This window comes from Eubalaena glacialis, chromosome 1 (assembly GCF_028564815.1).
Source record: "Eubalaena glacialis isolate mEubGla1 chromosome 1, mEubGla1.1.hap2.+ XY, whole genome shotgun sequence".
Taxonomy (NCBI): Eukaryota; Metazoa; Chordata; class Mammalia; order Artiodactyla; family Balaenidae; genus Eubalaena; species Eubalaena glacialis.
Genome location: NC_083716.1, coordinates 224,922,758 through 225,171,451, shown reverse-complemented (window position 1 = coordinate 225,171,451; position 248,694 = coordinate 224,922,758). Strand labels below are relative to the sequence as shown.

Genomic DNA, 248,694 nt, shown 5'->3' with positions numbered 1-248,694 from the left:
AATGCAGAGGACCAACTTTGTCATGGTTTGGGTTGGGGTTAGTTATTCATTCAGTCAACAAATATTGATATTTACCAGTCATATACTATATGCTTGGCTTTGGGTACATATGAGTGAATAAAACATGCATAACTTTTCAATAATTCAACAAAAATGTATAAAGCACCTCTGCCATGGTTAAGTCCTGAAGTGGCCATGGTGATAGGAAATCAGCACTGTCCAGCTTGAAGATCTGAGATTCCGGCAACCGAGTGTGGTTCCTCTTTCCACTTCTCAACTCTAATTAAGGAATGAGAAGGTGATAGTTTAGATTGCCTTATAGATTACAAAAGCCTATCCTTGGAAATGAATAACTAAAAATCACTTCCTTGTTTTATTTTGTTTCCTGTGCATTTTACTATAGCTAACTTCTACTAACAAGAAGATGACGTTTTTCTATTTTACTGTAGTTTAATTTAAAATGTTCCTATCGTTAAGTTTAAAAGGAAACAGCATTCTCTCTAGACTGAGAGTCCTTAAAGGGGACAGTTTAGGACAAAGGTCACTGTTCTGGTTTTCATAAGATGCATTAGTCATAAAGATAAATACTTCTCTCTCATTCACACACGCACCATATACACGGAACCCAACCATCACAGTTACCATAACTCATTGAGAGTGACTGGCTCGGGTTAAAGTCAAATAGAGGACCATCACTATGGTAATTTCGATGGAATGTCCTTCAAGAAATTTTATTCTCAAGGCTCTTCTGAACAAAGTTCAAGAAATTTGCCCAGGCCCCTCTGTTTTCTTATTTTCTTCTCAATGAACTATGTTATCAATCTGACAGGGCTGGAGTATGTTTGTTCTGGGCAAAGTTTCAGGAGTCTTTCCCAAGAGAGTAAGACTTTGTAGCCACCATGATAATGGTCCAAAGTTTACCTTTCCTCTGTGTTTTCTTGTTGCTGTAGGCACATACAAGTTCTCAGACTCTATATACTATGCTTTCTTTTCATATTCTCCTTTGAAAGCTCCATTGATATAGGTTCAATTATTATCTTTCCATTAGTTAATGTTAATATTTGTTATTTGCTCTACAAAACAGGTGCTTCCATAGCTGCTCTTTTAAACTATTATAATACTATGAACAATTACTCTGAGAAATTATTACAGTAATCACTAATATTTATGAAATGTCCTTTCTCTTCCCATGAACCTCTCCCCCCTTTTGTTTGCACCCGGCCTGGGAACCTACCTGGGGCCCCAGCAACCCAAACAAGGGAAAAACTAGGGGAAAGTGACTGAGAATGCCCACTGCAACCAATCTGGGTCCAGGGCAGGCTCTTGAATGAAGCAGTCAGCAACTCAAACAGCAGTGTCCTTGGAGGCGTGGCAAAGCAGGCTCCATCATTTACTTCCAGTTTCCAAGAAGGTCCAATCCAATGGATGGGCTTTCACTCATGTTTGTATCTTTCTGGTTGTTTATGGCTACTTGGTATATGACCTGTTGATTCCTCGGATCTATTATTATTACTTTTTTCCCCAACACATGCCATTTCCCCAGCCTGGCTGCTATCATTTCTCCTCTGGATTATTGCAACCTCCTAAGTGATTTCTGTGCCTTGAGTTTTGCCCCTTGAACTACCACCCCTAATCCCTTCTCCACAATGTACCCAAAGTGACCTTTCCAAAATACCAAGTCAATCATGTCATTTCTCTGCTTAAAATCTTTTTTAAGATAAAGTCCAAACTCTAATGTAGTCCTAAAAATTTCAGGGTAATCTACAAAGGGATTAGAATGCCCCAGGAGACTTACAGGAAATGCATAAAAGATTTCAGCCAGAACAGAACTCGTTTTGGATACATAGCAATTACAACAAAGTCAGTTATTGTAAATTGTATCATCTATCACCTCAGTTTACAGCAGCAACTCCACTTTTACTAAACTTAATACCAGAGCGAATTAATAGTCTCAGATCACTTGGATTGTTACCTGGAATATAAATGTCTAATATTCAAAAGTATTTAGCATGTTTCAAATTGTTTCCACATACTTTATCCCCAAACCATCCGGAGAGGTCCTACCTTCACTTTATGGATGAGGAAGTGGACAATGTTTGTTTTTGGAGAAGAAATTACAGACATAAAGGCTTACCACTTTATTATTTTTTCCCTAATAAGAATTTTTGCATATGTTTCTTCTTTTATCGAGGTATAGTTGATGTACAATATTATATAAGTTTCAAATGTACAACATAGTGATTCACAATTTTTAAAGGTTATACTCCATTTATAGTTATTATAAAATATTGGCTGTATTCCTTGTGCTGTACAATATATCCTTATAGCTTATTTATTTTATACATAGTAGTTTGTACCTCTTAATCCCCTATGCCTATGTTGCCCCCCCTTCCCTCTTCCCCACTGGTAACCGCTAACTTGTTCTCTATATCTGTGAGTTCGTTTCTTTTTTGTTATAGTCACTCATTTTATTTTATTTATTTATTTATTTATTTAACATCTTTATTGGAGTATAATTGTTTTACAATGGTGTGTTAGTTTCTGCTTTATAATGAAGTGAATCAGCTATACATATACATGTATCCCCGTATCTCCCCCCTCTTGCATCTCCCTCCCACCCTCCCTATCTCACCCCTCTAGGTGGTTACAAAGCACCGAGCTGATCTCCCTGTGCTATGTGGCTGCTTCCCACTAGCTATCTATTCTACATTTGGTAGTATATATAAGTCCATGCCACTCTCTCACTTTGTACCAGCTTACCCTTCCCCCTCCCCATGTCCTCAAGCCCATTCTCTATGTCTGCGTCTTTATTCCTGTCCTGCCCCTAGGTTCTTTATAACCTTTTTTTTTTTTTTTTTTTAGATTCCATATATGTGTGTTAGCATATGGTATCTGTTTTTCTCTTTCTGACTTACTTCACTCTGTATGACAGTCTCTAGGTCTATCCACCTCACTACAAATAACTCAATTTCGTTTCTTTTTATGGCTGAGTAATATTCCATTGTATATATGTGCTACATCTTCTTTATCCATTCATCTGTCGATGGACACTTAGGTTGCTTCCATGTCCTGGCTATTGTAAATAGTGTTGCAATGAACATTGTGGTACATGACTCTTTTCGAATTATGGTTTTCTCAGGGTATATGCCCAATAATGGGATTGCTGGGTCGTATGGTAGTTCTATTTTTAGTTTTTTAAGGAACCTCCATACTGTTCTCCATAGTGACTGTATCAGTTTACATTCCCACCAACAGTGCAAGAGAGTTCCCTTTTCTACACACCCTCTAGCCAACACTTATTGTTTGTAGATATTTTGATGATGGCCATTCTGACTGGTGGGAGGTGATACCTCATTGTAGTTTTGATTTGCATTTCTCTAATGATTAGTGATGTTGAGCATTCTTTCATGTGTTTGTTGTCAATCAGTATATCTTCTTTGCAGAAATGTCTGTTTAGGTCTTCTACCCATTTTTGGATTGGTTTGTTTGTTTTTTTGATATTGAGCAGCATGATCTGCTTGTAAACTTTGGAGATTAATCCTTTGTCAGTTGCTTCATTTGCAAATATTTTCTCCCATTGTGAGGGTTGTCTTTTGGTCTTGTTTATGGTTTCCTTTGCTGTGCAAAAGCTTTTAAGTTTCATTAGGTCCCATTTGTTTACTTTTGTTTTTATTTCCATTTCTCTAGGAGGTGGGTCAAAAAGGATCTTGCTGTGATTTATGTCATAGAATGTTCTGCCTATGTTTTCCTCTAAGAGTTTTAAAGTATCTGGCCTTACATTTAGGTCTGTAATCCAGTTTGAATTTATTTTTGCGTACGGTGTTAGGGAGTGTTCTAATTTCATTCTTTTACATGTACCTGCCCAGTTTTCCCAGCACCACTTATTGAAGAGGCTGTCTTTTCTCCATTGTATATTCTTGCTTCCTTTATCGAAAATAAGGTGACCATATGTATGTGGGTTTATCTCTGGGCTTTCTAGCCTGTTCCATTGATCTGTATTTCTGTTTTTGTGCCTGTACCATGCAGTCTTGATTACTGTAGCTTTGTATTATAGTCTGAAGTCCGGGAGCCTGATTCTTCCAGCTCCGTTTTTCTTTCTCAAGATTGCTTCGGCTATTCGGGGTCTTTTGTGTTTCCATACAAATTGTGAAATTTTTTGTTCTAGTTCTGTGAAAAATGCCAGTGGTAGTTTGATAGGGATTGCACTGAATCTGTAGATTGCTTTGGGGAGTATAGTCATTTTCACAATGTTGATTCTTCCAGTCCAAGAACATGGTATATCTCTCCACCTGGTTGTATCATCTTTAATTTCTTTCATCAGTGTCCTATAGTTTTCTGCATACAGGTCTTTTGTCTTCTTAGGTAGGTTTATTCCTAGGTATTTTATTCTTTTTGTTGCAGTGGTAAATGGGAGTGTATCCTTAATTTCTCTTTCAGATATTTCATCATTAGTGTACAGGAATGCAAGAGATTTCTGTGCATTAATTTTGTATCCCGCTACTTTACCAAATTCATTGATTAGCTCTAGTAGTTTTCTGGTAGCATCTTTAGGATTCTCTATATATAGTATCATGTCATCTGCAAACATTGACAGCTTTACTTCTTCTTTTCCGATTTGGATTCCTGTCATTTCTTTTTCTTCTCTGATTGCTGTGGCTAAAACTTCCAAAACTATGTTGAATAATAGTGGTGAGAGTGGGCAACCTTGTCTTGTTCCTGATCTTAGTGGAAATGGTTTCAGTGTTTCACCATTGAGAACGATGTTGGGTGTGGGTTTGTCACACATGGCCTTTATTATGTTGAGGTATGTTCCCTCTATGCCTACTTTCTGGAGGGTTTTTAACATAAATGGGTGCTGAATTTTGTCGAAAGCTTTTTCTGCATCTATTGAGATGATCATATGGTTTTTCTTCTTCAATTTGTTAATATGGTGTATTGATTGATTTGTGTATATTGAAGAATCCTTGCATTCCTGGGATAAACCCCACTTGATCATGGTGTATGATCCTTTTAATGTGCTGGTGGATTCTGTTTGCTACTATTTTGTTGAGGATTTTTGCATCTATGTTCATCAGTGATATTGACCTGTAGTTTTCTTTCTTTGTGACATCTTTGTCTGGTTTTGGTATCAGGGTGATGGTGGTCTCGTCGAATGAGTTTAGGAGTGTTCCTCCCTCTGCTATATTTTGGAAGAGTTTGAGAAGGATAGGTGTTAGCTCTTCTCTAAATGTTTGATAGAATTCGCCTGTGAAGCCATCTGGTCCTGGGCTTTTGTTTGTTGGAAGATTTTTAATCACAGTCTCAATTTCAGTGCTTGTGATTGGTCTGTTTATATTTTCTATTTCTTCCTGGTTCAGTCTCGGAAGTTTGTGCTTTTCTAAGTATTTGTCCATTTCTTCCAGGTTGTCCATTTTATTGGCATATAGTTGCTTGTAGTAATCTCTCATGATCCTTTGTATTTCTGCAGTGTCAGTTGTTACTTCTCCTTTTTCATTTCTAATTCTATTGATTTGAGCCTTCTCCCTTTTTCTCTTGATGAGTCTGGCTAATGGTTTGTCAATTTTGATTACCTTCTCAAAGAACCAGCGTTTAGTTTTATTGATCTTTACTATTGTTTCCTTCATTTCTTTCTCATTTGTTTCTGATCTGATCTTTACGATTTCTTTCCTTCTGCTAACCTTGGGGTTTTTTTGTTCTTCTTTCTCTAATTACTTTAGGTGTAAGGTGAGGTTGTTTATTTGAGATGTTTCTTGTTTCTTGAGGTAGGATTGTATTGCTATAAACTTCCCTCTTAGAACAGCTTTTGCTGCATCCCATAGGTTTTGGTTCATCGTGTGTTCATTGACATTTGTTTCTAGGTATTTTTTGATTTCCACTTTGATTTCTTCAGTGATGTCTTGGTTAAGTATTGTATTGTTTAGCCTCCATGTGTTTGAATTTTTTACACATTTTTCCTGTAATTGATATCTAGTCTCATAGCGTTGTGGTTGGAAAAGATACTTGATATGATTTCGATTTTCTTAAATTTACTAAGGGTTGATTTGTGACACAAGATATGACCTATCCTGGAGAATGTTTCATGAGCACTTGAGAAGAAAGTATATTCTGTTGTTTTTGGATGGAATGTCCTATAAATATAAATTAAGTCCATCTTGCTTAATGTATCATTTAAAGCTTGTGTTTCCTTATTTATTTTCATTTTGGATGATCTGTCCATTGGTGAAAGTGGGGTGTTAAAGTCCCCTACTACGATTGTGTTACTGTCGATTTCCCCTTTTATGGCTGTTAGTATTTGCCTTATGTATTGAGGTGCTTCTGTGTTGGGTGCATAAATATTTACAATTGTTATACCTTCTTCTTGGATCGATCCCTTGATCATTATATAGTGTCCTTCTTTGTCTCTTGTAATAGTCTTTATTTTAAAGTCTATTTTGTCTGATATGAGAATTGCTACTCCAGCTTTCTTTTGATTTCCATTTGCATGGAATATCTTTTCCCATCCCCTCACTTTCAGTCTGTATGTGTTCCTAGGTCTGAAGTGGGTCTCTTGTAGACAGCATATATATGGGTCTTGTTTTTGTATCCATTCAGTCTGTCTATGTCTTTTGGTTGGAGCATTTAATTCATTTACATTTAAGGTAATTATTGATATGTATGTTCCTCTTACCATTTTCTTAATTGTTTTGGGTTTGTTATTGTAGGTCTTTTCCTTCTCTTGTGTTTCCTGCCTAAAGAAGTTCCTTTAGCATTTGTTGTAAAGCTGGTTTGGTGGTGCTGAATTCTCTTAGCTTTTGCTTGTCTGTAAAGCTTTTGATTTCTCCATCGAATCTGAATGAGATCCTTGCTGGGTAGAGTAATCTTGGTTGTAGGTTTTTCCCTTTCATCACTTTAAATATGTCCTGAAACTCCCTTCTGGCTTGCAGAGCTTCTGCTGAATGATCAGCTGTTAACCTTATGGGGATTCCCTTGTATGTTATTTGTTGCTTTTCCCTTGCTGCTTTTAATATTTTTTCTTTGTATTTAATTTTTGATAGTTTGGTTAATATGTGTCTTGGCATGTTTCTCCTTGGATTTATCCTGTATGGGACTCTCTGTGCTTCCTGGACTTGATTGACTCTTTCCTTTCCCATATTAGGGAAGTTTTCAACTATAATCTCTTCAAATATTTTCTCAGTCCCTTTTTTTCTCTTCTTTTTCTGGGACCCCTATAATTCGAATGTTGGTGTGTTTAATGTTGTCCCAGAGGTCTCTGTGACTGTCCTCAATTCTTTTCATTCTTTTTTCTTTATTCTGCTCTGCAGTAGTTATTTCCACTATTTTATCTTCCAGGTCACTTATCCGTTCTTCTGCCTCAGTTATTCTGCTATTGATTCCTTCTAGAGAATTTTTAATTTCATTTATTGTGTTGTTCGTCATTGTTTGTTTGCTCTTTAGTTCTTCTAGGTCCTTGTTAAACATTTCTTGTATTTTCTGCATTCAATTTCCAAGATTTCGGATCATCTTTACTATCATTACTCTGAATTCTTTTTCAGGTAGACTGCCTATTTACTCTTCATTTGTTTAGTCTGGTGGGTTTTTACCTTGCTCCTTCATCTGCTGTGTGTTTCTGTGTCTTCTCATTTTGCTTAACTTACTGTGTTTGGGGTCTCCTTTTCGCAGGCTGCAGGTTCGTAGTTCCCGTTGTTTTTGGTGTCTGTCCCCAGTGGCTAAGGTTGGTTCAGTGGGTTGTGTAGGCTTCCTGGTGGAGGGGACTAGTGCCTGTGTTCTGGTGGATGAGGCTGGATCTTGTGTTTCTGGTGGGTAGGACCGCGTCCGGTGGTGTGTTTTGGGGTGTCTATGACCTTATTATGATTTTAGGCAGGCTCTCTGCTAATGGGTGGGGTTGTGTTCCTGTCTTCCTAGTTGTTTGGCATGGGGTGTCCAGCACTGTAGCTTGCTGGTCATTGGGTGGAGCTGGGTCTTAGTGTTGAGATGGTAATCTCTGGGAGAGGTTTCACTGTTTGATATTACATGGAGTGGGAGGTCTCTGGTGGACCAATGTCCTCAACTGGGTTCTCCCACCTCAGAGGCACAGGCCTGACACCCGACTGGAGCACTAAGACCCTGTCAGCCACATGGCTCAGAAGAAAAGGGAGAAAAAATAAATAAATGAAATAAAATAATATAAAATAAAGTTATTAAAATAAAAAATAAGTAATAAAAATTTTAAAAATTGAAAAGTAAATAAAAAAGAAGAAAGAAAGAAGAGAGCAAACAAACCAAAAAGCAAACAAATCTGCCTATGATAACAAGCGCTAAAAACTATACAAAAAAAAAAACCCACCAAAACCCAAAAAAAAACAAAACAAAAAACGGACAGACAGGACCCTAGGACAAATGGTAAAAGCAAAGCTATACAGACAAAATCACACACAGAAGCATACACATACACACTCACAAAAAGAGAAAAAGGAAAATTATAGATATATCTTTGCTCCCAAAGTCCACCTCCTCAATTCTGGGATGCTTTGTTGTCTATTCAGGTATTCCAGAGATGCTGGGTACATCAGGTTGATTGTGGAGATTTAATCCGCTGCTCCTGAGGCTGCTGGGGGAGATTTCCCTTTCTCTTCTTTGTTCGCACAGCTCCTGGGGTTCAGTATTGGATTTGGACCCGCCTCTGAGTGTAAGTCGCCTGAGGGCATCTGTTCCCACCCAGACAGGACGGGGTTAAAGGAGCAGCTGCTTCGGGGGTCCGGCTCACTCAGGCCGGGGGGGAGGGAGGGGTACGGATGCGGGGTGAGCCTGCGGCGGCAGAGGCCCGCATGACGTTGCAGCAGCCTGAGGCGCGCCGTGCGTTCTCCTGGGGAAGTTGTCCCTGGATCACGGGACCCTGTGGCGGCTGCACAGGCTCCCGGGAGGGGCGGTGTGGAGAGTGATCTGTGCTCGCACACAGGCTTCTTGGTGGCGGCAGCAGCAGCCTTAGCAGCCCATGCCCGCCTCTGGGGTCCGCGCTGATCGCCGCGGCTCGCGCCCGTCTCTGGAGCTCCTTTAAGCGGCGCTCTGAATCCCTTCTCCTCGCGCACCAGGAAACAAAGAGGCAAGAAAAAGTCTCTTGCCTGTTCGGCAGCTCCAGACCTTTTCCCTGGACTCCCTCCCGGCTAGCTGTGGCGCACTAGGCCCCTTCAGGCTGTGTTCACGCCGCCAACCCCAGTCCTCTCCCTGCGATCCGACCGAAACCCAAGCCTCAGCTCCCAGCCCCCGCCCGCCCCGGCGGGTGAGCAGACAAGCCTCTCTGGCTGGTGAGTGCTGGTCGGCACCGCTCCTCTGTGCAGGAATCTCTCCGCTTTGCCCTCCGCACCACTGTGGCTGCGCTCTCCTCCGTGGCTCCGAAGCTTCCCCCCTCCGCCACCCGCAGTCTCCGCCCGCGAAGGGGCTTCTAGTGTGTGGAAACCTTTCCTCCTTCACGGCTCCCTCCCACTGGTGCAGGTCCTATCCCTATTCTTTTGTCTCTGTTTTTTTTTTTTTTTTCTTTTGCCCTACCCAGGTATGTGGGGAGTTTCTTGCCTTTTGGGAGGTCTGAGGTCTTCTGCCAGCATTCAGTACGTGTTCTGTAGGAGTTGTTCCACATGTAGATGTATTCCTGATGTATTTGTGGGGAGGAATGTGATCTACACGTCTTACTCCTGTGCCATCTTGAAGGTCTACACACTTGTTTTAATTTTTAGATTCCACATATAAGTGATATACAGTCTTTGTCTGACTTAGCATAATACCTTCCAAGTTCATCTGTGTTGTTGCAAATGGCAAAATTTCATTGTTTTAATGGCTGAGTAGTATTCCATTGTGTGTGTATGTGTGTGTGTGTGTGTGTGTGTGTGTATCTCACATCTTCTTTATCCATTCATCTGTTGATGGACCAGGCTGCCACTATCTGCTGCTCTAGTGTGAGATGTCATCAAACACAGCATTGTATTTTCAGGATCTATGTAGGAAGAATTTCAGATCTGACAACATCTCTTTCTCAACTGTTGCCTAACCCACAAGCATTACAGGAAAGTGGCCCAATCATTTCAGAAATTTTCTCTGTGTTACATGTTTTACAGACAAAAGCAAACATGATCCCACAGATCTACACAATCTATGTGGTGATGAAAGAGTGAGGTTGTCTACCAACGTTTGATTAGGCAAGGAGAAGAACCAAACACGATTGGTTTTTCCTCACAGTAGAAATAATCCTGTTAATTACAGTTCTGTAAAATACAAAAGGTACAATGACAAAAATTATCTTACCACCCAAAGATAACCACTTAACACTTTGGTGTATACCATACTAGCCGTTTTACTTTTTTTCACACTCACATACATACATGCATTTAAAAAATCATTTTAAGTATATTGTTTAGTAACTCATTTTCATGTAATATGTTGTAGACGTTTTATCATGTTAAAAAATGTAGTATCATTTTTAATGTTTGCATGGTATTCTATTGTATGGAGGTATCAGAATTTATTTAATCAAGTCCCACATTGTTGGACATTTAGGTTGTTTCCAAATTTTCTGTATTACAAACAGAAGAATACTTCCTTGATTACTTCCTTAGAATAATCCCAAGAGTGGAATTTCAGGATGAAAGAGTATACATATCTAAAAGTTTGATTCTTATTGTCAAGCTACTGTTTATATTCTTGACAGGTGTGCCTAAGAGTGGCAGCTTTCTAAATCTTTGCCAGCATGAGGGCGGATCATTTATTTCTTAAATCTTTGCCAGTCTCCTTGGAGAAAATATCCCTGCTTTCACTGTTGTTTTAATTTGCATTTCTCCTCCCCTCCTCACTTTTTGTTTTTTGTTTCTATTGATTGAATTGTTTGTTACTATTCTTTGCCCATTTTTTTCTATTGAAGTATCTATTTTAAAAAAGAAAAGATAATACAATGTATATAATATATAACAATATATTACTAATTATATAAATATATGATATTCCTATCATTAAAAGAAAACTTCAAATATTTATCTAGGGTCTGCTCTGTGCCAGTCACTGTTTAAGGCTCTTGGCGTATATTAGTACACAAAAGTCTCTGCTCTATGAAATTTATGTTTTATCAGGGAGAGACATTTATATCTAATAACCATAATGAATAGTATAGTCAGGGATAGGTCTTTCTGAGAAGACTTGTTGGAGCTGAGCAAGCTGGCCCTGCAGGAGTCTGGGGGCAAAAACATTGTAACAGAGGAAACTGCTGGTTCTAAGGTGGACCACTGCCTGACATGTTCAAAAACTTGCATGGAGGCTGCGGATCTTGGATAGAAAAATTCCTAAATTAACCCATAAATTACATTTGATTCCTAGTAAAACATCAAAAGAATGTTTTTCAGAACTTGACAGAATTCAAAGCTCATGTAGAAAAAGTAACATGAGAGAATAGTCAGGAAATTTTTGAAAAAAAAGCATTGAACACTTTCGAATATTAAAATGTATTATAAAACTATAATAATTAAAATAGTTTTGTACTAGCAATGGAATAGATAGTTCAGCAATATACCCAAATATATATGGAAATTTAATATGTGCTAAAGAAGGTATTTCAAATCTCTGGGGAAAAAGAAGTTTATTTTAAAAATTTTGTTGGGCTCACTGGAGAGCTGTTTGAAAACAAAATAAAGCTGGTTAATTCACTGTCTCTCAAAACCAAAACAAATTTCAGAATGATCTGAGATTTAAATGGAGAGAAAAAAAAAAGAATCCATTCAAGTCCTCTAAGAAGTATATGTGACTTAAAAAAAAAAAAACTTGGCACGGTGAAAGACCTATTAAAACATAACATAAAACCCAGAATCTATAAAGAAAAAGAATCATAAATTAGACTCTAATTTAAATAAAACTCTTAAAAATGCCCATTCTGAAAAAAAAAACTTAAAACAAAATCAAATGTGAAGTATTCCGATTGTTTCTGCTCAGCTATAGGCCACCAAGCGTTTGTCTCCCTCACCCCGCAAAAAGAGGGCCACATTCATCTCTTGTTTCTCAACTTCATCTTAACTTCCTTAAAGGTATACTAGATAAAGCAGAACACTACCAATATTTTTGAAACCCTCTGGGTATCTCAACTCCCTAGGCTTCATCCCTTCCACCCCACTCAGAACTGACTAGTCTCAGATTTTGTGTTTCTCATTCCTTTTCCTTTAGTTTCACCATCTATTTATGTATGCCTAAATAATATACTCTTTAGGTTATCCTGTTTTTCATTTTTATATAAATCGCACCATACTGTATATATGCTTTTGTGGTTTATTTATTTTTTTTGTCCAAGTTTATACATGCAGCTGTAGTTCATTCATTCTCATAGCTGTATGGTGCTTCACTGTATGAATTTATAATTGTTTACCTGTTTTAGTATTGATAGACATTGGGATGTTTCCACTTTTTTGTTATAATGAACAATGTAACGGAACATTCTTATTTGGTCTTCCAGTGCACATGGGTAAGAGTTTCTCTGGGGAATATTCCTGGGTTCCTAATTGCTGGGTAGTAGGGTACACATATGCTCTGCCTTTCTAGGTAGGTAAGGCCATAATTTTCCAAATTGGTTGTATCAATTTATACTCCCACGTTCTTGCCAACATCTGGTTTTGTCAGACTTTCACATTTTTACCAATCTGGTGGGTATAAAAATGTATTTCATTATAATTTTAATTTGCATCTTCCTAATTTCTAATGTATGGAGAGCTTTTTTCATGTTTATTGGCCAGCCCGTCTTTCAGTTCTAGGAAATGCTGCCATCTCATTCCTGCTCTCAGGCTGGCTCTAAAATTAGACAAGAGAAGCACATATCTACATTTTGTGATATACTATTTCAACATTTTCCAAATATCTTCCTTATCTGTCAGCCAATGCCATTTGTGATGAGTACTTGTGGCCTAGTTTTACCTTTTCCATTAGATTATCCTAACAGTTTAGCTAGTCATAGAGAAGGCACAGGGTACCTGTGCGTGTGCAAGGATAAAAAGCAGGATGGGTGAGTTGTGGCATGTGGGAGATGGGAACAGAATGCCTCTGGGTAGTCTGAGAATAGCAAGAAACTGACTAGGAAGATAACAATAATGACAATGCCCAATTTCCAGGACTTAAGACACAAGAACTATGATTGTCATTTATGAGTATTATTTCTAATCCTTACAATAATTCTCTAAGATGTACATTATTATCATCTCTACTTTACAGGTAAGGAAACTGAGGTTAAAGGCCACAGAACATCTTGGGGTGCCCAAAGGAGAGAAGGTCAGCATGCAATAATTCAGGAAGTCCATTATTCATTGATTCATTTTTCACTGAGTACCAGTTTGAGAGCAGAGAATTTTATTTGGCATTGGAGATATTTGTCATTGATGTGGCCTCTGCCAATCTATTATGTTGCACACTGGGGAGGGATTGCCTGCAGCCATAGAGGGAAGCTAATATAGTAAAAAACTGCTTGAATGGCAGTCAGAGAGACCTAAATCCCTCCCAGCTTATGTCCCCTTACCTGAATGGCCTTGGGGCCCTTACTGTACAGTATAGAGAGGATAAGGGCAACGCTCCCTCGTGGAACTGTGTCAGCTCTGCCCTCTGAGTTGGGTGACTCAGAGTGGGCCTCAGTTTTACCATTTGTAAAATGAGAATAATGGTAGCACCTACCCTGGTGTATTAGTTCCCCATGGCTGCTGTAACATTTCCACAAACTTGGTGGTTTAAAACAAAGAAATTTATTCTCTCACAGCTCCGGGGGTCAGAAGTCCAAAATCAGTTTCACTGAGCTCAAGTCAATGTGTCCAGAGACACTACAGGGCTGCTCCAGAAGGCTAGGAGAGAATCCTTCCTTGCCTCTGCAGTTTCTGGTGGTTGCCGGCATTCCTTGGTTTGTGGCTGCATCACTTCAATCTCTGCTCCAGTGGTTACACTGCCTCCCCTCTTCTGTTTTTCTCAAATCTCCCTCTAACTTCCTCTTATAAAGATACATGTGATTGCATTTAGGGCCCCCCCCCTTTTTTTCTTTGAATTGGTAGTTTTATTTTATTTTTAATTTTTTAAATTTTTATTTATTTTTTTTTTGAATTTTTGAATTTTATTTTTTTTATACAGCAGGTTCTTATTAGTTATCCATTTTATACATATTAGTGGCCCATTTTGATAATCCAGAAGAGTCGCTCCATCTGGAAATCTTTAACTTAATCTGAAAATACTGTTTCCATTTAAGGTAACATTTACAGGTTCTGGGGATTAGGGCTTGATATATTTGTGGGTTGTAATTCTGCCTATTACACTGAGGGCTGTTAGAAGGAGATCTGCTAAGGCTGGCAGAGGATTGAGCCCAGCATCTGCCAGTACAGAACGAGTAAATGTCAGTCTGTTTCCTCTTTTAAAAAGACGTTTCTAAGGAAGCCTCCCTAATAGGACTGCTGTAAGGTTTAAAAAAGCACAGTTGTAACACGTAGCGGGTGTAGGAGATCAAGGAATGAGATAAAAGCAGAACTACTAACAGTTTCTCTCGCTCCCACTACTTAGTTTTGCACTTCCTTCTATCCCGGCTGCCTAAGTCCCCGCCTACTCACAGTCTCACCCCCTCCCAGGAGGATTCTCCACCACGAGGTCCCGCCCCCTTACGCACGCGCCCCTCGCCCCGCCCCCTAGCTTGGCGTCCTCCGTCCGTAGTGTGTTGGAGGCGTGAGGGCTTTCGCGGGCTGTTCATTTTATTGCCCATCAAATCCTAGCCCATTTTATCCAATTATGTCTCCTTTTTCAGCCTATAGTTTATTCACCCAACGAAGCTAGATTTACTGAGGTTAGTGATGGCAATTTACCTGCTTTCAGCTGAGAAAAGAGAGGCGGAGCTTTTGGAAGAAAACTGGCGATATTCAAGACAGCCCGCACGGAAGGGGCCGGGTCCTACACACCTCGGTCGCCAAGCCCGGGCCAGCTCGCCGCGCCCAGGCCAGCTCGCCGCGCAGGCGCAGTGGGCCGGACTCGCCATGCCGACTGTCAGCCTGAAGCGGGATTTGCTCTTCCGAGCCCTGGGCCGGACCTACAGTGAGTGCACGTCCCATAGCCTGGGCTCTGCGCCTCTCCTCAGAGTCTGGGACCCCCTGCAAAAAGGCATCGTGGCAACGTTCATGCTGCCCCGCAGGTTTTGGCCTTGGGCGTTCGAGTTCTAGATAGGGTATAAAGTCCCCGGCGGCCCTGCTGGGCCCATGTAGCCTCTGGGAACCGGTGTCTCCGTGGGTGCCATTGCATCACCGCACGTGTTGGGCTCACTGTGTCATTCATTCAGCGATATCGAGCGCCTGCTGCGTGTCTGATGCCAGGGGATAGAATAGGAATGAAGCTCCGGGTTGCCTCCCGAGTGTAGTTCATAAGTGCAATAAGAAGAGCGCTGTGGGAACTCCATTTGTGAGCAACAGGATGTGTGTGTGTGGGAGGGCGGCCTTCTTTCTTAGTTTTACTTTTATTCACGTTTACTGAGCGCCTGTTATGTGCCAGGCACTGTTCTAAGTGCTTTGGGAACACAGCGGTGCACAGGGCACATCAGGTCCACGTTCACATTCTGATGAAGCAGGCAGATAATAAAACCAGCATATTAATAAGATGATTTCGGATAATGTTAAGTGCTAGCAGGGAAACAAAAAAGATATTGTGCTAAGAACAGCATTAGATAGCGTGGTAACGTGGGCTGAGCCCAGAGTGACAAGGAGTCTTTACTCGGTGGGCTTCGTCTTCAGGCTACGCTTCATCTCTTCAGTTTTAAAAACACTACCAGTAAAAAAAAGGGAGAAATATTAAGTACGATTATCAGTTACCCTATACGTGTAGCAGTTGAAGTGACATCTGCCATGTTCCATATCATCAGCTTGTGTGACCGCAGTGATAATTGGTTTGTGAGAGCTGTTTTTGGTTTTAGGGCTCAATATAACAAAGGTCTAGTCGGTTTAACAGATACTGCTTCCTCCAGTAAGATATTACTGTGAAAATAAAATTAGCTTTTTAAAACGTTTCTTAAGGTGCATTTTTGGATATTATGTGCAGTTGACCCTTGAACAATCCAGGTTTGAACTGGGTGGGTCCATTTATAGAAGGAATTATTTTCAACAGTAAATACTAAGGTACTACATAATCCATGGTTGTTGAATCCTCCCATGCGGAACCCAGGAGGGCCAACTGTACAAGTTACAGTTACAGCGATTCTGGACTTGGTGGAAGGCTGGGAACCCCTGATCCCTGCCTTGTTCAAGGGTCAGTTGTGTTCTTAAAGTGTTATTCTCCCTAGGGTTCTGCCCTAAGTCCCTGAAAATAGAGGTAATACTCTTGTCCTCTAAACAGAGCTCTAATTCCCTATACTTTTTATTTCATACTATGCTTTTTTATATTTCTTATCCATCCTTCTAAACCATATTCTCACTAATTGTGTATGATATACCTGAATTACACAAGATGGTGTGTAGCAAAAATTTGTTCAGTACATCTATGATCAGTTCCCACCTGTGTATCCATATCTGGGAAAGTAAGAAATAAGTCAGGTTTTAAGAAATGATGATTTATTACCTGTTTACTGTCATCTGATGTTTTAATATATTCTCTAGATGCCTCCTCCCCTTTTCCATATTGAGAGAGATCAGGTAAGCTTGATTATCCATAAATATCTGTGGACTACTGACTCATTAAAATTTCAGTCAGGAAGATTGATGTTGAGGTGTACTTCACATGGGTCAGAAATAATACTTATCATTAGTTTATATTTCACATGTTCTTTCTTGAAATCTTTTAAATGTAAATTAGGTTGAGGTCAAAGTTGGAAAAACATGTTTGGCAAAGCATCTCGTTTGCAAGCAGCGTGGATCCGGCTTGTTTCTTGCCCCCTCCCCCCTTTTCTGTCTTTCTGTCTTCCTCTTTTTTTCTTGTTTACAGGTAATGTCTCATTCACTCTTTTCTATCCCCATTCTTTTTTTTTCAGTCCCTCTAGGGCTTTCTTTTTGTCTGTCCTAAATTCCATTGTTTCATCAGTCATTGCCTTTCACCACTTATTTGCTTATCAAGGATAAGCAAAGGATATTTTTCAGGCTGCTTTTATTCTGTTCATTTTGCTCCTCTGGGGCAGTTTTGTCTCCTTAGTCTACCTTTTTTATCGCCTTTCTGCTCACATGTTTTCCTCTTGCCACTCGTTTTTTTGTTAACTGGTTTGTTTTCACTGTTCTTCAATTCTGGCCCTGTTCTGCCTTGGTGTAATTGCTGGCAATGTGGCCAGAGCCACCTGTGTATATCATGAACCTTGAAGATGTAGTTACTTAGGTGTGTCATTTTGTTAGAGGGGATCATTAATCGTGATTTCATTGTTGATTCGTCCGTCTAAGTGCATGAAATACAGCTGAAAGGAATAAAACAAATTGTATGATAATTAGGACTCAGTAGAGGATTCAGTATATTTTAATGATTCTGTACAATTTGGTAAGTAACCATTTAGTTATCTATTACTGCATAATTAATTACCCCCAAATTTAGCAGCTTAAAACAACAGTCATTTGTTATATGTTTCTGAGGCCCAAGGATTGGGAAGTGGCTTAGCTGGGTGGTTCTGACTCTCACCTGGTTGTAGTGAAAGTGTCAGGACTCTAGTCATTTCAAGGCCTAACTGGGGCTGGAGAGTCCAATTCCAAGTTCACTCAAGTGCTTGTTGGCAGACTTCAGTTCCTTGCTGATTTTTGGTCAGAGATTTCAGTGCCTCCCACCTGGACCTCTCCATAGGACTGCTTGCAACATGGCGGCTTGTTTGTCCCAGAGTGAGAGGTCCAGGAGAGCAGGTAGTCGAGAGAGTGCTCCAGATAGAAGCCACAGTTTTTACTAACATCTCGTAAGGGATACACCATCCCTTGTCATATTCTCTAGGTCACACAGACCAGTTCTGGCACCGTGTGGGTGAAGACTACAAAGGGTGTGAATACCAGGAGGCAGGTGTTCTTGGAGGCCATCTTGGGGCCTGGCTACTACAGTCTGCCCTCTGGCCCCCAGTGATTCATGTTCTTCCCACATGCCACATACACGCCCTCCCAAGGCCCCAGGAAGTGTCATCCCATTACAGAAGCAGCTCAGAATCCAGAGTCTCATCAGCTAAATCAGGTCCAGTTGTGGATGAGGCTCTTCGGGTATAGTTCCTTAAGTACAGCTGCTTGAGTAGAATTACTCTTGGCCTGAGAGACTAAAGAGACAGGTTATCTGCCCCACCTGCACCTAACATACAGTGGTAGGACAGGCATAGGACATTCTTCTTCAAATGGGGAAAATGGGAGACACAAAGGAGTTATTAGTCCATGGCAGTTCTGAAACTGAGCTGGCAAATGTTGCGTATTCTTGATCAGATCTCAAGGCCTGGGATCAGTGTCCATGGTTCTGCCCTACCTTCTAGGCTCTTGGTTCCACCCTCTGGGTGATCCTCATTATTTTATTTTTTGGTGAAAGAAAGCACGTGCTTTACAGCTGATTAGTTTTCTTGGTCTACTTCCCACTAATAGAATTTTGGGGGCTCAAAGACTTCATTTTGTCCCGTCTCTATCCCTTTCAGCTCCAGCTTGCCATGTTTCTGCATTTTTTTTTTTTTTTAAACTTTGTGGGTCTTTGGTCAATTTTGCTGGTTTCCACTTCATTAGTCAAAAGCCACACCACCCACAGATCTCTGAAATAAGCTGTTTTGTACCTTTTGCTGATACAGCTCTTATTTTTTTATTTTTATTTTTTTAAATTTATTTATTTATTTATTGGCTGTGTTGGGTCTTCGTTTCTGTGCGAGGGCTTTCTGTAGTTGCGGCAAGCGGGGGCCCCTCTTCATCGCGGTGCGCGGGCCTCTCACTATCGCGGCCTCCCTTGTTGCGGAGCACAGGCTCCAGATGCGCAGGCTCAGTAGTTGTGGCTCACGGGCCCAGTTGCTCCGCGGCATGTGGGATCTTCCCAGACCAGGGCTCGAACCCGTGTCCCCTGCATTGGCAGGCAGACTCTCAACCACTGCGCCACCAGGGAAGCCCCAGTGCTCTTATTTAAGCTCAGTTGTGTGACTGAATAAATTTGTGAGGCACACCCTTATTTTCTTTATATGTAGTGCCTTTTTTCTGAATGAATAGTGCCTTTGATTTTACTGCGTCTTAAGATTTTACAATCATGCCCTTGATTCATCTTTTGACCACGTTTCCTGGAAATGCTCTGGGTTTGCTCTTTGATCAGAAGTCATTTCTTTTTTTTTTTTAACATCTTTATTGGTGTATAATTGCTTTACAATGGTGTGTTAGTTTCTGCTTTATAACAAAGTGAATCAGCTATACATATATCCCCATATCTCCTCCCTCTTGCGTCTCCATCCCTCCCACACTCCCTATCCCACCCCTCTAGGTGGTCACAAAGCACCGAGCTGATCTCCCTGTGCTATGTGGCTGCTTCCCACTAGCTATCTATTTTACGTTTGGTAGTGTATATATGTCCATGCCACTCTCTCACTTTGTCCCAGCTTACCCTTCCCCCTCCCCGTGTCCTCAAGTCCATTCTCTACGTCTCCGTTTTTATTCCTGTCCTGCCCCTAAGTTCTTCAGAACCATTTCTTAGCTTTTTTTTTTACATCTGGGGAGGCTGAGAATTCTTAAAACCTTTAGGTCCTGGCTCCTTTTTGTTTAATAGTCTTTCCTTTAGTTTATCTCTTCTCTCACAGTATAAACCAGGAGACACTTTCAGCACTGGTTGGAAAGGTTAGTTAAGTCACCCGGTTGAGTAGGTACCTTTTCTCCAGTCCCCATAACTGTAGGCAACAGTGTTGCTAAACTTTGCCTCTACATAAAAAGGATACCCCTTCTGTCAGTTTCCAATAGCACTTCGTCACTTTCCTTCATATCCTCACTGGCATCCTTATCAGAGACTGAGGCTTCTATTAACAGCTTTGTCAAGGCACTTTAGGTTTTCATTTACACTCTCAAAGCCCACCTCCTCCTGATTCCAAAGCCTTCCCCATGTTTTCCCGTGTTTTGTTATGGCAGCACTCTACGTCCAGTGACTGAAGTCTGTGTTAGTTATCTGTTGCTACATAACAAATTACTCCAGTACTTAGGAGGGTAAAACAACAAGCCTTTATCATTTCACACAGCTTCTGAGAGAGGAATTGGGGGAGGAGTGGCATAGCTGGGTGATCTGGCTCTGGGTCTTCCACCAGGTTGCAGTCAACCTGTCAGCGGGGCCTGCAGTCATCTCAGGGCTTGGTTGGGCTGGAGTTTGCTTCCCAGCTCACTCATGTGGTTGCTTGAGACGTGAACGGTGTGAGTACCAGGAGGCAGGGGTCATGGGGGCCTCTCTTATTTCCTGCCCTAGTGATACCCATTCACCCGCACCAGGGGCCTGGGAGCCATTGCCCACGCCTCCTGCTCACTCACTGTTCCCACCTCCTAGTCAGTCCTTGAGCCTTACAGATAAAGCCCCTGACGTTTCGCACATTCTTCCTTCTCCCCCAGACTCACTGCTGGCTGCTTTAACCAAGTCCCAACTGTCTCGCTTGTCTGTGGCAGTAGATTCTCTGCTCCAATTTGTCCACCACCATTCTTTAAAATGCAGGTCTAATCATGCTATTATCCAGCTGGAAATCCTTTAGTGTAACTCCCCATTGCCTCGGGCAGGACAGAGGGCAAATCCCTTGGCATCTTGAGCTGACTTCTTTCTACGTTTTTCATCATATCTCTTCCTGACATGAACCTCACGCTTCATTCATATGGAACGTCCCAAATTTGCCATGCATTTGTCTCATTCCCCACAGTCCCTGCCTAATGAATTCATCCTTTCTGTGAAGCCTTCGCTGACTCTCAGTGGAGTTGATTGCTTCCTTTGTGCCAACTCAGTACCTTGCACTTAACCATAACTGTATTTACACATCTGGTTTACTAGAGTAGGGCATAGTTAAGGCAAGAATTGTATCTTATTTATCTCTGTAGCCCTGGCACCTAGTACAGTGCCGACACATAGTAGGTGCTCAATAAATGTTTGTTAAATGGAAGTTCAATGTCAGGAACAGGAATCTTAAGACCAGCTTCTTACTAGAATATACTAGTAATGATGGTTTGTATTCAGTTTTTGGTAACAAGGAAACCCTGACAATGCTGTATCAGGTAGCAAAGCAAAGTAGGATATAACTTAAAAGTAAGGAAGAGAACTGTTAATTATTGCAGACCTACTATGTTTCAGGGCGCTATGCCAGGCCCATTATCTGCATGAACTCATTTAAATCTTTCCAACAGTTGCGTGCTACGAATAAGTGGCTGAAAATGCTACTTTATGGATGAGGCATAGGAATCAGAAAGTTTACATAAAGTGGCAAGCTCTCAACTGATAAGTGGAACAGTCAGAGTTCGAACTGGGATTGACCTGGCTCCAAAGCCAACTGTCAGGCCACCTCAGAGAATTTTAAATGATAGGATTTATATGACATTATTCCTTTATGTTGGATCTGTGATTTGGAGCCTACTTTACATTGGATCCCTGCTTAGCAAGTTTTTTTCTTCCAAGTAAATGTAAACTCCCTAGTGCAGGTAACCTAATTCTGTAGCTGATATTAGATGAATCAGCCCTTTTTAAAATAGTTTTGGTTTTCTTAAAAAATGTTTTTTGGTCAAACTTTTTTTGTTTTTAAATGGAGATATCTGTTGCCTGATATTTAGTATGCTTGGTATAAGACAATTTAAAAAATGCAGTTTATACGCTATTTTTATATGTACTATCAGATTAAAATTAGCAATCTTTTTTTTTTTTTTCTAGCTGACGAAGAATTTGATGAACTATGTTTTGAATTTGGCCTGGAACTTGATGAAATTGTATGTATTGGATATTTATTTCTCTAATATTCTGTGTATAAGTTCATTATATTTTATCTTTGTTACCTTACGGTTAGACTAAGATGGAACATTTGTGGGCCGTGGTGCTTTCTGTGTTAAGGGGCTAAGCTCTGGTTCTAAGAGTGTTACTTTGTGTAAAATCTCAAAAGGGGTTCATGCCTTATTCTGATACAGTACCCTCAAGTCATCAGGCTAGTGCTGTGGAGGTGGATAGACCCTCTCAGGTAACCCCAGAATGAAAGCAGTCTCCCAGGCAGTGAGGTGCCATTTGCAGATAACCAGATGGAAGGGGTCTGGGAGCAGTGGAAACTTTGCTTCAGCCAGAGTTGCTGTCTCCTTGGCCTCTGGCTTCCCCTCCTTCACTTCCTCTGTGTCCCACCCCACCTTCCTCCGTGCCTATGTAACCAGCGTTAATTCATTCTTCATTTATTACTCTATACATGGATCTTGTAAAATGATCTTCTACGTTTTGAAGAATTGCTTGTAAAAATGATTTTGAAACATTTTCCTGGTCTTTTGATTGTATAATGATTAAAATGTTTAAAAAATAGCTTTATTTACCAAATATATTATTAACAATGATTATGTACTAGAGACACTGTACTTGTAACTAAAAAGATAATTTAATATGTCTCTGGTAATTAGTATTATTTTTTACCCCAAGCCTTCTTGATCTGTTCAGTGTTTTGTTTTTTTTTTTAAAAGAAATCTCCATTTTAATTTTTATTTATTTATTTATTTATTTTTGGCTGTGTTGGGTCTTCGTTTCTGTGCGAGGGCTTTCTCTAGTTGCGGCAAGTGGGGGTGACTCTTCATCGCGGTGTGCAGGCCTCTCACTATCGCGGCCTCTCTTGTTGCGGAGCACAGGCTCCAGATGCGCAGGTTCAGTAGTTGTGGCTCACGGGCCTAGTTGCTCCGCAGCATGTGGGATCCTCCCAGACTAGGGCTCGAACCCGTGTCCCCTGCATTGGCAGGCAGATTCTCAACCACTGCGCCACCAGGGAAGCCCCTGTTAAGTGTTTTATAACACAATAAGGTTAAAAAAAACCTCAGACTGACAAAAACCTATATTGTTCTGCCTTGTTTTTCCTATTGCTTCTTAACTAATGTTGCAGAAAGTTTTTTTTTATATTAATGAGCATCCATATGCTTAAGAAGTCAGCTGAGGTTTCTGTAGTTTATATTAAATTGTTATTAATTTTATTAGAACTCAAAATTATGCTTGAGGCTCTGTGATATCGTAAGAGCATTGGACTGGATATCAGAAAAATGGAGTAATAGTTCGAACTCCCACATTTACTAGCTGTGGAACCATGGACAATTACATTGCCTCTCTGGGCCTCCTTTTCATCTGTGAAATAAGAGGTTTGCATTGTATGATCCCTATAGATCCCTCTGGCTCTGAAATTTCTGTGGTCATTGATTGCCATAACATTTTTGTTAGCATTGACAAACCCAGTCTTCACATACGATCTTTGTATGAACTGAGATACTGAAAATGGAAGAAGGCTTAGGCAGCTGTGTCTTTTTTGCAAAGGAAATAGGCTGTTTTTTTGTTTGGATGCCCTCTTTTCTCAGGTTCCCACATTTTCTTCCCTTCTTTATATGGGTCCCCCCTTAAATCCAGCACCCGCATGAGGTGACTTATCTTTCTTCACTAAAACGTTAGCAATTTTATTGACCCCTTTAATGGAACTCTGTTTACATTCTGATTTCTCTTCCTGCCTCTTCTCATATCCTCCCCCATCCCCCCCCATTTCTTCTCTCCTCTCCTGCTCCCTCCTCTTCCTCCTCCTCTTCCTCCTCTTCTTTTTTTTATTTTTAAATTTTCCCTAATTTAAAAAATTTGCCTCCTGAGTTTGAGATGGCCAGTGGAGGTGTTCCTTGGAGCCCAGAGTCAGTGAGCACTGTGAGCCCTGCGCGGTCCCAGCGTCGTATGGACTCTGTGACTCCTCAGGTGTGGCTCGGGCACATAGTGCTTATGGACGAAAAGTGAATTCTTCTGCGTGCTGTGCAAGTGTAGACTATAATTCTTTGGGCAAGAATTTGAACTGCTCATATTTTGGCAGTGGGAGAGGGAGAGCATCATGTAAAACAAAAATCATCACATATTTTGATAGGAATTCATCAGTTATTTTAGCAGGTTATTGGTGGTAAAAATAGCAGGAGTTCCAGTTAAGTGGGGATTCCAGATAATTAGTGGGTAACATTAACAGTTGGAATATGGCTTTTAAGCATTTTGATTGAAAATTTCTTCAGTATACATACAGTTCCCTGCTGTAGTAAACATAGAGAACAGAATTTAACTTCTTGGCAATGGTTGTTTTTAAGAAAATCTCTGTAGTGTGGTTATTGAGATAGTCTAAGCTTTTTGCCACTGCATTAAAAATTATTCTAGTGGTATTTCTTCTCTCTTTTCCCTCTTGTTTGCTTTCATTCTTGCTGCTCTGTACCTTTTACTGTCATTAGATTGCTTCCCATCATACCTATAATCCCTTCTAATTTACACCACAGCTTCTGATGATCTCGTCAAATGTTTTTTTTTTTTAATATTCATTTATTTATTTGGCTGCGCTGATGGTCTTAGTCGCGGCATGTGGAATCTTTAGTTGTGACATGAGGGATCTAGTTCCCTGCGCAGGGATCGAACCCGGGCCCCCTGCATTGGGAGCGTGGAGTCTTAGCCACTGGACCACCAGGGAAGTCCCCTCTTCAAATGTTTTTGCTTGTTTTTATAGTATTACTCTCATTCTCCTGTTGCTTGTAGGCTTGGGTGCCCATAGGATTTAGCTTTTTAGAGTCATTATCTTATAAAAAGTTGCGTATCTTTTAATTTTTTTTTTTTTTTTTTTGTTTAGCCGCGAGCTGTGGCTTGTGAGATCTTAGTTTTCCGACCAGGGATTGAACCCAGGCCCTCGGCAGTGAAAGCGCAGAGTCCTAACCACTGGACCGCCAGGGAATTCCCAACATAGCTTTTATTTGGTGAATTCTCTTTACTTTGTCTCATTGACACTTTTGTTGTTGTTGCCCTATGTTCTTTTTGGTGTTTTCATTTTCTTTTAGATCGAGGATGGGCAAACTTTATCTGCCAGATAGCAAGCTTTTGAAGGCTGTATAGTCTCTGTCACAATTCAGCTGTTGCAGTTTGTAAATAACAATAGGTAAAATGTAAATGAATAGGCTTGGCTATGTCTCAGTAACACTTTATTTACAAAAATAGGTGGCAGGCATGATTTGGCCCACTCCTTGCTTTAGATGGATTTCTGCTGCTCTGGAAAGAACATGAATAATGTAGTTACTACTTTATAGGGCTACATTTTCAAAAGAATTTGGATTTATTTAGTTTTATTTTAATTTTTGGGTTTGTTTTAGACATCTGAGAAGGAAATTATAAGTAAGGAACAAGGTAATGAAAAGGCACAGGGGGCCTCTGATGTTGTTCTCTACAAAATTGATGTCCCTGCCAATAGATATGATCTCCTATGTCTGGAAGGATTGGTTCGAGGACTTCAGGTCTTCAAAGAAAGGTAAGGGAATATGTTCATTAAATACCTGGCTAAGTTGGGTTTCTTTTTTCTTTGCCTGTCATTATTAGCAACCCTGTTTAAGTTTCTAGAAAAAGCTTGTTGGACAGGTACACAGCTTTAGGTCTGCATAGAGGGATGATTGGAGCCTTTAGATTGTAGCCGTTTGAAAATTTGCCTGAATATTGAGTCATAGCCTTTCATTTTGGGAGCGTATTTTAAAGCTGGAGTGGTTAATGATTTTATGGCGTCTTAAAAAACTTTTTAATGGGTTCACGTGAGTTCTTTAGTAACCCAATTGGAGTAGATAGTTTGTTGGGTTTGTTAAAGGCTGGGAGAAAAGTAGAGGTGGCACAACTATATGCTGTTTTCTTAAGAATTCTGAGGAAGCTTGGGAATGGAGCCTCCTAACTGGAAAACTGAAGATCTTATGATGGCTGTGGGCAAGTTAATTGACTTTTCTAGTTTCAGTCTCCTAATTTATAATGAAGAATATTTTTAAGTCCTCTTCCAACTCTTCAGGTAATACATATAGAAAATGATGAACATATGAAGTGAAAAAGAGGTGAAACAGTAAAGCTATCAAAAATAATTATTTTTGGTTTTGATTACTTATTCATTATCTAGTCAGTTGCAAAAGAGTAAGAGCCTCAGGCTGATGGGCTAGACTCTGGAACTGTGAGGCCTTCGGATGAGTGATGGGTGTTGGTGAAAGGGTGATAATTAGGCATTTGGTTAACGTGGTTAAAATTTGGGGGTTGACCCAGTTGCTTCTGTGCATGACAATCAGATGTTTATATTTTAGGGTCAGGGATAAGCCCTTACAGTGTGTTTCCCAAACCTGTCTGATATGAATTTCTGTTTTTAATAGGCACCTCATATGATTTTTATGATGAGACTGAATTAGGAAAGTAACTTAAAACCTTTGCTACTCAAAGTGTGGTCCATGGACCAGCATCATCTGTAACACCTGGGAGCTTGTTAGAACTGCAGCATTTCAGCCTCTACCCAAGACCTATTGAATCAGAATATGTGGTTTAACAAGTTCCCCAGTTGATTGTGGGCACGTTGAGGTTTGAAAAGCACTGACTTAAAACGGTAGTTCCCACCCTCTTCTGATGATAACAGTTACCTGGACTGTGCCTTCAGAATGTACTGTTTACCAGGCCTTTCCCTTGAATATCCTGATTCATTAGGTCCAGATGGGACCAGGCCATCTGTTTTTGTCATAAGCCCTACTTTTCTTAGAAGCTCAAACTCTCATGGTCGGAGTACAACTTCAAGGTGATTTAATCCAACCCCTCAGCTGATGTTTAAATGCCCCCTATACAGTTGCTTAGTTAAAGGTTTTCTAGCCTCTGCCGAGACTCCAGTGATAGGACACGCATTACCACGAGGCATCCTAGCCCATTTTTATTTTATTTTTTTTCAACAGATTTATGTTATTTATTTATTTTTGGCTGCGTTGGGTCTTCGTTGCTGCGTGCGGGCTTTTTCTAGTTGCGGCGAGCGGGGGCTGCTCTTCGTTGTGGTGCGTGGGCTTCTCACTGCGGTGGCTTCTCTTGTTGCAGAGCACTGGCTCTAGGCACGCGGGCTCAGTAGTTGTGGCTCGCGGGCTTAGGTGCTCCGCGGCACTTGGGATCCTCCCGGACCAGGGCTCGAACCCATGTCCCCTGAATTGGCAGGCGAATTCTTAACCACTGCGCCACCAGGGAAACCCCTAGCCCATTTTTAGACAACTAGAAATGTTAGAAAGTTTGTTAGGTTTTGGGGTTTTTTTAAATAGCCCAAATTTGATTTGCTGTAACTTTAACCCATTGTCCTAGTTCTGTTCATTTTGTATACTTTCTATACACAGAATAAATTAGTTTATTGAATGTTTTGGTTAATAATGAGCAAGTTTGTTTTAATATTTTAGGATAAAGGCTCCAGTGTATAAACGGGTAATGCCTAATGGAGAAATCCAGAAATTGATCATCACAGAAGAGGTAATAAGGATCCATTCTTATTTTTCTTTTAAAAACATCTCTTTCGTGTATATCTCTATAAGGTGGGACAAAGGTGACCCTTCTGCCAAATGTAGTTTTCTTTGATCCCTTGCTAAAATGGATGTATATTTAGCCTCTAGCTCTTAAAAATTGTCATTTCGTTTTTTACCAAGAAGTGAAAGGGAACACAGCATCTGTTTTCCATGCATAATTTTGGAAAGTAACATCCAAATGTTTGCTTAAAATACATTTGAGATATAATTGTTTAAATAGTGGTATATTAATAAAATTTAGAAAAAATCTTTTGGGGAAAGGCTATTTTGGTAGAAATATTAACTACGAGCAAACTACTTAAGGGTTAATTCTTTTCTCAGTAATTCAGTAAATTTTGAGAGATCTTGCTGAAATGTAAATTGCATGAGGACGGTGACTTTGTCTATCACCACTATATCTTACTGTTGATTGAGTGAATGAATATACACTTGTTTGAATGAAAATTTGTGACAGCTAACTTTCTATTACAAGATGATATTACAAAGAAAAGCCTTAATATTTACCATCTCTAATGAAATAACGAATTTCAGACAGCTAAAATACGCCCGTACGCTGTTGCAGCGGTTCTCCGAAACATAAAGTTTACTAAAGATCGATATGACAGCTTCATTGAACTTCAGGAGAAGTTACATCAGAACATTTGCAGGTTTGTGGTTGCATCTTCTCTCTTCCTTGCCTCCCGCTCTCCCTCCTCCTTCCCTCCCCCTTCCCTCCCCTTCCCTTTTCTCTTTCTCTTTCCCTCCCTCTTTTCTTTCTTCCTCCACTGTAGACTTTTTTCACAGCATTTCTAAATTAATCATATATGGGAGTAACAAGAGTTTAAAGTTAACTAAATTTAAATTTAAATAAGTTTAAATTTCACCAAACAGCTCTTTGTTACTGCTTATAGATAGTGTATCCATGGAGAAATAAAGATATGTTTTGAGTACTATATAGAGAAGAAATACCTAGTCCTAGAGATTTTCTTGGTTTTTGTTTTTTGGTTCAAATCATTAACAGTGGATTATACTACTAAATATTGAACCATGGTAATTTGAAGTATGACTTATTTTAAAAATAGACAAAAATTTTTGGCTTGATCTCATTTTTTGAGTGAAGATAATTATAAATTGACAGATGAAACTTGAGACTTTTAAATAACTGAATTTTCTTATTCTGTCTTTGGCATTGCTACACATCATTTCCCATACGGCTCCCTTTAGTGTGGTGATCTTCAAACCTATATAATTGCTGAACTCCTAAAGGTCGAGGAAGGTAACAATGGGAGTCCTTGAACTAATTTCAGTATTTCAAAAATCCTAATAGAAAATATATATTTACTGATGATAAGAAATGTCAGCCTTTAGCTAACATACCAAGTTTTTTTGTGTTGGTGCTAAAATATATAAACGTAAGTTATGCTAGTCAGAGATATGATTAACAGTTATATATGTCTTGAGTAAAAATGGAAAAAATTTTTTATATTTTAATAATTGCAGTAGTTGCAATTTGGTAAACTATGGAAACTAAAAGAGGCTTTTGTGAAGGGATGGTCTAGAGACAGGGTTGGGGGGACCTTGGGCATTTTCTTCTGGTGTGAAAAATATTTAAAAAATAAAATACCTGTGGTTAAGCTCACGAGGTTTCTTTTTCTTGAAACATTTTTGCATACATCGTAGAAGAAACTTTTTCTCAGATTCTGAATAACATTTATTCCAAGTTCTTTTATAAAAATAATCTATTTGTCATCTTGCAGATATGTTATTCTTAAGCAAAACAATAAGAATTTAAATATAGTTTCAAAATATAGGACAAGATAGAGGAGTTCTGACAAGCACTGATATAGCTAGGAAGTGGTTGAGCCCAGTTATCTGTTCTGGTCATTTGAAGAATCTAATTTTTATCTATATTGGAAGGCATTTCCTTACTTAATTCGACTTTAAGCTCTGTTTTATGCAGTATTTCTGGAAATCATGAGCTTTTTCTAAGGGGAGAATGAATCACATCCTAATACTCTGGTGTGCCAGAGTCAGTAAATCCTAATTTGCGTTTTTCAAGAGATATATTTATTTCATTTAAATTATAAAATTTACTGGCATAAAAGTTGTTCATGATCTTCCCTTATTATCCTTTAATAACTGTAGTATCTGTATCAATATTACCTCTTTCATTCCTGTGTCTTCTCTCTTTTTTCCCCTTGATCAGTGTAGCTGGAGATCAGTGTACACATCAATTACTTCAGTGTGTATCATCGTGTATCAGTTTTCAGAGAACCAGCTTTTGGTTTCATTGACTTTTCTCTGCTTTTTTCCTCTATTTTTCTGTTTTCGTTGATCATGCAGTGTTCTCTCGAGGGCTAGTTAGTCCTTACTACTGAGGCAAGACCTTGTTCCTGTTTATCCATTGCCATATGAAGAGGGAGGTTTTCAGTCTGTGTGAGCACTGTTGCCTTGGATGGTTCTTTCCCTGGCCTTGGCTGGTGTCCTCACATGCGCACACTGGTTAATACTCAGCTGAATTCTTGAGGGGGCCCCTCTGCAGATCTCAGAGTTCTCTGTCTGAGTAGCTCTGTCCTCCCCAGTACTCTGTGCAGTGAACTCTGGCCGTCTTGATCTCCCTAGACTCTCAGCTGTGTCTCTTCAACTTAGGGAGTCCACTGGGCTCTAGCCAGACCCCGTTTCCTGCCCTGTGGCTTGAAACCCTTCCAGGCAGTCAGCTGGGCAGTCGTAGGACTCGCCTTATCTGTTTCCTGTCTGTCATCTGCCCTTCATAGCCTGATCTCCAGTGCCAGCCATGGAAACTGTCATCTTATATGTTTTGCCTCTTTTGTGATTGTATCAGGCAAGAGTGTAAATCTAGTCTTTGTTACTCCATCTTGGCTGGAAGGGTCCAGTGAACTTTTTACTTCAGTTATTTTATTGTTCATCTCTATAGAATCTGTTTGGTTCCTTTTTAAAAAGTTTCTCTTTTTTTGGCTGTTATTTCCCCGTCTGTTCATTATGTGTATATTTTCCACATAATTCTTGAATGTTTTTTGTAGTGGCTTTTTTTTTTTTTTTGGTAGTAGTAGTAACGTTTTAAAAATCTGTGTGGTGATTTGAAAATCTGGGTCATCTTAGCATTGGTTTTTATGGGTTGGTTCGTGTGGAGTATGCCATGTTTCTCTGTTTTCATATGCACTGCTTTTTGATTGCATAAAGAATATTTTGTTATGTAAGAGGCTCTTATTTTGCTCTTTTTCTCTGAGAAGTGGTTTCTGTTGCAGGCAAAGGGTCATGAATACTTAGCCTGACTCAGACTCGAAACATTTGGCTAGATGAGACCTCTGCAGTTGGCAGCAGCAGAATTTTCTGCCCAGTTCTTTGAGCTGCTGCTTTTTCACAGCAAGACTTTAATAAAATTTCTGCCAGTAGAATAGGTAAAATCTTGATTTCTGACTATTTTTTGTTTTCATATCTTTTTATATTTGGGATATTAATCCTTTTTCTGTACCTACGTTGTAGACCTTTTCTCTCAGTGTGTCTTTTGACTTTTGGGGTCTTTTGGTTGTATAAAGTTTACAGTTTGGATATAGTCAAGTTTGTCAGTCTTCCTATATGACTTTTATGTTTTGTGTCTTAAGAAGGGATGTTCTACTCCACAGTTTTAAGCATTGTTCTCCTATATTTTCTTTGAATAATTTTTATGGTTCCGTGTGTGTGTATGTATGTTTGCCTTCTGTTTTTCAAAATACATAGCTCTTTGATTAATCTGGAATTGGTTTTTTTGTGATTGGTTTGAAGTTGAAATTTAGTGACATTTTGAGGTGCTGTTTCAGGGTTAAGAAACCAATATTAATGTCCAAGAAAACATGGACTTTCTTACCTATGAATTTGTCAATTATTAATTTATCTAAACTTACTGAACCATGTATATTTCTACCTATGCTAGTATATAAACATGTAACTCATTGAGTAAAGTAACATTTCCTTTAGGCTTGTCAACAACTCTGTTCAATTTACCCATATTTATTAAAGTTCTAGTCACCTGTCTTGGAGTTTGACCAAAAAAAATTTTTCTTTTAATTTATTTTATTCAGTATAGTTGGTTTACAATGTTGTGTTAATTTGAGGTTGACCAAAATTTGTTTCTTACAAATTTTAAAAACTATGTCGTAGTTCATGTAATATGGACTTTAACACATTCCTTGATTACTAATTATTTTATCCATTTGATATTTAATTGTGGTTATGCATACATATTCGAATATATGTACACATAGTCTAAAACACCTTTTAAGAATTCTTTAGAACATCATAAATTCTGACCAGGTTTCTCTTTTTGAATTGTCTTTTGGAAAGCTTAGAGCCAAATTTGTGACCCTCTGTGATAAGACTGTAAGCTTTGAAATTCTAATTTAGTATCAACATTGTTTCTGGCTTCCTTTTATATCCCTACTTCTGTTTCTTTCTCTCCTACTTTGTATCTTGCTTTAAGTTCCTAAAATTACCTTAAATCCTTTACAGGTAAACTGTAGAACAAATGAAATTAATAGCTCTTGAAATTTCCTTACATATTAAATTTTAAATATAATTCACAGTTCTTAAAACTAAATAATTTCCATTAATAAAGCAATATAGCTATGTGACAGGAAATTTAGGAAAATATGGAAAAGCCAAAAAACACAGGAGTTTTTTGGTAGTTTATTCTAATTTAATAAAAGATTTATGTTTACTTGAGGACACTAGAGGAAATAGATTAAAAGAAGGTAAAGGGTATGTTGACTTTGAAAACGTCCTAATAACATAGTACTAGGGAAAACATAGTGGAAGGGATTTACTTCAGCTGCTGAAATAATGTGTTTTAAGTAGCTTTATATTTATATTTCTCATAATTTTTAATGGTTGTAAAGGTGCTATATAGTAGTAACAGGCTATTTTAAGGAAGTGTCTAAAAATAAAAAACCTGTACTCTATGTTATCTTTAGAATTTCTGCTTTGAGATATTCAGATCGTTTTCTGTTTCTCTTTCTCTCTGTCCCTCCACATTTAGGAAAAGAGCCTTGGTTGCTATTGGTACCCATGACTTGGACACTTTGTCAGGCCCATTTACTTATACTGCGAAGAAACCTTCCGATATCAAATTCAAGCCTCTAAATAAGACCAAGGAGTATACAGCCTGTGAACTGATGAACATATACAAGGTAAACGTTCTTTTATGTTAATGTAATAGCTCTGGATAAATCATGAAATTCCACCCAAATCAAGTCTTAATTAGGGCAATAAAATGAGTGCTTGAAAAAATAGCAGTGTCTGGGCTCCAACCCAGAGATACTGATTCCTTTGATCTAGAGTGAGGTCTGGGCATAGTTTTGTTTATTATTACTTTTATTTATGTATGTATGTATGTATGTATGTATGTATGGCTGTGTTGGGTCTTCGTTGCTGTACGCAGGCTTTTCTAGTTGTGGTGAGCGGGGGCTACTCTTCGTTGCAGTGCGTGGGCTTCTCATTGTCGTGGCTTCTCTTGTTGTGGACCACGGGCTCTAGGCACGTGGGCTTCAGTAGTTGTGGCACACAGGCTCAGTAGTTGTGGCTCGTGGGCTCTAGAGCACAGGCTCAGTAGTTGTGGCGCACAGGCTTAGTTGTTCCGCGGCATGTGGGATCTTCCCAGGCCAGGGATCGAACCCATGTCCCTGCATTGACAGGCAGACTCAACCAGTGCGCCACCAGGGAAGCCCTGTTATTACTTTTATCCTCTCAGATGTTTTTAACGTACAGCCAGGATTGAGAACCATTGAAGTAGGTCATACTGCATTGTAATATTCGTATTTAGGTATAACTAAAACTCATTCAAATATAAGGAACAATGAGATTTAGCTAGTTTTTTTGTAGCATGCACTATTAAAAAGCGTCTGCCTCCCATGATTAGCACTTTAGAGTCCAGCAGTGAAAATGAATTCAGTAGTCACTTTAAATTGCATTTAACAAATAGTAAAAGAGGTGGGTATCATTTGGAAAAAGCAGCTATTATCATTGACCTGATTTGCAAGTGATTTCTTCCTATTTATCTAAATAGTTTTGTATGGTTTGTGTTTTGCTTAAGGTGATTCAGGCTTACTCTGCAAGTCTGTTTTCAGTCTTGAAAAACGGTTGCGGTCTTATCTTTCCCCAGTAGGAAATGAGGCTGTATAAGGATTCTGAGATATTAGTTTACATTAGAAAATATTATACATTTAAAACTTTGGGGGCTGTTTTATTGTTTTTCTGATTTTCCCCCCTCTTTTTATGCTAGGTAGGTATGTAAACTAATTACAGTGACAGAAATAAAAAGCTAATTTTGTTTGACTTATTTTTTTTCAGACTGACAACCACCTTAAACATTATTTACATATAATTGAAAATAAACCTCTGTATCCGGTTATCTATGATAGCAATGGTGTCGTCCTTTCAATGCCTCCAGTCATCAATGGTGAGTTATTTCTTAAGCACCATAGGTTTTTTGCTGTTTCCCTCTTATTCTTTATCATTTCTGTGGAATTCTCAATAGACTTGACTGAATCAATCAGATGACTCAATCTGAGAATCTCAGGTCTTTTGTGGATTTTATTGTAATAGTTCTTTTCATTCATTTTTCAATATTTTACTGGTGATTTTTATGTAATTTATAAATGTATACATATTTATAAGTTTATAAATATTTTCTGGTGCTAGTCTCTGGATTCTGTTATATTCCTCCAAAGGGTGTTGATATTTTGGTTTTAGCAGGTAATTCATTTATTTAAAGTCAAATTCTGTCTGGCCTGCTGTTTTATAGTTAAATTAAAATTTTAAAACTGAATTTTACCCTCTTAACTCCTTTCTGAAGCTTTTGTTGAAGACGCAACTTGAACGTATTTACAAAATTTAGTGATGTCAAAGCCATAGATGTTTGCCCTTCTGGAGGTGAGAAGGGGGTTCAGTTGATTCATGATGGGAAGGAGACTCTTTTCCTCCTCAAGATCTTGGACTCTAGTACTCATAGTGGGCTTCGGATTGAGCCAGATCCAAACCCAAATCTTAGCCTTGCTGCTTAATAGCTGTGATCATGTTCAATGAGCTTAATCTCTGAATCTTAGTTGTCCTGCCTGCAGCCCTGTCATAGATCGTGGTAAAAATGAGATGAGACAACTTCTGTTAAGCACCCTACATGTGGAATGCACTCAGTAAAGCCTTGTTTTTATTTTATCTTTATTCTCCAGCTTATAATGGGAGCTTAGAATAAAAGTTGTATATCTCCTTACCTCTGAGGTGTCAGCTTATATTATGTTCTAAATTAAAATGTAGTTTCTGTTTTGTAGAGCTTTTTCGTGCACTTTTATTTCTGAAACTGATTGTTTTGTCATTATTGTTTTGTGTTTGTTGCAGGAAATCATTCCAAAATAACAGTAAATACTAGAAATATATTTATTGAATGCACAGGGACTGACTTTACTAAGGTAAATAAAACTTTTTTTCTATTTTTGTACTGTCAGGGTAGATTTTTACTTCTGGGCCAAAACCATGTGGCTAAACTTTAAAATATGTTTATTTTGTAGGTGGGGACATACTTTAGCCATTTAGAAAATTAGAAAGATGTAGCTATTCTGTACTTTGGTTAAGGTGCTTTCATTCAGTTGACAAATGTTTAGTGAGCACCTACTATCTTTCCAGTGCCATGAATTTAATAATGAGTTACATGTTCTTGACTTCAAGGAACTTGTCATCTTGTGAGAGAATTAGCCAAATACATTACTGTAAAACAGAGAATGGGATATACATTGTAATGCCATCTGTATAAAGTGTTCATCTTAGTTGGCTTAGTTTGAATGCTGACTAATTTCGTACCTTTGTGTACTTGGTAAAAAAAAAAATTAAAACCAACTGGCTATCAAGTTTTATTTAGCAAATTGATAAAGGGTTTATACACACAAAGATGTCTGGAATATGTAGAATACTAATCGTTCAGTCACTTTTCATCACTATATATTAGATTGGATTGTTATGAAAGCTTTTTTTTATGGCATATTTTTTCTTTACAAATGTTAAGTAAGCCATAGAGTGAGGTGGCAATTAAGCAGATTAAGAAAGGTAAACTTGAATGGTAGAAGGCTGGAGTATAGAAGTAGGGCAGATAAATGGCATTCACATACATCTTACAGGATTGGAGATCATTGTAAGATATTTCATTTATAACTTTTATATACCATATGTGCCTTCAGAAATATTGTCAGGGTAATATAGCTTTTCCTGTTAAAAACTTTTTTTAAATTTGCACATTAGCAGACCTTGGATATCTTTTCTGAAGCTTGTATATGAGTGAAGTATGTATAAAAGCAAAGCATATATCCCAATAAGGTTACTGTATTTTTTCTTTTAATTAAAAAAAAAATTAACAAATCTATATGGCCTTCACTATGTACCAGGCATCGCTCTATGTGTTTTATACACGCACACACTCATACTCTTAATCCTTATATTAACCAAATGAGGTAGGAACTTTTATTATCTCTACTTAACAAACAAAGGTACAAAGACAGTAATTAAGTAACATGCACAAAATCAGACTGCTAGTAAGTGCTTGGGCCAGGAGTCTGGCATCTGGCTGCAGAAACTTATGAGACTGATAAGGTTTACTGCCATAGTTAGCCATCTGTCTTTCTTAAAATTTGCTCAACCCAAGGGAAGGGGTGGGGAAATAGATGATTTGTCTCAGTCATGGATTGTAACTGTCAGAGAACTGCATAAATGCAGAACACCTGAACATAAGGTCAGGGCCTCTCAAGCTCAAGAGTTTTTACTCCACTTCTTTCTTTAAAATTTATATATACAGATACAGTTTTAGATGTTTGGAGACTAAATTATATAAAATATTAATTCATTTCCAGCTGATGGAAGAAAGTATATTTATGGGTTACCATAATATTTGTTTTTCTCCTTTGCAGGCAAAAATAGTTCTTGATATCATTGTTACCACGTTCAGTGAATATTGTGAGAATCAATTTACGTAAGTTCGTTCGGCATCTTTATCGATGATGGCCTGTTGTTCTGAAGTCAGAGCACTAAGGCCTTGTGCTAAATATAAAGATGAAATATGTGGTTCCTGTAACTAGAATGTATAATCTCTTTGGGGAGCTAAGACATGAACAAATAATGTATAAAGTAAAAAGTGATAAGTACCTTAAAAAGTTTCAGTGATGGTCTGGCCGTTTGTAAGGGCAAGTTACTGCTAGCTGGGGCAATCTGGGTAGACCTCATGGAGGCAATGAAATTTAAGCTGTATTTAAGGATTTGAGACTGAACATGGAGAAACAGCAGAAGGAACAGCTAAACAAAGATAGAGAATCATATATAAGAGCAAAGCATATATCCTGTATATACTAATAAGACTACTGTATTTGTTCCAAAGCTAATCTTTTATTTAAAAAATTGCTTATCAAACCTATATGGCCCTTACTGTGTACTAGCTTCATAGTTTATTCTAGAGTATTATAATTCAAAATAAATGTATAACTGTAGAAAGCATGACTGAAATTGTATGGGCAGTGTTGGTTATTTTTTTAAATTGATTTGCATTTTAGTGGTTGTATCAGTCAGCTTTCAGTGTGTAACAGCGTGACCCTGGTAAAGCCTGGAATGTGTGTGTCAGTATTGGCAAGGTGTTCATCAAGGATGCATGCTTTGCAGGACTGGGAGATAAACTTATCAAGTGGGTGCTGCCTGAAGAGACATGGGAGCCACAGGAAATGGAATAGTAATGTTGTGTTTGGGAGGATTAATCCAGACAGCAGTGTTGGAATGTGAATAGATTGAATGTGTTGAGGCTGCAGTTGTAGACCAAGGGAAAGTTTTGTTAACCACACACATTTTTAGAATTTATGGCCCTTTTTTCCCCCTTAAGTTTTATTTTTATTTATATTTAATTTTATTTCTGGCTTTATTTTTGTTTTCAGGGTTGAAGCAGCTGAGGTAGTTTTTCCTAATGGAAAATTACATACCTTTCCAGTGAGTATAGAAGAAGTGACTTGATGATGATGATGACTTTGACAACAGCAGTGACGTTAATAATAATAGCTATAGAGTGCTTTTGGTCTTTCTGTCTATCTGTGCATCCACCCACCTACATGCCAGGCACTATACTGTGTGTATTACATGGATTTAATCCTCACGTTAACCCTATGAGGGTGGGTGCTATCATTAGGCCCTTGACCTTGAGATGTTAAATAGCTTGCCTTTTACTATTCAGTGGTGGAGCTAGGATTTAAGCCCAGACAGTCCCAACACGCTATATTATACCACACTTCACTCCTAACCCACTACATTATACCACAGCATTATATGGCCATAAATCCTGTGGTTTATTCCCTTATTAACTAGGTACCTAGGTAATTTATAGTTTCACCCCTTTTAAGGTTAGTCAGCCCTCCAAACCACTGGACTGCTAGGGAAGTCCCAGTAGCGGTTTTTTGAAAAATTGATTTTAATTGCTGTTATCAGTTAGCTTTTGTTATGTAACAAACCACCCCAAGATTTACTAACTTCAAACAACGATCATTTGTTTATATCATGATTCTGGGGGTCAGCCGGGTAGTTCTGGTCAGGACTGGCTGGGCTAATCTCTGCTAGGCTCCAGCTGGTTGGTAGGCTAGCAGCTGGATGACCTGGGATGGCCTCACTGACTTGTCTGCGTCTTGGCAATGAGGTGAACAGGTCCGGCGCCTCTCATCCAGCAGGCTGGCTTGGGCTTCTTTACATGGTGGCGGCTGCACTCAGGTGATAATGATGCTTCTGCTCTGAGAATTGCATTTTGCATAGCAAGCCCATTGTCCTTACCTGAGTCCAAACAGGTTTTTAAATTTACGGCCTTTTGGCTAGTGGCGGTTACAATTTTGAGAGTAATTTTGTGATAAGAAATACTCATAGGTATGTTTCCAACGTTGCTGAAAAGCCTGGATTTTATGTGTGTTTGTTCCTATCTCACGTGGTAGGGTTACGTACTGTTTGAAGGAGAGTGAGTACTAATTCGTGAGACGCTCCCAGCCTGGCTCTCTCCTGGAGCAGATTGATAGCCAGGACTGGGGCATAGTTGCTTTTCCCCACCTGAAAAAAATGATAGGAAAGGAATGACTTCATAACACTCTTAGATTTAGTATGATGGATAGTGCAATATGACACATGAATTATTCTTTCTTGGTCGTAAACACCTACTTGCATGAGATGAAATTGAAAATCTTCAGCAGGATTTGTAAGCATTTTAGAAATGATGTAATGCACTAGTGTTTTGCTGAAGAGAATGGTGATTGACCAAGTAAAAGAGAAAAATGTTTGGCATTTTATAATATTTCCAAGCAGTTCCAGTCGTCTAGCAAGTAGAATGTTCATATATGAATATAATGTAGCAAATAATGTCCTGAAGCGCACTGAGTTTATTTTTGATATCTGGCTCTAATGACAACTTCTTGGGAGGGTAATGAAACCACAACAATAATGAATTGAATTAGAAAGAGGCTAATGCTGTATCTGGCAGGACTGATTTCAGCTTCTCAAACTCTTTTTCTCTCTAAGGAACTGACTTATCGAAAGGAGATGGTGAGAGCTGATCTAATTAACAAAAAAGTTGGGATCAGGTATGCTCTGAAAACTTCATTTATTTATTTACTGTTGAAGAGAATTCAAGAATGAAGTACACATATGACTGCTTAATTTTCCCTGAAAAAATGCTTGGAGAGAATTTTGATATCCCTTCAGAGTAATAAGTGACGATAGAACATCAGTTAGGATGTCTGGTGTCTATTGGAATTCACAAAGACAGGTTTCAGGTAGTAGCATATTTTAAAACAAAATATAAACATGTTTTAAATAATCCAGTGAAGTTTATGGTTTGTACGTTCCTATTTCAGAGAAACTCCAGAAAATCTTGCCAAGCTTCTGACCAGGATGTGTTTAAAGTCAGAAGTCATAGGCGATGGGAATCAGATTGAAATTGAAATCCCTCCAACCAGAGCTGACATTATCCACGCCTGTGATATCATAGAAGATGCAGCTATTGCTTATGGATATAACAACATTCAGATGACTCTCCCGAAAACATACACCATAGCTAATCAAGTAAGATTGCACCCTTAAATAAACACTCCTTATTGTTAGAAACTGATTATTGAATGCCAGGAAGGCTTCGAGAAAAACAGAACATAGGAATTAAGCAGTACTGGCCATGCTCTGCTCTGAGAGGCATTTGCTGTGGAGAGGATGCAAAACAGATGCCCGATTGATTAGAGTACGTTGAAAACCTGTGATGACTAGTTCTTTGAAGAAAGACAGGTTTCGAGTTTGGAGCCCTTCTTGCATCTCTAAGTAGGAGATTCATTTTCTGATCCTGGGCCTGAAGGCAGAAGTGGCGTGTGGGAGAGGTAGAAGCGGGGGGTTTGTACGTCTGGGTAGGAGTGTTGGGGTAGTGAGGTGATGGGGAGGGGTCGGTGTGGTGGGGAAGTGGTGGGACGAGCGGCATATTAGGATGGAAGGGTGGTTTCCTTTAAGTGACAAGTTTTCTATAAATCTCTCTTTTTTTTTTTAATTAAAAAAAGTGGGAAATTTTATTGAGGTGAAATAATTTCTTCCCCCCAGTTTCCCCTAAATAAACTCACAGAACTCCTGAGACACGACATGGCAGCTGCTGGATTCACTGAGGCACTTACCTTTGCTCTGGTATGTTGTACATGCTTTTTGTGCCCTGCTGATTGTTTTCTTTGAATCTCCGAATTACTTGTTCTGTGATTCCTTGTATGAGTTTATAAAAAGTTATAAAGAACACTTTGTTACCTGAGATTGTGTAATTTCTGGTAAAGAAATGAAGATTTCTTTTTTTTAGTCACAGAAAAGCACGAAGGACTAAATTTTAGAGTTTCATGTAATTGTGGAGGGTTCACAATGAAGTTCGTAACCAAATTTATTAAGTTAGAATTTTTAGTCTTAATTTGGTTGTGGCTGTACCCACTAGATGCCGCCCTGGTTAAGGGCTTGTGGACTGCTCCACGTTAAGCCTGTTTCTTTGTCTTTGAACATGTTCACAGACATTTGCTTTGAGTTGAAAAGCTGACATGAAAGGCCTATGTCAGGAAATGAGTTTTATTACAAAATCAGACAGAAATCTCCCTCCCCCAGCAGATCGAGCATTTGAAGATATCGAAATGTGTCTGCAGTTTGTAGTTTCTTTCTCTCTCTTGCTGAGCTGTGCTGTGCTGTGGTGCCCACAGTGTACTTCTTGACTATTCAAGTCCATTTCAGCTTAACGATGTAAGGCAAAAACCAAAACAAGCAGGAAAGCTCCCCCCAACACAATTCCAGCTCTAAACATCTCAGTCTTTTAAGGTGTTTACGGAAGGCAGTGGTGGGAATCACGACCAGTACACAGAGGGCTGGTGGGGAGATGTAGCCTCTCTCACGTCACTTTATTGAGCCTTTGTAATTCATAGGATGTTCCTATTGGAAGGGACCTTCCAGATCTAGTTCAACACCTTCCTTTTTCTTTTTCTGCTTTAATCTTTTTTTAAAAATTATTTTATTTTATTTTATTTATTTTTGGCTGCGCTGGGTCTTCTTTGCTGCACGCAGGCTATCTCTAGTTGTGGCGAGCGGGGCCTACTCTTCATTGTGGTGCACGGGCTTCCCATTGCGGTGGCTTCTCTTGTTGCGGAGCACGGGCTCTAGGCGTGTGGGCTTCAGTAGTTGTGGCACATGGGCTCAGTAGTTGTGGCTCTCGGGCTCTAGAGCGCAGGCTCAGTAGTTGTGGCGCATGGGCTTAGTTGCTCCACGGCATGTGGGATCTTCCTGGACCAGGGCTCGAACCCGTGTCCCCTGCATTGGCAGGCGGATTCTTAACCACTGCACGACCAGGGAAGTCCCAACACCTTCCTTTTTCTGGTTTAGAAATCTTTTATTCAACAACATTTATGGAACATCTGTTATATGCCAGGCACTATACCAGTGAGGAAGCCGGAGGCCGAGAGAGGATAAGTACCCAGCAAAGTTTACACAGACAGCAGGAGAACCGTGACCAGAATCTGGCCTTTTGACTTCTTGAGGAGTGCTTTTCTGTTATGTCAGACTGAATGCTAGGTTTGAGTACCATGTCATTCATATATGTACCACATATGCATATGCAGTCAGGAGCAGCAGTGATTTCCTGTGAACTGATATACAAAAAATAGCATAAGGAAATGTATTCTGTTTTTTTAGAAATGTATTCTATCTTTTATAATTATATTAAGTGGCAAAGGAGTTGATTTTGTAACTATGTAGCCCCACGCATCTAAGGGGGAGCACGTGCTCTGCCTCCTGACAAGTAGCTACTCTGCAGAGAGAGTTTGTCTTCCACAAAGGGCTTTATGTACATGATTCCGTCTCTCAGTGCAGCCCTGTGAAGTAGGTGTTTCTGTCTTACACAACAGTTAATTGAGGTAACTTGTCCCACTTCGCGCAGCCAGTTGGCTATGGACCAGGGATTCCAGCACAGGTCTATCTGTACCCCAGGCCTGTGACTGAACTGTCCCACCAGGAGTGCCAGAAACAGTCTGTTCAGTTGTCCAAGGTCACTTCAACACATTATCACAGTGGGGCGGGGCAGGGCGGGGGTCAGAGTTAGGTGCTAGAGAGTTTCAGATTTGTAGTAACAGTTTTCCTATAGGAATTTCAACATGAAAGGTATTTGTAAAGTTACATACTTTCTAAGCAAACCTAAACATCACTGAGCCTTATATCTAGTTTTGCACAAGAGTAACGGCCCTTCTCTTCCTAAAACCCAGCCCTTGACTTCCCAGGTGTAAGTAATTCACATATCATCATCATGATTTTTGCTATATCTGCATACCAGTTGTAATATTTTCATTTAAATTAGCTCACTTTTAAAACTAAAAACCTACTTCAGCCTTATTTAAGAACAATATTTGTAAAAATTATGGGCTTCGTTTACTTATTCTATTTTTTCTAACAAGTAAATGTGTTTATTTAAAATAAACACATAAATATTAACACTTATAAACATTTCATCCTGTATACCAGCTACTGCCACTTCAGGATACCTGATTTAAATTGCTTCTTACCTCTATCCCTTATGGTCCATCATCATGATAAAGTGCAAGGTCACTCAGATACCTAGCTGTGTAGCCATGTGTCTGTGGGGCCTTTTTCTTTGATACAGACAGTACTAGTTCTGTTTGAGAATAGATTGCATCATGTAAATTGCATTTCCTAATTGGTCACATTATGTCTAAATCTTGTTATTAAAACTCCTCCATGTTATGGAGGAAAAAATGGTTATTCCCAGCATGCCTGCTGCCATTCTCCACTGCTGCAGCTATGGCGGTGCAGGGAGCTCTTTTCTGCTGTGCCTGGATGTATCTTCAGAATCCTTCCTGAAAGAGCAAGGCAGAAGTCATTAGAACTGGCATTGGCATAAAATGGATCTAAACCCATTCTTTTTTTCTAAGTGAAATACAGACCACTAGTCCTTGAGGACAGTTTTCTATTTTCCAACCTAATGTTGGACAATAGAAAAGAGTAACTGATGGTACATCAGTTTTCATGTTAAGTTTTAAACTCTTTCAAATGTTAACATTAATATATGTGATAATTGTTTATTCTTAATAATGACATTAATTATCATCATTAATATTTTTTGATCACTTAGTTTGTGCCAAGTATTGTATTTGCTTTATCTCATAGTCATTGAGATAAAGACTTGCTGTATCTCATAGTCATTGAGTTTTATTTTCAGAATTCTGCCTCCCATCCTGGTTTTTGAGGGTGACAGGCATCTTTCTCTTTTTGGTGGGTCAGTGCTTAGGAGTTTGCTCATTACCCAGAGCTTTATCAAGCACATATGCACAGAAGTTAAGTGACATCGTTGAGGCCATTTGAATTCTGCTCTTAGTCCCACCATTCTGTCACAAGGCAGTACAGATTTTGCAGAGGTTACAATAGTAGTCAAAACAGAAAGTCATATGAACACCAAGGAGGGAGAGAGAATTTCTGACTGGAGTCATTAGGGTTATTTTTATGGAAGTGGTGGAAGAGATGTCTTTTAAGTAGAATCTTGCAAGGGGCAGGGTGGCAGCAAGTCGGGCAGGGAGGGCATTTCAGGTAAAGGTAGGGAAAAGTGTACAGTTCAGGGAATGAATAGGGGATTGAAGGAGACTAGACTGGTAAGGTCAATGGGAGGCTAGCTTAGGGGGGCCCAAGTACAGGTTATACCACCAGCTCCATGTGAAAAATGTACTTTAGCTCTGCATCATGGTTAGAACTCATTGTAAGAGAATTATTAATGTTAAATTGCATCTGCTGTGGACCTGAATTTAATTGATATATGTTTATTCTCAGCTTATTCTTAGCTTACTTTATATAATCTACATTGCCATGAGGCCATCAAAAGTTGTTACAGCATTAAATACTTTTTATATTGGATTTAGTCATTGCTTTTCCATATTGATCTATTTTTATGTATTTCTTAGTGCTCCCAAGAGGATATTGCTGATAAACTGGGTTTGGATATCTCTGCAACAAAGGCAGTCCTCATAAGTAATCCTAAAACAGCTGAATTTCAGGTAAGAGTTTTAAGTAGTTAAGAATTTGGGTAAAAACTGAGAGGCAGTGCATGAGTTATGAAAAGTCTCTTCAGTTATTTTATCTCAAATGGCAAAATCATACAGCTTCTTTAGAATTTCTTCTTGGATAGGTTTATATTTGGTTCTTACATACATTACTGACAAAAATTCTTTAAACATTTTATAATCTTTTCTTGATTAACCTTATAGGTGGTTCTTACTTGCTTTGTGCTACCTATACCTAGCCCAGCCTTTCTTGTCTGAACTTTCCATTTCACAATTGATTTTTTTTTTACTACTATTTTCAGGTTTCATCTCTTTTCCACCCATTTGTAATAGGTGAAACTACACCTGTTCCCAGTACCTCCATTAAGTCTTTTACTTTGAAATAAGTCGTTATGCCAGTTCTGGCCTATGCTGACTGTGCCTTTCATTGTAATTGTCTAGTTTACTGGCAGTTTCATGTGGAGGTTAGGAATATTTAAATGAGAATGATACTCCCTTAATAGTAAACGTTAAGTGATTTACATGATAGATTCGGACCTTACCTATAAAAAGAGAGCATTTCAGAGTTATAGTATCTTTGCTTATTAATGACTTTGAATCGTCTTATCTCTTTCATACTAATAAGCTCATTCTATTTTCCTTGTATATGCATTTCAGTGTTCTTTTAAACAGGCTTTAGAGAAGATCATGTCTTCTAGAATCAAGGGGAATCTTAGAAATTGGAAGGACATGCTTTTCAGAAAGTTAATGATAAAATAATACATGAACTCTGATTTGAGATAGTTTCTTTGGATCTTGGTTTTCACTTTTGTAAAAGTAGTGTCTGGATTAGTTCTAAAAATTCTAAAAGTTCTAAAAATGTTAATATTTAGATTTTTTAAAGTTAGATTTAATGTATAGAGCTACGTACTAATGTGACAGATTAGAGCTAGACTAAAGAACTAATTGCTAATAATATGCATCAAATACATAAATTCTTTCTCCATATTCAGTGTCAGAACTTTGAAGAATCTTTACGCTAGTTTAGAAGGATTGTGATAATTTTTATATTTTGATTTCTGATGCCCACTAGCTTTTCTAAGACGTCTGAGGTGTTCTCTTTAATAAGAGATGTTCAAATTCATTTGGATAGAGAAATTTTTCAGTAAATCTTAATGGATTTTTATTTGAGTTTTTTCCAGTATTTCTTTTTCTCCCAGTTTTATTTTTCAAGCTTGATAGATTTCTTACAATGTGGTAATGTTATGTTCTTTAGGGTTTACATCGTATCTATTTTATATAAGTGGAAGGAAAACAAATCAGAAACACATTAAATGTCACTCTAAATAGCTGTGGCTCAGCACACGTAAGACTCAATATTTCTGCATTAAATACATAAGAGATGAGAGTCTGTCTTTTAGATTTGACAGATTCTCTATTTTACTCCTTCTTTATGAACAGATAACGTCCTACCATTACCAATGTGGCTAACAGGTTTATATTTATTTATGGTTAAAATAAGTGTAAGTTGTTCATGGTCTTGTATCTCAATTTATTGTCTAAGCTTATTCTTTCTTTTGCATAATTCTTAACTTTGGGCTATTTTCTGGTAGTAGTTATACTAGAGAATGGATGAAATAAGAGAAATGTTATTTACTGAAGTATGTAAAATTTTACTATAATTATTGTAAACACAATTACAGAAAATTACCATATCCCCCTAAATTAGCAATAGTATTCCTCAGTATCCTCAAATATCCAATTATTGTTCAAATTTTCTCAGGTGTCTTTTTTTAAATAGTTTATTTGATTTGGGGTTCAAATGAGGTTCATACATTAAAGTTGATTGATGTGCTTCTTAAGTCTCTTTTAATCCACAGGTTGCTCCTCCATCCATTCACCTCTTTCCCTCTCTCCCCCTCCCCCTTTCACTTTGTGGAAGAAACTGGGTCACTTATCCTGTAGCGTTCTCACATTTAGGATTTTGCTGACTATATTCCTGTGGTCCCCTATATTTTCAGTAAATTGGAGTTAGATCTAGGAGCTTGATCTGATTCAGGTTTAATTTTTTGTGTTGCTGTGAGTTTTTAAATAAATAAATCTTATCTATAAAATAAAGTGAAAAAAAACCTAAAAAACGTCATTTACAAAAGTGGCTTGTTTCTATTCTAATAAGTTAAGCTTTCTTTAACATTGTAGTTTTGTTCTGTGAATGGTTTGGGCACTTTCTCTCTGGTTGGGAAAGTGACCTGTATTTCAGAAAGCACTGAGTTGAAGGCTAATAGCAGCTTTCTGGTAGAGTGAATATAGTAGGAAAGGTGTTCTCTTCTTTTTTTTTTTTTTTTTTTAATATTATTTATTTGGTTGTGCTGGGTCTTAGTTGCGGCAGGCAGGCTCCTTAGTTGCAGCACATGGGCTCCTTAGTTGTGGCATGCGAACTCTTAGTTGTGGCATGCATGTGGGATCTAGTTCCCTGACCAGGGATTGAACCTGGGCCCCCTGCATTGGGAGCATGGAGTCTTATCCACTGCGCCACCAGGGAAGTCCCTGTGTTCTCTTCTTTCCTCAACACAATCTAGCAAGTCCTTTTAAGGGCTTACTGTTACATGTGCAGGATCTAAGAGGGGCTGCTGTTTTAGCCAGGGTGGGCAGGGCAGGCCCATGTAGGACCATGTAGACCTTTGAGCAGAGTCCTGAAGGAAGTAAGATAGCTACATACGAATCTAGAGGAAGAATGTATGAGGCAGAGGAAGGAGCACGTGTGGAGGCCTGGGATGGGATCCTGATGGTGGTGTGTGGCTGGAGCACGTGCACTAAGCCGGGGGAACAGCAGACGTCGGGGTTGGAGAGGGGGCTAGGGCCAGATTCACATAAAGCCCCATGTAGCGCATGGGTTTTATTCAAAATCTGATGGAAGTCCATTGGACGTTTTTGAGCAGGAGAGTTCCATGATCTGATTTAGGTCTTAAAGGGTCACGTCTGTGGGGAGAAAATAGATCATAAGGTGGCAAAGTAGAAGCAGAGAAATTATCCTAGGAAGCTCATGCAGAGTCTGGGCAAAAGATAATGGTGTTGGAGTCTGACTGCAGATGTAATACCGTCGCTCATAAAACCCTTCTGGTAACATGATGTGTTGAAAGCTAACATATCTCATACAGCTTAGAATGAGAAATTTATTTCACAGACAAAAGCAGGGGAAGTTTTGCCTTTTTTTTTTTTAAGAATTGGAATGTGTATTTGTATTTCTTATGAATATTAAGAATGAAATAACTAGACGTTTTCCTATTTGTTTTGGCTACTAAGCTGAAAACTGTAGTCACATCCTGCCCATAGCAGCTATGTGGTTTTTTAGTGCCTACATATTTGTGTTCTGTTTTTCTCATTGTCCTGGTATTTTAATTGCATTTACATTTTTTCCCTGGTCCTAGTTTTTAAAAATTTGGTTAATTCATGTTAAAACTGTTTAAATATTTGTATTTCTTGTAATTTACTTCAATTACTTTGTGAAATGAGGCAGGATATGAAGTACTGGAATTAAAGATTAAAAATGACTTGGATATTTAGGCATTGCATTTTCCAAAAGTGTCTTCCTGTGAGGCCATGGATTAACCAAGTATGTCTGGTTCCTATTTGGTCAGTGCAATTTCATGTCTTCTCCTGTAGGTGGCACGCACTACCCTTCTTCCTGGCCTCCTAAAGACCATAGCTGCGAATCGGAAGATGCCCCTTCCTCTGAAACTGTTTGAAATCTCTGACATTGTAATAAAAGATTCTAGCAGAGGTAAGAATGAGTCACCTTTGATTTGTATACTTAAAGCATTTTTTATTGTGAAAACTTCAACTGTATATAAAAATAGAGGAAATAATGTAATTACTCCTGTGATTCCAGCACCCACCTTCAAGAGTTATCAACTCACACATGGCCAGACTTCTTTCATCTATACTCCAACCCACTTCCTCGTATTCGTTTAGTAAAAATCTTAGACATCACATCATTTTATTAACAAACACTTTAGTTTGTATTTATGAAAGGTAAGGGCTACCACTATTTTTTTTAATAATCCAATGCCATTATTATATCTTATCATCAAATATCCAGCTAGTGTTTGAATTTTCCCAATTATTTCATAAGTTTAATTTTCATGACTGATTTATGTGAATCAATCCAAGCAAGGGCCAGATATTTGATTGCAGTATCTCTTACTTTTAATAGAAAGCAAATTGGTTGTTTTTTTTTAATTATTAGCACCTTTAATTATTATTTATTTATTTATTGATTTATTTGGCTGTGTTGGGTCTTCATTTCTGTGCTAGGGCTTCCTCTAGTTGCGGCGAGCGGGGGCCACTCTTCATCGCGGTGCGCGGGCCTCTCACTATCGTGGCCTCTCTTGTTGCGGAGCACAGGCTCCAGACGCGCAGGCTCAGTAGTTGTGGCTCACAGGCCTAGTTGCCCGGCGGCATGTGGGATCTTCCCAGACCAGGGCTCGAACCCGTGTCCCCTGCATTGGCAGGCAGATTCTCAACCACTGCACCACCAGGGAAGCCCTAGAAAGCAAATTTTAACAGAGAATTTAATAATATTTATGAAGAGCCCTATTAAAACCTCAACTTGAAAAGCACTATGGAGTATTTCTTTTTTTCTTATGTCATGTGATTTATATGCATATCGTTTTGACGTACTTGATATCTTACTATTCTAGTTTAACAATGATTGTTCATATTACTGTTGTACCAGTGATTGTAAATGTGTTTTACCAGTTTTTGCTTCTTTTGAGGATGGTCTGGACTTGTTAGTACAGCAAGTTGCTTCGTCTAATATTTGGAATGCAGCTGTTATTTAATAACTATATTATGTATTTAGTAAGTCCTTAAACCTGATTGCCAAGAAAGCCTGTCTCGTTCAAACTTCTCCATGTCTTCAACTTACATATAAGTCCGACTGACTGTTCGAGCTGCATATGTGGTATCTCTTGGTGAGCAGTGCCCTCAAATGACGAAATTACTGGCAGTGTTTCTTTGATTCCCTGGATTTAACAGTTGAAGTCCTAGCAGTATTTATTCAGTCTTACTCCAGACTCTGCAGAATTCAGAATGTGTTCTTTTGAATCAGTTGACAAAAGAGGGGGCCTTTTCCTCATTTTCTCCTGAAGAGGACAACATGGCGTCATTCTAACTACTAGAAAGTAGCCAAGAACTATTGACTGTAAATCGGCCTGTCTTAGGAAATAGATTGTATAAAGGTACCCTGTGGACTGTCCATTGCAAACCTTTCAGCCTAGGCTGGATCCCATCTGCTCCCAGTATGCAGCCTGTCTTCAGTTAACAATGTCACCTTGCATTTGTATGGTGCTTTTTGCTTTCCCCCCCAAAATTTTTTAAGGTACTTTTTCTTTTTTGATTGTTAAAACATCTCTTTGAGGCAAATGGGACAAAATATTGTCTCCATTTAATATACTGGAAAATTAAGACAGAAAAGTGGTAATTTGTTCAAGGCTGCATAAAATAAGGGACTTAGAGCTAGGGCCAGAATTTTGGTCTCAGTGCTTAGATCCTTAGAGAATAAAAGTTCTGTGTAGAATTTTCCTTGGATGATAAATCTGTAATAGAAATCAGAAAACATTTTCAGTGCCAGCTGCAAATAGTTTTGAGGGTTCTTTTGCCTCAAATCATCCATTGGTATAGATAACTGAGAATTTGTTGTAATTCCTATGTCAGTTTTTTCTATTAACTTTGACTTGTTACCTTTCATCCTAGTTCTTTGAGTTTTATGTTGTTTTGATCCTTGGTGATCCTTTCATATTTCTAAATATAGGATTAGGTTAATTACTCGAGATTTCCTCAAAAGTTCTGTAATACTATTTCAGCAACAGGACTCTTCCCTAGTTGCAGAGGCTCCCTGCAGGGCTGGGCACGCTCACAAGCAGGCAGCTCAGAGCCTGGACGGTGAGGGTGAGGAGTGAGCTGCGGTCCCCACAGTTGCCACAGGGAGGGTTTCGCTGTAGGCATGGAACACCACTTTACTGTATTGCAGTCCTGGGTAGAGGTGCCTTTGCTGGTTTTCTTTTTCTCTGTGTTTCTTGGGAAGGCCCATGCTTGGAGGTTGAAAGAGAGCTGTTCTTAAATACAAGTGCTTTAGGCCATCATTTAACAAATCACCCTGGTGATAGTTCCAGAAACCCCATCCATATACTTTTTAATTCAAAGATGTGTCTTTCTGCTACACTTTGTTTCATCAGGAAGAGTAGTTCTTATCTCTGTAGCAAACCTCTTTTATACCTGATTTTAGTTGTGATTATTCTGCTCTGTTTTCCACATCAATCCATTTTTAACTGATATTACTTTTGCCTGTTGTCTTACACCATCATGGTTTATTGTTTTTCTTTACAATTTTCTGTCCTATCAATGGGATTTGAGGAATAAGAGGAGGTAGATGCACTCAGTAAGTCTACCCTCTTGAAAACATAGGTTTGCTTTAGTTTATGTGGAGTGTGTTTCCTGTTTAGGTAGGCCTGGATCTTATTTCATAACAGAAGAAGCTTTTCTGATGGATTATTCTAAATATGGACCTGTGGTCTCCCTGCCTGTCATCTGGTGTACAGAGAGGACTCTGCAGGAGAGGCAGCCCAGCACCGTGGTTCCATGAGCGACTCTGCAGCCAGCGCGCCTGTGTTTGAGTCATGGTTCTGCCACTTACCAGCTGCCTAACTTTGGACAATTTATTTAATTTCTTGGTGCCTCAGTTTCCTCATCTGTACAATGGGAATAATGATAGCACTTATTTCAGTAGACTTGTAAAAATTAAATGTATTTTGAAAAGTTCCAGCCACGTAATAAGCACCGTTTGGTGTTTGCTCTGACTGTCAAGGTATTAGCAATCCCTAAGGCCCAATACGTAGCTTCTTGGTCTCTGGAAATTTTCTTTGAGAATGAATTGAAAACCTTTGCTGGCCATTAAAGGGTTAATATCACCTTGCTAAGGCACTTGGGGCTCATTTTTATCCTAACTTTGAACTTAATTGGTTTTTCTTCTGTTGTGCACTATTTTTTTTTTTTTTTTAGGAAAAGAAAACCAAAACGTACTAATGTAGGAATTTACTTAAGAAAGTAGGAATGTTGGGGTTTTTTTTTTTTTTTTTAATTTATTTATTTATGTTTTATTTTGGCTGCGTTGGGTCTTCGTTGCTGTGCGTGGGCTTTCTCTAGTTGCGGCGAGTGGGGGCTACTCTTCGTTGTGGTGCGCGGGCTTCTCATCGTGGTGGCTTCTCTTGTTGCGGAGCATGGGATCTAGGCGCACAGACTTCAGTAGTTGTGGCACGCAGGCTCAGTAGTTGTGGTGCACGGGCTTAGTTGCTCTGCGGCATGTGGGATCTTCCCGGACCAGGGCTCGAACCCGTGTCCTCTGCATTGGCAGGCGGGTTCTTAACCACTGCGCCACCAGGGAAGTCCAGGAATGTTTTTTGAGCAATTCATCACCCACTTCTTTTCAGTGAATTGAGCGTATATGTTTTTACCGTCTCTCAAACCAGGAACCATTTCTCTGTTGGATTTACAGTAGCCATTTCCTCCTAAATAATGAAACAATTTTGAAGAAAAAAAGAAAATCTAGGCCATCAAAAGTGAAATGACAGAGCAGTTTTCTAGGGACTATGAAAATGTCCCAAATTTTCACTAGTGAGGGCAGTACTCAAACTGCTGGTTTAAAAGGGGTGGAGATGTATGGCAAGACAGTCTCATTTGTTGTACTGGGAGAAAGTATCTTTTAGTTCCTTTTCTTTGCCAGGGGCTGCTTGGAACATGAGAGAAAAGGTTGCCAAGGGAGTGTACAAGGTGCCCTGATAGCACAGAGAGGGGAGTGACAGCTGCCACTAACTTGTTTCGTAACATTAAGGAAAACCCAACACTCTCAGCCTCACGGTTTTGTGTAGGCAAGTGTATCTTCCAGAGTGGAAATGGAAGCGGAATCTCTACTGGATTTCAATATGCCTTCCACAAATTCTGTCTGACCTGCGTTCCTCTAAGAGTAGACGAAAGTCTACTAGCCCGTGATTTTGTGCTTGACCTTATCGGACAGTTTCTTATGCTAATATGGACTTTCTGACTGGCCATCCATGTCGTGAGGCTGTCAGGCTGCCCGGTGAGGGACTCAGGCACCCTTCTCCTCAAGTATTAGGATTTCCACTCTGAGTCAGACACAGTCCTGTTCTTAGAGGCTGAGCCGGTCACTGCATTTATTGAATTGTAAGATCTGAAGTTGCTGCAACATTTTAAAAAATTAGTCATGACTTGAGGGACTAAGCTGATTTATCCCTTTTGTTGGGCAGAGTGGCGGTGTCTTTGGAACGAGAAGTTGAATGCAGACTCTGCTGTGGGGTAAATTTTCAGCTTTATTATAGCAGGGAAGTCCAGTAGAGGCTGTACTGAAGCTATCAGATCGGGCTGCTGTGTGAGTAACTGGTTGGTTTCAGTTGTTATGTTTGTCTTTTCAGTGTCGAGGAGAAACTATCAACAAAATAGTAAAAAATTACTTCAGAGGAGCAGTTGTGAATTTCTAATCTTCATGCCCAGAAATGCAACTATATTTTGCAAAGTCCAGCATTCTGGCTTTTTATTAAATGCAGATTGAATTCTGCCATCACAGTTTATTCCACAGTGGTCACTGAAGCTGCCAGGATGCCTAAAAGCTCACAAAAATGGCAGGAGAAAATGCATCATGGGGTTGAATCTAAGTTTGAAAGGAATGATAGCCTAAGAAGGAAGGCTTACTTTGGTTTCGTAAAGCAGGTATATAGGGTGTTTTAAATTTAGCATGATGCAATCATCCAGTTGTCAGTTTGACATTTATCGGTGGAGAACCCCGATAATCATACTGCCCTTTAGTTTTAACTACTGCATTTTAATAATTTTAAAACTGCTGGGTTTTAATAATTATTATATTGCTCAGGTCGTTCCTGCGTCTCCAGAGCGTTGCTTCAGCCCTGGAACAAGCCACCTTTCCTCTGTCCCCCAAATTGCTGCTTAAATAGTTGCTAAAATTTCTCATTCTCCCTGAAGCTTTTCTAAATCTGAAAGATCTGCTTCTTACCTTGCCTAGTTTGGATATGGAAATCTAGAATTTTTTTTAAACTTTTAAATTTAAAGTTAATTTTTTTTAACTTTAGTATATTTAAGATTCTTGTTCTTTTCTCCTCCTGGGACCACCATGGCCGCATAGAACAGAGCTAATTCACTGTTCTTTTATGATTTGGTTTGTTCCTTCTGTTTGCTGTCGGTTTGTACCTTTCATGTATCTGTCTTATTTTGTAACCTGCTAAACTCTAGGGGCCCAGTCTTTGTAGTTTTTGGTATTCTTTGCTTGATAAAAAGCTCAATGAAAGCATTTTCATTATGAGTTTGTAAAATACTTCAGCTCTGAGAAATTGTCCATTAATTCTGCAGCCATTAAATAATGGAAGATTATCTCACATCCACATGTGGAATGTGGCTTTCTGAAGAGAGCTTATGTCATCAGTCTAGATTAGTTTAATTTTACTACTTCATATTTTTGGCATGTAGAATTTCCAATTAATAATCCAAAAAATATGGGTGTAAGGAACATTAACATTAACAGTATTTGAAGTAGCATCATTTGCATATGTGATGGCATCTTAACTGTGTGTGAATACCATCGTTTTTAATGTAGAAAGTTATTTTAGTACGTTTGGTTCGCATAGTTAAGATCTGCTAACGTGAGTATAACGTGCTCTGTCATGCATTGAATATCGTATTTTTTTAATAGATAAAAATCCATTCCAGGTTTATGTTAACGAAATAAAAACCAACCCACAAGGATGTAACTTTTTCCTTCATGCATTGAGAAGGTCATAGATTTTTCCTCACATTTGTTTCTTGGCTTTCAGCATTATTTAAAAAAAAGAAAAGTCTTTACCTCAGTGCCGTAATATAGAAGTGTTTTAAGGAAAATTGTTCTTAGGTTTTATTATGTTTGTTTTTAAAATTGAAAATGTATTTGTAATATCTTTAAGAACTTTCACAAATATGTATTAAGAGTAATTCTGTTGTTTTCACATTAAAAAAAAAATACACATATCCAACTTCTCCCAAATCCTACTCTTAGAATTAGTTGCCAGACATTCTATGCATATGCATAGAATGTATGTTTTACATTTCTACATATAGCCACAGATACAGGTAAATTCTCTTTAGTGTTTATACAAATAGGATTATGCTTTTTCTGTCCTGTACTTTTTTCCTATGAACACATTCTGTCCACCTCATTCTTTTTAATGGCTGCATAGTATCTCATTATATGGATATACTGTAATTTATTGACTCAAACTATTATGACAACTGTTTAGATTGTTACCAGGTTTTTGCTAAAATATGTCTATTGTAATGAATATCCTTGTACCCTTATACAAATATGTGTTTTTAGAAATTGAATTGGTCAGTCCATTGGTATGCATATTAAATGTTTGCTACCTTGTCAAATTCTCTTCTAAAAAGGATTTTTTACAAATTTGCAGTCCTACCAAGAGTGTGTAAAGGTTCCTGTTCTCCCATATTAGATCTAATTTTTTAAGGTCTGTGTCTTGACAGGATTCTTATAGCTTTTGTGAATCATTAGGCCTACTCTGAATTTCTTCTGAAGATAAATAAAATTCGTAATATTAGCTATACTAGTCTCATGGGTACCAATATTAAAGAAATTTGTTAGATGGAATAGACTAAAAATCAAGGTGATTTGTTTCATTTTCTGAGCTTGGCCAGGCTATTATTCTCAAGCTCAGTATCAGCCACCAATTGCCCTGGGAGCTCTGTTGTTTTCCCAGTAGGCTTTCTCCTAGCATCTTTTTTAAAATTTGTTTATTTTATTTTTGGCTGCGTTGGGTCTTTTTGCTGCATGCAGGCTTTTCTCTAGTTGCGGCGAGCGGGGGCTATTCTTTGTTGCAGTGTGCGGGCTTCTCATTGCAGTGGCTTCTCTTGTTGTGGAGCACAAGCTCTAGGCACGTGGGCTTCAGTAGTTGTGGCATTCAGGCTCAGTAGTTGTGGCTCTTGGGCTCTAGAGCGCAGGCTCAGTAGTTGTGACACATGGGCTTAGTTGCTCTGTGGCATGTGGGATCTTCCTGGACCAGGGCTCGAACCGGTGTCCCCTGCATTGGCAGGCAGATTCTTAACCACTGCGCCACCAGGGAAACCCTCTCCTAGCATCTTCATTTGGGCTTCTCGGTGAATGTGAGAATAGAGATGGAAAGCTTCTCTTGAAGACTCTTATCCTTTTGCATTCTGTGCCACTTACGATAACATTGTCTAACACCCCTAATTTGCTTTTTTTTTTTTTTTTAAACATCTTTATTGAAGTATAATTGCTTTACAATGGTGTGCTAGCTTCTGCTTTACAACAAAGTGAATCAGTTACACATATACATATGTTGCCATATCTCTTCCCTCTTGCATCTCCCTCCCTCCCACCCTCCCTATCCCACCCCTCTAGGTGGTCACAAAGCACCGAGCTGATCTCCCTGTGCTATGCGGCTGCTTCCCACTAGTTATCTATTTTACATTTGGTAGTGTATATATGTCCATGACACTCTCTCACCCTGTCACATCTCACCCCTCCCCCTCCCCATATCCTCAAGTCCATTCTCTAGTAGGTCTGTGTCTTTATTCCCATCTTGCCACTAGGTTCTTCATGACCTCTTTTTTTTTTTTTTTCCCTTAGATTCCATATATATGTGTTAGCATACTGTATTTGTTTTTCTCTTTCTGACTTACTTCACTCTGTATGACAGACTCTAACTCCATCCACCTCATTACAAACACCTCCATTTCATTTCTTTTTATGGCTGAGTAATATTCCATTGTATATATGTGCCACATCTTCTTTATCCATTCATCCGATGATGGACACCTAGGTTGCTTCCATGTCCTGGCTATTGTAAACAGAGCTGCAATGAATATTTTGGTACATGACTCTTTCTGAATTATGGTTTTCTCAGGGTATATGCCCAGTAGTGGGATTGCTGGGTCATATGGTAGTTCTATTTTTAGTTTTTTAAGGAACCTCCATACTGTTCTCCATAGTGGCTGTATCAATTTACATTCCCACCAACAGTGCAAGAGTGTTCCCTTTTCTCCACACCCTCTCCAGCATTTATTGTTTCTAGATTTTTTGATGATGGCCATTCTGACCGGTGTGAGATGATACCTCATTGTAGTTTTGATTTGCATTTCTCTAATGATTAATGATGTTGAGCATTCTTTCATGTGTCTGTTGGCAATCTGTATCTCTTCTTTGGAGAAATGTCTATTTAGGTCTTCTGCCCATTTTTGGATTGGGTTGTTTGTTTTTTTGTTATTGAGCTGCATGAGCTGCTTGTAAATCTTGGAGATTAATCCTTTGTCCGTTGCTTCATTTGCAAATATTTTCTCCCATTCTGAGGGTTGTCTTTTGGTCTTGTTTATGGTTTCCTTTGCTGTGCAAAAGCTTTTAAGTTTCATTAGGTCCCATTTGTTTATTTGTGTTTTTATTTCCATTTCTCTAGGAGCTGGGTCAAAAAGGATCTTGCTGTGACTTATGTCATACAGTGTTCTGCCTATGTTTTCCTCTAAGAGTTTGATAGTGTCTGGCCTTACACTTAGGTCTTTAATCCATTTTGAGTTTATTTTTGTGTATGGTGTTAGGGAGTGTTCTAATTTCATACTTTTACATGTACCTGTCCAATTTTCCCAGCACCACTTATTGAAGAGGCTGTCTTTTCTCCACTGTATATGCTTGCCTCCTTTATCAAAGATAAGGTGACCATATGTGCGTGGGCTTATCTCTGGGCTTTCTATCCTGTTCCATTGATCTATATTTCTGTTTTTGTGCCAGTACCAAACTGTCTTGATTACTGTAGCTTTGTAATATAGTCTGAAGTCAGGGAGCCTGATTCCTCCAGCTCCATTTTTCGTTCTCAAGATTGCTTTGGCTATTCGGGGTCTTTTGTGTTTCCATACAAATTGTGAAATTTTTTGTTCTAGTTCTGTGAAAAATGCCAGTGGTAGTTTGATAGGGATTGCATTGAATCTGTAGATTGCTTTGGGTAGCAGAGTCATTTTCACAATGTTTATTCTTCCAATCCAAGAACATGGTATATCTCTCCATCTGTTTGTATCATCTTTAATTTCTTTCATCAGTGTCCTATAATTTTCTGCATACAGGTCTTTTGTCTCCTTAGGTAGGTTTATTCCTAGGTATTTTATTCTTTTTGTTGCAATGGTAAACGGGAGTGTTTTCTTAATTTCACTTTCAGATTTTTCATCATTAGTATACAGGAATGCAAGAGATCCTAATTTGCTTTTAATCATTGGTACTTTGGTGAGAGAGAATCTACACTAGGCAGAAGGCTGTTCGAAAAATTTGAGTTGTATGTGATAGTCATTTACTAAGGGACATCACATATCACTGTTTTTCCTTTTTTCTTCTTTTATAAAATCATTTGGCATGTTCTTTCAGCTTCCAGAATCGTAGCCAGCCACCCCTTCTCTGGGTGGTTTACATCAGCCTCTCCGGGCAGTACTTTGAAGTCTGTGAAAGACACTGGTAATTTAGGCTGACATACTTGGCAGGCCTATTTAAAAAGCAGAATTGTTTGATGGCATGACACAAGAGGTCTGTTAACTGAGTTATAAAGAACTGAGGCATTTCCAACAAACCCTAGTTTTGGCATGAAATTTAAATAGTTCTTATTTTGCGGCATGCAGTCAGTGAACTTCCTGTGATGTAATATGGTCTCTCAGTGCAAAATACTAGGAAGTGGGAATTTTATTATGCCTAGCAGTTTCTCCAAGGAGAAATTCTGGGTGGAACTGAGTATGTGGTTATTTTCTCTTTTAATTCAATCCAGCTAATTCAGAGGGAATGTCTTAGCAAGATGTGAGGAAGCAAGTCTAGAGGGAATGGTAGCACTTGGGAGAGATGTGAAAAACCAGCCAATCAGTGGTGGGAGCTGGGAGGGGGCACCTAAATAATGTATTTAATCTAATTCTTATGGTGGGTTTAGTATAAAGCCCTAAAAGTCAGTGGCCTTTCCTTAAAATACTGCAAGATTGAGTTTAAAAATATATAGCTCATTATTGTATATGCGTGTGCTGTAAATATCCTGAAACCTTTCTTGAATGGAGTATAATTTTTTTTAAGTCCTGTATTTTTTATTGTAACTTCACTATTCTGATCATCAAAATCACTTAATTTTTTTTTTTTTAATTCTAAGTCTTTAAACCAGATGTTGCTCCTCTTATCAGAAAGGCAAGTTTTACATAATTTGGAGATCAGGACAGAAGTATTCCAAGGCAAAGGTTACCAAAATAGAGCTTCCAGTTTGTGTTGCTAAGCTCTCTGAATGATGGCATTACTGTTGGACCCTTCTCTCACAGCACAAATGGGACTACAAAGTGGTTTCAATACGTGTCTGTGTGTTAAAGTGAAAGCATGTGACACCAACAAATGGGTACCACATGGCAGAGATACCCAGGAGCAAGTCCATAATATGAAAGGGATAAATTAGTTTTGTTTCATTTCATTTTTTTCCCTTCAAGGGAAGGGGGGGTGGGGAGAGGGGTTGAGCAGGGAGGGAGAGCGAGAGGAGGGGGAGAGGAGGAGTGTGAGTGAGTGTGTGTGTGTGTGTGTGTGTGTGTGTGTGCGCGCGCGCGCTCCTACAGAGCAATCAGGCCCCTCATTTTAGTTAATGCATGTGGTTGATTTAGTGACGTTCGATGCCTGCCTGGTTTTAATATTAATCTTTATTCCGACACCTCCGATTATAGCTTTTAGGTACTTTATTCTTGCACATGGAAATGATGGAGAGCGGCAGTGGCACAGTGCTCACTTTCCGACACCAGCTGGCTCTTGTGCTGACTTAGAATGTGGCCACTGTCTCGTCCTGCCCTTGTTTAATGATTTTTTTGTGTATGCTTAGCTTCCTTTCCAGGCTTTGTTCATTTATTCAGAAAATAATTGTTGAGGGTTTAGTCTGTGCAGGCCCTATGCTGGCTTTGACCTCTACCCTCTAGGGATACCTAGAGTGGAGTGCTTTGAGCATAGTGGGTGCTAAGAAATGTTACATGGCAAGAACAGTTATTTCTCTATGTATGTTCAGTCCAAAGTTTAACTCGGAATGTACTTCCCATGAGTTACAATACTGTTGAAGGCTAGAAACTTTAGTTAACTGACTTCTAAAAATAATTTATTTCAGTTGCTTGACTACAATTCTTAAATATGAAAACTTTTGAAAATGAAAACATCTGTGTATCATATCAAAAACATTTCAAGAATGCACATCTTTGACTATATTAAGAATATATTCATACATAAGCTTGCCCTTATATTGTTTATTTTCATCTAAATCCTTTAGAGATTTAGAGATTTCATCTAAATCCTTTAGAGATTTAGAGATTTCTACTGTATAGTAGAGAGGGCATGGATTTTAGAGTTAGACAGTCCTGGTCAAATCCTGGTTTTGTAACTTATTAGCTGTGTAATTAATTACAGTTAGCTCCAGGCAGTTAGCTTGACTTTGGGCAAAACCTTTCTGAACTTTTGTTTCCCCATCTTATTTTCCCTATCCACTTTATAGGTACAATTAAACCTAGCTTACATGATTGTCTTGAGAATTAAGGTGACAGATAGGCTGATAGAAAGATACTAAGTTCTGGATACTAAGTTTCCCTTTCCTTTTACCCCATTTATTGGCCAACTTTTATATTACTAGCAGTAAAGTACAGTGTTTTAAAATACTCATTTGTTTATTTGGATATCTGGAAGGCAAAAGACATTCTATATTTTGTGCAAATTATGGTATGGGAATAAGTCTGTGGAAGAACTTCTGCTCAATACATGCTAATATGAAGCAGCTTTTTATTTTCAGTTTGTTCTCCCAGATAGACATTAGTTTGTTCTTTCTCTTTTCCTGATTCGAAAGGCAAAACGAAGCCAACATTCATTCATTGTTTGTGTAGAGCAGTGGTCTCCTCCAGAATTTATTAAAGGGCCACAAGTGTATCTACCTGTTAAAAAGTTAAATGATCTCCACTGAATTTGAGTCTGTCTTTGTATGCTATGCATTTCTTTCTTTAAAAATGAGTTTTACTAAAAATAGAACTACCATACGACCCAGCAATCCCACTACTGGGCATATACCCTGAGAAAACCATAATTTAAAAAAGAGTCCTGTACCAAAATGTTCATTGCAGCACTATTTACAATAGCCAGGACATGGAAGCAACCTAAGTGTCCATCGACAGATGAATGGTTAAAGAAGATGTGGGACATATATACAATGGAATATTACTCAGCCATAAAAAGGAACGAAATTGAGTTATTTGTAGTGAGGTGGATGGACCTAGAGTCTGTCATACAGAGTGAAGTAAGTCAGAAAGAGAAAAACAAATACCGTATGCTAACACATATATATGGAATCTCAAAAAAAAAAAAATGGTTCTGACTAACCTAGGGGCAGGACAGGAATAAAGATGCAGACGTAGAGAATGGACGTGAGGACCCGGGGAGGGGGAAGGGTAAGCTGGGACGAAGTGAGAGAGTTGCATGGACATATATACACTACCAAATGTAAAATAGATAGCTAGTGGGAAGCAGCCGCATAGCACAGGGAGATCAGCTCGGTGCTTTGTGACCACCTAGAGGGGTGGGATAGGGAGGGTGGGAGGGAGGGAGATGCAAGAGGGAAGAGATATGAGGATATATGTATACGTATAGCTGATTCACTTTGTTATACAGCAGAAACTAACAACATTGTAAAGCAATTATACTCCAATAAAGATGTTTAAAAAAAAATGAGTTTTAAATTTTTGTAATCATCACTACGGATACAGAACCATTCTGTCACCCCCAAAACCCACATGTCCCCACGTTGTCACATTTTTTCCCCCACATCTAACCCCGGGCGACCACTATCTTGTTCTCTGTTGGTATAGTTTTGCTTTTTCCAGAATGTCATATAATTGGACTTATTTTGTCCACTTATATTGCCTTTTAAGACTGGCTTCTTTCATTCAGCTTCATGTCCTTGAGATTCATCTAGGTTATCAAGTCTCCCTTATTGCTGAGTAGTATTCCATTGTATGGGTGAACCAGTTTATCTGGTCACCCATTAGAGTTCACTTGGATTATTGCAATTATTTAAAAAAAAATATTACATTGTGTAAGTTTGTCCTGATTTTCAAAGTAGAAAAAATATACTAATCAAGGAAAAATGGGAAAAAAAAATATTCCTGCCCAAACAGAACCTCTATTAACATTCAGGTATATTTCTTTACATTCTTTTTCCTGTGCATGGAGTTTTTTGGCTCGTGGTTATATTTACATAGCTGTGATTCTTCATAAATTGCTTTTTTTTTCATGTTTTAATTGTGATGTGTATATATGACATACACAGTTTAAAAAGATTATAAAGCAAACACTAGTGTAACCATCCAAGTTAAGACCCTTCCCCATCAAAACTACCTTCCCTTTACCTAGAGCAATCACTATCCTAACTTTTGTGATAGTCATTCCCTTCTTTGCTTCATAGTTGTCCAACCTGTGTATATTCTTTAGATAATATAATTTAGTTGTGACTCTCTTTGAACTTTGTGGCCTCCTTTTTTTGTTTTGTTTACTATTATAAGTATTCTAGCTCTATTATGATAAGTCTTCATAAAGATGCCTTTTAGCTGCGTAGTATTCTGCGGAGTGATTGTGCTGTAGTTTATGTAGCCATTTCCCAATTTGGGTTGTTTCTGATTATTACTATTGGAAATAATGCTTTATGTAGAAGTAATATCTTTCTACATGAATCCATTTTTGTATTTAGAATTATTTCTTTTGGATAGTATTGTGAATAAAAGAGTATGAAATTTTAAGGCTCTGAAAAATGTTGCTAAATTCTTTACCAGTTCATACCACAATGAAGCCTTACTGTTCCTGGGCCAGCATTGAGGGTTTTCCACATCTCCCCCAAGTAAAAACACCTCAGAGAATTTAATGATTGAAAAACCATCTTATCTTGTCTTTCTGAGGTTGATTGGTTCTATGTTTTCCAGTTGGTTTCCTTTTTTGTTGTTTTTGCTTGAGTTTATGTTTTGGGGTAAATCAGCTTCTTAAGTGATGGTCAGTGTAGCCTTGTGACCAATTCTTTTATTTTTTTCAGATGTAGGTGCAAGAAACTACAGGCATCTCTGTGCCGTTTATTACAACAAGAATCCTGGGTTTGAGATAATCCATGGGCTTCTGGACAGAATCATGCAGCTACTTGATGTGCCTCCTGGCGAAAAGAAGGGAGGATATGTGATCAAAGCATCAGAAGGTGAGACAGATCAGCTGAGTCTAGAGTCAATGACCCCATAATGAAGAGGCGAAGCCCTATTTGTGATAAAGTTTTTTTGGTTTTGATTTAGGGGGGAGGTGAGAGATAGAGCTTCATATCAATTAATTGTCAGTATTTTCTAGAAATATCCTTTTTCCCTCCAGCATTTTGAGAAGATGCTTTTCAGAGCTCTTGTAGTGCCACACAGTATACTTTTGTTCCAGCTGAGTGCTGGTAACCCCTAGTTACTGGCAACATTAAGTCATGGCCAACCCACAATCCAAACTGGAAGCTGAGAGAACCAAAACTCATGACTTGTGCTCAGAGCCTCCTGCCTGAAGCCTTTAAGGCAAAAGAAGAAAAAAGAGAGACATTGGAAGTTAGGCTAACTAAATTGTATATATACCCCTAAAATGCTAGTTTCTTGTTGTCTGAGGAATTCTGAAATTTTTGCTTTTCATATCCCTGTAGCTTGAATCAGTATTAGACAAGAGATCCAGAAACAACTTGAAAGAAACATTTTACCACTTTATTTCCACTGTTTACCTGACAATTTTATAACTTTATTTGGCATCTTAAATTTCTATTGGAACGTTCACTTTTTTAAAAGTGTTATTTAGCAGTACTTGTAGTGGTGTGAGGTTTGGGGGGACCTAGTTTTGTTTTCCCCTAGTTTTATTTTTCTTAGTCCTCAGAGATGGTTTTTTATTGTTGTTTGTTTCAATTTTTTTTTTTTTTTAATTTGGAAACTTCTTTGAAAATGCAATAACCCTAAATGTATGGCCTTTTTAGGTTGAAGATTTGTGGAGTTATCTTTTTTTTTAATAAAATTGAAAGATTAAATATTGCAGGGAGTTATCGTTTTCTGCCACATCTCTCATTAGTAATCATTCAGTGAAGATATGTGTGATGCTTATAGAATTTTAGAGTGTTGGAACTGGGTCTTAGAGTTCATCAAGTCCAGTTCCTTGATTTGACAAGTGAAGGAGCCAAGGATAGGCAAGTTAAGTGAGTTGGGCTGGGTCACACATGGGGAACCCAGGGCACCTGCCTCCCAGTGTTCTTTCCACAAGACCAAGTTTTGCCTATATTTATAGTGGCTTTACATTACTCATTCACCAGTTGACTCTTCTAGACTTTCTGCTTTAAGATCTGGTCATCCAAGTTAATGGCAAACTGAAAGCTGATGTGACACATTTTTTTTAACCTTCTATACAGAGTCTTTTCTCAGAAATTTTATTTCATATAGAGATTAGCTGAATAAAAATCTGTTTCCTGAAACAGATTATGCCATATATATGAGATATAATTTTTTTTCTTATTTGAAAGGTTGCAGAGAGCTGAAATGGTAAATTGGAGCATAATTTGTTGTGGATATGATACTTTTATATGTAACTTTTACATTAATGATGTTTCTATAAACCATAAACCAGTGTCTTAATATAATGACTCTCCTGCCTCAATAAGTTCCTTAGACATATTTCTCAGAAGCCTCTAAGTTCCTCTGTCATGAGACAGGCTTCAAGAAGACAGAATAAGTAGGACACAGATCCTGCTGTCAAGGAACCTACAGGGGGAATGACCACTGCATACCAGCTTTCACAATAAGCTGGTAAGGCGAGCGCCTTGAAGTTTCCAAAGAGCTAGATGATGCGGTTTCTTAAAGAGCATATGGGAAAGCGTTAGTGAGTTTCTGGAAAGTGACATAGGCCTTCGAAGGAATAGGTGGGAGACAGGGGAAGCAAGGCAAACCACCAGAGCAAAGGCAAAAATGATGGGAAACAGCCTAGTGCAGTTTGGTTTGACTACAGGGTGAGGAAGAAGATTGGGACTACATTTAGAGTCCTGAGTGCTACAATAAGGAATTGTAGCTAATTAGCTGAAAAATATTGAAGCTGCTGCTGCTTTTTTTTTTTTTTCCTTTAAGTGAGTGATGTGATTAGATCTGTACTTTGAAGGAATTAATCTGGCAGCAGTATGTAGGTTGGGCGGCATGGAGAGTAGAAGGGAAGAGAATGGTTGAAAGGTGTTATAGTGAGAATAAGGACTTGACTTTGAATGTTGGCCAAGGCTATACCAAGGAGAAGACTGATTTAAGAAACTTTATGAAGGTAGAAGCTACAGCATTCAGCATTTGGAAAAGTTCCACTTGGAACCTTTTGTGCCACTCGGAACCTTTTATGATACAGCTCATATGTGTTGATCTTTTTTTAAGTTCTATTTTCATCATTCTAAACCTTATAATTTTAATCCTTTTATATTTTAGCACCAAAACAATATAATACTTAGTACTTAATTTCCCTAATATGTAGATGTCTATCATTTTGGCTTGGAGTGTGTGTGTGTGTGGGTGTGGGTGTTTTCAAATTAGAAAATACATTCATAAACTGTAACCACTTACGATGTGGTTGTAGGTCTTTATGTTCAGTTTTTTAGGCCAGATTGTTACTGGTATTGGATTTTGTATGAGGACAGAGGCCATCTTGTGTTTCCTGTTGAATTTACTTTGGCTCTCATAATAGAATATTGTAATGTTATATTATATTTTGATTATGTAATGACAAATATGATTACCTTTTTTTTAAATGGTTAAAGAAACCAAGACCTAAAGAAGTGGCTTGTCAAAATAAGTCAGCAGTAAAGTTGGTATAAGTTCTTCATCTAAAATTTAATATGTATATATATATATATCTCCTAAGTAAATCTCTACACAGGAATTTGGTTGCTAGGGCGTGTTTAGCTACATCATTTCCTCAGATTTATTGTTATTTTGCATAAAGCTTTTTCTGCTTCAAGAAAAGGTCTTCAGAGTATCAAAGAAGTCAAGAAGAAACAGATTAAGAGCTACCGTTTCCTGCCATTCTTGATTACTGAGTTGTCTTCTATTACTCTGGCATATGGTTTACCTTTTAATAATTAAAAGTCCCTGGTGGCTTTGCCATTATAATTGAGCTAAGTCTGTTCACCAGAGAGTCTTGCTAATGTCAGTCCATTGGCAGATATACCTAATCTCTCTCTGTCCTTTCTAATGAACACCACTGACTTCCTTTTGTGCTGCTTTGTTTGGTGGTAGAGAGTGGAACAGAACTTGATTCCCTTTTGAGAAACTTGGCCCTGTCCACTGTGAGAGAAATCTGGAAACTCATTTCATTGATCATCACATTGATCTCAGGGAGTTGTGTAACCTAGCTTCTCATGCAGACAGCGGCCCTCTGCAGCCCGTGGATCTCTGAGAAGCACTCCCAAGTCCTGTGAGTGCAGCCACAATTAGAAGCCATGGTCACTTAGTCTCACAGAGTTTTTATTTGCTGAGCGCCCTTGCAATTAGGAACACAAGGTGAGCTAGAATGCCGAACTGCTGATAGAATAAGGGCAGTCGTTGAGTAGAAAAAAGAAAGAAGAACGTTTAACTTTTTAACAGACTGTAGAGCATTTTGAGCGCTTGGAACAACTCATGTTTTAGTGGCATTTGATCGGATCATTACAGCATATGTACACGCCTTTTTTCAGACTTCTTCCCCTTTGTTTTTGTGGTTTGTTGCAAACTAAATTATGTTAAAATGCATTTATCCTTTTCAAAACCACTTCTGGGCAAGGAAATTTCGCAACATTTTTGTGTTTAGAACAATTATGTGGTTCCTGGGCAAATCAGTGGCGAAAATAGTTTCTTAGGGAAGGTAGTAGGCTTTGTGTGCGATTGGCTGCATTGACTTGAGTGTGTATTTTTTCCCCTTGAATTTGTTACTATTTCAGTTTTGTTTATTCACAAATCTACGGAAAATGTCAGTGTAACCTGAGACAAGATTCCTGATGGAAAAACAGAAGTTTTAGTACTTTGAGTTTTGACAATTCTAATTTTCATGCTGCTCAGAATTCATTTTGTGAAATGAAAAATAACCTTGTAAGTAATAGGCACATTTAATCCTGCACCATATGTACCCACAGAGGTTATTTAGATACCTTCTGTTACAGCATCACCTAATGATCATTGACTTGACCTGTAGGTCATGACCTTTTTCCTCTTTCAGGACACCTGTGAAAGATTTCAGATGCTAAAAAGTACGGGTGAAATTGTGATGTCTCCCTGGCCTTCACACTGGTTTTTAGTGTAACATGAGCTTGGAAATATATGAGAAGAATATGTATTGAACAGCTTGCTGGAGTAAAGGTGTTCCATTTATGGTCTGATTTACACAAAAGTCTAGGCTGGAAAAAAGGGAGATCTGTATAGTGTCTCCACATTTTTAGTTACCGTCAGCAAAGACATTACTCTGTTAAGGCACCACGTTTAAAAGAAAAAAGGTTTGGAAGTTTTTAAGCTTCTGACCTTATTACTCTGTGTAAAACATGTCCTTAATCCTCTGATTCTCTGGTTTTTTTCAGTGTTTGAGGCAAGCTTTCAAATACTACAGTTTTTGTTACCTTCTTTGAAGGCTTTATTAAGAGCAATATTAAACACATCTGCAGTGATCACCACACGTCAAAACAGCGGGATGACATGGGTCCACAGTGCCCGTTAAAGCCTCAGCAGTTATCATGATTCACATAGCCCTGTATTGTTCTTGAGTGTGTTTTACTTCCTTGCCTCACTCTCTCTTATATGTATGAGGCAAAGTTCTCTCCACTCATGCTCGCCACCTCGTGCTTTTGGTGTGCCTTGGTACCCACTTGACATTTCAGTACTCAGTGCTGGAGTGCGTGTTCCACAGCAGGTCCCACTTGAATGACTTGGTCAGCTCACTTTCCCATCTGATAGGTCTCGTAACACAGTGTTTCTCAACTTCTTTTTATTATCTCTCCCTTAAGGAACCTTTTAGATTTTTTTCCTAATTGTCCCTCCATAAAATGTTAATACCACTGGTATACTGCATATTTATTATGTATTATATGTATAGCTTTGCTTTATACATAAAAAGTATAAACCTTATTTTTAAAATTCAATTCAGGGTTAAGAATAAGTAAACATTTTTAAGTTAAGAGTTAAATTAGGGAGTTCTGGTGGCCTAGTGGTTAGGATTCCAGGCTTTCACTGCTGTGGCCCAAGTTCAGTCCCTGGTCGAGGAACTGAGATCCTACAAGCCTATCGGTGCAGACAGAAAAAAAAAAAAAAAAAAAAGAGAGAGAGAGAGAGTTAAATCAAAAAACTACTAACATTTAACTTTGTATCTGCTGCATAGGTTTTAATGTTACATACTTATATAAATTGTAGTGCATCAAACTATATATGCCAATTGGCAGTTAATTTAAATATATAACTGTAACCAAAAATTTTTAAAAACCATTCAAAACCCACTTTTCCAGCAAAAGTAAAACAATTGAAAAATTAATTTCTTAAAAAGTCATTTTTAGTGAATTTAACTTTTCCTTGATAAGAGAAGATAACTTTTAATTAGCTGGTAGTCAGATATTGCTGATGTTTTTTCTTTCCAGCACTTGATGTAGTTAAGGATGTGTTGAATAACTTTTTAAATTAGAAACTGTTTTTATTTAATTCTCAAAGCCTGAACTACGCAGGGAACCTCTCAAGAGCACACATAAACAGAGTCCACAAGGCAGCCGATGGTGATTCCTGGCACATGCAGGTCACCTCTCAACATGATCTTGCAATTGAGCACTTGATACAAAGTCTTCCAGTCACCGCGTCAGAGCTATCTGTCGCCATAGTCGTGGAGCACTGGTCTTACGTACATTTGCTATGTTTTCCATGTCAGTGCTGCTCCTGTGAAGCCCAAGACAACCCAGTGAGACGAACTGAATACTAAGGAGTACAGTTTTGTTAAGTAGGGTTCATCTTTGGAGGGCTCCAAACCACTGTAATATAAGATTTTTTTCATACCCCCCTCTCCCCAGCGAAGAACCAGTTTTCATTCCCCTTTGAGAATGCGTGCTGTGACTTAATGCATACTTTGGAGTTGTTTCAATTTAACTGTATGTGCTGGCCAAAAGAGAGAGAGAGAGAAAGGTATTTTTATTTAACACCTTGTACTCCTTTTTTTCCTGCTTCCAAACTAGACCTTGGCTTCCACTATTCTACAGAAAAGGCTATGGCCCAAATAAAAAGAGATGCAAAAGAAGTTCATTTCCAGTTTCAAGGACCCAAATCCTGAAAGTTGAGAGGATTTTTAGGGTGATTTGTACTGCTCAGGTTTTTTTTCCCCCGATTCTTTTCCATTATAGTTTATTACAAGATACTGAATATAGTTCCCTGTGCTATACAGTTAATCCTTGTTGTTTATCTATTTTATATATGGTAACGTGCATCTCTTAATCCCATACTCCCAATTTATCCCCACCCCCTTCCCCTTTGGTAACCATAAGTTTGTTTTCTATGTCTGTGAGTCTGTTTCTGTTTTGTAAATAAGTTCATTTGTACTATTTTTTAGATTCCACATGTAAGTGATATATAATATTTGTCTTTTTCTGTCTGACTTACTTTACTTAGTGTGATATTCTCTAGGTCCATCCATGTTGCTGCAAATGGCATTATTTCATTCTTTTTATGGCTATTATTCCACTGAATTTATATGTCACATCTTCTTTATCCATTCATCTGTTGAGGGACATGTAGGTTGCTTCCATGTCTTGGCTATTGTAAATAGTGCTGCTGTGAACATTGGGGTGTGTGTATCTTTTCGAATTAGAGCTTTCGTCTTTTCTGGATATATGCCTAGGAGTGGGATTGCTGAATTATGTGGTAATTCTATTTTTAGTTTTTTAAGAAACTTCCATACTGTTTTCCATAGTGGCTGTACCAATTTATATTCCCACAGTATAACAGTGTAGGAGGGTTCGCTTTTCTCCACACCCTCTCCAACATTTATTATTTGTAGACTTTTTGATGATGGCCATTCTGACCGGTGTGAGGTGATACCTCATTGTAGTTTTGATTTGCATTTCTCTGCTAATTAGCAATGTTGAGCATCTTTTCATGTGCCTGTTGGCCATCTGTATGTCTTCTTTGGAGAAGTGTCTATTTAGGTCTTCTGCCCATTTTTTGTTTGGGTTATTCATTTTTTTGTTTTTGTTGTTATTGAGTTGCATGAGCTTTTTGTACATATTGGAAATTAATCCCTTGTCAGTCACATTGTTTGCAAATATTTTCTCCCAGTCCGTAGGTTGTCTTTTCATTTTGTCTATGGTTTCCTTTGCTGTGCAGAAGCTTCTAAGTTCGATTAGGTCCCATTTGTTTATTTTTGCTTTTGTTTCCATTACTCTAGGAGATGGATCCAAAAAATATTGCTGGGATTTATGTCAAAGAGTGTTCTGCCTATGTTTTCCTCTAGGAATTTTATAGTATCCAGTCTTACATTTAGGTCTTTAATCCATTGTGCGTTTATTTTTGTATATGATGTTAGAGAATGTTCTAATTTAATTCTTTTAACGTAGCTGTCCAGTTTTCTCAGCGTCACTTATTGAAGAGACTGTCTTTTCTCCATTGTATGTTTTTGCCTCCTTTATTAAAGATTAATTGACCGTAGGTGTGTGAGTTTATTTCTGGGGTCTCTGTGCTGTTCCATTGATCCATATGTCTGTTTTTGTGCCAGCACCATGCTGTTTTGTTTACTGTAGCTTTGTGTTATTGTCTGAATGCGCTACTCAGTTCTGATCTTACATATGTAAGTTTGGCTTTCCTCAGGGAGGAGCAGCTTTACACGTTGGCAGCACCCTGGTTTTGGTACACTGGTGTGCTGCAGCGACCACTCTCCTCTGAATTCCTAGAGAATGATGTGTTCTGGTACACTAAGTATTAACCCTCTAAGCAGTCAATTCAGCTTTAATCCAGAAGGATTAAAAGGATGGATGGGTGGAGAGAAAAAGAGGTACACATATTGAATACATCTGTAGGTAGGGTTGATAAATAAGTGCTCCTATCTGCAAAATGTGCTTTTCCCCTTGATGTATTCACATTTAGTATTTCCTTTTCTTTCAAGGTGTAGGACAAGGGCAATAATTTTTAGCGCCACCCCCCCCTTTTTTTTGAGAATTGATGGAAGAAACTCCTATAATGTAAACCCCATTTTATTAACTTTTTAAAATTTTGAAACAGTTACAAGCTTATTAAAACAGGTGCAGGACAAAAAACTTTCCTGAACTGTTTGAGAGTAAATTGCCAACCTGTACCCCTTAATACATTAGTGTGTATTTCTTACAAACAAGGACATTGTCCTACATAACCAAAATATAATCGTCAAAACCAGGAATATATTATTCACGTTAATGTTAATCCCATCTAATCCTTATACCCTGGGCAAGTTTTATCAGTTATCCTTTATATCAAAGAATCACTTGTTGCCTTTAGCTGTCATGTCTCATTAGCCTCCTTCTGGAGAGTTCTAGAATAGTCTCTCCTTGACTTTCATGACCCTGACACTTTTGGAGATTATAGGCCAGTTATTTTGTAGTGTGTCCCTCAATTTGGGGTTGTCTAGATTCAAGTTAGGCAACTTTGGAGCAATGTTGCAGAAGTAACGCTCTCTTCTCAATGCATCCTATCAGTGACACCCAACTTCCACTTATAGCTGATAATGTTCACTTTAATCACCTGATCAAACTAGTGTCTACTAGGCTTCTTTACTGTCAAGTTATTCCTTTCTCCATTATCATCAATAAACATTTTGTGGGGAGGAACTTTGAAATTATGTAAATGTTCCATTCCTAATCAGTCCTCCTATTTGTTTATCTATCTCAGTATGGATTCATTATTTCCTGTTTTATTCAGTGTATTTTAATCCATTATTCTGATTCTCACATTGTCCTCACTTTGGCCAGTGGGAGTCCCTTCAAGCTGGCTTCTGTATCCTTTTAACATGTTCCTACTATTCTTTATTATTATTAGCACTCTCTTGCTTTGGGCACAAGAAGATATTCAAGGCTTATCTTGATCTTCCCATTGTCCCATTTCTCCACCCTGGTTCCTTTTAGTGGGGAATGGTGTCTAAAAGTCAAGATGTAGGGTTCTAGTTGCACACAGACACATACATGTACTAACTTACTCCTATATCTATACATATTTTAAAGACCATAAGCCCACAGCAATACCTCCATTCCAGTCCAACACCTTCGGGTTCATTCCAGTTTTCTCCCCTTCTGTATTTGTACCTCACTTCTCCAACAGTGAGAAACCTGGTTCCCGTGATTCATAATTTATTCCCTTACTTGCTCATTGCTCCTGTTGGTAACTAAACTCCATCTTGTCCCCTGCGTGTCTGCCCTGCCCATCACTCACTCTCAGTCTCTGACTGCCCTCTCGGGGCTGTTCCCCTCTCACCTGTGGATGCCCTCCCTGCCCCCTTTAGCTCTGACACCCAGTGCCCACACTTGAGTGAGAGGATTTCTTCCTTCCTCAGCCTCTTTAGGGCTGGATTATTCTGGAAGGGAAGGAGAAGACTTTTTAAGTCTTGAGAAGCTTTTAAAATTCTGCCTCAGACCTGGAATCAGCTATATTGCCAAGTGGCCCTGGTTCCTTTTAATGGGAAATCAAATTTAGATCACAATCTAGGTGCTAAGGTTGCTCATTGCTACTGAGCGAGTCATTGTTTCTAGGACTTTTTAGTACGCAGAAGAAAACCTTTTTTAAAAAAATGGTTTTTTTTTTTTAAAGAAAAGCCTTGAGTTCATATGGATAGTTCCAATTTATATTCAGGATTAGAGGATTTTTACTTAATATGTTTGTCTTTATAGTAGCTCTTTTTCTTTACATTGAAAATCTTGGTTCCTAATGAATTTACATTATTACCTATTTATCCATCTTTGTTTCAAAATATCAATATTATTGCTAATAACATGATTGTTAGAAACAGTTTAAGCTTTATCTTCAGTTCTTTTTGTACTTAGAAAATATTCTACAAAATAAAGTACATTTTGACCAACATATTCCCAGTATTTCTTTTTATCAGGCAAGACTGTAGAAGCCTTAAATAACTAATGCTTGCACTGAGTTTTTAAAATATTATATTAATTCACAGTCTGCTTTGTTTAAAAATTAGAAATGCATATTTTACTGTGGACTTTGGGGCAGTGGGGAGGCAGAACCTTAATCGAACATCCATTAGGTATCTGTCTTCTCTGGAGTTTCTTTCATCTGCCAGCACATTTCTTCCCTCCCCGTTATGCTGCCTTTAGAGAGACAGTCTTCAGTATATTACAACATTGCAGGAATCCCACAGATTGACATTCATTTAAAGCATTCCTGCTGCTTTTCTATAAATGATAGGCAGACCATCTGACTGCATTGAGGTCCCAGGTGTGGTTTTGATCTTGATGGATTATTTTGCTTTACATTAGTGTTCAGTAGCTGTGGCCTCATCTCCACCTGCTTGAGAAATAAATGCCAGTAGTCACTTGGGTGACGTGGGCAACCCATCCCCCTCCTGGAAATACCTCTGAGCACCTGCTGGCCCTGGTGGGTCGTGGGTCAGGAACGTTGTCTTCCTGCCAAGGGTTCTTCTAGGCCAAATAGGCCACATACGAGGCCGGCAGCGCGCCTTCAGACCCCAGCCCTCCACACTTGCAGCCTTGCGTCTGAGTTGTTCCTTCTTCCACTCTTCCCCCTTCAGGACCCTGTACTCTCATTGTTCCCATTTTGCCCTTTTTAAAAAAATTTTCTTTTCAGGAAAGCATCTGACTTGAAGTTCAGTTGATACATATCAGTGTGAACTTAAGAGATGCTTTAATTTTGGGCATTCTTTCTCATTGTGAAAGGAGAAAAATTTGGTCCCTTTATGAAAATGTCAAGTTATTAGCTTTAAAAAGGATGGGGCAAATTTAGTGGAATAGAAAAACCTCTCCATCTTCTGAAACCACACCCAGTTGACAGCCACACACACACTTCCTTATGTGAAAAGAGCGTGTTTGGAAGAGGTGAAAGAAGAAACGGGAAACAGCAACATGGCCCAGTATATTAGCACATAGGCAGACATTAATTACCTGCCTTTCTTTAAACAATAAACCGTGTGACTGTAGTTACAATAATTTTATTTCTTTTGAATGATGTTGAAGCCAGCCCATAAAGAGTAAACAGTTGAGCAGAAATATCAGATAAAATGCCTTGCTCTAAATGTCTCTAGAACTTCCTATTGTCTCTTCTGTGAGACCTGTTTTGATGTGTCCAATATTCATCAGCTGTTAAATATTTTATCAATGTTGTTTTCGCAGCCACTACACTTTGACACTCTTCTTCCAGAAGGGAAGGGTTTCTGCTTATTCTCTTAATCCCTAAAGGCCCCTAACTTGTTTGTGAATTGCATTCTCTGAACAAAGATCTCCTCTTGGAATTATTTTCCTGGACTGCTTTGAAGCATTTTTTTTTTTTTTTTCCACCAGGGGAACTGAAAAAAAAGGTAGTAAGTAGTTGGTACTATGCAAAGGAAAATTTTTTAAAAATCAGTGTTGTACAAAATAAGATCAGTATAATCTTATATTAAGTTTGTGGTTTGTTGGTACTACCATTGCTAGAAGTCCACTGTTTAACATTTTGATATGTAATTGAACTATACAATAATTGGCATTGTTTTACCTGTGTGGTACTACCTTTGGCAAAAGGAAGAAACCAAAAAAGAGCAACAAGTAACATATATGTTACAGGAGCCCTATTTATAACAGTGGATAATTGGAAACAACTCTAACATAAAATACTTAAAGAACAATTTGGCAAACTACGATGTATAAATATAATGGCATATGATGAACGTGAATTATAAACTAAGTTGAAAAAGCAGATAGATGTTAAGATGGTACAGACTCTAATTAAAATGATAGGGAAGAATACATTTTGTTGAGCCCTAGGAGGCATGATCAACTGTGATGTAGTAACCGTAACTCTTGTGTGTTGGGTCAGGTCCTTCTGTTGTGTTAGCCCATGTGATTTAGGACTTAATCCCTTTATGCCAGTTTCTTCATCTGTAAAATGGGAATGATAATGTCTGTCCTGTCTGTACTGCAGGGTTGTTGGGAGAGGCAGATATAAGAATTTGGGACAGCATTTTGGAATGGGTGATCACTCTCCAGAGTACCCTCCGGGTAGATATTAGGTCTGCCCTTCAGAAAATCAGCATTGGATAAAAGAGTCACAGACTGGGGTTCAAGAAGGAACTGGGTTCTCAGCTCTGCTGTTACCTGGCTGTATGGTTTTCTTAACCTCTTTGGTATCCATTTTCTCATATTAGAAATAAAGGCATGGACAGAATCACTGTCCGGGTCATTTCTAGTTTTAAGATTCTGCAGGACTTTAAATTGTTCAGAAGCAGTCTCTGCTGCAGGGTCTAATGTAGCAGGTCTTTTTCTTCGCCTTTTTAGATGGTGTCGCTGTGGTGCTTATGTATCTGTTTAAATTATTCCAGTCTTGTTTCAGGAATCTGGAACTTATTCTTTAAGGATGCCTGTGTTATATGGGATTTTTAAAAACGTAGTTCTGTCTTCCCTGGCAAGCTCTAGGTTTTGTCTATATCATGTTGTGTTACTAATATTGTAGAGCATACTTGGTTATGTCCTAAGGCTAGAGGTTGTCAGTCTTTTTTTTTTTTTTTTAAAGGTTTTGTTTATTTAATTTTAAACCAGAGGAGGTTTGGAAACATGAAATGGACAGCTTGACCAAAAGTTTGAAAACACTATTCCCTAGGCCTTCCGTGCCTTGGGGCTACACACAGAGGTGCTCGCTCACTCTCTGGCCTATGCTACTGCTTGCCTCGGGCAAGTCCCCTAATCTCCTTGTGCTTCACTTTTTCCATCTGTAACTTGCCTGTCCTTGGGGCTTGGCCAGGGCTGCACTGGGACCAAGTCACTCCCTTTACTGGGGATGGAAGGAGATGAGTAGAAAGCAGCGTACTTTGTTTTCACGATCTCATTATTCTCTTCTTTTTCTTCTACACTCCCTACTTGTCTGCTGAAGTTTAATTCTGAAACTACAGCACATCTATGATAATGACATGTTTGAGGTTATGTTTAGTCCATGCTGGCCAAAGGTCTCAATTGAGTAAGTTAACTAATTGTGAAATTACAGATGCAATCTCAAACACTCAACATTTCCATTCTTTCCTTTAATTAGCCCTAGAATAGTGTCTTTATTATTGTTGTTTTTATTATTTTACTATAACTGTGGAGAAAGTATTGATAATAAATTGCTCATATTTGGTTGGAGAAATTGTCCTTTAAAGGTTTTTATCAGATGAAAGACTAGGAAAGACCCATTTTATTGACCCAGGAAGGCAGGATGATGACCCATACCTTTTATTTTTGAGTTGTTATTCTATATCTGTCCTATGAACATTTGAGAAATGTGAAAATTTGGGAGGAAATGACTCAAGTGCCAGACAAATGTAGCATGATGGCATTATTTTGGAATAGGAATTTTCAAAACAAGCCAATAGACAGGGCACTTTTTAACCTAGAGTTAAAAATCCTTTGGTTTTACACAAATTAATTTGAGATGGATTTAAAATTGCAACTAGATGTATCACGTTTAAGTTCTCCTAACTTTTTTTTTTTTTTTTTAATATAAACTTTCAGGGCATGTATTGCTTTTTTTTAAAATAAATTTATTTATTTATTTGTTTGTTTTTATTTTTAGCCATGTTGGGTCTTTGTTGCTGCACGTGGGATTTCTCTAATGGCGGCGAGCGGGGGCTACTCTTCGTTGTGGTGTGCGGGCTTCTCATTGCAGTAGCTTCTCTTGTTGCGGAGCACCGACTCTAGGTGCGCGGGCTTCAGTAGTTGTGGCACGCGGGCTCAGTAGTTGTGGCTCGCGGGCTCTAGAGCGCAGGCTCAGTAGTTGTGGCGCACGGGCTTAGTTGCTCCGTGTCATGTGGGATCTTCCCGGACCAGGGCTCGAACCCGTGTCCCCTGCATTGGCAGGGGGATTCTTAGCCACTGCGCCACCAGGGAAGCCCCTCTCCAAACATTCTTGATCCTCTTCAGGTTTTGAAATATGAGTATGTGTGTATGAGAGACAGATAGTTAAGATGAGACTTTAAAATAGATCCTAAGGGCTTCCTCCTGTGAGCGCAGGCTCCCTCTCTGAGTCCGTGCTGTGGGTGTAGGTGGGCCCAGTGCTCCTCTCCCGTCCAGTTGCCTCCACGTTAAGGGTTAACGAAGTCTGCAGGTGTGTTGGGATTAGCACTGTAAAGTTGTGTAAGGGGTTTTTCTTTCTTTTGATCTTCAGAAAGGGATGGAAGATAGCCATTAAACTCAAGGGATTAGGTCCCCTCTCTTTAAAGACTTTAGGTACCATAAATATTTCACTTCAGATATAAGGTGAAGACTTGTCTATATCTGGGGGAAAATGGGTGTTTTATATTACCAGTTGGAAATTATCCAGTCTCCATTTACAAATTAAATGGTCTTTGCAGAGAACTTCTCTTCCAACCCGGAGTGTACTAAGATCTGAAAAAATGTGTGTTTATATCATGGTAGTTATGCCAATTTTGCCTCCTCATATTCCTAAACCTTTTCTTTTTATACGTTCATGTCTTATCTGCATTGTGCCTTTTCTGCCCTGGGTGCTCCCTCATCCCACTGAGGCACTCCAAAGCTCCTGGTTCTAAAACTTAGAGAACAACCGCCCTTAAGAATGATACCCCACTCACATGTTATAAGTGTGTGGTCGGGTTTTTTTTGGGTTTTTTTTAAGCCCTATATTTTGTCTTTTTTTTTTTTTTCCTTTAAATTAACATTATTTAGAAAAGGAAGGTGAGGTTGATGTGCTGGTGGCATAGTGAGTTATGGTTACTACATTTTCAGAAAGTGGTAGGAGACCGAAAGAGAGTCCTGCGTGGGAAATTATAATTGCAGCCCCATTCCACTCTTGGCTGGTCACCTACTCTGTCAGTTTCACTCCAGAATGGAACACTGGCTTTTATTTTATCTTTTTTTTCCCTTTGTGTGATTTCCTAGGATGGGTTACTGGACCATGGAATGGATAATTTTATATGTATCTAATTGTATTAGAATTAGGGCCTCGGGGGAGGAAAGGATAGGGTTTGGGTAGATGCCAGCCCTGGAGTCAGCCTATTAAGTGATTATTTCTTCCTCCCACCCCATAATGCATCATCAGTCATTTAGAACAGATTTAAAACACATTCTGTTGGCCCAGTGGCTTACTATATTTATATAATTCTGCATTTTGTGTTTCATCCCTGAATTTGGGGACTTATGTGTGGTTATTTTTATTAAAGCTCATGATGATAGCTTCTATTATTGGCTATGATGTATGGGATACACTGACATTCCTTTTCCAGTGTTCCCCACCCTCCTTTTAATTTTGTTCTTTTTATTATGGAAAATTTGATGAAGTACCAGATTGAAGGCAGTTACAGTATGTGGATTTGAACCCCAAAGTATGTATTAGTAATGTGAAGAAAGGGAAAAGTAAAATTGTATGAGTGGATGATTTTTAGAGATGGATTAAATAAAATACCAAATGAATTAGTTGAAAACAGCCAATGGCAGGGGGTTTAAAGATTAAGGAATTAAGCCTTATGCTTGATAACACCATGGAGCTTTCAGATTAAGGGTCTGCTCAGTTACCGCCTTAAGCTTCTACTTCCGATGCTTCACAAAATTATAGGAATAACTCTATGTGTAAAGCGTATCCAAACTTTGGGCCTATAATATTACTCCAAAAGAAAGACGGGGGCAAAAAGAAACTGTGAAAGGTGTTTGGCAACGAGCAAGAGAGGGAGCTCACAAACTCTTTGAAGGTCAATTAGCCAGAAAATGTGCTAAAGACTGGGTGCTGTGCTGGATTACTGGCCCAAGAATTGCCCCCAAGGTCCTCAAAGTGGTCCTGCCGTTTGAGCACAGAGAGACAATTATAGACCTTGAGGAGATGCTACAAAAGCTTTAATTAAGGGACTTACTTACACCCCACTAAGTTCTGGAAATTAAATTCTTCTTTGTGCTTAACTGATGTTTCTTTTGTCTGGGTTTCCGCATGTACTTCAACAGAGGACACTTATTTTTCCCAAGTCTGTTTTCCATTCGAAGCCATTTTGCTGTGATGGATACCAGCAAAGCTGAGGGTTTAAACGGTATAAGGAACTAGGTAGAAAAGTGGGCTGAGAGGCTCTTTGCTGGAGAGTGTTTTGGGCACAGGTTGAAAATTGTAGTATTTATGTACCTTGGTACAACAGTAAACCAGAACTCTGTTTGGGCCTAAATGCGTGATTAAAAGAAAAAGAAGGTACTTTGTAGAATTTGAATTTTAGAATTCCCATTCACAAGGCAACATGATTTCCCTTGAATTGGCAGCTTTATGACTCTGGACACAGCAGGCTGCTCTTCTCCAGAAATATTTTTGTTTGCTAATGAGATAAAAGTAGCCTCTGGCTACCATCCAGGTCTGATTTTTTGTAAGCCTAGACCCATATTTAGGTTCCATTCAGATGTGACTTCTTTTACTTCTGGAAAGACTCTGATTTAAGTTGCCTTGGTCCTAACTAGAGCATTGTGATCACATTGATGTGCTGAGCTCCCCTCCTGCTGATGGAGGAGATGCTCTCATCTTTGAACTCGGGCCTAATTGCTGCCTTAGTGGGGTGTGTTCCCTTTTTTTTTGTTAGTGAAGCAATTCTCTTTCTCATCTGCCCTTCTTTGAAGCCATTCACTTCTGTCTGCAAAGTTTGGTTTGAACCATAAAGATTTTTAAAAAGCACTGAGAAGTGCTTATGTTCTAGTAACTTAAAATTGTCTTTCAGTATTTCTAGTTCACATACAACATCAGTCAAGTGGTACAGTTTCTCTCTGTACCCCTTACAAACTTGAAGGCACTTCTGTGTGCCTCTCAATTTATGTCTGAAGAAGAGACCTTTAGCCTTGCTCTAACTCAACAGAGGCATCAATCAAAAAATCTTAAGACCTTGTAGAAATGAAAAAATGAAAAATGGCAAGAAAGTTAAAATTGTCATCACAGGTTAAAATGTGCAGTTTTCGGCAAAGTGGAGTTTATACAGAAATCGCATTATTGGGCTTAATTTTCACATGTGGATGGGAAGGGGAGCATTAGCATTGGATGAGAGGGCAGAGGACGGACCCCTTGGGTGCCTGCTTCACTGGAAAGCAGCTCCTCTGTGGGGAGGGCCTCTGACCCGGGGCAGTTTAGGGTGCTGTAGTGACTGGGACGGGTCTGTGCTGGGCTGAGAGCTTTTGATATTTGTGTCATTTAGAATGTTCCCACACCTGGATATGTTTTAAATAATGCATAATATGAATTTCATTTCTTTTTGCTTTTCTTTGGAGAGGGGGAAAATTCTATTTAATGATATGAATATTTTTGTTTGACCAAGTATTTAACCGGTTAGTGAGCTTCAGCAAAGTTTGGTGCAAACTTCTGGAGAGAGGTCCAGCTGGCATTATCATGCTTGCTAGCTGAAGAAGAACATGACTGAATTTTGCTAAAAAAGCTCTGATTCAAAAAGTTGCTTTATGAAGTAAAAATTCTAAGTTCTTATCTCTTAGGCTTTATTTTGATAACACTGTCAGAGCTAGCACATCTGGCTTAGATTCTAAAATAGTTTGGTTTTATGCTTCAGTTAAAATGAATCCAATCAAATTGGAATTTGAAGATAGATAAAAAGGAAGGATTTTGGTACAGTGAGGATTCTTAAACATAGCAAGGTTATCAGGGAAGTTCTTGAAAACTTCCTCTCTGAATGGCCTTTAAAAATAATCTGGTGTCTTTTTCAGATAGTTTAGTTTATTCAGATGTAATTCTGTATAAGGGGTGCCAGGGGTGATGGAATAAATGACTTTTGGGCAGCCCTTTCAGCTCTATGATTCTTGGTTATACCACTTACACCAACACTTTTACAGACTTGTCATGTGAATATTTATTTGGTGGGAGAGGGGGGTGGTCGTTTTTTTTTTTGCCACACCGTACGGCATGCAGGATCTTAGTTCCCCGACCAGGCATTGAACCCATGCCCCCTGCATTGGGAGCACGGAGTCTTAACCACTGGACTGCCAGGGAGTACAACTTATGTGGGTTTTTTGGCCTGGTTTTATCTTTTAAGTTAGGTTTTTTATTTTGACAGAATTAAAACATGCCATCTTTGTCAGATTTAGCAATATTCATCTCTCTCTTAGGCTATACGTTATCGATGCAGTATGGTTTCTGTATTATTTTATTTGATCCCTCTCTCCAAGTGTGGATTAATGCACATAGCCAAACAATTATGAACTTCAAATGCAGTTCATTGAAATTTTTGCTTTAATAGTGAAGCAGAATTATTTAGTTTGGGGGCATGTGAGAAACAGGCCACCTTATAATTCAACCAGGTTGCTTTGGTGTTATTTAAGAATGACAGTTAAAAATATTTTTCAGGAAAACATCCTTCTGTATAGTTGTCCTGTGTCTCTGTGGTGTGACTGGTGCTGACTTAATGGTAGCGCGCACACACACACACACACACACACACACACACACACACACACACACACACACACACCACACCCCCCCCCCCCAATTCTGTGTTTCTTCCTTATGCTGACCTTGGAGCCATTAGTAGAGACTCAGAAGTTTACTCTTTCATAAATAATGCACTCACTCTGAAATGGCGGGCTGGAGGCTTGTGGCTCAGCATTTTATGGTTCATGCCAGTAGATGTTTCAGTTGAATCAGTCAGGAGCTGTGGACCTAATCCCTTTACAAGTTGGTGATGAGAGAAATGAGTCAGCATTGGTTTTAACCTCAGCAGAGTATGGAGCGTTGATGCATCCCTGTGGCACTGGTAACTTAGTGACTATGCAGTGGGCCTGTACGTTTGTCTGCTCGCTTGTTTTTAGCTGTTTAAACCTCAAGAACTGTTACTGGGTTAGTAAGCCATATCACATCCATGCCTTGGCACCCAGATGGCGAGGGAACCTTCTGCCTGTCTTGAGTAAATCAGAGGTCAGCCCAGCCCCGTTCTGGGACTAGCCGTTGCTGTGGGTTTACAGTAGATGTGCCAAAACTGCTTAGGAAGTTCTCTGTCCCACAGGAACGTGGGTCACATTCTGGTACAAGGCCTACGCCTGCCGATGACAGTGCAGCTCGTGTTTCTCTGTGGAATGAGGTAGAAAAGAGTGATGTTTTGAATAGTACATGAATTCAGTGTAGGCTTTTAATCCAGCAAGTATTACTATGGAAAAACCTGTTTCAAAACAGGTTCTTCCCAGGCAAAGTCGTTGGTTTTACATTTCATTTTTCCCTTTGTCCTCTTTAGAGCAGTTCCACGTCTGCACTTCCCAAGTCTTCTCCCACCTCTGCTCCTTCAGCCTCCTTTTCTTCATCCTGCCTGGACTGCTGTGATAAAAAACACAGGGCCCTGATTTTCATACTTGCCCCTAACCTTTTCTTTCCTTATAAGAGTGTCTTGGTGTAATAGCAAATGCTTCTTTTTTTTTTTTTTTTTAAATCTTTATTGGAGTATAATTGCTTTACAATGGTGTGTTAGTTTCTGCTGTATAACAAAGTGAATCAGCTATACATATACATACAGCCCCATATCTCTCCCTCTTGCATCTCCCTCCCTCCCTCCCTCCCTCCCACCCTCCTTATCCCACCCTTCTAGGTGGTCACGAAGCACCGAGCTGATCTCCCTGTGCTATGCGGCTGCTTCCCACTAGCTATCTCAAATGCTTCTTTTTAAGACCAGAAAGTGTGAGGGAGCACTCTTATTTCATGGCCAGTAGTTTAAAGAAGAATAGTTATTTTTTAAAGTAGACTAGTGAGCTTTCAATGTTAAATGTCTATTGACATTTTTGCCAGGAGAAACGTCGATTTTTCTCTCCCTGTTTTTCAGGCCCTGCATTCTTCCCCGGGCGATGTGCTGAAATCTTTGCCCGGGGTCAGAGCATCGGGAAGCTGGGGGTCCTTCATCCTGATGTTATCACCAAATTCGAGCTGACCATGCCCTGCTCCTGCGTGGAAATCAACATTGAGCCGTTTTTGTGAAGATGGGTCTCTGTTGTGTGATTCTCGCCCCGAGGGTCCCTCTCTCCTCCTAGGTGCCCTTTAGTTGTCCCCACAGTAAGTAAGTCCACTTGTGCTTGTGCATTAATGTTGAATAAAGTAGAAAGCAGTGTCTGGCTCCGTGGGTGGTACTGCCATCCCCCCATCAGGCCAGCTTGTACTGCACAAATGTGGCATCTGCTTGAAGCTGCCTTGTCCATGAGAGCCCAGTGGGGGGCCAGGAGCTGTTCTGAGAAACAGAGAAGCTCTCCACACATCAGAGCCTCTCACCATCACCACCACGTCTGCAGGACAGAATCCTGTTCTTTTCCCTGATGAAACGAGATAGCTGATTAGAGCACACGTACGAGATTAACTAAGAATTTTTAGTTCTTATTTTCTACATTTGATGCATGTTCATCACTGGGAAACAATAACCGCATTTTTAGAAAATTTTTAAGAGTTAGTGATGGTCTAATAGTTACAGCCTTTGAAGTCATCTTAAAGTGAAAGAAAAATGCACACGTATTCAAAATATTTGAGGGTGCGTCGGTATTGGCTACTCTGTCTGTGATACTCAGAGATGGGGTTTGTGGACACACGGCACAGATTCATTCAGCTAGAAGAGTTAAAAGGGACACTGGTACCAGTGCACTATGAACATTAGGAAACAATGAAAAACTTACTTTTGCCCTAGGCCATACATTTTATTGTTGTCAGTGTTATAAAATCATGGTTTTAAATAATTAATAGAGCTACTAGTTTCTGTCTTATTTTACAGGGAGGTATTAGGTCTCTCCTCTGAAGCTAAGCTTCTGCCAGTCTGCCTTGTCTTAACCTCCTAATTTACTTTAATACTTTGATCTAGAATCCTCCAGTAGGTGCCATGTATTGAAAAAAGCTGGGTGTAATGCTTGTTTGAGAAAAGTTCTCAGTTACTGTTGAGATGATATGAAACACAATAAATTGTAAAACTTCAAAGTAAGTCCCCGTAGAAACAGCTAATAAGGATAGACAAGAATTATGTTTATGGAGCTTTTGCTGCACCTAATACTAAGACTATATTACTACCTTGAATCAGGGCAGCAATGTCCAGCTTAGCAAGATTTGTGAACGTACAGACTGCCATCTCTTCCTTCCCAATCCCGTTGTAAGCTGATCCTTACATTTCATAATGAAGTGAGATACGCCCATTAAAAATAATGCTTGTCAAAAGGTTTGTGTCCAGCATTCATAAAGAAAGATTTCTTGTAACTTAAGACAACCCAGTTTTTAAAAAATGGACAAAAGATGTGAACAGACATTTCCCAAAAGAAGATAAATGAAATAAGCACATGAAAAAGTGCTCAACATCATTAGTCATCAGGGAAATGCAAATAAAAAAATAAACACAAATTAAAATGGCTAAAATTAAAAAGACTGACTATACCAAGTGTTGGTGAGACTGGAACTTTCATGTGTGGCTGGTGGGAATGTAAAGTGATACAGCCACTTTGGAAAATAGTTTTGCAATATGTTAAATCATGAAACATACATCTGCCATCTAGCCATTCTACTCCTAGGTTTACTCTATTCAATATGGCCATACAAAGATTTTTATGCAAATGTTCACAGCAGCGTTATTCAAACAGATGAATGGGTAAACAAATTATAGTATATCTATACTATGGAATGCTTCTCAGCCAAAAAAAACAAACAAACTACTGACACTCAGCACAACATGAATGAATCTCAAAACACTACACTAAGAAGCCAGACACAAGACTACAAGTGATGCCATTTATATGAAGTTATAGAAAAGTCAAAGGCAGATTGATTGGCTAGAGCCTGTGGAAGGGAAATTGACTGCAGAGAGTTAAGAGGAAACTCTTTGGGGTGATGGAAATATCTATACCTTAATTAAGGAGGTAGTCAAGATGTAGGTTACACCTCAGTAAAGCTGGGAGAGAAAAATTAATGCAACATGTTGTATTTTAATACGAACACCAGCAGATGCACACATAGGGTAAAAGAGCATGAATTTTAGAATCGTCATCTCTGCTCATGATGGCTTACTGGTCCACTACCATTAGTGAGACATTCTCCCCTAGTTTCAAGTTCGCTATGATTGAAATCAGGGTTTGTGAGTCATGTGATAGCCGTTGTTGAAGTGGGTGGAGCCATTAGTTCTGTTAGCAGCCAGCCACCTGGATAATTTTTGGATGGTCAGAAACAACTTGTAATGAAAAACCCAGTGATACCTAACTGTATATCCCAGCCTGAAAGGGGAAAGATCAACTCCATCCATCATGTGGAGGTTTCTGCCCTCTGAAGCAGGAAACAGCAGGAAGAATAACAATATCGGGTACATGAGAAGAAGAAGAAACGAACCTTCGGCTTATGAGTGGAGGCTCCACAGCCAGATCGTCTTACACTCGTCCCCGTGAGGCATTTGAACTGGAGCCAGAGAAGTCTGTGGGCACTGCCTGCCAGAAAGCTTTTACTGGAGAAGACACACCTATGTAGTAAAAACTGGGAGCCCTCGTATTAAAAGAGAAATTAGATATAATTGATTCCTGTTCTAGCTTACAGATAACTTCTACAGCCTGACATTCCTGCATTACTCTTCAGTTTATAAAGTATTTTCACATGTGATTTTGTCTCAACATTTTAATTTCTTGGTTTAACAATTGTAGGAGGGAGTTAGAATAGGGATTCTCCCTGACTTACAGGATGAGAACAATTGACAGAGAGATTAATAATGTGCCCAGAAGTCACATGGCTAACAAGTGGGTTTGTGACACCTAGTAAGAGTGACGTAGAGCCCATGGATCACTCAATGTTTTGCGTCATTTACCTACTTACCCAAATGTTGAGGTTTTCCTTTTTTTACCAGTTTTGTTTCTTATATATAAAATACTAAAAAACACAAAAAATTAAAACTTCACTACTTTAAAAAATTGTACAAAGACCATCCCAACCTAATTTACCCTTCCTCCCGCAATCCTCTAAAGTAACTAACCATTGTTAACGGTTCATGTTGTTTCTGACATTTTCCTTAGTTTGGACAGTCAGACCCATACACATGCTCACAGTTTTTGGGTCATGCTTTACTTACTGGTTTGCAGTAAGTTTGGGTTTCTGTTTTCTATAGTGTATATCATGACATTTCACTTAATATGTCCCATTTTTCCAGGCCAGTACCTTTAGACCTACCTACCTTTTAAATGATACAAAATCCTATTGCATGGATGTCCATAATTTGTTCAGCTGTTCCTCTGTTGATGAACCTTCTGTTGTTTCCAACTCTGCAATTACAAAGAGTGCTCCAGTGGACTTCCATATGCCTCCCCCTAAAATAGCACTGGCTTAGGGACCATGAAAAACCATCCCTAAAGATGCAAGACTATAACTGTCCACATTTGGTATTGTCTTAGATATTTGAATACCACATTGGAATATCTTAGATATTTCTTAGATGTGACTTTTGTTCTTGAGCAGTATATAATCTCAGTACGTTAGATTTCTCAATGCAGGGCATATGACATTCTACTATCACCTTTTACGTAGGAGTAGCCTAACTAGGAACCAGCTCGCCTCACCACGGCTTCTGCCCTCAGCAGTGATGGGCTCATCACACACAATCTTTTGTCTCAGTGTTAGCCTCTGTGCTTGGTGTTTCCTGTAAATGTCACTGACCCCAGTGCTGGGTATTGACTTGGCTCTTTTGTCTGTTTTATCCAAAAGCAAACAGGTGGCCTTAAAGCACTACAACTGCCTTCAGCAAAATATTTCCTCTAAATAAGAAAAGCATTTGACCTCTGATCTTCTAAGTTGTGACTTATTATAAGGAGCTTGAATAATTTTATGTATATAATTTTTTTAAAAAGTAGAGGATGGCATACGTAATCAGATTCAAGGCAGAGCTCACCTCTGGGACAATCTGTGAGCAGCTCCCTAAGGCCCCTGACCAGAGTCCACGTGGGGCAGTCGGCCTCCTTGGACCAAGGCAGAGGAGCCGCGCGGCAAGTACTTGACAACAATCCGGGTGATTTTCATTTCCACTACCGCCTGCTTTGTTTTCAGGTTTCCTGCCCACCTTCAACTTTCTAGTAAACAGAAAGGATGACTGTAAACATGTAGACTGTGGGTTGAACAAACACCTCCAGCAGAGGGCTTAATTGAATTATGTATGGCTAAAGCCCTGTTTCTTCTCCCTCATGTGACCCATGCAGTGCAGTAAAAATATACTTGAGGCCTACACTCAAGTTCTTCACTCATCCATAGGTTTGGGCTTGATAGTCTCTGTTTAAGGAAATCAGGAACATGACATGTTCTGCATTAGAACACATTTTGAAGAAGCCCTCCCCCACCCCTCCCAGGTGTTAGGAGGCGCTGGCATGAGAGAACTGCTCCGGCATTTGAATTATAGGACTTGTCAGACATGCGAAGCAAATCTGCCCTTTCTTTAAGACAGAAAAGTGAGGATGTTGAGGAAATGTGCCTGCTTGGTTCCAAACCTGGCAGAAAAAGAAATTTCCTACATTCCGCCCACCCCTAAAATGAGTACCTACTTAGGGCCAGCAAGAAACCAGTTGTAACAGAGGCAAAGCTGTGTAGACATCCACACTGGTGCTGGATACATGTGGGGTGAAAGGCTACTCAGAGACAGACGGGATTCACTGGAGATCTCTTAGCTGTGAGTGTGGGGCACAACATTTAAACACGGAGCCCTGGCGGTGAGCCTGCGGCAGATGAAGCAAAATAAGCCAGACAGAAAGGTGCCCCAATAGCAAACCGTGCTGTAGGGAGGAGAGAGATCGTGTAGGTGAGACAACCTGTGGGAAACACTGGGCTCCACACCTGCCACGGGGAGGCCCTGGACAGGGCTTGTTCTGGAGCATAATACGAACAAGCATGATCAGCTGGACCTGACCTCCTCTCCAGTCTTCACGTTAGTTCAGCGTCTTGCATCCTAGTTGATTCATACATGTAGTCTTTACTTCCTTCTTCCCAAGGGACATTTTCCTCCTTTGCTTACCCATCTACAAATCCAAATGAAATACGTAAAGCAATGGTTTTCAACACATTAGACATCAGGCAACGAAGGCCAGTGACTCCCCAAGAGATAGAAGAGAAACAAGGTGAGGCCTGTGATTCTCCGGCTTACGGCCTGGAGAGAGTCCAGGCTGTGGTGCAGGGGTGGGGACCCAGGTGGAGGTCGGAGGTCTCCAGAAGTTGAGGAGGTGGAGCTGGGAGTCCACAGAGGCCGAAGCGGCTAGAGTTGGCAGGGAAGTGGAAAGAGCTGAGGAGAGATAGGCAGAGGCCCCTGCCCTTGAGTCTTCCGTTGAGCACTGAGTGCATGCATGTGGGGGAACTGCCCCATTAGAGGAGACCACCTGGAACATCCACAGGACGTGAGGGAACCGCCCCGGGAGCCCACACAAGGTGGGCCGGAGCTAGCAAACCTCGGAAACCATGGGGAGAATACCCAGAAGGGCTTTGCCTCAGTAGTGGGGAGACCAACTCTAGACTAAAGTGTTACTCTGGTTCAACGAATAAAGCTTAAAAATAAGGTCCAGAAGAATCAAACTGTTTCCAAGGAATGAACTGCATCCTAGAACAAAGAATATGTATAGTGATAAAAAAATATCCAGCACCCAACACTGTAAACTTCACAGAATCTGGCATCCAATAAAAAGAATTATCAGACAAGCAAAGAACGTGGCAAATACAACCAATAGGAAGGGGAAAAATGAATAAAAAAACAGACTGAAAAATTACATAGCTGATAAAATTAATAGACCAGCATATTATAACTCTATCCCATATCTTTAAGAAGCCAGAGCGAAGATAGAACAAGTAGAGACATGGAAGATGGATATTTTGAGTTTCTATCAATGAAGAAACTATGATGTTGGAGATAAAGTAGAAAGGGATACCCTGCTAAAAATACTATTACCTATTTAATAGCAGCAGAATTGATTGACTCACTTCATGAAGAATTTACGTTAAGCTGTGGTTTTATTCCCCCACAGCAAAAATAGTTTTCCAGCCAAATATTTTTATCAGTACCTAATTAAGACGGCTAAAATGGTCTGTGTTTAGTGTGCCCTGTGCACAGTTTCCCCTGTCACAGGGTCATCCACCTGGTTCCCACGAGACACTGCAGACTGGAAGCCCAGGAGGTCCTGGCTCCTATTTAGGCTCACGGATGCAGGTAGATGGCATGATGGCAGTACCAACTGTCACCCTGCCCCACCCCCAATGCTTTAAGGCTGGCTTTGTGTGTATTGAAGAGGCATTGCCATCCTTTGAACCTCTCCATTGAGAAAGAATCTGGCTTGTGTTCCAACCAAGGGGACCCTGATGTCACAGCGAGAGAGAGCCAGCTAACAGGTGCCAGCAGGTGTGTTGAGTGTGTGCAGCAAAGAAGCGTCCCAGCCGGAACTCCAGCTACATCCTTGCTTGTCTTGCTGGCTTTTGCATGCTATACAGACAGGCATGGAAGAGGAAAAAGGATTTTGGCTTCGTATAGATTTCCCTTCTCTCATGAGGCTACAGGTTTAAGAATTTAACATTCTATTCATGGTCCACATTCAGCTCTCATTCTTCTTAATATGCATCCTGTAAATAGTCAAGTCTGCACTACAGGTGTGCCCCACTTGAAGAAGAAATGCGTGCGTGGTGTATCCCAAATAATCCATTAAGGAGCCTTATGTTTACATAAATGAAGAATTGCCATATGATTTTTAAACAGCAAATCCCTCGGTGCACTTAAAATTCACATTTAAACAACCAACACACAGGCAGCTTTTAGGAAAACATCTATTCCATAAAATGAGATACGTCTATACTCACATTCCACTTGGTTCTGGTTAACCTGTCTCTTACTAGAGAAACAGGGCTTGGTTCTTGATCATCAAAGAGCAACATGGAGTATTTACGGGTCCTGGAAAGAGCCAGGATCATGGTAAAATGTTTTTAAAATGAAGTTTCATGGGACTACTTCAGGGAGCTGAGCAAAGAGAAGAGGGAAGAGGCATGGGCACCAAGGTCACAGACTGAGTCCCTCGCTGCCGGCACGTCTGCTGAGAGATGAACAAGAGGACGTGGGAATGACAGGTTCAGAGACGGCAGAAGGGGAAGGCACCCACGGGTAAATATTCGAATGAGGAACAATGAAAGGAGACTAATCACCTGTAGATGTCAACGCCTCTGGATGGTCCCATGTGGAGGCAAGGAAATGGACTAAAGAGCTTCTTATGCTTCCTTCCTGTTCTCGTGATTCGGTTCTGCAACATCAAAGCCCCTTGCTCACCGTTTATCCCACCCCTGCCACCACTGTTATTCCCACACACACTCACCAGCACGGGTGTGGTCTGTCTTCTCCTTGTTAGAGCTGGAGGTTTTTGGAGAAGTGTCTCTGGTAAGCTGTGCCCTCACCATGGAGTACCATCTCATACCTACTGTGCGTCACATCCCTGTGCAAACCCCATCTGTTCTTTAAGCCTGGCTCACACACACACTGCTTTTCCCACGAGCCTCCCTTGAGTCACAGACCTCAAAGCTGGAATTCCTCTCTCCCTCTTCTCAATTCACACTACAAAGTTGTCTTTTCCCTATAGCCTTAACACTTTGGGTCTTGGATTGTAATTTTCTGAGCCTGAGTCTCCTCTCTCTGGAGAGAACTCCACAGGGCAGCTGAGGTCTCATCCAGCCTCAAGTAGGCAGCATATTAGGTATTATGAAATACATAGCATTCAAGGTACAAATAGGTCCTAGCCTCAGCCTTGCAAATAAGAGCGTCATCGGCCTTTGGCACCATTTCAAACAGCAACGGACCCTTAAAGGCAGAGCATATCGTTGCAATGATGTGAATGTGAAATGCGGTCAGGTCCATTTTGTTCAGCAGACAACATACTCTCATCTGTTTTACTTACCTTTACCAGCCTCACCTTTAACATTTACGTTTCAACACAGAGTGACATTTATCTCGAAGTGTGGTAAGAGGATGTTCTTTAGTATCAAGGAGTTGAAGGAGGGTAATTAAGCATGCAGTCTTACCACTTACTTCCTGTTCATCACACCTGTGGCTGCTATGATGCTCACCAACATTTGCACGTGACTGAATCATGACAGCAGTAGAGAATTGTACAGCCTCCTGTTTATTTTTGTCGCCTCTTTTCAACTCAGGTCGCATGAACCCTGAGGATCTGGGGGAAAAAGATCTAGGAAAAAAAAATTCCAAGATAGCAGAACACTGGCTTTTAAAGCATTTAATAAATCTTAATCAAACAAAAATGATTTTATTTTAAAAAGAATAAATTTACATACGGTACATAAGCAAGACAGCTGAAAGTTTCCAAAATAGAAACCCGGAGCATACGGCCCCGAAACACCACATGCTTTGGTTACACTCGGGAAGCATGAGTTGCCTATTTGGGCAATAAAATCCTGTGTTACACTGTGATCTGCAGGCACGTTGAGGGGTGATTTCAGCTGTTTAGGGTTTTTAGTTCATGGTCTCGTCTGCGTTTTTTTTCTTTTGCACATTCTGTTGTGGTGCAAGTCTGAGCAAAGCTGGCCTGAAATGATGGCTGTTTAAAATGACAGTCACAGGATGGATGGCCTGGTCCAGAGAGGTGGTGGGCTGGGAGCAGGATGAGGACAGGCAGGAAAAGGGCACGCTGTTCTGCCTGGAGGGGCCGACCCCGAGGGCTTTGGTGTCACCATTTCCAAATTCAAGACTGGCCAGACCGCAGGTCCTAAGCTTAGATTGGATACATCACGGTGAGCTGGATTCTGAAACTCTTCATCTCCAAGACTCTTGCTCAAGAGAGAGGCTCTGGACCAAGCCTGAAGCAAGCCAGCAGGGGGCAGTCTTTCCCCAGAGAGAAAATCCAAAGGTCAGAAACAGAAGGCATAGTCTTTGAAGGGGCAAGTGGGGTGTGTGTTTGTGTGTGTGTGTGTGTGAGAGAGAGACTGAGAGGGTGTGAGGGTCTAACAGAGTGAAGCGCTGTGTGAAGTGAATGAAGAGGGCTGGCCAAGCTGCAGTTTGAATCAGGTAAGGACTTTTCCAACCAGTTTCTAAGCCACAGAGCTGTAGTGCTCAAAAACTAAGCTTGGCCTCACCAATATGCACATTTTATTCTTCAGATGCTCTATCAAGAGACTTTGAAAAGCGACCAACCATGACGAATCCATGGGTCTTTCTTTAATGAGCTGTGGCTAACATATTCATCCTCAATCCAAATTGTGTAAATACAGCCTTAAATATATAATACAGCTGATCGCAATCCTATTGTCGGGACTTAAAACGAAAGGACAGCAGTAAAATTTACACACACACAGATGAATCACCCACACCCACTGCTGTGACAATAATTATGGCCCTTCTTCTCAAAAGATACAAGTGGAAAAGGCTGATCCTTTTGCTAGTTGGCTTCAGAGAAATCAACTAAAATCATTTTGCGTAAATATTAGCTAGCACTGTGACCTCGGGTTTGGCAGCCTGTGGGGACGGAGGTACAGGGAAGTGCCCCATGCACTGCATTGTGGGGCGGCCTAGGGAAGGGGTGCCCGTGAGCTGGGGCATCTCCCCATCACGGTGCCACAAATACTGGTCAGAGTATGATCTAAAAACAGGCAAACGGCAAGTCATTTTGACCCCAGCCTTCTAACTATGAAAAATCTCAGAAGAATTTGAAGGAGAAACAGGATGTCTTACAATTATTCTTCTCAATAAACTGGAGCATTAAGTCAAATACTAAAGATCATCACAACCGAAAGGCCAGGGTGTGTATTCAAAATCAGGAGAAACGGGTGTTCGGTTTTCACACTGGATGCAGAGGTAAGAGCCTTACTCTCCAGGCAGGCTAATTTTCCCCCAAAGTGTGTGCATGGTGAGGATGCACGAGGGTTATAAATCATTGGCTCAGCAGCTCAGGCACTACACGCAAAAGACACTTTGTTAATTACATGTTGCTACTCACTTTTAAGAACATTGTTGATACCTTTTCCTCCTCATTCTTAAGAACTGAAGAGGAACCCCTGCAGGGGGTTGTCTGCATAATGACCACCTTCCTAAGTCTAAGGACTCTCCCCGAGATTTAAAGGTGTTGTATTTTGTTGGCTTGTTTTCCTAAGAGAGGCTGATGTTGTTCTTGCATTAATTACCCTTAAAACTGCCAAGAGGTAAGAGGTGGGAAGATGGAAAGGGAGCCGCTGATGCTATTCAGCAGATGAGAAAATAGATTTAGGAGAAGTAACTAAGAAGTGGAGGACGAGTGTCAGGGAGGGAGGGCTAGTCCCTCTTTGTCAGGCCCCAGGAACGATTGTGTTCATCTGTTCTTCTATTGATCCACTTTCACAGGCAGACGACACCGTCTTCCCAGTTTGTAAGGAAGCAAGAAAGCTGAAGAAGAGCAGAGGGCTTGTCCCAAGTCACTCTGACGCAGGAGAGAGCAGGACACTCAAAGGAACCCAGATGAGATGAGATGGGAGCAGCCAGTTGGGTTCATGGGTCAGAAGAGGACAGAAATGGTGCCTGGAATCCTGCAAAGTGTACAAACGAGGAGTGGATCCCGGTTCAGTATGCACCCGACAGAGACCAGGATGCATAAGGAAAGCAGGCTCTTGCCCGTGACCTCGCCAGCTTTGCCCCCACCTTTCCTGCTTCCCAGCGAGGTTCCCGGTGCTCTTCCCCCCCGGAGCAGGCACTGTCTAATGTGATCATCGTGACAAGAAAGTCGCCCTGTCCAAGGAATGCAGTTTTACGTGGCGCCACGTTTTCTCTTGGGCCAACATTCCAGTTTTGGAAATGAGGCTCAGTGCTGGCCAAGGTCACAACTGAAAAGGAACGCCCGACATCCAGCCTCCTGGATCATGCCCGTCTCCTTAGGCTCTCCAGAACCCAGGGGGGCTTGTGGCCGTTCCTAAGCCAGGCCACAACTCCTGCCAGCCCAGGACTGGTCCAAAGTCCAAGTAATGGACAGGGTGAGGCGCCTTAAAGAACTCAGCTGCGGGTTTGCCTGGCTTCATCTGCAACATGACGCTTACAGGCTAGTGGTCACCATGAGACCATTTTTCCTTCCATAAAGCAGCAACATTTCTCTCAGGTACCAGCAAAACAGACATGTGACTTAGGGCATTTTTTTTTTTTAAAGAAAAATGTGTTGTCAAAACTTCCCCACTCAACAACTTTTTGATGTCTTGCTCTCATGTCCAGTGAGCTAATTTCCAACCACTTGAGGCTCACAGTAATCCCAGAAACCTGTGTAGCATTGGCACGAAGGTGGTAGCACAGATGCCAACTGACGTGTAGGTGACAAACTTGTAAGGCACTTCAATCTCCAGTCTCCGCCTGGCCTCCTTGTTTCTGGTGACCACCTTGAACCAGGAGTACAGCACTTGCAGCGAGAGATTCTGTACAAGTTGACGAACCAGGAGGAGCAGCACAATTCCCACCGTAAATCTGGTCAGACCCAAAACTAACAGGTCCCTGGTGAGGGGCGGGATGTTCTGAATAACAGGGAGAGAGTCCGTGGGCTTGGACACGAGCTGGAAAAAATGGTTGATCCAGAATCCTATGGTCACCCCAGCCCCGGCAGCCATAATGGTGGTGGTGTCCGCTCTGGTCGGGCTGTAGTAATCGGACACGGGGTAATTGTAACACAAGAAGAATGGCACCACCAGGACACACACAGGGAAGAGGGGGCTGGCCGAGTCCAGGCGATCGATAAGGGTCCAGGCGGGGTAGGTGAGGACGATGAGGATGGCGGTGATCAGGATACCACCCAGCACATCCTGCGGGAGAGAAAAGGACGATGTAAGTCAAACGAGTGCTCCCCTGTATACAGGTATAATTTTGATTCAAATATAATTGATTTGACATTTAAAATACAATTTTTATATTGTTTTATTTTATAATACATATTTTTAAAAGGTACAGTTGTAGACATCTGAAAACAGGAAAAATACAAACCACAATCACACTATTCGTGCTATGTCTTTTCTTCCAGTTTTTCTGTCTGTTGGAATATTTTCTTAATGCATAGCTATAATCACACTGTTCCTTCAATCTATTATTTTTTGTTTTGAATTCTGTACTTTAAAAAAACTTTTGTTTTGGCTGCGCCACACAGCTTGCAGGATCTTAGTTCCCCGACGAGGGACCAAACCCAGGCGATGGCAGTGAAAGCGCTGAGTCCTAACCACTGGACTGCCAGGGAATTCCCTTTAATCTATTATTTTTGATTTCATAGTATATCACAAGGGTTGTCATGATCTTCACAGAGGTGGCGTCATCCTTTCTTGGCAGGCAGGGGTCGGGGCTGCAGCTGGCTGGAGGAGGAAGCTGGCTTCTTCAGGAGCCACCTTCATAGCAAGCACACCGTCATTACTTATGGAGCGCGTTTACTTTGGGTGGTTTGAGACGTCGTTGTAGATGTGGTGGTGACGAAGCTCCGCCATGCCCGTCTGGGTACTACCACTCTGTCTTCAGAGACAGAATTTCAAATAGTGTATATATTTCACTGGGTGCATGCACCATGCTTGATTTAATCAATTCTTCTTTACATTTTAGATTCTGGTTTTCTTTCTTGCTTCCTCTGACCCTCCTGCCTTCCCTATTTTTTCCTCTTTCTCTCCCTCCCTCCTTGCTTCTTTCCTTAAACTCCTGTTTAAAATATTTTTAACTCCTTAATGTCATCCACTTTCTTCTTCCTTTAGCATTCTCGCAGCAAAATTCATTAGGTGAATTCTTTTTTTTTTTTTTCACACCCACACACTGTATTTTATTTTTACAAGAGATAAACTGACACCAAGTATTGTAAATGGATGACCACAACAAAAGCAACAATGATTGCAATTACCAAACACGAAACACACTCATACTACGTCGTAATATTGACATTCAGTCCAGTAATCCTCCACTGTAACAGCTCCTTTACTTTGCAGTGAAAATTGATTTGTATATTTTTTGCCTCTGAGTCCTTGTGGGATTTTTTTTTTTATTCAAACAGAAAGTCACAAAAATTATACTCATCCTCATCAGTTCACTCAGTCCCATGTAATTAATTTTTTTTATCTTGATCTTTTGTTAGCACTTTTATGAGTTCATCAGTTTTCCGTTAGAGTTCTGAAAATGCTTATTCATTCAGTTCAGCAGTATAGTCAGTTACCAGAAACCTGTACTTGTCAGAGTCTTTTCCATGAATTCCTTGAAGATGAAACCCTTTTATAGGAACATTTTTGCAAAAGCATTAGAGTACACCCAGAACTGTCTGTAAATGACAAAAGACTTAAAAATGACCGTGGTTAAAGATTTGATGAAAGTTCATAATGCAATTGACAAGGAAATTTAGTTATTTCTGAGATATACATTTTAAAGTCATAACTAGAATTATGATTTATAACATTATACCAGAAAATATAAGATTTTTAGAAATTTCATGTAATGTCTGAAACATTTATATTAACATATTTCCATACAAATAAGGTGAATTCTTAATGTAACCAATAGATGAATACATCTAAGTCAGAGAATGAGGAGCTTTGCTGTGGTTTTGTTACAAAGTTGCACATGGATTATTTTGAAAGTTTACCATTGGAAAATTGAAACACTTTCCTCAGTGTATTGGAAAATCTGGGAAACACCAAAAAGCAAAACACATGCACTGTGGAAAAACTGGAAAGCACTGAAAAGTATAAGAAAAAAAAAAAAAGATCCTTATTTCCACCACCTACAGTTAATGCTGTCTATATTTTGGCATGTTGCCTTCCACTCTTTTTTTTTTTTTCATATAAACATAAAATAGAATTCTAAAGGATTAGGTCTTTTTTTTTTTTTTTCCCTAATAGCTTCATTCATTATTTCTCTTGTTTAGTTTCTAATAAAATGACATCTGATTTGAGTGAACAATGGGTGAGAATCAGACCTTAGAAATAAACACTGAGGCTACAGCAAATTTCACACATTAGAGGGCATCCATTCTTCGTTCCAGTGCCCATGTGTGAGTGCCTGCTATATGCCAGACACAGTGCTAGAGGATCCAGTCTGAGCCAAACAATCAAAACCACACCTAGGCGGAGCTTACAGCTTAGTGGAGAGACAGAGGATTACTGTTGTTTAAGAGGGAAAGGGATAAGCCTGTGGATCTCCATGGTCCCTTGGGGCTGGAGAGTAAAGAGTAAACACAGGTAGGAGACACTTCCCACAGGGCCCTAGAGTCCAGTCCGCTTTCTAAAGCCTGCATCCAGGGAGCAACGTGAAGCCACTGACGTAGCTCTCATTGGGTACCAACATGACAAGAGTTTCTGACTGCAGTGAGGAGAACAGATAGGAGAGGGGCAAGAGTAGGGGGAAGCCTTGTGTCGCTGCATGTCCTTCACGTGGCACCTGGGCTTTACCTGTTCTTACTTCCGCCATCATCCTTCTCTTCAAATATCCCTCAGGCTTCACAGTCTCCATGATCTTTCTCCCCATGACCTTCTCCTGTGCTATGATTATGCACGGATGTTACTTTATTTTGGGGGAAAAAAAGGAGCAATCCTTCATTTAAGTTTCCTGGTTACCAAAACTTAAGCCAAACTCTTGGATTGAATTTTCTACACCTGTCATCTCCACTTCTGCACCTTGAAACACAAGTGCTGTCAACCTAGACTTAGATGATACACCATTCTCAAAGGCCACTTACTAGACATTTGCTGGTTGTTTCTTCAGCATCTGTCTTTGACCCAATAGCCTCATACCTCCCCTTGGGGATCCATGAAGTTCTGGAAAATTATGGAGTTGGAGCACATGACCTAGATAGGCCAATCAGTGCACTGTATCTCCTGGTCACCGTGATTGGTGCAGGGGTGGTCATGTGACCTACACCAGTCCAATCAGACAAAATTGTGCGGGTTTTGCTTAGAATTCTTGGAAAGAGATGTTGTTTCTCCTTCTGAACACTGGACCCTGTGGACTGACACCCTTCACTTAGCAGACCTTTAATATTCAGCTTTTATTAATATTACCCTGCACCATCTTGGCTCTTCTCTGACCCCTAAGAAGTCTCTTTCTTGGTTTCCTCCTTTAGATCCTAATAGATCCTAAACAGGCATTTTCACAGATTCTGTCTTCAGGCTCTGCGTGTTTTTCTCTGTTGAATAGTTTGTGTAGTTTCTATGTTGTGTTAGTTTCTGCTGTATGACATTGGAGACATAGATTTGAGGGTCACGCTGGTAGAGAATGGAGAGATGAGGCCATGGACCTACACAAACTTTTCAACAGAGAAAAACATGCAGAGCCTGAAGACACAGTCTGTGGAAATGCCCATGTTTAGATGCTCCAATAAAAATTAATTTTAAAAAATTGGTCAAATAAGCTATTGTGTAGTCATTGAGTGGAATACTATGCAACAATAAAAAAGTTAAAAAGCGAAGTACAAAAAAAAAAACCAACTATGTCTCCAGGCATCTCTCTCAAACTTTAGTCCTGCCTCTTTAAACCGAAAGCTAGACATTTTCATTCAGATGTCCTGTCAGCACCCCCAAACCAACTTGTCTAAGATAAAAGTCACCAAAATGAAAAATGAGTAAAGGAAATGAGCACTTTATAGGAAAAGAAATATGAATGCTTCTTAAACATATAAAATATACCTGAATTTATTCATAATAAGAAGTGGAAATTAAGCTATGCTGAAGAGAAATTAAAATTTACATTCACACAAAAATCAGTACACAAATGTTTACAGCAGTTCTATTAATAATCACCCAGAACTGGAAAAAAAACCCAATGTCATTAAAGGGGTAAACAAACTGTGCCACTTTCATACAATGGAATACTTCTCAGCAATAAAAAACAACAAACTACTGATGCAGGCAACAGCTTTGATGAAATCTCCAGGAAATTATGCTGAATGGAAAAAGCCAGTCTCCAAGGGTTACATGCTGTGTGGTTCTATTTATATGACATTCTCTAAAAGACAGAACTACAGGGATGGGGAACAGATCAGTGGTTGCCAGGGTCTAGGGGCAGGGGGAGGGTGTGACTACAAAGGGAGAGCATGGGGGACTCTTTTGGGGTGATGGAGCCGTTCTGTGTTGCGGTGGTGGTTACTCGGATCTATCCTGGCGTTAAAATCCAGAGAACTATACACCCAAAGCAAAGTCAATTTCACTGTTTGTTCATTTAAAAAGTAAAATAAAAAATGACATTTTAAAGAAAAATAAAAAAGCTGGTGGCCTCTTTTGTTTTCTCTAAATAACAGTGTCGTGCGTGCTGTGTGTGAACCAGTGCTCTGGACACCCAGAGGTTCCAACGTGACCCCGCCCTCCCTCCCCTGCCCCACAAACCACTGAGAATGTACCCCTCACCTATCAGCATTAACAAAATCCAAAAGTTTGACAGTATTCTGTTGATGAAACAGTAGTTGGGGGCAAAGGGACTCTTGTCTCTTAATCACATGAATGCAAAATGGCACAACCCTTATGGGGAGGAACCTGGCAATATTTTAAAAAATTACACATTCATATAACCTCTGACCCACAATCTCACTCTAGGTCTTGACCATAGAGATACACCCGCCCGTGTCTGTAAGGCCGTGTCTGTAAGGAAGTATTTACAAGCTGTCCATTGTAGTATTGTTTGTAATAGCAGGACCCTGGAAAAATGCCGAGTTCTACCTAGAGGGGCCAGTTAAATCTAACCGTGGTATATTCATACAATGGAATACTCTGCAGCTGTAAAAAGGATGAGGAGACTCTGATGTGGAATTTTAAAACACACGGTACTGAACAGTGTGTCCAGTATGCTACCATTTTCCATTTTTACAACAGTGGTAGAATATATGGATACATTTTTACTTGATACACAAGCAGGTTCACTTGAATGGCAGGGGATGGAGTTGGCAAGGAGCCTTTTCACAGGATACCCGTGTGTACTTTTTGAATCTTTTTTTTTTGGCCACACCACGCGGCTTGCAGGATCTTAGTTCCCTGACCAGGGATCAAACCCGGGCCCCCTACAGTGGAAGCGTGGAGTCCTAACCACTGGACCACCAGGGGATTCGCCTTTTTGAATTTTATATCCTATAAATGTACCGCCTACTCTAAAAAATTAAGTGAAAATAATTCCATCTCTCCTCTTCCAAACAGGATCTGCCTTTCAATTCCCCATAGGAAGTGGGGATCTGAGGTGAGTCTAGTGGTGTCCTCCACAGGAGATTGGGCATATATGGTGATGGGGGCATGCGACTGTCCTGTCGAAGCATCACCTGCTGAGGACTGAGGGCGTCTTTCTGTGAGTTTTAAAGGAACACACAGTTTGCGGGGAGGAGCAGGGCCAGGCACAATGAACTCGATACCCAGCACAAGCCTCTGCTTTCTCAGTGGGGAGGGGAGGTTCTGCCACTCCGAGTGTCTCTGGCAGCCCCACTGAACTCGAGTCTGAGCCCGGAGGAAGTCAGAGAGGATGGAAGAGTCATTTTGCCTCCATCTGCAAAACACAGAGCTAAAGAATGCTGCTTGGAGAACCTTCTGGCAGAGGGCTCTCCAAAGGGGGGAACCCATTCTTCCTCATACCTCCAGGCCACAGTGCCCCATGTGGGCACTTTATGACACCATGACAAAGGCAGAGCATCTGTATCATCCACTGTGGCCCTTGAATTAGAGTCATGGGCACAGATCTGCTTTGCCTGGTGAAGCAGCCGAAGAGTTACTGGTGACACGCAGATCAGCAGGGAAGGATGCCGATGGGTCAGGGACTGAGAGCTCAGAGCACCAACAGCATATCCTAGACCAGCTGGTGGGACAACATCAGAAAGCTGCTGGGCCTGGAGGGCAGTGGGCAAGACCAAGCTGCTCAAGGTCACAGCCTGGGCAGACAGCAAGGGACCCAGCAATGTTATCGTCACATCATGGCGTCCGACAGGCCAACAGTGGTGCTAGGGGCTCGGACTGGTTCCTGAGCAGATGTGAGACTCCTTTTGCAAAGTCAAGACATTGTTCATGTGGGCATTTCTGTTAGGGTTGAACTGTGTTTAACCCCCCCCCCCCATTTCTGTAGGGGTTAAACACAGTTTTGCAGAGGACTAGGGGTTCAGAGTGACCCTGTAGGGCTCAGAGAAATTCATTAATTATACGTATTTCTGTTGATGGACCCCCCCCCCCCGCAGGCTCCCTGGTGGCAGAAGCTCAGAGTCTTAACGACTGCTCCTCCCTCTCACCACCTCTGACCGGCAGTCACAGACGCCCCCTCCTTCATCCACAAGCTCCCGCTCCTGCTGTCACCTCTGAACGCCCACTCTCCCACCCAGACCTTCATTTCCCTGCCTGCCGGCCAGTCTCCTGTCCACAGCATTCACTCACCGCCTTCCTGGTTGCTATTTCAATAACCAATGTTCGCCAACTTTAGTGTGCAGCAGAATTCACTTAGGACAATTATTCAGATGTAGATTCCAGAGGACTGCCCTCTGATTCTGATCTGCAGTGTGGCCCAGGAGCCTGCATTTTAACACCTCAACATAATGCTGATGTAGTGAGTCTAAACAGAAACAACTCTGAGAAATACCAACCTCTCTGGGGCTTCCCTGGTGGCACAGTGGTTAAGAATCCGCCTGCCAATGCAGGGAACACGGGTTCGAGCCCTGGTCCAGGAAGATCCCACATGCCGCGGAGCAACTAAGCCCGTGCGCCACAACTACTGAGCCTGCGCTCTAGAGCCTGCGAGCCACAACTACTGAAGCCCGTGTGCTACAACTACTGAAGCCCGCGCGCCTAGAGCCTGTGCTCTGCAACAAGAGAAGCCACCACAATGAGAAGCCTGTGCCCCGCAACAAAGAGTAGCCCCCGCTCACTGCAACTAGAGAAAGCCCGCGTGCAGCAGCGAAGACCAAATGCAGCCAAAAATTAAATAAATGAATAAATAAATAAATTTATTAAAAAAAAAAAAAAAAAGAAATACCAACCTCTCGACAGACTCAGAGTCCTGCTTCATATGGGTTTAATTAACCTACCATTGCAGGGTTTTCTCTCACTCCTTTCCCATTTGAACATTCCACGCCAGTCAGATGGGTCTACTTGCTTTTCCCAAACGTGCTTTGCACAATTTTATCATAGTTTTACATTCCTTTTATGTACGGCACATTTTAACCATCTCTATCTATCAAGATCTTATCAGCTCATCTAAGGCTCAGCTCAAAAGCTACTTCCTTTCCAGAATATCTTCCTGTACCTCCACAGTTGGAAATAACCTGTGCCTGAACTGAATGTAAAGGCACTTGCTTAACAGCACTCAAAAAGCCCCTCTCTTTTTTTTTCTTTTAATTTTATTTATTTTTTTTATACAGCAGGTTCTTATTAGTTATCCATTTTATACATATTAGTGTATATATGTCAATCCCAGTCTCCCAATTTAATCATACACACACCCCCTCCCACTCCTTTCCCCCCTTGTTGTCCATACGTTTGTCCTCTACATCTGTGTCTCTATTTCTGCCCTGCAAACCGGTTCATCTGTACCATTTTTCTAGGTTCTACATACATGAGTTAATATACGATATTTGTTTTTCTCTTTCTGACTTACTTCACTCTGTATGACAGTCTCTAGATCCATCCAAAAAGCCCCTCTCTTAAATTGCCTTTCCTGTAGTTACGTGTTCACATGCTTTTCTCCTGAGTTGATTATAACAGTCTGATCAGCAAGGAGGAAGTTCTCTGGCAACTTGACATTGTTCCTCAAAGCTCCTAGCACAGTGCCTAACAGGTAGCAGATATTCAGTTACACAGATTAGGAGAATTTAATGCCTTTCTCTTTCTGGAATATCCATAATATTTAAAACCCATTGTTACCATACATAAAAGAAAATGTGCCTTCCTTCCCCCTGTCTTCCTTTGTAACTGCAGTCACCAAATTCCCGGACATCTGGTTGGAATATTAATCATAAACTAATTCTGTTCCTCTTCAGTGCATCAGGAGATGAGACAATTTTGGTCCACAGCCCTAGCATTTGAGGCGAAAGTAATTTTGGCCAACATGGCTGCTGCTGTACAGATTTTTCCTTCTAGCCACACAGTTGGATTTTTAGCCATAAAAGGTGGCATTGTAATAAAGACAATTTAGGTATTTTTGTAATAAAAATACTTGAACCATTTCTAATGAACTTTCTAATTTGGGGCTCTATGTTTCTAATAATAAACTTATTCTAAACAGCTCCTAAAAAATAAGGACCAGGGCTTCCCTGGTGGCGCAGTGGTTAAGAATCTGCCTGCCAATGCAGGGGACACGGGTTCGAGCCCTGGTTCTGGAAGACCCCACATGCCGCGGAGCAACTAAGCCCGCGAGCCACAACTACTGAGCCCGCATGCCACAACTACTGAAGCCCATGTGCCTAGAGCCCGTGCTCCACAACAAGAGAAGCCACCGCAACGAGAAGCCCGCGCACCGCAACGAAGAGTAGCCCCTGCTCACGCGCAGCAATTTAGACCCAACGCAGCCAAAAATAAAATAAATAATAGAAATAAATTTTAAAAAATAAAAAATAAGGACCAGAGTGCTTGAAAATTCAAGGACAACTTCTTTACACTAATTTTTTCAAGCTACTAAATTCACAGAAATGAAAAACTCACAAAATCTTCATCTCAGGATTGGATCTGCTGTTTTGATTTTAGCAAGTTCTAAATGAGGAGGTGATTTCTTTGGAACTGCACAGACATGTGTTTGGCACAGTGCATGGGGCCAGAGGGAAAAGAGTTCACAGTTCTCTGGAATGGCCAAGGTGAGCTGTGGGGCAGAGGACAGTGTACAGAGCACAGTACAGACGTGTGGAGCCACTAGCCAGCCCTGGGATAATTCTGTCCAGAAAAGGTGGATTTGGGAGGTGGGGAAAGAGAGAAGAGTGTGTGTGATTTGTAAGGAGGTAGGAACTCTATGGAAGATGGGTAAAAGATAATGATGCAAAAAGCATGATAAAGAAAAGAAGTGAGGGCAAAATGGCGGAATAAGTGTGCTTTACTTTGCAAAAAACACATTTAAAACTCCTTTCCAAGAAGAACGTAATTAGACTACAACACACACAAAATATTCAGCACTTAGACCCAGTTATTCCACTCCTAGGAATTTATTCTAAGAAAATAATCAGAGAGGGACTTCCTGGTGGCACAGTGGTTAAGAATCCACCTGCCAATGCAGGGGACACGGGTTCGAGCCCTGCTCCGGAAAGATCCCACATGCCGCAGAGCAACTAAGCCCATGCACCACAACTACTGAGCCTGCACTCTAGAGCCCGCAAGCCACAACTACTGAGCCAATGTGCCACAACTACTGAAGCCTGCGCGCTCTAGGGCCCGTGCTCCTCAACAAGAGAAGCCACCACAATGAGAAGCCCGCGCACCGCAATGAAGAGCAGCCCTGGCTCACCGCAACTAGAGCAAGCTCATATGCGGCAATGAAGACCCAACACAGCACCCCCCCCACAAGAAAAAGAAAGAAAGAAAGAAAATAATCAGAGAAGAAGCTACTCACAAAGGTTTTTGGATAGGGATGATTCTTGTTGAGTTATTTCAACCTATACTGATGAAGTCCAAAAAGTAACTAACACATGCTCCACCATAGAACAATCAGAAAACACAAATAAGCAAAAAGAGCATAAAGAATGGAGCATACATCGTAATAAGGAAGAATCTGGAAAGACATAAATCAGGCATGGTATAATGTTGTTTTCACCAAAAATGAGTTAAAAATACATTTTGCTTTCTTATTTAATAACATAGCAGGAACATTTTCCATTTGAAAAGAAACATTTCTACAACCTCTTTTTTTTGTGGTTTCAAAGTATCCATAAGTGAGATAATATCAAGCAGAATACAAACTCTACATAAAGGATGATCCTAATTCTATATAAATATACACTTGCATGCATGGATAAAATATCGGAAGGAAATAGACTAAAATATCAATAGCAGTTTTTCTGTTTGGATATCACAGATGATGATTATCTTCCCCATGCTTTGCAAATATTTTCTAAATTTTCTAGTCAACACCTTTATTATAATAAAAATATAATCAAGGCAAAAAATCAGGATGTTAAAATCAGAATGTTTCAAAATAGACAAGCATGGAAATAATTAATTGATGCATATAAGTTTTCACATCATGCAAAAAAAAAAATGAAACGCCCCCAAGAATCTACATGATAATCAAGATACCATTCTTCCGTGATGTAAGTAACATTTAAAATAAAAGCATATAAGATGCGTTGCCAGTGCTACCCTACGAATCACACTGAAACATAATAAACCTTTAATTCAAGTTACCATCAAGGTTTAAATGAAGACTTTTAAATTATTTGGGGGAAAAAAATCATTACATGAACCTAACCTTTTCTAAAGTTAAAATGCAGAAAGATCTAAACGCCTTTCATTTTTGTACCTATTCTCATTTTCAGTTATAAAAGTTAGTATACAGATAAAAGCTTGAGCTTTATTATACCTCTTTACCGAAAATAATAATAAAGACAGGCAATCTAAAGTGTTTAGGAAAGAATCCTAATGGAGTTATCCCAAACATCAGAACAAATTTTAGTGAATGCTATATAAACACATAAAATAGTGTTTTTATTCTGAGCCAAACAGAAACACTCCTCCTTTTGGTAAACATCTCTAGATATTTCAACAGCAGGCCCTAACCCTGAGAACTCCCAGGAGTTGTGAGCTCTGACCCTATATCACATTCCCATATGCGGTTTACAGGGAAAAATTTACATTCTATCTCCAAACATCTTCACTGAAGAATGCTATTGAATAGACCAAAACAACACAGGGTTAGCTCACCAGAAAGAAGGGGAGAACAAACCTATTCATTCAATTGTTCGGAAAGAATGCATTCAGATCTCGATGATTCTGGCATCTTCCCCTCTGCCAGGTCCCCTGCTGAGAATGTGAAGGGCCCTCTCTGCCCTTGGCTGCCTTCAGAGAGCAAGCTGAAGCCAGGAGCAGAGTAAAAGCCAAGACCCACTTCTTTGTAGATGCAGTGAATGCTCTGAATGCAAGCAGACCCTGACATTAAAACAAACTTAAAAAAAAAAACCCAAAACCCTCAAACCCTCCCTACAATTATTTTAGAAAATAACTTTTAGTTATAGATCAATGTTTCCTAGTTAATACACTCAGAATACTGATTCTTTTCCATGCTAGCTCACAATTCATTCAATTTCTGAGAATAATGCAGATGAGACTCAATAGAAGCCAAATGGTAAGAGGGAGGCAACATTGTTCATGAATATGAATATAAATGATTACAGAGAGAAACCTACATCTCATGTAATTAGCATATGCATAGGGGAGAAAGAGTGAATGCCTGAGTTCAAAAATATTAATTTCCTATTAAAACACACCAACGTCCACAGGGATCAATCAAAAGCAGGAAGCAGATTTACCTTGCCACGTGGTTTAAGTGTAAGCAGCAGAATCTCCTGATATTCACAGCTCTTTGAGTGGGCACTCTGTCATGCCTGTTCTCTGAGCCACCTCAGATATCCAAGCACAAACCTAGGGCTAAGGATCACTAGGCATGGAAATCTACACTTATTTTGAAAACCTGCTGGAGCTCAGGAGTAAAGATAGGAGGTAGAAAAAGGTATGCCAGCTTTCACCTTCTGCTGTGTTAGAATAAATGCCCACTTGGAAAGTGAGCCTATTTAAACCTTCATTAGAAATCATGTTGACATCTTTAACAGAGAATGGTTTTCTATAAGTGTAAGAAAAATTATATACAACTTGGACGTAAGGTAGAAAACCTCTTCTGGGGGCAAAGCGCCTGAGGATAATAGAAGGAATAATACTTTTTCACCTCACTGCTTGCTATTTTTTTTTTTTTAACATCTTTATTGGAATATAGTTGCTTTACAATGTAGTGTTAGTTTCTGCTTTATAACAAAGTGAATCAGCTATACATACACATATATCCCCATATCTCCTCCCTCTTGCGTCTCCCTCCCACCCTCCCTATCCCACCCCTCTAGGTGGTCACAAAGCACTGAGCTGCTCTCCCTGTGCAATGCAGCTGCTTCCCACTAGCTATCTGTTTTACATTTGGTAGTGTATATATGTCAATGCTACTCTCTCACCTCGTCCCAGCTTACCCTTCCCCCTCCCCATGTCCTCAAGTCCATTCTCTACGTCTGCGTCTTTATTCCTGTCCTGCCCTTAGGTTCATCAGAACCATTTTTTTTTTAGATTCCATATATATGTGTTAGCATACGGTATTTATTTTTCTCTTTCTGACTTACTTCGCTCTGTATGACAGACTCTAGGTCCATCCACCTCACTACAAATAACTCAATTTCGTTTCTTTTCATGGCTGAATAATATTCCATTGTATATATGTGCCACATCTTCTTTATCCATTCATCTGTTGATGGACACTTAGGGTGCTTCCATGTCCTGGCTATTGTAAATAGAGCTGCAGTGAACATTGTGGTACATGACTCTTTTTGAATTATGGTTTTCTCAGGGTATATGCCCAGTAGTGGGATTGCTGGGTCATATGGTAGTTCTATTTTCAGTTTTTTAAGGAACCTCCATACTGTTCTCCATAGTGGCTGTATCAATTTACATTCCCACCAACAGTGCAAGAGGGTTCCCTTTTCTCCACACCCTCTCCAGCATTTATTGTTTCTAGATTTTTTGATGATGGCCATTCTGACTGGTGTGAGATGATATCTCATTGTAGTTTTGATTTACATTTCTCTAATGATTAGTGATGTTGAGCATTCTTTCATGTGTCTGTTGGCAATCTGTATATCTTCTTTGGAGAAATGTCTCCTTAGGTCTTCTGCTCATTTTTGGATTGGGTTGTTTGTTTTTCTGATATTGAGCTGCATGAGCTGCTTGTATATTTTGGAGATTAATCCTTGTCAGTTGCTTCATTTGCAAATATTTTCTCCCATTCTGAGGGTTGTCATTTCGTCTTGTTTATGGTTTCCTTTGTTGTGCAAAAGCTTTGAAGTTTCATTAGGTCCCATTTGTTTATTTCTGTTTTTATTTCCATTTCTCTAGTAGGTGGGTCAAAAAGGATCTTGTTGTGTTTTACATCACAGAGTGTTCTGCCTATGTTTTCCTCTAAGAGTTTTATAGTGTCTGGCCTTACATTTAGGTCTTTAATCCATTTTGAGTTTATTTTTGTGTATGGTGTCAGGGAGTGTTCTAATTTCATTCTTTTACATGTAGCTGTCCAGTTTTCCCAGCACCACTTATTGAAGAGGCTGTCTTTTCTCCATTGTATATTCTTGCCTCATTTATCAAAGATAAGGTGACCATATGTGCATGGGTTTATCTCTGGGCTTTCTATCCTGTTCCACTGATCTGTATTTCTGTTTTTATGCCTGTCACTGTTTGCACATGACATGATACTATACATAGAGAATCCTAAAGATGCTACCAGAAAACTACTAGAGCTAATCAATGAATTTGGTAAAGTAGCAGGATACAAAATTAATGCACAGAAATCTCTTGCATTCCTATACACTAATAATGAAAACTCTGAAAGAGAAATTAAGGAAACACTCCCATTTACCACTGCAACAAAAAGAATAAAATACCTAGGGACAAACCTACCTAAGGAGACAAAAGACCTGCATGCAGAAAACTATAAGACACTGATGAAAGAAATTAAAGATAAAACAAACAGATGGAGAGATATACCATGTTCTTGGATTGGAAGAATCAATATTGTGAAAATGACTATACTACCCAAAGCTATCTACAGATTTAATGCAATCCCTATCAAACTACCAATGGCATTTTTCACAGAACTAGAACAAAAAATTTCACAATTTGTATGGAAACACAAAAGACCCTGAATAGCCAAAGCAATCTTGAGAAAGAAAAACGGAGCTGGAGGAATCAGGATCCCTGACTTCAGACTATACTACAAAGCAACAGTAATCAAGACAGTATGGTACTGTCACTGTTTGCTATTGATTAAAGGTCTCAGACCTTGTAAAGTGACAAGCTAGCTGACAGATTTTTTTAGTTTTTTGGTAGAAATGCAAATAATTCCCGTTCAGTGGAAATGATGACCCCCAAAGGTGACAGCTTGTTGCCCTGTAGGTCAGTAACTAGCTTTGTATAACCTAGCAATCTAAGTAGTATTTATTTATTAAGTTGTCTGTAAATATTTACTTCTTTATATCTGACTAGTTCCTTCATTAATAAATCAGTTGAATAAAATCTTTGACATTTATATTTGGACAAGAGTTATGATTTTACCACTTAAAAATCATACTCTAGGGACTTCCCTGGTGGTGCAGTGGTTAAGAATCTGCCTGCCAATGCAGGGGACATGGGTTCGAGCCCTGGTCAGGGAAGATCCCACATGCCACGGAACAACAAAGCCCATTCGCCACAACTACTGAGCCCGCATGCCACAGCTACTGAAGCCTGCACGCCTAGAGCCCATGCTCTGCAACAAGAGAAGCCACCGCAATGAGGATCCTGCGCACTGCAACGAAGAGTAGCCCCCACTTGCCGCAACTAGAGAAAAGCCTGCGTACAGCAACGAGGACCCAACGCAGCCAAAAATAAATAAATAAATAAATTTATTAAAAAATCAAATCACATAAAAATAAAAATTATACTCTAGCGAGTAGATAATTATTTCAATGTTTATTCATATGACTAATTATTTTGAATGATTGAATATGCATATCCCATGTAACAATTGCATTTTTTATGTTGCTTTCCTCTGTATACTCTCTTTAAATGGCACTGGTTTGCTCAAAAAGTAAATAAGGCAGGTGTTATGTTTCTTAATGTGATGATACAATAAGATATTATTGCATGCTTTTTACAATATCAATATTAACTAGAAAGGATTTAGGTATACTATATATTTCTAAACTCTAGTCCATATACAGTATGATTTGGGAAATAATCACTTGCTTGTCTTGGTTTCACAAAATCTAACAAGTCCAAACAGGAGATCTTCATGAAACAAAGTTTCCCTACCCATAATTCACATTAATATGAGCAGCTCTAACTATAATGAATCACAGGGCCTGGCAGGTCAACAGGATTATGACATTAGATCAAACAAGCTTCACAGGCAGGTTATAACATTGTCTTTGACAACTGTTAAGCAGCCTGCAAGAATGACAAGTATAGGGAAGGGCAATCTGCTAGAAGACACAAAAGACACTGTCAAACATTTAAGTGATTTTTCTCAAATCTGGGTGGGCAGAGGGGCCTCTGAGCAACAAGAGAACAGAAGAAAGTCATATTCAAATGTAATATAATTGTTGAACAGGCCCATGCAGGTTGAAATTTAATTGGCATTGTCTCCATATTGGCTGGGATGTTGTGTATAGACTGTTTCAGTGCTTTTCAAACTGCATCTTGCATTAGAGCCCACTGGGAACTTGTTAAAATGCAGAATCTAATTCAGTAGGTCCAAGTGGGGCCTGAGAGTCTGCATTTTTTTAAAAATTAATTAATTTATTTATTTTGGCTGAGCCAGGTCTCAGTTGCAGCATTTCTGCATGCAGACTCTTAGTTGCGGCATGCGGACTTCTTAGTTGCAGCATGTGGACTCTTAGTTGTGGCATACTTGTGGGATCTAGTTCTCCGGCCAGGGATCAAACCCTGGCCCCCTGCATTGGGAGCGCAGAGTCTTACCCGCTGGACCATCAGGGAAGTTCCCAGTCTGCATTTCTAACAAGCTCCCAGGTGATGCTGAGGCTGCTGGTCAGGGGACCACTCTGTGAATGGCAAAGACTATCTCACCTTGCTAAATCGCAGAGGCTGACACAGGCTCCTCAAGCTGAACATGACAGGTCAGAGCTTCCTGAGTGCTTTTTTGAAACACACATTAAAAAAATAAAACCACCTGAGGGAGATGGGGGGTAAGGGAGGGAAGGAAGGGGAGTTTGGTATTAGCAGAGGCAAACTATTATATATAGGATAGATAAACAGCAAGGTCTTACTGTAGAGCACAGAGAACTATATTCAATATCCTGTGAGAAACCATAATGGAAAAGAATAGGAAAAAGAATATATATATGTATAACTGAGTCACTTTGCTGTACAGAGGAAATTAACACAACATTGTAAACCAACTATACTTAAATAAAATTAAAAAAAAAATAAAGACGGGCCAAAAAATAAAAAAAGATTAAAAAAATAAAACCTTCTGAATTATATGAGCACCATATAATATACTCATAAAATACTTGAGTCGGTACTGTAAAAAAGTGATAGTATAGTTTTTGAAAATCTTAGAGTGATATTCCAATGAAGAAACATTTGAGTGTAAAGAGGTCCTAGAGAAAGATCTGAAAATTCTTTGTAGACTTGGTGACATGGCTGCTCACATTTAGAGGAAAAATAATTCTGCCCAGTCCTTTGTCACTGACCCCAGGGAATGTTGGCTCGAACCCTTGAGTCCTGGCTCCCTGTGCAGAAACAAAACTCCCTGAAGGGATCTTTTGCAGCCCTTATATCACACGAGGAACTGGAGATTACTGCAGACCTAAAAAATATCAGTCTTGCTCTGCAGACTGTTCTAGGTGTGTCTGATATGGCCGCACAATGTTTATGATGAGGCTGGACCATCTCAATCACAGAGATTGTCACTTCCTTGTTATTGTGTGTCAAGTGAGAAGACAGTAACACCACGTAACTATTAAAATGGAGAAATGGGATTCAAGATACAGTGAAGCACAAGACTGTGGTATGTGCATAACCCTTTGTTTTCACACATGTGGTGAGAGCTCAGGGGTGCGGTGTGGAAACCAAACTGTGCCATAACCCTATGCATGTGGAATAATTTTATGGAGGTTTCAGTGTTGGAAAAAATCAAATAAATTATAGCACTTATAGGAAGCCCTGTGTGCATTTAAAAATATGATTCATGAAGTGTTTATTTCCTTTCCCCAGTGAGCATGGTTTAAGGAACATTCCCACAGACATACACAAACACAGACCTCAGTCGTATTTTGCGATTAAAATTAAGTTCTAGACTTTTAGCTGATTTTCAGAGCAGAAGATGCAAGGCAGCTAATTCACTACTCTACATCTGTCTGCTGTGCCCCAATTAGTGTTCATTTTGATCACCAACAGAGCACAGTTTGGTAATGAGACCAATTCTCAGGCAGTTTTATATGGATGGTTTATGTGATGGATAAACCATCCATTTGCCCTGTATGGCAAGCTAGATACTGCTATTTCTCTCCACAGGCAACTTAGCCCAGCTCAACTCTCTAAACCCTTCTAGGTGTATTTCTTATTTTGAAACAGCATCACAGAGAAGATGGATGGATATTAATTCTGTGGAGAACTTGGTTCCTTTTCTTAATCAGATTTGGTAGGTAGGGTTACAGCGACTAAAAGGAATTTTGGAAATCAATGGTTTGTGAATTTTTAAATTGATTCCTAAACAATAAAAGGACCAAAGACAAAAGCATTTGGAAATGCAGGTATTTGTTCTATTGCCAAAATCCACATTAAGTGTTGTTCTGTTTTAAAAAAAGAAAAGAAAAAAGAAAAATAGACACAGTGCAAGGGAAGATATAAGAAATGCAAGTACCCAGTCAATGAAGAATTATCATTCATCACAGCAAAGTCTAGAAACTTCCTTCTCTTCTAGGAAATCCTTATGTAAATAATAATGGAGCTCAAATATTTCTTTATTAGTTCATTCAATAGTTATCACGTGCTTTTATTTTTGACTGGTTATTACACATCAAAAAATATACTAGGATAGAGGAAGAATAAGATATAGTGTCTGTCCATTAAATAAAAATAACTTTATTGTTTTTGTCAAAAGCAATTCAGGCTCACTATTAAAAATGCACTTCTGAGCCTTCTGTCCATAACCAACTCCTCTTCCCACACACATAATTTTACAACTAATGGCACCATACTGTAACCTGTTTTTCACAGACTATATGTCATACACATCTTTTTGTGACTACAGAACTACATTATTTTAATGGCTATATCACATTCCACTCTATGCAAATACCATCCTTAACTCCATCTGATTGGTGGACGTTTATTCTCATTGTTTGCTACTAAATGCATTAATGAACACCCTGGAGGGGCAGTATAGAATGGTAATTAAAAGCATGGATTCTGGGGAGGGGGAAGAGTAAGCTGGGACAAAATGAGAGAGTGGCATGGACATATATACACTACCAAACGTAACATAGATAGCTAGTGGGAAGCAGCCGCATAGCACAGGGAGATCAGCTTGGTGCTTTGTGACCACCTAGAGGGGTGGGATAGGGAGGGTGGGAGGGAGGGAGATGCAAGAGGGAAGAGATATGGGGACATATGTATATGTATAACTGATTCACTTTGTTATAAAGCAGAAACTAACACACCATTGTAAAGCAATTATACTCCAATAAAGATGTTAAAAAAAAAAAAAAAAAAAAAGCATGGATTCTCAAGTCAGACTGCTTAGTTTTAAATCTCAGTTCAGTCTCTTACCAACTGTATAACCTTGGTCAGTTTAGTTAATCTCATCTGTAAGACTGGAATAACAACAGTACCTCCCTCATAGGGTCACTGTTAATTACCCTGATGCGGTAGTTAATACATGTAAAGCACTTGGAATGGTGCATAGCAGATCGTAAGTGCTTTATAAGTGTTTGCTATTATTTTTACTTTTACACCTGTGCAATTATATGCGTTAGGGGAATGGGCTAAGAGCCTAGAAGGCTCTGAATGTACACTTTAGATCTTAATACAGTCTACAAAGTGCCCTCCAAAAAGCTTATACCAATGGTTTATCCATAACTTTGAAAACAGTCATCCTTGCTTGGCAGGTATGAGATCTGGAAACTCACTGCCAGTCTGACCAAGCTGGCTACATTGATTTAAGTGTATACCATGGGCAAACGGAAATGGCAAGATTCCAGTTCAGGGACATTGGAGGAAATGACGTAGAGAAGTCTAAACCCAGCCAAATGAAAGTGAAATAAAGACATTTCCAGTAAAACGAAAACTGAGAAATTCCTTACCAGCAGAACCATGCTAAAAGAAACACTGAATAGAGTAATTTAGGCAGAAGGAATGAGATACCAGATGGAAGAACAAAACTGTAGGAAGGAATGAGGAACAACAGAAAGGATAAATATGTGGATGAACTTAAATGTATATTAAGTATACAACAATAAAAATAAGTCCTTGAGGGCTTTAAATATTTGTAGAATTAAATTTTATTTAATAACCCACTCTTCCCAGGAAGTGATAAAGTTACTCATTTGCATTTGACGCTCATAAATCAAGGATACATGTAATTCTTGGGGACCACTAAAAGAATTGTAAAGACTTTATAACAAGTTAATAGAGGAGGGAAAAAGGGAGAGTTAAAATACTTGATTAGTACAAAAGAAGGCAAAAAAGAGATAAAGAAGAACAGGTGGGGAAAAGTTAACAAAGCAATATAGCAGATTTAAATCCAAATATATCAGATTATATTAAGTGACAATAGACTAAGTACACCAATTAAAAAGCAAAGCTGTCAAACTAAATTAAAAAACAAAACCCAACTACATACTGCTCATAAGAATCACAATGCAAATATTAGGATACAGAAAAGGCAAAAAGTAAAAGGATGGAAAATGCTTTGCAAATGCTCACCAAAACAAAGCTGGTGTTGCGATATTAATATTAGACAAAGTAGGCTTTGAGACAAGAAACATTGCTAGTGACAAAAAGGACATTCCATACTGGTAAAAGGGCTAACCTATCAAAGAGACAACCATTTAAAAATTGTATGTATCAAATAATATAGCTTCAAAATATTTCAAAATATGTGAAGGAAAAATTGACAGACTAAAAGAAGAAATAGACAAATTCACAACCACAGTGAGTGATTTTTGTATACCTCTCTCAGCAATGCAAAGAACAAGCAGGGAAAAAAAAATCAATGAGGATACAGGACATCAAAAAGTACAATATAAAAAATGACCTGACATATAAAACACCATATGCAGCAATTACACAAAATACAACCATATGTGGGGAAATAAAGTAAATCTCAACAAATTTCAAGAAATGGAAATCATAGAGCGTACCATTTCTGATTAAAGGGAAATTAGGCTAGAAATAAAATTTAAAACAATAATTAGAAAATTCCCAAATATTTAAAATTTAAGTAATATACTTCTAAGTGACCCTTAGGGGAAATTAGGGAATATTTTCAAATAAATGACAATGAAAAATAATTTGTTAATACTTGTACGATGCAATTAAACATATTTTTAGAGGTAAATGTAGAGCCTTAAATGATATATTGGAAAAGAAGGAGGACTAAAAATCAATGATTAAGAATCTACTTCAAATATACTAGAAAGATAACAGCAAAGTAATGCTGAAAGAAGGATGGAAATAATAAAGAACAAAAATTAATACATGTACAATGGAGAAAATTAACAAAACCAAAAGTTAGTTCTTTAAAGACTAAAATTGATAAGCCCCTATAAAATGGATCAACAAAGAATATAGAATCAAGAATGAAAAAACAGAAATCATTACAGATCCTACAAAGATAATAAAGAGACTTATAAACACCATTATGGCAATTAATTTGACAACTGAGACAAAATGGACAAATTCCTAGAAAAACATAACATATAGAGAAAACAGAAAATTTGAATAGTTTTATATATAAATGAAATATATCAATATAATTAAAAGCCTTTTCTCAAAAATAACTCTTCCAGATCCAATTGGGCTACTGATGAATTCTTCCAAAGATTAAAAAAAAAAAAAAAAAAAACTTATACAAATTCTTCTAAAAATAGAAAAAGAGGAAAAGAGTTCCCAAATCAGTTTATAAGGTCAGCCTAACCTTAATACTAAAACCCACAAGAAAAAAATATCACACACAAATCTCATTCATGAATATAGTTATAAAAGTCCATAAAAATCACGTTAGGAGAAAGTGAATTCAGTGATGTAAAAAAAGGTAATATATAGTGACCAAGTTGAGTTTATTCCTGAAATGCAAAGTTAGTGTAATAATCAAAAATCAATCAGAATAAATCATAACATTAATAAAATAAAGAAGAAAAATCATAAGATCATCTCAAGAGATGCAAAAAATCATTTAATAAAATTCAATACCATTTAGGATAAAAAAAACCCCAAAACTCATAGCAAATCAGGAATAAAAGTAAACTTTCTAATGCTGATAAATGGTACCAACAAAAAAAATCTACAGTTAACATCATCCTTAAGGATGAAATATAAAATACTTTCGGAGTTTAGAAACAAGGATGACCACATCATCATTTCTATTCAATATCATAATGGAGATCTAAGCCCATAGGATAAGGCAAACCAAAGAAATAAATATTGGAGAAGGAGTAAATTTGGCATTGTTCACCAATTGCATAATTGTGTTAAGTAGAAAATCCAAAAGAATATACAAGCAATTAATGGAATTAATAACTGAATTTACTAAAATCACTGGATATGTCAATGTACAAAAATCAATTGTATTTATATATATGGGATAATTAGAAATAGAATAATTAGAAAATGAAACAAATGCAATTTTCAGCAACAAGCCTACCAACACCTAGGAATAAATCTAATATATTATACGCAAGACCTCTACACAGTAAACTAAAACATTACTGAGATAAACTAAAGATCTAAGTAGAGGAATGTACTATGCCAATGAATTGAAAACCTCAATATTGCAAAAGATGCCAATTCTCTCAAGTTGATCTATAGAGTCAATATAATCCCAATAAGAAGTCTAGCATTGGGGCTTCCCTGGTGGCACAGTGGTTAAGAATCCACCTGCCAATGCAGGGGACACGGGTTTGAGCCCTGGTCTGTGGAGAAGATCTCACATGCCACGGAGCAACTAAGCCTGTGTGCTACAACTACTGAGCCTGTGCTCTAGAACCCTCAAGCCACAACTACTGAAGCCCGCGCTCCGCAACAAGAGAAGTCACCGTAATGAGAAACCTGCGCACTGCAACGAATAGTAGCCCCTGCTCGCCTCAACTAGAGAAAACCCGCGCACAGCAATGAAGACCCAATGCAGCCAAAAATAAATAAAAATAAAATAAATTAATTTTTTAAAAAAGTCTAGCATTGGAGAAAATGACAAGCTGATTCCAAAATTCGTATGGAAATCCAAAGGGCCAAGAATAGCAAAAATAATTTTGAAGAGCAAAGTTGGAGGACTTTTACTAGCTGACATCAAGACTTATTACAAGTGGGAATGTAAACTGATACAGCCACTATGGAGAACAGTATGGAGGTTCCTTAAAAAACTAAAAATAGAACTACCATATGACCCAGGAATCCCACTACTGGGCATATACCCTGAGAAAACCTTAATTCAAAACAAGACATGTACCACAATGTTCATTGCGGCACTATTTACAGTAGTCAGGACATGGAAGCAACCTAAGTGTCCATTAACAGACGAATGGATAAAGAAGATGTGGCACATATATACAATGGAATATTACTCAGCCATAAAAAGAAACAAAATTGAGTTATTTGTAGTGAGGTGGATGGACCTAGAGTCTATCACACAGAGTGAAGTAAGTCAGAAAGAGAAAAACAAATACCGTATGCTAACACATATATATGGAATCTTAAAAAAAAAAAAAAAAAAAAAAGGTTCTGATGAACCTAGGGGCAGGACAAGAATAAAGATGCAGACGTAGAGAATGGACTTGAAGACATGGGGAGAGGGAAGGGTAAGCTGGGACGAGGTGAGAGAGTAGCATTGACATATATACACTACCAAATGTAAAACAGATAGCTAGTGGGAAGCAGCCGCATAGCACAGGGAGATCAGCTAGGTGCTTTGTGACCACCTAGAGGGGTGGGATAGGGAGGGTGGGAGGGAGACACAAGAGGGAAGGGATATGGGGATATATGTATACCTATAGGTGATTCACTTTGTTATACAGCAGAAATAACACAACATTGTAAAGCAATTATACTCCAATAAAGATGTTTAAAAAAAAAAAGACTTATTACAAACCTACAATAAATAAGAGAGCGGTATTGGCATGAAGATAGACCAGTAAACTAACAGAAAAGAATAGAGAGTGTATGTACATATTAATATATATAAAGAGTGTATAGTCACTTCATTTATGACAAAGTTGATATTTCAGTTGGTGGAAAAAAGACAATCTAAATTTTCAATAAATAATGCTGAGTATATTGGGTATTCCTATAGAATAAAAGTGGATCACAAAATCAATTCCAAGTAGATTGTAGATCTAAATAAGAAAAGCAAAATAATAAAACTTTTCAAACTAAGAGAATATCTTCACAACCTTCTGGTAGGGCAAAAATACCTTAAACAGGACACAAAAAGTTATAAACACAGGTAAAGATGGATAACTGGAGTATGTTAAAATTAAGAACTTCTGTTCACTTAAAGATACCACGGATAGAATAAAAAGGCAAGGCAGAAAATGAGGAAAGAAATTCTCAATACATACATCTGACCAGTGACTCACCACTAAATCAGTAAAGAGAAGACCATCCAATAAAAAATGGTCAAAGATAAACAGGCACCTCGCCAAAGAGGTGATCAGTAAACATGAAAAGGGACTGAATGTCATTATTCATCAGAGAAATCAAAATAAAAGCACACAGAGATACTACTACACACCCACTAGAATGGCTAAAATGAAAATGACTAACATTAGCAAGGGCTGGCAAGGATGTGGAGAACTGGAAATCTCATATACTACTGGTAGGAGTGTAAACTGGTACAATTCTTCAGAAAACACAACTGGACATCTGAAAACGGAACATACCTTATGATCCAGCAATTTCACTTGTACTTTCATATTCAACAGTAAGACATACATATGTGCTCTAAAAGGCACATTAAAGAAAGTTTTGCATCATTCGTAATAGCCTCAAACTGAAAACAACACAAATATCCATCAGTAATAAAAGAGACATGTAAAATGTGATATAGTTCTATAATTTAATACTATACAAGAATAAAAGTTAAGGAACTAAAGCAACATACAATATGGGTGAATATGACAAACGAAATAGTAAAAGAAGCCCAGGGCTGAAGAAAATATATGGTATAATTCCATTTATGTGAAGTTCAACTAAGGTATGGTGTCAGAGACCTGGGGAGTGGGTACCTTGGGGGAGATGCAGAGTAAAGGGCATGAGGACTTCTGAGGTACTGGTAATGTTATATTTACAGTAACCTGGGTGGTGATTCCTTGGGCGTGCTTACTGATCTCTCCTTATCCTCTAGGTACGACTTACACACCTATACCCAAGAACCAGATAGCAGGTTTTCTATTTATAAAATTCTCAAGTCCATTAGGAACTGAAGAATTTCCTCTCCACCCCTGGCTACATCAGCAACACATTTATAAAATGAAATATGTGAAGCATTGAAGCAGCATGTCTTCAGATACTCTTCTCCTAAGAACTGGTCCCTCAAAGAGCCTCAAAGCTTCACGCTGCAGACCACTGTTCCAGGGTCCCTTTTTACACGTCAAGACACCTGCCACATTCAACTCTGGGAGTTTTAGAAGCTCCAAAATGGAGCATCCGTGCCTGAGCAGTACTTACTTTTGCATGCCACTTTCTATTAAATTTTTTACAAGTTTATTCTTATAGGCAAAACAAAATAATGCTGAAAAAGAATATTAGACATGTGATCTTGCCTGGTCTCCTATAGTGAATGCAATATTCAGACTAATGGCTGAATCTTGTCAAATCTGACTCAGTAAAGTACAAAGAAATAGATAGTAATCAAAACAGCAAGGTAGAGAAGGAACCAAGATGGCGGAGTAGAAGGACATGCTCTCACTCCCTCTTGCGAGAACACCAGAATCACAACTAGCTGCTGGACAATCATCGACAGGAAGACACTGGAACTCACCAAAAAAGATACTCCACAGCCAAAGACAAAGGAGAAGCCACAATGAGACGGTAGGAGGGGCGCAATCAGAGTAAAATCAAATCCCATAACTGGTGGGTGGGTGACTCACAGACTGGAGAACACTTATACCACAGAAGTCCACCCACTGGAGTGAAGGTTCTGAGCCCCACGTCAGGCTTCCCAACCTGGGGGTCCGGCAACGGGAGGAGGAATTCATAGAGAATCAGACTTTGAAGCCTCGTGGGAATTGATTGCAGGACTTCGACAGGACTGGGGGAAACGGAGACCCCACTCTTGGAGGGCGCACACAAAATAGTGTGTACATCGGGACCCAGGGGAAGGAGCAGTGACCCCGGGGGAGACTGAACCAGACCTACCTGCTAGTGTTGGAAGGTCTCCTGCAGAGGCGGGGGGTGGCTCTGTTTCACCGTGGGGACAAGGACACTGGCAGCAGAAGTTCTGGGAAGTACTCCTTGGCATGAGCCCTCCCAGAGTCTGTCATTAGCCCCACCAAAGAGCCCAGGTAGGCTCCAGTGTTGGGTTGCCTCAGGCAAAACAACCAACAGGGAGGGAACCCAGCCCCACCCATCAACAGTCAAGTGGAATAAAGTTTTACTGAGCTCTGACCACCACAGCAACAGTCAGCTCTAACCACCACCAGAGCCTCCCATCAAGCCTCTTAGATAGCCTCAACCACCAGAGGGCAGACAGCAGAAGCAAGAAAAACTATAACCCTGCAGCCTGTGGAACAAAAACCACATTCACAGAAAGATAGACAAGATGAAAAGGCAGAGGGCTATGTACCAGATGAAGGAACAAGATAAAACCCCAGAAACACAACTAAATGAAGTGGAGATAGGCAACCTTCCAGAAAAGGAATTCAGAATAATGATAGTGAAGATGATCCAGGACCTCGGAATAAGAATGGAGGCAAAGATCGAGAAGATGCAAGAAATGATTAACAAAGACCTAGAAGAATTAAAGAACAAAAAAACAGAGATGAACAATACAATAACTGAAATGAAAACTACACTAGAAGGAATCAATAGCAGAATAACTGAGGCAGAAGAATGGATAAGTGACCTGGAAGACAGAATGGTGGTATTCACTGCTGCAGAACAGACTAAAGAAAAAAGAATGAAAAGAAATGAAGACAGCCTAAGAGACCTCTGGGACAACATTAAACGCAACAACATTCGCATTATAGGGGTCCCAGAAGGTAAAGAGAGAGAGGAAGGACCAGAGAAAATATGTGAAGAGATTATAGTCGAAAACTTCCCTAACATGGGAAAGGAAATAGCCACCCAAGTCCAGGAAGCGCAGCGAGTACCGTACAGCATAAACCCAAGGAGAAACACGCCGAGACACATAGTAATCAAAGTGGCAAAAATTAAAGACAAAGAAAAATTATTGAAAGCAGCAAGGGAAAAAGGACAAATAACATACAAGGGAACTCCCATAAGGTTAACAGCTGATTTCTCAGCAGAAACTCTACAAGCCAGAAGGGAGTGGCATGATATACTTAAAGTGATGAAAGGGAAGAACCTACAACCAAGATTACTCTACCCAGCAAGGATCTCATTCAGATTTGATGGAGAAATCAAAAGCTTTACAGACAAGCAAAAGCTAAGAGAATTCAGCACCACCAAACCAGCTCTACAACAAATGCTAAAGGAACTTCTCTAAGTGGGAAACACAAGAGAAGAAAAGGACCTACAAAAACAAACCCAAAACAATTAAGAAAATGGTCATAGGAACATACATATAGATAACTACCTTAAACGTGAATGGATTAAATGCTCCAACCAAAAGACACAGGCTTGCTGAATGGATACAAAAACAAGACCCATATATATGCTGTCTACAAGAGACCCACTTCAGACCTAGGGACACATACAGACTGAAAGTGAGGGGATGGAAAAAGATATTCCATGCAAATGGAAATCAAAAGAAAGCTGGAGTAGCTATACTCATATCAGATAAAATAGACTTTAAAATAAAGAATGTTACAAGAGACAAGGAAGGACACTACATAATGATCAAGGGATCAATCCAAGAAGAAGATATAACAATTATAAATACATATGCAGCCAACATAGGAGCACCTCAATACATAAGGCAACTGCTAACAGCTATAAAAGAGGAAATCGACAGTAACACAATAATAGTGGGGGATTTTAACACCTCACTTACACCAATGGACAGATCATCCAAAATGAAAATAAATAAGGAAACAGAAGCTTTAAATGACACAACAGACCAGATAGATTTAATTGATATTTATAGGACATTCCATCCAAAAACAGCAGATTACACGTTCTTCTCAAGTGCGCATGGAACATTCTCCAGGATAGATCACATCTTGGGTCACAAATCAAGCCTCAGTAAATTTAAGAAAATTGAAAACATATCAAGCATCTTTTCTGACCACAACGCTATGAGATTAGAAATGAATTACAGGGAAAAAAACGTAAAAAAGACAAACACATGGAGGCTAAACAATACGTTACTAAATAACCAAGAGATCAATGAAGAAATCAAAGAGGAAATCAAAAAATACCTAGAGACAAATGACAATGAAAACACGATGATCCAAAACCTATGGGATGCAGCAAAAGCAGTTCTAAGAGGGAAGTTTATAGCTATACAAGCCTACCTCAAGAAACAAGAAAAATCTCAAGTAAACAATCTAACCTTACACCTAAAGAAACTAGAGAAAGAAGAACAAACAAAACCCAAAGTTAGCAGAAGGAAAGAAATCATAAAGATCAGAGCAGAAATAAATGAAATAGAAACAAAGAAAACAATAGCAAAGACCAATAAAACTAAAAGCTGGTTCTTTGAGAAGATAAACAAAATTGATAAGCCATTGGCCAGACTCATCAAGGAAAAGAGGGAGAGGACTCAAATCAATAAAATTAGAAATGAAAAAGGAGAAGTTACAACAGACACCGCAGAAATACAAAGCATCCTAAGAGATTACTACAAGCAACTCTATGCCAATAAAATGGACAACCTGGAAGAAATGGACAAATTCTTAGAAAGGTAAAACCTTCCAAGACTGAACCAGGAAGAAACAGAAAATATGAACAGACCAATCACAAGTAATGAAATTGAAACTGTGATTAAAAATCTTCCAACAAACAAAAGTCCAGAACCAGATGGCTTCACAGGTGAATTCTATCAAACATTTAGAGAAGAGCTAACACCCATCCTTCTCAAACTCTTCCAAAAAATTGCAGAGGAAGGAACACTCCCAAACTCATTCTATGAGGCCACCATCACCCTGATACCAAAACCAGACAAAGATACTACAAAAAAAGAAAATTACAGACCAATATCACTGATGAATATAGATGCAAAAATCCTCAACAAAATACTAGCAAACAAAATCCAACAACACATTAAAAGGATCATACACCACGATCAAGTGGGATTTATCCCAGGGATGCAAGGATTCTTCAATATACGCAAATCAATCAATGTGATACACCATATTAACAAACTGAAGAAGAAAAACCATATGATCATCTCAATAGATGCAGAAAAAGCTTTTGACAAAATTCAACACCCATTTATGATAAAAACTCTCCAGAAAGTGGGCATAGAGGGAAGCTACCTCAACATAATAAAGGCCATATATGACAAACCCACAGCAAACATCATTCTCAATGGTGAAAAACTGGAAGCATTTCCTCTAAGATCAGGAACGAGACAAGGATGTCCACTCTCACCACTATTATTCAACATAGTTTTGGAAGTCCTAGCCATGACAATCAGAGAAGAAAAAGAAATAAAAGGAATACAAATTGGAAAAGAAGAAGTAAAACTGTCACTGTTTGCAGATGACATGATATAGAGAAGCCTAAAAATGCCACCAGAAAACTACTAGAGCTAATCAATGAATTTGGTAAAGTTGCAGGATACAAAATTGATGCACAGAAATCTCTTGCATTCCTATACACTAATGATGAAAAATCTGAAAGAGAAATTACGGAAACACTCCCATTTACCACTGCAACAAAAAGAATAAAATATCTAGGAATAAACCTACCTAGGGAGACAAAAGACCTGTATGCAGAAAACTATAAGACACTGATGAAAGAAATTAAAAATGATACCAACAGATGGAGAGATATACCATGTTCTTGGATTGGAAGAATCAATATTGTGAAAATGACTATACTACTCAAAGCAATCTACATATTCAATGCAATCCCTATCAAATTACCAATGGCATTTTTTACGGAACTAGAACAAATCATCTTAAAACTTGTATGGAGACACAAAAGACCCCGAATAGCCAAAGCAGCCTGGAGGGAAAAAAAACGGAGCTGGAGGAATCAGACTCCCTGACTTCAGACTATACTACAAAGCTACAGTAATCAAGACAATATGGTACTGGCACAAAAACAGAAACATAGATCAATGGAACAAGATAGAAAGCCTAGAGATAAACTCACGCACCTATGGTCAACTAATCTATGACAAAGGAGGCAAAGATATACAATGGAGAAAAGACAGTCTCTTCAATAAGTGATGCTGGGAAAACTGGAGAGCTACATGTAAAAGAATGAAATTGGAACACTCCCTAACACCATACACAAAAATAAACTCAAAATGGATTCGAGACCTAAATGTAAGACCGGACACTATAAAACTCTTAGAGGAAAACATAGGAAGAACACTCTTTGACATAAATCACAGCAAGATATTTTTTGATCCACCTCCTAGAGTAATGGAAATAAAAACAAAAATAAACAAATGGGACCTAATGAAACTTAAAAGCTTTTGCACAGCAAAGGAAACCATAAACAAGATGAAAAGACAACCCTCAGAATGGGAGAAAATATTTGCAAACGAATCAACGGACAAAGGATTAATCTCCAAAATATACAAACAGCTCATGCAGCTCAATATTAAAGAAACAAACAACCCAATCCAAAAATGGGCAGAAGACCTAAATAGACATGTCTCCAAAGAAGACATACAGATGGCCAAGAAGCACATGAAAAGATGCTCAACATCACTAATTATTAGAGAAAATGCAAATCAAAACTACAATGAGGTATCACCTCACACCAGTTAGAATGGGCATCATCAGAAAATCTACAAACAACAAATGCTGGAGAGGGTGTGGAGAAAAGGGAACCCTCTTGCACGGTTGGTGGGAATGTAAATTGATACAGCCACTATGGAGAACAGTACGGAGGTTCCTTAAAAAACTAAAAATAGATTTACCATATGATCCAGCAATCCCACTACTGCGTGTATACCCAGAGAAAACCATAATTCAAAAAGACACATGCACCCCAATGTTCATTGCAGCACTATTTACAATAGCCAGGTCATGGAAGCAACCTAAATGCCCATCAACAGACGAATGGATAAAGAAGTTGTGGTACATATATACAATGGAATATTACTCAGCCATAAAAAGGAACGAAATTGAGTCATTTGTTGAGACGTGGATGGATCTAGAGACTGTCATACAGAGTGAAGTAAGTCAGAAAGAGAAAAACAAATATCGTATATTAATGCATGTATGTGGAACCTAGAAAAATGGTACAGATGAGCCGGTTTGCAGGGCAGAAGTTGAGACACAGATGTAGAGAACAGACATATGGACACCAAGGGGGGAAAACTGTGGTGGGGTGGGGATGGTGGTGTGCTGAATTGGGCGATTGGGATTGACATGTATACAATGATGTGTATAAAACTGATGACTAATAAGAACCTGCAGTATAAAAAAACAAACAAACAAAACAACTAATACTAAACTTTCATTGTGTTATTTGTATGGAAATATGTTAATATAAATGTTTCAGACATTACATGAAATTTCTAAAAATCTTATATGTTCTGGTATAATGTTATAAGTCATAATTCTAGTTATTACTTTAAAATGTATATCTCAGAAATAACTAAATTTCCTTGTCAATTGTATTATTATGAACTTTCATCAAATCTTTAACTGTGGTCATTTTTAAGTCTTTTGTCATTTACAGACAGTTCTGGGTGTACTCTGATGCTTTTGCAAATATGTTCCTATAAAAGGGTTTCATCTTCAAGGAATTCATGGAAAAGACTCTGACAAGTACAGGTTTCTGGTAACTGACTGTACTGCTGAACTGAATGAATAAGCATTTTCAGAACTCTGATGGAAAACTGATGAACTCATAAAAGTGCTAACAAAAGATCAAGATTAAAAAAAAATTAATTACACGGGACTGAGTGAACTGGTGAGGATGATTATAATTTTTGTGACTTTGTTTGAATTATTAAGAAAAAAAAACCCCACAAGTACTCAGAGGCAAAGAATATACAAATCAATTTTCACTGCAAAGTAAAGGAGCTGTTACAGTGGAGGATTACTGGACTGAATGTCAATATTATGACATAGTATGAGTGTGTTTCGTGTTTGGTAATTGCAATCATTGTTGCTTTTGTTGTGGTCATCCATTTACAATGCTTGGTGTCAGTCTATTTATCTCTTGTAAAAATAAAATACAGTGTGTGTGTGTGGAAAAAAAAAAAAAAAAAGAAGCCTACTAGGTAATGAGATGCAAAAGCAAGCAATAAATACAGCACCTCTCTTTCCAGGGGGGACATTTATGTACCTAGTCATACCCGTGTGCTTTCAGGCTGAAGTGTGATGCCTCGGGAGGTCCTAGACACGCCACAGTAGAGGCTGGCATTGTGGTGGCTCTCATCTCCCACCCCCCCCTTCGCATCCATCCTTCTCCCATCATACAAAACAAGGATGTGCCTCTTGCCCAGCTGAAATCTCCCCATGCTAAGCTGCCTCTGGAGCACAAAACAAAGAGATATTGCAACACTTAATTGCCCCCTAGAATCATGGCCACTATGAACCATTTCGGTCCATCTCACAAACACAACTCCCAGTAAAATTTACTTTTCACATTTAGTTAATAAGTAGACAAATTTGCTATGCATATATTCATATACGTATGTATATATACTGATAAACTGCATACTAAAAATAATTATAACAGTAATCCAATATAGAAAAAAATGTTAATGCTTCAGAGTTTAATAATTAAGGGAATGTACAAATTATATTGCAAATTATGTACATATTTTGTTGCAGGGATATATGATGGGATGATTAATAAGAGCCTTTTAAGTGTAAAACTATATTATGTTAATTTAAAATTTTGAAGGGGAAGAGAAATGGAAATACAATGTCAAGAAGGAACAATGTAAATTTGCAACTGTTAAAAAATAGTTTGTTCATGTATTGTATTTTTTTTAACGAATGATGGTAAGTATAAAGTCACTATGGTTTTTACATTCCATTAAATACATTAAAAGAAAAAAAAAGTACAAAGAAATAAAAAAGACTGATTTATGAACAGATAACAGATGATATCCATTACAATCCACTGGACATTTACTGTGAACTTACTGTCAGGCACTCTGTTGGGAACTCTGGGGCAAACAAAGGTGAAGAAAATAAGATTCTTAGCCTCAAGGCACTCACAATCTAATGGGAAGACAGACATGAATATAACCAATCATATGCTTATATTATAGCTTGCTCTTACTGATATGAAAGTGATATTTCTACATTAAAATGTTAGGTGACCTGAGGGACTTTGAATGAAAATCTCTCAAGGGTCCTTTTATCTACTGGAATAGAAATATTTGTATTTAATGTTAAAAGAAACAAATGTCAGGAAATTCACATTCTTGCTTTTTCTGCTGGTAAAATGTCATAGCTTCCCCTAGGATGCCCACTTCTAGGAAATTATCCTAAGCAGAGTTTCCCACAGTATGCTTAGAGGAAACCAGATGACAATGGGAGAAGGGATCCCAAAGCACAATGGAAATTTTCGACTAGCACCCTGTGTCCATTCCTGCCTCCCCCTGAACTTGAGATGTGGGAAAGATAAAAAACTACATTCCCTTGGCTCCTTTGGAAATCAGGTTCCACCATTTAGATGCATTCTTGCAGAATTTGGAAAGCGGAAAGGAGGTGGAGGCTACCTTCCCCCTGCTGTTCCTGGGATCCTGCAACATCACAGGCAGGTGAGTTGCAGCAGTAGGTTGGGGAATCCAGCTCCTAGTTTTCTAGAGGCAACAAAGTCGGTCACAGAGGCTCCAGCCTAGCATCTGCTCATTTGGTTGGTGAGTGCCCAGAGGGGAAGACCGTGAGCACGGTGGTGACAAGTCGCCAGCAGCACTTCGACTTCTCGGTGACAGGGAAAGCAGTGGGCTCTCCCCGCTCATCAAGCCCTTCCAACATTCTGTAAGCACCACATTTCCTGTATTAAATTCTACTTTGCTTAACATACCTAGAGTTGATTTTATTTTCTGCTCTAATGTAGAATCTTGGGCTTTTGTTGTTTTTAAATAAAATTCTGTTGTTTAATTAGCATTTATCAAGCATCCATCAATAGTTGCTAGGGAGGAGTCCAGAAACACACAAAGCAGGAAAAAGAAAACAATTTGAAATTCAGAAATCCCCAAGGGAATAATAAAGAGTTGGCCAGAGACCTACGGTGCCGTTTTAAAGTAAGCACTCAGAATTTCCTTGACTGGATTAAATGGGATAGAACCTTGGGTGAGCAACATTACACTGGTTTCTTTGATTTCAAATGTTTAAGAACCTTTATATACTACGGTGTATTAGGTTGAGGAGGGGCAGAACACTTGTCACAAACTGCTTAAGGAATCCTTTTATTTTCACCAGGGAATCTCATGGGACAACTGTTTTCAGGAGCGTTGTGCAAAATGCACCAGAGAGAAATATCCTGCTTTTTTCACTCAATGATATATTGTAGCAGATTTTTGTGTTACAGTTTTTTTTCCTTAAAATTGGAGTCTTTTTAGCCTTTATTTTTCTACAAGTTGTATTTCTCTCCCCCTCTGTCCCCAGACCCCTCTGCTTTTTCTTATATTTAGGAGTATAATTTAATTTTTAAATTTACATACACTAAAATTCATTTTTTTCATTTACAGTTCTATGAGTTTCGACAAATGTATAGAGTTAGGTAACAACCACAAGCATCAGGATATGGGACAATGGCACCATCACCCCCAAAACGCTTTCGCTGGTCCTTTCCAGGCAAGCCCGGCCACCACTGTAACTCTGGGCAACCACTGATATTTCCTCCATCACCATAATTTTGCCTTTTCCCGACATAATATAAATCAATCATATAATATGTAACCTTTTTATTCTGGCTTCTTTCACTTAGCATGATTCAAAAGAGAACCATCATATATATATGAATATATATAATATATATATATAATAAAGAAGGAAATCCTGCCTTTTTCAACAACACTGATGGACCTTACAGGCATTTATGCTAAGTGAAATAAGTCAGACAGAGAAAGACAAATACTACATGATCTCACTTATAAGTGAAATAAAAAAGCCAAACTCATAGAAACAGTAGAATGGTGGTTGCCTGAGGCTGGGAGGTGGGGAAAATGGGGAGATGTTGATCAAAGGGTACAAACTTCTAGCTATAAGATGAGTAAGTTCTGGGGAATCTAATGAACAGCATCATGTCTATAATTAACAAACTGTATTATACTGTATTATACAATTGAAAGTTGTAAGAGAGTAGATCTTAAATGTTATCACCACCAAGAACAAAAAAAAAAAAGGTTATTATGTGAGGGGCTAGGGGTGTTAACTAACTTTTTTGTGGTTACCATTCTGCAATATATATGTATATCTAATTATCATATTATACACCTTAAACTTATATATGTTATATATCAATAATATCTCAATAAACTTATAAGAAAAAAAAAGACAGGACCATCCAACATATTACATGAAACAGCCATTTGCTCCTCATTATCGTGGAGTATAATCCATCGTATGGATGTACCAAGGTCTGCTAATCAGTTCACTGGTTGAAGGGCATCTGCACTGTTTCCAATTTTTAGAGATTATAAACAAAACTGCTATATCAATAAATATTTAATTACATAATGTTCAATAGCTGAATATTGTTCCATATCCTGATATACAATTAATTTAATCTGGCAGTTCCTTATTGTTGCACATTGAATTGTTTTCCATGTTTTACTATTTTAAATAACACTCTAACTTTATTCAAATGTATGTATTTGTTCAACTGTTCTTTAGGAGAAATTCTCAAAGAATTCCTAGGTCAAACGGTAGGCGTCATACATTTTACTGCTTTTGATACATATTACATGAAAAAGTCCCTTATGAGAATATCCCATTACTCAATCCCTTATCAATATCGATTGCTGTCTTTTAATTTTTTACCAATCTCACAGGCAAAAATTTTTAAATGACATCTCATTTTTATTTGTACTTGTTTTATGACTTTTTTTAATATCCCTGTAAATACAGGTGGAATTGGCTCCTTATATTTATTGGACATTTTTATTTTTTCTTTTGGGAACTGCCTGTTCCTGTCTGTTTGTATGCTGGGCTTTTGCTTTATTATATTAATCCTTTGCCTGTCACTTAATATACTTTTTTCATATACAGAAGCTTTTAAAAAATGGATGTAATCAGCTCTTCTAATCTTTTCTTTTGTGAATTATCACATTTAATATCATGCCTAGAAAGGTCTTTATTTTATGTTTACATAAATATTCACTTATATTTTCTGTCTAATTTTTCCAAATGTTTGTTTGGAAAAACAGCATGAAGACCATAGGAGGCTTCCTGGCTGAGGCATACAAAAAGTCACTTCACCCCTAGCACGTTGGGTTTGCTTCTGCCTTCATGGCTTTGAACTACTGATATTAAATATGTAGGATTCTTCTTTTCTAAGGGGTTCATCTGCCTTCTGAAGAAGGTGAATAGTTTATGAAACTAGATTGAGTTTTTTTCCTATGATTGGATTTGGTTCAGAAATAAAGTTTTATTCTCTGGTTTCAGTGGTTAGTTGAATCATGGCAAAGCATTTCATATCCCTTTCTCTTTGTTCCACTAGTAGGACAAACTAGTAATAACTTAAACAGCTGCAATGAAAATAAAGTGCCAGTGCATGCCAATATTTTCAGGAACATCACAGCAACAGTGAGCATTTATGGCAGAAATTTGTGTATATATTTCCCCAAGGGGCCAAAGAATCTTTTTTTAAAAAATCATGTAAATAAATGGGAAGGTATGATTCATTTTACAAAAGTTGATTTCACAAACAAATTTTGAAGACAGTGCTTTTTCCATTAAAAGAGGCATACAATTACAAGATGGGAAGAAGCCAGATCCCCAAGTGACCCACCAGTCTGGACCACTCTGGTTTCTGGTGTGAGAAATAAATTTAATTTTCTTTAGAAAAAAAAAAAAAGAGGCACACGATTATAAGCTTACAGAAAAACTTCACCCTTCAATGAGACTGTAACACACTAGATGATCCAAAAAGCAATAACCTAAGAAAAGAAAGAAAAACGGAGACTGGCTTCTACAGAAGGTTTAATCCGATCCCTTACTCTTATTTTATTAGTAAATGGGACTCATGTAGACCACAAATACAACCCACGGCAGTGCTGCATCTCAAATCTGTACTCTGTGTCTGAATGTGCTTGTTTTTCATGAGTAGTTGGGAAAAGTGAATGCATTCTCAATACAATCTAAACCTTAAGCATTTTACCTGAGCTCCCTCTTCAGCAATCTGGGCTATACAGGTACTTTGGTGTCATTCTCACTGAGGTAAACTACCTGCTTCCCTATCGCCACCTCACCTGCCCAACTCAGCCTCAAGGGACCATCTCTGTAGCTGCAGGGCTAGTCCATTTGGCTTGGCTGCCCAGACATTGGCTCCCCTCCCCCTTCAGGCTAACTGTTGGTTGTCACACTCTGGCAGGTCTGACAACACATCCTACTGGAGCAGCTTCTGAGGCTCCAGGCCACAGAATGTTAGAGGCCAACAATTGCAGGAGGAAGGATATAAGTAGCTTCTGGTCTGAGGCAAACTGGCCCAGGACCAGACTGTGCCTGCTTCAGCCCTTTAGGGCTTGGCCCACTGCCCCTAGGGACCTCTGAACTCTGCGTGATTCTGGTGCTTTGACCAACTTCTGTCTTTGTGTATCTTCTGTGGGCTGCACTCAAGGCTCAGTCCAGCTCCCGCTCCTAGATTTAGGGCATTTCCAGTAGTCTATGTACCTAACACTTACAGAACAGGTGGAAAACGTTACCCCAACTGTGGCTTTTTAGGCGGCACTGAGAAAGGAGATAAAAAATTAATTTGCCTATGTTTGTTGTTAGGAATACAAACCATGAGCAGTTCTTGCTGGAAATTGTGCAAAGTCCTAATTTTGGTTCAATTAATATAGAAGCATAAAGTGCCTTCAGTTTCCCTTTGTATCGTCCTAACAAATGGCTGTCTGAACTCCTCGAGTGGTGGTTTGACTAACGGCAATTTATTTTGTCTTAAAAACACACACACACACACACACACACACACACACACACACACACACAACAACAACAACTTTAAAAACAAGAGGGGATGAGTGTTTTACCATGAGTACTTATTACTTTTGAAACCAGAAATAATCCTCTGTTTTAATGAAAGGGCAAAAATATTTCTCTCCAAGGTATAGAGAAAAGAATGTGCATAATATTGTGGTGACTGATGCATAGAAACACAATCAAATTCCCTTTTTATCTCAGTAACTAACTCACCCAAAAGGGTATAACAAAGTAGAGCTTTGTAGGGTGTAATTTATATTACAATTCGCTTTCTCTCTATGTTAAGTAAGGCAGTTTGAAGTAAGCCTTTTTTTTAAAAAAAAAAAAGTAGTTTCAAAAAACTTGAAAAAACACACCCAAAATGCTCTAGTCCAAAGCCAGAACATAGTTTTGTATGTTCTGCAGATAATTTAATATTTGAGAAACCTTTTCAACATTCTCCAACTCCAACCAAAACTAAAGCAATATTTAGGGGGAAAAAATGAGTAAGCAAATAAAACCTAATACCTATATAATTATTCACAGATCAAGCAATTTAGGGACAATAAAATAGAACAGCATTTCAGCTAACTCAAGTTTAAAATAATGGAACAACTATTCACTAACCTAACAACAGCAACAAAAATTCTGGCTAATTTTACTGTTAATATATTAGGGATGATTGCTTTATCAGTTAAAAGACTTAAAGTCAATTCTGTACAAGTTGATTAATTTTAGGTTTCACAAACATAGTATGATCAGCCTTCTTGATTTTCTCTAGTCCTCCTTTCCCCACAAACATAACGTCCAGTTTTTGAGTCTTTCAAACGGTAGGAAAATGCAACGATGTCAATGTACAAAGTATATCACTGGTGCTTTGCCTGCCATCTTCTGGCAACAGATGCATTTTATTTTGGAGAAGGGGCCCTCTCACACGCCAGTACTAACCCTAACCGTCCCTGCCAATCACAGCCCCTGTTCACATAGGCTGGCTCCTGGCCCAGCTCGTCCAATCACAATCCCCTGCATCCCCTTGGACAGTGTTTGGTGCAGCAAGAGACTCATAATCCAGGCTAGGCCAATGAAAGTCTCCACTAGAATCTTTTCAGGAGTAACGCAGAAAGAATTTAAGCCTTGGGTCTAGTGTCAGAGAGAGGGCAGCCCAAGAGGATGGATCCACCATGTAGAGAGATACAGAAATGACCTAGGGGGTTTCCCTGGTGGCACAGTGGTTAAGAATCCGCCTGCCAATGCAGGGGACACGGGTTCGAGCCCTGGCCTGGGAAGATCCCACATGCCGCGGAGCAACTAAGCCCGTGCGCCACAACTATTGAGCCTGAGCTCTAGAGCCCGCAAGCCACAACTACTGAGCCCACGTGCCACAACTACTGAAGCCTGCGCGCCTACAGCCCGTGCTCCGCAACAAGAGAAGCCATGACAATGAGAAGCCCGCGCACCGCAACGAAGAGTAGCCCCTGCTCACCGCAACTAGAGAAAGCCCGCGCACAGCAACGAAGACTCAACACAGCCATAAAGAAAAGAAAAGAAAGAACCTAGGGAAAGAGTGGGGGAGACTTGCAATAAAGATCTAGACCCAGAGTCCCACACTCCCAGTGGCCACCTGCACCTCTGCCCTGCCTACAGTGTGGTTATAAAAATCAGCGTATTTCCTTTCCAGCTTCAACAAGTTTGCGTTGGCTTCTGTTATTTGCATTCAAGGCATCCTGACTCATGCACAAGGTAACCACTTGAGTTTGGGCATTCTCAATCATGATGAACTTACTTACTGGGTTGTTTTTCCAGTTCCTGTTCTTTGGGCACTGCCTTTGCAGCCCACAGGGGTGGCTTCTGGGGCCCTGTTTCTGCTCTGCAACCCTGTCTCCCTGCCAGGCTCCCATGTCCAAGGGTAATGCCCAGTCCAATCAAAGTTCCATCTCTGGAAATGAGGGTCTGGATCTGAGAGAGAAGTTGTTAGGATCTGCGTTCTGTGCACTGTGGCACTCTGCAGGGAGAGGAAGACACGTATGAGGCTGAGTTGTTCGGCCCCATCTGTGTTGGATTCCACGGGCTACCCCATCTTTCCAAGACATTCTACCCTCTCCCCTGCCCCTTCAGCTGGCTGTAATTGGTTTACTTTTCAAACCAAGGGAACATGAAATTATACACCAAAAAATTAGTTCTGTAAATCATTGGTTAGGATGCTTTTTACTATGGGAAATGTACAATTTCAATAAAAATCAGCTTGGGCAATAAGGAACAGCCAGCCTAGAGGTAGTGCGGCCCCAGGTATGGTACAAGAATGTCATCAGGGCCCCTGTGTTTTATTTCCATGTTTTGCCATAAACAGTGCTGACTTCTCTCAAAGGCCGATTCCCCCAAAGGCCCCAGTTGGGGCTGCCTGTGTTGTTCCTCACATTCAGCAGGAGATGGAGAAACGTTTCCACGCATGGAAAAGCACCATCAGATTTGGAAATAGTATCCTGGCGGTGGTGTAGGAACAGCTTTAAGACATCTTTAAGAGTCAGAACTAATTTGACTTGGTGACTACCTGACTGATGGGTGTGGGAAGAGAGGAGCTAGGACAGTGCCCAAGTTTCTTCCTTGGGCGTCCTGGTAGATAGAAGCAATGCCAGAGGTGGTTTGGCCGGATGGTGACACCACGCGCAGGTTCAATGCCTCCCCATGCTTCACTCAGACCTGCCCAGGAGTCAGCCAGAGCCTGTCCAGAAGCCTGATCTCACAGCAAACCACTCACCTTTGACAAGACAGATTTCTTAACAGGCGAGATAAGCAAATGACTGCTCTCTGTGAACTGTTCTTCCTCTTTATGCACGGAGAACCATTCATATGAAGCTGGCAGCCACCTGAATGACTCGTGTGCTGTGAGCCGCCTAGCTGGGTGCGATTAGAGCTGTTCACGCTGTGGACACAGTGGGTGCCTATACAGCACCTGTCCCCCACTTTCGTTCCACCTTCCAACTCTTCTTTTGTCCAGGCTTGTGCCCTGGCCCAGCTCTAAGGGACAGTCTAATAGGTGGCTCTCAACCCTGGCTGCACACTGAAATCAACTGAGGAACTTTGAAAAAACACCAATGCCTAGGACTGTATCTTTTATTGTGGTTAAAAACCCCACATAGCATAAAATTTACCATCTTAACCGTTTTAAAGTGTACAGTTCAGTGGTATTAGGTACATTTACATTGTTGGGCAATCACCACTATCCACCTCCAGAACTTTTTCATCTTCCCAAACTGAAACTCTGTACCCATTAAATGATAACTCCCCATCCCCCCTTCCCTCAGGTTCTAGGAACCACCTTCTATTTTCTGTCTTTATGAATATAAGCAAAATCATAGAGTATTTGTCTTTGGTGATTGGTTTATTTCACTTAGCATGATGTCTTCAACTTTCTTCCGTGCTGTAGTGTGTGTCAGAATGTCCTTCCTTTTCAAGGTTGAGTAATATTCCATTGTATGTATCTATCACATGTTATTTATCCATTCTTCCATCAGTGGACACTTGGGTTGCTTCTACATTTTGGCTACTGTGAATAATGCTGCTGCTATGATCGTAGATGTCCAAACATCCCCAAATATTTTCTTTAAAGTTTTCCATGGGATTTGAATGTGCAGCCAAGGTTGAGAACCACCAGTGTGTGGCAGTCCCTAGAGAATGTGAGGAGTCCAGAGGAGAGGCACGCCACCTTAGTTGGCCTCATCCAGCTGTCCCATGCTAATTATAATACTTATCACAGCCAGCAATCAGTAGCTCATACATCTGTCTCCATCAATAGATTCGGACACCTGGGAGGGTGAGGTAGGTTTTGTTTACCTCAGTATCTTCTAGATCTAGCTCCAAGCCTGTCACCCTCCAGAAGCTTATTAAGTTGCTGCTAAATAAAGACAACCAATCCATAATTCAACTCCATCTTTCTATTAAAACTAACCATTCCCCTTTGCTAATAGAAATTATGTACCCTGGGCCGTGTCTTTGGCTCTGGAGCCTGACTCAGACCTGGGCCTGAGTCAGGGTTTCAGATCTTTTTTTTTTTGTTTTAAATTTGTTTAATTTTTTGGCCATGCTGTGCAGCATGTGGGATCTTAGTTCCCCGACCAGGGATCGAACCCACACCCCTGCTTTAGAAGCGTGGAGTCTTAACCACTAGACCGTCAGGGAAGTCCAGGGTCTCAGGTCTTTATGAGACAAAATTATACGTGTGAAGGAAGTGCTGCACGGCAATGGTGGAGCAGGATGGGGGTGGGAAGAACAGTTGCTACTGCCCCTTGTTCCAGTTTTTTCTGGAACGGATGCACCAGAATGAGTGGTGGGACCCATTCCCTGCATCTCAAGGAGAGGTCTAAACGATCTTCCCCACAAATTTGTACTTCCCTACCCCCTAACCCACTTTTAAAACTAAAGACAGACACGTAGCTGGATTTTTATTGAGGTGGGTTTTCTGTGCCTTCTGTTCACGTCTGCAGCTCCACATTCTCATGTTTACTTTGGTTTTAATTTTAACCTGAGTTCCTAAGATCGCTTTTTATTAAAACCAATGGAAATTAAAAAGTAGCCCCAGATAAAAGAAATACTCAAACACCCGAGAGGGTTCTGCGTCATTCCATATTTAAGTCTGTGGACGTATTTGGAGAGAACCTCTTTATAATGAGGAGCAGCGGTGTAGCAAATTGAGAATGCTCTTCTCCCCTTTCCCCTTAAGTCTTAGAAGCCATGAGACACACTGTGCAATGGGACGGGAACAGCAGGGACGTGTCTTGGTAGGTAGATAATAAGGCTGACCCCTAATTGCTCCCGTCGTATTTTCAAAATCTGGGCCCCCTGGCACTGGGCAGCAGTCCAGGATCAGGGTAGGGCAAAACCAGCAAGGTCACACAAATGCAGGACTTTATTTCAGACTGGGATATTTTGTTCATCATGGAAAGTTTCTGCATTGATTTTGATTTTTTTAAGTATCGCATGAAAATCATTTCTCTTGATTCTGGAGTTGTTGGGCACCCCTTCAATTTCCTGCCTGACTTGCCTCACCCTGGGTCCAGCCCCGACTCCACTCACGTCCCCGCTTTCTTTGGAGTTATCATTTGTTTTTTTCTTAAGAGGAAAGCATGACGTTGCTCTCTGAATCTCACGCAGCCACAAACGTCTTTCTCCGGGCTTACTTCCTCCCTGTTCTCTTCTTCTGCCCATTTTGACAAACTCTCTCCCTAAATCTGTTCACCTCTGCGGCTTCTGCCTTTCCACACCTCCCCACCACCTTTCCCAGGATGACCAACATCAGGCACCAGGAGGAGAAACAAGAGGGCCAGTGAAGGCCGGCCTTTCCCTCTGAGGTCTTTTGCTAACATAATTTTTCAGCTTCACATGAAGAGTAACACAATAAACAAGGGCCTAGTCCTTTTTAAAGAAACCTTTCTTGCAGCAATTATGATGATAAACAGTGCCCTTGGTAAACCATGGCCAGCCTTATGCTCTGGAACTCCAAGGTAGCTGGCTGGAACACTAGGAAATAGAATTGAGTAATTTTAACTGTGCTACCTATGGAAGCCCTGAAAAAAATTCCTAATATGGTAAAAACGTGGAGAGCTCTTTAAATGCAAACCCAGTATGGAAGGAAGCAAGCTCATGATTTTGGGCTCTTTTGACCTGGTGGGACTCCTACCCTGCAAGGGCAGCTGAGACCCCCGAATTTCACACCCACATCTTCGAGGACCAAGTGGAGAACTTCATCCATCACTCACATCCCTGACCCTGGGTGTTTTTCTGCACCTCTTGTTGCATCATCAGTAAACCAGCATGTAAACAAATTACCTGAATCTTTGTTACCATTCTAGCCAATCTTCAAAGTCATGAGGGTCTAGCCCAGTTCAGCCTCCTTCATATCATCTTAATGATTCATTACTATTATTATATATGTGCCATAAGATAATTCCTTAATTCATTGGCCTGATGGGAAATATAATTACATACGCAAATCACTTAATAAACACATACTAGCCACACTCCTATTCAGATAATCACCCCAAGACCTGCCCACAAAGGCTTACCAGGACTGTGTGCATCCCAGTGTAAAGTCTGCTGAGACTCACCAACGTGGAAAACACCACAGCCATCATCAGTCCCAAAACAAAGGGATACTGCAGGGGGAGAAGAGAAAACAAGGACATTAGGTCAGGTTCAGACACATACAATTTGATGCTGTGGAAGGGAATAGGATTTCTGATCCCGTAACTCCTAGTCTCAATCTCATATTCCCTAGACCAGCAGTCTGATGATCTAAAATCACTTGAAAAATGGGAAAACTAAGGAAAGAGAAGGGGAAGATGCCCAGGAATACAGTTCTGGAAGGAAGTTTCACAACATATTGACATGCAAATAAGACACAGTAGAAAACTTGACCTTAGCTATTGTGCTACAAGTTTTAATGGAGTAAATAATTTTTTATTTCTACCTATTTTTAGATTAAAACTTATGAAATATACAGTATTTCCAAGAGGCAAGGTAGATAGACAGTGCTGTAATTTGGAAGTCCAACTAGCTACTTTCCCATCATGAGCTGTGATGATAAAGCTTGGCAACAATCAGCTTCTTGAGGAAGCCTGGGAACAATGGCCCCATGTTAGGACTGGGCATATTTCTGTACAGATGTCAAGGCAAGAGTCCAGACTTCACTGAATCTTGACATTTGCTCGTGAGTAATGAAAACAGCTGGAGGAATCTGGCTAATGACGAGTCATGTAAAGAACACACAAATATTCTGCTTATGAGCTAGACACAGAGCTATAATCCAGTTGCTTCAAGTACTAATGTCTGTGGTCTTCTGTGGTGATAAGGATAAAGACGATAGAGAACTGTCTATATTATGTGAAGTGCGTTATGGTCACTATCTCATGCATCTTCACACAACCCTATGAAATAGCTTCTATTACTAGCCCCAGTCCACAAATGAGGAAACCCTTAACCTTGATAATAAGTGGCATTAGTATTGAACTTTAGCACAAAGATGCTTGCCCATCAGTCACCCCTCACAACAGGAGCCGGGGCTCAGAGAGGTGCAATGACTTGCCCAAGGTCACACAGCCAGTAGTGACACAGTCTGAACCAGAAGCCACATCTTCTGAGTACAAGCCCAGCATGTTCTTTCCAATGCAACATCTGAGTATAATAACACAGGGTTGTGCATCTTTTCTTAAGATTTATCATTAACTGGGTCTCTGATTTTCATCGAAAAAGTGTTGAAAATTAATGAGTTAATGCATTCAGAATTTAGAGGTTGGTATTTGCCTGAACACACATTTATATAAATAAACCCAGTTTTAGAGCTACTCATGAGTAAATAGCCCCAAAAGCTGAATATATTTATTATTAAAAATTAAATAGGAAAGAAGTGCATAACAACTCAGGCCTTAAGAAAACTATTGTGGGACTTCCCTGGAGGTACAGTGATTAAGACTCCGCACTTCCACTGCAGGGGGCGTGGGTTTGATCCCTGGTCGGGGAATTAAGATCCCGCATGCCGAGCGGTGTGGCCAAAAAAATAAAAAGAAAAAAGAAAAGAAAACCGTTTCATCACGTAAGCTGTAAAGAAATTTTTAAGAAGGTCCAGGTGGCCTTAAAATGAGCATATAAATGATTGTTGTTGCTTTCCTGCAGTCAGCGCCACTTGTTGCTTTTTTCCTAAGAGAAGCATGTTCACAGGCTTCTCTGGATGCTGACAGCAGCCCGACGGGGGTCAGTGTTGGGCCCACTATGTCCTTCTGGGGCAGACGGCACGGGATATAACATAGCTCAGAAGTCTGCATTCAATTAATTCCTATAGTACTGGGGAGCTCAGACATTGTTTGATCCTAGCATGACATTTAAGTTACAAAAAAAGATTATACCTAGTTGGATATAATACTATACTTGTCCCTTTCCCATTTAGGAAACTGAGATCTGACCCCAGGTGATGAGGTAGAAGACCAGGTAGAGCCAGGACCTGACACTAATCTTATCCTCTTCCAACCACATCAGGCTGACACCCCATTTCTGTACAACCTGGAACACGGAACATCCCTGGGTTTCTGGTGTAGAGGGGCAGGAGAAGCAATACTGTCATTTACATACAAGACTGCTAGAGTTAATGAAATCTAAATTCTCCAATGGGTAAAAGGCAGAATTTCTGAAATTAAGCACAGAGAGGAGAACAAAGATGGCGGAGTAGAAGGACGTGCTCTCACTCCCTCTTGCGAGAACACCAGAATCACAACTGGTTGCTGGACAATCATCGACAGGAAGACACTGGACTTCACCAAGGAGGATACCCCACGTCCAAGGACAGAGGAGAAGCCACAGTGAGACGGTAGGAGGGGCGCAATCAGAGTAAAATCAAATCCCATAACTGCTGGGTGGGTGACTCACAGACTGGCGAACACTTATACCACAGAAGTCCACCCACTGGAGTGAAGGTTCTGAGCCCCACGTCAGGCTTCCCAACCTGGGGGTCTGGCAACGGGAGGAGGAATTCCTAGAGAATCAGACTTTGAAGCCTAGTGGTAATTGATTGCAGGACTTTGACAGGACTGGGGGAAACAGAGACCCCACTCTTGGAGGGCACACACAAAGTAGTGTGCGCATCGGGACCCAGGGGAAGGAGCAGTGACCCTGGGGGAGACTGAAGCAGACCTACCTGTTGGTGTTGGGGGGTCTCCTGCAGTGGCGGGGGGTGGCTCTGGTTCACCGTGGGGACAAGGACACTGGCAGCGGAGGTTCTGGGAAGTGCTCCTTGGCATGAGCCCTCCCAGAGTCTGCCATTAACCCCACCAAAGACCCCAAGTAGGCTCCAGTGTTGGGTTGCCTCAGGCAAAACAACCAACAGGGAGGGAACCCAGCCCCACCCATCAACAGTCAAGTGGATTAAAGTTTTACGGAGCTCTGACCGCCACAGCAACAGTCAGCTCTACCCACCACCAGAGCCTCCCATCAAGCCTCTTAGATAGCCTCAACCACCAGAGGGCAGACAGCAGAAGCAAGAAAAACTACAATCCTGCAGCCAGTGGACCAAAAACCACAGCTACAGAAAGATAGACAAGATGAAAAGGCAGAGGGCTATATACCAGATGAAGGAACAAGAAAAAACCCCAGAAAAACAACTAAATGAAGTGGAGATAGGCAACCTTCCAGAAAAGGAATTCAGAATAATGATAGTGAAGATGAACCAGGACCTCGGAATAAGAATGGAGGCAAAGATTGAGAAGATGCAAGAAATGTTTAACAAAGACCTAGAAGAATTAAAGAACAAACAAACAGAGATGACCAATACAATAACTGAAATGAAAACTACACTAGAAGGAATCAATAGCAGAATAACTGAGGCAGAAGAACGGATAAGTGACCTGGAAGACAGAATGGTGGAATTCACTGCTGCGGAACAGACTAAAGAAAAAAGAATGAAAAGAAATGAAGACAGCCTAAGAGACCTCTGGGAAAACATTAAAAGCAACAACATTCGCATTATAGGGGTCCCAGAAGGAGAAGAGAGAGAGAAAGGACCAGAGAAAATATTTGAAGAGATTATAGTCGAAAACTTCCCTAACATGGGAAAGGAAATAGCCACCCAAGTCCAGGAAGCGCAGCGAGTACCGTACAGCATAAACCCAAGGAGAAACACGCCGAGACACATAGTAATCAAAGTGGCAAAAATTAAAGACAAAGAAAAATTATTGAAAGCAGCAAGGGAAAAAGGACAAATAACATACAAGGGAACTCCCATAAGGTTAACAGCTGATTTCTCAGCAGAAACTCTACAAGCCAGAAGGGAGTGGCATGATATACTTAAAGTGATGAAAGGGAAGAACCTACGACCAAGATTGCTATACCCACCAAGGATCTCATTTAGATTTCATGGAGAAATCAAAAGCTTTACAGACAAGCAAAAGCTAAGAGAATTCAGCACCACCAAACCAGCTCTACAACAAATGCTAAAGGAACTTCTCTAAGTGGGAAACACAAGAGAAGAAAAGGACCTACAAAAACAAACCCAAAACAATTAAGAAAATGGTCATAGGAACATACATATAGATAACTACCTTAAACGTGAATGGATTAAATGCTCCAACCAAAAGACACAGGCTTGCTGAATGGATACAAAAACAAGACCCATATATATGCTGTCTACAAGAGATCCACTTCAGACCTAGGGACACATACAGACTGAAAGTGAGGGGATGGAAAAAGATATTCCATGCAAATGGAAATCAAAAGAAAGCTGGAGTAGCTATACTCATATCAGATAAAATAGACTTTAAAATAAAGAATGTTACAAGAGACAAGGAAGGACACTACATAATGATCAAGGGATCAATCCAAGAAGAAGATATAACAATTATAAATATATATGCACCCAACATAGGAGCACCTCAATACATAAGGCAACTGCTAACAGCTATAAAAGAGGAAATCGACAGTAACACAATAATAGTGGGGGATTTTAACACCTCACTTACACCAATGGACAGATCATCCAAAATGAAAATAAATAAGGAAACAGAAGCTTTAAATGACACAATAGACCAGATAGATTTGATTGATATTTATAGGACATTCCATCCAAAAACAGCAGATTACACATTCTTCTCAAGTGCGCACGGAACATTCTCCAGGATAGATCACATCTTGGGTCACAAATCAAGCCTCAGTAAATTTAAGAAAATTGAAATCATATCAAGCATCTTTTCTGACCACAATGCTATGAGATTAGAAATGAATTACAGGGAAAAAAAACGTAAAAAAGACAGACACATGGAGGCTAAACAATACATTACTAAATAACCAAGAGATCACTGAAGAAATCAAAGAGGAAATCAAAAAATACCTAGAGACAAATGACAATGAAAACACGACGACCCAAAACCTATGGGATGCAGCAAAAGCAGTTCTAAGAGGGAAGTTCATAGCTATACAAGCCTACCTCAAGAAACAAGAAAAATCTGAAGTAAACAATCTAACCTTACACCTAAAGGAACTAGAGAAAGAAGAACAAACAAAACCCAAAGTTAGCAGAAGGAAAGAAATCATAAAGATCAGAGCAGAAATAAATGAAATAGAAACAAAGAAAACAATAGCAAAGATCAATAAAACTAAAAGCTGGTTCTTTGAGAAGATAAACAAAATTGATAAGCCATTGGCCAGACTCATCAAGAAACAGAGGGAGAGGACTCAAATCAATAAAATCAGAAATGAAAAAGGAGAAGTTACAACAGACACCGCAGAAATACAAAGCATCCTAAGAGACTACTACAAGCAACTCTATACCAATAAAATGGACAACCTGGAAGAAATGGACAAATTCTTAGAAAGGTATAACCTTCCAAGACTGAACCAGGAAGAAACAGAAAATATGAACAGACCAATCACAAGTAATGAAATTGAAACTGTGATTAAAAATCTTCCAACAAACAAAAGTCCAGGACCAGATGGCTTCACAGGTGAATTCTATCAAACATTTAGAGAAGAGCTAACACCTATCCTTCTCAAACTCTTCCAAAAAATTGCAGAGGAAGGAACACTCCCAAACTCATTCTATGAGGCCACCATCACCCTGATACCAAAACCAGACAAAGACACTACAAAAAAAGAAAATTACAGACCAATATCACTGATGAATATAGATGCAAAAATCCTCAACAAAATACTAGCAAACAGAATCCAACAACACATTAAAAGGATCATACACCACGATCAAGTGGGATTTATCCCAGGGATGCAAGGATTCTTCAATATACGCAAATCAATCAATGTGATACACCACATTAACAAATTGAAGAATAAAAACCATATGATCATCTCAATCGATGAAATTAAGCACAAAATTAGAGCAAGAGTTCTCAGAAAGGAAAAATAAATCTTCATTGCAGTAATAACTTTTAAAAGGTCTTACTATAATTGGCATTTAAGCAGATAGTAAGTGAAATTCTTCTATTTTCAACATTTATTAATCTCCTGTCATTTAGACAGCTTTCTAGAAAATATGGAATGATTATTTCTAACAGTTGAGCCCCCAAAAAAGGCAGAGACATCTTTGGGGGCTAATTTGGGAACAGACTGTTTCACCCTGGGCCCTGGGACATGTAGCTGGAGGATTTGGTGAAATCATCTCAGCCCTGGAGGATCATTTACCGGGATCATAAACCCCTCGAGTCTCTTGCAAACAGAGGATGAGAGCACCTATTCAAGTGCCAGCTGGTCAGTCAGCTCAGGGTGAAAATGCTTTCGGGAGCGGGATACCACACACCCTGGTTATGTTTGTGATGCTGTTGTCATTATTAATGGTGTCCACTTTCACTCTCGGGCACAACCTGCTTTGGGTACTAAATCATATGGTCACTTCATTTATAAAGAAATTGTCACTGACTGCTCAATAAATTTTTGTTCCCCATCTTTATTTCATAAACTTCAAAGTCCTTCAAAACAAGAAAATCCTGAAGGGAAACTCTTTGCTGCCTCGTTGTAGGGATGGTGTTACACGGGAGGAAGAGGTATCGGCGCCTTACCTGGTATCTGTCCATGGTAGAGATGAGGAGGGTGAAGGAGATGGCGGTGGCTGCCATGGCGTGGGTGGACGGCATCCCATATTCAGCAATCACTCTCTTCTCCAGTTTCACAACAGGAGGGGAAAAGGGGCGGGGCCACTTCAAGACATCCTTGGCCACCTGGCCAATATACATCACCAACTGCCAAACCAAAGGATGGAGGTAAGTCTAACCAAATGAGCAAAATAAACTCCTAGGTTCTATGAATTTATTTTGAGGTTTCCTTTTGGTTGGCTGAAATCACCTTTCTCTCTGACCCAGCTGCCTATGGGGAAGTCTTGTAGGAAGACATTTTAGTTGTTAAAAAGAAAAACAGGCCAGGACTTCCCTGGTGGCACAGTGGTTAAGAATCCGCCTGCCAATGCAGGGGACACGGGTATGATCCCTGGTCCGGGATGATCCCACATGCTGCGGAGCAACTAAACCTGTGTGCCACAACTACTGAGGCTGCGATCTAGAGCCCGCGAGCCACAACTACTGAAGCCCACGTGCCTGGAGCCCGTGCTCCGCAATGAGAGAAGCCACCAGGAGAGGCCCGCGCAGCGCAACAAAGGGTAGCCCCTGCTCTCTGCAACCAAGGAAGGTCCGGGCACAGCAACAAAGACCCAACACAGCAAATAAATAAACAAATACATAAATAAATAAATTTCTAAAAAAAAAGAAAACAGAGAAACAGCCCTTCTGGATTCCAGAGGGTCACTGGGCAACTAAGATATGACACTAACACATGTCTTACTTATTTTGGTCGTATATTTAACATTTGTACAGCTGGTATGTGTGCCAAGCACTGGTCTAAGAACTTTACAAATATTAACTCACTTAATCCAATAATACCTGTAGAATGCAGACCCATTTTACAGAGGGGTAAACCGTTGTACATAGTAAGTGGCAAGACTTATCGGATTCAAATCCAGAGAGTTTGGCTTCAAAAAATATGTGCCTTAAACTACCACGGTAATACCTTCGGGATGGTCCTGGACTAAGATAATCTAACACTCAAATCAGACAGCCCTTCTTTTCAAGTTTTAACCAAAAAAGTGACTTCTGGAACTTCTGGCTTAAAATATTTTGAATGCCACTGTTACTCCTGATGTATGCAGTCAACATACTGGATATAGTTTAACTTTTTTCAGTAATCGAGAGCATCATACAATAAATGGCGTGACTATTTTCAACCCTAAAATAAACACAACTCAATCTGGAAGTTTTTCAATGGATTTTTTTTTTCCATGATGCCATTAATGAAAAAATCCCTTTCTCTTTTTCCCTTAAAGTACAACATAGATAACAGAATTGATTTCCATACCCTCCTGAGATGAATAGGACTGTTAACAATAGACTTATTTACTTTGTCAGAGAGCTTCACAGGACATTTCCGTGATCTGTTATAAAAGAGGGAGAAGCAACCGATTCACTTAAGTCTCTGCATTTGCAACCCAAAGTGTAGTCTGAGGACAGACAGCATCCACACCACATGAGTGCTGTTTTGTTTTGTTTTTTTAATGTATTTATTTATTTATTTTTGGCTGCTTTGGGTCTTCGTTGCTGTGCGCGGGCTTTCTCTAGTTGCGGCAAGTGGGCTTCTCATTGCGGTGGCTTCTCGTGTTGCCGAGCACGGGCTCTAGGCGCGTGGGCTTCAGTCGTTGTGGCACGCAGGCTCAGTAGTTGTGGCTCACGGGCTTAGTTGCTCCGTGGCATGTGGGATCTTCCTGGGCCAGGGATCGAACCCATATCCCCTGCATTGGCAGGAGGATTCTTAACCACTGCGCCACCAGGAAAGCCCATGAGTGCTGTTTTAAGATGCAGAATCTCAGGCCCCAGCCTGTACCTACGGAATTGGAATCCTCATTTTCACAAGACTCCCGGGTGGTTCATGTGCACGTGAGAATTTGGGAAGCACAGCCGGCTTTACACTGTATTCTTGCACAGGTCACTTTGTCATGGGTTTTAATGATAAACCTCCTCATCTTACCATGATCGCATTGATCTTACTAGGGCTTTATTTAGCTTGTGATGGATGGAGTCACTTGGCTTTGGAACAAAACCCGCTATGAAGGACTATTTCAAAATACTTTTGATTAGTCAGCCAGATTGCTTTAGAGTTTCCCACATTGTGGTGCTTTCTTTTAACTCATCTAGTTGCCGGTGAATTCTGAACATTATCCCAGCACACTCAGTATCCCCCAGAAGACGCTGCATATGTTTTTGTGCTCTGCTGCCACTTTGCTCTGGGTTAAAAATCAAGAACCACTGTCTGTGCACAGCAGGCCAAATCCACAGGCTTTAAAGCCTCAGTGACAATCACTCCAAATTCCATAGCTGCGATTTCTAATCAGACTTTGAAACTTAACCTCTTTACCATACCCTTATTACCAGAAACTACTGTTTTGGAAACCAGCTTACTCTTTTATGTTTCTGCCTCTCCCTCCTGTGAACCTATAAAAACCACATCAGACCGACTATTTTCTGGGGAGTTGGAAAACTTGCAGATGTTGTTGACTACTAAGAATTTCTCAGAAGATGCTAGGATATAAATGTTTCTCAACCCTGCCCCTTCCCCACTCATCAACATCAAAAAGAATATTACAGGCATTATGAGTAACTCTAGTTCACTCAAAAATACACAGAATCTTCAGACAGGAAACGTTAAAATCATGGAGTGAAGACAGACTGTGTGACCCTCATTCAGACAAAATTTAATTTCCTTGAAGTCCATGAGTTTCTTCGGCTTCATTTATCTTTTGCCTTCTATGTCTGAAGGATGTTTTTAAGAATGAGGACAATTGTTCATTTTATTTAAAAGTGTTCCCATAGCAACACACTGTTTCTGATCAATAAGTTTCAAATAACAATTACTGTAATGACAGAGCTCTTCAAACCAGAGAAAGTGGAGCTATGTTTTTCAGGTTGTAGGGAAAGAGTACCACTCACAGGGTGATGAGTCCTGTCTCTGTCAGTTTGCATTCATTACAGCAAACCTACGACGTGCCCAGCCCTGTATTAGGTCTCCAACCTTGAGTGGGGAAAAGTCACGCAGAGGATCTCATCATAATGCAAGTATGCTTTGGAAAAAAATTATCCACAGAATTCTATGGGTATGCATATATGTAGAGACAGACTTTGGTTCAACCCGAGACACCAGGAGCACTGAGGTGGAATGTTAAAGGAAGATTGTTTAAGATGAGGGGTGGATAGAGAAGCATCCACTTCGCAAGAATAGCATGAGCAAAGACTTAGAGAAGTGATGTTGGGTGGTATGTAGAGGGACCTCCGAGGCAGTTAGGACCAGCGGAGTTTAAGTTGTGGGGCACACCATGACACATCAGTTAGAATGGCTGAGATGAAAGGAACTGACCATACCAGGTGTTGGGAGGATGGGGGGTGCCCTGGCGCCCTCATACAGCACTGGAGCAGGTGCAAAATGATACAACCACTTTGGAAAAGCAGTTTGGCAGTTTCTTAAAAAGTTAAAACATATGATTTCCATATGACCCAGCCATGCCAATCCTAGGTATTTACCCTCAAAGAGTGAAAGCATAAGTCACGCAAAGATTTGTATATGACCGTTGATGGCAGCTTCTTTGTAACGGCCCCAAACCGGCAACAACCCAATTTCCATCAACAGGTGAATAGATAAACAAATTGTGGTATAATCATACAATTGCATACTTCGCAGCAAAAACAAAAAAATAAACTATAGATATCATGCTACAGCATGGATGAATCTTAAAATAATTATGCTGAATGAAGAAGCCAGGCCAAAAACAAACAAAAGTATATACTCTATGATTTTGTTTATATAAAATTCTTGAAAATAGAAATGACTCTATAGGATAGAAAGCCGATCAGTGGTGGCCAGAAAGGAGGGAAAGAAGGGTGGGAGGGAGATGCAAGAGGGAAGAGATATGGGAACATATGTATATGTATAACTGATTCACTTTGTTATAAAGCAGAAACTAACACACCATTGTAACGCAATTATACTCCAATAAAGATGTTAAAAAAAAAAAAAAAAAGAAAGAAAGGAGGGAAAGAAATTACAAATGGGCATGGGAAAACTTCTGCGTAATGAAGTTTTAATTATGTCTTAACTATGTTTTAATTATGTCTGTCTTAATTATTGTGATAATTTTAGGGGTATGTACATATATCAAAATGTACCAAGTTGTACATTTTAAATACGTGTAAACTTTGTGAATACACTAAAAATTACTGAATCATACGTTTTAAAAGAATGAATCGAATAGTATGTGAATTATACCTCAATAAAACTAAGTACGTACAGTTTATTGCCTGTCAGTCACATCTTAAAATGTTGTTGTCTTAGCCAGCTTGGGCTGCTATAACAACCAACCACAGACTGGGTGGCTTATAAACAGGAATTTATTTCTCTCAGTTCCGGAGGATGAAGTGCAAGATCAAGGCACTGGCAGATTCAGTATCTGGTGAGCACCTGTTTCCTGGATCACGGACAGTCACCTTCATAGCACTCAAAGAAATGAGCTTTCAAGCCATGAAAAGACATGGAAGAATCTTAAACGCATATTACCAAGTGAAAGAAACCAATGTGAAAAGGCTATGTACTGTATGAATTCATCTATATGACATTTTGATAAAAGCAAACTATGGAGATGGTAAAAAGATCAGTGATTGCCGGGGGCTGGGGACATGGGTAAGTGGTGCACAGAGAATTTTTAGGGCATTGACACTATTCTGTATGATACTCTAATGGTGAATACACATCTTTACACATTTGTCCAAACCTATGAAATGTACAACACCAAGAGTGAACTCTAATGTAAACTAAGGACTTTGGGTGCCAGTGTAGGATCCTCAATTGTAACAAATGTCCCACTCTGGTGGACCGTATGCATGTGTGGTTGCAGGGGGTGTACAGGAACTCTCTATACTTCCTGCTCAATTTTTGCTGTGAACCTAAAACTACTCTAAAAGTAAAGTCTATTAAAGAGAGTACTATGGCAGAAGAGAACTATTTCTCCATTTAGTTCACAGTAAAAGAGTATAATGATTAACTCAGTATGGCTTGCCCTCAACGGAGGACTTTGCTCTGTATTGTTGAAAGGCCCTTCTACCTAAAGGGACCAAATTAAGTTCCATCATCCATCATGCTCCTTTGGGCTGAGGCCCCCAAGGCCTATGTGTAAAAGCGAAAATCCACGGGGAGGCAGGACCGGAAGCAATTATAGCTCATTAACGCCTCAGCAACCTAGCTGGGTCCCCTGCATGGTGCTGATGGCGCTGGGGCCCCGTAGCGTTTCATGATGAGGAATTAGCCTACTTGCTTACTTCTTCCCTAATTAACGTATAGGTGGAAAGAAAATCCATTTCTCTGGATTGCCTACTGTTGACCCCAAGCAGACAAAAGGCTTTTCTAGAGAACCAATTCTGTCAAAATGAAATGTGTCTTCACAAGTTAGAAGAATTTCCAATCTGGGATCTGTCCTTGATGGTTGGGCTCTTTGGGGTCAGCAGAGAAAACGGTGCTTTTTCTCTTAACGTGGTGGGCCTTCCTAGTTATTACAATCCAAAATGACAATTTTTCTATGTCTAACACAGCTCTGATGAACAGAATTTAGTCTTCACGCCCGGATAAATAAAACCCAGATAGTTTAGGAAACAGAAGATCCTTGAAATAACATTACTAGTAAAGCAGCCACAGGATCTTAGAGAACAGCCATACATTTATTGTTTACGCTCTGAGACTGCTGCCTGCCCCCACTCCCACCTCTGTCCTCCTCCCAAAGCATCCCCATCCCATCGTGTGAAGGCTCCACTGTTATTATAATAAAAGCTGAATCCTCTGCAAAACGGAGGGAGCACCGAGAGGCTCTTTTCAAACTACACCCGCCCTCCCCCCAAACACACACACATTATGATAAACTCTAACATCTTTCTTCCCTCTGGCTACAGCCTCAGCCCACGTCACCATGGGGAAATCACAGTGCAAGCGATTAACTAACAGGGATGTAAGGTATCCCTCAGGTCTCATGGGACAGAAACACTGTGAATCCCTGGGATTTACAGTCTATCCATGGATTTGTTTTTAAGAAGTCAGGAATTAGTTTCATCATTCTAGAGAACAATGAGATGTAACCCAAAGACCACAGCTTCTCTACCCATCCCGTTTCTTAATCTGTCCAAATTAAGCTCATTCCCCCTCTTCTCAGGTTACTAACATGATAATTTGGATAAAGAAAGGCCAGACACCAAACCGTCTCACTCCTAGGTACATACTCAAGAACACTGAAAATATATGTCCTCACAGAAACTTGTACATGAATATAATATTCTTAGCATTGTCCTTCACAATAGCCCCAAAGTTTAAACAACCCAAATGTTCATCAACTGATGAATGGATAAACAAAATGGGGTATATCCTTACAATGAAATATTATTTGACCTTAAAAAACAACGAAGCACTGATAACATGCCACAAGGATGAACTTTGAAAATAGTGTGCTAAGTGAAAGAAGCCAAACATGAAAAGGACAAATACTGTATGATTCCATTTATATGAAGTGTTCGGAACAGGCAAATCCACAGAGATGGAAAGTAGATTAGTGGTTGTCTAGGGCGGGAGGAGGGGGTGGCGGATGGGGAGTGAGTGCTAGTAAATATGGGGTTTCTTCTTAGGGAGATGAAAAGGTTCTGGAGGTAGACACAGGTGATGGTTGCACAACTTTGTGACTATACTAAAACCACTGAATTATATTCTTTAAAAAGGTTAATATTAATTGTAGCCCACTGAAAAAAAGAGAAACTAGACATAAAGATGGGTTCTGAAATACCTCTTCTGTGTGTCCTTGAAGTCTTTTGCTACAAAATGTTATTAACAATGCCTTCAAATATTGATTCAATAGAAGCAGCTATGGCTTCTATTAATATTTTCTTCAAAAGTCCTGCCCAACTCTGCTCCAAACCCCAGTTCTACAGGGCACTGAGGTGGCGACCACACATGACACAGAGAAAACTGCTGAAAATCTACCTACTCAAACCCATGAGTATGGGATTCATTTTAAGAGCAATTTTAAGCTCTGGAGGCTTTTCAGATCAACAGTTTTACAAAAAAAGACTGACTGCACTAGCCTGTGTGTGTTTTTGTTTATTCAGTGTTTAGTCATTTTTTTTCTCCCTAGAATACACACTGCTCTGTGGTCTCCTATTTGGCTTCAGAGAGTGAATTAAAAGCAGGTCTTTGTTATGGTTATTTGGGAACATTCTAGAGACTACTGCTTACCATCCAGTGTAAAAAGTTGTTTTCAATTGGTGAATGTCCTCTCCTACTTGTGGCATTATTTTTATTTACTTTTTAAAATTCACAGCCCTTCTATAGCGTATGTCATGTGGGTTTGTGGAGGGTGGCGTGATGGTGAGTCACTGGGACAAGCAGGTGTAATTTCAAACTAATAAAATTTCATCCCACGCCTGAAACACCAAAACAAAGAAATTGCAGAGCAAACACCGTAAATCACAGAAGACTCTCAGCAAACTGGTCTTAACATATTCCAGGTTCTGTAAAAATGGAGATACAATAACGAAAGCACAAATGGCAGGTGAGGAAACTAAAATGATTAAGTGACAACATTTTCCTGTTCTTTCTAATGCTCCATTTTTTCAAGCTCAGATCCGCATCTGAAATTTTTGAAGACAAACACTAAAGGTACAAAGATTAGTAATTAAGTCATAGATGTATGCATGTATAGCTTTAGGAAAGTTACTTTAACTTGAGTTAAGGTTAAAGTTGAGGTTTCTTTTCGTTATTAAGGAGGACTTGGGTTAAATAATAACTAATATTTGTGCAGTGACTTTTTAAGTGTATTTTCATAGACATTATTTTAATATTCATATCATTCTTGTTTTACAGATGAGGAAATTGAGGCTTAAAGAAGGTGAACGTCCTCCTAAAGAAAATATAATGCGTGTAGAGAAGCTGGACTTGAATTTTGCTCTGATGCCAAACCCTATGGTCTTTTCACCATGCCCCCACTCCCCCAACCTGGCATGACAATTATTACTGAGACCAGATACCTATTTTTAAAGAACCCAAATTCTGTGATCCTAACCCATTATATCCATGTAACACTCACTAGAGGCCACCTGGCTGCCCTTGGGGCTAAGAGATTAAGATGTCGCATCTGATGAGACAATTGCCAAATTCTTATCCACACCATCCCACCAGTAACAGTTCAGCAGAAGCCTGGGACCAGTGTCTTTTCCTCACCACTGGATAGATGTCACATCCAAAATGATGCCCATTGAGGGAATTGGTGTCTTCAGTCTTAGGAAATGTAGAGCATACAAAAGTTAAAATCATGCATAAGCCCACCTTCCTTCGGACAGCTAACCAACCACAAAAACCTGGAAAAGGTTCATGACAGGACACCAGTTAAATTATGCAACTGTTAATAAAACATTGTGAGATATACTGTTAAATGAAAAAAGCAAGAGGCAGCAAGAGTATATTTTGATACCATTTGTAATTTTAAAAATGTATTTATAAGTAAATGCATATAGGTTACATGAGGAACTGTGGATACTGGATCCACTGCGGGTTAGAACTGAGGGCTGGGGTGGGTGCCTTGCGTGCCATTTGAGTTTTTCATGCAAAAACAAATAAGGCTTGCTTTAGATAACAATGTAATCACTGCTAAGAAAACTTACTATTAGACTCCTCCCTCACATTTCTAATATATATTTTGTTCAATTTTATTTATTTTTATACAGCAGGTTCTTATTAGTCATCCATTTTATACACATCAGTGTATACATGTCGATCGCAATCGCTCAGTTCATCACACCACCACCAACCCTGCCCCCCGCTTTCCCCCCTTGGTGTCCATACATTTGTTCTCTACATCTGTGTCTCTATTTCTGCCCTGCAAACCAGTTCATCTGTACCATTTTTCTAGGTTCCACATACATGTGTTAATATACGATATTTGTTTCTCTCTTTCTGACTTACTTCACTCTGTATGACAGTCTCTAGGTCCATCCACATCGCTACAAGTGACCCAATTTTGTTCCTTTTTATGGCTGAGTAATATTCCATTGTATATATGTACCACATCTTCTTTATCCATTCGTCTGTCAATGGGCATTTAGGTTGCTTCCATGACCTGGCTATTGTAAATAGAGCTGCAATGAACATTGGGGTGCATGTGTCTTTTTGAATTATGGTTTTTTCTGGGTATATGCCCAGTAGTGGGATTGCTGGGTCATATCTAAGTATATTAATTGTCAGTCCTGCTGACCCTAGAAAAAAATAACTGCAAAATAATACTGAAAGGGCTTCCCTGGTGGCGCAGTGGTTGAGACTCTGCCTGCCAATGCAGGGGACACGGGTTCGAGCCCTGGTCTGGGAAGATTCCACATGCCGCGGAGCAACTGGGCCCGTGAGCCACAACTACTGAGCCTGCGCGTCTGGAGCCTGTGCCCCGCAACGGGAGGGGCCGCGATAGTGAGAGGCCCGCGCACCGTGATGAAGAGTGGCCCCCGCTTGCCGCAACTAGAGAAAGCCCTCGCACGAAACGAAGACCCAACACAGCTAAAAATAAATAAATAAATAAAAGTAAATAAAAAAAAAAAAATAATAATACTGAAAGATCAAAACCTTTATTTTTACAGACCCCTGAAAGCACAAATGCAACAGACATTAGCCACATGCCATGTTCAACTTTCTCATCTGATTAAAACCGCAAACTATTCCCATCTCCAAGTGTGCTGCCACAGGTCTTTGTGGGTAACCCAGCCAGCCAGCCAGCCAGCCTAGGAAACAGCCACACACATACACAAAGACATTTAAGTACACATGTCAATTAAATATAGTCTTAGATTTTGATGCTGGCATGGGTTTTGTCCTCAACAAGCACGTCATCAAACTTATTTCTCAGTATGACCATGAATCTGGCCGGAGCAACTGCTTGGGGGATCTGATGATCCACGTGGCCTCTAAGGAGTCAGAGTCCTGGACTGTCCTCCCTTGCAAAGGCATAAGGGGCAGAGAGAGGCTCTCAGTCACGGAGGAATCCCTGCCTCAGTTCTACCCCCAACATGCCAAGAATCTTCCATCCTCTCTATACAGGTACCATCAGGAGTGGTGAGAAAGGGGGGACTTAGAGTCTTCCTTTGTTGTGTACCATTGGCACCAACAATAAAATCCACACTGTGCACAGTGCGGGCACAGATGAGGAAATAAAACCCATGGGGACACATAAAATTGACATTATAATCACTGACATTATAATCCCGCACACTGTAATCACCAAAAAACCCCAGAACTAAACAACAACAAAAAAACCCCGGTGGTCTGTAATTTACACATTGATCCGAAACAACCAGGGACTGAGCCCTCTGTCAGCTTCCAGTGGGAACAGTCCCAGAACAGCTGGCCTCACATCTCTCTTGAAGGTAGACTTGAGTACTGAAGGTAAGTGAACCAATATAAATCTACGCTCTTAACACTTACAATAAAACAACAAGAATTCACCACCAGCCTTCTCCTCTCTTTATATTATTTCAGCCCTAAGGTGTTTGAAATCTTTCATAATATGTTTAATAAAACATATGATTCAACATCATTTCACTATATAGCTTTTGCTATAACAAAAGGACTTCCTGACCATCCTCACTGTACTACACAATCACGCTCTTGACTCTCATCCTTTTTTGTCTATTTTTTTTTTTTTTTTGCTTATTTTTTAATGGGTTATTTGGTCTGAACAGAGTTCTTTCTACCAGAATCAAAAAAAAAAAAAAAGTTTCAAAATTTCCCTAGGCCTCCCCAAAGCAGAATGTTCCAGAGTAGGTGTGATTAGGGCAAAGGGATGCTCTAAGTGATGTCCTTTGAATGGGCATCTTTTCTTCAACTAGAAATAAATCAATTATGGATCATTTAACATCAAGTTTCAAAATAAGACAGAGTACTTCAACTTTTTATGCCCTTCTAACCATATTTTTAAAAGGCAATTCAACTCTGTAACTGAAGAAGTCTCAAAAGACAGAACTCAGGGGCTTCCCTGGTGGCGCAAGTGGTTGGGAGTCTGCCTGCCAATGCGGGGGACGCGGGTTCGAGCCCTGGTCCGGGAGGATCCCACGTGCCGCGGAGCAGCTGGGCTCGTGCGCCACAACTGCTGAGGCTGCGCTCTAGAGCCTGTGAGCCACGCTACTGAGCCCGTGCGCCCTGGAGCCTGTGCTCTGCAACGAGAGAGGCCACTGCAGTGGGAAGCCCGCACACCACAACAAGGAGTATCCCCCGCTTCCCGCAGCTGGAGAAAGCCCGCGCGCAGCAACGAGGACCCAACGCAGTCAAAAATAAATTAATTAATTAATAAAAAAAAAAAAAAAGAACTCACACAGAGTAAACCCTTTGTCAGTAGTGGTACCATTTTTAATACTAACCGTTTCTAATATTAGCCTCCAAAATGAGCTCTCATTCTCCCCAACACGCTTGTCTTTAGCAAGAGCAAGCTAGAGATTTTTCAGCACATGCATTAATAATGAGCTGCTGCTCCCTTGATCTAAATCGTCACTTGCTTATACATACATCATCTTGGGAGCCATTGAGATGTTAAAAACCAACATTGCTAACAGCAGCCTAAATATGGTGTGTGTTATAAAGCAAATATGAGCTATGCTCTGGCAGTAATTCAGGAAAACACTATTCTCCACCTTCAAAGGACCCTCCCTGGGAAGTCGCTCTCTTATTTTTCTGCGTAGATGTAATAAGAAGGGGATACTGGTAGGTTAAATTTAAATAATAACTTTATGACCTGTAAATGTTCCCAAGACATTTTCCTGTACATATCCTGATTCCTGGTGATTTAAGAAAAACAAACTTAATCGAGCAACCCTAGGCCAACTTCCCTGTTTCACCGTAGTTTACAAATGTTCCCACCATTTTATCACCCATGTTCTATGAGCGCAGCTATTTGTACCTCACAGAGGGAAGAACTTATGAGGATGGTATAAGGAACAGCTGCCCAGACCTTTTTTTAAAGCTCGGGTCATTCTAGTGGTACCCAAGTAAACCTGTGTTTCTCCATAAAGACTGAGAAAGCATTTGTCTTAAAAATGATGGTCATAAAAACAAAACAAAATGTTTTAACCTGTCCTTCCCACCTTCACCATCACCAAAAACCCAAACCCACAACAAAAGAAAAACAGCTCTGTAAAACTAAACGATTTGGGTTTTTGTAATGTGTCTCATAATTTTCTGGAAAAAAAAAATTCCACTGGAAAAAGCACAGATATCTTTTAAATGGGATTCAGGCTCAGTATATCCTGAAATACATCTCACCTTAGAGAACGTCTAGCCTTGAATTACCTTGAGACAAGAGAAAACATGACCACGCTGCACTCTCCTGTCTTTCTACGGAAGCGTCTGTGTATGAGGAAGTCTCTGGACGTGGTGTAAGGTCGGAGCGGCCGTCATGCTGACCCGATGAACCATGAACCACCCGATATTAGGCTAAAGGTCACTGACATTCCACACCTAGTTTTTCAGGCCATCACAGGCTCTCCTTACACATTCAGTCAGACTTGGGTCATTTCACCTTGGCCTCTGGTCTACAATCTTATAGAGCTCAGAAAAGATTTGGGTGGTGGTCACTCAGAAGAAATAAAAAAGATTTATATCTGGAAGGATTAAAGACTTTACGGAGTCAAGTCACACAACTGCATCCACCCAAGTTCTGAATGACCATCAACCACATCTCCGTGGCTTGCCTTCTGAGTGACCAGTCAGCTGTACTACATAGAAAGAAATCTGTATTTGCAGGCAGGCTCACACAACTCTTGCTGTAACCCCAGGGAATTAAAACCATTTCTCATTGTGAAAGCAATGTCAGAGAAGCACTCGTCCTGATGGCCCTGGTTTGAGGTAGTTCCAGGGTTAGGGGCCTTCCGTCTGTCTGGATTTGGTCCCCTTCTCACATGCCAGATCTTCTCCCTTCTCCTACTTGGCAAGTAATTTAACATTGAACTAGCTGGTGATAAGAACGGCAGATAATTGTCCCCAGTCCTTCTGGTCTAGGTGTTCTTTATCTCTAAAGGCTGGTATTGCTGGCTGCATTTCCTTGTGCTAGAACATCTGCACATATGTGGAAGGTGGGGAGGTGAGGAGAATCACCATTTCATGATGAGATGCTCTGTCATACAGCAGTCCATGAGCAAACAAAATTACCAGTTAAGAGGCTGGGGAGGAAATGGAGAGCTAAGGAAATGCATAAGAATAAAAACTCAATATGCAGGCTAACAAAATTATGGGAGCCATAATCACAGGATGTAGGAAAGAAAATTCACTTATGACCACGCAGACGATGTTGGTTATCGGTGAAGGCGCCCTGGATACGTATCTACTCAACTCATTGGGGGAACAGCCAAACGGATTCTCATATTACTTTACACAACATCCATTTCCATTCTCAGGTTGACGTCAAAGGCTGTGCTATCAACACTTGGCAAAGCCAATTTCCCACTCATTTTGAACGACTGTCAACATGATGACCGTGAAAAGGGTGGCTACCAATTCTGTGTGCCAATGTCGGTCTAAATTCTAGAGACCTGAGTATACTATTTCCATAACACCTTCAATCAGCTGTATGTCTATCAGTACCCCCAACACTCCTCACTACCCTGGCCCCCACCTTTCCTGGTTATCACTTCTCCTCCTTCCAAAAGGAAATCAGAGACATTCCAGTAAAAGTTAGGATCCACACTGTCATGACAGCACTACTCTCCTCCACCCCCATCACCACCACCAGGAACCCCGACTTCACCTCTCACTTGGGAAAGCAACGGGCCCTGGCCTGAGATTTAACCTCCCTCCTGGGAAGCGTATAAACCTTGTGACAATCTCTTGTGCATGGCCGTGAAGTTCAGGTGGAGGCTCTCACAACTCGGGAATGAAACCTCTCAGCCAGAGTGCCCTGGAATTTAATTCTTCCTCTTGGTAACACATTTCTTACAAGCCAAGGTTCAGACATACACCTGGTCAGGCCCAAGGTGAGAGCGTACCATTCTCAGTTCTGGTCCAGGGCACCAGCATCCTGATTCCTCAGCCTCCCTGCCAAGAGACCGCTGGTCTACTAAGCCCTATGACAGGGCCTGTTTGGGGTAAACTTAATGACATCAACTTTTAAAGCGCAACCAAAAAAAATGTAACTCACCACCTCCTGAAAGGAAAATATTCTAAAAACTAAGATTACAGTGCATTTGACAAGGGGTTGGAGACATGTAAATATTCTCCAGCCCATCATCTCCGAAAATCAAGTTTCCTTTTCATTTGGCTGCAATCATGTCTTTCCTCTGAAAGACTCTTTTTTTCTCCCCCCTTTATCTCCTGTCTTTGCTGCTTCCTTCTCATCTTTGACACGGTATCTTCATTACAAGGTTTCTCCCAGGCAGAGAAGAATGGGTTCTCCTCCCCTGGAGTTAGATGACTGTCCTCCTGTAGAGCCAGTCTTTGAGCAGGAAAGGACAAGAGTCCCAGAGAATCCCCTTCCTGACGCCTGTTCACCGCAGGGAGCGAAGGAAGGAGGCTGGACCAACATAGGCGGAGCGGAGGGGGAGAGAGTAGGCCGCCATTGATTTTCCAGCCAGTCAGTGAGTGATTAACTCTAGCTATTAGGAGGGGCTGTTGATCACACCGTCAGCACCTCCCCAACAGGACTGTAAGTGGGGCTATAACCTCCCCGTGACCCTTTGTAATGAGAGAAGCTTGACGTGAGCTGGTGAGCCTCAGCCTTCCGGGCCAACAGGCACTTCCATGCTCTTCTCTCGGAGCCCTTTCCTCTGCAATTTCCACATTCCACTGTCAGGCTGGGGTCCCTATGATGGTGAGAAATGCCAGCAATGTTACAGAACTGTCTGATGAGGTGCCTTACCAGATTTGAATCACAGCAAATGTTTGGTGTTAGAGTTGGAGAAGACCAACTCGGAGGTGGCTTTCCACTTAAAATCCAGCTGTCTTCTTAGAAGGCTTGCTTGCCATTTAGGAACACTGCTTGGGAACACTGGTTTCCAAATGAATACAGAAATCAATCACAAAGACGGTTGATACATTTTGAACATTCTAGATTTGCCATAAGCAATTTAAACGTGAGTTATAAGTAAATTATAAGTAAAATCAGCCCCGTGTCCAAAAGCCACCTCCATGGAAAGGCCTTCCCTGACCACCTTACCTAAGACAGCTGCCTGTTGCCACTCTGATGATTTTATCTTTCCTGCTTTTATTTTTCTTCATAGAACTCTACCCTGCCTGCACTTAGACTCTACATTTTGATTTTACCAGCCTCATTCCCACCCCAAGTGGATGCTCGGGCCCAGGGTCTGGGACAGTGCCTGGCTCCGGCTCAGTTTTGGACCTTTGCCCTTTCTGCTTATCTCAGCCTGGAGCCTTCTCCCCCCCCAACCCCTCAGCTGGCTGGCTAGTTTTCATCCTTCAAGGCTTAAGTGAAACTAGCACCAAGTACCCTTTCTTGACCACCTTCTCTAAAGTAGGTCTCTGCTCTCAACCCGATCGTGTCCTAAACAACAATCGTATAATCTTTAATTTCTGTATTGATTTACTTGTTACTCTCTGTTTTGCCTACAAGTAAACCTCAGAAGAGCAGGATGGAGTCTTTTTTGTTCGTTGCTTAATCCCCAGCACTTAGCATAGTATTTCATAACAGGCCCTGGTCAGATGTTTCTTAAATGAATGAATGAAATTTAATAGTTGTTGCTCATCAATTACAAGATAAGAAAGAGACCTGAGGCTCTTTTAAAAAGGCCAATAAAATCTGGTTTCTGGTTCAAAGATCCCTTCACAGTTCAGAAACATATAGAATCACTACTTTCATACTGAAAAAACCTTGGTGAAATCTTGACCAAATTTGTGTCCCGAATTTCCATCAGGGCCACTGGGGAACCACTCAAGATGGGGAACAATTCCATTTTAAAAAGCTCTCTAGGATGCTCCCTTAGCACTCTGTAGAATTTTCTAATGTATCTTTAGCACTCTGAACTGTAATTACTTCTTTACGTCTGTTTCCTCTAGGGGGACAGCTCTTAAATCCTCTTTGTAGAAACAGGCTTTATTTATTATATTCAATAATTATTTATTGCATTGCCTCTGCATGCCAGGTTCAAGGAACAATAAAGAACCATCTAGTAGGGAATATAGATACAAGGTTCAAGGTGGCTTATCTAGAGACAATGCCTTTGCTGAGACTTGGAGCAGGTGAAAGCATGCAAGGCAGTAGCAACAGTAGAAAGGAAGTATAAAGTAGAGCGTGGAGATGTCTGCAGTGCAGGAACTGGCGTGGGAGTGGGAGTCGTCAGCAGTTCTGTGATTCCAGAGAAGAGAACAGATAGGGGGAAGGGTTAAAGGTAGAGATTTAGGCAGAAGTCCAATTATGAGAGCCCTTATAGGTAATTTTAAGGTGCTTGGACATTAATATGTTCTAAAGAGTGGTTCATGGTCATACTTGCATCTGAGATAGATCACTCTTATATAAGTACCACACGCTATACCGATTGCGCCACTGCAGCTCCTGAGATAGGTCATTCTACATGCTGTGGGGAGGATGGATTTGAAGGTCATAAGATAGCTGGAAGGAGATTCATTAGATGGTTCACATGAGCATGCAAAATAAAGATGATGCAGGCTTGAAGTGAGGGAATGTTTCCAGAATTGTTGGAAATCTAAAATTACAGGTGCCCAGTATAGACCAAAAATCTTTACTAAATGAATAAATGCACAAACTGTGGCTCCCTGGAGAATTACACTCTGTTCACTACTCCATTTGAGAAGTGAAGACCTAATGGACATGAACTGTTTTAAGTTGGTTGTCTTTATTTTGTAGCTTTTCTGTTTCATATCTTCCTGTGTGAAGGAAGATCATTCAGATGTTTTGGTTTAAAAGTCCTGCTTTTTGGATCTCCCAAGCTCATGAAAAAATTAGAGAAAAGAAGTCACTTCTATTGGTAAACAACTTGGGACTTACGGCTTGTAGCCAGTATACAAAATACTATGGGACAACTTCTTCAATACTATGTAAATCCTAGCATATAACTTCTAAGTTACATACTAGAATATTTAGGACTGAAAAAAATATTCCGTGCTTCATTACTACAGACCTGATCATACAACTGGTTAAATTAAGGTCCTTGAATTAACTGGTACACAAAGTAGAATACATATTTGATGGAGTTAATCAACAGCCTAGGTGTCCTAATAGAATTAAAACTGACTTTCCATGTATTATTTTAAAATGATATAGCACTCCTTAAAAACCATATTTTTTGTGGACTATTTATTCCTTAGAAACAATAATAAAACAAGGTGACTGACTGGACACAGCTGAGAAGGAGGTACCTTACAGCAAATTCTCAATGTCTCCAGTTAATGCTGGGAAAGCCAGCTCTAAAATATATAAAGCGAGAGAGAATAAAAATAAATATTGGGGGGTGGAAGTTGCTTTTGTAGTTACATTTGAATATAGTTATCTCTAACGCTTGTGATTTGGAGCTATAACTACAAAGTTAGTAAATCACTTTGTGTTTGAGCAGCAATCCAGTCTCAAGTATACGTGAAATACTAGCCTAAGCAAAATGACTCCTCATCATTTTCTTTGTTTTTCAAATGGTGTTTTGGTTAGAGGAAGAATTCAAATGCCTTCCTGAAAGCTATTCTGCAATACAAAAGATTGTATGTTGCATAAGGGAAGTAAACACAGAGTAAATTTTGCTGCAAATGATCTTGGAAAGTGAGAACTGTAGTACAGCACGTGGAGGGACTCCCAGGTTGAATTCTCTGCTTCCTTGCTGTCTTTATCAAATAAAAAACAATCTGGATTCTGGCAAGGATAGCTTTAGTTGAAAGGACTATTGCAACTGGAGACCTCTCTGATCATAAGACCTGTGAGTGTTCAAAGGCCGGGCAGAAAAGGGCTTTTCTTTTATAGAGAGGGATGATCAAGGCTGGAAAGATGTTCCCTGGGTGTGGGGAGGTGGATAGGACAGTAGATCAGAGCTTTTTACCCTGAGGTCAGCTTATCCTCGGGAGGGGCTGTGTGCTGGCTGCGTGAGAATGGGTCAAAATTCAGGGGTCTGGCAATGGAGAGAAGCTTAACTCAAGTTTGGTCAAGTCAAGGTAGCAGGTATTTTGTCCAGATTGGCCAGTGGGGATGGAGTTCAAATCATTTATAAGACAAAGAGTGGGAATTGCAGGGTCCGTGACTGACCTTGTCACAGGTAAACAAGGGGGGTGGTGGGGGACCTGTAAGTCTTGTCTAAGTCACATGGGGAAGGACGGTTCCTTGTAGTAAATCATTCCTATAACACAAAAGGGTGGGTGAATTATCTTCATGGTTTCTGTTTTCCAGGAGCACAGACAGGGCCCAGGTAAAATTCAGCAGGGTCACCTTCTTTCTTTTATTTTTAAGCATAGAGTGTATTTAGGGCTTTATCTAATCAGGTTTTGATTTGCAGGAGAAAATGTAGATGTAAAAAGGGTTAAAGTACTTTAAGATAAACTCTGACAACGGCAAACCCCTTCAGGCTCTCAAACCATCAGCGACTCTTAGATTGGGGGTGGTCACCTACACATTGGCACTTGCCATCTACCTCTACCAGGATCAGATTATGAGCCACTGCAGCTGCTGACCTTCGACACCCCCTGAAAGGAGTTCAGGGTGGAGATCGGGAATGAGGCACTCTGTGCTCTAGGAAAACTGGCAAGGACAGGTCTTCAGATAGTTAGATATTTTCAGGAGAAGATTTTATGAGCCCAATTCTTGCATCTCCTCGGATCTAGAAAAGCACGAAAATCCTTCATGGTGACGTCTGCTCCTTGTGACTAGCAGAAACCTTCTACAAAAAATATGTGCTTGATTGCATGGACTCCCCCCTTCACCAAAATCACATATATACTGACCTCCCCCCCACCTCTTCGGAGCAGTTTCTCAGAGCTGTCTGAAACGCTGTCTCCCGGGCTATAGTCCTCATTTTGCCACAAATATAACTTAACTCACAACTCTCACATTGTGTATTTTTTTTCAGTCGACAAGGGCCAGCTGAGGAAGAGCTGTCACGAGCTTTCTGAGAAGGTGACACGAGATGAAGCCAAGACTTCCAGCACTGAGTGAAAAGGAGCAAACTTTCCTTTAAAATTAAAAGAACCACCCCCCGCTCCCCAAAGTGGTCCAGTCTTTCCTGACTGTTTAAATGTCTTTAAATCCTGCTCAGCTTTACGCAACGTATCTTATGATGCTAGCTGTACAATTGTTTTCCTTTGAACTTTCATGAGGGGTACATTTTCCCACCCACCAATATTCTCTCTAAATCCACCACCCACTGTCTAGCCTATTAGGCCCTTTCCAAAGATTCTTCATTTGCTTCAAAGAGAACCTTTATTTTAGGCTTGACACAGGATGATGAAGTAAGAAGAGGGCTGGAGTGAGAATGAGGTCTGGGTGATATTAATAGCTTATCCTTAGTTTCATCTTATGTAAATGTAGATATTAATAGCTTACAAAAATGATGTTGGATTGAGATAAAAATATGTTTGGAAATGCTCTGCCATCTGTGGAGTTGTATGTTTTTTAAAAACTTTATTTTTAGAAACAATGACTTCACTCATGGAACTTCTTTCTTATTTACATGCTCCTGACATTTTAGATACAGATACACTACAGAACCTACTTCTACAGAGTTTACGTCCAGCTGTTCTTACAGTGGAGATGGAGCGCCAGTGTGAGACCAAATGCACCCTCGTACCACCCCATCATTTTAAGAGACAAGCACGTTTTCACATCATTTACTTTTTTCAGACTTGGCTATGGTGTACCTATGAAACCAAGCAGGACCCTATGGGGCTCCTGGGCATGGGAGCCTTTCTGTTCAGCCTCCATGACCTGAGGCCAGCTAAAGGAGTGCAGGCCCTGCACACACCCTAATTCTTCTCAGCAACCCCACCCTTGAACCACTGCTATAAGACTCCTCACCAAAGCCTTCCAGGTTGGGACACATAGTTTTTTGGGGCAGGAACCCACTGTGTCTCCCTTTGCCTGGCAAAGCAATTCTTTGCTACTTCACCCAAAACTCTGTCTCCGAGATTCGATTTGGCACCAGTGCACAGAGGCCGCACTTTCGGCACCATGTAGAAGTAAACAGTTTAGGGATGGGATATTACATTACTGGTGAGAACTAATGAATTAGGCTCAGGGTTATAAGACCACCAAACAAAAAACTACAAGTGAAGACCTGAGTTTGAATCTGTAAAAATACAGGATTCAGAAGATGTTTTAGGAGACACCTTCAAAAGATTACTATGCTTGGGGCTCCTCTGGTGGTGCAGTGGTTGGGAGTCTGCCTGCCAATGCAGGGGACACGGGTTCGAGCCCTGGCCCAGGAAGATCCCACATGCCGTGGAGCGGCTGGGCCCGTGCACCACAACTGCTGAGCTTGAGCTCTGGAGCCCACGAGCCACAACTACTGAAGCCCGCGTGCCTAGAGCCCATGCTCCGCAACGGGAGAGGCCACTGCGGTGAGAGGCCTGCGCACCGCGGCGAGGAGTGGCCCCGGCTCACCACAACTGGAGAGAGCCTGCGCACAGCAACGAAGACCCAACACAGCCAATAAATAAATAAATAAATAAATAAAATTGTTTAAAGAAAAAAAAAGATTACTATGCTTGTCTTCTTGGTTGGATCAATGTCCAGTGTTTAAATATACATAGTTTCAGAATTTCAGGTTGCAAAGGATGAAAAATGTCCAGGTGACCACAGAGGAGTATTTAACATTGTCTAGGTTTGATTTGGGTGTCCCATCACCTTGAGTTTTCTAGGAGAATTTCCACCACAAAAACTCTGTTCCACTTACCAAGCACATCCTATGCATGGCTCTTTATATTTTAATCTTAAAGATAACACACTAAAAAGGCTCTAGGTGGTTTTATGCTTCTTTTATAAATTTTCCTTAAAATATATTCCTCATGAATGTATATAAGGTTATACAAAATTAACATCCATAACAAAGCTAGATAACAGATTAGCACACACTTAGACATCCTTTTAGGCATCTGAGATGTTTTAAATAAAGACAGGCACCTGGTTTTCTGAAACTCAGGCTCTTGACAGAGTTATAGTGATTTAATCCTTTTCGTGTTAAAGACACACCCTTTTGATTGCCCTGTAGGGGAAATAGTCTAGCATTCTTTGTAGATTAGTAGACTTTTTTTTTTTTTAAGCATAAAACCCAGTCTTATACATTTGAAAAGCTTTCTACAGTACAAATTCAGGTTTAAATTTCTGAATCCAGCCCCCAGTGGGTTAAAGCCTCAAAGAACACTTAGCTTGTTTGGAATGCTTACGCAAGTGAATGAGCCCCCATCCTTTTTTTTTTTTTTTAATGAATTCTCATAAAACAGCCCCGTTGTGGTCTTTGTTGGCTAAAGAAAAATGGAGAGCGGTTCAATCCATCACCCTGTATCCATTCTTTCTGCTAAATATTTTCCCCAATTATGCAGACAAATGCTGAAAACTGCTCAACTTTTATTTCACATAACCCAGGTTTAAGAAACCCTCGTTGGGGCATGGTCAGGCTGGGAGGGGCTCCTGTCCAGTGGCAGCCCCTGTACAGGTATGCCATGGATTGTAGAGTTAGTATTAAATCCAGAGTTTCATTTTCTCCTTTGACTAAACCTTCTATTATGGCCTAATAAAGAAATCAGCTCTCTTATTTCACTCATTTAGCCTTTATTTGTTGATCAGTGTTAGTTTAAAAGGAAGCCAGCTTACTGCTGATCAGTTGCTAATTTCCAAGTTCGAGTTTCTGGAAAAACCGTGTCCCAACCCCTAGAGTCGAATTGCTACGTATTTGAAAAACATTTTCAAATCGAAACATTTTTTTCCCTTCTGATTTCAGTGCCTGTGAATGCCAGAAGAAATTTAATTTTAAGAGGAACAAAAACATAACATCTTTTTCTAGTTAAATTGGAGCATATGCAATGCAAACAATGGATTTTCATGTGTACACACACGTTACCGAGTCCAAGCTCGCTCTACACGACAGGCCAATGAATCGGAGACGAGGTGTTGAGGCAGGGAAGACGACTTTATTCGGAAAGCCAAAGCCGGCAGACCGAGAAGATGGCAGACTAAAGTCTCAAAATAACCGTCTTATCAGGGTTTGGATGCCAGTTTCTTTTATAGCACAGAGAGGGGGAGGAGATGAGGAAGTAAAGTAAAAAGGCCATAAGTTTTGCAAATATCCCCTGGAATGGCCAGCCTCGGGGAGGGGATGTGTTCATTTCTTCTTTCTTGCAGCCATCCACAGGTGGACAGAGTCCGTATGTTTCCCTGAAAAAAGGCACTTTGGTTTAACATTCAGGCAGAGGGGCAGGGTTCCCCGAGGCAGGCCATTATGTACAGACAGTATCCTTTCAGTGAACAAAAGCAAGGGGAAGCAAAGGTTAAAGTAAAAGAAACAGATCCAATATGTAGTCAGATCTGGCTCTTCCCTGTTACACACTTACACACACACACACACACACACACACGCGCGCGCGCGCGCGGAAGCTCAGAGCAAAACTGTGTGCTTAATGTTTGCCATTGCTTTGTGCCCGGACTAGGACAGCCCTGAACCCTCACCAAACCCTCCCTCCCTTGGTGTGCATTTGCAGGGCCAAGTGATTTCTAGCGATTCAGATCTGGTGGGCCCAACGAAGTGTCTCAGGACTTTTTTCAGAGAATCACTAACTACTGTTCCTCATGGGGACCCCAAGAAAACTGGTAGGAGCCAACCCAAGGTGTGTGGAGGTCACGTGGGGGAAATTCTATAGGGCCAGATGCATTGTTGAAGCCGGAACATATGATTAAAAAGACAGAATATCTTAAAAAATACATCACCATCAATATTTATATAATCGTAAAACTTTCAAAATAAGAGAGGTCATTTTGGGGCTTCCCTGGTGGCGCAGTGGTTAAGAATCTGCCTGCCAATGCAGGGGACATGGGTTCGAGCCCTAGTCTGGGAGGATCCCACGTGCCGCGGAGCAACTGGGCCCGTGAGCTGCAAGTACTGAGCCTGCGCGTCTGGAGCCTGTGCTCCACAACAAGAGAGGCCGCGACGGTGAGAGGCCCGCGCACCGCGATTAAGAGTGGCCCCCACTCGCCGGAGCTGGAGAAAGCCCTCGCACAGAAACGAAGACCCAACACAGCAAAAATAATAATAATAATAATTTTTAAAAAAAGAGGTCATTTTGTTCAACTCCACATTTCAGAGATGGTCAAACCGAGGCCAGAGATTAAAAAAAAAATCAGCCAAGTGACATTTATCATTTTTTTAAAATTAATTATTTTTGGCTGCGTTGAGTCTTCGTTGCTGCTTGTGGGCTTTCTCTAGTTGTGGTGAGCGGGGGCTACTCTTCGTTGCGGTGTGTGGGCTTCTCATTGTGGTGGCTTCTCTTGTTGCGGAGCACGGGCTCTAGGCGCGCGGGCTTCAGCAGTTGTGGCACACGGGCTCAGTAGTTGTGGTACGTGGGCTCAGTAGTTGTGGTGCACGGGCTTAGTTGCTCTGTGGCATGTGGGATCTTCCCGGACGAGAGATCGAACCCGTGTCCCCTGCATTGGCAGGCGGATTCTTAACCACTGCACCACCAGGGAAGTCCCACTTGGCTAATTATTAAGAAACTCTGGACTAACTGATTACCCACCTGTAACAGCCAGCAGTTATGAGCCCATCCCAGCCTGGCCATCCCCCCAACTCCAAGGCGTCTCCCTCTATTTCACTAAAACATGTACTATGTAAAATAGAGGTGGAACAATTCTCACTTGGATTAGAATCCCAGTCTTCTAATTCATAAGGTAACGAAACTATCCTTTGATTCAACGATTTGTTAGGTTAAAAGATTCGTGAGTCACCCCCATTTCATTCCCCTCTTTTTCTTAGGTATGCACCATGAACCCCAAGTCATGTTTAATGTTCTATCAAACCATTTATCACAAAGTATCATATAAACTGTGTCCTGAGATCAAACAGTGCATAGATAGACAGGCAGGCAAATTGATGGAAAAGGGGAATCACCCTCAAATCAATAAATGTGGTAGGATTTAGGGGACTTTTTCTTTTCTCAATTTTTTATTAACACAGTTCACCACTTGTAAAATGAAAAATAAAATTAATTGGGCATGTTTAATACACAAAAAAACTCGACTATATTTAACACAATTAAGGAAAATGGTTTGTGAGGGCAGCGGTTCATAACCAGGATTCTGGAATCAGACAGTCACGGGCTCAAATCCTGAGTCTGCTCCCTACTGGCTACATCAACTTGGCTGGCTTTCCATGCTGCTTCCTCACCTTTAAAATGACAATAATGGTGCCTATACCTCACTCCATAATGTTTATAGGGTCCACGGCCCCGAGTCCAGCACCCACTTGGAACTCAGTAAGATGACTACGGCTGGCTGCACAGAGAGCTGTTGTCATCTTGAAGGCTGGCACAGAGGCTCTGCTCACGTTTAGGATCTTTACAGTGTTATTTGTTCATAAGCAGTTAGACTGTGGCTCCTTGAAAATGATATATTCACTCCGCCTCACAGGGGACATAATAAGGTCACATGAGTGGAGTGGGACTCAGCCCAGCGAGGAGAGCACTGGGGCTGGGCCTCGGGCACCACCAGGACTGCTGCAGGAGGCAAGAGGCCAAAGTGAGAGGGCACTCTGGGTCAGAGGTCAGAGGTCAGCCTCAGTTTCCCAGATTAACCCTCAGATGGCTGAGGCCCAGCTCCCCCCAAGCAAACACAAAGACTCCCAGCCACCATGCCCACTGAGGCCACTGGTGTAACAGGGCTGACTGGAGCCTGGTGGCAGCTGGGCCTGGAAGAAGAGGAATGGAGGTCAAGGCTGTAGTCTGCACTGGGGAGAAGGGGCTGCAAAGGGTGCACCTAGGGAAGCCCCAGGGCTGCCCTGGTGAAAGGAGAGGGAAGAAGAGAGGTGACCGCCATGAGGTTAACAAGACTGGGTTTGTCTACTACCTCTCAAGCTTCCAGAAAATTCCAGAGGCCAAAATACAGTATGGCCTCTCCAGCTGTAAATTGGTAGAGCACTTAGCTGGAAAAAACCTTTCCTTTCCCTTCTCAGCATAGGGGCCACTTCCTAATCCTATGGGAGAGCTGCTGAGGGGTGTAAGGCTCCTCCCCCCTCCACCAGAGGTTCCTAAGGGAAGGATTGTCCCCATAGCACAAATCCCCACCTCCTCGTGGGACAAAGGCCCATCTTTTCCCTACTCCTCCTTTTCCACTGGGCTCTTTGTTGAATAGGTTAAGGAAGTGGAATGTGGGCCTCGGCCCAACAAGCCCTCAGGGTCAGCAGGCAGCCTCATCAGGCCTTCCCCTACTCCCTGCCCCCAACACAGGTACCAAAGCCCTTCTCCTCTCCCAGGTCCCTGTAATGCCCTGGCCTTCTGGGGAGGGTAAAGAGTCTGGGACACACAGTCTGACAAGTGAGGGGGGACACAAGGGACTACAGCACAGAGGACTGCAGGACAAATGCCTGGGGAACCTGTGACGTGAGTCTGCTGCACATACAGGGCACTTGCTAACGAGGCTGTGATGATATATGGAGCTTTTCCAACCAAATAGGCCCAATCCAATTATTACTTTGAATAATTGGGTTGGGGGGAAAAAGAATTTAGCCATTTGAGGCAAGATGGTGCACTGGAAAGGAATGGATGGGGTTGGGAGATAGATGTACCTATTCTGCTTACTAGATGTGTCCCTTTGGGTAAATCACTTAACTACTCTTTGGGTTTTAGTTTTCTCACCTGTGAAATGGGGTTCTTGTATGTTAAGCATCTGGCAGGTAGAGAAGGCTCAGAAGGCAGCTGTTGTGAGAATCATACCCATTCAAGAATGCAGCTTTGGGACTTACCTGGTGGCGCAGTGGTTAGGAATCCACCTGCCAATGCAGGGGACACGGGTTCGAGCTCTGGTCTGGGAAGATCCCACATGCCGCGGAGCAACTAAGCCCATGCACCACAACTACTGAGCCTGTTCTCTAGAGCCCGAGAGCCACAACTACTGAGCCCATGTGCCACAACTACTGAAGTCCGCACTTCTAGAGCCCATGCTCTACAAGAAGAGAAGCCATTGCAATGAGAAGCCCGTGCACCGCAATGAAGAGTAGCCCCTGCTCACCGCCACTAGAGAAAGCCTGCGCGCGCAGCAACAAAGACCCAACACAGCCAAAAATAAATAAATTAATTAATTTAAAAAAAAAAAGAATGCAGCTTTGCAAATGGAATTGATTGGTTAAAAAAATAGAGCATTGTTAAGATTTTATTTGAAAATTTCCTTTGAAAGAAAGGCCCCTGTGGCCTATTGATTAGCTCATTTTTCCTTCCCTTTGTTTTACAAATGAATGGGAGAGAATCTTGGACAAGGTCCAGTCCAGAAGGGTGCTTTGTAAAGACCCCCTAGGGAGTGATTCACCTGCAGGCAGTTGGGGAGAGCAGCCTCAGGCCTGGTCCTAGACTCCAGCTGAATTCAGAAAGTGAACTGAGGCTCTGCCCTGCCGGATGTGCCTTGGTTTCTGGTCTGGATATAACTTGGCAAAGGCTATTTGTTTTTCTTGATAAGACATTAAAAGCTATGATAAAACTAAAGGGAGAGGAAAAAGACTAACTGCATATCCAAACTCTGTGTGAAATGATTAATTTTTTTTTTTTTTTTTGCATTGTCTTAGCAGATCCAAACTAATTTCATCCTTAAAGATATCCTGCCTCCAGGCTCCTGGTGTCTCAATCTCATACCTAGCTAAACTTGAAAGTAATCACACATCCTGAGATAAATTAAGTGAAGCATTTAGAAGTGATGCTCAGGGGTGAGAGTCAGGGGTGCTGGTCTCTATGTGGGAGGATTACAATTTTGCCCAATCAAAACCAAACCAAACCCAAAACCAGCATTGAAAGTCTTAGGGGGTTGAAAATCGGGACAGTAGTGAGGGTGGGGTGGCAGAAGAGGTAGGGAAGAATGTGGGCACATTCTCCAGTCATCATCAAAAACGGGGGGAGGGGCAGATCATTTTTCAGGTAATGATGGTAATCAGAGAGATCCAAATCTGCTGAGTCCAGTTTTCAAGGTGGTGGTTGTTTTTTTTTAAAGCTACACTAAAACCAAAACATTTCCTTGTTGTGTTTTAAAACCAAACCAATACAGTTTGCATAACAAACACCCTAGAGACATTTACTTAATATTTAACTAAGGCTAAATGACAAGGTTCTACTTCAGAGGAACTGGGCAGAATCTCGGACACCTAATTCCATTTCATTCAATGCAAGTTAGTGAGGGTTACAATCTGGCCATTGTTGAATACTTCTCAAGACTCATTAATCTCAAGCAAGAACCAACTTAACAAGCCGGGCAATCTTTTGAAGTGAATGGTGGTAGTGGTTTAAACAGAGGATTAGGAGATAATCACATTAAAAGTCATCTTTTGGCACTAAAATTGACCCCTGTCTAAGGGTTGTGAATTACAGGGATGGGGCAGGCTGTTTTGCACTCCTCTCTTACCAAGTCTCAGAGACTCCCCTGAGACACAGCCAGATGGCAGCCTGCCCACATCCAAAGAGACACCACTGCATTTAGACATGTTATCATAAAGCTACCTTTTAACCAATTTATGGAACTGTTTATAAAATAATACCCTAGACTCTGCTGCAGTTAAACACTAGATCATAGGCACAGTTTAAATATAAATTTTAGTTCTACTTTATAATGTAGATATCAGCTAGCTAGCTTTCAATAATCAGAATGTGAGATGTAAAATCCATCATTTAAACTCAAGCTCTCCAACATAAGTTAATTTGACTTGCAAGAGTAGGAACGGAAGGACCTGCCAAGAGGAATCTTCTGCTGTTATGACTTCCTTATCGCCGGGATTTTGAGTGTACATAAAAATGGAATCTATAGTCACCAAGCAATTCAGCATTTCCTTTTAAAATGTTCCTTTGATCGTGCTGAACACAAAACAGCAGACTGCCTAACAAATATTTAGCAGTGGATTTGATATGCATTTCTAATGTACTGTCTAATATTGAGGGGTTCCCAGCACAAAATATGTAAAACCACATTAGCATTTGGTCTGCAAAAGAGATGACAGGCCTTTTTTTTTTTTTTTTTTTTTTTTTTAATGTTATACTGCCCAGCATTTACTCTTTGCCTTCTTACTCCATGCCATGGATGGATCTCTTAAGTGTCAAGTAGCGAACATATAAAGAAGAGTCATGACCATGTCATATGCCTCCAAAGATTCTCTAGCTGGGTCCTTTCATTCTGAAGCTAGGGATGCTGCAGGCCAGAATCATGAAGTGGCTTGAGCAAGGTTTCACCGCTACGATTATAGTCCAAGTCTCTTGATGTTTCAACCTGGCCCATGGCTCTGGGCCCCAATGAATTGTCTATCGCCGCCCCCAACACAGCTGCTTGGACGAAGCAAGCTGTGTTGGACAGTCAACATACGCACTGACCCCGAGATGGACGGAGTCGTGCTACACAGTGAGCTGGGTCAGACTGTCTTGGAACTCTGAACTAAAAGACAGGAAGTTACCAGCTGGCAACAGGAGGTAAAGAAGTAGATCCTGGAGCGACTGCTTAATGGTACCAGAAACCAAGCTGTTCACTGGCATCAGCTCCTGTGAGGTTCTGGCTCCTATGGGATTCCTCGTAACCTTACAACAAATCCCCCCTTTCCTGAGCTAGTTTGAGTGGAAACCAAAAAACACCCTATAAACATCAGCCTCATGTTCCTTTCATGGTATTTCAGGATCAGGAACCTCTGACCAAACCTCAAAGCTGCTGACAGAGGTAGAAGCAGCCCCCCTCCCCTGACATGAACACTCCTTGCTTCCATTCAAGGAGATCATCAAAAGCCATAAATTAAAATGGATTGAGGGGACTTTAAAAAAAAAACCAAAAAAACCACGAATTATTAGAAGAGAGATCAACCCTGCCCAGAAACTCTCAGAAGCAACCAGATCTTCAACATTCAAGAACAGTTTGGATAGGATGACAATTACTTAAAAATAACCACACATGGGTTAGAATGGTGGAGACTGTATCCTTTGGTGTTAGGTAAAAGAAGTGTTTACAAACGGGGAAAAAAGGCAAGGAAAAACTCCAAGACAAATTTAAACCTTCCTGGAGTTTAGGCAGCAAGAATCAGGTTTTCTAACAGCTGGTTGCCCCTGAGTAAGCTATTTTGTGGCCAGGGAAACTGCAGGCCAGGAAGATTAAGTGCCTGAAGATGGGAGTCCCAAATTCAAATGTCTTAAAGGGGCCAGGGAGGTCACAAACGGTAGGGCAACAAGGAGTGGTGAGGTCTGTGCCTAAAACTAAAGTGAACACCCAGCATAAAAGCATTGAAATTCAATTTTAAGGTATTTTCTTAGGTCACTATTGCTGATACCATAAACTTACATACTATTTCTCAAAATCTTAAATTTCTAAAAATCTTTTATATATAAAGGCACATTGCCTCTGAGACATGGAAAATCAATAGTTGAATACATTTTATGTTAACAACTGCTGAAAAGCAATTAAAAACTTAAAGCCCTTTAAAAATATACTCAAAGGACAGACTGACAATTCACAAGAGTTAACACAAATGGCTGATGAAAGTCCGAAAAATATTTTCATTTTCACTAAAAATATATGAAAATTAATGGAGGTACCATTTTTCATCGGTTTAATCAGCAATGATTGAAAAAATGAGAACACACAAAGGTTATGAGGAAGAGTCAAAATGAGTACTCTCACACAGCTGATCAGGGGTACTGATAGCAAACAACATTCCTAGGAATATAATTTAGCAACATGCATCACTATCCTTAATGATTCTATCAATCCTATGTGTCAGGAGGTTTCCTCTCTTAGGAATAAGCCTATTCTTCCCTAGCGAATAATGTCATTTCACTTTAAATTAGTCAAGACAAAGTTGAAAGACAAATTCATGGCTCAACTTTAGGCATTCATCTCCTATTCTATCTGTATTCCCCCTAATTTTGATTTTACCTACATTTCCCATTTTTTTTCTTGCATCTCATCTTGAATGCCATGCAAGATCTGTGAAAAGAGGCAGGATGTAAGTATCATAAGAACAGAGAAGATGAGCCTTCCATGGATCAGTTGTGGTATCGATATCTGCATTGTTATTTTACAAAATGGAGAATAACTTTATTTAGCAAAAAGTGAGATTTTGCCTCGTGTTACAAAGCTGAACACGATGCAGTTTCAATGAAATTGCCTCTAACCCTTTTAGACACAAGCAGTACTATTGTCTTTTTTGGTGGGGCTCTCACCACACCACAGTGGAAGCCAGGAGATCAGATAATCACTCAGTTGGGCAGTGACTCGTTGTGAAGCACTATCTATAACATCTCTTTATGAGCATCTAATGAGTAACCCATTCACGGCCTTTTCTGTCCCAAGGTCGAAGATTCTATTGAATCCAATGACAGGTTAAAAACCTTGATATGTGACAGAAGAAGAAAATACCTCATTGATGTTTTTCAGCTAATTAAAAAAAAGCTTATCTAACTTTTCTGGGATAAGATACCTTCGACTTGTCAAGAAGAGCCTATAGAAGACACTTAAGTAGTAGATAGAGTTAATAAATACCATACAGGCAAACCTGAAATACAATCATAGCAAATATGCAATGGAAGAGAACCTTGGGCAAGTCGTTTTAATGCTTAAAGCCTCAGCTTCAACATCTCTTAAAAAAAAAAATCAACAGTGAATGCCCTTCGTGTCTTTCAGCTGTGTTCTTCTAAGAAACAACAGTGGCGGCCCTCTCTAGCACAAGAGGCCTTAGGGGACAGGATCAAATCCACTTAATCCAAAGTGATCCTTTCTACATGTCAGTTTCCTAATCTGTAAAACTGGCAATAATCACTTCTCAGGATTGCTGGCAGGATTAAATTAGGTAAAATATGTAAAGCATTATTACACTGAGTGGCATGTATACTAAGGCCTCAACATGTAATATGGCTTATTATTATTTGAAGTATTACTATCCCAATCTATAAAATGATACCAACCCATTGTTATGAAGATCAAATAATGAACACAGATGCCAACAAAAGCAGTAAGAGAGGTGCAATAGACAAGAGGAACAATTATGATTGTGATAAGAAAACAGTTAATATAACCATAAGTTCTGCTAAGCTACTTCAGACAGTATGAGTCACCCCTAATATAACAAATTATTTTTAAAAGCAATGAAACCTGTTGAGACTTCATCCAATGACAATTGTCGAATTAATATGAAATTTGTCAAGAGGTTTGGCACTCTTGGACACAGCTGCCTTCCAAAGGATTTTGGGTGAGAAAAGATGTTTAAAGTTAGGGGACTTCAAATTCTGCCCCTTATATAATTAACATTTCTTCACCCTCACCCCTTAAAGAGGCAGCCACTAATTTAGGGATATCCCTTACAGGAGACAGGCTGCCTCAGCAGGAAGCTGATTGCCCAAAAGAATCTCACCCGTCTCCACCCCTCCTTCCCTCCCAGCTCCCAACACCATCAGGAATTTTCCTTCCCTCCACCCACTTTCAGCACTGGAGCCAAACCAAGCCTCTCTCATTATTATCTCCGCAGCTGAGCACAAAGCAAACACCTTCCCACCTCTGAACCCTCCCCCACCCACCCCAGCCTCTACCTCTCTCCCTCTGCCCCTTATTCCTTCCCTCCCTCCATCCCCACCTTGGACCGGCCACTATTCCCTCCACTGGAACTGCCAGGAATGCACACACTGCTTCACTGATAGGAATTACATACCTCTCTGCATGGGGGCCTTTTGGACCTGGCCATGCACCCATTTTTGAAAGCAAATAGCACTTCGCCAAAGCTCAGGACAAACTGCATACTCAAAGGTTGCTCTTTCCTCTCTCAGGTAAAGACTTTATTTGTCCACTCTCTGACAAAAGACTAGTAATTCTACCTCAAACGGGAAATCTTTTGAGCCCTTTGAAATGAGGACTCCAAAGTGAAAAATAACAACCCACAATGACAATCTGAGTTCCCTAACCACTGCCTCCCATCAGGTCTAAACATCTTCCCGGCCCCTCAGGGAAAGTTCTCCACCCTCAGCGGGCAAGATAATTGGCCTTGAGCTGACTGTACACAGTATAAGATATTCCCAGGTTACTAGAAGTATTTTGCATCATTTGCCCCACTTGACAACCATAAAAGTTGGAAGTTTTGTTTTTTTTTGGTATCTCAGAAAATAAATGACAGGAAAAGAAACTCAAGCACCACGGGTCTTGGGTGCATTTTCACGTCCTAAGAACAGAAGGATTGCACCCCGCTCCCTGTCTCTCCTCCCCCAGCTCCTCCAGTGGACATCACCGCTCTGCAGGAACGGAAGCCGGAAGCAGCTTCCAAAAGGAGAGGAACAACTGCACTAATGCTAATCTTCTGCAAGATGCCTATGCTTTTGCAGATTCTCGTTGGATCATACTTTTAACAGAAGCTAGATTTCAGAAGAGGGCTGGAAGGGAGACAGGGATGGAGAAAGGAAAAAGTGGCTTGTAGTTTGAGAGAGAAAAGGAGCAAATAGGAAGAATTCGGGGCCAAATAATCTTAACCATAAGCCAGAGGGACCTTAGCTGTCCTTCAAGGCCAGAGGCTTCAAACCAAGCCTCGGAAGTTTAGACTTCAAGGATCCTTTGTTCAATTGGCATATAGAGATTTTAAAAATGTAAGCCCTACATTTAAAGATTTCACATGAAAAAGAGATCTGACCACACCAGCCTGTCTTTCCTCTCTCAGGCACAGGTGGAGGTGAGGGGTAGCCACTCCCAATGCCCCAGGTGCCCCACCCACCAGCCCTCCCCACCCAGCACTTCACTGCTTTATTCCTCTGCCCTGCCTTTTAGGATATCTGCACTTATGCCTCCTGATCAAGGCCCCTCTCACTTGTTCTACAAATGAGAAAAATAAAAGCGCCAGGGGTGCAGCCACGGCTTTTCAGAGCAGAGCCGCCAGAGAACCCCAGCTTCTTTAGATACGACAGGCACTTCTTTTTTTTTTTAACTGAAGTACAGTTGATTTACAATGCTGTGTTAGAATTCCTACTATACAGCAAAGTGATTCAGTTATACATACATATATTCTTTTTCATATTCTTTTCCACTATGGTTTCTCACAGGATGTTGAATACAGTTCCCTGTGCTATACAGTAGGACCTTGTTGTTTATCCATCCTGTATATACTAGTTTATATCTGTTAATTCCAAACTCCCAGTCCTTCCCTCCGCTCCCCCGCCCTCCACACTGGCAATCACAAGTCTGTTGCCTATGTCTGCCAGTCTGTTTCTGTTTCGTAGAGAGGTTCACGCATAAAGAAGATGCGGTACATATATAAAATGGAATACTACGCAGCCATAAAAAAGAATGAAATAACGCCATATGCAGCAACATGGATGCAGCTAGAGAATATCATACTAAGTGAAGTAAGTCAGAATGAGAAAGACAAATATCATATGATATCACTTATATGTGGAATCTAAAATATTTCTTGACCAGGCACTTCTGAAGCTGTTTTCAGAGCAGAATCTTGAGTCAGGGAAACAGCCGTGCTGGCAACCTTGTCCCTGAAGCCCCCTCTCCCGGCTAAACCAACTTTGCCCTAAGAATTGGTTGATCTTGAAGACTCTTTCACCTTCTTGGACTCATCACCACGTGTTACCCCGCTTATGGCGACTTGCAGAGTCCTCGCATGCACCAGGCCATACGCTATATGTCTTCATGATGATTCTGGGAGATGTGCATTATTAACACCATTTTACAGGCTCAGGACAAGGGCACACGGACAAGCGCAGTGGCTGAGCTGCACTTGAACCCAGGCCTATCTGATCCCAGGGTCCGGACGCTGGCAGCATGACTTGCTGCCTTGCAAATAACCACCATCTCCCCCAGTTTAAAAAAAAAAAATCAGGGACTTCTCTGGTGGTCCAGTGGTAAAGAATCCGCCTTACAATGCAGGGGACAAGGGTTTGATCCCTGGTCGGGGAACTAAGATCCCACGTGCCACGGGGCAACTAAGCCCACACGCCACAACTACTGAGCTCTCGCGCCTCAACTAGAGAGCCTGCCTGCCGCAAACTACAGAGCTCACCTGCCCTGGAGCCTGCGCACCACAACCAGAGAAGAGAAAACTTGCACGCCACAACTAGAGAGAAGCCTGCATGCCTCAACAAAGACCCCGCGTGCCGCAACTAAGACCCGATGTGGCCCAAAAAATAAATTAAATAAATAAATAAATAAATAAATAAAAATCAGAACTTATTTGATCCTGAACAAAGTTCAACGATAGGGTCCCAGACAAAACATCAGAAGGGGATCCACCTCTCCACCCAGAATTATCATTGGGTTTTCGTGTATACGCCAGCTGGCCCCATAATACTACCAGCTTCCTCAGAGAAGTTGCCCTGCCTTATATGCTTTTGTGTATCCAGTAGACATGGGGTAGTTACACTTAATACCACTCGGAATTATTAGTCAAGAGCTCCTATTTTCAGTGTTTGATCAAATTTTACTAAAAGGGGTTTCTTGGGAGGAAGCATTTTATGTCCCTTCATGGATTCTCAGAAAGGTCCTTTTCCTGCACATCATCTCTCCCCTCTCATAGTCTTATTCACCCATAGCTTTTAAATCTTTCCTTCCATTTTCCCAAAGTAAACCAGGTAAAAATTCAACTCTAAGTGATTTTTAAAAAAGAGCATATATGCAGAGTACTTGAATACCAAAGCAGGTAGCTGTTGTAGAAGTAATACTGGTTCATAAGTAATACTAATACTTACAACCCATATGATGGTCAGTCTTCTGGACAAATAAGGATCAATATTCCAGTGAGTGAATGGAAGGAATGTGATGTAGAACACTTCTTGTCCCAAAGCGGCTGAAAATCTGAATAGGTAATAGTAGAAATAATTCTTCACAATGTACTTCTGTACATAAGCCTAAAAGACAAGTTAGAAGACTCTGTGAGTTCATTGAACAGGTCACTATAAGGCAAGTTTTAAAAACCTCTATCTAAGGACTTCCCTGGTGGTCCAGTGGTTAAGACTCTGTGCTCTCAATGCAGGGAGACCTGGGTTTGATCCCTGGTCAGGGAACTAGATCCCGCATGCATGCTGCAACTGAAAGAGCCCCCCATGCCGCAACTAAGACCCAGCGCAGCCAAATAAATAAATAAATATTTAAAAATAAATTAAAAAAATAAAAACCTCTACCTAGGGACTTCCTTGGCCGTCCAAAGACTCCTTGCTTCTACTGCAGGGGGTGTTGGTTCCATCCCTAATCGGGGGAACTAAGATCTCACATGCCCCTAGATGTGGCCCCCAAAACCCCCAAACAAACAAAAACTAAACCAAAAAAAACCCTCTATCTACGATTCACAGGGTTTCGATTGCCAAGGTGCTACCTCCTCTCCCCTTGTGTAATTACAGTATCAATACTAGCAGCCTACAGTGTTATTGAACATCTATCAACCCCCAGGTGTCTACACAAACACAGATGATGTTAATTCTTCATAAAATTAAATTAGTAACATCCAAGACAGAAATATCAGGGAAAGACACACAAAAAAACCCAAACCTTTCTCCTGTGTCCACAGAGGGCTAGAAACTCAAGGGAGGTGAACTCTGTTAGCACACTGTGTGGGTCTATGACCGTGGTAGGCAGGAGAATGTCCCCAAAGATGTCTACCTCCTAATCCTTAGAACCTGCGAAGATGTTACCTTACACGGCAAAAGGGGCTTTGCAGATGTAATTAATGATTTAGAGATTGAGGGGTTACGCTGGATTACGTAGGTGGCTTCAATGGAATCACAAAGATCTTTAAAAAATAGGAGGCGGAAGAGTCAAGACTCAGAAAGTGATTTGAAGATGGAGGAAGGAGCCAAGAGTCAAGGGATGCCGGCAGCCTCTAGAAGCTGGAAAAAGTGAGGAAAAGGATCCTCTCCTTGAGGCTCCAGAAGGAACACAGCTCTGCTGATACCTTGATTTCAGCCAGATAAGAACCATTGTGGACTTCTGACCTCCATATATTTTGTATCCACAGAATAAATATGTGTTGTTTTAAGCCACTAAGTTCGTGGTAATTTGTTGCAGCAACAAGAGATTAACTAACATGAAGACTTTAGAAGAATCACTTGCAGATGAATGTTTGTAATTTACCTTTCGAATGGGATTCGTCAAGTCGGCCCACTACAGTGATGGTGTAAGAAACACAGCAAGTACGCATGGGGCCCACTAAAATGCACTCCCATTTTCTATCATCCTTCTCCACCCTGTTATCCTGGTAGTAGGCAGGGAGGAAAAAAAAAAAAGACTTAAGGAAAAAAAAAAAGGCTTATGTTGACACTGCCCTCGGCTCCAGAGGCATATCTGGATTCATGTAAACCAGTCATGGTTAAGTTCAAAAATTCAGCCTCAAGTCAAGCCGTACATGGCACTACCTGGGAGGAAGTTGCTAGTCAGGAGTGAGCAAGCAATGTAAGCCAGAAGTTCATCTCTCTTCTGGGATGAACTTTACTTCTAAGTGAATTCAAAGGAGAAAGAATGGATCCATCCTAAAGTAGAAAGACAGTAATGCACAAAATGAATTAAATAAGGAAGTGTATAGTTCTACCTCTCTGCCAAGATACTATGGTTAGATGTGCAAAACAAGGTCAAGGGACTGAGATGAATAAATGACAAACTCCTCCCTCCTTCCCCCTGTGTCTCATTATCTAATGTGAGGACTAATCTCTGCAGATTCTGTTTTATAAACATACATCCAACTGGCTTGACCTTGGAGCAAATCCTGTGAAGCGACCTTTGTTACGTAAAAATTAGTTATTTTAATGCACCAGCTGTCAGGTACACTTGGTAATCTGTCCTGCTTTGAAGCTTTATGAGCAAAACTTTTGCCAAACTTTGACAAGTGTCAAACCCCTCCCTTGTGTCATTTCATGGTACCCAAGTGTTATATGACATGATAAATGTTCAGCAACAACCATTCTCTACCCTAGAGACTTAACTGAGACCAAGTTCAATATTTTCATCCTAGTAAATAATTGAAAAGACTGGCATGGATGACAGCAAACTGCTTTAGTGTTACATATTACTAATTAATATCTTTAGGCATGCCTTTTACATTCTCTTAGGAACTCTCTTTTTTTAATTTTTAGGAACGCTCTCTTTTTTTTTTTTTTGAGTAGAGAGCTAAATATTCTCTAAATCTTCTTAGAAACAAAAAGCAAAGGTGAAGTTAAAAATATCAACATGTGTATAGGGCAGCCAAAGGAGCTTTTAGATAACATCTCTGTATACGTAATTAAATAGCTTGAGAGCCAATATTCGCTTCCAAATTCTTGAGAATTATATGTACTGTAAATAAAGTAGTTAAGTACTTGTCTTTTCAGAACAAGAATCTAAGTTTCCCTTGTAGGAAATCTCAGTGTGTATCACTTCAATATATCTTTGTAAATAAGAATTTCAGTTTCAGTGTATGTGTTGGTCACGTCGGGAACAATTAGAGGGAAAAGAAACCGGGGTTAGAAATAGAAATGGTAGGTAAAGTGAATGGCAGAGAGAAGAGGAGATAAAACTGAGAGACAGGAAACCAAATCCTGGAACGAAAACATCCATCAGTACATTCTGTAGAACTGGTCGCGCCCAAGGAGCTGACATGCCAGGCAGTGGGGCCGTGTTTCTGCAGCACAGACTCAGGAGTCAGTGATTAGCAGCTAATTTTTAGACAAAAGATCAGGAAAAGCACTGAACATTCAGGTGAGTGGAGAGGAGCTATTTTTAGAAATAAAATACCCCTTAGTATGCCAATCATCTGCCTCAAAGCCAAAGAAGTTTCGGGTAAACAAGGGATGATAAGATGGAAATTACCCAGCTAGCCATTATTACTAACTGCAAAATGTCACTGATATTCTCATTTGTCTATTTGATTTCCTGGTTTATTTTCTTGAAAGTGAAAAAGGAAAATGTTTTTGCAGGTGGGGGTGAAAAATATGATCTCAGTCTCCCAATGCCATCTTTCCCTTTTGGTCACAAATTTCTCAAATGCACATTCTCCTAAAATGGGGTTTTTGGTAACTTAAGGTTTGGGTGGGAGAACAGCTGCTCTATTTTGCAGATACCAGAGTATTCCCTATTCTCTGCAAGGCTGCATAACTAAGTCAGGACCGACAGGGAGCCATACAGATTTACCGCAAGATGAAGACAAAGAACGCCGAGAATATATGACTCCTTGATTTAGGTCTGCCCCGAAACACCTGAACAGTGTTTAGTTTTCCAAATGCACACAGAGGAGTCCTAAATGCAAAGGAAATATGGCCAGGTCAGCACCACTGACTGGAATAAGGGCAGACCCAGACAGAAAAGAAGCGAATGCCCAGCACACTTGGTAGCTGGCCCAGCTTTTGAGCTGTCAAAGGAGGAATACAAGAAATATCTTTTAGGACGTCCTTGGTGGCGCAGTGGTTAAGAATCCACCTGCCAATGCAGGGGAAACGGGTTTGAGCCCTGGCCTGGGAAGATCCCACATGCCGCAGAGCAACTAAGCCCATGCACCACAACTACTGAGCCCACACGCCACAACTACTGAAGCCTGTGTGCCTAGAGCTCGTGCTCCGCAACGAGAAGCCACCGCAATGAGAAGCCTGCGCACCTCAACAAAGTGTAGCCCCCGCTCGCCACAACTAGAGAAAGCCCGCGCACAGCAACGAAGACCCAATGCAGTCGAAAAAATAAATAAATTTATTAAAAGAAAAAAAAAGAAAAAGAAATAGCTTTTAGCCAAAACAATGTGTGACCTTGGGTAAGTCAATTCGCCTTTCTGAACCTCAACGGCCTCAGCTGCAAAGGATGGAGTAGGATTAGTTCAGTTGGCTTTTAATATACAAAAAGAAAATTTACGTAGGGAAAGGCCCATTAAACAGAATGTTACCCCAGGACCTATTATATAAAAAGATTGAAACCAATTGGTTGAAAGTGAGGAGGGGTGCAGGGAACCCCTATTTCAGGCCAGGCACCCCCCCATCCCAACCCAACCCCCAGGTTTTTCTCTGGAATATCCCTTCAGAGCAGTTCCGTAATCAGTTTGGAAACCACTGACCTTAATCTCTGCTTGACCTCACATACCACCTTTCTGTAACTAACCTTTGGCCTTGAGTACACAGGCTATAGGCATTCTGACCTTGAGGTCTTTAAAGGACTTGATAAACTCTGGACCAATGTCATTGCAAGGTCAAATTACTTATCTCCATTTTTTTTAAATTAGAACTGTAAATGCAAGTATTCTTCCAAAGGTCAAGTTTGAGATACTACTCTATCTCAACACAGCCGGAAGGAATTCACATCCGGGAGGGTAGTATCTAAGGCTCCCAGCAGCCCATATTAATTGGAAGCAGTAGAAGGAGCTCATTCTCTTTGGCTGAGAGAGATCAAATCTATACAGAGTACAGCACAGTCTTACTTAAAAATAATTTTAGGACTCAAAGCTTTTATAGATCACACCAAACAGCAGCATTTCCTTCACCGTGGCTTTGCTTTAGAGAAGTTTTACAGACCGATGAGAAAGAGGTAAGTGAGTCCAGAGTAAAGTGGCCTGGAGAAAAGAGCCCAGGAAGAGGGGAGGGTGCAGAGCTGGTGGACAAACTTTGCATCCACAAACTCTGGACGCAAAGTGTCTCGGATTAAATCCAGGCTGTTCCAACACTCACTACCTGAATAATCTCACACCAATGACTTGATCTCCTGGGGCCTCAGATTCCCCTTCTGCAAATGGGAATAATAACAGTACGTACCACGGGAGGACGCTGGGAAGATTAAATCAGAGGTTGTTGCTGGTGTGTGCAAAGCATTCAGGTCAAAGCCTGGCAGAGAAACGTCTCACAAAGACCTAGCTGTTGGCTGTGAATGACGATGGTAGCCGTGAGGATTTCCCACAAAGCACTTCTCGATTATAACACACATGCAACTCACCTGGATCTTGTTAAAAAAAATGCAGATTTTGATGCAGTTCACCTGCGACAGGGTTGTAATTTCTAATGGGCTCCCAGGTGATGCATACGCTGCCAGATTGCCCCCCCATGGATCACACTTTGAGTAGCAAGGAACAAGGACACCCCAGTGAAGGGTTTTTAAACCCAAAAGGAAGGCTCTCAGGTTTAATTCTCAGTGTTAGAGGAAGCCTCAATGGGAGTTTAAGAGAGTAAGATAACGTGATCAAAGCGACAGGTAAAAATGCTGGTGACAAACCAGAAGGGAAGAGTTAGTGAATTCTGCGGAGGATCCTACAGTGGTCCGAATAAAGGAACTGAGCTCAGGCACACCACTCAACCGCAGAAGGTACTAACGGGAAGGGCACGAGGAAGAGGCATCCCGATGAAATAGCAGCGGATCAAGCAACGAACTGACGACGCAGAAAGAAAGAAGCCATCCCAAGCTCCCTGCCTTCATCCGAGTAGGGTCTGCATAAATTGCTGGATGACAAATCCAAAATTAGTTAAGGAGTCATGAAGCTTGAAAAACATTCCTAACCTCTCAGACCATCACGGTACAGAAAAAGAAACCTCATTTCCCTAAAAAGGGCTCTTGCACCACTGTCAGAATCCTGGCTTGGAAACAAGGTTCTCTGGCTCTGCAGGCAGGAGCATCTGCCATTATGTTCTTTGCTAAGATAGAAGCAGCAATTTGCTTTATTTTTAAGATAAAAACTCACAGGAGAGTATTCCATTAAAATCAATGGTTTTTGGAATTCTAAACTGGTTTTTTTTATATAAAGTTATTTTATTTATTTATTTTTGGCTGCGTTGGGTCTTCGTTGCTGCACACAGGCTTTCTCTAGTTGTGGCGAGTAGGGGCTACTCTTCGTTGCGGTGCACGGGCTTCTCATTGCGGTGGCTTCTCTTGTTGCAGAGCATGAGCTCTAGGCGCGTGGGCTTCAGTAGTTGTGGCACGCGGGCTCAGTAGTTGTGGCTTGCAGGTTCTAGAGCACAGGCTCAGTAGTTGTGGCTCACAGGCTTAGTTGCTCCGTGGCATGTGGGATCTTCCTGGACCAGGGATCGAACCTATGTCCCCTGCACTGGCAGGTGGATTCCTAAACACTGCGCCACTTGGGAAGTCCCTAAACTGTTTTTTTAACCCAACTTGGGAAAGCCTTTGTGATTTCTAGTTACATCTGTTATACATTCAACCTACACACTGATTCTTTTCATCAGCTCCCGAGGGTTGTCAGCTTGGCATTATTCTTCAAGGTGGGAATTGCTTCATGTGCTTGGGGTTGTGGGAGAAAAGGGGCATCAGCCTAGGTCTCCAGACTGACAGCCATTTACAGAGACGGGGGCCTACCCAGAAATGCCTTCCATGGCTGGGGCAATGTCCTGAAAGGCAGTCGATTCGGAACTAAAACTCTGCAAGCCTTGCTCTCTGATTCTCACGCTCAGCATATATTCATCCAGAATTTCTAATCTAGAGCCTAAAGATTAGGAAGGGCAAATCTAAGGAACTCGATGCTACTTTCATTAGAGCCTACACGTCGCGAGGTTTTGGTCCTGCTACTCTCTCTGAAAGACTAGGCTTTGGTGGGCATGCCATTACATGCTGCAGAGGTGGAATATTTGCAAAATAAACACTTGAAGCTATTATAAGACACCGACTAGCATGTTAACATGCCAAGTACAAACCAAGCAATGCCCAACATTTTTCTTTTTTTAATTTATTTATTTATGGCTGTGTTGGGTCTTCGTTTCTGTGTGAGGGCTTTCTCTAGTTGCGGCAAGCGGGGGCCACTCTTCATCGCGGTGCGCAGGCCTTTCACTGTCGCGGCCTCTCTTGTTGCGGGGCACAGGCTCCAGACGCGCAGGCTCAGTAGTTGTGGCTCACGGGCCCAGTTGCTCCGCGGCATGTGGGATCCTCCCAGACCAGGGCTCGAACCCGTGTCCCCTGCATTGGCAGGCAGATTCTCAACCACTGTGCCACCAGGGAAGCCCCCCCCAACATTTTTTTAAAAATTGAAGGTGGCAAACCTTTTCTGGAGAGAGGCCATGCCTACACAGACCATTCATTCACTGCTTACACTTTAGTGATGGAAGATTAACAATAAGCAAGAGTATTTCATTTAGCAATAAGCACGAGGATGAAATTAAAGCAGGATCAAGTGATACCAAATGATATGTATGTGTTGGGGAGGTGCTCTCCAAGGAGGAGCCATTTGAGCTGAGCCCTGGATGGGGAGATAAGCTGGTTCCTTTGGGGCCTGGGGTTAGGGAGACCACTGAGCAAAAGGCCCCAAAGTAGGAAACAGGCCTGTGTGCTGGGACACGCAGGTGGAAAAGAGAGAGATAGGAGATGAAGTGAAGAGCAGCAGCTGGGTCAAGCTAAGGTTTGGGATCTAGGCTGGGAACAACAGTAAGTCCCTGGAAGGTTCCAAATAAGAGTATGATTATTTGAACTCTGGCAAGACTGAAATAAATTTTGGCTCAGAACCCATGGGAAGAAGCCCTGCTTTAATTTTTTGTTTTTTAGTTTCTGAAACTTAGTGGAGAAATATCATTAACTAGCAGTGCTAAACTTAAAAGCCGGGCTTCCCAGCCTCATAGCACAGGGAGATCAGCTCAGTGCTTTGCGACCACCTAGAGGGGTGGGATAGGGAGGGTGGGAGGGAGACACAAGAGGGAGGAGATATGGGGATATATGTATATGTATAGCTGATTCACTTTGTTATAAAGCAGAAACTAACACACCATTGTAAAGCAATTAAACTCCAATAAAGATGTTAAAAAAAAAAAAGCAAAGCCAGGCTTCCCTGGTGGCCCAGTGGTTAAGAATCCACCTGCCAATGCAGGGGACACAGGTTCGAGCCCTGGTCCAGGAAGATCCCACATGCCGCGGAGCAACTAAGCCCGTGCACCACAACTACTGAGCCTGCGCTCCACGGCCCACGAGCCACAACTACTGAAGCCCACGTGCCATAACTACTGAAGCCCGTGAGCCTAGAGCCCGTACTCCGTAACAAGAGAAGCCACTGCAGTGAGAAGCCCGCGCACTGCAATGAAGAGTAGCCCCTGCTCTCCGCAACTAGAGAAAGCTCGCGTGTAGCAACGAAGACCCAACGCAGCCAAAAATAAATAAATTTTTTTAAAAAACTAAAAAGAAAAAAAAAAGAGTAAACTTAAAAGTCACTGGGGGTGGAGTCCCATTGTTTGCCCAGTGAGGTAGACACGCATTTTTCTTGAATTTACATCTCTTTACTAATATCCTCCCATCACTTTTAATTACTATTTTTTTTAAGTTAGGGAATCAAGACTTTCCAACCTATAAAGAAAATTAAATGATGATCACTTAGGAAGCCTAAGGATGATTGACAGTGTCCCTTGAAGGGGAAAACAGAAGGAACAAGAATGTACGAGGGTATCCCCTTTCATCTTGCAATTCAGATAGAATTACGAGTTGGGTGATCTGAGATGCCTGCTCAGTGCTCGGGTGATTAAAATTTCAGGATGGCGAGACTGAAAGTCAATAAAATGGAAGGACAACTTCTTCGAATAAAAGAGCTTGAAAGGGAACTGCATGCTAATCACTTTCATCTGCTTCATTGGCATTTGCTGGGATCACTCAGTCTGTGTCCAAGAACAAGAGGGAGGCTGGAGAGGACTGAACCGAACGTGGCTTTTATTTACGGCAGAGGTTTTCGTTGTGGCCTTTTCCACAATTTGAGCTTTGTTTTCCTCCTGACCATCCATTGGATTTTAGCTCCTCCTCTGAACGTCTGATAATTTTTTTCTTTTCCCAGGGACCAGCTCTCATACTGGCACCATCAGGAAGGGTGAACCGGGACAAGGATTGTGAAACTCTGTGATCCAGGGTGACAACAACGCTCCACCTGAACCAAGAAATGGACCTCACAACTCGACAAAGCGCTGCCTCGTCATCACTGTTAGATCTCTGTGCGTGAAACACACGGAATCTGCTGAGGAAGCAAATCTAGGAATGAGAGAGAGAGAGAGAGAGAGAGAGAGAGAGAGAGAGGGAGTAGGACAGCAGTTTGCAGAGACCAGAGACAGGGCCTCTGCTAGGAGAATTCCCCCCATAGGCAGTAAGAACAACAGGAGTCAACACAAAGAACAGAAATTACCGCTCCCATTTTTAGAGGGGGTGGGAGAACCAGCTGCCCTTTAAATTCTCAAAATGTCTTAAGAACTTAACTGTTTTTCAAAATATTTGGATCTGCGAAAACCTGAACCACATGGTGCCAAACATTCTTCCATTTAATTGTTAAGCCCTTGTGTGTTCAGCGGGATTTTTGGTGCAGATGTTTCTGATTCATTTATATTAACTTATCAAAATGACATTTGGAAGAACTACAGGATGTTCAAGAAGGAGTCTTATAAACTTGGGTTCATTCGTTTTAATCCAGGAATTCCACCCCCTGCCCCAATGCACATACTCAGAATTCAGAACTTGGAAGGGTTGACTCAGTTCTGCTCTAAACTGGCAGCATGAACTCACCCATTCCTAATTCCCTTCAAAAAACATTCGCTAAAGATTTAAAAGACACCACCAAAAAATGGGTAAAGGGGGTCAAAAGGTATAAAATTCTAGTTATAAAATAAATAAGTCATGGGGATGTAATGTACGGCATGGTGACTATAGTTAATAATACCATAATTGCATATTTGAAAGTTTGCCAAGAGGAAATTGTAAAAGTTCTCAACACAAGAAAAAAAATTCTGTAACTATGTATGGTGATGGATGTTAACTAGCCTTATGTGATCATTTTGCAATATATACAAATATCAAATCACTATGTTGTACACCTGAAATTAATATAATGTTATATGTCAGTTATATCTCAATTAAAAAAAATTTTTTTTTTTATTTTTAAAAGGCACCACCAAAATGTAAGAAAGCTATTCAAGTACATGTAAGTTTTCTCCTTGGTGATCTTTTACGGACAAAGATTTAAAAACAAACATTTAGGGCTTCCCTGGTGGCGCAGTGGTTAAGAATCTGCCTGCCAATGCAGCAGACACGGGTTCGAGACCTGGTCCCAGAAGATCCCACATGCCGCAGACCAACTAAGCCCATGCGCCACAACTACTGAGCCTGTGCTCTAGAGCCTGCAAACCACAACTATTGAGCCCGTGCGCCACAACTACTGAAGCCCACGCGCCTACAGCCCGTGCTCCGCAACAAGAGAAGCCACCTCAATGAGAAGCCCGCGCACCGCAACAAAGAGTAGCTCCCGCTCACCGCAACTAGAGAAAGCCCGCGTGCAGCAACAAAGACCCAACACAGTCAAAAATAAATAAATAAATTTTTAAAAATAAATAAAAAATAAAAACAAACATTTAAATCAGACAAAGCCAAAACTGAAGTCTGACTAGTTTGCCACTGAAGTCAAAGATTTTATCCAAAGGCTTTCCTGCTTCCATCCTTCTTGTTTATCTGGGCTAAACGGGCACAGAATGTTTAGTTTGGAGTTTACTTTACCCAAGGCTACCATGTTAGTAGGTGTGTGTGTACACGGAAAAGAAAGGAAGCAGAAAGCTATCTTCGTGCTACCCCATCCCCATTTCTTAAATCCAGCCTCCATTTTTCAGAGCTCTCAAGGAATCCAAGATGGTAAAGATACTTTGGAAAGATTTTCCTTTCTTGATCCCTCCCTGCCCCTCGCTGGGGCACTGTCCTTACGGGGTGATGGGCATCAGAGGTAAAGCAGGGATGGGACAGATCAAGGAGGGACAGATGGAAGGGGGAGGACATTCTGCTGAGAGGGTCTCACTCATGCACGCTTCTAAGCCTTGTCTACACCAAAAATTCTTGGGAGGTTCCATCAATTTCCGTCACATTTTCAAACCGTAGTTCCCTCTGAAAGGCTATCTCTTAGCAAGTTTAAAGCCACTGGTCACAAAAATAAACTTAGGAAAAGCTTTGAAATTTTGTGTACACACATAAAAGAACATTAAGAAGAAAGCTACGCTGGGTCAGAACAATGGTCCTTCCCACCCAGCCTGTCTCTGGCACACTGATTTCCTTGTGTCCTGTGAATGTTAAGGTTTTGTTTTGTTTTGTTTTCACTTTTAATTTTTTGAGTTAAAGGTTTGGGGTTTTTTATATCATTTGTTTTCTTCCTGATTATCTGATTACCACTTATTTTTCTGATGAACACATTTCACTCCGGAACATGTGGGAGTTCAAAAACCATATAAAGACAAAGTAAAAGTTACCCATTATTCCAACCCTCAGACTCAGCCCCTTTGAGTATCTCCGATTGGTCTCTCTCCTCTCCTATGCCTAAGTGTGGTGTCTTGCGTTTTCACAAAATTGAGATTCCACTGAATCTTAAAATTTTAAGTATTATTTATTGTATTGTGAGCATTTCTCTAGGTCCTTAAATACTATTTTAGATCATGATTTCGGTCAAGCTTGACTGTTTCACTTTTTTGTTCCACCTTTACTGTCCTCCCCCTTCTCACTCACACATTCTCATGGCAGATCCCAGGGCAGACCAAGACCACAAACACGTCCATAAGTCAGGTGACCAGGAATCCTGCCACCCAAGAACCTCTTTACAGGAGCTCCCTGCCCACTTCCGTTGGAGCCCCTGGAGGTACCGTTCCACGGACGCTGTCTCACCTTGCTCATTCCTCAACCTGGCCAAATAACCATCCACACCAACAGCATTCCCTGCGACCACCTGTTTGCATTTTTTTGGTCTTACTGCTGTTTGCTTGTTTTGTTTCCCAGGGACCTCAAGTTTCTTTGCCAGATTTTGCAAAAGCAACAGGGATACAGTTTAAGGCTGCCTGAGGGCCACAGCTCAAAGCACACTGCTAAAGAAATAAAGGATGACCTGGAGATGGGCATGACCTGGGACAGTCATTGTGCCGAGGCAGAGAAACCGTCCCATAATCCATCTCTCAACAGGTAAAACCAGGCCCTCCGTGGGCTTGGAAGTCCTAGGGCTTTGTACATGAGCCAGAGCCCTCCCTCTTCAGTTCTGACAAGCTTTGGGTGAGGCAAATAGATATCAGTGGAACAAGACAAGGGTCTGGGTGTCGGCTCCAGCCTTAGTCCAATGACATAGTGCTGGGCAACTCTGGGGAAGTTTGAATTTTTCACCTGTGCAGTGGGTGTGACATCAGCTCCCTTGCAGAGACTCTTGGAAGATGTAATGAAGGCACTTAGGTAAACCACATCAAACCATGCCAGACACACAGTATGAGCTCAATAAATTGTAGTCATATTTGCATGGTTTTGATTAAAAGTATAAATAATGGGACTTCCCTGGTAGTCCAGTGGGTAATACTCTGCGCTCCCAATGCAGGGGGCCCGGGTTCGATCCCTGGTCTGGGAACTAGATTCCTCATGCCTGCCGCAACTAAAGATCTCGCATGCCACAACTAAGAGTCCACGTGCTGCAACTAAAAGATCCCGCGTGCTGCAACTAAGACCCGGTGCAGCCAAAACAAACAAACAAACAAATAAATAAGTATTTTTAAAAAAATAAAAGTATAGATAATAAGAAAGTGTCTGAAGTATCTAGTTATAGTAGAGCACAGAGGAGGGAAAGAAGGTGAGAAGATTTAAAAAACAAAGAGAAGAAGGAGGAGGAAAGCAAGCTGTCCTGGTAGGAGGCTGGAACTGTGAGAGAAAGAGAAAGGGAAGAGGGACATTCCAGCTGAAGGGAACAGCATGAGGGGAGGTATGGAAGCATCAAGGCACAGTGTTCCTGGAAGAGTACCAGGGCCAGGATAGCTAGAGTGTAAGGTATTTATAGGGGGGATTGTAGGTAGCAAGGCTAGAAGGGGTGACCAGAGCTGGAGAGAGGAGTCCTGAAGGCAGTAGTAAGGAGGTTGGGTTTACCGTGTGGGTAATGGGGAGCCGCTGAGAGTGTTTGAGCCGGGAAGTGACCTGATAAGAGACGTGCTCTGAACGGCCAGCTCTGTGCTCACATTCTTGTCCTTTCTCTGTGATTTCCCATTTTCGCAGATTGAAATGTATCTGAGTAGAGGTCACAGAAACCACTTCTCAGGCTGCGCTCTTAGCGGGTCTCACACACAACCTGCCTCTGCCACCCACAGTCCCGCAGCCCAGGATGAGCCTCCAGGATGCGCTCCGTTTCACATCTGCAATAAAAGCCGATGCTCCCAGACCCTCTGTGGGCCATCTTGGGAGATGAAGAAAGCTTGGTTTCTGTTTTTGGCCTTGGCTCTGCCATCTGGGATCTGATGATACAGTTATTTAGCAAGAAACCACAGGAACAAAAACAATTTAATGAAACCCAGAGAAAGTGAGTTTCTCCACGGAAGGCGACTGAATGCCACAGGCTGTGCAGAGACCCACCCTGAGCAAACCCTTGGGCTCTGGGCTTCGGCTCAGTTCTGTCACCGAGTGACGCATGCTTCGGATGCCTCCCCCGCAAACGGGGACTGCGGCTCCTATACCTAAGGACACAGAACTCACTGCAAATACCAAAGTGTGGAAAATGTGGTTCTCATTTCTTTTCATAGAACACAATTTCCGGAAAGCGCTGTGTGACCAGAACTGATGACCCTGATGCATCAGAGATGGTCAGAGAACACGGGTTTGCAGCGCTGATAAGGAACCAGACCAAGTTAAACAATGGGGTGTCTCTGACTGCTTCCATGAGGATGCTGATGAAGCAGGGGGAGCACGGGTTGGAAGAAAAGAGGAGAGATAAAGGATGCTTGGGGTCCTCACAGCCCTCATTTCAGAACGGTAGACAGAGGTCCATGTATGCAAAGCCCTGCCCACTGCCCCCCTCCCCCTCCCCACACACGTTTCCTTCCCCCACTTTCTATGCTGGGATGGAAACCCGCCATCCTAAAGCCAGTTGAAATCACAAGCTGTTGACACGTTGTCTGAAATGGAGGCTACTACGGTTAAAATAATGACTTCAGCATCTTCCATGTCCTTATCCTTTGAAGTGTGGTCCCCAGACCCAAAGCATCGGCATCACTTGTTAGGAATTCAGAATCTCAAGCCCACCCCAGACCTGGGGAATCACTGGGAATTTTAACCAGATTCTCCAGGTGATTTGCATGCACACTAAAGTTTAAGAAGCACTAATCCACATGAGAAAAATAAAACGGTTGGATGTAACTAAGATTTTACTATGGTCTCTGGGCCTATGGACACATGAAAGGGTAAACTACTTTAAAAGTGCAAAGTCACTCAGTAAAGACTAGGCAAATCTAGAGAGACAAACAGAAAGCAGACTGGCGATTGCCCAGGGTTGGAGTTGAGGTGGGGAGGAAGTGGGGGTGATGGAGGTGGGGGGGACTGCTAGTGGGTACAGGTTTCTTTTTAGGATGATGAAAATGCTCTAAAACTGATTACGGTGATGGCTGCACAGCTCTGAATATACTGAAAACCATTTAAATAGGTGAATTGCATGGTTTGTGAATTATATCTCAAGACAGCTTAAAACTAGAAATAAAAGCCCTCAAGAGCCTCAAAAACACCAAACTGAAAATTTCTGGTTCCCGACTGCAAAAGAGACCACCTGTAGAACCAGATCTTGAAGGGCACCTCCAATAAGAGACCGTTCTGTGGTCCTAAGGTGGTGAGATCTAAGGGGCATATTAGGGTACAGAGTTTCTTCCAACAGAGAGGCACTGAAATGGTCACTGGCTCTTAAAACATAAAAGATTCCACGCTGCCCTCAGACCCAGGCCACAGGCTCTGTGCCTCGGACTTTGTGATTTAGACGCCTCACTCTAATCCTCCTCCAGCTGTGTCCTTCCTCCTAAAGAAAGGGGAGATGCCCAGTCTTCTAGATCTTTCTCTAGGCACCTGGTACCCCAGCATTCCCTGCCCAAATGCCCAAGCTTGCATGCGGGGCCTGTGCAGGTCTCTCCCCCAGGGCTGTCTTTCCTAGTGTAGACAAGACACCAGCGTGCACTTCCCCAGACCCGAGGGCTGGCTGCTGGTGAGGAAGGAGCCTGGGCACCTGGGGAGTCCATTATACAGCCCCGCGCAGATGACAGGCTGGCTCCCTGACTTCGCTGCATGCCAGCGTGGAACCCTGGGGGACTGAGAATTCTAACTGCGAACCTAGTTTTCCAGGTCACATGAAGATTGATATGTCAAGGTAGGAGGGCAAAATGTATCATATGTAATGCTTTGTTAGCTTGATAAATATCTTTAAGATACTTTGACCTATGGAATCTCTGTCTCCACTTGTGCACTTGCCCTAAAACCCTACCGTTGTAGAGGTCGATTACTTTTTCTTCTAAGTTTGTCAAGCAGTCAGTGCATATTTTTGGTTTTCTCCCGAGCATGTCGTATTTTATAGGTAAATATTAATTATTCATTAAAGGCCAGCCCATCTTTTCATAACTTCATACATAATAAATGCCAAAGATTTATTTTTGCTCTAAGAGTATTGGAAGTTTTTGGACAAAAAGCATCTTCAGTGTGTTTGCCTTCATGTATGCCTCATATTTGCAAAACATGATAATTAAGAAAAAAAAAGGAAAACAGGAAATAAAGAACAATGAAAAAAGACACTGAATATTTTACAACATTAATAAAGCTGAAAGATCCTCTTGGGCTACTTTTCTTCTTCTAAAGGATGGAAAAGCGAATCCTTGAGAAAAAAATGCAAGCTGCTGAAGACCTTTTTTTAAATAACAGAAACAAGTTAAATGGAACTTTAGGGCGGGGAGGAATTTAATGAGTTGAACTGTAAGAGTTTAAAGAATTTTTCATGGCTCTTTGATTCTTCTTAACTGATAGTTTGGTGACAGATTCCTAGAAGGGGTGATTTTGTTCTTGTGTCACATGCGACCCACAATTTGAGCAGGAGAAGAAATCTTAGTCTCGCGTACTCTCAAAATATTCTGCTTTTGGAATTATTTTTATTCCTTGTGAGCCGTGAAGCCGAGGCCAAACTCATGACTTTCCTTTGCCCTCCTGTGATCGCACAGATGTCACCCATCCCTGCTGCCAACCAAGTTGACTCCTGCCCAGATATATTTCCAGAATAGGCTCCTCCCTCCCTTATGTCATCCCCCCCCGCCCGTCATCTGGATTCCTTGTGGGAAGGCTGCAGCTTTTTCTTTGTAGTGAGGATTAAGTTTAAATACAACAATTTGTATAGCATATGCTTCAAAATTTCAATCATTTTGGAAGCTGGAGTGGTAGGGGAGATGGGGAGAACGATCTCAGATAAGACTGTGAATTTGTAGGTTGCCATACAACTGCACTGGCCAATGTGGTAGCCATATGTGGCTATTTAAATTTAAATGTAATTAGATAAAAATTCCAGTTACTCAGTTGTACTAGTCACATTTCAAGTGCTCAACAGCCACATGTGACTAACGGCTCCCAATTTGGACAAAGCGCAGATACAGAACCTTCCCATCTTTGTAGAAAGTTCTATCGGATGTGCTGAATTGGGAGCGCTTCCGTGTTTTCTCTGTAGTCTCACCAAGCCTTCCTTTACTCGCTCTGTTCTTGGGACTATTATTTCTTATATAGCCACATGTTTGTAACTTAAAGCAATTTATTCTTAAATCCTAAAAGTAGATAGTACTGATGTACAGTCTAAACAGCTTCATGGCTTTGTGAATATACTAAAAACCACTGAACTCGGGACTTCCCTAGTGGCCCAATGGTTAAGAATCTGCCTGCCGGGCTTCCCTGGTGGTGCAGTGGCTGAGAATCTGCCTGCTAATGCAGCGGACATGGGTTCGAGCCCTGATCCGGGAAGATCCCACATGCCATGGGGCAACTGGGCCCGTGCGCCCCAACTACTGAAGCCTGTGCACCTAGAGCCCGTTCTCCAAAACGGGTGAGAGGCCACCACAGTGAGAAGCCCGCGCACCACAACGAAGAGTAGCCCCCTCTCACCGCAGCTAGAGAAAGACTGCATGCAGCAACAAAGACCCAATGCAGCCAAAAATAAATAAATTAAAAAAAAAAAAAAAAAAGAATCTGCCTGCCAATGCAGGGGACACGGGTTCGAGCCCTGGTCCGGGAAGATCCCACATGCCGTGGAGCAACTAAGCCCGAGCGCCACAACTACTGAGCCTGCGCTCTAGAGCCCGCGAGCCACAACTACTGAGGGCACGCACCACAACTACTGAAGCCTGTGTGCCTAGAGCCCGTGCTCCGCAACAAGAGAAGCCACCGCAATGAGGAGCCCGTGCACCGCAAGGAAGAGTAGCCCCCGCTCGCCGCAACTAGAGAAAGCCCACGTGCAGCAACGAAGACTCAACGCAGCCAAAAATAAATAAATAATTTATATTAAAAACAAAACACTGAACTGTACATTTTAAAAGCGTAAGAGCAAGCCTAACTGATCAAATATCAAGTAATAATTTCATAAATCCACCTTGCCAAGTATCACAGAGCAGCCAAAATGAACGTATTCAAATATCAATCCAAGAGAATCAATTTACGTCTAAAGACAAGAAGAGTGAACAACCTCCACCATACAATGGCTCCTTCTTGCACTCGGAATCAAGTCCAAATGCCTGACCACAGTCAAGGCCCTGAGATCTGACTGCTGCTCCTCTTTACTACATCTCCGCCCACCGCCTTTTCATGCACCAGCCACCCTGGCCTTCGTTTACTATCTGTTCCTCCAGCGTGTGGAGCAGGTTCCATCCTGTTTACTGAGCATATCTCTGCCTGGCTGGCTCCTTCTCATCTCTGAGATGCCAGCCCCTCGGAGTCCCCCCACCCCCTGCCACCTGGAGATGCCTTCTCTGGCCACCTTCTCTGCGACTGCACTGCACGACCTTGTGCTATCTTCTGCATGGCTTGTACCCCACTTGAGAGTTTCTTGGACTTGTTTGCTTGCCTGCAGTGGACTGCAAGCTCCTTGAAGGCAGGAAGCTTGACCACTGCCTTCCTGCAGAATCCCTGGCATCCAGCACAGTGGCCGTGTTCTGCCCACGGCATAGCAAGCATCCAATAGACACTTGTTGAATAAACAGACAGAGAAACAAAGAGTGAGCTGCCATCAACACATACTCTGGATGGAGGGGACCTTAGAACCATCCAGAAGTTCATAATGACTACCCAGGGAGCTGTGCAAAATATACCTGTCTGGACTCCATTCTTACAATCTGATTTACTAGGTCTGGAGGGAGGCTCAATTGGGTCTCTTTTTTCAAAGCTCCACTGCTTAGTGCAATTACCTCACTTTCAGAGGAGGTAAGTGAGGCTCAGACTTGCCTGAGTTTCTAACTAGTCAAGCAAAAAGTCTCACTGTCCAGTCTAAGAGGTTCAACTAACCAGGAACAAATCCACATGCGCTTTGGATCTCCCACGACACTGTGAATCCTCTGTGGTTCACACCGAGGAGAAATCTATTCTGAATCATGGATCGGGAGGACCTTCATAACAGGCCACTTCAAAGTTTACCACAAAATAGTCATGTCAACCCTGAACTCCCTCCTTCCTCTCCCAAGTTCTCCTAGTATCAAGGTTTCCGTCTGGGCAGAGAGCTGCAGCCCATTTCACCTTGGCAGCTTTTCTCCAGAGTCTAACCCCAATGGAAAGATGTAAAACACGGCATAGCAGCATCAGGAACAGTATCCATCCAGGGTTACCTGGGGTGTATCTTCCCTTATCTCTGTTAGATAAAAATCGCTCTGTTCTTCTCTCTTTATCTTTAGACTATTGGCAGGTTAGAGAGAAAATTTCCTGATTTGCATTGGCAAAAAAAGTCATGAAGTACAACAGGTCTGATTTCTGGAGGTTCCAAAGGGACCTCCTGGTTACAGAGGAAAATTAAGTGATAGTGTTAAAAGAAAATGATCACGAAATGCATGCGCTCTTTTGGATATAACCAAATGGCCTTTGGCACCCTCATCAAAAGGGGCAAGACAGAACGATGGTTAAGAACTTGGGTTTCAATCCTAGCTCTGTTGTCCTCTAGCTGTGTGGTACTGGCTCTGTGCCTATTTCCTCAACTACAGAAAAATAAAGCGTCTGCCTTACAGAGTTGTGAAAATTAAATGCATCAGTGCACGTGAAGCATTTAGAACAGTGCCCGGCACATCAAGAGTGCTGAGCGAATGTAGGTTGTTGATGATGATAAGAATGAGGACTGTTGTACCCCATCAGGCACTAGATAACCACCACTAGGCAGTATGTTTCCATGCATCCCTGCTCGGTGAACATGAGAACATATTTTTAAATCAGTGTATATTATTCTTTTCCTTCTTTTAGTGCCTTTGCAGTGCCATCAGTCTAAAACCTGAGGCACAAAGCTGCTGGGAGAGCAGTCAATGGAAAGCAAAGCAGCACTGGATTCTTTCCCTTTTGATAAGAGAAGGAAGCCTTTGGGGTGGCTGTGCTTCAGAGGACAGCCCAGGGCTCAGCCCTCAGATGACTGTTCTGCAGTTTTCGAGCCAGCCACAGATAACGCAGAGGGTTTAGGCTCTTTGGACACATCAAAATAAGTTTTTACATACTTATTAGACTAGATAAAGAGGCAGCTGGATAGTGCCACGCATGGTCACGTGTTTCCTAAATATTAATATGACTTTCAAACTATTCACCATCAATAGAGTGAGGAATAGATTATACTTTTTTTTAAAGCCACATGAAGAAAATACATGAATCATTTTATGTAGCTTCCTCCTTCAAAACAGCCCCCAGATGATTGATTTCATAGGTATTCTGAAAATAGCTTCTGGAATATTGTTTCAGTGGGGAGTTTTGTTAAGTCTCTGATTCCAGCTTTTTTTTTTCCTCCCTCTCTTGAGTATGGTTTTTATTCATTTGCTACTTTTTACTAAAAGTGCAGAAACTGGGGCAGGGGTGGAATTCCAATTAATTAAGAGAACGAGAATACATTATGCAATTTGGTCAAAACGCATGATCGATGTTATGAAGAAAATATGCAAAAAGGTTGGGAACTATACATCAATAGAGAGTAAACCTTAAATGGTTAAAAAAAAAAAAAAATGCATCCCCCTGTTTATCCAGAGAGCTCTCAGAACTGACTGGGGAAGTCCTTCCATCGGAGTTTGAGTTCTAGGACACATTGGGAGGCCAGAGCAGAAAGCAAGGTTCTTCTCGTGTCTTTCTCCTCTGACATGACCAAGGCTTGGCGCCTCACCCTCTAGCTTCCCAGGAGGCAGACTGCGGGCGGCAAGGGACGTGGCATCAGAGGTAGAACTTCCTCTTCTGGTTCCTATGAGGCGGTCTGCCAGCCACGACTCCCCCACTACATCTTTTGTTTAAGAGAACGGAAGCATCAGTAAGCAATTTGACTTCCACCAGAAGCATTATGGATCCTGGCTGAAACGGAACTCTTCCTACTTTGGGAATCTGTCCGTCCGTCTACGAATAACAACTCTTTTATCCTCAGCTATGCCCGGTTGATTTCAAACTAATGATATTTGTAGAAAATGGCAGCCTATAACTACATAGAAGACAGAAAGAGAAAAGAAGGATGACTGAGAGGAGGCAGCAATTTTTTTTTTTTAATGATTCACTTTGCACAGCAAAGTTTTTTTTTTTTTTAATATTTATTTTCCTTATATATTTATTTATTTTTTAGCTGCGTCAGGTCTTAGTTGCTGCACAGGGGGGTCTTTGTTGAGTCATGCGGGATCTTTTTCATTATGGCACGCGGTCTGCTTGGGCTTCTCTCTAGTTGTGGCACACGGGTTTTTTCTCTCTAGTTGTGGCGCGTGGACTCCTGGGCACGTGGGCTCTGTAGTTTGCAGCACATGAGCTCAATAGTTGTGGCGTGCGGGCTTAGTTGCCCCGCGGCATGTGGGATCTTAGTTCCCCGACCAGGGATCGAAACCACATCCCCTGCGTTGGAAGGCGGATTCTTTACCACTGGACCACGAGGGGAGTACCGAGGCGTCAATTTTTGATGCTACAGGAGAGAACATGGTTTACATTTAATGTTCTTTTTCTTGAGTGGTGAATGATTACTTTAGATTGAAGCATATGAAACTGACAATATTTGATAATTTTTGATCTACAAAAGAGCAATTTCTTACGGTTCAACCCATGAATACAGAGGTTCTCACTTCAAGAGAGGAATTCTGCCTCAAGTCCATGTTTGAACATGGAGAGATGCTCAGTCTTCTCCTTACTGACAGGGCCAACAGAGCCAAAGTCACAGAAGACCACCCTGCACTTTGAATTACGACCCACAGAGATACACTAACTTTGGCCCACATGTGACTGGCTTTTTAAAAGTTAGTTATCACAGACATAGAGAATGGACTTGAGGACATGGGGAGGGGGAAGGGTAAGCTGGGATGAACTGAGAGAGTGGCATGGACATATATACACTACCAAATGTAAAACAGCTAGCGGGAAGCAGCCGCATAGCACAGGGAGATCAGCTCGGTGCTTTGTCTCCACCTAGAGGGGTGGGATAGGGACGGTGGGAGGGAGACGCAAGAGGGAGGAGATATGGGGATATATGTACACATATAGCTGATTCACTTTGTTACACAGCAGAAACTAACACACCACTGTAAAGCAATTATACTCCAATAAAGATGTTAAAAAAAAAAAAAGTCAGAATTTTTAAACTCCCTAAAATTCATACTCCTTTCGGGAATCAAAGTCCGGCAGCTGTGTGAGATCCCACCAGCCCTGTGATGAGAATCAGCTGATTCTCCTAAGGGGCTGCCTTCTTCAGGGCCAGCCTGTGTCCTCTACGTTCATCCAAGTCCTAAACCTGACCATCTTTGCATCTCACCTGGCCCAGGTGGGCTTTTTCAGTCTAAGGCTGTTGGTGTTCATGCCTCCTTACCCAGAATGACAAAGACAGGTTAACCAGGAGCCCTCTTCCCTTCTCTGCAGACCAGCCTCCTCCCCCCTCGTCTTTCAGAGAAAGTTCATTTGGTTACAAGCACCACAGGGGTAGAAAGAGAGAGAGACAAGACAGAGAGCATAGTTGGAAGGCAGCCATGTAATAATCGCACAAATGAGTATGTTTGCAAAATCTCCGCAGACTGGAATTCTACAAAGTCTCTCTCTAATCCAGCCCTAATGTTCAGCAACCTTCACTGTCAGGAAATTCTGCCATAAATAACCCAAATCCTTCACGCCGCTTAAACCCATTTCCTCTTACTCTCTGCTCACTGGAGATGGGGAACAGCTGGTCACCGTTCTCTTACCAAGTTCTTTGTCAGCTAGATGATTGGATCCTGGCTCTGGACCACTGTCATAATTAGGAGTCTGACCAGTTCCATATTGTGCCGTCTGCAAAAGCATGTCGAATAGGAAGATAAAATTTTGAGCAGGCTGTGCTTCAGAAATGTGCCATCAGGGGAACACGATCCCTCATCATGCCACCAGGTTGCTCACAGTTTATAAATGTGTGAATGTGAGGTTTCTGCATGGAAAAAAAAAATTATGTTTTTCTGAGGCTAGCTCTGCAATGTGAACACATCAAAGGATGCAAAGATTCTCTAAAAGCCATCAAAAGAAGCCAATACACAGAGTGAGCATTTATTAAGTGCTTCCCATGCTCCCATTACCTGTATTTTCTCAGACGCTCTTCACAACTAGGCACTAAAACAGAAATTAGGATTAGCCCTGCTTTGCAGGTGAGGACACTTGGCCGCACAAAGGCTAACTTGCCCAAGTTTATACACCAATGAGTGAGAGAATAAGCCTTCAAACCCAAGCCACTGGAGTCCAGAGCCTGCGACCCCTCCTCAACCACCTCTCCATCCTACCCATAAACCTGGTGCTGGTGAGTCCAGGCAGCTCATGGCATGGGATAGTCCCTGTGTTTCCAAGACCAGTGGAGACCAGGAAGTCAGGTGGCTGGTCCCGGATATAGTGCACAGGCAAATTTAAAGGAGTTTGATGCCATCCAGGCTGAATTCTTCTCATATACAGAGTCCTACGTGAGATGCTTGGTCTCCACTTAGATGCAGACACAAAGTGGTCCCCCAGTTCCCAGCTGGATGACTTCCCAATTACGTGCTCCAGGGCTTGACCTGGATCAGAGGCCAGGTTCTGACGAACACCACCTGTGGCTTTGGATCCCAGCCTGCCTGCCTCAGTGTCCCTGGCAGTAAAGTGGTGATGATGAAGCAGCTTCCTGGTGATGTTGGAGACACGTCTCTCCCCATCACTCTCCATCCCCTTGTCCAGCTGCATGCCTCCTCACTGCACGTATTTTTCCCTGACATTATTTGTTTCTCTGGGTATTATTTTGCCTCCTTCAATAGGCTATAAGCTCAATAGTGAAGGGGCTTGTTTGCTTTACTCACCATTGTACGTACACCAGTGCCTAGCTCAGCACGTGGTCAACACTGGTTAATATTTGGAGAATGACTAAGTTACCCTTAGAAAGATTAAATGAAAACAACTACATAAAATTAATAAATATTAGTTCTTTCCACGTCTCATAGTTTTCTCCTTCAAACTCAATAATGTGTTGTTAAACATTGTCTTAAGTGTCTGATTTACCATCCTTGGTTCCCTCTATGGTTATGCAATGATCATTCTGATCTTCTCTTCTATTATGCAGCCTTGGCCTGGATACCAGGGTTCCTTGCTGCCCGGAGAAATACCTCCTGAACGTCCCAGTAACTCAGTTTTTCAAAGCATAGTATCTAAGACATCATGAATTGCTCACCACCCACAAGATGGGTGGTATCTAGTAAGCAATTTTTGGCTTGTTAGCAAAACCCTAACTCAGATTGGACTTTGGGCAATGGGGCAAGTCAATCTGGACAATTCTACTTTTTCCTTTACCAGACTCATTTGCAATTGGGGGGGGCACGTGACACAGTCTAGCCAGTGAGAAGTAAGGAGGTGAGGAGGAGCTGCTGGATGAACTTGTCTTCTTTGTATAAAGGATAGAGGTAGCTGCCATTACGTCCATCTTCTTTCTTAACTTGAACATGGCTATGATGCCAGGGGTAACAGCAGCCATCTTAGCATCATGAGACAATAAGCCAACAAGCTAAGGATGGAGGAACAGAAAGACAGAAGCAGCATGAGTCCTTGATGATATTGTGACGCAGCTGAACAAAATGTCAGCATTCACCAACTCTAGACCTCTTGTTACATGAGAAAAAAAAATTTCAAGCAACTATTAACAGCGTTTAGTTACCTATAGCAAAAAATTTTAAACTGATCTATAGTGCCTTCCTTCAAAATTATAATTCTTGGGCTTCCCTGGTGGTGCAGTGGTTGAGAATCCGCCTGCCAATGCAGGGGACACGGGTTTGAGCCCTGGTCTGGGAAGATCCCACATGCCGCGGAGCAACTGGGCCCGTGAGCCACAACTGCTGAGCCTGCGCGTCTGGAGCCTGTGCTCCGCAACAAGAGAGGCCGCAACAGTGAGAGGCCCACGCACCGCGATGAAGAGTGGCCCCCGCTCGCCGCAACTAGAGAAAGCCCTCGCACAGAAACGAAGACCCAACACAGCCAAAAATAAATAAAATAAATAAATAAATTAAAAAAAAATTATAATTCTTCTTTTTTCCATATTTTCTCATTTATGTCAGTAACATAATCATCATGCCCCAAATTCTTTAGAGTCAAAACGCTGAGTTATCTTTGGATACAATGAACAAAGAAGGCATCCATCTTCAAGTCTTGCCAATCCTTTCAAAATGTCTCAGAACCTTCAACAAGGATATGCACACAGATATTCATTACAGTGTTTACATTAGCAGAAAAAAATGGAAATGGCCTCACCTGACTGGCAAAAATAAATCATGGCAAATAATGAATAGAAAATAGAATATTATGTAGTCATTAAAATATGGAAAACAAACGTTTGTTGATGTGGAACAAAGATCAAGATATGTTAAACTAGAAAATCAGATTGGAAACCAGTATTTTTGTTAAAGATATATATATATATAACATATGCAGAGAATAGGTGTCCAGAAATCTATACCCCAAAATAGTAAGAGGGAATATCTCTGGGTAATCTGGGTACTGAGATTAACTGTTTCACTTTAAACTTTTGATTATTTATATAGCTTCTATAGTAAACATATACTGCTCATGTAATAAGAAAAAAAAAAAAGTTTTGTCCGTTGGCTTTTGGTGTTTCTGACTCACCACTTTCTCTTTATTCTCCTGTCATGACCAGAATCCAGGGGGAAAGAGTTCAGCCACCACCTCCAACGGCTCCCCGACTTCTCTCTTATCTCTCACCATTTCAACCTACCCTGTACTCAGCCCCCAAATTAACCTTTCTCGTCGTCTGCATTCTTCAGGTCATTCCCCTGTTTAAAAGGAACAATGACTAGCTCTCTAGAATGAAGCCCCCCATGTTTTCAGCCTAGCATTCAAGAACAGATTGAGTAGCCAACTAACCAACTTTATTTTCACTTTTTTCCTCTGCTTTTGTCCATCTGGTTTCCTAAGTGTTCCTTCCACATGGCACATTCATTCCCACCACCAGTCCTTCACTTTGTGGTTCCCTCCTTCTGGAATGTTCTCTCCATCTCCTCCATCAATGCAAATCCACTTCATTCTTCGAAACCCACCGTATCCTTTCTCTCAAGCCTAGTCCAAGGATGAAGCTCCTGGGCTAGTGTGTGGAGAGGGCAGGTGGTAGGTCCACCTAAGCCTGGGAGGATTCAGAAAGGGCAACATTCAAGGCTTCTTCTAATCAGCAGTCATCAGCTTAGCCTTTTCCACGCACACTCCCACCAACAACAGTGGCTTTTGATGGCCTAATCACTCCAGAGTGATTCTGCGTCTCTCCCCTGGGGACCCCTGCCTACATCAAATAGTATCAGGCAGGACATCCTGGTCCCCAGGGCAGCACTAAAGAGAAGCTGCTCCTACCATTTCTGAGAGTGTCCTGAGAGCTTCTACCCAGGGAACCCTGGCCATTCTCCTTTACTCTGGAATTTTCTAGACCAGGAGCAGCAAATTCAAATGCCTGCATGGATGAAGCAAGTGATGTAAATCAGCAAAGCAACTGCAGGTGTGGGATAAAATGGGGTGGGAGTCTGTTCTATTTCAGGGAGGCAACTGCAACCGGGAACCAACCTCTTATTTATTTATTTTTTAATTTATTTATTTTACTTATTTATTTTTGGTTGTGTTGGGTCTTTGTTGTTGCACGTGGGCTTTCTCTAGTTGCGGTGAGCGGGGGCTACTCTTCGTAGCGGGCTTCTCATTGCAGCGTCTTCTCTTGTTGCAGAGCACGGGCTCTAGGCGCACAGGCTTCAGTAGTTGTGGCACCCGGGCTTCAGGAGCTGTGGCTCGCAGGCTCCAGAGCGCAGGCTCAGTAGTTGTGGCGCACGGGCTTAGTTGCTCCGTGGCATATGGGATCTCCCGGACCAGGGCTCAAACCTGTGTCCCCTGCATTGGCAGGAGGACTCCTAACCACTGCGCCACCAGGGAAGCCCCCAACCTCTCACAGTTGTGCAGGAATGCAAGCAGGTGCTGCTCCATCTCCCAGTTTCTTAAAAAAACAGAAGCCAGAAAATCTAGAAAGATGTTGCTAGTAAAACCATGTGTGAACAAAGCTTGTGTGTAGCCCAACACTTGGTCTGCCTGTTTTGTGACCGCTGCTTTGTGGTTAAAGGAGAGCCACCACCCCAGGCAAGGCCAGGTGCCAGCAGTGAAGATTAGTTACCACCTTCACCACGCATGGGATGACCATGACTCACGTGGGGCCCTATAAGGGTGGGTGGCCTTATTCTCAAAACTCCGCCCATAGTCAGCGGAAAAGAGGATCATGAGAGGCCCTCCTTTTTCTGGTCACTGAATGGTTAACACTCTCCTGCGCTGGGGTTTGGCCAGGGATTAAACCCACATGTTCTAAGCTTTATCTCATTACTCATGCGCACTTCTTTTCCCATTTTTAACTTCTCTTAACTTAGAAAATTCTAGTCTTAAGCATGAAACCTACATGTCACATGCTGTAATAAAAAAGTCTCCAAGGACTTTTTCCCATATGATGTCCACATTTATTGTTTTCTAAAACCTGAAAACGTCAGCTGTCCTACTTCTATATTTGGTACATTTCAAATCCTCTTAAATGGTTCCATCAGAAATCTTAGAAGCATCTTCTATTGAAATGTTCTCTTAGAGTTTTCCTATGGGGAACGAGGGAATCTGAGAAAGGAAGACCTTGTTCAATTGAACACTGATGATCTTTGAGAATCTGTCCTTTCCCCTCTGGGCTATGTTCATCTGCTCCGGGCTATGTTCATCTCCCCTGACAGACTGAGAGCTCTTCCAGAGCAGGGGCTGCAGGCACATCCTTGTTGAGACTTCAGAGGGTGACCCCGGGTCCGCCACATCATTAGGTGCTTCATATGTATTGGCTGTACATTAACAGTGTTATCTCAGAGCAAGAAACACTCTAAAATACACTTTCCATAACTCAGCAAGTTCAGATGAGGGGAAGCGGGACCTTGGAAAGCATTTTTATGGCCGATGATTAGGTGCCACAAACTATCAGAAGGAAGGAATGCAAAATTTAGTACATTTCAATGCAACAACTGAAAGCATAAGATTGACCCAAATCGTAGGGTAGAAGCCATTCCGAAGCGGCATAGAAGGATTTGCACTGCTTATATCAACACTCCTCCTCTCCCACCCCACCACCCATGCCCTGCCATCAGAGGTGAGATTCATTCCAGAAAAGGCCCGTTGGATAAAAATAGCAGTAGGGACATTAGCAGTATTAGGAGCTGGAGCAGCTACGTTGGTGCTGGTGGGACGGCAGAAACCATGGTGAAAACAGTTAGCATTTGAGGGCTTACTTGATGCCAGACACAATGTGTCCAGCACTCCGAGCACTGATGATCTTATTTACATCCCAGGACTCTAGGAGGTACCTGGGATTATTCTCCCCACTCCTCAATGTTTCACAGATAAGGGAACCAAGGTGGTACAGCTTATGTGATCTGCCAAAGGTCACAGGGTTTGGAAGTGTAAGAAGCCAAGCGCCGTCTTAGCCCATTCCTTACACTGCCTCCCCGCAAAGTACAGCACAGACGTGGAACACACTGCTTTCTGCTGGAGCATGGGCAGCCACGAAGGGCTCACTATGACCAACATCCTTGTAGCACACGACCCAAGTGAACACCACCAAAACCCACGGTTGAAAAGATAAAAACGGGAGAACAAACTATGGCAATACCTGCTCCTAGCATAACACAGATCACCCAAGAAACTACCAGGAAGAAGAAATGATTGGAGGAGCATCAGGAAGGAACATCACTGTTTCTCCTTCTCTCCATGCTGGCCCCTCCTAAATCCTTTTCTTCAGTAATGGAAGAAGGTCAAATTTTAAAAAAAATGATTCACAGGATAAAGCTAGATCTTTCATTTCATGGTGCACTACTTCATAAGACAGCTGCCGTTCTTGTCTGGTGATATATTTTCAATTTTAATATGTGACAATTTTTAGGGGAGAAACGACTAAAAATGTCATTTTCCTTTTAAGTGTGGGTGTCTTATAAAGGTCACTACATGCAAATATGCCGATTCCTTCCGCGGCATTGCTTGGTATAATCCTGTGATTCAGTACTTGGTCGCTCTGATTTCTGGTTTGTTCACTCAGGCCCCGTGCTCCCTGATCTGCGATTCTTGTTCTGCTTTTGGTCAGAATCTTCAGAATATTGAGCTATAAAACAGTCCCTGGGGCTTCCCTGGTGGCGCAGTGGTTGAGAATCTGCCTGCCAATGCAGGGGACACGGGTTCGAGCCCTGGTCTGGGAAGATCCCACATGCCGCGAAGCAACTGGGCCCGTGAGCCACAACTACTGAGCCTGCGCGTCTGGAGCCTGTGCCCCGCAACAAGAGAGGCCGCGATAGTGAGAGGCCCGCGCACCGCGATGAAGAGTGGCCCCCGCTTGCCGCAACTAGAGAAAGCCCTCGCACAGAAACGAAGACCCAACACAGCCATAAATAAATAAAAAAATAAATTAAAAAAAAAACAAAAAACAGTCCCTGTTCTGAGGACGGAGGAAGTTAGAGGCCCCCTGAGTCAAATCTTTCCAATGTGGCTCCATTATACTGTAGTGGATTCATAAATATGAGTCCAGAAACACACTGCAAAAAGAAACTATTTTTTTTTTAACATTTTGGATTTTTAGCCAAGAGAAAAGCATTTAGTTAACACCTTAGGAACTGGATATTTCATATGCTCAAGAATATTTACATAACTAAGCAAATTTTATGATATGTGTCTAATATTCATAGACACACGAAGATGAATTACACTATTAAGTTGTCCAGTGTTTTTTCTGTGCTTATGAAAAACATCACCCAACAAGGCCAGAAAGGGTGGGAGAAGGGGCTGGAGGAAGATACTTTAAAAATACACTGGTACAAAAAGTCTGTTACATAATATTTTTATAATATCCGTTATAAGTAGTGAATACTGCTGTTGATTACATCACGCCAAAGACTGAGTATATATTCCATAAATGGAAGGTTGGGTCAACAAAGAAAATCTCTTTTAACTCACCCTTTTATAAGATTAAAGGAGATTAAAAAAAAAAAAAAACCCACATACCATCCCCTCATTATAGATACAGAAAAAGAATTCAACACAATTTAGCCAAAATTCATGAGAACACTTCTTGGCAAACAAGCTCTAAGAGGGAGGGGAAAACTCCATCAAGTATAATACTCCATGGTGAAATGTTAAAGCCATTCCCTTAAAATCAAGAACAAGACAAGAACGTGTGCTATCACTACTTCTGCTCAGCATAATACTGGAGATCCTTGTCCGTGCAGTAAGGCAGAAAAAAAAATAAACAAATGAAAGGTATAGGAATCAAAAAGGAAGAAATAAAATCCATTTTTGATTGTTTTCATAGCAAACACAAAGAAATGAGAGACATTTTGTTGGAATTAATAAAAGTTTGGCAAGGTTGCCAAATCAATATACCAGATTCAATTGCATTCCAACACATCAGCAGAAAACCAATTTCAAAACATTGCCTTAATACTAACAAAAATATAAGGTATCTAGGAATAAATCTAGCAAAAGCGGTGCAAGATTTTATGGAGGAAGTTATAAAACTCTACTGAAAAATACAAAAACAGTTAAGTAAATGGAAAGATAGAACATGTTTAGGGATAAGATGACTTTATGTCAAAAAGATGTCACTTATCCCAAAATTAACCCATAGATTTAATACAACTCCAAATTAAATTAGGTTAAAATTAATATCATCTACAAATTATTTTATATTTTTTAGGAAAGTGAAAAATATTACTTTAAAAAAACTATCACTCATTTAATTTTTGAAATTAGTAATTATGTTTTATTTTAAAATAAAAATGGATAAATTCTTATATTATTCAGTTAAGAACGACATCGAACATTTGGCAGTGGTAGTTGTGATGCCCTCAATCGAATCCTACTTCAGGATCGCTTTACTTTAATCACCGTCATCAGATTAAGAGGAACCAAGATCCAACACAAAACATGCCCAAGATATTGCTATCAGGTAACTAACGAGCCTGCAAAACCACTTACAATCGTTTGGATCTACAACAATAAAAAGAGATCTTTCAAAATATCTTGTAAAGAAACAACAAAAAATACTTGCCAAAAACTGAATGAAGGATGGGGTGATAACACACAACATCTGCTTTTCTTAAGACTTTACTGAGCTCTCTAATAATTTATTTTTGCCCAGGAAAAGAAGAGATCTTTTTGAGGCCAAAATCTTTCATTGCATTAAGAAATTCCCAATAATACAGAAGAACATTATGTATTTTAAGCTCTTGGCATTTCACATGGTTGTTTGGACAGAGCAGGAAAAGGTGTCCTGTAATTTCACAGGGGGTCCTTATACAGACATGGAGGGAGCTATATTGTTACATTTAAGAAGGCTTCAGGGTACTTCATAGGATTTAATAAATATTCCCTAAGTTAAGAATTATGACCAAAACAACTGATATTTGGGATTTTGTTACAAAGATGTCAATGGTAATTTTTAAAAAATTCTTATATGGAACAATGTTAGTAATCTTAGTAGCTAATATTCCTCAAAAGTATAAAATATCCTCATAGGAGAATTTTTTCTATAAAATGACAATCCTTTAGTTTTCTCTAAGTATAAAACTACTACCTTCTATTGTAAACAAAACAAAACCATGCAGAAAATACAAAAAAGAATGAATAAGATAAAATTTTCAAATATCCAGACAGAACCACTGGTAAGATTTGGTTCATCACTCCAGATCCTTTAAAAAAAAATTCTTCAAAGATGTGCTTATACAGTTTAAAAAATTCGGTCATACTATAAATATTTTTTATATTTGATTTTTTTTGGTTGAACAATATATCATACATGTGTTTCCATGTCTAGAAATATATGGAATTTTAATAACTTTTGGGATATGCTTTGGATACTGTGATTAAGTTTTCCCATTGTAGAACATAGCTGAAAAAATCTTTTACAATTAGATATTTGATAAACACTTCCTGGTGATGAAAGCTACATGTGGGAGACAAACATAAATCTAACAGACAGGGGCAGGGAGGTCTACCACTTGGGGAGTGGATATTGTTGACCTTGAGACCAGGAAAAGTAGCCATTAAAATATGAGTTTGTGAGCGTCTATTCAGCTTCCCTTGCCATTGCCTTGGCCCCTGCCATCTGGAGTACAATTGAAATAAAGAGAAATCTCCTTTGCTTCTTATGTATATCAGAGAGAATGCTTTTATAATTTTTAATTTGAAATTGGTCAGCTATCCTCAATGAAATTACACACAGACAAAGTAAACCTCAAAAATCATATTTTATGCTAAATAATGTCCTCATTTAGCATGCTGCCGGGTAAAAAAAATAGGTGATATAGTAGAAATGGAGTGTTGATCTCAGGTGACTCTTTTAAGATGTCTCTTGGTTCAAGAAAGACAAGAATGTCAGACTCTAGGGATGCTAGGGCTGAATGCAGATGTTCTGCGATGGGTAAGGAGGGGGTTGAAGATTTTAAGCATGTTTGTAGACAGAGAAAAAATGACAACTGAGGGGAGAGTGAAGACTTGATGTGTGAATTTGACCTACTTGCAACACCAATTTGAAGTGACAATGAAACAGAAAACAACAAAATATTTTTTAATGCAAAGATCCTGCAGTTATAAAACAAGTGAGTCGAATGAAAGTTAAGGGCAAATGTGCTTTTTTTTGACCCTCAAACATTTCTCTGTGCTTTCCCTGGGCAGGCAGCTGAGGCCAGTGAGCAGGAGGTTTACAATCAACCCCAGCAGCTCTGGAAATCGACACGGCAGCACGGCCAGCTCTAGAGGGGCCTCAGAGGAAACTCTCCCCAGCGCTGCACTCTGCACGCTGGGTTTCCTGCAGTGCACAGAGCGCCTGCAGTAAAAGCTGTGAGGACCAATGTTTATAAGGCAGTATTGATTTTTAAACGTAGATTCACAAGGATCAGCAAAGGTAGTAAGAGAGATACTGTATAGCCTTCACCCATTTCCTCCCAATGGTTACATCTCACGTAATTATACCTCACATAATTACTTAACAAAACCAGGAATCTGACACTGGTACAGCGTGCGTGTGTATAGTGTTAGGACAACTTACCACATGTGTAGACTCACTAGCGACTACTGTCATCAAATTATAAAACTATTCCATCACCACAAAGATACCCCTTGTTACACCCTTTTATAGTCATGCCCCCATTTTTAATTCCTGGCAACCACTAATCTGTTTTCCATCTTTATAATTGTGTCATTTCAGGAATGTTAGATAAATGGAATTATACGGTATGTGATCTTTTCAGATTGGCTTTTTCATTCAGCTTAATGCCCTTGGGATCCGTCCAAGTTGTTGGGTGTATCAATCGTTCCTTCCTTTATATTGCTGAATACTGTTCCATGGTATGGATGTACCACACTTTGCAGAGCCATTCATCTACTGAGGGACATTTTGATTGTTTCCAGATTGGGGCTTATTACAAATAAAGCTGCTGTGAACAATCATGTACGAGTTTTTGTGTGAAGAAGATCTTGTATCTCTGTGATAAATGCCCAGGATGGCAATTGTGGGTTGCATGGTAAATGTATGTTTAGTACAAACTTTTAAAGATCAAGTAAGTGTCTCTTTTCAAAAGTAACATTTTCCCATCATAGATTATTTATCTGGTGAGTCAACTGGGCTGAGGGTCGGGTGAGGCATGGGGAGAGGAGGGGAAGTATTGATCACCAAATAAATCATTCTAAACCTAAGAGAGGATATCATTTTTATGGGCTTCATTATGATACATGGGCTCCAAAATCTATGCAGGTATACCTGTCTATACTGGGAAGTACTCAGGATGAGTGTGGGAAGTCCCATTTCTATCCCTGCAATGGTACTGAGGTAGTAAGCATGAAAATACCAGGGTTAGACCATTTATAACTCAACATGTTGGGAAATTTCAGATAAGGCCTTCAGGGTCAAAATTTTTGGACAATAAAATATGACTGTGGCTTCAGATGGGCTGAGATGGAGGCAAAATTAAAAGATCAATGGATGTTGGGCCCTCTCCAAAAGTAACGCTTATGCAGGAATATACTACTGAATAAATACTGGGAATATTCATTCCATTCCTTCTATTTGAGGATATGTGTATTGTAAACGACCATGGCAAGAATGCAGTCCTGAAGCTTCCTCAGGAACCATGCAGAAGGGGGAGACCCAAGGCAGGCAGGACACGGGGAGCACTCCAGAATTGTGTGCCACCCTCTGCAAATGCACAAGAGAGCTAATTCATTTTTCTGTTTCACAGTCATAATGTCATAAAGTGAGGGTAACATCCTCTACTGCCTTCTTGGCTCAGAGTTGCTAGGGAATATATGCTTTCCTTAACTCTTACAGAATCTCCAGCCCCTGCCTGAGGCTACTGAAGTATCACAAACATTTCACAGGCTGCAAATGATGGGCCTGACCTGGAAGGAGCAGGCAGAAGGACAGGGGACCCGGCATGACGTATCTAAACCCACAGATGCCTTGAAGGGAGCTATCACTCTCCCTTATCATCCTTCTCTCCCTCAGGCTCCAAATATTTTCTCTTTACAAGGAAAAACTAGAAATCCATTAGTTGTGAGCTTATGTTAACTGATGTACGATGGAAGATTTTGGCGCACAATGGATAAACTGAGAAGACCATCAAAAGTCAGTAAGAAAAACATCTCCCATGAAAGTCACAGTGGAAAAGTCGATACAGTATATGACCAGACCATTCACGAAAAGAATAATACAAGTATCTGCTAAACAAAAGAAAAACACTCATCCTCATTAGAGATAAAAGAAATACAAAATTAAAATAATGAGATGTTTTCATTTTGCTATTAATTTGGCAGATAATTTTTTTAAATGGATCACAAAATTAGAGGACGAAAATATACAGAGAAACAAGATATTTATAATGCCTCAGAATACCAGTCTATAAGATACATATTAATTACAAAGAGGAAAACATTTACCTGGAAGACACCACTTAAACACCTTTAAAGGTGTATAAAGTTAAAATTACTGGGAATGGAGCAAATCGACATCGTGTGTCTCCTGGTATGATGCACTAAGAAAGATACAATATTTTTCTTGTGGTATTCCAGCTAAAACTACAGAACCTGAATATCATGAGAAAACATCAAACAAACCCAGACTGAGGAATATTATACAAAATAACTGGCCTGGACCCTTCAAGAGTCAAGGTCAAGAAAGGCAAAGAAAGACTGAAGAACTTCCAGGTTGGACTAAAGAGACAATACCAACTATATGCAATTTATGGTTCTACATTAGATCCTAGAATGGCAAAAGGAGATTAGTAGATCAATTCATAAAAACTGAGTAAGGCCCATAGGTTACATACTGTTTCTTCATTTTGATAATTATACCGTGGTTATATATGATGTTAACATTAGGAGAATATTGGTCAAGAGTACATAGGAATTTTTTGTACTATTTTTGCAAACTTTTTAAAGTTTTATTTCAAAATGAAAGTTAAAAATAAAAATGTTTTAAAGAAAATACTTGATGCTGTCCTTTATTCATAAAAACCTAAGTGTCCATAAACAGTAGAATTGATAAATAAATTATATGTTTGTGCAATGGATGCTGCAGGGCATGAAAAATGTACATCCTATATGATTCATTTATGCGAAGTTCAAGAAGAGGTGAAACTATGCTATGGTGACAGAGGGAAAACAGCGGTTACTGGGGGTTAGAGTGCTATTGACTGGCAGGGGCCTGAGGGAGCTTTTTGAGTTTCTGGAATTGCACTATATCTTTATCTGGGCAATAGTTACTGGGATCTAGACATACAGTCAAATTTATCAGGTTGTACATTTAGTACCTCTGCACTTATTATACTGAAGTTATATTATAATAAAGAAAAAGAAAATGGGCAACAAGAAGATAAAAAAAGCTGACAATGGGCTAGCAGTCTTGGATTGCTGTTCAGAACAATAATTGAGATACATTTTCCTAAAAGCAATTTGGTAGTTAGTGTGAAGAGCTCTGAAATATGCTTCTCTTCCAGTTCTCAGGAAGCAATTAAATATTTAAACTCCAGTTGAAGTACAAAGATAAACAATGAAACAACTAAATACATACTTTAGGAAATGCTTAAAAGAAATTAAGTTACAATCGTATGATAAACTATAATACAACTATTAAATCATATAATTAAAGAATGTTCGGTTATGTGGGGAAATGCTCATGATAAGAGTGACAAAAGTTGATCCCAGTACTATACATGCATAGGATGTTGATAACTTAAATATTCTATGTTTTCATAGAGATAAAAGGAAACAATACTCTAAAACTTGAATATTTTTCTCTGGGTTGCAAAATTATGACAGGATTTTGTTTTCTTTATACTTTTCGGTGTCTTCCACTATTTCTAACATAAACATGCATTCCTTTAATAGTAGAAAAGCATAAAAATTAATTCCAAAGTATTGGATACCTTCCTAGTTGAAAAAAAATCAAACAATCAAAATTCAGAAAGGAGAAGAAAACCAACCAATTTCTAACAGAGCCTCCTTTAACTTGTCATGCTTTTAACAAAATCTTTGATGTTCTATTTCACGGCCACCTTTTAAGTCACCTAACAAGAGGGGATGATTTTTTTTTTAACTGCAAAAAAACAACAAAAACAGTTCATCTATGCCCTTTCCCCACCAATTAAGCCCTGGCCTCTCAGCTGCCAACATTGTACCCCCAGGAGCCCTCTTTTCACCATCATCAACTCTTCCTCCTGCCCACAGGAGTTCCTGCTTCGATGAGCTGCTTCCCATAAAATTCTATGAGAACAAGGGGGGCTTCGCTGGTGGCGCAGTGGTTGAGAGTCTGCCTGCCAATGCAGGGGACACGGGTTCCAGCCCTGGTCTGGGAGGACCCCACAAGCCGCGGAGCAACTAAGCCCGTGAGCCACAGCTACTGAGCCTGCGCGTCTGGAGCCCGTGCTCCGCAACAAGAGAGGCCGCAACAGTGAGAGGCCCGCGCACCGCGATGAAGAGTGGCCCCCGCTTGCCACAACTAGAGAAAGCCCTCGCACAGAAACGAAGACCCAACGCAGCCAAAAATAAATAAATAAATTAAAATAAAATAAAAATTTTATGAGAACAAAGTTTTTGCCACTTGGAAAAATCAAAACGTACCCGGGGATGACAGAGAGGACATTTCTCCCGTAGGCATGATTACAAATACATGGCATTAACAAAAGCAAGTATGAACCCAGTGTTTTGTTTTGGATCGTTTCATTTTGTTTTCTTAAACAAAGAGGTATAAAACTGCCATAAGCATTTGGAGGACTAGAGGTAATATTTCAAAATAGTTTGAGGAAACATTACTCCCCTTCCCAAGATTCCTAACCACGCCCTCAAGATCTCAGGTGGCTCACTCCTCTCCCTCCCATCCACCCTGGCCCAGGCCTAAGGATTTTTTCTTTGTTTTCAAAACACTTTGCTAATTAGCCCACACTGTTTGAAGCAAGAGTGAGAGGAAAAAAATGTGAATCAGTCTTGACTGGATTTTTCAGTATCTCGTTTTCTTAATCTGCAGAAAGTATCTCACCCCAGGCAAGCAGAATTATAAAGACCAGTGGATGCCCCAATTTTAGCATTTCCATAGTTTTCTAACACAGATAGGAGCCTTCTAAATGTGTTGCCAGGAAACACTGACAGTATTTTCTCCCAGGAAAATTGTATGCCAAATAAAATGTAAGAAGAATGCCTTTGCTCGAGACATAATTCTTATCAGGACAACAGAGGATTTAATCATTAATTATACCCACAGAAGTGAAAGTGCTTTTAAAATTGGAAAGTTTCAACATCTTAATTATAAGAAAGGTAAAATTAGATTAGCCTTGCTGTCAACAGCCTTCCTAAAACATAGTTATCTCATCACATTTTAAAAGTTGACAGGTGTTTCACCATCATCAATTTTTAGCAATACCTGAACTCCCTTCACGGCGTCCAACAGAAGAAAGCAAACCAATAAAAAAGTTATTCATTAATCAAAACCTTCATCAGTTTCCTGGTAAAAAGGAAGGAGCTAACACTGAAAAAAACATTAAGCTAAAGGAAGACACAGCCAGGTAAAGTGGTCAGGGGTAAAATGACCCCAGTTCTGACAGGAGAGGGCAGGTGACCACATTTCTGCCAAGAAAGAAAATGTTGAGTTTAGCACACCCTTACATGCTTCATTCAACAGGGATTGTTAAGTACCTGTTGACAGGTTACTATGTTCCAGGCATATGTTAGACTGGGGATGCACAGGTGAGGAAGAGGACCCTGGTCCCTCCCTCCCTCACGGCCCCCCGCCCCCATTCCCAGCTTCACAAAAATGCTAAAGCTAATGATTTAATTGCAATTATGTGCAAGTCTTCAGAGCACCAGAGACCAGCATGTTCTGGTTGCAAGTGGAGAGCCACTCAGGTCCCCTCCAGTGAGAGGAGTTGTAAAGTAATCCTCAGAAGTAAGGAAATACGCCTGCAGCCATGCAGCCCGTGTGAGCCCCACCCTGAGCCATTCTACCGCAAAGTCAGCAGTCCTCTAGCACCTCCCCCCTCAGAACGGGAGTCTTTACCACCCAAGACTTGGCTTTTTTCTCCACTTGGAGTTTTTCCTGCTGCTTTTACCACCCACTGGTGCAGACTTTCTGCCCTCCTCTCTACTGTGGACATCTGCCTTGCTACTGCTTTCTCTGTCTCAAGGCTTCGGTTTATGACCTCCTTTTTCTCTCTGAAGTCCATCACGACTCTACCGTTTGTGTCTCTACGTCCGGGTCTTCCATTCAGAGCCCCTAAGGGAGCAATCTGATTGGTTCCATTAGTCACTCTCCATTACGCGGTATCCCAATTAGGTGAAGTTCCCATGCAGGGCCATTTCATAAGATGCTGACCAGCCTAAAGAGGCTGCTTTTGACTCAAGGGCTGACCCCTGATCCAATCAGCTTGTAGCCATAATGATGGGGTCCCCTGATTCAAAACATGGCAACCTACGTCTTAAGAAACCATTTGTGGTCTCTTTCCTCCTAAGGCATTTACAGGCGCAGGAGACACTCAAAGTATCACCAAGAACCCAAAACAGATACTGAGGCTTGATTTAACGTTAATCCCATATTGGCTGCTGTTTGAATATAACATCGCCATTTCTTAAATGCTTCAGCACCAGGTCCCTCAGTGCCCCACAGAGGCACTGCCATCCAATCCCACACTCTTTCCGATTAAGCACAGTGACACCCGAGAACCTTTCTCATCACCGTGCCTGAGTTGAAAATTCTGATTTGGCACATGGGATGAAATTGATTTGCCATCCCCCTGTCTATAGGATGAAGTCCAAATTCTGCAGGAAGCCACACTAAGGCTTTAGCCTGAAACTCTGGCTCTAGCTCAACACTCTATCCAATATAACCTCACCAGTTTCCTTACACAACGTGCGCTGGATATTCTCCATTCGTCCTTCCAGATCCACTCTCCATGTTTCTCCAGGGAGGCCGACCTTCTCGGATTGCATCAGCCCAAGCTCCCTGGCTTCTGATTGAATTTGGATGAGGAGAGGCATTGGCAGGATATGAGAGGGCATACAGAGAAGGAGTTTGAGATATATTTCCCCCTCTCCTCCTGCCTGGCTATGGCTCTTTCTCTACTAAAGGCCTCAGCTCCAGTCAGGGGCCTCTCTCTGACAGCTAAGCTCTCCTTGGGTCTGGGGTTACCAGACGCTATCCTCTCCCCTTGCCTTTCTAGGCTGAAGTTGCCTGCTCCGGGATACTTCATCCTCCCATGCTGATTTTTTTCCAACCCTGCCTACACCTTTGTAAATGATCCCATCTTTGAACTTCCTTCAATTACCCACCCCCTTTTAAAAAATTTTAAATAGACTTTATCTTTTTAGAACAGTTTTCAATTTACAGAAAAATTTATTTTCTTCTATTTATTTATTTAATTATTTTTGGCCATGCTGCATGGCTTGTGGGATCTTAGTCCCCCCGACTGGGGATTGAACCTGTGCCCCTTGCAGTGGAAGCGAGGAGTCCTAACCACTGACTAACCTTGAGTCCTAACCCTGGACTGCCAGGGAATTCCCAATTTAGAGAAAAATTTAGAACATAGTATAGAGAGTTCCCATATATTCCACATTCTTCCCATATACTCTGCAGCCTGTTTCCTGATCTTTACCGTCTTATTAGTATGATTCACTGGTTACAATACTAACGGGTTATTTTTAACCAAGGTCCATATTTTATTCAGACTTCCTTAGTTTTTACCAAACGTCCTTTTTTTCTGTTCTAGGGTCCCATCCAGGACTCCACAATTACACTTAGTAGTCATATCTCCTTAGGTTCCTCTTGGCTCTGACAGTTTCTCAGACTTTCCTCATGATGGATGACCTTGACAGTGTTGAAGAGTACAGGTTTTTTGTAAATGTCCCTCAAATGGGATTTGTCTGATTTCTTTCTCATGATTAGAATACGGGTTTGGGTTTGGGGGAAGAAGACCACAGAGGTGAAGTGACATTTTCAACATGTATCAAGAGTATATCGTTTCAATACAAACCAAGAACACAACCATCATCGTGACTTATCACTGTTGATGTCAGCCTTGACCATATGGCTGAGGTAGTGTCCGTCAGGTTCCTACACTGTAAAATCACTCTTTTATTTCCCTCCCTCTTTCCACATTGTACTCTTTAGAAGGAAGTCACTATGTGAAGCTCACACTTGAGAGGGAAGTTATGCTTCCTCTCCCTGAAGTAGAGTAGAGCCTATGTTCTATCGTTTTTTCTTTTTTCTCTTTTTTTTTGGTAAATTGAGGTAAATTATGCATAACATAAAACTTGCCACTTTAAGCATTTTTAAGTGTTTCAATGACCCCTTATCAGTAGGCCATCTGTCTCCTGCTGGGACTCTTATGATGCCCAAGTTGAACTTGTCACTATTCATCAACAATAATAATGTGTCTTTACGTTTTATTACATGAGATGTCCATGTAAAGAAAAGAGATTCTCACATTTTCATCTATTTGACTCGTACTGCTCTTTAAGCCTTGACTCAAGATGTCATGGGCTCCCCTAGGGATCACCATTACTCCTGCTACTGTCTCCCTGACCACGTATTTCTCCTTCTATATTCTAGCACCGGTTGCATTGCACCATCTTCTTGGTGGCTTTCCCAGGGCAGGAACTAAATCTTATTTATCTTTGTATCTTTAAGGCTGAGGACTGTCCCAGAAACACAGTAGCTGATCAATAAATGTTAGCTGGAAATAAAGGAAGCAAAGATGAGATAGAAGCAGAAGTGGCCTATTTTCTCCAAAGATTAAAGAGAATATTAATACCTGAGATTGGTGAGGGTATAGGAAAACCTGCACTCCTAGTTATGTATCCCTCCACCCTTTCTGCAGGACAAATTGGTAATACCTATTAAAAGCCAAAATATATGCATATTTCTACCCAGCACTTACAAGTCTGGAAATTTAAATTAAGAAAGCAATCAAAGACTGACATCAGTCTTGGCAATGATTTTTGGATTTGACACCCAAAGTAGAGGCAGCGAAAGCAGAAATAAACAAGCTGGACTACATCAAACTAAAAGCCTTCTGCACAGCAAAGGAAATCATCAATAAAATGAAAAGGCAACCTAACTAAATGAGAGAAAATAATTGCAAATCATATATCTGATAAGAGAGGTTAATTTCAAAACTATATTAAGAACTAATACAACTCAAGAGCAAAAAACCAAACAACCCAATTTAAAAATAGGCAGAGGAACTGAACAGACATTTTTCCAAAGAAGACATACAGAAGAAGAGCCAACAGGTACATTAAAAGGTGCTCAACACCATTCATCATCAGGAAAATGCAAATCAAAGCCACAATGAGATATCACCTCACATCTGTCAGAATGGCTATTATCAAAAAGACAAGAAATAACAAGCATTGGCGAGGATGTGGAGAAAAAGGAACCCTTGTGCACTGTTGATGGGAATGTAAATTGGTGCAGCCACTATGGAAAACATCATGGAGGTTCCTCAAAAAATTAAAAATAGAACTACCATGTGACCCAGCAATTCCACTCCTGGGTATTTATCTATAGAAAATGAAAATACTAATTCAAAAAGATATATTCACCCCCATGTTCATTGCAGCATTACTTACAACAGCTAAAACATGAAAGCAACCTATATATATATATAAAATATTCCATTGTGTATATACACATACACACGATGGAATATTATTAAGTCGTAAAAAAGAAGGAAATCTTGTCATTTGTAACAACATGGATGGACCTTGAGGGCATTATGCTAAGTAAAATAAGTCAAACAGAGAAAGATAAATAATGGGGGCTTCCCTGGTGGCTCAGTGGTTAAGAATCCGCCTGCCAGTGCAGGGGACACGGGTTCGATCCCTGGTCTGGGAAGATCCCACGTGCCGCGGAGCAACTAAGCCCGTGAGCCACAACTACTGAGCCCACGTGCCACAACTACTGAAGCCCGCGCACCGCAATGAAGAGTGGCCCACGCTCGCCACAACTAGAGAAAGCCTGCGCGCAGCAACGAAGACCCAACGCAGCCAAAAATTAATTAATTTTTAAAAAAAGAAAGATAAATAATGTATGATCTCACTTATATGTGGAATCTAAACAACAAAAACTACAACAAAACTTAACTCACGGATACAGAGAACAGATTGGTGGTTGCCGGAGGTAGGGGTGGGGGAGGGCAATGAGCAAAATGGGTGAAGATGGTCAAAAGGTACAAACGTCCACTTATAAAATAAATAAGTCATGGTGATGTAATGAACAGCATGATAACTGTAGTTAACACTATATTTGTATATTTGAAAGTTGCCGAAAGAGTTGATCTTAAACTGGTCACAAGAAAAATAATTGTAACTATGTGGGGTGATGGATGTTACCTAGACTTATTGTGGTGATCATTTCACAATATATGCAAATATTGAATCATGTTGTACACTTGAAACTAATATAATGTTACATGTCAATTATATCTCAATTTTAAAAAGAAGACTATCAAATAATGTGGAAAGATACTTGTACAAAGATTTTTTTTTTTTTTTTTTGGTCTATGCCGCATGGCATATGGGGTCTTACTTCCCCAAACAGGGATCAAACCCATGTCCAGCACTGGAAGCGTGGAGTCTTACCCACTGGACCACCAGGGAAGTCCCCAAAGATGTTATTTTTAGTGTGAAAACTGGAAAGAACCTAAAGGTCCATCAAGAGGCCAACTAAATTATAGTATATCCATGCTGTGTAGTAATATATAGCCATTAAAAATCAGGTTGAACATTTACCGAGTGATTATCTTTGGGCAGTGGTATAACGGGCATGGATTTAACTTTTTCTTTGTAGTTCTCCCAAGTTTTTTCATCTGAACAATATTTGCAACTAGAAAAAGAAAAAGATCAAATGTACCTTTTCAAAGTGGCTTATTTTGCCATTTCCTACCTGAGCATCCATCTAAAGATAATCAAAACTTGAAGACTGATCTGTTGGCCAGTTTAGATATAATCAAGCCAAAACATCAACAGTCACCATGACCTCTGCTTCCAGCCATCACCACCCTTGTCCTGAACACACTAAGGGTGGTGGATCCCAGGGGAAGAGAATTCAGAGCTTCCCCCTTCTGTTTGCCAGCTTCTCTGGGACCCCACTTCTGACCTGGATCCTGGACATTGGTTTTTTTGTTTGTTTTGTTTTTAAAGCCCCTCTAACTGACTATAATGTATAGCCACAGTTGGAAACCCATGGTTCTATCCTACTCTGCTCACTTTACAGGTGGGACAACAGAGGCCCAGAGAAGTTCAGAATGATCCCAGGGCAGAGCTAGATCCTGGTCTTTTGACTCTTGGTCCTTTGCACTTAAGCAAACCAATAAAATCAAGGGTGGGGTTTTGTAGATTGACAGACTTGGAGCACCCCAAATGTTTCAAGAGGAAAACGGGGAGTGCAAAGACTTCTAAAAATAACCTAATTTTGATCCCTTCCCCAATCCAAGTTTAGAACTATGTCTGAGCAAATAGTTATCAAAAAGTATTTATTGAGCACAGTACAATTTGGAAAGATTAACCACGGTCTAACATAACAATGGGAAAGGCACTACAAAATCTAACTTAATGCAACTGTGTTGAGTGAGCGAAGATGATAGAAATCAAAATACCATTGTATTCAAGGTTGGCTTTACCCCAGAACAAATAAACCTAATTCCGTCCGGGCCTTTGCCCTCCTAGCTGGGTCCTAGGACCCCTGTCTCTTGCTCCTGGTGACTGCCAAGAACGTCCCCCTCTGGTTACCCTTGCAAACCAGTTACACTTGCAAATCAAAAGCAATAGTTTCTCTTTCCATCCAGTCTCTACCCTGCCCCCGACCAGTCCTAACACCTCACACCTTCCCAATGAGACAGATAGAATGAAGCCTCGGATTGTTTCCCTGGAAGGTGTGCACAGTAGAAAGAAGTTTAGACTTAAGTCACCGATCTGACCGTGTGATATCTGGAAAGCCCTCAACAAAGCATTCAACTCTTTAGGACTCAAACCTTTTCTGTCTGTGACATGCATGACTACTGGGAAATCTATGAGGGCCAGTCTGATTTATTCAATGACAGCTTTGTGCAAGCCCAGCCCAGACCTGGTTTGTAAATGGGTAGTTAATCTTGAAGCTAGTGGCGTGTGGTGTTACAAGAATGTGTAAAGGAAGCCCTCACTTAATCATTTCCCTACTTGTCCCTGCTTTAAGCAGTACAAGAAATACAGAAAACATGGGAGGTGAGAAAGATTAGATTTGTTGCAATCTAAAGTCCCTCACAGGAAGGAAACAACTTCACTATTGTTTGAAGTGTCTTAAATCAATACCCTGGTGCTGCCTGACTTCTAAGATATGTGGGAAAATTTGATTTTCAATATTTACGCTTCCGTTTTAAAAAATCCTCAATTTCTTATCTTGAATTTTTAGCTCCCTCTTTTTCACGATATAGTGAGTGAAGTGTGTTAGATGGGAAGGGGGAAACCCCTACCATTTGCCTCATTGAACGCCCAGGCTGTTCAAGCAGCAAGACACTTCTCTGCAAGAAAATCTGCTTGTTTTGCTTTTAAAGGGCAATTTTATATTGCCATCTGCACTCATTTGTTTACAAAATTCACCGAACTCCCACATGCCAGGCCATGAGGAGAAAATACTAAGCAAGCTAGACAAGTTGCCTGCATTCTTAGAGCTTATCATTCACTGGAAGAGGCGGGCAATAATCAGATATCCGCACAAAGATGTGCTTACACAATGTGATAATTGCTGTGAAGAAACACAAGGAGCAAAGAGAACCTATAAAAGGAGGAGGGAGACTGGAAGGTGAGTGAAAGTGTCTCCCGAGGAATTGACCTTTGAAACTGAAGGATGAATGGGAGTTTATTTACAGAAAGAAGGACCGGGAGCTCAGGCAGGCCAGGCAAAGGCCAGAGGCCAAGGGGAAGAGTAGCTGTTGGAGAGAAGTTTTGTCAGCTGTCCCCTTAAGGTCTTATCAATTATATGGGGCAGGTATGCAATTGTTTTCTTTTGGCAACTCCACCTGTACTTGCAAAGTATTAATCCTCCCAAGTCACTTGACACCAACCCACCTTTAAAAACATTAACCCATTATTTATCAAGTGCTCTCATGTTTTTCCCATCACACACCAATGTGGTGATTTCTTGTCGTGAATTTTTAGCTCTCTTACTTTTACATGATCGATAGTGAGTGAGGTCGTGTGTAGGATGGAAAGGGGGCGACCCTTCCGTTTGGTTCACTGAATGATCAGGGTCTTCAAGTGGAAAGACAACACCTCTCTACAAGAAAATCTGCTCATCTCGCTTTTAAAGGGCAAGATGGTCCTTTTCCAGAATTGAAAGTTACATGACTAAGGGTAATGTTTAAAACAGTTTGAGAAACACTAGGGGGGGAAATGCACTCTTCGTCAGCTTCCTGAATTAGGGAGACAGAGTAGACCCTTGAGGAGAGAGCAACAAAGAGCAGCCCGTGCATCTGCCTGTGGGTATAAAGTGTGTGTGCACAGAAAATGCCAAGCAGCATTTCAGGATTGAGACTGGTTCTTATTCCTTCCCTCTGCCCCATTTTAAAGACAAAGCAAGAGGAAAGGGGAAGGGGAAAGGGGGCTCTCAAACTCATCTAAAAGTTACTGGGTGTCATGGGGACAGAGAATGAACAACAAGAGATGAAAAAAAAATACTACGCAGGAAGATTTCTCTGGAGTGGAACCCACCCCCCAGCCTCTAAATTAATCCTACAATTTAATGCCCATAATATTCCATTCCACATGGAAGCCAGGTTCTTCATAATTCCTCAGTTAGTAGATCTAGAAATCTACACATAAAGGCCACCCTCCTGTCACCAAAACTTTTAGGAAGAAAAATAGGCGGTTTCCTCCACCACCCCCGCAAAGAGTTGTAATTAATACACTGTTTCAGTTTTCATTTGCCACACTTTCTACCTCCCTTCCCCAGAAGGGCAGCTTCTGTGGCGGCCCAGAGCATCTCGCAGCTGCAGGGAGCCCTCCCTCCCAGAGGGCAGTCCTGCGCCCCGGCAGACAGCAGCCCTGGCACGTTAGCATCTGCAGCCTGTCTGGTCCCTCCCCTCTGGAGTCCCTGTGCACTGCGACGACGCGCTGGCTTCCCAAAGCCGCAGTGGATTGTGTAACCACACTGTGAACGCCTAGAGGAGAGCGTGGTTAGCTTCACTCCTGACAGCATCTGTTAAAAGTCACTGGTGCCAGTTAATAAGAGACCCACCAGGCAGGAGGGACCCTGAGACTCCGGGGGAAGGAGAGAGTGAAGCGCTGTCTGGACAACATCACTGGAGGTAGGGGGTGGGCTTTATAAATCTCTCCAGCAGCGATATTTAAGCCCGAAATTCTGTCCTTAGAGCTAGCGTTGCAGGACGGTGAAGCGCACGCCGAGCCCCGCTACACGCCTCTAGTGCGCATCAAAGAAAGGGGGATGGGCGGAAACTCAGAATCCGGGGGGGAGTAGTCAGAATCTCTCCTCAGGGAAGCCTCTTGTGAAAATGCCAAGGACGTCTCCGCGCCTCTTTTCAATTATGTAACTCTTACACATTTGGGAGAATATGCATGAACATAAATTTAATTACTTATGAAAGTAGAAAGTCTCCAAATAGGCTGCATTTAAAGCTCTGGGGGCATCTGAAGTCTTACTAGACCTGGTTGCCACCTGGCAGCGTTAGAGGATGTCATCCTAGGGATTGGACTCCCACCCACCCCTCCCTGGTACCCACAGCGCGGGCAGCCGGGTCGCCGCTCGGGTATGGGGCCCTCTCGGCTCGGCAGGATCGGCGCGCACCCATCGCCGCGTCGCGGAGTCGCCGGGACCAGCAAGTCCGCAGGCGGCGGGGCGAGCTGTCCCCTCCCCCCACCACTGCGAACACCTGGCCCGCGGTTACCTGCGGGACCGCGACTCTCCGCAGCCCATTGGCCGGCTCCCCGGCGCCCCTGCCTTTGGCCGCGGGGAGATGCCCGAGCCCGGGCGCCCGCGCCGCGCCCTCCGCGGGGCTAGCACAGGGCTCGCCGGGGCCTTCATCCGGCGCGGGGAAGAGCCCGCAGCGGCGCTGGAAGCGGGCGACGAGCTGGGAATCCTGCAGGCTCCAGAGCAGCTCGGCCATGGTGATCCCGGGGCCGCCGCCGCCGCCACCCGGTGCCCCCCGCTCGCACTGTCCCTCCTGCCTTCGCCCTCGCCGGGCCGGGCGCTCGGGGTGGCGGGCGGGGCCCGGGGCGCCAGCCAACAGGTGCGCCGCTCGGGTCCTAGCGCCCGCCCCGCGCACGCGGACGTCCAGGTGTTCGCCTTCACCTTGCGCCAGGCACGCCCGCCCTCCTTTCCTTCCCGGCGGGCCCGGGCGGGCTCGGGCGATCCCTGGCGTCCGGCGCGCTCGGAACTGGGCGAAAGGGTACAGGTGTCTACACCGCGCCTCTCTGCGCCCGACCGCGCCTCCTCCACCCCTCCCGGCTGGTGCAGAAGTGCCACCTAATAGGGAGCGGCCGAGCACGTGTGGACCTGCGTGAGTCCATCCTGGCGTGCGCCGGCTGATCGCTTAGTGACCTTCCTTTCACTTTTGAGCTCAAGGGGAGGTCTGATTTCCCCTCCAGCTCCCCCCATCCCGCCTGTAGTCCTGCCTTTGCCCACTTCCGGCAGGTAGAGGGAGCCCCCCTAGGGAAGATTCCCAAGTTCTTGCCAAACTCTGCGTGATGCAACGTCTCCCCACAGGCCCAAACTTCTTTAACCTTGCTCAAGAACCGAGTAGGTTCGAAGTGGATCCTGGGTCATCCTCCGCGTCCCTACCCTTGCCCTTGTGATTTGGCAACTGGGGAACACTTTTAGACAGCTGGAGAGGAAAATTGATTCTATCTTGGTTTTCCGCATTAAGAAAGATGGCGGTTACCCCTCTCCTACTTCTTTTTTCCGCTCTGCCTCTATCTAGACCTTTAGACCCGAAGAGAACAAGGTGTTGAAGGACCGCGAGGAGGGGTTGACTTCTCCCCACACCTGCGCCTGCTTTAGGGATCTCAGCAGAACAGCAAAGAAAACATCCTGCTGGTCGACCTTGGCTTTCCCTCCTCCCTCCTGAATCTTCTAGCGGCACTGCACTTCCTCACAGGGAGTGAAAGACAACAGTCAAATTAGGCCCAGATGACCTGCTTGCAACCAAAGTGCAATTCAATCCTTCTGTCTTCAGTTTGCAGCTGAAGGCTGAGCATTTCCTGGTAGCCCAGCGTAAGTCCTGCTAAGTATTTGGTTGCACAAATGACTATGGAGAAACACCTGCCACGACCTTGTTTATCCAGATGTCAATTCAGGTCTTTGGGATGTAACTTTCAAGGATGACGTGGTCTCCCTCATGCCTGAGTTTCCTCTCTCCTTCCCAGTCCTGTCTGGTGAGCAAGATCAAGGTGGCTGAGAGAGCAATGAAACTGTTGGGAAATACCATTTCCCACTTAACTTACAGAAGAAGCACAGAGCTGCCGTCACAATCCAGCTGTGTCACACACAGAGATGGTCAATCCTAGAAGCAGAAGGCTTCTCTCCTCAATGTTGCTGTCATTTGCAGTCACTGGGACCAAACCCTGTGGTTTAGGTTTTTTTTGTTGTTGTTGTTTTGGGGGTTTTTTGTGATTTAGTTCTCACAGCTGGAATTGTAGTGGTTTCAGACCTGTTCTTTTTTTTTTTTTTAATATTTCATTATTTATTTATTTATTTTTTGGCTCCGTTGGGTCTTCGCTGCTGCACGGGGGCTTTTCTCTAGCTGTGGCGAGCGGGGGCTACTTTTCCTTGCGGTGCGTGGCCTTCTCATTGCAGTGGCTTCTCTTGTTGCAGAGCAGGGGCTCTAGGCACGTGAGCTTCAGTAGTTGTGGCTTGAGGGCTCTAGAGCGTAGGCTCAATAGTTGTGGCGCACGGGCTTAGCTGCTCCGTGGCATGTGGGATCTTCCCGGACCAAGGATCGAACCCGTGTCCCCTGCACTGGCAGGCAGATTCTTAACCACTGCACCACCAGGGAAGTCCCAGACCTGTTCTTCGTATGTGTTAAAAGAAATATGTTCCCCATGAAGACACTTGAGTGATGTTATCTCCCAAATTTGATGCTTCGATTTTCCTTTCTCCCAATTAGGAAAAAGAGGCAAAGCCAAACATGGCACATGGAGCATAAGGCCAAAAAATTGCATATTCAGACAATGCATTATATCCCCTTGGGGACCAGGTGCTGACTCCAGCTTTCAGTGGCTTGTGATGTCACGGTGTGCCTCACTTTCCTCCTGTGATGAAATGATAATCCTCACTTCTTGTCTTTCTTATATGGCTGGTGTGGCAGTGCTTGGCTTGTGGCAGTATCACTCCAATCTCCTTCTCTGTTGTCACAGGGCATTCTCCCTGCATGACTTTCTGTGCCCAGATTTCCCTCTTCTTATAGGGACACTAGTCATTGGATGAGGGTCCACTCTAAACCAGTCTGGCCTCATCTCAACATGATTACATCTGCAAAAAGGCCACATTCACAGGTTCTGGGTGCACGTGAATTTGGAGGGAATGCTACTCAACCCACTAAAGTACTTACTCAGTGCCAGGCATGTGCTCAGTACTTTCATACCATAACTAATTTAATCACACTTTATCCTCCCAGTAGCTCTCTGAAGTAGCCACTCATCCTTCATGTATTTGACAATTGTGCATTTACTAGTGTCAGACACTCTTCTAGGCCTGGGGATACATCAGTTAAAACACCAGAGGCCCTAGATCGTGGAACTTATATTTTAGTGGGGGGGACAGCTAATTTAAAAAAATCAAATAAATCTGTACTTTTAGGAAGCGACAAATGCTATGGAGAGGAGCAAGGTGGGTGGGGTAGGGGGAAGACATGTAGGTAAGTTGGTTACCTCCAAGAGGAGGATATTTGTGCAGAGACCTGAAAAAAAAAGAAGGAGCCCCCCCCCCCATCCAGATCAGGAGAAACAGCATTCCAGACAGAGGAAGCTGCAGTTGTAAAGGCAGCCCAAGCTCAGCAGTGTCGGAGGAACCACCAGGAGGCCAGCCTGGCAGGAGAGGCTTGAGTGCGGGGATTGACTTGGGAGAGGTGGGCTCAAGTAGGGCCATGTAGGGTGTAATAAGGAGTAATACTCCCAGCTCAGAGGTAGGAAACTTGCCCAAAGCCACACGACTACGTGGCAGAAGGAGGATTCAGCTCAGGTCTTTGTGACTCCAAAACGTATTCTTTCCATTACTAAATCACATTCTCTCCTGGAATTTATCTTTACTCTTTACTCTTGTATTGAAAAGTATTCCCAGTGTGTAATGAGTGCTCAATAAACACTTAGTGAATGTTGTTCTTTTTTTTTTTTTTTTTGTATTTTTTCTTAGTTTGTTTTATTTATTTATTTATTTATTTATGGCTGTGTTGGGTCTTCGTTTCTGCGCGAGGGCTTTCTCTAGTTGCGGAGAGCGGGGGCCACACTTCATCGCGGTGCGCGGGCCTCTCACTATCGCGGCCTCTCTTGTTGCGGAGCACAGGCTCCAGACGCGCAGGCTCAGTAGTTGCGGCTCGCGGGCCCAGTTGCCCCGCGGCATGTGGGATCCTCCCAGACCAGGGCTCAAACCCGTGTCCCCTGCATTAGCAGGCAGATTCTCAACCACTGCGCCACCAGGGAAGCCCGTGAATGTTGTTCTAGACTAAGAGTACCCCTCACAGTTTTTAGAGCTTTGGGAGTTTAGGACTCATTTGCAAATTTTTGCATGTAAATTCTACAACCCTCAGAGGCAAGTAGTTTTATCTCTTTTTTTAGAGGAGAAAACTGAGACTCTGAGATGTGAAGTAATTTTTCCCAAAGTTACAAAATGTATTACATAGTCTTTTCAGGGTCTGCCATCTCACACTGCTCTTATGGGAGGGTTTCCTTCCTCCTTCACCCAGTCTCTTCCCAGGGGATGGGAAAGGAATGGGAGAGGAGATTGGCAGCCATCGTTTGAGCCATATGACCTGGCCCCCTGGTCAGAGCTAATTGGCCCTGGGCTGGACACCACTTGACCAAATTTGGGATCATCAAACGCTTTCTCTTTGGGCATTTGGATTCATAGACCCCAGTTGGTATCTGTTGAACTAGGGAGAAGAAAACTCACAAACTGGAGACCACACCGTGGGGCAGGCAAGTGGTCTTACTGCTGAGTGCTCACAAGGGAGAAATAAAGCAGACACACAGAGAAGTTAGGCAAGGCAAGCAATTGATCCTGAGAGACAGCTCCGCGGTGCCTCGTTCCAGCCATTGTGAAGGTCCTCCTAGCCTGGGTTCCCAAACTACCCCCGAATCCTTGGTAACGACTCCCCCATTTCTGTTACTTATGGCCTGAAGAGTCCTAACTCAGCCAGCCAGGAATTGGCAGAACACGGAAATGGAGCAGCAACTCCCCACCTTCATGTCACCATCAAGGGGTTACCAAAGCCCTGCCCACCTCTTGCTGCTGGAGGCTTCTTCTTGCTGCCATGGAAACCAATTCTGACCCCTCACCCCAGCCCATCAGGGTGTTGAAAAGGGCTGCAGAATCCTGGCTTCCTAAGAGATTCTGGAACACAGTGATTCTATTGATATTTCACCTCATGGTGAATCAGACTGCTTTCTAGGCTTTGCTGGAAATCTAGTCACTTTATGTGGGGAAGGCATTCTGAGATCCAAGCTAACTTTTGGCACATAACCCTTTCAAAATTTGCAGACTACTGTATATGTGAATTTGGTTACTGGCAGTCTTTTTTTAAAAGGGTAATTTATATCTTTACATATATGTTATGTAAAGTAACCAAGGATTAATAGCCTTAGCAGATTAGAGATATATCATTTGTTGACAAATTGATCAAAGCCCTAGGCTCCATGGACTGTTCAGATCACTGAAATTTTAAAATGTAAAGGATCAAACGCATCTTTTTTTTCTGGGGTGCAACCCCTTTCTTCTCCTTAACTAATGAAAAACAATTTTTCTATTTAGACAGTTTCAATAAATCATCAAACATAAATTCTTTTCTTGGGGTGGGGGGGAACCTTTCAGGCTGGGAGAAATTTCAGGTTAAAACCTTGCTTTAAAAGAAAACAGTTACAGGTGATGTTCCTGTAAACAGGGGGACAGAAAGAGGGAAAGCAGTAAGAAGACTGGGAGCCTTGAATTTCTCCTGCAGCAAACAGTCAAGGAATGGTCCAGTTTGCATGCTCTCACAACCATGAATATTGGTTAAGAGTTTGATTTCAGCCGGGACTTCTTGGTTTGAATCCAGTTGAATCAAACCATATGAGACAAAATAGTTTTCCAATGAGTTTTGATGGATTTTGACCACTTTATGAGGAACATGGTAGGGTTTAGCCTGCTCTACCTAACTAAAGAACTTGAGGGAAGGGGGATATCTCATGCCAACCAATTTTAAAAGTCAGTCCTCTTTGTTTGGCTTATGCTTTGATAAAACATCAAACATCTAATAGAGAAAAGGGAACCATTTCTTCCAATTCCATCAGGCTTGCATTGGGGTTGGTCAAGCTCATATACAGAGAGCCCCAATTTAAGACAAAGAAAATATATTTGACTGTTCACAAGTGGTCTATTAGGATAGTCATTTTTATTCCTAAAGAATGTTCCCTATTAGTATCACTCCTTGTTGAGTCCTTTCCAATAATCAGTTTCCTGGACACTTTTATAATATGATTCAATTTACAGTTTCAGTTAACATAACACTTTCCAAGACTAGGTTTATTACATAGATCTGGGTAGAACTGTACCACTTAGTTATCAAAAATTTAAAACCTTATTTACTTCACAATAAGCTTCCAAATCTAAGTGAAGCATTTTTGGTTATATTTCATGCATATATTCAAATTCATGAATCATCTACAAGCTAAAGGTGGATTGGAAAACTTCACAGATATTCATCTCCAATATGCATTGTCTAATAAACAAAGCAAGTCCCAGAATAATATGGAACACTAGGTATAATATGTTGCTATTTATGTTTACGATGTTAAAATACACGTTTGTGTGTGTGTGCAGGTACATATATGTGCACACATGCAAACGATTTGAAAAAGGTCTGGCGTAAAATCACTCATTAACTAACAGTAGCTACCTCCTGGCATGGGATAGGAGACAAGGGGGACTTTCAGATTTTACTCTATGTGCTGGGATTTGTCTGAATTTTTCACAGATGTGTATTCCTTTTATAATTTAAAAAGATTTGTTGTTCTTTTAAAACTCTTCTAACTGGTCAGGCTTGGTTAGTGAGAGAAGCAGGTTTTTGAGATGCTCATATAAAAGAGATTACTGTGAGTAATTATAACAAGAGACTATAATTATCGAAAGTTGGCTATGAGCCACCAGATACTACTAGCATGTCTTTCTCACAAAGTTAACAATACCCCTGTCAAACTCACTTGATAGACAATAAAAAAATATTTTCAGCATGTGGTCTAGGGACTTCTGAGTTTCTGATTCAGTGACTTAATAAGTCATCTTGTTGTGGTGAGAGGTCAGCGGGCAGCAAGGGGTACAGTGGGGAGGATGCTGGGCAAGTGCCCTGGAACCCCATGGGGTCTCCATGTTCTTCATTATTGAGGGCAGGTTAATAAAGGTCATTTCAGCTGAAGCATCTGTAGCTCTGACTGGTGTCTACAATGGGCAGATGCCCAATCTGTAACTGGCCCGAGCATGTATGACTCCAAAGCTCACTCTATATCAGCAGTCCCCAACCTTTTTGGCACCAGGGACCAGTTTCGTGGAAGACAATTTTTCCACGCCAGGGGGTGGGGTGGGTGGGAAGGGATTGGGGGGGAGGGATGCTTCAGACGGTAATGCGACCGATGGGGGGATGGTTCAGGAGGTAATGCGAGCCATAGGGAGCGATGGGAAGCAGCAGATGAAGCTTTGCTCGCTCTCCCGCCGCTCACCTCCTGCTCTGTGGCCCGGTTCCTAATAGGCCAGGGACCGGTACCGGACCTCGGCCTGGGGGTTGGGGACCCCTGCTCTATATGAAAGCCCTGCCCACCAGGCCTGCCAATATAGATTCTCAGAATCAGTGCTACCCTATGGCTTCAGCTGAGCCATCAGCATCCCTTCAGTAGAGGGGCCCCCTGAGCACAGTCTACAGACATAAGTCAGAGCTATAAGTACATAGGAACTGACATCTAGAGCAGAGGCTTCAGAGTCTGGCCCACACTATGATCTTAAAAATGGAATTAATTGCCAACCTTTAAGCATCAGATAATTTCATGTAAGATGTAGATTTCTAACTTATCTTTAAAAACTGGTGCTCTGATATCACTGGGTCAAGATTCATTGTAGCCACACTTGCCGGAGCTGAATATCTGGGCTCTCTCTAGATGGAGCATCATTCTAGGGTTTTCCACAGTTTTCCCCACTCCGTATTATTTCACATCCTTCCTCCGTTGCTCATGTGATCGCCAGCTTGGTCCCTGAAGTGGGTGGGATTACCTCCACTGCATTTAAAACAAGGAAGACCAGTGCAGTTTGTTAGCCATGCTGCCCATTGGAATCCCATCTCCCAATGTTAGATACAACAAGAAACCACAGTACTGCGGCTTAAGAAATCTAGAATGCAGTGGAGGAGACAGGATAGGCACCTGTATCAGTAAATCTAGTCACAAGTTTGGCCCCTGAATCTTCTTGCCTTCCTTAGCATAGTCAGTGACTGTCCATAAATGATCCTGTATTTCAATTTTTTTTGAATATGTTTAAATTTCAACCGTCCTGACACTTGCAGCACTTCTCTCAAGGGTATGTTTACGCATTGGCAATTTTAATAGGGATATGTTGTCTTGCTTAAATAACAAATACTTATCTCCCCAGAAGAATAATGAACAAAGTGTTAATTTATAATTTTGCTCACGGTGCTTTCTCATTGCTAATTGCCTCCTTTGTTGCTGGTAATACCCTTGTCTGTTACCAATAATTTTGGAGGCAGAATGATCTGGTAGTGTGGATTGGAGAGACTGGAACACCCAGGTTCAAATCCAGGTCTCTTAGTCCTTGGGCAATTCTCTTTTCTTCTCTGAGCCCAAGTTTAACCATCTGTAAAACTGGGATATCATTCCAAACCCTATTTTTCTTGAAGGATCATTTCATGAAGTTAATGTGATGCTTGTTTCTTCCTTAGTTTAACTGTAACAGAATTTTCTCCAGACCCCTTATTTATTTATTTATTTATTTATTTTTGTATCTGCATCATCATTGACATAGCTTAACCTACATCACTCGGCTAATCCACTCTGTGAAGTGAGATAAAAATCTTTGTTGAAATACCGTAAGACTCTGCTTAATGCTAACATTTGTGGTCAGTGTGCAGTGGGACGCAGCTTTCTTGATGATCAGCTGAAGTGATAACAGGAAGAAAACAGGATAATCAAACATGCTTTGATTTCTGAACTGCCTATATTAACTCTAAGTTCTAGAGTCTTAAATGTTATGGCCTTTACAATGTTTTTTATTATTGATGTCATGCCCCATTAAAATACCACTGTATTACTTGGTTAATAAATACTTGTGAAGCCTTATAAATCCACATTCTAGTCATGAACTGAGTTTATTAACCGTGGTAAACACCATTTGTATAAGTGAGGTAACTGATATCTGTGGATTTGTTGAACACTAGAAAGAAGGCTAGAGAGTTCTTCTGGTTGTTTCACAGTTTGCTTCCACACAAGTGAGCCTTTAATTCATAAGAGCCAGGAGCTTGTTCCTTTTTTCAGTGAATGCAAAATCTTCTAGGCTGGCCTAAAATTTCAGCTTCTTTTTTCTATACTTGGTTAACCTTTCACCTTGGTGGTCAGTATCAGGGAAGAGCATAGCTGAATCTGTTCCAATGTCACTGACCTATGAACAATAAACATCACCTACATCTCGTGGACTTCCAGAAGAAAGTGGCTTGGCCACTGAATCAGAGCGCTGGGTTCCTGGAGTCACGGCCACTTCAGAGCATCAACAGGTAGGAGCCCCACACCACCTGCTAGTGCCGGCACAGCTAAAACTGAGGGCCTGGGCTTCCCTGGTGGTGCAATGGTTAAGAATCTGCCTGCCAATGCAAGGGACACGGGTTCGATCCCTGGCCCGGGAAGATCCCATATGCCGCGGAGCAACTAAGCCCATGCGCCGCAACTACTGAGCCTGCGCTCTAGAGCCTGCGAGCCACAACTACTGAGCCCACGTGCCACAAGTATGGAAGCCTGTGCGCCTAGAGCCCGTGCTCCGCAACAAGAGAAGCCACGACAATGAGAAGCCTCCACTCGCCACAACTAGAGAAAGCCCGTGCTCAGCAATGAAGACCCAACACAGCCATAAATAAATAAATAAATAAATAAATAAATTTATAAAAAAAACAAACAAAACTGTGGGCCTTTGCCGTGCGAAAGGAAGGAGGACAATCTTAGGGGCTGTTATTCAAGTCAACAAAATTTTACCTTATAAATTCATTTCTTTTCTCTGTTTGATTTTTTTTTTTTTAATACTTCTAAGTTCTCTCTTTATCACCAGCTGGAGGCCTAAAACTTACATTTCCCAAACTCACTCTTGCTGGTAGAGTTCCAGTTTGGACTCCTCACGTGAGAGAGGCTGGCGTGCTATTTGAAAGTGAGAGGCAAGCAGAAGCCCTTGTGCCCCGCAGTCCTGACAGTCTGTTGTGGAGGCTTCTGGACCACAGACATGAGGACTGACAGCAGCTTCTGGGGGTCTCGCTGTGAATCGCCCGCTTCCTGTGACTCACCGCAGGATCCTGTGATCCCTTTATTTCCTGATTACCTAAATGCCACTGGCAAATTCCCTATGTCCCCCATTCTTGTTTTCAATGGCTAATGAGCTTCTAATTTCTCTTTCTTTCTACTTCAGATAATACTGAGAGTAGTGTATTAGTTCTCCAACGAAACAGAACCAATAGGAGGTTATCCATCTATCTATCTATCATTATCTATCTCTATCTATATATCTATATGTCTATATACAGAGAGGTATATATATATTCCAGTGTTGTCCAAGGCCATTTGGTCATTTATATTATTTATATATCTATATCTGGCCATTTATAAATATATAGATATAGATATATAAATCTATATGATATATCTATATCTGGCCATTTATAAATATATCTATATATTTATATTATATATATTATATGTAAAATTTATATATATAGATATATAAATATATCTAGATGATTTATGTATCTATATCTATTTATATCACAAGATTTATCATAAGGAATTGGCTCATATGATTACGGAGGCTGGAAGTCCCCAGATCTGTGTGGTGAGTCGGCAAGCTGGAGACCCAGGACAGCCAGTGGTGTCGTTCCAGTCTGAGTCCAAAGGCCTAAGAACCAGGGGAGGAGATGTAAGTTGGCCCTTTACAAGCATTATCTTTAATCATCACAGCAATCAAAAAGTTTGGGAAAAGTTACTATTACCCTATTGGACAGATGAGAAAACTGAGATTTGGAAGGGTTAAATCACTTGCTATAAACTATAGCTTTAATCCATTATTCACTAGCAATGATCAACTCACTAGTGGGCTGACCACTGAAGAGCAATCATGTATCTTAGGACATAAAACAGCTTTTCTCCCACTCACCTGCTGTTGGGGAGAAGTCCCACTTGATCTCCTTACCCCGCAGTCCCCTGTGAAATTATTAGGAAGGCCAACATTATGTGTTGGACTGGTAAATAACTTGTAGCACAGAGTGAGGAAGGCAGCATCGAACTAGTCCATTCTGAAGGGGTGTCCGGTTGGATGGTCTGCCCTCCTCCCCAGCTTGTTTCCAACTCCCTCCAGGATGTGGGGCTCTCTGCACATTTGGTGATCCTGCTCCTGGGTTGTTAGCACATTCTCCCAGCGTTCTTCAAAAGCCATTCTAACTCCGAGATCTACAAAAACCATATGAAGGAATTCTGAATCCTTGTTGGTCAGAGTAGATAAAGAAAACAAAAACAACAACAAAACAGGATGTGGTTCAATGCTGACTTGTTCAGCACCAACTAAATGAAGAGCTGTTTTAATGTTGTAAGGATAGAAAATGGAGAAGAGAAATCAACATAGGCCTTGTCCTCTTGAATAAACAGTGTGTGGGAGGATATAGGCAGATATGGTAATGACTGTAATGGCCAAGCTGGCATCTAGGATGAAGCAATGGGGAAATAAGGGAGGTAGAAATTAATGACAACTGGAGGATCAAAGAAAGCACTAGAGAGGAGGTAGGGTTTGAAAAGACCTATCTGTAGTGGGAAAGGCCTATCTGTAGTGGAAAAGACCTATCTGTAGTGGGAAAGGCCTATCTGTAGTGGGAAAGGCCTATCTGTAGTGGGAAAGACCGTGACAAACAGAGACCATGGAAGGGTATAACAGACAGAAGACAAAAAACATAGCACAAAGAAAAGCAGAAACACAGAACAGTGTGGGTTGAAGTCTGGGAGGGATGTGAAAGGGAAGAATTATGTCAGAGATTGAGGGTGGATATGATAACAATATGGCCAGACCAGGATCTGCAAAGGGCGCCATCGACAGGCTGTATGTGGATAAAACTGAAATAACAAATTACTTTATTCTAGCCAATTGTCCAAATATTTTTCTGATTAGTAAATTCAATTATGAAGTTAGATTGATAAAATTTTGCTAAGTATTAATTTACATAAAAAGATATAGTTATTCAGCCTAGCACAGTTGCTAAACTATACGTATTAGGTTAAAAATCATGAAAGTAAGTTATCGTTTTAAGTTATCATTTTATGGGCTAGGGTAGGTTTCCAATGTACCGATTAAATATTTTAAAAAAGAAGAATTCCATTGGATGTGGGTCACATGAAGGGGTATTTTTATTTTAATACAAATAATTATGTGCTTGGTTCATATGACACCATTAAAATGGATTAGGACCCATTTTTTTCTCAGATGATTTTGATCTATGTTCATTTTAAAATACAAACAAAGGAAAAAGCTTCATTTTACCAACTTTAATTAGGCTCACAAAGATTATAGAAGTAAATTATCTACCTCAGGTATATTGTTTGGTAAAACTTGTGTTGCTTCAGGAGAGGATGGCACCTCTAAAAATGATCATAAGGGAGAAAAACATGTTTGATGATAGGAACAGAGCTCATATGGCAGCTGGTCAACTAATGGATCCTGTAATTGGCAGAGATCAGCTTCTGCAGCTTAAGGAAGAAGCATAATCACGTTGCTAAAAATACACATCAGTGTTTAGTTCTTAGATAACAAATTGGCTGATACAGTACCAAACACATGAAGCTAAGAACACCTTGCAAAATATCTGTGACAAGGTACCCTGGGCCACAGTCATAGTAATACACCACTTTATCTTGGCTGTCAGACCAAATGTTCCCCCATTTGAAGAATGTACACAAAATTATCAATGTGGCAGTGGAAGAAAAAAACTCATGGAGATGTGAGATAATTACTCTGATAATCAAGTAAAGCAGATGATATTATACATATATCACCAATTTCTATCCTCAAAATAGCTCCTTGTCACAGGGACCATTTGCTTTAATATGGTAAGACCAGATTCACCTTATTGCTTCTATAATTCAGGATAAGGAACCTTAGATTTTAAGTCAACACATCTTAGTAGCTGTATTACCTAAGGCATGAATCCACTTCAATATTCTGACACTTAGCCTTCTCATCTATAAAACGGGGTTAATAAAACCACAGGATGCTATGGAAATTGAATAAGAATAACAATAAGATAACAAAACAGAGGCTGGCAGAAATTATGCTCATCCTTTTTGTCTTGAATCCAAATTGAGTTGAAAATAAAATGAGGAATTCAACCTAATTGGTTGACTAGATTCTAGGGACTGATTCACAGTAAGCAGTTGTCACCCAACATCTCTTCCCTCTATTTTTTCCGTTAGTAATCGAACCCTATTTTGTTCAGCATGGCAATGAGCTTATTTGAAAGATTACCTTTCCTGGTCTTTCTTTCAGATAAATGTCATCATTGTCAAAGTTCTGGCCAATGGGAAGTGTTACATTCTTCTTTCTTCCTGCTCCCTGGAATACAGAGGTGATAGCTGGAGCTCTAACAGCAATTTTGAACCAAGAGGTGACACAGAAGATAGAAGTTATTCACTGGAGATGATAGGGCAGACAAATATTGCCCAGGTCTCTGTGGACGCTGTGGATCCAGCATACCACAGTCCCAGTCTATGTGTGGATTTCTTTTGCAAGTGAGCATAAACTGTGTGCTTATAAGACACTTTTATATTGGGTTCTCTATTAAATACAGCTAAATGTAACTAACTCTTATGCCAAAATACCAATGTATATAAAAAAGAACTGCAAATTATTCATTTACAGTAAAAAAAATAATTATAAGTCTTATGGGCCCAGGTAATTGAAAACTTAGTATACTCTGTCCTCTAGAAATCTGTCTGGGGAGTAGAGAAAGAAAGTCATGGGGAACTTGCCATACAGTTTTTGTAGCTAGCTACATCAAGTCAGAGATTTTTTTTTTTTTTTTTGGCTGCATTGGGTCTTCGTTGCGGTGCGTGGGCTTCTCATTGTGGTGGCTTCTCTTGTTGTGAAGCACAGGCTCTAGGCGCACGGGCTTCAGTAGTTGCAGCACACGGGCTCAGTAGTTGTAGCTCACAGGCTCTAGAGTACAGGCTCAGAAGTTGCTCAGTGGCATGCGGGATCTTCCTGGACCAGGGCTCGAACCCATGTCCCCTGCATTGGCAGGCGGATTCTCAACCACTGTGCCACCAGGGAAGTCCCCAGGTCAGAGATTTTTGAGGACCCAGAATCCACATGGGGACTGACCTGCACTGGGGACCGCGTCTCAAGCCCTCTGATCAGAGGATCTTCCCCTAGACAATACTGGGTGAACATGGCCCAATCTCCCTGCTCCCACCACTGGCAGGTATCCTCCCTTCTGAAAATATAGTCTTTCTTTAAATGAGTCATCAACATCAATAAGACTCTCGAGGGACCTGCTGCTACTGTTTTTACAGACTGGAGAGTGACCTTTTCAATATTTTTATTATTGTGAATTTAGAACCCACACAAAAGCAGACAGAATAGTGTAGAGAATCCCCTATGTGTCTATCATTCCACCCCAATGTCATTGCCCCATGGCCAGTGCTGCCCCATCATACCCCAGCTGCTTCCCTCCATCCTGTATTATTTTAAAGCATGTCCCAGACATCATATAATTTCACCTGTGAATATTTCAGAATATCTTTAAAAGATATATGTGTTAGAAGTAACTGCAATCCTACCATCACAAATAACGATAATTCCTGAGGGTCAGATTAAGGTAATTTACTGGGAGGCATTATATGCAGGAAAACATAACCCTAACTCTTATACCAAATACCAATATATATTTTAAAAAATAACAAAGTATTCATTTACAGTGAATAAAATGATAAATCCCATGTGGCCAGAAACTCCAGGGCTACTTCGAGACCCTCTTTCCGTACCTGTCTTCTGCCAAAGATGCTTAGTTTCCCAGCTTCCCATACAGCTGTGGGACCCATATGTTTCAATCCTGAGCAATGAGATATAAAAGGAAGCCTGCCAAGGTTCTCCTGGAAATGCTTTTGCTCCCTGATAAAAGGAGAGTTGGTGAGGGGGCCTGCTACTTCTTGGCTGCACTGAATGCAGGTTTGTGAGAATGTGATGCCAGGAACTTGTTTATGCACCTGCTACCAAGAGGGGAAGGTCAAGAGAATCACAGACATGGATAAACCAAATGTGGTATATCCATAAATGAAATACTGTTTAGCAATAAAAAGGAATGAAGAACTGATTCATGTACAGTATGGATGAACCTTGAAAACCTTATGCAAAGTGAAAAGAGCCAGACCAAAAACCTCACATATTATATGATTCCACTTATATGAAATGTCCAGAATAGGCAAAGTTATAGAGACAGAAGGTAGGTCAGTGGTTGCCTAGGACTGAGGGAGGAGAGGAGACACAAGGAAATGACTGCTAATGGGCTTCCTTGGGGGGATGATGAAAATGTTCCAGAATTAGATTGTGATGATGGTTGTAGGACTATGTGAATATATTTTAACTAATGAGCTGTACACTTTAAACAGGTGAATTTTATGGTATGTAAATTATATTTCAATAGAGCTGTTTTTAAAAAAGCTTTAAAAAAAGGCAGGGAATCACAGAGACACCAGTCTAGGGCTCTGACATCATTTGGCTGCTGAACCCATGTCAGCAACAGTCTACCTACAAACAGCTTATTTGTGGGGATAAAATAATCCTGGCTTTTAAAAACCACCATTTGTCAGATTTTCTGACTTACAGTTGAATGTATTCTTTTTTTTTTTTTTAAACATCTTTATTGAAGTATAATTGCTTTACAATGGTGTGTTAGCTTCTGCTTTATAACAAAGTGAATCAGTTATACATATACATATGTTCCCATATCTCTTCCCTCTTGCATCTCCCTCCCTCCCACCCTCCCTATCCCACCCCTCTAGGTGGTCACAAAGCACCGAGCTGATCTCCCTGTGCTATGCGGCTGCTTCCCACTAGCTATCTATTTTACATTTGGTAGTGTATATATGTCCATGACACTCTCTCACCTTGTCACATCTCACCCCTCCCCCTCCCCATATCCTCAAGTCCATTCTCTAGTAGGTCTGTGTCTTTATTCCCATCTTGCCACTAGGTTCTTCATGACCTTTTTTTTTTTCCTTAGGTTCCATATATATGTGTTAGCATACTGTATTTCTTTTTCTCTTTCTGACTTACTTCACTCTGTATGACAGACTCTAACTCCATCCACCTCATTACAAACACCTCCATTTCATTTCTTTTTATGGCTGAGTAATATTCCATTGTATATATGTGCCACATCTTCTTTATCCATTCATCCGATGATGGACACCTAGGTTGCTTCCATGTCCTGGCTATTGTAAACAGAGCTGCAATGAACATTTTGGTACATGACTCTTTCTGAATTATGGTTTTCTCAGGGTATATGCCCAGTAGTGGGATTGCTGGGTCGTATGGTAGTTCTATTTTTAGTTTTTTAAGGAACCTCCATACTGTTCTCCATAGTGGCTGTATCAATTTACATTCCCACCAACAGTGCAAGAGTGTTCCCTTTTCTCCACACCCTCTCCAGCATTTATTGTTTCTAGATTTTTTGATGATGGCCATTCTGACCGGTGTGAGATGATACCTCATTGTAGTTTTGATTTGCATTTCTCTAATGATTAATGATGTTGCGCATTCTTTCATGTGTCTGTTGCAATCTGTATATCTTCTTTGGAGAAATGTCTATTTAGGTCTTCTGCCCATTTTTGGATTGGGTTGTTTGTTTTTTTGTTATTGAGCTGCATGAGCTGCTTGTAAATCTTGGAGATTAATCCTTTGTCAGTTGCTTCATTTGCAAATATTTTCTCCCATTCTGAGGGTTGTCTTTTGGTCTTGTTTATGGTTTCCTTTGCTGTGCAAAAGCTTTGAAGTTTCATTAGGTCCCATTTGTTTATTTGTGTTTTTATTTCCATTTCTCTAGGAGCTGGGTCAAAAAGGATCTTGCTGTGATGTATGTCATAGAGTGTTCTGCCTATGTTTTCCTCTAAGAGTTTGATACTGTCTGGCCTTACACTTAGGTCTTTAATCCATTTTGAGTTTATTTTTGTGTATGGTGTCAGGGAGTGTTCTAATTTCATACTTTTACATGTAGCTGTCCAGTTTTCCCAGCACCACTTATTGAAGAGGCTGTCTTTTCTCCATTGTATATCATTGCCTCCTTTGTCATAGATTAGTTGACCATAGGTGTGTGGGTTTCTCTCTGGGCTTTCTATCCTGTTCCATTGATCTATATTTCTGTTTTTGTGCCAGTACCAAACTGTCTTGATTACTGTAGCTTTGTAATATAGTCTGAAGTCAGGGAGCCTGATTCCTCCAGCTCCATTTTTCATTCTCAAGATTGCTTTGGCTATTCGGGGTCTTTTGTGTTTCCATACAAATTGTGAAATTTTTTGTTCTAGTTCTGTGAAAAATGCCAGTGGTAGTTTGATAGGGATTGCATTGAATCTGTAGATTGCTTTGGGTAGCAGAGTCATTTTCACAATGTTGATTCTTCCAATCCAAGAACATGGTATATCTCTCCATCTATTTGTATCATCTTTAATTTCTTTCATCAGTGTCTTATAATTTTCTGCATACAGGTCTTTTGTCTCCTTAGGTAGGTTTATTCCTAGATATTTTATTCTTTTTGTTGCAATGGTAAACGGGAGTGTTTTCTTAATTTCACTTTCAGATTTTTCATCATTAGTATAGAGGAATGCAAGAGATTTCTGTGCATTAATTTTGTATCCTGCTACTTTACCAAATTCATTGATTAGCTCTAGTAGTTTTCTGGTAGCATCTTTTGGATTCTCTATGTATAGTATCATGTCATCTGCAAACAGTGACAGCTTTACTTCTTCTTTTCCGATTTGGATTCCTTTTATTTCTTTTTCTTCTCTGATTGCTGTGGCTAACACTTCCAAAACTATGTTGAATAATAGTGGTGAGAGTGGGCAACCTTGTCTTGTTCCTGATCTTAGTGGACATGGTTTCAGTTTTTCACCATTGAGGACAATGTTGGCTGTGGGTTTGTCATATACGGCCTTTATTATGTTGAGGAAAGTTCCCTCTATGCCTACTTTCTGCAGGACTTTTATCATAAATGGGTGTTGAATTTTGTCGAAAGCTTTCTCTGCATCTATTGAGATGATCATATGGTTTTTCTCCTTCAATTTGTTAATATGATGTATCACGTTGATTGATTTGCGTATATTGAAGAATCCTTGCATTCCTGGAATAAACCCCACTTGATCATGGTGTATGATCCTTTTAATGTGCTGTTGGGTTCTGTTTGCTAGTATTTTGTTGAGGATTTTTGCATCTATGTTCATCAGTGATATTGGCCTATAGTTTTCTTTCTTTGTGACATCTTTGTCTGGTTTTGGTATCAGGGTGATGGTGGCCTCGTAGAATGAGTTGGGGAGTGGTCCTCCCTCTGCAATATTTTGGAAGAGTTTGAGAAGGATAGGTGTTAGCTCTTCTCTAAATGTTTGATAGAATTCGCCTGTGAAGCCATCTGGTCCTGGGCTTTTGTGTGTTGGAAGATTTTTAATCACAGTTTCAATTTCAGTGCTTGTGATTGGTCTGTTCATATTTTCTATTTCTTCCTGGTTCAGTCTTGGCAGGTTGTGCATTTCTAAGAATCTGTCCATTTCTTCCAGGTTGTCCATTTTATTGGCATAGAGTTGCTTGTAGTAATCTCTCATGATCGTTTGTATTTCTGCAGTGTCAGTGGTTACTTCTCCTTTTTCATTTCTAATTCTATTAATTTGGGTCTTCTCCCTTTTTCTCTTGATGAGTCTGGCTAATGGTTTATCAATTTTGTTTATCTTCTCAAAGAACCAGCTTTTAGTTTCATTGATTTTTGCTATTGTTTCCTTCATTTCTTTTTCATTTATTTCTGATCTGATCTTTATGATTTCTTTCCTTCTGCTAGCTTTGGGGTTTTTTTGTTCTTCTTTCTCTAATTGCTTTAGGTGCAAGGTTAGGTTGTTTATTCGAGATGTTTCCTGTTTCTTGATGTAGGCTTGTATTGCTATAAACTTCCCTCTTAGAACTGCTTTTGCTGCATCCCATAGGTTTTGGATCGTCGTGTCTCCATTGTCATTTGTTTCTAGGTATTTTTTGATTTCCCCTTTGATTTCTTCAGTGATCACTTCATTATTAAGTAGTGTATTGTGTAGCCTCCATGTGTTTGTATTTTTTACAGATCTTTTCCTGTAATTGATATCTAGTCTCATAGCGTTGTGGTCGGAAAAGATACTTGATACGATTTCAATTTTTTTAAATTTACCAAGGCTTGATTTGTGACCCAAGATATGATCTATCCTGGAGAATGTTCCATGAGCACTTGAGAAAAATGTGTATTCTGTTGTTTTTGGGTGGAATGTCCTATAAATATCAATTAAGTCCATCTTGTTTAATGTATCATTTAAAGCTTGTGTTTCCTTATTTGTTTTCATTTTGGATGATCTGTCCATTGGTGAAAGTGGGGTGTTAAAGTCCCCTACTATGATTGTGTGGCTGTCGATTTCCCCTTTTATGGCTGTTAGTATTTGCCTTATGTATTGAGGTGCTCCTATGTTGGGTGCATAAATATTTACAATTGTTATACCTTCCTCTTGGATCGATCCCTTGATCATTATATAGTGTCCTTCTTTGTCTCTTGTAATAGTCTTTATTTTAAAGTCTATTTTGTCTGATATGAGAATTGCTACTCCAGCTTTCTTTTGATTTCCATTTGCATGGAATATCTTTTTCCATCCCCTCACTTTCAGTCTGTATGTGTCTCTAGGTCTGAAGTGGGTCTCTTGCAGACAGCATATATATGGGTCTTGTTTTCGTATCCATTCAGCCAGTCTGTGTCTTTTGGTGGGAGCATTTAATCCATTTACATTTAAGGTAATTATCGATATGTATGTTCCTATTCCCATTTTCTTAAATGTTTTGGGTTTGTTATTGTAGGTGTTTTCCTTCTCTTGTGTTTCTTGCCTAGAGAAGTTCCTTTAGCATTTGTTGTAAAGCTGGTTTGGTGGTGCTGAACTCTCTCAGCTTTTGCTTGTCTGTAAAGGTTTTAATTTCTCCATCAAATCTGAATGAGATCCTTGCTGGGTAGAGTAATCTTGGTTGTAGGTTTTTCTCCTTCATCACTTTAAGTATATCCTGCCACTCCCTTCTGGCTTGCAGAGTTTCTGCTGAAAGATCAGCTGTTAACCTTATGGGGATGCCCTTGTGTGTTATTTGTTGTTTTTCCCTTGCTGCTTTTAATATGTTTTCTTTATATTTAATTTTTGATAGTTTGATTAATATGTGTCTTGGTGTGTTTCTCCTTGGATTTATCCTGTATGGGACTCTCTGTGCTTCCAGGACTTGATTAACTATTTCCTTTCCCATATTAGGGAAGTTTTCAACTATAATCTCTTCAAATATTTTCTCAGTCCCTTTCTTTTTCTCTTCTTCTTCTGGGACCCCTATAATTCGAATGTTGGTGCGTTTAATGTTGTCCCAGAGGTCTCTGAGACTGTCCTCAGTTCTTTTCATTCTTTTTTCTTTATTCTGCTCTGCAGTAGTTATTTCCACCATTTTATCTTCCAGGTCACTTATCCGTTCTTCTGCCTCAGTTATTCTGCTATTGATCCCATCTAGAGTATTTTTAATTTCATTTATTGTGCTTTTCATCGTTGCTTGGTTCCTCTTTAGTTCTTCTACGTCCTTGTTAAATGTTTCTTGCATTTTGTCTATTCTATTTCCAAGATTTTGGATCATCCTTACTATCATTATTCTGAATTCTTTTTCAGGTAGACTACCTATTTCCTCTTCATTTGTTAGGTCTGGTGTGTTTTGACCCTGCTCCTTCATCTGCTGTGTGTTTTTCTGTCTTCTCATTTTGCTTATCTTACTGTGTTTGGGGTCTCCTTTTCACAGGCTGCAGGTTCGTAGTTCCCGTTGTTTTTGGTATCTGTCCCCAGTGGCTAAGGTTGGTTCAGTGGGTTGTGTAGGTTTCCTGGTGGAGGGAACTAGTGCCTGTGTTCTGGTGGATGAGGCTGGATGTTGTCTTTCTGGTGGGCTCGTCCACGTCTGGTGGTGTGTTTTGGGGTGTCTGTGGCCTTATTATGATTTTAGGCAGCCTCTCTGTTAATGGATGGGGCTGTGTTCCTGTCCTGCTAGTTGTTTGGCATAGGGTATCCAGCACTGTAGCTTGCTGGTCGTTGAGTGAAGCTGGGTCTTGATGGTGAGATGGAGATCTCTGAGAGATTTTTTCCGTTTGGTATTACGTGGAGCTGGGAGGTCTCTTGTGGACCAGTGTCCTGAAGTTGGCTCTCCCACCTCAGAGGCACAGCCCTGATGCCTGGCTGGAGCACCAAGAGCCTTTCATCCACACGGCTCAGAATAAAAGGGAGAAAAAATGGAAAGAAAGAAAGAGGATAAAATAAAATAAAATAAAGCAATTATAATAAAAAATTAAAAAAATTATTAAGAATAAATTTATTAAGAAAAAAAATTTTTTAATTTTTTAAAAATAAAAAATATGAAAAAACTTATTAAAAAAATTTTTTTAATTTTTTAAAAATAGAAAATAAGGAAAAAATTATTAAGAAAACATTTATTAGGGAAAAAAAATTTTTTTAAGTAAAAAAAAAAAACAGAAAAAAAACGGACGGACCTAACCCTAGGACTAACGGTGAGAGCAAAGCTATACAGACAAAATCTCACCCAGAAGCATACACATATACACTCACAAAAAAAGGAAAAGGGGAAAAGTTAATATATCCTGCTCCCAAAGTCCACCTCCTAAATTTGGGATGATTCGTTGTCTATTCAGGTATTCAACAGATGCAGGCACATCAAGTTGTTTGTGGAGCTTTAATCCGCTGCTTCTGAGGCTGCTGGGAGAGATTTCCCTTTCTCTTCTTTGTTCGTACAGCTCCCGGGGTTCAGCTTTGGATTTGGACCCGCCTCTGCATGTAGGTCCCCTGAGGGCGTCTGTTCCCCGCCCAGACAGAACGGGGTTAAAGGAGCAGCTGATTTGGGGGCTCTGGCTCAGTCAGGCCGGGGGGAGGGAGCGGTACGGAGGAGGCGGGGCGAGCCTGCGGCGGCAGAGGCCGGCGTGACGTTGCAGCAGCCTGAGGCGCGCCGTGCGCTCTCCCGGGGAAGTTGTCCCCGGATTACGGGAGCCTGGCCGTGGCGGGCTGCACAGGCTCCCGGGAGGGGCGGTGTGGAGAATGACCTGTGCTCGCCCACAGGCCCCTTGGTGGCGGCAGCAGCAGCCTTAGCGTCTCATGCCCGTCTCTGGGGTCCGCGCTGATAGCCGCGGCTCGCGCCCGTCTCTGGAGTTCGTTTAAGTGGCGCTCTGAATCCCCTCTCCTTGCACACCGCGAAACAAAGAGGCAAGAAAAAGTCTCTTGCCTCTTCAGCAGCTGCAGTCTTTTTCCCGGACTCCCTCCCGGCTAGCACCGAAGCCCGAGCCCCAGCTCCCAGCCCCCGCCCGCCCCGGCGGCTGAGCAGACAAGCCTCTCGGGCTGGTGAGTGCTGATCGGCACCGCTCCTCCGTGCGGGAATCTCTCCGCTTTGCCCTCCGCACCCCTGTGGCTGCGCTCTCCTCCGTGGCTCCGAAGCTTCCCCCCTCTGCCACCCGCAGTCTCTGCCCACGAAGGGGCTTCCTAGTGTGTGGAAACCTTTCCTCCTTCACAGCTCCCTCCCACTGGTGCAGGTCCCGTCCCTATTCTTTTGTCTCTGTTATTTCTTTTTTCTTTTGCCCTACCCAAGTACGTGGGGATTTTCTTGCCTTTTGGGAGGTCTGACGTCTTCTGCCAGCGTTCAGTGGGTGTTCTGTAGGAGCAGTTCCACGTGTAGATGTATTTCTCATGTATCTGTGGGGAGGAAGGTGATCTCCGCGTCTTACTCTTCC

The 248,694-nt window shown here is 41.0% G+C and overlaps 2 protein-coding genes and 1 long non-coding RNA gene across 8 annotated transcripts; 1 reads left to right on the top strand and 2 right to left on the bottom strand.

The window, feature by feature from the left end:
- The first annotated feature begins 14,944 nt into the window (after nt 1-14,944).
- Nucleotides 14,945-82,440, top strand: FARSB (phenylalanyl-tRNA synthetase subunit beta). Of its 2 annotated transcripts, none has more exons than XM_061187895.1 (17): nt 14,945-15,048; nt 21,784-21,839; nt 25,233-25,387; nt 27,303-27,372; nt 27,957-28,072; nt 32,437-32,587; nt 33,747-33,855; nt 34,791-34,861; nt 36,347-36,408; nt 37,355-37,406; nt 38,967-39,028; nt 39,302-39,509; nt 40,026-40,106; nt 43,907-43,999; nt 47,648-47,765; nt 62,170-62,325; nt 82,098-82,440. In XM_061187895.1, exons 1-17 carry the CDS (start codon nt 14,991-14,993, stop codon nt 82,247-82,249), a joined length of 1,770 nt encoding a protein of 589 aa, XP_061043878.1. In that variant the 5' UTR covers nt 14,945-14,990; the 3' UTR covers nt 82,250-82,440. The 2 variants fall into 2 exon arrangements, with proteins under 2 accessions (XP_061043878.1, XP_061043886.1); XM_061187903.1 differs by having other exon boundaries at nt 15,015-15,048; nt 25,331-25,387.
- A 4,471-nt stretch (nt 82,441-86,911) lies between these two features.
- On the bottom strand, nt 86,912-89,132 carry LOC133100846 (uncharacterized). The gene is made up of 3 exons (XR_009702548.1): nt 89,087-89,132; nt 87,089-87,270; nt 86,912-86,970 (listed from the first exon to the last, which is right to left on the bottom strand). It is a non-coding gene; the product is annotated as an uncharacterized LOC133100846 (long non-coding RNA).
- A 299-nt stretch (nt 89,133-89,431) lies between these two features.
- On the bottom strand, nt 89,432-226,643 carry SGPP2 (sphingosine-1-phosphate phosphatase 2). 5 transcript variants are annotated; one of them, XR_009700739.1, is made up of 7 exons: nt 226,497-226,643; nt 178,990-179,148; nt 144,084-144,263; nt 137,601-137,690; nt 90,563-94,033; nt 90,300-90,456; nt 89,432-89,520 (listed from the first exon to the last, which is right to left on the bottom strand). XR_009700739.1 is itself a non-coding variant. In XM_061187875.1 (5 exons), exons 1-5 carry the CDS (start codon nt 226,309-226,311, stop codon nt 93,482-93,484), a joined length of 1,200 nt encoding a protein of 399 aa, XP_061043858.1. In that variant the 5' UTR covers nt 226,312-226,447; the 3' UTR covers nt 90,513-93,481. The 5 variants fall into 5 exon arrangements, 1 of the variants encoding a protein (XP_061043858.1); XR_009700737.1 differs by lacking the exon at nt 226,497-226,643 and adding an exon at nt 226,093-226,447 and having other exon boundaries at nt 90,293-90,456; XR_009700736.1 differs by lacking the exon at nt 226,497-226,643 and adding an exon at nt 226,093-226,447.
- Nucleotides 226,644-248,694: the final 22,051 nt, after the last annotated feature.

Excerpts from the sequence above, each read along its gene's own strand:
- SGPP2 (XM_061187875.1), bottom strand. The coding sequence starts at position 226,311 with ATGGCCGAGCTGCTCTGGAGCCTGCAGGATTCCCAGCTCGTCGCCCGC. Across the intron at positions 179,149-226,092 it reads GGAGAGTCGCGGTCCCGCAG|GCTTATGTACAGAAGTACAT; the intron begins GTAACCGCGGGC and ends CTTGTCTTTTAG. Across the intron at positions 137,691-144,083 it reads CTACCATGGACAGATACCAG|TATCCCTTTGTTTTGGGACT; the intron begins GTAAGGCGCCGA and ends CTCCCCCTGCAG.
- FARSB (XM_061187895.1), top strand. The coding sequence starts at position 14,991 with ATGCCGACTGTCAGCCTGAAGCGGGATTTGCTCTTCCGAGCCCTGGGC. Across the intron at positions 40,107-43,906 it reads AGGCACTTACCTTTGCTCTG|TGCTCCCAAGAGGATATTGC; the intron begins GTATGTTGTACA and ends TGTATTTCTTAG. Across the intron at positions 44,000-47,647 it reads CTAAAACAGCTGAATTTCAG|GTGGCACGCACTACCCTTCT; the intron begins GTAAGAGTTTTA and ends CTTCTCCTGTAG.